We start from the raw sequence: 288358 nt of genomic DNA, 5'->3' as shown, positions 1-288358 counted from the left end.
CGCCAATGTGCGAAATCCAATGGCATAATCAGAGACACGCCGATTGCCCGGCGAAATCCCATCAGTGCTCTCGCTGCCTCTCAACCTGGGTTAGTGGTGTTGAAGATCTTGCTCAGTGTATTCGTACACAGCTGAACCGAGGAGCAGACGTGCGAGTTTCTTGCCCACTCGGCAGTCGCCCATTTCTCTGCCCTGCCAGAGAGATATGATATTACATAAGCCACTTTGGAGCGTTCTGTCTGGAAAGATAGTGCATTTAATTCGAAGTGGAGACCACACTGGACCAGAAAGGCCCGACAGTCTCCAGAATCCCCAGAAAATCTCTCGGGACGGGAGAGACGTGGTGGGATAGCAGGCGGAGCAATAGTGGGAAGTGAAACTGGAGCTGGAGCTGTGGCTGAAGCTGGAGCTGGCTCTAGAACAGCACTCGGAGCGGTGAAGGTGTCAAGACGATCCATGAGCTGTTGGAACCGATTAGTCAGAAAACTAACCTGACTGTGAACATTCTCCTGGTGTTCCGACATCCCTTGCATCTCGAGGCGAACCGCGTTAAATTGTTCCTCCGTCTGATGAAGTCGTCTGCCTTGTGCCTGCAGGGCAGCGCGCACGGAATCGGAGTCGGCTGAATCCATCTTTATGGCCAGTTCGTACTGTAATGTACTGAGATGTGTTGGACTCAAATGCTAGACTCGGAGACAGAGATGATAAAGAATAACTTTTACTGAATGGTTTCGGTACACGGAGTGGCAGTCCAGTAACAAACACAATATTCCAATAAGTGTCGGGCAGCAGCAGAAGTCGAAGGAGATCCAGTCCAGGTTCGGTACACAGGTGAGGCAGTCCAATAACAAACACACAATTCCAATGAGTGTCAGGCAGTAGCAGGGTTCGGTGAAGATCCAGTCCAGGTTCGGTACACGGGTAGACAATTGTTGAACAGGCAGAGGTACCGACAGGGAAGAAGCAAAAGCGGAGTCGATTACACAGGCCGGGGTCGGAATCACTAGAAACTTAATTATAATAGAAATCGCTGGGACGCTTGAGACACGGGGAAACAAAGACGAACTGGCAACGCGACACAGGAACACACAGACTAAATACACTAGGTGATGAGGAACAGGTGCAAACAATCGGGGAGGAGGAGACAATCAACAAGGTGGAGCGCACACACAAGGCAGGGAGTGAGGAGTCTGAAACGAGAGGAGGGATGAGTAAACAATCACAACACAGCACAGAAGAATAAACGATAAATATCAGGCCAACTTGTAACAGGGTGAAGTTTCTAGAGGCAAAGGTGAATTCGGTGAAGCCAGGAGAGTTTCAATAGGGAGACTTAGCTTGTTTGGTTCATCCAGGACAGAGGGAATCACGTTCCAATCCGAGCAGGTTAGATGGTGTGGCAGTCGACCTTGCCACGGGGCTCTCACCACAACAACCAGAGACGAACCATTCGGACTTCAGCATATTTTATTTAATCAACACACAGGAACAAAATGAAAATAAACTTCAACTAAAGGCAACTAGCTTTACAGCTCCGTTGGTCTCTTCAAGAGTCTCTCCGTGTCCTGTGTGTTTTCCGGGCGTTTTTTGAGTGTCTGAGTCTCTCTCTTAAGCACGAGGACCAATCAGCTAACAGCTCTCACCTGTGCTGATTGATCCTCTGTGGTGCAGGTGAAGGTGCTCTCCCAGCCCTCTCACCTCCACAGACCCCCATCACCAATTTCAGGCCAGGGATTCATCCGGCCTGACCTACTCCCCCTTTTTTGTGATCTCCTTCCTAGAGTTCCTCCTTACTCTCACTTCACATGCTTCCACTCCATGCTGCCTTTGTTTGATTTTCCATCTCCTCTCTGGCTCACAGGTGTGTCCAACTTATCATCTCCCTCGCCCCTCCTTTTCCTGTTGAGGAGTAAAGGGCCATTCTGTCCTTTTAGTTTTCTCCTTTCTGCTACACTTCTCCCCGTCTTGACAAGACCACGCTTAGTGGCGGCTCAGAGTTCTGGATCCATTATTCAGGCTCAATCTAGAAACCTAGGAAATCTTCCTCCTCTGAGCTTTCCTGAAGGATGTCTAGTACTCTTTGTTTTTCCATTTTCTCCAAGTCTTCAGCACTAGTGTAGAAAGGTTTAAGGTTACAGACATGCACCGTTCTTACATCCTGACCGGAATCCTCCAAAACAACTTGATAGTTTAGGGGTCCAAGTTGTCGAACTACACGGTAGGGTCCTTTCCACTTTTTTGCCAGCTTAGAGGTGAATTTCTTCTCAGCATGGGACTGAGGGAGATTTCTTACCCAGACTCTGTGTCTAGGTTTGAATCCAACATCCCGGCGATTTTGTGGCAGTTCCTCAGTTGCCTTTCTTTTGATTTCCTTATATTTTCCTCAACTTCTGCTTTGAGTTGTTTTAGTTGATGGACTACATCATAAACAGGTGCATCAGGTGGGTAAATCTTTACCTTCAGAACTTTATCCATTGGACTATTGAGCTTCCTACCAATTTGAAGTTCTGCCGTTGTTACAAAGGCAGTTTTTGCTTTACTGCAAGGATCCATGGGTACTCCTCTCTGGCTCACAGGTGTGTCCAACTTATCATCTCCCTCGCCCCTCCTTTTCCTGTTGAGTCGTAAAGGGCCATTCTGTCCTTTTAGTTTTCTCCTTTCTGCTACAAGGTCAGAAATAACATTCTGTAAATTTCAGAAAATGATAATGGTTTATCTCATAAACCATTACCATTGTCTGTGAGTGCAGATGGATGACATGGCTCTAACTCCTCCCACTATCCAGAACCGAAGCCAAAATATTCGGGATACAAACACTGCCATCTTGTGCAGCCGGAGTCTGTGCATTAGAGATCACAGATGACGAGGTCCCGCTGATACACGCACCCCACCAATTGTGAGTCAGTATCAGCTGTCGATCATGACGTTTCACCCTGATTATATAGTATCAAATAACTAAATAAAACCATACTAACTGGAAAAAAATGAGCACTTTAACAAACATCAGTGGGATAAAAACTACCTCAAATTTAAATTTGATTTATACTCAAAAGTGGACTCTTTAGTTTGGTCCATGTCCCATCCCCTGACATGGAGGAGGCAGTCCGTATGACCTACATATTATTGAAATGTATAATATAATAATATGCTGTAGCCTATATTTACTTTAAATCTGATCTGTGGAATGTTTATTTTCATATTTATTTTAATACTGTTAGAAAACCTGGGCTTTTTTTCTGGATCTTTAAATGCATGGGATTAAAAAGACATTTCAACTCTTTACTTTGCATGCGTTGTTCAATAGTACCAACTGTAATTTCATTTCAAAGGACCAAATGCAGTAAACACCAGGAGCTTATGACACATCTATACACCTGCTCCAATGGTTTTTACATATACACACCAGAGGCATCAAGACACATCAGCATGTCATGAATCATCACTGTGCCCTTTCTTCCTCAGTGATCTGACAAAAGACCAAATCCTGCATTACATAAGTCAAAACCTTTCTTATCCTATTTTTCTAGTGAATGTTGCTCTAGAAAAAGCATTTTTATTTTTATTTGCAGATCAGGTCATGTTGGGCGCTCTGGTGCTGTAGTATTTATGTGACTAGAACAGTGCCTGCGGGTTGGACTCAAAATAAACTACAATGGCCGTGTTCGTGGTGATGAAGAAACACGCCACTCAGTGGCAAGAGCGAGAGCGGAGCGTCCACTCATCAGAAGGTCGGCAGTTCGATCCTCGTCTCCTCCAGTCTGCATGTCACAAGTTTCCTTGAACAAGTCCTAAATTGCCCCTGACTGCTGTGTCATCAGTGTGTGAAGGATGTGTGTAGTAGAGATGTGCTGTGTACAGAAGCTCTGTATGATCGTGTGTGTAAATGGGTAAATGTGACACATAGTGTGAAGCATAGTGTTAAGACAATGCTACAAACAATCTATTTGCCAGTGCATGGCAACAGTGTGGATACTTGTTGGACTCTTTGGAGAGTATAACACACAGAAGAAATGTTATTCATATATATATATATATATATATATATATATATATAAAAAACTGTAAAATAGTTATAAGGCAATGTTTGCATGCAGAATTAATTAATTGTTGACTTTCATCACTTTTGATACATGGTGAAATATGAGAAACAATAATAATAACCAGCCTTATCCTTACGCAGGAAATATTTGTAGTTATTTCAAAATGTTATTAACTTAACACAACACACAATATCTGTCTTCTTTAAGCATACAGAATCATTCATTATCTTTGAAAACAGAACATTAATTCATATCATTTACATGAACTGTGTAAATAATCAGGGTAATTAGGGCAAACTGATGAGTTAGACCATGGCAACAGAAACCCTGCATGGACCTTTAATTCTCCAGCGAGCTTGTGCGTGTTGTGCAGTGTGTAGTTCACCTGCAAAGGCTATGAAATATGACAGGAAAGACAGGCCCTGCCATGACCCATGAATCATGCCCTCGCTCTCTTCCTATTCCTCGAGCTTGATTTCCCCTCTCTCTCTCGAAGGTGAATTATTCATCAACAACAACAACAACAACTGGAGGAGGGGGAGCAGGCGGAAAGGTAGATTAGACAAGTTTCCTAAAATGAATGCTGAGGACTGGACTGTAGATCACAACATGCCACCACCCTACCGATCTTTATGGACGCACCTGCAGCAGCGGAGTAGCCAAGGCCTGCGTCCTGTGAATTACGACAGCACAGGCGGAGCAACCGCCCACCAGGGACAATATTAACTGCTGATCTGATGAAACACGCACTGATTAGCAGCCCATATCTTTACTAGGATTAAGTGAGCAAAGCCGTGCCATCACCTGTGTAGGTGTGGGACTGATTTACACAGCTATACGTGTGTGTGGGTGCGCGTGTGCGTGCGTGTGGCCGTACTCAGGGTTTTAGAAATACAAAGGTTTAAAAGCTGAGCTTGCTAGTGGGAGATGAAATGAGAATTTCATTTCCCTGATCTACACACGTTCGTTTAAAAGCGTTTGTGGAGAAAATGGATAACAATAGCTTTAAAAGTGTGGGCAGTAGCATTACTTATTTGTCAAGCAGGAATGCATGAGAATCAGGTAAAATGTGGTGATGAATGATGATGATCCACAGTACGATCTGGAAACACAGAAAACAACACCTCATTGCATCTGCATCATTTTGAATTGGAAGAGCAAACTGTGCCTTATACAACAGTGATATATTTATACAATAATATTATATAAGCCAGATTTGTGTTATTAATTTGAGTGAATAGGTTCCACAGTAATTACCAGAAAACATTTAACTCAGATAATTCAGTTTGTGTTGAACAGCACAGAGACATAGTCTTATCTAATCTTATCGAGGATAGAGGGAAGCACCTTCTCTCCTTTCTCATCCCCATCACCTTCTTTTCCTCTGTCTTTTTATGGTGTCCAGTTTATCATCCCTCCTCAAAGCTGAGCTTTAATACATTCAGTATTTACATTGTAGGTATCAGTGAAGAAAGTAACCACAGGCTCGACTGGACTGGTAATTACATGTAAATGTTACAAGCATCTTAGTAGGATAATCCTGTCATGAAAATACAGCTCATTTTAACATTTGCTTCAGCACTTTACACAAACTGAATTGAAAGAAGAGTACTTAAACTTTCTTTGAAAGTTCATCAGTCTAACATCGAATGGATAGAATTAATCTTTGCTAGTTGGTTGATTCACTGAGGTGAAACCAATTCTCCAATATCACGATTGGTAAACACTGTTCAACAGAAGGAAACTGCACAGGAGTTATAAAGCGTAACCGGTTTGGTTCAGAAGGTACATTTCATTCTTCATTGACGTTTCAGAAAAATCTTTGCAGGTTGAGCAGCAACCAGATGAATCGAGGCCAAAAAATGTTGGGACCTTGTACATAATTATTCTAAGAGTGAAGGAACTCCCCGTCCCATAGACCTTTGTAAATGATCCCTTTCCAATGACTTCCAGAAGCTTTATTACTGTAGTGTTGCAATATATATTATAGTTTGTATCTTATGTTTGTATAAAGTGTGTCATATAGTGTATAGAATAGTAACGCTGAACGACCCCCAACATGATTTTCGCTGTGCTAAACATTTTCATGGTAACAGTAAGCTCTTGTGCGTCTGCTCTCTCGTGTTTTTAAAGTGTTCCCTCTCCGTGTGTGACTTTTGCCTGTTATACCTGTTTTGCGATTTTTGCCTGCTCCTTGCTCGTTGTTGATCTTCTTTGCCGGACTAATTCTTTTGGACTGAAAGTCAATGTATATCTGTCTTTTTATCTACTCCTGGTCTCTTGTCAATTATCTGCATCCCTCTGTTATTGTCACAACTGGTCAGATGGTGTATTGGGATGAAAAGCATTGAACTACAAGCAGACTGATGGAAAAAGTCCTCATTATTGGTGTCACACTTCAGCAGATTCCGCTGCCTGTCGAGTCTGTTGACACAATCAAAGAACCACCATCTTGAGCAAAGATTATGTAGTCATGACAAGATCGTTCACTCCACCAGCTTAAACCACCCACACCCAAGCAATGATGCTGGTGATCAAAGGAGAAAGTCAGTTACTTTGTCGATGAATAAAATAATTGCAGCATCACAGCGGAGGATTATTCCATGGCTTTTATTTTATATCTTGGAAAAAAAAGCGTTCTGAACCCCATCCAGAAAATCCCATAATCTTATTTCATTTTATTCACACTCATTGTCTATATAGTCACTATTTGAAACCCCACACAAACAAGCTAATCATTCAGAATCGCTCAAGTTCTATGCACTCGTTCACTCTTTTACATAAATGTGATTTGTTCAATAATGAGTCAATCCAGTGGGACTTTGATGAGTGCTTTTGATGAGTGCAGTTCTTCAGTGTGTTTGTTCATACTAACCCTGGAAGGCAGCAAAGTCAGAAGTTTTTATAACTCTACACACACTTTTTTTAAAGATTTTGATTTGCCAGTCGAGTCGCTCTTCTGATATAATGTGTTTTTTGGCATCAATGTTTCCCCAAGGCTGTCAGAGCTAGTCATGCTCCACTTTACACTGCCACTCAAAACCATACACAAGGATCTGCAGCGCTGGATGAGGCTCTTCTCTGGTCAGACTTGTAATAATTGTCCTGTCTTGTATTTATTGTTTTGGTTTCCCCTTGTTGCTCTGTCAATATTTTGTCTCATGTCTTGGATTCCTTTGTTGTTGAATCAGACAACCCACAATCAAACCCACAAAGGAGCAATGCCAGGGAAGAATGAGTACAAAGAAAAGTAATTGTCATGAGAGCGGAGTGTTTTCTTGTCTACAAGTAAATAATACTTATTGTGTCTGTTTGTCAGCAAGATTACACAAAAACTACAAAACAGATTTTCTGGAATCTTGGTGGGTTACCGACCAAGAGAGATCTCATTAAGTTATGAAATAGATTAAGGGGGCGGAGCAAGAATTTTTTTCACTTTCTTTAACATTGCGAGATGGCGTTCTTCAACATCTTTGTGATTTTCTCAAGAAATAATGCATAGACCTTCATGAAAAACCAGGCATAACCTCTAATATCAATGTAAAGGTGAACTCTGGTGCAGATCTGGACAATGATGTGGATTTATCTGATGCCAATCAGCCTTGGCAGAAGTATGCGTTCTCCGATTACCCTTCTAGGTTTACCATAGTGCTCTCGTTTGAAGAAGACAATCAGTGTAAGTGGTTGTCTTTGCATGTGTGTATTAGATTAAATATGCACCAAACAACAGTAGCCATCAATTTGATAATCACCAAATAAAATAGATTCAGAAAAAGAAGAAACAGATCTTTAACATTAAATAATCAGCATCATATATATATATATAGGGCAGCAAAAAAACGAGCTCTGGAGGAAAAACAAAAAAGAACAGTACACTCCTAATCGACTTTGGGAGGAAGTGAAATGACAAGATGGTCACAAGAAATTAGGAGCCTGTTGTTTCACCTTATTTATGTTTCTTTGTTGTAGCTTTCTTTTTTTCAATACAGGCACAGATTATACAATACTGTTAGAAGAGGGAGGGAGAGACTTGAACAGGGTGCTCAAAAAAGATTCAGTATTTGTGATGCATTATTCTGTAAAGCTAGAGTGAATTAGGGACAATTTACTGCAGTCGTCCTACTACGGTTGCTTTAAATCTCATTAATGATAAAACCAAGCTCAGTGGCAATAATGACTGCAAAGAAAATGAGTCAGCTATTTTCTAGGATTCTTGAACTGGAAAAGTGATCTCTAATTATCTGACTAAACTTGTCTTAAACAGATTAAGGATTAGGCTTTAGAGATTTTTGTCTTTTCTGTGCTAGTGGTTTTCCAGCCCCAAACATTTCTTTTGAGGAAATCCAATTATTTCAATATGATTATGTGGACGTGGCTACTTCGCCAGCATTTTATTTCCATCCAGCTCCAAATATTGGCCGGCCAACCCTGAATCTCTCCTTCCTGTCCCTCATTTAAGACCTCTCTCAGCAGACCTCTCACCCTTGATAATGGCTAAATTCATAAGCAGGGACTGGCGAGGTCATGAGGGTGAGGCAGATTGGACGGAGCTATCCTCTCCTGCCGTTTTTCTCCTCATTTCTTGTGGAAACCAGCGGCTATCTGTCTCCTCGCAGTAGCTGTCTGGCATTCCAGCAGACAGCTGCTGTGGGAGGAAAAAAATCCTCCTAAGACTCTGTAAAGGTCAAACCCTACAGCTCTCTGGACGTAAACCCATAATGCTTCCTCTATGCCTTTTTAATGTATAAGGTAATCAAGTTCACATTCATAAGAAATATGCTCGTTTCAAACCTTTAACTCAAATTAATAGGGTTTACCATGTTCTTTGGTATGGAGGATGGATTTTGTCAACCAAAAAACTCTCAAAAACATCAGATCTGTGGTTATCAAAACATCTCATCCAGCTGGCGAAAATTATTATAAATAAATTAGGACACTTGGAGAGTACATACCTTCACCACGACTAATCTTCTTTGCCATGTTAAAGAAGGGAAAACTTAATCCTGGATCTGCCCGATTATCTGCATCTGCTCAAAAATGTATCGGGTTATTCCTTGGGTCATGCCCCAACCCTCCAACAAATGTCATGGAAATCTGTAGTTTGAGTAATCCTGCAAACTAACTACAAATGCCAATGAAAACATATCCTCCTTGGTTGTGGTAATAAAATAGTTGCAGTACACTAAACAAACATATAGTCATAGGACTCTTTGTGCCTGTGTCTGAGCACTTTTGCAATCATATAATATGCAAGTGGAAAAACTAAATAACTTGATACCTAAAGAAAGAGACATTATGCGTCATTTAGGTAAATGATGACGTGCAGCCAGTGTATAAACATGTATATGTTACGTGGTGATGTGAAGAACATTGCTGAAAAGTGCCGGATGTAGACAGCGTCAGTTTAGCTGTTTTCACTCAGCTGCAGAGTGAAGATTTATGTTTTTAATTCACATTTGACTTTGTTTTACTTAAGTGAATTAACTACCTTACATAAATTCAATGTTAAAGTGATTAAATAAATACAAAAGTTGAAATACTTTTCTTTGAATTTATTTTGATGTTAGACCTTTATACTTATTTTTAATGTAAATGTACAATAGCAGAGGTTCCAACATTTGCATACAACCACCAATTGATTGACTGAGTTTACTTTGTTCATTGACAAACGAAACTGAAAAGACGCAACCATTTAACGCTCACCTGCTCAGCCACATTGTGATTGTTTAACATCTAATTATTGTCTGATTATCCTGAATATTGTGTGAAAAAAAAAAAACAGTCTACATTGTTATATCAAATAACTTATTTGCCATTTTCTCTTAAAAATTACTTACACCTGTTAAATATCTGAAAAAAACGGGCTAGGGGTATTAATGAGTTTTACCGAAGGAATGTCTCTAAGCTGTTGTTTTATTTCCATACAGATATGGAAATGTGGAATAATCTATTTCAGATTAGTAGTTTTCATGCACTATAGGGTGAGTGAGAAATAACTGATTATGTTAATGTAGCTGGTGTAAGGTGATTTATCAAAACATTATTGTTAACAAAAGGTTGAGACACGAGTTGTGTTATTTAAGGTCTCATTTAAATGCATGAAATACAATGCAGGGGAGGAGAGAGGCCCCAAAAACAGTTACACAAGGTCCCCAAATACCATTGATGTAAGCTGATATCATACTGCTGGTTTTACTTTGATTTTCAAGTGACATCTCTATATTTTGTACAACAACACATTTTCAATCCTCGTTTGTAAACACGGGTCTTATTTTCAAGACTTTGACTGGAGGCTCCGCTTTTGTTCTGCTGCTCACAACATTCACAACCCTGTCTCATCTCAAAATATGTAATAGCTCCGTTGGTCCACAGGGCAAAACGTCTGCGAAAACAAATAACAATGGCAGACATTCCTCGTATCTTCAGATATTGTAATTGGATGGTAATGTCATGACAATTTTCGAAACAAAGTTCACCAACGTCTATCAGAATTTGGTCATTTCCTTTTAACCTTTAGGAAGATTTCCAAGGTGGACCTACGTATTACTTGTATAACACCTTAGTAATAATACAAGACTTATTCATATCTCTGTATCTGGATGTGTTCGCTATCTAAATGTCACCACAACATACCCTGATTCAACATACTACCGGGAGGCTGCATGTCAGGACTGGTGGAGGGTTGGTTGAGAGCAGTAGTGGTCAGTTGGATGGTGGGTGGCTGGTTTGCAGGTATAATGGAGGGTTGGTTGATAAGATTAGTGGTTGGTTAGATGGTGGGCGGCGGATTTCCCTGGATAATGGAGGGGTTTGTTGAGAGGAGTGGTGGTCAGTTGGCTGGTGGGGGGGGTTGGTTGGCAGGGATGATGGAGGGTTGGTGAGTGGAGGGATGCTGGCTACTCCAACCTCAATAGAACAAAACACATAACTATCAGAGATGGTTTGTGGTGCATACTAGCAAATTCATAATTTCCAATATATATCAATATAAAACATCCATACATGTATTTAATATATGCTTTAAGTGGGGGGTTTCTGAGTTTTTGCAGTAGACTGAGCTACATGTTGAGATTTCAAATTATCCCAAGTTAGACATACCACGGATTAGCACCTCATATCCCATCAAGGCATTTTTCAGCCTGATCAGACAGTTGCCATTTGGGGTGCAGGACACGGGTGAACCAGGCGGCCGGCTTTTCCCCTGGTTTCACGTGGCATATAATAGCCCTGTGCCCCAATTTGTGCAACTTTTCAAGGTAAAAAAAAAAATCAGTCGATACAAAAAGTCATACGGAAACATCACAAATCTTAATATTTATGAACTTCAACTACAGACGTGAAACACTTACCAAAACAGATGCCTCATCAATATCGTGAGGTGGTTATTTAGTTTTTTTTCTGGGCTGCCCGGACTGGCAACACTTGCAGGTCCTGGTGGGCACACCAATCACTGCTCTGCAGCCAACACACGTTGTTGTTGAGCCTCGTGGAATCTTAAACCTGGAATAAAAACTAAACATTCAATATTTTAACTCTTATTCCTTCTTTTAAAAAGTACACTGTGCTCCTCAGAGGACAAACAAAGCCCCCACATTTTTATAGTATTACTTTCCACTTTCATTGTATTATTTATTTAATTTATTCAACCAACAACAGTTTGTAATTTTCAGTAAAATATAATTTCTGTCTTTCTCTCTTAAATCTGTACACACACACACACACAAATGTACACACTAATTGCGCAGTATACACATACATGCTATACCCTGGCTTTCACACCAACCCACACCATTTTAGTTGCATACATTCATTACTATTGAAAAAGACTATACATTCTATACTTGGTTCAGAAGTGCAAGGATTACTGGACCATAGAGCCTCTGGTTGGTGTGCACATTTAAACACAAGGATCCAAGAGCCATTTAACCATTTATAGGGTGAGGTCGATGGAGGAATGGTTGAATAGAGGAATTTTCTGTACAATATACAAAAAATAAATAAAAACAACAACAAAGGTACATAATTTGGCTTACACATCAATGCATCCGCTAAGGTTAAGAAGGAATCATTCAAGCTTTCCTCTGGTCCTATTTATAGAAGATATGTGTCAGGGTTTGTGAGGAGCAGGTGGACCCAAGATGCAGAGACAGAAATGTTTTAACAAAAAGTGTCGTTTTAATGGAAAAATCACCTAACAGAAAAAATAACTAGAAAAGGATCTCCAAAGCCGAAACTGAAAAACATAGATCACACTGGGGAAAACAGTAGGAACTCACGGGAGAAGGAGAGAGGGTGATTACGCAGAGGAATGACAAGCATGGATGATGACCACGGATGACGATCATGCATGACGACGCACCAACAAGGACAAAGGGAAGCACAGAGACTTATATACACAGGGAAGGCAGGGGCAATTGAAAACACATGGAACACATGAGGACTGGTGCAGACAATCACAAGGGCGGGAAACAGGACAAAGACAGGAAGTCAAGATGGAAACAACAAGGAGCAGAAACTACAAAATAAAACAGGATACAGAACACAGGGAGAAAACACAAATCTAAACACAGAATAAAACACAGAGTGGGAAACGGAGTGGCACAACATGAAACACAGGAACAGGTCGAATACAAACATAAACACAGGGATAGACACGAAACACAAGGAGGTCGTAATCAAAACGGAAAACACTCTTCATAAAAGAGGCGAGAATAAATAGTCCAAAGTCATATTCATGACAATGAGATTAAATACAGAATAATAAAGGACACTTTCTGAACTATACAAGAGTGGACGTGTCAAATAGTCCTTCAATGGTTTTCTGCAAGTCATTTTGACTGGTTGGTCCTTTCGAAGAGGGGAATAAAATGAATTCATGCCAATATCAGTTTACAATGAAACCTTTTGTGTCGACCTTGTATAAACCGAATCAACGGACATTGTGCAAGAATGAGATAATCTTTTTCCACAGTACCTGTCATCCACTGCTGAACATCTGACACTCATTACTGGACTGTGTCTTCCTGTAGAGACAACTCAGTGGTGATGTTCTCAAGGTCCTTTGTTGCTTCTGTAATCCTTTGCACAGTCTGATAAAACAAAATCAAAGTGACAAAATGTTGACACAATGCCACTGTCCGGTCAAGATATTCTGATTTCAGCTTGTTCCAGCCAATTGTTTTGATGGTAAGTATATCTGTGCGAACTTAAGACACAATACATGTTAGGCCAGGAAACGAAAAACGAATAATTTATATGTAAATGAAAAATACTTACCAGCTTTTGACATGTACTTGGAACATATGGCTGCTCGAGAGAGGAAGCTGTTGACCTGTTCAACCTCTTCCCCAATAGTTGTCCCTGCTCCTTCTTGATTGCGTCCTCCCCCCCCCCCCCCCATTGCAACTGCAACCCATTTACTTGAATGTTACCATTTGAAACAGAGAAAGGGGATGGGCAATAGTAGTGTTTTGCAAATTATAATATTAAATTGTCTATCATTATCTCACACATCCATGAATGTGCCTTAGCATGTATGATAAATGGACACATGTTCAACAACTCTTGCAACTCTGCACAGTGACCCACAACCCTTTGTAGATACGGCCAGTATCTACACACCACATCGGAGCAAAAACACTGCACAGCCTGTGAAGCAAGCCTTTCTGTAGATATAAGGGATATGTGGTGGTTTCAGGGATTGCAGCGTCCATAGCAACCACCACAGCAGCGATGAACAACGTCGCAATGATATAATTTTCTGGCGAGACCTGAAAAAATATTCGCAATCACTATAAAATTAGGATCATATAGGCATGAACTGGGCGACGATTGTGAAAATGAATGGCACATTTCTCACTAGAAATGTTGTCAAAATATATTTTAATGCCCAAACTATGTTCAATTATGACATTTTTATTTGTTTTCTTCGCAGACAGAAACGTAGGAAGCCCTGATTGTGAGATGCCTACGTTTGTCTCTGTGGACCAACATAGCTGTTACACATTTTGAGATCAGACTGGCTTGCTATTCACCATTTTAAACTCTGTTCTCCTATTACTGCTCCCTCCTCTGATTTTCCGCAAAGGGTAAAGCTAAATTAAAAAAGAAAAAGGATAACATTTACATTCTGCCAAAAGAAATAAAAGGTCGTGGTCGTGATGCACTTGGAAGTAATTTACGGAGTGTTTAACTCATTAAGATTTGATACATCCTTGATTCCAAACATAATACAGAATAACATGAAGGCGTATTTATCTCTTTGTCTTCATTCACAGGCTTTGTCCAATGTCACACATTTTTTACATCTTTCTACCCTTCCGACTCTGTGTCTGGTTTTAGTTGACATTCACTAGCTGCAGTCTTTTCAGTTTGCTCCCCATCAACTCTCATTTCTCCAGCCAAAGTTAGAACAGTCGCTTCTTTATGACAGTGCCCCAAACCCAGACCTCATCTTGCAATCCCGTCGATGACATTTAAACAGGTCGCTGGGGAGAGAGCATACAAACAAAGAAGACAGGAGACGAAGAGCTGTAAGATGTTGACCCTCATTTGAAAAGGGTTCAAGAGTTCTGCAGGGTCCAGATGCAAAGCCACATGGTCAGTGGCCTCTGCTCCGTGCTCTGTGAGGGTGCTTGTGATAACCATGGTCACATGGTTGCATGATATTTCAGTTCTAGCTGACCACGTGAACTATGGGAACCACTTAGTGTCCAGTGACCCAAAAAGACTTTAATTAAATTTCATTGAAGAAAATAGAGCCTTTGCTTGGAAAGATCAATGGAGGCTAGGATTTGCTGCTTTTCAAGCAATGACCTTTAAATGTATTCCTAAATGTAAAAGAACTTCCTTGATCCATGATCTTCTGGTTGAAGAAATTTCTTGAATATTTATGTTTAATGGGTTTTCAGCTATAATGTTTGATAAATGACTTTATTAAGAAATTAAAAAGGTTGAAAATGCTGGTTAAGGGAATCTGGAGTTGGACAAAAACAGCCATGCCAGAAGAATGCATGGACAGATGGGTAAAGTTGACACTGCTCACATCTTCACACCTCTTTTGTTACAGAACAATTCATTTTATCAACATTTAAATGTAAAAATTGTGCTCCTGCAATCCTAAAACTGAAAACACGTCCATAACAACATTCAACAATATCAACATAATGTACTAAAACTATGAATCCCATTCTCATCCTCTCAAGTGTGAAATCTTTTTGTTGCTATGGAGTCATAATTAAGAAAAACCCTCAAGGTTCCTAAAGGAACATAAAAAACCTTGATTAATGGTTTTAGTGGTTGTACTACCTTGGGACACCCATGTCATGTATTGAGATCACAATGTGGACGGGTGGCTGCAGGTTAGCTCAGCCCCTAGAGAGGTCATTTAGAAAGTCCTTCAACGGTTCTGTAATTAGAAGCCTAGTTAATGTTCTGTGATTGTCTGGTGATTAATACAAATGGGAACTTTACATGTGATTTAATGTTCTTTTGCATCTAATCAGCTTGTTGATGGGGTAAGAATGTTCCCTTCCACATAATGGGAAGATAATACAGTTAACTGGTCTCGCGTACAAAAAGAGACTCCTTCCTCTTATTTTGTTATCGGACCATCTTTGTTCTATGTGTAAGAGCAAAAGAGAAGAAATTGATTGTAACGATTGAAACATTGTCAATCTCAGAAATTGAGTGCATTGGCTCCAATTTTAGATGCAGTCGTAGTTAATGTGGAAAAGGGACAGGTGTAACACATTCACCATCTGCAAGTTGACGGGCATGACTTTCCATTAGGATTTTGTCATGGAGCCAAAAACCTTATCAGTTTCTGTGAACAAGCCCTGAATTCTGAATTTGGCTTTTTGTTCAGCTGTGTGACGAGCTGTACCTTTCACAATCTGCCACATCTCTGGAGATGCCGATGCACAACAGATGCTGCTTTTTCTTTTTTTAAACGCTCTCTCACCGTGATGAACACAAAATTGTAAGGCGTAATAAAATGTTTTTTGCATGCAGATTTACCATATTATCAAAAAATCCCTCATACAATGAGTGCCGAAACTTCCTCTGATCTGATGTGGTGGCTTTGTTTGTTGGAAAAATTGACTTGCCACCACAACTAATATGGAAAGATTGTATCGCTATAGGAATTCAAATTATAGATTAATCTATTCCATTTATTTTATCAAGTGTTTTACATTTGGAAGTTTTTGTAGACCAGCGTTCTTGGACTGGCATTTACGTTTGGGATTAGTCGGACAGGGCTGGCTACATATGTACAGCGATTGGCCAGCGAGCACAGTCCTGGAACACACATGCGGCGCGCTGTCATGTGCGTCTCCAACGATTGCCAAATAGAGACGGCCAGAATGGAGACGGACAGGGGCGGTAAAAACTATAGATTTTTTGACGGTTCACCGGACAAACAATGCAGCTGCCCACCAGTATTTTGTCATTGTTCCACTTAAGCAGCTCAACTCTGGACAATGCCTTGGTGCTAGTTGTTACAGCCAATCAAACACTCAACAAGACTGTCATCACAAAGCATTGTTTATCTACATTTACCACGCAGAACATTAACAATGTTCCCTCAACAGGAAGCATAACTGTCCCAGCACTTCACTGTCCTTTGACTTCTGTCTGTGGATTGCTACAGTGGGTGGAAAATGGAATCAGAACCACTAAAAGTGAGCAGGCCAAGAAGTCAAACTAATGTTCCGCCTGACTGTCTATACAAACAACACGCAGCACTTCAAATGTCCATGGTATGATTATGATCAGTTTTCATGCCATGATAAAACCTGGAGTCAAGCTACCATTGAAGCCCTTGACCAGGGTCAGTGATCTCTCATCAAGAGGGAAAGGATCCAGCACAATTGAATCCCTGGCCTTGTCACATCATATCACAGTGGCATCAAATCGTTAAACCTTAAATGTATAAGATCTGGAGGGAATGGACCAACAACTTATTAAATTGCTTAATTTTGAAGACTCATTGATTTAGACAGAAAGAAAATGTGGATAGTTGGGTGTATAGTGCATCCTATTTGTATGCAAAACTTTGCACGCCGTCACAGAAAATAATCTTCATCACACCGTTGCTATTAGCCAAAATAAATCTAATTGAAAAGATGACCTTGAATTTTGTTTTGTCCAGTATTTACTTTTTGATGCGGGGACAGGGTGGAGTTTTGAGAGACCAAATAAAAGGTTTATAATTCTGGCTTGTCCAAACCTGTAAAATGTATAATTTGATTTAGATCTATAATGTATTATTTTATAATTATATATATATATATATATATATAATTATAAAACAATGTCTGCAGTTAAGCTACTACTAAACTTAAAATTCATAGGGTTTTTTTAGGTCATACCACATGATATCCAAATGTGGCAACTACATACCAGCTGTTAAAAGGGTTATTTTTTTCCAAATTTGAGAGAGAGTTCCTGTTCCTGCTTCCATGGGTCCTTGGCAAAATGGTATATGATGCAACTTCCTGTCTTTGAATGGATTTCAACATCAAAGTCCCAAATTGGTCATTTCTTGATGGTCGCACCACATGATATTTCATAAAATGGACATCAGCCGACAAAGTTTTTTTGTATACTATGATGGAAATATAAGAACAAATGCTTTGCAATTTTGTACAGGACTACACAACACTTTGAAAATCATGCCAAATATGGCAGAAAAATATATTTGAATAGATTTTGAGTCATTTCAAAGAAGTTTTCAGAACAGCAGTCATGGCCAGACGGTCGCACCACATGATATTTTGACACTTTAAAAAACTTTGCATAACACTTTTCACAAAAAAATTGAAGAGCTAAGAAAACAAAAAACCTGTTCGAAATTGAATGTTATTAGGTTTCATCACATTTATCAGTGCTATGACATAGTGTTTGGTCAGCTACTTAAACTTTTGTGTTTGCACTTTCTGTGTGAAAAAATCTGCTTTTCTCTGACTCAAGGGCTGTTTGTGCTGTTGAGGAGACCGAGCCAATAATCAGGGATCAGCACTCTTTCAAGAGATGATAAGTCTGGCCAGGACCTCCCTGCTTCCATCTTAATTCCGTCTGAACTATCTGAAATAGATCCCTCAATATTCCGTGTGAGCCAAGTCCGCAGTCTTCATTACGACATCCATCTTTTAAGTTGCTGAAAGTCTTCTATCAGGGTGCATGCCGGGGGGACAGCTCACTGCACGGCTGGATGACCCACATATTCAATGTTGCCATCTTTATTCACTTTGGTCCCCTGCTCTCTCTCTCTTTCCATTTACCAGGGCCTATCTGCTCATTTACAGGCTGCTGTCTCACAGCCCATCCATCATTGTGTTTAGTGCCATACACTGGTTTTAATGTATTTTCTCAGGGCTCTCCAACTGTGTTCCCTTCCCGGGGAAGACGATCAGTCTTACAGAGCTGGGAATTCAGAGAACAGGAAAAACAACCAGGTTCACTGCAAAGTCAATACCGTAATGTGTCGTTTTAGTATGATGTTTTTATTTTTTATTTATTTTGACTTTATCTATTCATATTAGAGTTTAGGCACGGCATTAATTTTGTCCTAAGAAGGAGAAACTTCTAATAATAACAGTAACTAAAAATATATTGCTATAAAACTATGTGCAACAGCAAATATGTATTTAAATTCATTTTGAATTACATTTTATATCAGCATATTTAGTGAGCATTGTTGACTGATGTATTCGTCAAGTAGATAAATGTTGATAAGGAAAGAATGAGGATTGAGGATTCAAAGTGTTTTGCCTGCAACATCGCATGCAAGACAACATTTACTGAAGCATTATGAACCTTTTTGTGGTCATATTCAAAAACCACACCACATGGCTGACCTGGTTAAAACTCTTGGTTTAGGTCAGGGTAAAAGATTTAGGTCTTTGTTAAATATTGAAAAAGTCACAAAGCTTAAAACATGAGACAACAATGTTTATTTTATTAACAGTTAATTCAAACCGAAAATAATTTGGTTGCTTAAAACAAACAAGAAAAAATATCAGAATGCAAACTCCTGTCTTCATGGTCAAAGTTGCTGTATTTGCTTCGTACTACCACTGACCACAAGCACCTCCATCCAACTAATATACTCTGAGTAAATATTATTTCTTGGGGACAAGGTGGAAAATATTTTTTTCATAATAAGAAAAAACTAACTTCATATTCAGAAATGTTCTTTCAAAGAACTGAGGACTCACAGTCAATACAAGAAGTACACTGAGTCAATATTATTTAATTCAGTGCCCTGAATCTTACATCTTCAATAAGTAATTTCCCTCTTTGACACATAGCAATTTCTGAATGTCAGAGGTAATAAAAGAGGAAAGGAAACTTCAAGGCGCCCTTAATTTTATCTGCGCAGCCAACACAGAGATATATCACTTTAAAATCCGCTTGACATTGTGAATTACTACACAAACAATGATGACATTTAGCATAGTCTCTGTTGTAAAGGATCTTGTCAGGGTGTTTTAACAGTGCAGTCACAGAACCACCGAGGTCATGTCTGGCTGTCTTTCTCCGAGACCCGTTTGACACTGCAACCTGTCTCTCTGTGTCCGGCCAGCATGCACACTGGTCCGTCTGTATGTGATAGACACAGGCATCTGTCACTTCAAAATACTGAATCAAAGTGAATCATGGCAACAAGCCCACAGCATTTGTACCACATGTCTCCCTGTCTGTCTGTCTCTGCAGGACTTTCACCCTCATGACTTTGCACGTGTTTCGCTCTCAACCAGACAGAAAGACTAGAAATTACGTCTAAAGATTTGGACACAGATGCAATCTTACATGTCTCAGACTCCACAATGCGACTCACCTTAACTGTGCTGAACAGGCAGTTTTAAAGCAGGGTTAGCGAATCAATCCTTACAAAACTTCAGACAAAAAACACGTCGTAAAAGACCACCTGAAATGTGACTATTATAGGACTTAGACACAGCACCTGAGCCAAATGAACCGTAAAAAAACAAGCCTGATGTTCTGTATCATGTTTATTCTTTATGGACGGGCTGCAGCCTCACACACACACACACACACACACATACTGGTAGCAGTGGAGACCAGTGAGAAGTGAACGTTTTACTCAAATCGACACCGATTGCTCTTGTAGCACTGTAAGTGTTATCAAAACCTTAAAAAGCCTGCAAGAGTCCTTTATCACAACCTCAGTTCAACAAGCACTTGAAGATGTAGTGGAGTGAATTTCCAGCTGCTCCCATCCACCGCAGTATGTTTTACACGACCACAGGGTGCTTGTAAGATGTACTGTACTGATGAGATAAATAAAAAACGGCTACACCCTGATGAGAGGACCCCTACTGCCTTATCTCTGCAACCTCGACATTACACCTCCAGAAACTTAAGAGAAATCCCTGCTTTCACAGACTCGCCCTCACACTAATCCACATCAATTTTGTGGTGACTGTAACACAATGGCTGAGGAAGAAATAGGAAATGTATATGCCCACTTAAAAAAATAATCTATTCATTATTTCAATATTGAAATGTGTTATCGCACACAACAAATTTGTCATACAGGATTACTGAGGATCAATGGGACAAGAGATTGGATTCATACGAGGTAAAACAGAGCGGCTGTTTAAATCATCAAAATGTCTCCTAGATAACATGAATGTTTTTGATCCACTGACTGTATTGTCAAATAATGAAGGCATAATATGTTTTCAATTTCTTAGTTCATATAAAGACTCTGTATATGATTTTCTGTATATAACAATACAAAGCATCTTGCAACTATCAAATGAGTGTGTACTCTTAGTCCTGTCAAGATAGTTTGTTGTACACTTAAATGTGATATGATCCTGAGATGCAATGTTACCAAGTCTAGATATGTGCATCTTCCAATTTTTTTTAACTATGCTGGTGAAAGGCCCATTTCAATTACCTGGATGATTTTTAAGCAACTCCCCTTCACATTCACTTGCAAATTAAATGTTAAACAAATTGTTGATGACCGTCCCTGTGGGGGGGGGGGTGGGGGGTGGGGGGTTCAAACTGAGGCTACTGTCATTAAACCAGAAGCAGGCGGAGACAAGTACTTCAATTCCAGCAGTTTGGGTTTTAAAGGAATAGTTCACCCAAAAATGAAAATTCACTCATTATCTACTCACCACTATGCCGATGTAGGGTGACATTTTGGAGTCTCAGGGGTAAACAGTGTTGCAGCCAAATCCAATACAATTGAAGTAAATGGCGATCAATTTTTCAAACAGAAAAAAAACATAAAATGCCTCCATACTGCTCGTGTGGTGCCATCCAAGTGTCCAGAACCCCTGACATTCATATTAAAATCGGAACTTCATTAACTCCATTGTTATAGTGGTGAGTAGATAATGAGTGAATTTTCTTTTATCTGTGAACTGTCCCTTTAAGACTTTTTAAGACCAAAATGATGTCAAGTACAACAGTTGTGAAGGAATATCACAGTCACGGAAATTACTTACACTTCCCCATAATTGAAGATAAGGTCTCATATACTATTTGTTTGTAGTTTTAGTACAGCTTGCTAATATCTGTATCAGTGAGGAAGACAAACAACACATGAAAATATTATAAACTATACATGCCCCAAAACACAACATGATTATACATATTTAAGACTTATTACACAATGTTTAAAACGTGTTTAGGACTTTTTAATCATTACATTAATCATTCAATTTTCGACTTTTTTTTTTTTTTTTGATTTAGACAACATTGTATTTGGTCATGTCTTTCTTGATTAAGTACCAATAGTATACCAATACGTCAGTGCACAGTGAAAGCATATCTCATTGGACACAGGTCATTGTCAGAAGTCTCCTGGAGCTCATTTACAGAAGACGCTGCTATTAAACATGTTGAGGCCTCATTAAATTGTGCTGCTTACAAGCCACAACGATGAGTACACAGCGGCTCAATGACCCAACTATCATGGCACAGTTCAGTCTACATGGGCTACATGCACTGGATTATCAATCATGTGGAAACATCTAAAATGTGACAGTACAGGCAAATGGTTGCTGTTCACCATCTGTGTTTTGGAGCTTAGGTAATCTGTAACGACCCGCCACTGAACACTATCCGTCATTCTTCTGTGTAACTGTTATCTCCCGTCTGTGCCTGTGGCGGATGAGAAAGAAAGTATGTACTGTTTGAGGAGGAGCGATTAATGGTTAAGGATTCGCTATTGGCTTTTCAGGTATGTTCATGTTCGTGCATCACCTAAAAGATAAATAATGGTGAGCTGTGACACATTAAAGCTGTCAAGATGTGTGTGTTTCTCAGAAATGCACCAACTTTCCATTGGTGTAAATAAAAGGTGACAGTACGAACTCCAATGTACGCCTGTGTGTCTGTGCCGCTGACTCACAGCTTCTGAGACAAAAAGTAAACACACGCCATCTCATTGATCTCGTCCAGGGGACACGTCCGTGACGACGGCAGGATCATGTGTTAATCTCTGTTGCAGCCATGATGTTTCATTTATTGCTGTGAAGGTCAGAATAACTTTCTTCTTATGTTTTCTCCTTATTTCACTTTCTGATGCATATAACATGAAATCGCATTGCCCATTTAGAACAGTCATCTATATTTTACAGCAAACCCAACAGAGGTTTCCATTGGATATTTACAGTACAAGACCATTCATTACCAAAGCAGTGTCTTCTCATAAATTATAAATCTGACTCTACACAGACAACAGTCAATTTACTCTTGTATGATGTCTTGGTTCGGTAACCTCTGCCTCCTCCCAGCAAACCATGCAAGTCCCACTTCAGTTTACATGTATTTGTAAATATAAACGGACAAAACAGAACAATGGTCAAATTAGACCTCAGAGCATGTTTTGGTGGTTTCTGTCTCTTATTCTCTTCGGGATGGACAGCTTCTATTAAAACAGCTCGCCAGGGCGAAAGATATTAAGTTCCACGTCTCACACCGCTTAATGCACTCTGGCTGTTTTGTGCTGTGCAGTCGTGCAGAACCTGCTCACCGAGGCCATTTGAACCGCATTGCCTGGGGAAGTGTCTGGGATCGGTGTAATGCATGCCACTCACACGTGTGGCCTCTCAGATGGTCTTCTCCTCGGCTTTCATGTGTTGTTTCATACCGGCTAAAATATTCAGTGCTGGTTTGTTTTACCCAGGTGGACATGATTCATTTAGAGCTATTTTGACATCTAGAACCGCCTTAAAAAAAATAAAATCCCCAGCATGCTGGTTTTGGAGAGGACATGTGTGTTTTTAGTCTAGTTTTAGTACATAATTGTACTTGCACTCGCTGGTTTCCTTTTTATAGATGAAGATTCAATGATCAACTCTAAAATAGTCATGGGCGATATGGTAAAAATCTTATCACGATAAAAATCAAATCACTACTTCTGTCATTTCTGCGTCAGATGGTAACAAAGATTAGTGGCATTACCTGTCTCTTATACAGCATGAGCGTTATTATTTAACTAAAGCTAAATTTAAACTATTTAGCAGGAAAAACAGACACAACAACCAATGTGATACCTGAATATTCATATATAAGTAAACAAAACATTTCAGTTCCCACTGGATTTCTATTCAGTAAAGTTAAAAAATTAAAAAATAGTAAAATTACTAGAACATTGCACATTTACCATAATGTGACAGTACTCTGTAGAGCCAATATTATTGATTAAATAAGCAATAATACAAAACGTTATCTGGCACTGGTGTCTCATATTTCATTACAAGTATCACACACATTAATCAACATTTCTGCAAGGTGCCAGTGTTAACCAGCTAGTTTATTTTCAACTGCATTCCTTTGGCAAATGTTTTGATAAAGAGTATATCAAAATGTACATTTATGCTGCTATTTTTCATTATTTGTTTATAATCTATTATGTTGATTTGTTGGTGGAATTAAAACGTTTTTTTTCTACTTAATTTGAAAATCATAATAGCAGTTGAGTCCTCAATAAATCACTATTGATAATAACTGTAGCTATAGTACAGTATACGATGCATCAGCAACATACAACAAAACATATCTCTACAATAAGGGCATTTTCCCCTTCCCTGGCAATTCTCTCTGCAATTTAAAGAACAAAAACTCAATCGTGAGGCTCCATCCATTTAACTGTTGATCAGTGGATTTGAATCAATAAGCAACGTGGTGGAGACACTGACTGCTGGCCGGGACAGGAAAGGGACAGCACAGACTCCTACCTGAATGTGCAGATGGTGTTGTGTCAGGGACTCGACTGGTTTCTTGCTCAGTGTGATACATGTTCTCGACAGGCACCAGTGTCAGACATACTGAACGGAAGGGAGCAGGCAGGGCTAAATCAGATTAGGCTGGCTTCGGAGCCAAATGGCACCTCCAGAGCAGAGGAAATAACTGTTGTGCACTTTTAATTTAGCTCTAATTTGATCTCCTACCGAACATGCGTATAGGTAATTACATTAAATTAAGTTATTTTAGGGTCACATGGTCTTACATATTTCTTTTGCTTCCGATGGGGAATGCAAAACCAACAAAGTGTCAGCATTTTGTCTGACCTTATAAAGAATTTGCTCCCTTCCCAAATTCAGAGAATATGTGAGGCAAACAGAGACGAGCAGTTCTGCATAACAAGGACAATAAAGTTATCTGGGTTGACAGTGCGAGAACAAGTCAGCAGTGCTTCCATATGAAAAGGCCAGCGTGTGCAGCTTGCCCTGTGTTCCTGCTGATTTTGAGACCATTGCTGCTGCTGCTGTCTGTCTGTCTTACTGTATGGGGTCCTTGTGGTGAAGTCAACTCAATGGAAGGGCGAGTTCTTCATCAAACTAAAAACACAGTGGCAATTCAAAAACGGCGCAGATCGAAGCAATGGATTCACTGACATCGTTAAAAAAAAACACGCTGGTAAACAAGAAGGCCATAGCCAAGAGCAGCGCGTCCAATCTGTAAGTGCATGTCAAGCTTTAAAAGTCCTGATCTGGGCCGACAGTAAACGCTTGAGAAGGCATGTCGGGTTATGCAAAACCAAGTGCAGATGATTCACCGGCAGCTGATAGTGACATACTCACTACAGCGGGCCCAGTGTGAGGCGTGATGTCTCTTTGAATCACCAGCTATGAGAAACTGTTTGAACTTTGACATCTCACAAACCATATTTTAGATGTCTAATATATTGACTCTCACTTCACTGCAGTGGCCATTGAGAGTGATTTATTTTCTAATCAATATGACCTCTAATGTGATCACACACGTTCTCATAATGCTCTCTCTCCAGTCACAATAACAGTTTCCTCAGTAGCCTTGCTTTTACCATATGAAGCTATCAAAGTCACAGATTATAGCCTTTTCCAAGCCATTTCGGGATAAACTCAAGAGGATCATTGCCATCATAATGATTTTGGTGAAATCACGAATGTTTTTGGCTTTGACGTGATTATGAGTGACTTCTTCCAAAGGAGCTGCACGTTGGGAAACAGCCCTGCCAACAAAATCTCATCTCTGGAAGACTCCCTAAATCAACTTAGTTTTTTTTTTTGTATTTTTGTGAGTCAGTGTGCAGTGTACTTCAGGGGGCATTTTGGTCCACAGAAGTAGCTGCAGAGTGAGCGCTCCTCGCTTTCACGCTGCTCTCTGGGGTAAAATCCCTCCACTACCTCAAGTTGTCCTGTTTGCTCGGTAAAGATATCCTGGAAGGGTACAGACGGCTGCAGACCGAGACGGAGGCAGCTGTCTGGTCAGGCTTAGAGACGATGGTACGTTCTGCTTTCCTGCCTATTGGTGGAAATTTACAGCTCAAAGCAAATAATAAGTTGTTGGCGTAGTAAGCAGGCATTGTCTCGCAGGGATCACTTGGCTTGTTTAATAGGGTGAGTTCAGGTAATGTGAGACATCAGGGAAAGTGGGTCAAATAAGCATATTACGAGAAAATCGCTTTAACCCTCTGACCACCGAATACATGAATCTGGAATGAATTGTATGGAATGAATGATCCAATACTTATGTTAAAAACCAGTATCAGGTTCAACTGATAAAACCTAATCTAATTTACATCCATCACAAGGGATTCTGCATGCACTGCCTTTATCTTCAGAACGTTTTCCACACCTGCCTCAGGCTATAGGCTCCAGAGCATTGACCCTGTGAGCGTTGGTTACGGATGCCGATTACATGTCAGTCAATTCTAAATTGACACCAAGCAACTCTTAATTACTCCCCTCTGTTTGTTTTACATAGGCAGCGCTGACACAGGCACTTGATATGCATTCTGGACAGAATAATGCAAAGACCAAGTCAAATTCAGGTTAAACCGTTGATAACATTGATGAATCATTTGTCATGCTGTCCTCGGCCTGTTAATGGTGTGGGTAGCACTCATCTACATGCAAGTGCACGACCGGCTGCAACTTGCCCTGGCCATCAAAAGCAAATAAGGCCAGGTGAAGTCGACGTCAGTCAGCCAGGAAGTCTACAAAAGCAGTTGAAGCTCACACAATGTGAACAACAAAAATGTAATGCCATTGACAGAGTAAGTACAAATGACAAAAAGGTAGAATGACTGGGCCACAAGAATATCTGAACAAGAAGGTCACATGGAGAGTGCGTACCAGCGCTAAGGCTAACATTGCCATGTCGCCATGTCAAAGTAAAAACCATGCCTAGATCTATCCTTTTATCAGGATTGGCTCCAAAATTGAATATGTTATTCATTGGGTCGACCAATGGCAATGAAAACATAACCTCCTAGGTAGAGGTTATTAAGACTAATAATTTAAGTCATGATGGTGTAATAACAGTCAAGAAAACCAAGTAAACAAAAAGTCAAGATCCCTAGGTCAGGTGTTTAGGTAAACACCCATCCATCTACCATGTTTTCTTTTCTTAGACTCTTCATTTAATCTCACCGTTTTTCAAGCTTTTACTACTGGACATTTTAATACTAGTGTCCATTGACGTTTATAGGCATACAACTACATGAGGTCCTTTGTCAGGAAATATAAACATAGGTCATTTCAAATCTTTTAACAAATGACAAAAGATTTCATTGGTCTGGAAATAGCTCTCTCCTTTGAGATGCCAATCATCTAATTCTGACACAATAGAAAAAAGGTTAAATAATTAAAGAACAAAAAGGACGGATGCTTCTGTAAGGTTTTGATGGGGTTTTGTTCAGAATAAGTGTTGATTGTTTATGTTGATACATAACAAGTGTTTCCTTTCAGCTAGTGTTGTGTATACAAGCTGTCGTGGACCACCTAACCATGACCCAGTTTTACTAGTTTAGTTTTAGTTTTAAAGATGAATGCTTTGTTTATTATGTCATTATACATTGGCCTTATTACTCATTTGTTGGGTAAATTCAATGCATACATTCCTGTACAATAGTGTTCAATAGTGATGAGCTAATAACACAACAGGCATTTATATTAAAGATATTTGCTGATCAAGCACTTTATACAAAGCATTGCTGTCAGTCGCTCCGATGTTGCCCCAAACCCACAGTGCTGCCCAAGACTGAAACCTTTCTGTTACAATGGCTGTTGCTTATCTTTAGCTCTAAAGGTGGGAATACTAAATCATATTGTTTAAATACTAAATAAACAAATTAAATATAATGTTTAAAGAACATTATAACATTAACATTATTAGCTAAATATCTAATTTGCTGAATCGCAAGAATGTATGCATATCACGCACATGTACAAATTTGAGAATCAAGATTTTTGAACTGAGTGTGAATTCAACCCATGTATGTTTGTCTCAATTAGTCCTCAGTGCTAAGCTATAGGAGCATTCAGTCTGCTTTCCATTCATCTCTGGAATTGACCATTGAATGGTACCTTAGTATTGACTGTTAGTACTCAATTTACTTCAATTTAGCCCAGTAAGTGTGTCAATAATCAATTATTTTCCTGAACAGGGAAAATTCCCCTCCCAGCCTGCTGTGGTTGCTTCATTATTTTCCAACCACCTATGGTGATGTATACACCCCCCCGCTACAGCTAATGTGGATGGCTCACAGAAGCAGCCAGTTTACTGCAGCTAAGCACTGACTGTTTGCAAGATGCCCCTACTTGTCAGCATGTAACACATCAGCATAAACACGTTGCTGCTTTCTGCTCCTCAGAACCTTGGATGAGAGCATCAAGCTGCTTGTCATCGCACTTGTCAATGGGCTCATCAATGAATGACAGCTACTGTCAGACGCCAAACTTCTCTAGAGGATCTCGATGGTAAACGGTAAATGGACTGCATTTATAAAGCACTTTTCTAGGGTGCTTTTCACTGTGACTCAAATGTATCTATTTATGTTCACATTCAAAAGGCGCCTCTGTATTTCCATATAGCTCCTATATATATATATAGATATATATATATATATACCACATATATAACAATCATGCCCTACTGTTCATTCACCACCAACCATCCCATGATTCACCATAAAAGACAGGACAACAAACATCTGATTGAGGAACAGCGACAGCTGGAAGGACAAGAATCCTTGGCTGTACATAGAGGACGATGAAATAGAAGATACAAAGGACCTGGAATGCACTTTTCTGATGAATGGATCAATGGAGTCGTGGGCAGTAGACAGAAATATCCAGCAAGAAACAGAAGTAAACACAGCCCAAAACGGAATGGAAATAATGCAAGTTTAATCCAAGAAACAGCAACCTCACAAAAATCTCCGTTGATGAAGCTGCAAGAACTAAATTGAGCTGTTGCAGGAACTTTTGCAGACCCCCCCTATGGAAATGGTATAAAATAAACTAACTCATGCATTAGCTTAACAAATGATGAGCCGGTCAAGTTTACATGATCATATATTCATCAGGTGCAACATAACTGGAGATGGTAGTGTTAGCAAAACATTTCCTAGATCTACTTGCACCCATGCCAGGAGTTGACAAGATAATTCATGGAAGTTGGCTTTGATGAAATTTAATTAACATTGCAGCTGATGGAAATTTGGATGGAATAGATTTCCCAACGTAAAAAACCCATTCATTGCTTACTTCACCAACTGGCGTAAGCGGCAGTCACTGAATCATTTAAATGTGTCTGGCTGCAATCATTTTGAAATGTTCATCTCAAAGCTACACAGCTCGTTTCATCAGTCCCACAAAACCGCACGGCTGCGACATGAAGCCGCAGATTACCCTAAACATGGGCTGGCAGTAGTTTTAACTCAGTGGGAGCAGTGTGGAAGTGATACTCTGCTCTGGCAAGACATTCTAAAACTGTGATCGAGAGAACAAATCTCATTCTGACAGTGTGAGGGAGAAGTGCGACGGGCTGCTGAAGTACTTCACCAATGCAAATCCTGTGTGTGATTAGGTCTGTATGAAAGACGTTTTACAGGAGCTGCAGAGACTCTCATTGAAGCTGGAGCGAAGAGACAACACTTGTTGACACTCACCGCCACATCCAACAAAAAATCGAAATCAAAAGCAAAGGCTCCATCGAGCATTTTTGGTCCGTTTAAAGGTGCGAGCATATTGTGGAGAGAGCAAGGGAATGACAGAGTCCTCGTTTTTTACCAAGCTGTTGTTGACAACTCGACTGCCTGCCGGCAAGAGCTGATTGTTCAGTGACTGGGAGCTTGAGAAGTCCAGCTGGCCACAAAAGCATGAAGAGTTTTTTTGTTGGGCGACGCTGAGGTGGATGATGAGAGGAATTCCTCAGCGAACAAACGACAGGAACAATCGAGGACGTCAAGGAATGTAAACTGCAAGAGACACCAGGCGCCATTACGACCTTCTCGGGTACTTCTGCCAAACGTGAGAGCAGATTTTTAGCAGTTATGACACTTATAGGAAATGTGACCTGTCTTTTCTCAACATCAACATCACTGACCCTGATCCATTTGTGATGAAAGCATGACACCCAAACTTCTGTTTCACATCCCGAGGTGGTTGCAGTGCACTTCACGGTCAACATTGTAACATGTTATGCTTTTGTTTTTTAATTTAGATTTTAGCCATTAAATTTGTATTTTAGCCTATTTCTAGTTTTTATAATTGAAATGGGTGGTCATGCTTGAATTTCTGCGATCACTTTCATAGTGTCATCCATGACAGACAACGGAGCCGGAGAGACGCACTGAAAGCATATACATACATAATCAATTCATAATGGTTATAAAATGGATACCGTGGCCATTTTCAAATCCCCCTGGATACTGTGTTACCTCATTACGGCCCAAACCTATGTGTGGGTCTGCCCTGACTACAAAAGCAGTTGTGTTGTTCATGCCCCACGAGCTGGTATAATGGATAAGATTTATCATCATCTACAGATTGCAGACATTACACTAGACCAGCAAGATACTGTGCGGATTGTACAGACTTCACTCCATCAGAGAACGCTCTTGCACTATAATGGTTTCCCTTGAGGCCCTGGAGAGAACAAAATCTGACTCCTCTGATTGTCCTCTGATTGTCACTGTATAATTCACACTCTGCTCTGAACTATTATTGATGTCTCTTTGAGGCAACAGAAAAGTGACACCGAGTGAATATTCTGTCATCATGAACTAATGAAAAGCTTCAGATGGAAAAGCAAAAGGGCCTCTGAGTTCTACACGGGAGTTTTCACAATGCGTCCAGTGTACAGCTCATTACTTTAGATGGAAGGGGCCAGGTTCCCTGAGAGTAACTGATAAGACAACAGTCATAACATTGTATTGCACTATGGTGAATGGATACTGTAATTTAATGTAAGTCTTATCTCAATTCAGGTTTATAGCACATTAACATTTGATAGTTTTGGGATCATAATGTTGATAAAGAAACTTCAAATAGACATTTAATAGCAATCCCCACAGTCCACATGGCAATGACACAGTAGCTGGTGTAAAAGTGTTCGGTTGTAAAGAGAAATGCCAAATACATGAGTGAAAGCTAAGAATGAACCGCATCAAACCTGAACCAATTCAGAACAGCATTTCACACTGTGAAACACAGAAGAGCACGAATGGAGTCAGCCTTTTGAATGACATTCTGCACAAAAGATCAAAATGCAGTCTCCTGCGAACTCACAGTCAGGAGCAACAACCATTGACCTCACAAAGCAACAGAAAACGATTAAGACTGTGTCGAATGTGTCACAATCTCTGCTGCTCCTGAACGCAGTTTCTATTTCTGATGTAACCTTATGCAAAGTAACAAAACAGAGCCACACTGTACAGCCACACTACAAAAAGCACAATCACCACTGTGACAGTAACAAGTGTTAACTGGACATGGGATTCAGACGTGTCCCTGCTTAACCTGTGCTTTTATTTCATGCCTCATCTCAAACACATTGTGTAAAGATAAGCACTGCAGGTAAGACACACAATTATCAGATTGGCCTTGGTGTGGGGTGAAAGAGTGCAGCACGAATACATTACACTGAGAAGAGACGTGACAGAATGGGGCTACAGTGCATTTTGCCTGCTTTAGTGTCCCATACTATGCGCGGCTCAGGTTAGTGTTAGCAAGAGGCAAAGAGACAGGCACGGCTCTTCCCTCTGTCCTCAGCATCAGCCAGGCTGGAAATAGGATTAAGGTTTCACTCCCATGCACAGACTTATTTGGCGCATTTGTTTACGTTTCACATGCAGCCTCATCTGACTGCAGACACACACGCATATACTGTATACACGCAGTTGGGAGATGAGTCATTCCCTTTATGAATCATGCTGTCTCCTCTTAAACTTGTGTGGGGTTTGGTTTTTGAAAAAAAAACAAAAAAGAGTTCAGTAATATATTTTTACACTGTACTCTGACAACGCAGCAAACTCTAGCAGATGGCTCACTCCTGACATTCTGAACCTGTTAAAGGACACTTATTTATTTAGCACGGCTAAAAGCTTTGTTTTGCCTCTTCTGATTGACAATCATTAGTCATGGCCAAAAATAAATGGGGTTTTGTTTTTATTATTTTTTTATTTAAGACAGCTATGCAGCTTGTCACTGTTTCAAAATCTATTACATGACATTTTACAATTTATCTATTTTATGAATAAAATGGGCAGAGTTAAGTTTCTAAACCTATTGTTTTTAACGTTGAGTAGTTGTTACTTACTCATAACTGTACTTCGGTGCATTTTTCATGTATCTGTACTTTTCTTTGTCAATTTATTTTCTGATATTTTTCACTTTTCTCTCTGCTACCTATGCAAGCAAATATCTGTATTTTCTAATCCACAATTATTTTTTTACAAAGCATCATGTTACATGTCACATTGTTATTTGTAATTTATTTTAAAAGTGATCAATAACCAGAGGGGAATTGGTCCACTGATCCAATCAGGGCGAGCAGGTGACATTCGACCCACTTCCTGCAGCAGCAGCATCAGTGGTGAAGAAGATTTGAAAAAGCTGTAATGATGTAGTGGACCTTTACATTAGGGAATAGGCTACACTCAGTCACTACTTTTACTTTTATGGTAAAGTGCCCATTTAAAGTATATTCAAAAGCAATTTCTTACTTTTATTCAATTAAGAGATAATGTGGTACTTTTACATGAGTACATTCATGTCAATTTATGTTATTCTAGTTAAGTTCAATATTTGAGCTCTTCCTTCCTTGCTACTATTTGACAAGAAAAAAAAGAAAAAACAATATCACTCATAAAAGCAACAGTCTCAGCAGGATGTATGACAACGAGTTCATCTTAGCGTCTATTCAACATCATGATATATGTAACTTACTTTTATTATAAGACAAGATATGTACATGAGAAACTTTTCAACTGATTCATAGTTCATTTTGAAGTCAGCTCTATATTTTGCACATTCCCTGATGCCTTTTAAAACTTTATTATAAAGCACAAAGCTTGGCTCAAGAGTCAAATTACAAATGCATTTCAATCCATCTCCTCTACTCATTTATGAGATACCAGGATGCTGCTCAGTGAGTACAAAATCTATCTTTCTTTTTTTTTAAGACAGCAGTACATCACACTATACCAACCATATACTACAATCTGGGTGTCCTGGAAAAGTTGTGTGACTGTGAAGGTACAGTTACCAACATACATATACCATTCTCATTAAACATTAAAAAATATCACTATATTTGATAATGAGTAAACCACTCCACAAGAACATGCTTTTATCCCATTCTCTATTTTCATCTGGTATTTTGTTGTCTGAAAGGAAAGTCTATTTACAGTTCAAATACAATCTGTGGTTGTAAAGTTAGTTCACTAGTGAGCTTTATTTGACCTAAATACGTTCCTGTGTGTTTCCTGGAAAAGACGGTGGCCCTGATTATAAGAAAATGGAGACAGAGCACTTAGTAAGTGCCAATTTATTTGACTTCGAAGATAAAAAACCATGTAATGATAAACAGGGTAAAGCAAATCACAGCAGGATAAAAAAAACTGCAGTAATCTTAATAAGAAAAATTGCTAAAAAACAATGTACAAAAGGGTAAATGCCAATAGTGCCGGATGTAGAAGACAGAGACCGAATATATACCAAACCCTCAACGTGATTGTGATCTGGTGAAGATCAAAGAATAAATTGGCTGAAAGTAAACCATAGATAAACCCAGTAATTTTCCACAACTAAAACATGATAACAGAATAATTAGAAAATTGCTTTACTCACATTAAGTGTGAAGAAATAGCTCTAATTCATAACTGACAACTTCATGTTGAAATTGTAATTTGCCTTCAAAAGGAATTTTTCACATGAAAACGTGTCAAATTTCCTGGTAGGAACAGAATAAGACTCTTGAATTAACCAAATATTAATAGGAACTAATCATGAATATAACACTTGAGTACTCTTTACCCTATAACTGGTTCCAAATTACACAACCCTCCCTCGGAAGCACTTAGTTCAGTTCCCTTCAAAGAGGTCCTACGATTTGGAAACTATTGGACACAGAAACCAAAGTGTTATCCACCTGGACGGGCCCGTTTATGCTTTTACAACTTTCTCAGTTCTTTGAAGCGTGCAGTCAACAAGGTGATGTTTGTCCTTTGCTGACTCAATAACATCACAGCTTTTGTAGTCCCCTGCCTTTCACAGGGAAATGCACGCAAGACCCAGGAGTTCGACCGCTCTCTGCAATGGCCGCTAACTGTGTCTGGCACCGGCAATCAATCTACTTTCAGTGTCACTTAGACAACACGCCTCACCCATTCTAACATCTGGTTAAACAGCGGAACAGTATTCACGGCCCCCATGCTTTGCAGAAAGTCACAGCCACCAAGCTGCCTCAGCGACAAAAGGTATAGTGCAACAATGTTCAGTACAAACTAGTTTGCACGTGCAGCACTGTCTGCATTGACTCCATTCATAATCATAATCAGTGAAAGGCAGTGGGTATTACTGGCGTTCGATCTGGACTGAACTTGGTGGGAATGCCGATCTTTTGGTGTGGATTTTATCCATCAATTTGTATTTCTGCTGTGGGGTCAAAGCAGAACCTCATTTCGTTTTGGTCCCTCAAAGCCCATATCTCATCCACCCTTACTCACTTCATCTTATTGATCTTGAGGTATTGATTTTATATGAGTGATGGAATTTTGGTTTCTTGGTAAGATGAGGGGATGACTTATAATTTCAACTCCTCTGTGATTTGGATAACCACCCCCCCCACCACCACCACCACCACTCTGATATGTCGGCTGCAGAAGTTAAAATGTGAATTGATGGAAAGGCACCACTTCTCAAACTTGGTAGCTGCATTTGCTTATTAAAATCGGACATATGTTCACATGCATGAGGGGAATCAGTAATTCACTGAAGACGGGGATATTCTTGCCAAAGCTGTCCTCAGACCAGTTGCAGTTAGTTTCCCTCCTCCTATATATTTCTGTACTGGTATTTATAATAGCCTGATTGCTACTGGGTGAAACATATCATGAATTTTGTTTCCTTTTTCTCAAATGCAAGTTTAATTTGGAAATATTATTCTGAAGCTCTTTGAGAATTATTTGGCCTGCTGATGCGAAAGCTAACGAGCTGTATTGATGCGCGGGTCAAGGTTTTTTTTTTTAAGCACAGCACCCAGTGGATCCATTATGAGAGTCAATCTGCATCATCAAACCTGCAGAAATATGTATTAATCAGTTTTCTAAATGATGCATCCTTCTTGGCCTCACACTGTATGAACGGCTTCTCCACCAGGTCATTAAATCCTTGACTTTTAGCTACAGACATGATGTCCTGTCACCGCCTATGGCTGCTATGAAACAGTTGAACATTAATGTTGTGGTATTACTTAAGATCATTCAATGAAAATGTTAGAAAACGATCTATCTCTCACTTTAAAAGAAAATGAAAACAAATTCCTAGATTCACTCCCTGATTTGCATCTGCAACAAAATTTATTGTATTCTTCCTTAAGTCATACCCCACCCCTTCATAAAAGGTCATGGATATTAGTTTTTGTGTAATCAAACAAGCAAACAAACACATACATAAACATAATCTCCTTGGTGGAGGAAAGACTTTCAGACCACCCTGTCTAACAAGCTGCAGCATATCATAGTTAGTTAAGGCTGCTGCACAATAAAAGGATAAAAGGGCCGATTTTAGACCCAATTTGCCTCTTTCAAAAATCGAGGGGGCGTTCCCGACTGGAGGTCAGTCAGTGCAGATTGTCTGCCCAAATAATCCTGAAGTGTGAAGGGTTTACAAAATAGTCTTAATGCCACAGATTGAGTCGGAGCCTCCCCGATCTCGAATGATAAATATCAAATATGTTTGATTTACGATAATCGGATCAGCTCTGACAGAAACCCGCAATAGCCAATGAGAGCGAGCTGACCAGGAAGCGTCACCAACCGGATGTTGCGCCCTTGTACAGCTGCGATTACAAACAACAATACATTTCCAACTCACCTCCAGCTGCAAAACGTATGAACCAATTCCGCCTTCTCAGCCATGATTTCATCCATAGTTCTTTTGCTTTACGCTGCAAAAAAGCACACATACCGTCGGTCCTCCTCCATGTTTGTTTTTCTTCTGAAAAAGAAAACTGAAGAAGTAGAAGAAGAAGAATTAGTTTCTGTGAGAGTTCAAGTCTCTGGAATCGCCACTGTGAAATCCTTTCCTTCAAAGTGTGGTGTGTGGTCTTACGCTCTGGCAAAATCATCGAGTGTGTGACTTCTGAAGATTATGCCTGTGGTCTCCCACCTTTTTAAAATCGATCAAGAGTTGAAAATCCTGTGAACTTGAAAAGTGTGCAGCAGGCTTTGTGTTATCTTGTAGAGCAGAGTTAGATTTGTACCTGTTTAGACAGCCATGAAAAGCTCAACACCAAATGTTTATTTTTTGTGAATAAAGCGAGGGCATGCGAGGGTCTAGCGCCTGTCGGGTTTCAAAATGCAGAGGATGGCTCTACACCCAGAGGCGTGCACTTTGGTCAGAGGAAGAAATCTGTGTAGTCTGTCGTGTGAATGTGATCAGACCCCAACCCTACGCAGCACTGTCACAGGCAACACATTTGTGTGGGAGTTGGGGTGTGAGGCAGAAGGGGGCGGGGTGTCAGCGTGTGGGGCTAACATCTGTTTCAACGCAACCCGGGGCCCATGCCTGTGTTTGACCTTGCGTCAGCAAAGTTGGCCGGCGCTCTGTTCCATGGACAACGCGTCGCCTGTGGCATAAACAAGAGGAAGTGATGCTCACACACATCTCTGCTGCGTCCAGGAAAGAGCAGCATTATCCCCCCCCCAAATCACACTCGTATTCACAGACACTTTTTCTTCTTTGCTTGCACATGATGCAAAACTATCCGTTCACAGACACACAAGCTAATGCCATTGTGCTCAACTCCACATTTCGCTTGCCTTCGGCCTTGGAAGGATCACAGTTGTCCAGCTTGCATGATTGCAACATGGGGTCAGCCTTTAGATACACAGCTGCTCTCCCTCACATTTCCCACCCACCCTTAGCTGCATGTGTATGACAATTATATTAATGTTTGCCTTGCACACACACACACACACACACATGCAAACACAAGCAAAAGCGCAGCACATTTGCATCCACAAACGCAAATGAATGCAGAAGCGTGTACGCACCAAAACACACATAAACACAGACACTCAAACAGCCCCTCAGGCTTTATTTGTATAAACAGAGGTTCTGCTGGAGCTGTGCGGCCGACCTGCTTTTCAGTGTCTCTGCCTTTTTTTATAATGTGGTCTTAAACAACGACTGTCTCCCTCTTGTAGATCTTTCTTTCTCTGTCAATATCATTCCATTTCCCTCTCCTCTCTCCCTCTTCCTCTTAGCCTTTGTTCGTCGTCTCCGTCCCTGCCGCTGCTCTCTTTTTCTCTCTCACTGTCTGTTTGTCATTTGTCTGCCTTTTGTGATGTCTCATTACCAGAGGAGGTAAGCAAAGGATGTTTTCCCACTGTCTCTTCCCCATTTGTGTCCTCCACCGTCCTCCTCGCTCTCTCTTCCCCACAGCTAAGTGCAACTTCGACTCCCCCCTCCCTCTTTCTGCAGTTTCTGCCCCCGAGTTGTCTCTTCTCACCTCTCTCTTCCAGCACTATTTTACTGTCTATCACAGACAGAAGTTGCCAAATCTTTTCCATCCCTGCAGCTTCAGGAGGAGGAGGAGGAGGAGGAGGAGGAAGAGTTTTAGCTGGTGGAGAGCAAGAGCTGGCACTGATTTTGGCATCTGACTGGTGCAGGGATCAGCCTGTTAAGAGGTCTCAGATACTCTGTGCACTTCTCTGAAACACAAATCCTCAGGGTCCCAAAAAATTGCACCCATCCTCCTCACCATCTGTATCAGTCACTGATATCCAATAAATCAAATTAGAGTTGTAGCAAATTTGAATATGATGGATTGTAAAGAATGGTAGGAATGGGTTTTAGTACTTAATGGCTCCTAATGGTTCTAAACAAGTTTAAAAGGCAGGTACAGAAAGTGAAAGGTTTGTGGGAAATTTAACATGTTATCATATTCCACCTATTTAGCCACAGGAGCTTTAAAGGTTCAGTGTGTAAGATTTAGGTGAAAGGGATCTATTGGCAGAAATTGAATATAAAAATCCTAGTGATGTTTTCACGAGTGTTTAATCATCGAAATTGTACGAATTGTTGTTTTGTTTTCTTTACCATAGAATGGGCCCTTTATATTTAAATACTTATTGTATATAAATAAGTATATAATATTTATGTTTTGTTTACAGTAGCCCACACTGGATAAACTAAACACCTTTTGAGTTTTTATGAAAACTGAAAGCTGCCACAGGTTTTATGTCATGTTTGGAAGGGGAGGGGGAGGTGAGGGGTGGACTCAGCTGCGACATGCAACTTCACCACTAGATGTCACTAAATTCTATACACTAAACCTTTAAGGAGGACTATGACATTAATTTAGTCTCAAATTTTGATTACGTAAAAACCATGTGTTCATCCTCAGAACAGTATCTGCAAGCGTAAACCATGCATCATGAGCGAAAAGAGACCCTGTTTGGGTTGAGGGGAGTATGCAATGATTGGATAGATTGATTTAATGCATTCTCATTTATATACCTTACACAATATTGTTGTATTTTCCAGTATGGTTTAAACCAACATGGTTACAACATCCAGACGTCCAATTTTTCTTGTCTCATCTTTCTCTCTTCTCTCTCCTACTCTCCTTGCCTCCTCTTCTCTCTCTTCAGCTGTCGCTCCAGTCCTGTCGAAGGAGGTAAACAAACACTTAAGAATTGTATGGATGAGTATAGGTTATTTTTCAGTGACAGTTTGCTGTCTCAAGTGCTTCACTTAACGAAATAGCAGTACAAGTACACTTCTTTTATAAGAAACTCTCCAGGTGTGTGAAAGAGGTACCAGCACTTTGCTGCAGCCACAGAAATTGTTGATATTATTATTGCTTGTCTCGTTACTTCAGTCATTCTCAACGCATCGGATGAGATGTTTGCCGTGGTAAGCTGCCATTGAGAAATGTTACCACAAAAACGTTGACTAAGATACCGGCAATATGCAGCCATGTACTCTTTTATTGGTTAGCAATAAGTGCTAGGTTTAGCTTGACTCCACGCACCAAAAATAACATCATCAAATCTCTTCAGTCAATCTAAGAACTGCAAAACATAGTCAATCAGCTGAATATTTATGTTGTAGTGATAAAGGTTTGTAGTGAAGTAGGTTTAATCCAGCAACCAACCAATGGTGACATGGGAGGTCTGATCAACATGCAATATTGGGCTGTTAAGAAAGAAGACACTCCAGCAAAAGCCCGGAATGGCAAATGTAACTCTGGTGTATCGTGGATGAACACTTGCGCCAAACGCCAACAACCAGAGCCGGAGTAGGCAGCTAGATAGAAAGAAAAAGCTAGGTATGTATTTTCAGTATCATAGCAGAGCCAACAAAGAAAACAAAAAGGACATTGTTGGTGAAGTCGAAGAGGAAAATAGAAAGTGACAGCGGGGGAAAAAACAGACAAGTAAGAAAAAGCGAACAAAAGCAAATATCGGAACGGCTTCTGTGGCGAGAGTTGAAAGAGGCAAAAGGACACAGGACAGATGACAGATGGTTAATCATCTGGAGGATCACATTAGGCTAATATTGCTACTGTCTTCTGAAATGATACTACACATTTGCCAACCATCCGCTCTCGCAAATATTATTTTGTAGGTTGGCGAAGGCAGTGAAGAGGAAGGAATTTGGCACGATGGTTGGTGAAAACTTATCTTCTTTTGCTTTTTGGCAGAATAGATGATCTTTGACAGACCTGCAAACTGCACAACTGGTTAATCTCACAAGGGTCCACCAGCGTTTTTCTTTTCATAAAGAGTGAAAAATTATTTCAAGGCGTCAAAATCTGTAACCACTATGCAAAAAGCATGCAGGTTTGCAGGACTGGTTAAATCTTAACGTTTGTTTCCATTCTCTTGATCTCCTCTACTCCCCTCTCTAAGTGCGACGTCCTGCTGCCTCTTTCCATCCGTCTTCCATTTTTCCACGCCTCCTGTCATTCTCCTCCTCTCTCGCTCTGTCTCCCTTTCTCTACGGTAATCTCCCATTACCAGAGATGCCATGTTAGAGAATGAGTGTTTTGAGGCAGCAGAGGCGTGTGTCTCCATCTGCATAGAGGCCAGCTAAATCTGAGACTACTCTTTGAAACGTACTCATCCAAATCTCTTCCCCCCCACACACTTCCTATCACACACTCAATGCCACTTACAAAGCTATACATTTACAGAGCAGTCGATGGGAGGCGACTTCTGTTTTCATGCCGTGTTTATCTCACTTATGGGAAGAAAACAAGGGGACTTCTTGAAGCACAATGTGGCCCCCTGGTGACATGCAGGGGTAATGCAGATGCACTGCAGAGGTTTTCCTCCCTCAGCCCTGCTGCCCAGTTCTGTGGTCTCATTTTGTTCACACAGTCTGTGCCTTCACTGTCAAGTGTGCAGCTGATTCAAGAAAGATACTGCACACTGGAGTTTCATCCAAAGGCTGCAGACCTCTGTTTGCAGACAGATGGTTCATTGTGTTGGTGAGCCTCATTTCGAAGTCAAAACATTTGCAGTGTTTGGATGGTTTGAAAAGTTTCTGTCCCAAATCAAAACCTTGTGCTTGAGTATCTCAGTAGAGACAGCATGGCGCCAAATCCACCTAGGTCAGGAGGCTGATTCCTACCGTGACTATTCATCCTTAAAAACACTCAAATCCTGCATTTACATTATCTCACTCACCTCAGCAGCGTATACAAGCTGAAATGTGGTCAAGTTGCAGTTCTTTTGAAGAGCTACCCTACTGCTTGCAGGCTCAATATAAAACAATAAATTTGGGTATTTCCTCACATCACAGTGTGTTGCCGCGAGTCAAGCCCATAGCAATGCTAGTGATATATTGCTATTAGGCTATATATATATTTTGAGCTAAATTATCACGTCACAATGCTGATATGCTCACAATAGCAAAGCTGCAATAACATGCTAATGTTTAGCAGGTAACATTTCACCACTGTCGCCATGTTAAAGAACTACAATGCTTCAAGTGCAGCTGACACTATTGGGAACACCATGATTTTTGCAGGTGTTTGGTCATAAATTGCAGTGCTGGACACTGGATGCATTGAAATGTTAACCTGATAATGGCACTATGAAAAGTGAGGGGAATACCAAAGTCATAAGGATTCAGTCTGTGACTATGAAAGTCAACTCATCCAATAGTATTGTTTATTGTTGATAGACCAGATTGGTGGACCATCAGTAAAACATTGGTTTTCCTATTGTCACAGTTGTACCTCGGTAAGAATGTATCAGCAACATCTCTTTTCAGAATGTCAAATAGACATAACATGGTCACATTCCAAGGATAGAACATACTGTACCCACAATGCTTTGTCAGCGACATGGCAAGTCATATCCATTGTATTTATTTTGCCTTATATATTGTATTTATTATGCCTGTTTTTATTTTATTACTTTATTCCATTTTAACTCAGTCTCTTGATTGCACTTTGTGAGTATTGCACTTAGCTGTTTGTATATGCACATGGATCCTGAGAAACACGATTTCAAAAGAAACCCTTATTATATATCATTCAGCCTACTTCAAAAAATGTTATACAGCTAAACCTTAAAAGCACAAATAACACCAGATTGCATTTTCAAGATGCGGTAACATGATTCAAATGAAAATGCATCCACACAGGCCAGGCAGACATACGGACACTGCTTGCGCTGTTTCCATGCTTTGTGTCTGTCCACCCTCAGAGGCTGAAGCTGGGTAGCAGGCTTCCTGTCAACATGACGTGATCTAATCTAAGGGTGGTGACAGTGTGAGTGAGACGTGAGAGTGCAGGGGACGTCATTATACAGATATCACACAGAGCATTAATGAGCAAGAGGTAATTGCAGGCATACTGAGGACCACGCTCTCCGTGAACAATGGACACGGGCAAATACACACTGCAAATGTAAAAGGGATGTCATTGTGATGCCACAATAAGGAAATAAGGAAGATGCTTTCCTAGATCTCATCACCCGCTGCCTCTGAACCCGACATAATAAATAGCACTATGATCAAACAGGCCTACATCATTTTTGTATAAAGCAGGAGTTTTAACGTGAAAACACTACCTATCAGTGACTGTAGCAGTCGTGAGTATGCTAGACTATGCAGAGCAGTCGGGGGAAGAACAGATTGTTTGATGAAGACAGCAGCTAATTGTTAATTTCTTTGTAAATGGAGGAAAAATGTGGTGAAATCAAAAAATGATGACAGTGCTCGCTGGGAAAGCACAGTGAGAAATCCGTCCGACTCTCAACACACCTACGACCTACCACTCACCATCTACCCTCCTCCACACCCACACACCCCTCGTTGTACCCCTGCAACCTTCACACCCGCCTTGCAAGCTGCTCACAGCCTCGCCTCGCTTTCATTCGTTCCTGGCGCAGCGAGGGCCCTGTGGAACGGGTTGTGTCTCTGTAGCTTCCTCTGCAGTACAGTCACACACAAAAAGAGGCTTGCTTAAATGAGTCAGTTAAACAGGAGGAACATACACACGAGCACATTTAGTTTTATGTGGACTGGGAAGCTTCCAAAAGATTACCAACATGGTAAAGACAAAACAATGACATAGTCGTGACAAGAAGCTCATACTCGGCAGTGAACACTTGAGCAAGCATTTCAAACTTGAATCTTAATTCTTCAGTCCTGAAATGGTTTGAGTTTAATTCCTGTGTGCTGAAGCTATGGAGTGGAATAAATTCTAGTATGTCAGTGCTATGGGGTGGAATAAATCACCATATACCAATTCACAAATACCCACATTCCACTGATTGTAAATGGGGAAACTAAACAGAGTTCCCTTTGCAAACACTGAGTTATGAAACCCATCTGTTCCCCGCTCCAGTATGTTTTCTATTAATTGTTTGTAAATGAAGCGTTCAAGACGAACATACTGTATGACTTAAGACCAGGGTCTGACAGAAGGCCAGAACTCATTAAGGCTGATTTTGACATGCATCACACCATGTGCCGTTTCTGATGTTGCCATGGGCGCACCACAGATGGAAGAGGTTGAAGCATCAAGGGAGCAGCTCAGCAGAGTTGAGCTATTTTCACTGGGCACAGACCAAATTAATGAATTCTTTAAAAGGTTTTAAAGCATGAATATATTTTGAGACACTAAACTTCAACCAGTTTGTCGTCTTTGTTGGCAAACTACTGAGACCAATTCATTAAAATCTGAACAAGAGGCAGCAATTTAGCCAAAACCAATAATCCCAACATTTCATCAGCAGACTGAGCCACAGTGCGAGCCACAGCAAACACACAGACACACTGGCTGACTCACACTATCCCAGAGGTATCAGCTCCCTCTTTAAGGACCACTAATGGAGTGGGGAAAGTTTTGGCAACAAAACATGATGCATCATTGTTAAAAGAGCAACTAGAAAAGCCTGCAGCTCCCTAATGGCTCTGGTCATCTGCTGGACTCTGTCACTCTCTTCTTCAGTCATTTTGTCTCCTTCGTTAAAATCGTCTTCAGAGGCTACAGCTGTTCGGAGAGTGCTCCTTCAATGGGTGCACCATCTGCCGCGTTGAGCAGGTCTGCACTGTTCATTCACAATGAAGGATCCTCTTTTCTCAGGCATATCCTCTCCGAGCTTTAATGTGCAATAACTTAGGATAAAAAATATTGGGGGAAAAAACTGCTTTTACCAATAGACTGGAACTCATTTTAAGGGCCTTTAAATCTGTTTGAGTGTGCTAGTATTCACACTAACTACCGGCCAAACATTTCTACCGAAGCTCAACTTACCTTTAATTCATAGAGCCAATTTAGGTGATGCAGATGTAACCTCTATTTAGATTCTGCCTGTGTACGTCAGTGTGAGGGACCCGAGTTTGGGGCTGTGAGCCTTCTGGTTTCTGTATCTAGTTTGACCAATCAGGTAAACAGTTCATCAGAGCGCAAAAGAGACAGAACACATTGACTTGAAATGCTGGTTATCAGATTTTTTATTTATCTCCATAGATAGCCGTACAAGCTGGAAAAAAAAGTATCACTGTTTGTGTTTTGTGTGGAGCAACGTTCGACTCTTGTTGTGATAAAAGAAACTCCTTGGATTATAAACAGTGTACAGCTGTATCGGATGTCTACACCTAAACTCTACACTGAAATATTGGCTGTTGGCCCCAGGGGCTAATCTGTCGTCAGGCGATAGCCGATGGTCTCAGGGATTGATACAGATGGAGCTGTTACTAAGTTTTTATTCCATATTTGAATGTATCTTCATAGGTAAAAAGTTCATATTCTGCCTTCTTTAAAGCAGAGAGGAATTTCATCAAACACCTTTGCACTAGTGATGTGCAGATTTCAGTTATACCTGCGGTCTCACTATTGATCCGCGGGTCGGGTGGGTAGGGTCATAAAAATGTACATTTCGGATTAACAACAGATGGGTTTGGGTGAGTTAAAGATCCATCTTACATCATTAACGAGGAAAATACTAATTACATTCTCAAAAATGTGAACGACAAACAAAGAGACTCTTGTGCATTTGTGCAACGAGCGCTGCGAACTTGCGCACTTTCAACGCAGCCAGGCGACGAAGATAGATCCATATGTGTTTATTGACTATTAATTGCAAACGTTTCCACAACATTGTGGCCTCAATCAGAGTCAGTGCAGACAGTGTGTCTCAAAGTAAAGCCCATTATAGAGGCTACATCATGTGATTTAGTGAAATGTTTAATTTCTCATCCAAGAGGTCGTCTTCAGTTCAGTTCAACAGGTCTGGTTAGTAAAGAATAGATTCATATCTCGTGGGCACAAGTTATGTATCCCTTTCGAGGAGCTCCGTGGTTATGCAAATACCTGTTGCCATTTCAGTTTTCCAGAAAACTCTACATTAAACAAACGTGAATTTAAGTGTGATATATTTTCATATCATCACCAGGAGAGGTGGAGTGGAATTCTCATGCGTGTGCGGGTCTCTAACTTGGAGAAAGTAAGTCCTTCAGGTGGGTGATGGGAGGACGAGTGAAGCGTTCGTGTGGATTCGGATGTCGTCAGAGCCAATCCGCGTATCTCTCTACTGGGCACATAACCTCACGGGCATAGTGCTGACTCTGAGTTCAGACTGTTGACTTTCATTCACCCCAGCAGTCTAATGTACCTGACAGAGCTGGCCTCTCTTGACAAATCCAAGCTTACTATGATGGACACTGCGACCAGCTCACTAAGGAGCCATTCCATTTTGTTTATCCAAGATTTGGGACGTCTGACTTTTATAAAATATTTTTGACTCTCTCACATAGTGAAATGTGACTGATTATGTTTTCCACATTGATCGCACTAAAGCTAAATGTTGAATATTCCATTTCTTTTAGGCTTAAAGGGATAGATCATAAAAAAATGAAAATCCCCTCATTATCTACTCACCCCTCACTGAAAGGTAAACAGCGTTGCAGCCAAATCCAACACAATTGAAGTAAATGGTGACCCATTCTTCAAACATCAAAAACATGAGAAAAAAAAACTAAAAGACCTCCATACTGCTCATATGGTGTCATCCAAGTGTCTCTTAGCCCTGACATTTAAATTTGACTCGAAACAAGGCCATTTAGACCAAGTTTTTCACCTAAATGTCTGCTGTTATCCTCCCCAGGAGCCGTGTTGTCTCGAGGCATCTGGGTAAATAACCATTAAATGAAACAATACATGATGTAAAAATGAGTTTGCATTATTTACTGTGCATTTAAAAGTTCTAATCATTTTTAATCAAGTAATTGAAACCACTATTGTATTCTGAGAACAAGAAAGGGTTTATCATCTGCCAAATGTTTACCAGTTCCAAAATATTTGTTTAGTGTCCTCTAATGCTATTTTTTGTAGTGATTTTGTGTAGAGGTTTGATAATATAACTGTTATTCTGAAATGAGTTCATTATGCGCTGTTGTCATGTTAGATGTGCTAGAAACTGCACAGCCTGAGATTCGACTTCTCACTTGGCGTGAGAAGCCTAAATGTATTTTGCCAGAATTCAATACCGTGATTTAGTGCTTTGCTCCCTCTCTTGGGTTGACTAATCCTTTTTACTCCCACACTGACGGCTGAAAAAGGAGAGAGAGAGAGAGAGAGAGAGAGAGAGAGAGAGAGAGAGAGAGAGAGAAAAAGAGATGAGAGTGAGCTAGAAAAAAGACGAGAGAGCGTGTGAGGGAGGTGGAAGTGAGAAATTAAGTCCAAAGTTGGGCTGATACAGGAGGGGAGTAGATCAGCGAGGTAGAGCGTGTCAGGATGGGAAAAGTGAACTGCGGGACAGATAGGACGAGAGGGCAAGGTCGTGAAGACAAAAGCAGCCTGAGGGGACATGAGGGAGAGAGGGTCAAAGTGCCCGGCCCCTTTTACATCAACTTGGGCGAGTCGCTCTCAGCCTCTGCAGTAATGCTATCACAATAGATATATTACCAAAGGCCAAACCATCACCAAGCAGCTCTATAACAACATGTTTCCCTCGGAGACTGACGGATGTTATTTTCGCTCCCTTTCTGCTGGAGATTTTGTGATAAGAACATGATGTGAACACAAACACACAACACTCAGTGCGCAGACAAAGATGAATACATTTTCACCCCACAAAATGATGAAGATATGAGACTGATGTTAAAAAGTAAAGCTGTGGAGGCCAAAAGACATTTGCATGTAAAGTTTTTGCCACAATATACAGCACCACTTCAAAACTAATCTTAGTACAGTATCATGGGTTTGAGAAAATGTGTTACTTATGTTTATTGCCTTTTTCCAAAATATCCTGTATTGCACCATATTCAGCCATATACAGATACGTTTCATTGCCAACCCATCATTAGATTTTCTTTTACCATGGCACCACCACACAGGTAGTGTTTGAGTTAGCATAGGTTTACATTAGCTTATGTTTGGCACGATTGTAAAAAAGTAAGAAACAGTGATTTATTTTGATCTTTGTCGATTTGGCTGAAGTTAGTAAGAAGAGTGTGACCTTTATCAAGGTTATGTCAGAACACTGAAAAGCTGCCCTTGGACTTAGTGAAGGAGCTTCAAGCACGAGTAGACATGATAATTCATAGTCATAATTGCACATGGTATTAACATGTTGAGTGATCTGATCACAAGTGGACAGCAGATTGTGATCCAGTTAGACAAACCACTTCCAGAGGTGATCAGGAATAAATGGTGACGCAAGCGTAAATGCAGTTGCATTGTCAATCCACAACTCTGTGGGCAGTAATAACATTCACAGCTAGGAGCCAGTATACATACAAAGCCATGTTCTTATCAGACCACCACCAAGTTATTCAAGACAATAGACCAATCGAAAAGCAAGGTAGCTTCACTTCTTCTATTTCTTTTTTGTTTTTGTTTTTTTACGTGTGTTTTTGTATGTGTAATAGTAGAAAAAATGCAATTGTTTCAGTTGTCACTAGTGCTGATATAATAAATGTTATATATATATATATAATGTGATATAATTGATTTTGTTGCTTATATATGACTTCAAATATATTCATGTATTATAATAATTATTATTGATAAGCAGTGTCCAGATGGCACGCTTGGACTCTGAAAAATAATAATGTAATATTATACTACTCTCTGGCCAAGATGAAAATCAACTAAATCATCGTATTGGCAGAATTATTGAAAACAGCTTTCTATTTTAGCCATCTTTCACTATCCAGAGAACAGGAAGTCCAATGGTTTTTATTGAGCCCAAAAGGCAGCGGCAGGGATAATGGAAACTTACTAATGAAAGCAAAGCAAATGCTTCGAATAGAAGAAGAAAAAAAATTAGGTCTGGATCCATGATTTAAGCCATTACTGTAGTGTAGAGTCAGAAGGAAGACAAAGAACGTGGGCGAGAAAATGAGTGGGCATGATTAAAGATTATGTGGGACCTGAAAAGGTCAATTCTGGGGAGGTGGAGGGGTGTTAAGGATGACGTGCCATCTTTATACTGACAACTCCATCTGATAGTCTATATTCGGCCTGTCACGCGCAGTGGGTGGAATTGAATCCCGCGTCTCTCTCATCTTCCGCTCGTGCAGCTACTAGCAGCAGACGCCCAGCACTCAAACCTGCGTCCCTGGCAAACAAGGAAGCAACATTCCCTCCTGCCAGCTTCACGGCTCACTGACCCCTTCTCGCAGCTTCATTTTGTAGCCTAATAAATAATGAAGGCTTGATTTCTCGGGGGGTGTTCGCAGACTGTGCACCTGGACACCCTGCATGTCTGCTGGCAGACATTAAAAGGAGCTCGCCAGCAAACCTAAGAGAACCAGCAACACTTCCTGCCACCCACTACATCATGTTCAGATGAGAGAGGCTTTTTGACTAAACTGACAGTGTTTTTTTCCTCATGGGGGTTTGCATATATTGTTGCAGTGTAGAATTCAGTCACAGCTTGAATTCACTGGAAATTGCAAACATAAACAAAAAATGGATGCTCTGTTCAAAGCAGCTAAACAGTTTTACAATCACTGGGTCCCAGAAATCACAACCATGTTGAAAATGTTGGTGAAAATGTTCATTTTAAGTTGGAGCAACTTGGCTGGTGTCCTTAGATTCAAAACACCACCTGAGAGCAGAGCAGACATTATCGTGTCACAGTATACTAATCTAATGAGAAGAACAGGACGCAGAGTGAGACCTAATCTAATCTAATTCTAATGTAATCCTTAAGATAATAAGGAAACTGAACAAGATTAGGACCCCTGTCTGCCTCAACTAATACCGAGTTTCCTTTGGGCAAGGCAGTTACAGGAAACATCCGTCCTCAAGTGCTCCTATATTATTGCACATCAGTCTGTGATGTTCGGTGCATTCCAGGTGTTATTGCCTTAGGAAATGGTGTCATTTACTTTTTTGTTTGCCTACGTTTTCCCTCAACCTCCCCCTAGTCCACCTCTGCTTCAGTAAGTGATTTCCCACATTGCCCGGAATGACTTGAAAAGCCCCAGAGAACGGGGAGGAATGTGTTGCATTCAGCAGTGGGTTATGTATGTAGGTGGAGAGGGAGCAAGGCTGATAGCAACAGCATCACAAACTCAGGAGAGCCTGAGCGTTTGCACTCAGTTAAAAATCCACGTCTCACCCAAAACGCAACATGTCTTTTGGCAACACTGCGTCCTGGTCGACTGAGGATACTGTCAGGGAAGAAATGTGTGTCTTTCATAATGGATTTCTGCTTGCACGGTTAACACGGGGAGCACAGTCTGTAAACAAAATCACTCCTCTGTGATTCTGATGATAATAAAAACCTTTCTTTTAGAAATGGAAATAAACACATCCTGAAAAAGGTTAAAGCAACAGTTGAACATTTACTGAGATATGGTCATTATCTATCTTGCCAAGAGTTGTTGTCTCGTGGCTGTAAATAAGAAGGTGCCACCTGGAGACAGGGGAGAAAGTCCAGTTGACCAGCGGCAATTCAAGCTGTTCTAGCTACAGCCAAGAAACAACCTGCCACATAATCCAAAATAAAACTGTGTGTTGAAAAGATGGACAGATATAAAAGAGCAAACGATATTATACTTCGTGCCGTCTACTGATGGGGAAAATGGCATTTCTTTTCTGAATAAAACAACTTGTGTTTGATCTTGAAGGGCAATTAGTCTGAGATCTAATCAGTGAAAGCTCTGCTGATAACCAGGTTAAAGGCAAACAGCGGTGAGGTTCTGCTCAGTGAGCTTGCAGGTGTGGTCCAGTCTGGCCATTTCTTCATTTTCCTGCTGACCAGGCATCAGTAATCTTTAATAAGATCCATCCATCTTCCCTTCAGGATCTCTGCTTATTTCATTATTGGATCAGACTGCTGATGGCTGTTATTCCCTGTGGAATCTATTTACTCGCCACTCAGGTAATATTACACTCTCTTGGTACCAGCGGGATAGTATATTAAGCCTGGCAATGTGTTTTAATAGCTGGATAACAGAGAGGCATGTCACTGGACTGCACGGTACATTCACTAGAGGCTAGATTAAGAAGTATGCAGTAAATGCAAAACACTTTTTTGATTATTTAAAAGCAAATATTACCTTTTCAATTTCGGTACACATAGACGCACCAGACGTCTAACGTACTCGCCTGTTCACATCAGTCGGAGCTGACTGCTGACAGGTTGTCAGGGCATTATTATCGTTTCAGGCTCTGAGTTCAGCACGCTGAGCATTTGTGTAGGCATTGAAATGTGAGACAAAGACATAAAAACCCATAAACATAAAATGCCGCAACAAATAAAGCAACTGCTCTGAGAACACAAAGAGCCTCCATGGCTTTTCTATGCAACCGAATAAGATGACATGGTTTCTCTTTTTTTGGATTTCTGCACATTGAATCTTTTTTTTCATATTTAGTTACATCTCTGCTGCTCAGAGTTCAAATATCTGAGCTAATGCCTCTTGGGTTTTCAGTAATACCTCAAAGGACGACAGTGCTTTATAGTGTTTCCCACACTCACACATTCTTTCACCTTTCAGACAAAAGACGGTGCGGTGCGTCTCAATACCCCGATTTAACCAGACTTAATTTGATTGATCCGATCTTGGAAACGCTGTCGTATCTCACCATTGTAACAGAGAGAGCTGTCTGGTTTATATCCTATTGGTGTCAGCTGTAGCTGAAGGCAATGTGATGCATTAAAAAAGCTCTGGGACTCATTACAGATTCTTCCTTCCAAAGAGGGATTAAATATTATTTATATGGCATGGGGTAGTGTTAAGTTCACTTCAATTGCCTCTGCCCCTGTTGTCAATCTAAATGATATGCCTGCAGACGTGAGGCCTTTATTGGACTGCTGGTTGTATTAGAGAGTTTAAATTCTGTGTGATAAGCTTCAACCCAAATTATACCAAATGCCAGAGGAACAAAAGATTGTAATTGCCTGACAACACGCAAGCAATTAGAATCCATCCCCTGTATATCTCGTATTGATCACTGTCTGTTTGAGTTAAATACAGATTTAAAAGATGTGTAATACAGCATAATAAAAAAGCATTTGTAAATTAAAGGTAACCGCTGAGGAACAAAGAACCACCTTGAGTTTGTCTTAAATTTCTCATCTCCACCAGAAAGTCACACAGAGCCGAGAGGGTGTTTTTTTTTTCCTCTTTCCTTTTTCTTCCCGTAGCACTGCCCCACCTTGCCCATTCGTCTGGGGTTATGGTGCACTAAAACACACTCCACTGCCTCCGCTGACCCTGTCCAGCATCATAGATCTACATTACGGACCTGGTCCTGCATAGGCTGTCTGTATGACTGATTCTGCCGACTGACCCTCCTCCTCCTCCAGCTCTCTGTACAAGGGCAGAACTCTGAGTTCTTGCAAGTTTTTGGAGAGTAGCAGTGCAGTGGCGGGCTACAGTGAACAGTGTTAATATTGTCAGCCATCTCTTCATCCTGAGATAAAAACACCATGTTAGCTTTAGTCAAGTTAAGTCAACCTCACTTTTAAGTCGAATAAAACTCGAATAAAAAAAGCAAACCGCTCTCAAATAAGATTTATTGAGATTGATTAAAAAAATGAAATCCAGAAATCTGAAATGACCTCAATCATATTGTGCACTATGAGTCAGTCAGAAGAGAGAGACCAGAACAAACCCCTTCACAACCAAATCAAACTGTAGGCCTCAGTAGTCGTGTTGTTTTGCACACAGAGCAATCCAAGTATACAAAGCATGTACTGATATATATAGATCCTCTGATGTCTGTTGTTTGGACACTTTCAGTTGTCATGGTGCCTGGATTAGTGTTCTCGACTGTGATGTTGTGATTGTGTTGTATGTTTAATTAAATTGATTGATTGATAATTAACAAAGCAATCCAAGTAATGAAAAGCTACTGACTAACAGACTTTATTCAAGCCACAATAATTCTCTGTATCATACGCTGTGCACCTTAATAACCACTAAATGTCATAAACTCTATCAAAACGAACAAGAAACTGAAATTTGTGGCGATCAAGTTGTGTGATAAGCATGGGTAACATTTTAAATACACTAAAACAAATACACTTATTGTAAGCTAGAGGTTAGCTAACATAGCTGACTGGGTTACTGAATTTCAGTGAGAATAAATCTTCATCTGTGAGCAATAAAGCAATGTCTGAGTGTTGGATGCAAATACATGTTACACCATTGCCTGAAGTAGATCGCTTATTAAGTCTTTAAAGAGTAAACCAACATTATTTCACGTATTAATGTCAAGTTACCTCAGTTTCTATGTGGAGGATTTCTGCTGGTTTCAACAAGATACATTTAAGAATTTAATCCTTTTAAAGACCATAATGCCTGAAACTTAAGCCCCTTGTAAAGTACTACAGATATGAAAGAATAGCTGAATCAAATAATTATTTACAAGATAAGGTAAAGTATATAAGTAGAGAATAACCCTGGAAACGCCACCTTATCTCACAAACCACAGACAGTAGGTATCCATAATCATTCCCACAGCCATTCCCAACAGCTCTGGTTTGTAGTTTCATTAGTGTGTTAATATCTGTATCATTGAGAAAAAACACACTGAGACATTACATGCCCCCAAAACATTTCTCTTGAAAAACCCATTTTTAAAGCATAACGGAAGTAGCTTTAAAGATTGTCAACATAATTAAGACCTAAACATATTTTAGACCTAATGACTAATATTTTAACATATTTAAGACTTTTTAAAATCGTGACATTTAGATAATTCAATTTGAGACTTTTATTGACTTTTGAAGACCCGGCAGAAACCATGTGTTGCATGGTAAGGTATTCAGGTTTGCTGTTTTCTTCAGAGTGCTTTCACTAGAGCCAATGTGTGAGTGCATAGCTGGGTTCAGTCTAGCACTGTTATCACTGTTAATTGTTTTGCACTGATTTGTGCAGAATCACAGGAAAGATGATTCAAGTGAGCAGGAAGAGAAATGTGCTGCACAGCCTTTCAAATGAGGACATCTAGATGATATCATTGTTTGAAGAAACAGTCTTGTCTCCTCTTATGTCATCAAAAGATAATGTAGTGAGATTTTGATACGTTTTAAAAGTACAGTTTACTTTTGTCTTTTTTCATTAGCAATAGTGCACGTGGACATAGTCAGACACTGTTTCAGGCTGTCTGGGCCGTCTGGTTGTCGTCATCCAGCCTCCGTTATGGAAAAAAAGTTTAACAAACATATTTAGTTTTCCGTGATGAAATCAACTCAGTGAAGTCACAACTTTACTTTTTAAATTTAGACTCTGTGAAGCTTCAAGAAATAAAATCTTTGAGATGGCATCGCCTTAGAGATAAACTCCCCCCAACAGTGATAAAAGAAGTGCTATGAAACACGGCTTTGCTCTTGTATCTACACTTCCAAACACTTTAAGAGTCGTTTTTACAGTCAAGTTGTGTAGCAGGGAACGAGTGATAAGGACAGTGATGTCCTTCAAAGAAGTAGCACTGATCTTTCAGATGTTTACTGTGTAATCTTCTAATCAGCACAGCTCTGCACCCATATTTGTTTTGTCTGTTGGAATGCTGCTCTGTCAAGCATCAGCATGGGATTTAAAAGGTTTCCTTTTCATTAGCGATTCTCCTCGGTGCCTAGCCATCGCACAATTTATGCATCCTTCACCTGATTTCTCGTTAAGGTCCAAATCCTTTGTCACAGGACTGCAGCTTTATGAGCAGGCATCCAGCTCGGTTTTTGGATGTTGATTTAAAAGCGGTGGAGGATATTGATGGGCTGTACCCAGAGTATATCAGAATTCATTTAAGTCATGTGTCCTTGCGTAGACGACGTGTGGAGTTATTACCTCCTCATCGCGGGCTGCCCCCCTCCTCTTGTCTTTCCTTTATTGGAGAGGGGGGGGAGAAAGGGGAGGGAAAACATCTCAATACAAAGAAGCTTTCAAAACCTCAGCTCCACTAAAAGCAATTCCGCCATGACGCCAGCAAAACTGAAATGTACTGTATCAAATGTGTCAGTTGAGTGCTTGACACAATCCGTTGGATTTCTGATGGGGTTATTTTCCCAAAGACATACTTGACAGCGCCTCTTTTTGCCTTTACACTTGCAGTGGACCTGCCCAAAATTCAGGATTTTTAGTAGGCAGCAACGTGGGCGGGTTGTTTAAAGCGCTTCCTTTCAGATTTTTGGGGCACTCGTCTCTTGCAAGATGCCAAGAAAAAAAAAAGCGTTCAAGAATTCCTTCCCTACTATTTTCACTGGGTATATTCATCATTTAACCCAAATTATAAGCTATATAACCATAATATGGCTTATATAAGTATTTAAACCTTCACCTCTGCACATGTTATTGTGTTGTATAGATAGACATTTTAAATCAACAAAACTGAATTCTGTAGTCTTTGAAACTATTTCATATTTAACAACTCTTGGCTTGCATAAGCAAACTGACAGAACACATGGCCTGTGTTGTTGAATGTAATCTTACTGAAGACCATTAAACTGCCTCATGTACTAGGTCACAGTTGTCCGTCATACTAGAGGGAGAGGAAGATAGGAAAAGGAAAGTCGATGGGACTGTTCAGGATGACTTAGCTGTCCTCGACATGATGAAGTGACACTGATTAACTCAGATTAAGACGTAGACACCTAGCCTTCAGTTTCCCACTATCATTTGGCTGAGGGCAGACAATGTCTGTAATTCCTTCATCTACTGTATGGAGTTGTTTTAGTACCATTGTCCTATTTATGAAATACTGCGTATGGGCTTTCAAAGCAGTGGTTTCTGTTACGATATATTTAACTCTGTTTCTTGCAAGAGTAGTTGTCATTTAATAAAGCATTTTTGCAAAATGGTGACAACAGAAAGTGACAAGATAGATAAGGTAAAGATTTTATGGATGGTTTGACGGTCCACCAACACGGGTGGATTTCTTCTGGTGCTGCCAATGGCCAGTCCAACTATGACAGATGGGTCAACAGGTTTGTGTGAGAGAGAGAGAGCAATGGCAGGGCTCTATAATGATGCAACATTTTAATTTCCCCTGATCAATAAAGTTTCTGAGTAACAGTGCGAAACACTAAGTTAGCGATCTTTAATGTTATTATGAGATGTTTAAAAACTTTTAAGAATCATTATGAAACTGTGGCGGGACAATTTAGACAAAGGCAGGCCTCCACAATCAGGACACACTGGTATGAATTGCATTAGTATTGTGTTTTCCAGCACATTATGGCTGCAGACCTCCAAAGAGAATGCATTGGTAGAATTCAAAGAGGACAGAGCTGTAAAAATACAGAGTAATATATTTATAATAAGACGTAATAGAATTTCCTCTTGACCTACTGTATTTACTGCCACAAAATGGCTGTTGCTCTGCGCTCATGTGTAGCCATAATGAGATGCCATAGTGATGATGGTGCATTTAAAAGATAACACTTTCATTACGCTTAAATAAATCAATTTAGGAAGGCAAAATTAAAATTACCCAGCTATGAACAATTTGAGGCAGTTGCGTATTAGCAATCAGTAATTGAAGCGAAATGTAAAACCAGTTAGTCATGGCCCATTAAAGGCAAGAACCCCGCTCGAAACTTTAGTTCAAAACGGGTTCAGGAGTTCAGTGGAGATATGAGTGTGTAAATACTAGAGAGCATGGCCACATTTTGAAGTAGCAGTTTTTGATCGCGCTCGGGGAAAAGGATTCGCTGTGATCTTGAAGCGGACCTGGCCAAGCAGCTTGATGATTTTCTTCTCTAAGACGGCGTGAAGTTATGTTTAATTCCTTTAATTCTCTCTAGTAACTACATCTAATCCTGCACTCTTGATTTCACAAATTCCTGTTTCTCATGAATCACTGACTGCTTATCCCTCAGAGCCATTTCCCCATGATGAAATATTAAAAACACTGTAAACAGAGTGGACCCCCTGTCTGTCTTTCGGTTTTGTCGGAAATGAAAGACTCGTGCCAGTTGAGTTTTAGCATGGAAAGGGCATTTGCCTATTTGTAATACCCAGGGCACTGCTCTGACCAGCCATGCTGGAAGGACAAGAGTGGGGTAATAAAGCGCAGGGACATTGGGCCCCCTCCGCACCCCCCAACCACCACCACCCACCAATCATCCTGCTCTCCCCTCCGCGCTCAAAATGAGGAGGGAAATGATGCGTTAAACACGGTGGAGCCTCTCATTCTATAAAACAGCACCATGACAGAGAGGAGATATTGCCGGTAAAAAAAAGGCAGAAATGACAACATGTTATTCACAGTTCTCAGACAGTGTGCCTGTAGTTTTATGACCATGAGCTCCACAACTGGGCACAATGATGAATCCAGCCACAAATCTCTCCACACAGCAGATGTACACTAAAAAAACAGCACAGCAGTTGGTCAAAAATTCTCCATCACTCTAAAATGGGCAAGCAGATGGTACTCACAATTTATGAAAACTGTGTTGACAGCAACTCCTTGACAAACATTTGTTGAAAATGCAGGATTCAACTTCAGTTTGGCCTTCAAATCAATGTGGTGCTTTTAAAGGAAATAAGTGATCATAGCCTCTTAAAGTAGCACCTCAAACTCTAAAGGCTAAATGCAGGAGAGGCAAGATAAAAATGTATATGCTCTTAGACTCTAAAAACATCCTAGGAAGCAGCAGGTATACTGCAGAAACCTGTCACATTCAAATACAACACACATACGCAATATATTACCCACAATGTAGAGGAAGCAGTAGAGAGGCTAAATTGAATTGCTAAATCTCATTTGTCAGTGAAGAAGAGGAGGTGGAAATCGAAAAGCAAAGCAGCAGCTACAGAGACGCTGAAATTCTTCTTCTCCTTGTCTTGTTTTAATTGCTTTCTGTTTCCTTTTATTTCGCCCACTGGTAGATAACCGTCACTTCTATTACGTCTGCACTATTCTGAAATCTGGATCTCGAAAATGCCTGTTGCAGAGCAAAAATATGCTGTTGATGTTATTTAAACGTTTACCACATATATATATATATATATATTATGTATACACACAAATCATATGAATTTGTCCATTGCCCTGTTAAATGCTCATCTACTCGTGCGTGCGAACGTGAACGCGGCTCCAGAGGAGGATGTCATAGGAAATATAGGCTAAAAACATGACGCCGCTTCGAATCAAATTAGAATGTCAGAGCTTACATACACTTGACACTACAGGAGCAGTATGGAGGCATTTTATATATTTTTTCTGTTGTTTTTTTTACGTTTGAAGAAGGCGTCACCATTTAATTCAGTTGTATTGGATTTGGCCGCAACACTGTTTACCCCTGAAACTCCAAACGAGTTTTGTGGACTGGGGATAAGATAATGAGTCGATTTTCATTTTTCAGTGAACTATCCCTTTAATTTGCTTTACTTTTTACATGCCCGGCTCGAGTGAAACAGTCAGATCAATATCAGGGGAGATTTGGGCTTGTTTGAAAGAATAAAATCATCCTTCATGTGTTGCAGATCTCTCCAGCAGCTGAGCTCAACACTGCAGCATCTCATGCCAGTGAAACTAAAATGTGTTTGTGCCCACCAGCAAGGAACTGAGTACCGATGCCAGGATTTGTAAAATATAATTTCACATCACTAGGCGCAGACTCAGTCATTATTACATAGAGAAGTGTTCGGAGTATTCAGGTAGCAGCCTCTCACACAGCTCCCGGTTAAAATGACAAGCGTTGCCCGAGGTAATCACATCAGTTGTCGCTTATTCACATTTTGATGAATAATTTCTTAACGGGCCAAAATTAAACCTGTCTCATTGTTTTGCATGCTCTCTGCAACATAGTATGTGAGGAAAGACCTTTACTCTGTTACAACACTGTACAACCACAACAATAGACTGGTTTCATTCTGTTGTTTTATTTACTTTCACCAGGCATAGTGCAACATAAAGGTCTTTTTTTACAGCAGACATTTTGACTTGTGATAGTGGGACAGCAACAATGGCTCTGTTCAGTTCAGGTTTTCCAGTGAGACGTTACAAGGCGGACTGGGACTAAGCCATCGTCCTTCTTTTGTTTTAAACTGTGCTTTTGCTACTGTGACATGTCAAAATGTCTGCCAAGAAAAAAAGCTTATAAGCTACCGAAGGTTCCTATATTTTGTACTGCCAGTGTCAGCAGTGTCAAGGTAAGATGCTATTGGTCAACACATTCATGTGACATGTTAAACTCTACACAGAATGCACACTCTATAGCTGTCAGATACGTATTTAGGTAAATATAAGCTTTGGATCGTACTTAAAATTTGTCTGGTGGATCTGGTGGATGCAGCTGTTTTGTCCAATTACACAACAGGACAAAGAAGAAGCAATGTAACAGCAATAACATCTCAGAAATTTACCTGGTGGGTATGTTATATTATAATTAATACAATTATTAATGAAATTTATGATAAATAAAGGTCTTTTTCCCTATTCAGTACACCTCACAAGGTGTGGCTTGGTTTTTGTGGAACAACTGAGCAAATGAAGACAGTAAATATTCCTAATTGCCTGAGGACAGAGTAACAGAGTTAGAAAGACCTGTGCCATTCTGTCATTCTGTGTTCTACTCCTCTTTGCCCGAGGGTGCCCTACAGTCATCATTCAGCTGTGAGCAGAGTCAAACTTTTCTCAAACACATCAGGGCAACTAATAAACCTGGTCACGGCTGAAGAGCTGTGCAAAAAATCACAGGACATTTTACTTCTGTTTCTTTCATTTCTGCATGCACCGCTGCAGTAGGTGCCAAATTTAAGATGGAAACAACTTGGTCACCAGCTCACTGTCCCAAAATGTCCAGAAATAATCCAAACTAGAGTTGATGGGACCATACAAATATTTAAACAATAGAAAAACACCCAACCTTTTTATATTATGCTCTAGTGTAAGTTGTGTCACAAATCACTCTGTTTACAAGAGTATTTTTCTCATGTGGACCAAAATTTGAAATCTTCGTCCACATGGCTCAGATGTAGGCAGGGCATTTGTAAAAAGGCAACACAAACAAACATGAAGGAGAGTGAACTTTTTTTTTCTTTTTTTTCTGAGGGACTCAAACCAGTCAAGAAAGGGTCCACTTGGTTTGGGTATGACATCGACCTGAAAACGGTACTTTGGAAATCATGCCATTTCTCACAGAAGACTCAAACACAGACAATCTCTTAAAACCTACACAAGAATCATGTCAAACAAAACAAAGTGTTAGTCTATACATGAGAGGCACAGGAGTGCAGTCAAGTGCCCACAACAAACCCCAAAGTGATGCAGGACACACCATATGGCAAAGAATTATGAAGATTGGAGATGATAACAGCTGCTGCTGCAACTTACATCTGCAAATACATGCACCCAATTTACACGATAGAGAAAAGGTGTACGCCGATGTAAGATTATCTGGATGTGAGGTGACCTTTATCAGGAACGGGATAGGAGATTTTCATCATATCACACAGCTCTAATCCAAACTCGTGATAATGAGAAAATTTGCTGGTGCAAATAGACATTTCATTTCACAGACATGTGAGTCAGTTTGGACAGACTGTCTGCTGCTTCCACAGAAGACATGTGCACGGGAGCTCCGGTGTTTGTTGTGCAGACAGAAATAGTGTCAAGGTCTATTGATTTAGCAGCCCGCTCCTGGCATAATCAAAGCCCATCCCAGAGGCTGCAGCGTCCCTGCTCCACTGCACTCCAATCATATTTGTGCTTGATCACATCCCAAAGAGCTTGTCACCTCAGTGTTTTGTGACACTTAAACCCAATATATACACCCCCAACTTGTAAAACTGGAAGTTGACCTTCTTCTCCTCAGGTAAACTACAGGCTCCAGTGCGCTCTGAATGAGATGTTTCGTTAAAGCACCATGGAGTGCTTGTTAATGCCATGTGTTATACCGCTAATTGCTAAAGAAAGCATGACACAAACCTGGAATGTTGTAGTAAATTAGACTTAAATGAGGGCTTGTGGATAAGTAGCCCTGAGATCATCGTGTGGCAGTTCTACTGCATTTTCACCCATAGAAAGGCAGCAGCACATCTGTGAGTTCCTTAAACAGACACAACCTAAGTTAAGCACCTGTAGACACTGAAGAGTGGAACGAACATTGTATACATTGCAGTGTCGTTTGATTAGACAACTTTAAAATAAGCCGCGTCTTGTTTGAAGCGGGATTTTTTTTTTGCCTTACTGTATAAACATGCAGATGCAGATGCTTATGTGCCACAGAGGACAGTAAGGGGCGTGTGCAACAAAGATTGCAAACATTAAATGATGCAATAGCCTCCATCCGCCATCTTCCAATAAAAAATGATCTTGTGACTGCCCTGATTTTTGTGACCGTCGTAAGAAAACAACTTTATTTGTTTGTTTGTTGTGTGGGTTCAAACCAACGTGCAGACACAGTGCACAAGGGAATGAGGCTTTGATGTGTTGTGCACAGCATTCAGTTGAGAAGTTTCTAAACCATATGATTAAATATTAAAGAATGTTTACTGGATGTTCTTATGACATTAAAATGTTATTATATGAATATTTACCATGAAAACCAGGCCTTCACATGTAATATGCTCATGTCCCGGATGCATGTATTTCATTGCTCTGTTTGGCATGAATACATGACATCTGGGGAGCTGGAAGATTTACCTATATAGTGGAGGCTGCAAAAAAAACGAGATTTGTTGAGAGTTAGCTCAAGCTGTCTAGAGTGTTCAGCATCAGTGAGCTTCAGCCAATGGAAACTCCTCAGAGACAAAGCAGCATCTCTTCCTGTCTATCCAGCTGCCCCCGACTGGCATTGTTTAGCTTCTGGTTGTCTCAGGCCATCCTCTTAACTTGCCTTTTGCTATCCATTGTCTCACATTGCTGCTGCCTTGTCTGCAGATTCTGAGGGAGGGGCTTGAGAATTGTATGAGAAACCTCTCTCAAGGTTTTCCTCCAGGTAAGCAAATACAAAAGGGCTGTCACAGTGTCTGGTAAGTCCTGATTCTGCTTGGATGTGGTGTGAAATGATGTTGGTGAGATGGGCCGTTTTTCTTCCTCAGGCAAATGCAGCCTGTTGGCTCAGAAGATATCAACGAAGCAGTGGCACAGCTCCGTAACATCACAGTGAAATGGAGCATGTCACATACAGGCTTTGACCCCGGAAAAGTAATAGATTGATAGATGCTCGGGTGGATTAATGACGGACAGCATTCCACCAGAGACTGGCCAGGAAAAAGACATCTCTGGTAAACGGTGTACGAATCGCCATTCCAGCCAACTTGCCCCTTTCTGTCAACCTGCATCTGGCTGGCGGGCCAAGTGATTGATGACAGCTGTCAGTCTGCTATCCGCTCCACCTCGTCACCCTCGCGGAATGCCACTTCTGCTGCGGTAACAGTCCATCTCCTTCCCCTGGCAGGTTTGACGGAGTAGAGCCACATCCGACCTAGGGCTCATCCACCCAGCTGCCCTGTCATCCTCCTCAAAAGCCCCTCGTCGTAACTAGGCAGTGGGGCTCACAACAGTCATTTCAACTTAATATGATTTGGGGGGTGAGTTTAAGAGGACAAGTATGACATTTGGACATTCAAATACTACACTGTAACGAAAAAGCGAGCAAGTTTTGCTGCTGGAAACGAGGGAGAGAGAGTGAAAGAAAAAAGAAGTCGTCAGATGGGGCAATGTCAAGTTAAAACTAATCAGGTGCAGATCGTTGCATCGCAAAAATGGTTTGGCTTCAGGTAAACCCAGCATGATGATGACTGAAAGACTTTGAATGTCATTAATTAGTCTAAGTAAGATCACAGGCCTCAATATCAACTTCAAAGAGAGTGGCTATATGTTCATCTTGCCTGCAGCTCCAGGGAGCAGGATGCAGCACTGTGGAAGAAGTGTGGTGCTTTCTTGCTCGAGGAGTTAAAAACAGGTGCCCGGTGAAGCATCGGAGCTCGCAAGTACAAAAGGGAATTGCAGGAAGATACAGAAATCGGCCATTTTGGCTTCATACCAAGACAAAAAGTTGTCTTATGCATTGCAGATATACTGCAACGCGTCTTTAAACAGGCACCAGAGGCTAGTCAAATCTTTGCTGACCTGCTGGATTGTAAACATAAAAAAGAGAAACATCTGTTCGGGGCGTTAATGGGGGTAGATGCTGTGCATTTATATGACACAGGGGGTTTTTGCTTGTCCTGCATTTTACATTAGTTTTTTTTTTTCAATATTCTTCATTTTCTCAGCATTTGCATTCCCAGTAGGAAATGACATATGCTCCTTCTAATAACTATCTTTATCACATACCTTTAAAATGTTGCTGGTATGAATCATGGTGCTTGGTTTGCCATCTGTTTTTTTGTACCCGCATTGACCTCATCATACACACTTTGGCCTGCCAGCTGCCCGCAGGCACAGAGCCTCAGATACACTATTAAAGGCTCAAGATCTATTGATGTGACAACACACTTTACACTGTAACATACAAATACACACCTGAACACAACAGACGTAGTGTCACTTTCAACAGGAACGTTTCTCAGAGCACAATATGATTGTACATGAGAAATGATATGAAGGTATCAGCGCAGTGTTTTATTCCAAACTCCGATGCTTCAGTGAACATGATGATTTCAAAAAGCTGATGATTGATGATAATCCCAATAAAATATCTCCATATACAAATCCAAACAGATTGCTACAGGGGTGCACTGCCCCATGATTCATCTACCAGTCTATCGGTAACTCAAGATCTTCCAACTACAGACAAAATCTATTATACAGACATTTATATGTGCATGTGACATAAAACAAACTCAACATGATACATGTGTAAGGCTTGAATAGCTTAAAAAAGGAGACGGCCATTCTCTGCTTATTCATTTATTGACTACTGTAGGGTTCAAAGATACCACAGCGCACATAAATATTTATATGAATTCATTCAGAAGCCCTGTGTGTTGAGTTTTTAAAAAAAAATCAATATTGAGCTGTTATATTAGGGCGGGGTGATATGGCCAAAAAATGACATCAAGATAAAAAAATGTCATACCAGTCGATATCAATAATTACAACGATAAATTATATAATCATATTATTATTTCTCTTTAGTGTAAATACCATTTTTTCCTCCTGAGTGAAGGCTGTGGTTTTAAACTCTTCTTTATGGGGAGAGAAAGACAGACAGCAAAACATGATATAAATCTGAGGTGGATCAATCATCTGTTATCATCTCCTCACAGTGTTTGCACAACGCATAAGCATTATATCAAATCCACATTGGACTTTTGTATATTGTTATTGATGAAAATGATATTGCGATAATTACCGAAAGATTGATCACCAAGCCTTATCCACTTTGGAAATTTGAAATTATGAAGGATTTAAACTGTTCTACATGAAAGATGTATGAGTTGTATGGATTTCTTATTTAGCACAAATTATAAAGCAATACTTCAACAGTAAATAGTGCCTCATCCTTGTTGATTTAAAATAAATAGATTAGTTAGTTATTTACTCTTGGTAGAAGACTGTTTCCAAATTAAATTTCCATTGACACTGGTATAAGATCAATTCAAGTGGTAAAAAGTTAAAGGAAGTAAGTAAGTAGGAGCAGGTGGTTTATGCCCATAACTAGAAATATAGTTTACTACTGGCTGTTGAATTAAATAAAATAAAAAAATATTCTTGCCTACCTCCAGAGAAAATGTTTATGAATTTGCCTGGTAAAGCTTTTTAAATTGAGCAATAAATGAATAAAATGGTATCCACCATACCTAGATGTGTTTTGTGGATTACACTTTAAACACCTTATCAGCTCAACTGGCAGCTTTTGATCTTCAGGTCAAAACTGTTCTTTGAACATTTCAATTTCTTTTTCAACATTTTTACAAACGACTTGGCATTATCAACACATCGAGACACAAAGCTTTGAAGGTAAGAAAGCAGTGAAGAAAAAAAGAACTATTGCCTTTGAATGTGCACACGAGTGGTCATTGTAAACCTTCATATCTAAAGTTTGCCAGTTCAAGAGCTGTTCGGTTAACGGTTAAAGGTTGTGACAATTATACTGCCTGTGCTGTGTATCAGCCATACTAGAGGCCATTTAGAATTAACAGAGTATATCTTCTTTTCAGGAAGTCAAAACAAACTTGGATAGATATTTATCTCAAAGCCTCCAGCTGCAATGCTCCATATATCTGAGGGTAAAATGTTGCAAACTCTCACTGGCTGGTTATATGTCTGCGTTCCCTCTGGTGACTTGTCGCAGGGGATTAAAAACATAAATATGGTTGGGGAATCCAATAACCGTGTGCAGTGAAGGGAGAATATGCATCATCTACACCTCGCAAACAAAATGTCAGCAAACATAGCTGCAGCTGTAACCTTGACAATAATGACCATTAATATGGAAATAATGCCGGCTTTGCCCAGCAGGATTATCATGTCTGCAGTCATCAGTGGTTGGAATCATACACCCTATTACAGTATTATGCCAACGTTACCACAACCTGAGATTGATCACCTCATAAACAGAGTTTACAGAGTATGATATTCAGTTTCAACAAAGCTTAACCATGTTAACATATGGTGTTGAGGAACATCTCAAAAACCCATTCCAGCATCATAAATAACAGGGTTATTTTAGGTGATGACATGTTGATTTATTCGCATTGGCAGCCATTTTAGTTTTGAAACACATTTGAAAGACAAAAAGACACAAAATACTAATTCTAAAAAGTCCAAGTCAAATGATAATTGGTCAGACCCCTTCCTGTTAGAATTAGCACTAACTTACCCTGATCAGCAACAACATTAAAACAGGTAGTTGGTTTAAATGTTAGGGCGGATCAGTGTATGTTTTGACTAGTCAAACTATAGAGTCATGGAAACTATCACATCACTGAAGGTGATCAAACAGTCGCAACATAAACACCTCTTACCATTAAGTTAATGTTTAATTGGTTCTTCTTGAAGTTCATTATGTGTTTATGTAGCAGTTTTTACTCAAATGACTGAACATCAAACCCAAACAGGTTAGCCACATTTTAACATTTTAATCCTCAAAAGGTTGCAACGTCTGTTATTTAGCTGATTTCACTGCAAAATAATGTGAATTTGAAGTCGGTCTCCTAATGAGATGAAACAGTATTGCTGATGAATAATATGTAATGTTAAACCAGGGAGTAAGTGATCTTCAGCTCCCTGGATGATGCCGTCGGGTGAATTGCTGTAGCCTTTGATTAACTATCCAGGCCAAAATGGCCTTGAGGTCTGTTCATCACTGAATAGTAATTTCCGTGAATTCTACCCTGCTTGCCAGGTGAAAAAATGACTGCAGTCTGATTTAGGCAACACTACTAAATGCTATTTGCATTTAACTAAACTCCATCACTGCTTAATGTCTTTGCATCTTCTTTGGCTGGGCTCATGCTACATGTTGAGCTGCTGACAGGCTATTTTTAACTCGGATTATGGAAACTGAAGCTGTTGGTGTGTGTGTGTGTGTGTGTGTGTGTGTGTGTGTGTGAGTGTGTGTGTCTATAATGAGCCATCTGCCAACAACGCAACTGCAGCATCTGAGTGGCAAGATGGATGTTTTTCTGCTACTTCCCTGCTGCTGATCACTGTACACTAAACATGCGATAAAGTGTCCAGTATGCAAATACAGGTCTGTTGAGGACAAGACTGACTCTGCATGTCAGGGGACACGAAGAGCTTTTGGCAGACGACTCTCTGGTCAAATCAATAGAAATGAAGATGTCTGTGAAATAGGGTAATGGGCCCCAGCTACTTCCTGTTTTGGCTCCACTGCCGGATCAATCTGATGGGGTCGTGTGCAAAGCAGCTCCACAAACACAAGTCACTTAAGCATAAAAACTGCCTGGCCGTGTTCCACCCCATAGATTTGGCCATTTCATTGCTCCCTCACAGATCTTAGGTGATTGGACATAAAGCCGTCCCTCTTTATACCGTGTTATTTACACTCAGTAATTCCATTAGATCTCTTGAAGCAGGAGGACGGAATGGTGTGTGTGCGTGCATGTGTATCGTCTACCTAATACTAATGTTATAGGGACCTAAATGGGTTTACACAGTCACATTATGGAGACTTGCCTCCCTAATGGGAGGAAAAAGCATGTCCTCATTAGGTAAATCATTACATTTGAAGGGGGAGACATGTTTTTAGGTTAGGGTAAGGTTAAGTTTAAGCTCAGAAATGGTTAGGCAAGTAGTATGGTTAAGGATAGAGTAAGTCCAAGTCAATATGGTGTCCCCTGAAGTCATGGAGACATGAATGTGTGTGTTCATGTGAAGGGATTTAAGTACCACAGGTGCAAATAGAATGAAAGCACCACACATTTAATTAGTTGCATCGGCAGTAAATATTAAATCCTACATCAGTTTGAATTTGGATTAGATGTATTATCACAAGAGGGTGCACTGTGGTAATCAATTGGGGGAAGAAATAAAATCAATGTTAGGGGTAATTACAACTGCAACGTATCAGAGTTTATTCGGCGAGCTGGGCGTAATGCAGAGCTGGCAATGCATGTACAGCTTCTCACTGTTTGTCCTCGTCTCAGTCACCGAAAATACTTTTTAATTATTTCCCATCAAAACGAAGGAAAACAACCTGTGTTTGCAAAATTAGTCACGTACTGTTTGGATCAGACAGTGTCATCGTGAGCATGTACAAACACCTTTGTTAAAAATACAGACCAGCACTCCTCCGCTGACATCCTTTGTAAAAATGGATAACAAGTGCAGGCAGTTAATTTGTTCGCTCTTTAGTATGTCATGCTTATTGAAGTGTTTTGCTCTTGATAAGTGTTTTTTTTTTTACTTTTATATGAAAAGGAAATGTTCCCAGAGGGAGTAATTAAGTGGATGTTATCTAATGTCATTATCTTATCTGAGTGAATTCAAGTGAATGAAAAGAGAGTTTACTCTCATAGGTTATGTGTTGTGTCAAACTGTAAAATGCACTGTACTCTACTGGGATTCAAAATGAAACGTGAACAAGTGAACAGGATCATTATCATTATCATTATAATAGATTGATTAAACCTATGCCAATTAATATGTTTATGTTATCAACGGATCAAAAGGCTAAGTTTGAGTGAAAGTCTGCAGTTCCCATTGGTTCCCCAGAAGCTTTTTAGAAACTTTTTGCCTATTTGTTTTCCCTGCCCACAAACTCCATTGATTTGTTTCTGCCCGAAATTTGAATAAGCAGCTGTTTGCTAAGCCAATATTTCTATAAGGTGATAATATGTCAGAGGTCGTACTTTCAGCTCATGCTGCTGAAAAACGTGGCTAAAACAATGAATCAATGTAGCTCTAAATACCGGAGGGCTGGCCCGAAAACACATAAAATACAGCAACAGCACATTTGTTGCCCAAATGCTGACAATGTGACCGCCGTTGTTGAGTTTTACGATTAAATGGGGCTTAGAGGCAGTTAACGATTCAGAAATATTTTTATTGTACAGCTAATCTTCTAAAGATGTGTGTGAACAGAACGGATATAAACACAGGGTGTCACATTACAGCTTAGAAGGCCGGACAAGCTTTGCTCTTGTTTATGAGGTTGCGAAAAATGTTCATACAGACAGTTTTCTTGGAGCATGAGAGCCACACAAAAAGCTAAAAATCTGTATTATCCCCCTTTTTTAAAGCCATTGTCAACTAGGACAAGAAATACTCCATCAACCTTCAGGGATCCGTAATACTCCCACACAGACTGTGCAGTATTGAATAAAAGCCTGATTTAAGTGCCCATCACTGTCCTAATTGGTTTCCTCCGGCTCCTCGTCTACTTTCTCCAACTCTCTATCTCCCTCTTTCTCTCTCTCATCCTCCCTGAGGCATCAGTCACATCTCTCCTGCTCTCTTCTTCCTCACACCGACTTCCCTCCATCTTGATACCAACATCAAAGAAAGGCACGTTCTGTGTAATAGCTGTACTCTCAGTGAAATATCTACTCCAATTAAAAATTCTGCTTTGCCGCAGTAATATCTTCTACTTTTGTCAGGGTTCACCTCTGTGGGTAGAAATGGCGACAGTGACACCTCCTTGTAAAATGTTCTATTGGCACATGGTTACATTTGAGTAAAAAGGAAATTGATTTCACAGGCCATATTCAGTACCTGTAAACGTATAGAGCCTACACGGCCTGTGCAGTCATTCAAAATGAGAAATATTGTCCTATTTTACATATGAATATGAAAAAACCTGAATAACAATTTGTATGAGAATATGTGAAAGATATGAACATACTGTATGGGCTCCAGGGCGTGCTGTCTCAGAGGGACAGTAGACATGACTGTATGCTAACACTGTGTATTCAGGTGACATGTTATACAGTGCAACAAAGATGTAAATCTATTTATTTCTTTTTTTAACAATTTTCCTGTCTTTTCAATGCATTTTACTGTCTTAAACCCTCATTTTATTACATGCTGTTTTAATGTGATTTGTCTGTTTTAATGTCAAAGTCTGTTAAGCACTTTGAATTGCCTTGTGTCTGAATGGTGCTATTCAAATAAATTTGCTTTGCCTAGATACAGGTGCTGCCATCTTGAGGCCATTTGGAGCCAGAGTCTACGCAGTTGTGATCATAGTGTGTGTGAAGTCGCAGTTTTAAAGCATCTTCATCACACACACTCGACCGATCATGAGTCAATCATGATGTCCGACCCTTTTTTACAGCATCAAGAACCTATGAATACCAAACTTCTCTGAGACACGAACACTTAACCACACATCATTGTGATAAGAACTACCTAAAATGACAGATACCAAGTTTGTAATAAATCTACATAACTTGTACTTTGTCTTTTTATTTGTTCACTGACCCATAACCTATACTGCAGCCAGCCACAAGGGGGCGATACAGACAATTCGGTTCCACTTTTTGGGAGCAATCATGTCGTCTGTCTTCATAAATAGTCTATAGTCAATGCAAAATTTTCCATCAAACACAGAACTTAAAAATACTCAGCTATAGTTAATAAAAACTGAAATAAAATTATTTTTACATAGAGAATAACCTAATACACATATCTATGTTCTAATGCACAGCAAATGTAATGAGAAGTTTATTTTTTAACATTCTCCTTTGAGTAATATTAAAACAGCAGACCTTAATCTTATATATTTAATATTTGTCTGTTATATATTTATTTATCTATGTAGTTTAAAACTGCCCGATGACCTGTTAACAACCATGTCCCAGATAAGACAACAAGAACATGTTAAGGCCCCACATGCTTACACAGACTTTATTTCTTCCTGTGGGTACCAGGTGATTGACAGGAAGTAGAGCATAATGTAATGTGTGCACTGATTTAAAAAAGAAAAACACAGCATCACTCAAGCACAACAAAACAAAGAGAAATCCAAATTTAGGCTCAGCGGCTGCTGTGGTGGATTACTTCACGCCAGTGGAAGTTGTTTTTGTTATTGTTTATAATAATGGTGGAAAAACAAGCTCTGCTAGGTTCAGATGAATATTATGCAGAAAACACCAGGGAATATAAAAGACATGGGCAGCCTCTCATAACGTCTGTAGTGTCATAGTAAATGTTCTGGAAATTATAAACAGATTAATCAAGAGAGAGAATATTAATCACATGTAATACAATGTGTACTGAGCGAATATGCAACAAATTATAAGATGGAGAAAAAAAATATTTTATATTTACTCCTTTTATATATTTTGCATAAAAAGTCATTGTTAAAACATTCCCACTGTAGTGGTAACACTAAGTGATTCCATGCCCTTTTGCCATCATCTTTTTTTCCCCATGTGCGTCAATGCATATACAGTGCCTTGCATAAGTATTCACCCCCCTTGGACTTTTTCCCATTATGTACTGTTACTAACTGGAATTCAAATAGACTTAAATAAACTTTTTCCCGTTTGATCAACAAAACATGCATAGTACTTTGGAGGTGCAAAATAAATTTTATTGTGACACAAACAATAATGAGAACAAAAAAGTAGACATCTGTTGGGTGCATAAGTATTCACCCCCCTGTGTCAATACTTGGTAGAACCCCCTTTCGCTGCAATTACAGCTGCAAGTCTTTTGGGGTATGTCTCTACCAGCTTTGCACATCTAGAGATGGAAAGGTTTGTCCATTCTTCTTGGCAAAAAAGATGAAGCTCAGTCAGATTGGATGGAGACCGTCTGTGAACCGCAATCTTCAAGTCTTGCCATAGATTCTCTATTGGATTGAGGTCTGGGCTTTGACTGGGCCATTTTAAGACATTAACATTCTTTAATCCAAACCATTCCTTTGTAGCTCTGGCTGTATGTTTAGGGTCATTGTCCTGCTGGAAGATGAACCTCCGCCCCAGTCTCAAGTCTTTTGCAGACTGCATCAGATTTTCTTCAAGGATTTCCCTGTATTTGGCTCCATCCATCTTTCCCTCTATTCTGACCAGTTTCCCTGTACCTGCTGAAGAGAAGCATCCCCACAGCATGATGCTACCACCACCATATTTCACTGTTGGGATGGTGTGCTCAGGGTGATGGGCAGTGTCGGGTTTTCGCCACACATAGCGTTTTGCATTGAGGGCAAAAAGTTCAATTTTGGTCTCATCTGACCAGAGCACCTTCTTCCACATGTTTGCTGTGTCTCCCACATGGCTTCTGGCAAACTCCAAACGGGATTTTTTATGGATCCCTTTCAACAATGGCTTTCTTCTTGCCACTCTTCCATAAAGGCCAGATTTGTGGAGTAGACGACTAATAGTTGTCCTGTGGACAGATTCTCCCACCTCAGCTGTGGATCTCTGCAACTCCTCCAGAGTAACCATGGGCCTCCTGGTTGCTTCTCTGATTAATTTTCTCCTTGTCCGACTCTTCAGTTTGGGTGGACGGCCTCCTCTTGGTAGGTTTGCGGTTGTGCCATATTCTTTCCATTTTCTTATGATGGATTTTATGGTGCTCAGAGAGATGTTCAAAGCTCTGGATATTTTTTTATAACCTAACCCTGCTTCATATTTCTCCACAACTTTATCCCTGACCTGTTTGGTGAGCTCCTTGGTCTTCATGATGCTGTTTGTTCAGTAATGATCTCCAACAAACTCTGAGTCCGTCACAGAACAGGTGTATTTATACTGAGATTAAATTGCAGACAGGTGGACCCTATTTACTAATTATGTGACTTGCAAATGTGACTTGTGAATGCAATTGGTCGCACCAGATCTTTGTTAGGGGTTTCACAGTAAAGGGGGTGAATACATATGCACTCAACACTTTTCAGATTTTTATTTGTAAATAATTGTGAAATCCATGTAATATTTCCCCCCACTTCCAAATGATGCACTATTTTGTGTTGGTCCATTACATAAACTCACGATGAAATAAATTTTAATCTGTGGTTATACCATGACAAAATGTAGAAAAGTCCAAAGGGGGTGAATACTTATGCAAGGCACTGTATACCCGTCTTATTGTAAGATAAAAAAATTAACCACTTCCAAAAGTTTTATGGACTATTTAATAATTGCAGATGTCTTAAGTACCCCTGCCTGCTACATAATCCCCAGGAGCAGACTGAGACATAAAACCAACCCACATACATATATATATATATATGTATATATCTATACACACACACACCCAAGGAATACTACATGGTCCCTGACGGGGTCGTTTTCTCCTTACAGCAGAATATCAATTTAAGTACTGTATAAGTTTAACATCCATAATTGTTAACTTTTGTAAAAATGGAACATCCACTAATTCTAGAAATCAGTTTGTTTATTATATATCGACAACTGTTCATTATCTGCATTGTATATGCACAAAAAACACTCAAGGTAAACCTGTTGGACCAGGTTTGTCCCTGTGTTTCTTGTCTGTCCCTCTCCCTGTGTGCATCTACCTGGAAGTGGGCGGGGCCTCCTGTTGACCACCTGCACGGCTGAGCTTCATCTCCTCGTCGCCTCCACCCCTCCTCAGTCTATAAAAGCCCAGCTCATCGCTCTTGTCTTCGCCAGATCGCCCGTTCACCAGTGTGGTAACACATCTAGGCTCGTGATTCAACGTATATCTAATTTTTGGCTGGCTGGCTGTTTGGTTAGCTGTTTGGTTGGTTGGAGGTTTTTGCCAGTAGTTTCTAAACATCTTCCTCTGGCTTGGATTACTCTGATTTGTGTTGTTGAAAACTATGATCTGTTATCAGTTGTGGTGACACCTTATCTGTCATGTCAAAGCCTTATATGACATTTGTTGTGAGCATTCATGGTTTACTTTCTGACACCCCTGACATTTCCAGTAGCCCACCCAAAGGAAATCCATGTAACCACAAAAAACTATTGAGCAGATAACTATGAGAGGAACAAGCACATTCATGGAGAAGACAATCAGCCATACTGTCCACTTATTAAAAAACAATGCCTGGAGTTCAATGACACATAATGAGGAGGTGCAATGCTCATTACATATTTGACATTTTTGCCCACAATTTTAAATTCAATAAGAATATCAAAAGGATCAATATGCTGTTTATTCACTGTTTTATTAAAGGTTAGATTGGAAATGACAGCCTCCAGGGACTTCCAGTGAGGTTTCGATACACTGAAGGATAAAAATGATCACATACTTGCAAGTATATTGCTGATATTGGACATAATGAATTAAAATCCATAAAGCATTCCTTCTGCTACAAAGAAACATATAATAAAGAGTAGATTCAACAAACATATAAATTAATAAATACCTTATGACCAGGCCAATGCAAAGTTCATTAGTACAAAATAAAGGTATGAATCCATACTTCAGCTAAATATTGGACATAGGCAAGTGGCAAATTACCTGCACAGTTTAATATGTAAAAGTAAAACATGCAGGATAATTTAGCACAATAATTAATTCGAGTGGATTGTACAAGTACTTTCCGCTGTGTAAAGACACATAAATGGCAGCCTGAGGCAGTGTGTATTAATAGCCAGGTTTCCAGCAGTGCTATCAGCTTGTAATAATCAAACACCACCTCGTATTGAAACCCCGATTATAATGGGATTATCATGATCATGTTCACATTATGGTCAATTAAAGTTGCACGCTCCTCTGAGGAATACCTGCTGGTTTAACATAATGTCAAATTCATAAATATTAGTAATATATACACACATTTTTCAGTTCTTTCAAAATACATTTAGTCAAAAGGTGCTGGAGCTCTCCTATTGAACTGCTTCACCCTTAAGCAACACTGAAATACTAAAGGATTCTATTTGGAGAAGAAAGTGAAGAGAATGCTAAAATTAATATCAGTGCCCGTTGTCAACATCCTTCACAGTTTGCAGACTGTTTCCGCTTTGACCTCCCCATATTTGTCCATCTTTGTTTTGTTTTTTGTGGAATGGATTTTTATTTATGTTTTAGACACACTTGCTTATGACTGTACTTCCCATGAAGTAATTAAGTTTGCATATGTGGCATATTTACAACCTTTACAACTTCATTGTGTGACTGCCCTTGTTTTTGCTCTTGGGTATTTAGAACAATGTAGAAGTAGCTTTACAGTAGTAATGTTGCTGAGAAGAATATTATCATAGAAAAGTTGTTATGAATCGAAACAAAGTATTTTGTAAAGCATCTTATAATTGATATTTTTATACTAACAGTGTGTCAGAGGACAATGAGAAAACAATGTGATCATGTAAAAACTAAGTATATTTGCAGTGATGAATAAAAAAAAAATTGTTTTCCTAAATCTGCAGCTCAGCTTTATAGGCAACTGAGGCTCCACCAGGTGGATCATTCTAAGACCAACATATCCAATGATTCATTCCGCTTCTGTGACAAACTGTTTTTCAAACAAGGAATCATGGCCAAAGGCGAGGCAAAAAATGTCAGAAGAATTTATTTTTAAATGTCCTTACTCACCCAAACGGTACACATGCTTTTCAATGTTTATAATCGTTTTCATCCATAGCTCTGTTGCTAGGCGACGCCTGTAAGGAAGGGACAAACAGGTGATGCAATAAAAACATAAAACCCTCTCATTTAAGTCTACGCGACCAATGAAGGATGCAGCCGGCGTTGATTGCATAGACTGCGTACTCTGAAGGATTTGAAAGCCAGAATTGCACCAAAGCCCAGCAGAAATATTATCATTACTTTGGCATTCAGATATTAAAATCTTAATTGCTAATTTATTTTATTTTATGAATCAAATTCAGATGTTTGCCAAGTATGGTTCCGAGTTGTTTTTAAAAGTAAATGCACATTTACTTCCAATCATAGAGAAGTGATGTGGGAAATATGTGCATCAAATTGTTTCGATATGTTTTTGTGCAGTGCTGAATATGGAGATGCAGCATGTTAGTGTTGTTCACACTCTAAACGACGGCAGCTCTGGTTTTTCCACTCGTTTTCTCAGCCTCTCTGAGCTGTGAAAGAAAAGTGCAATCTGTTTCAGTGATTACCGACCGACTCTCAACAAACTGCCAGAGCTGAAGTGCTGGAGGTGTCTTACCTCATTTCACAGGAGCCTTTTCTCTCCAAAATGTCTTGTGGCACCTTTATACAACTGAAAAGAAACACTTTAAACACTTTCGGAGTTGGCCCAAGTCTGTTCTGTGACAGGAATTTTTGCCTATTATGGAACACAAAGGTAACACTGTTAAACTAAATAATCACCCACTGTGAAACACCTCAGTAATGTTTACATGAGTTGGAGAAGTGAGTTGTTTTTTACAGCCTGGTAAATGCTTACGAAACTGCCTGTCATGTCTGTGGCAAAGTTGTAGTTTCGTTCTAATGCATATAAAATACAGAAATATGAATTTATATTAAAGTTCAATTATCTGAATTTTTGCCAGGCTCCTGTTCAAACATCTCATGCTGACATCTTACAAACAGTGGGACTCACTGTTAGGAATGGATACAGAAATCCAGTGACAATCAGGCACCATAGTTCCTACACGGCCGGTGCTTCCCGGACCGAATCATAACATAAAAAACATCACCACACATGATTAGTTAACACCACGCATCACTCTCATAGCAACACACCCTACGTGGCTCCGGCAGCAAGTAACGTTAGCCAACCTCGAGTCGACACAGCCACTAAAACTTAATAAAGCACCTGGTGAAACTCAGGATACATGAGTGAAAGCAGAGGGATTCTCAGTCTTTGACTTCTTGCGTGACCCCATGTCAAGCACATCAGCCGGCGGTGTGGACGTCCGTGGCCCCGACAGGGAGGAGACGATTAATCTAATTTGCCTTCATTTTAGCTGGTCTTATCGTCCGACTGTCGTTTTGGGCTTTTCTTTGAAGAAAAAGTAAAAGTATCAGTTATGGCACCGTTTAGGCACCGGTACTGTTTTAAATGTATCGGTTTAGCACCGGCATCAGAAAAAGCCCAAACGATACAGCTACTGAAAAAAAGTAGACTTTCTAAACCAGTGAAAGTCAGAGTGTCTTCCACCTTAAGAAAAGAGTAGAAATAATAATTCAGTGAAACAGCTGTTCTTTGTGCTGCTTGTCTTCAGAGAAAGTCCCAGGTCATTGCAGGAAAGAGTCACTTGTCATGCTCGGGAACCAGACATTTAATTCCGCTGAGTGGATGTGAGGTTTGAAAATTTGGTCATTTACATTTTCATTTGCATGTCACAGTGGATCTGCTTCAGTGTGATTTTTTTGTTCGGCTGCAGTGTCTCTGCATATATTGTTCAACGTGAACGTCGCTGCCAGTTGCGAAAGAAGTCTGTCACATCACTGGTTCGGTTCAAGAGCGGTGTTGACCTGTTTTTCTTGTTTTCTTTCTGCTTTCATTTATTATATTTACCTCATGTTGACGTGTTTGTTTAAACTTCATTGCAGCGGTTAGGAGATCAAACTCAGACATGGAGGGATCTGGGGAGTTAAAAGTTAAGTTGAGGACATTTAAATGGAGCAGAGGCTGTCACTCAGGCTTCAAGTGCAGTGGTGTCACAGCTGAGAGCAGGTCTGTCTGTTCCCATAAAAATTTAAGTAAAAATTCTAATGTGATAGTATTTAGTAGCCTACATTTGAGCTGATTTTTCCTTGTGATTTTAAGCATAAAACTTAGCCCTGAGAAAGGTTTGGCAAATTTTAAAGCTGGAGTAATGAATCATTTATTCATAATCAAATCACAATCTTCAGTTGAAAGGGGTCACTTGTGTAAAAATGTCAGGTAGATTAACCCTTAGGCATTTATCATTCCTCTGAGTCTGCAGGATGTGTGAGCCCTTAGATTTTTGCCAACTCAATTAACTTTGACTCATTAATGCATAATGTACCATATATGTCAATGCCATATGTCTATCTGCTTGTTTTTTTATTCATTGAGCCAGGCGGCTGCTCGCACGAGAAGCATCATTAATGTTTATTTTTGAAAACATAAATAGCTAGCTAGCTGTCAGTACAGCAGATTTCAGACTCTTTTTATATTTTTTATTATATATTTTTATTATTGTTTATAGCCTACGTTTTTTTCTGCCTGTGTGTGCATCTGTACCCAGTGTACACAGGGGGCGCTTGCAGTTTTGCGTGTGTATGTCGGGGGGGGGCGCCAATCTGAAATCTCCATTCCAACATTGCCAGGGCCGGCCCTGAGAAAATGGAACAGAATTAGCCTTATAACTATTCACGTGTGTGGTTAATATAAAAGCTAGAATTATTTACTTTGCTTAACTTTACTTGCACGTCGGCTATTTGAGAGGCCTGTTCAGCAAGTGACGAAAAAATAAAGGCATGTGTAATTCTGCTCGGTATAAATACAGCATTGCAGCAAAAAAAATTGTCTGTATCTGTGTCAGTCTGATGTGGTGAAATAAAAATAATGAGATAGTTAGAATTTTCTGGCGGGCAAGTTTTGAATCGCAGGCTTCCCGCCCACTGCTGTAATTTATCCCAGGAGAAGACGACATGTCCAGCTCGGTCCACAGACTGACTGTTAAGCCCCGCCCAGTGGTGTCCAAATCGCACCAAACTTTCTCAGGAAATCTACAATACACATGCAAAGTGTGAAGCCGATAAGAAAAACAATGACGCACAACCTACTGGTTCATACTGGGATGATGCAAATGTCAGAAGGATCATATTGGTGCAATTTCTTTTTTCTGTTTGATTGTTTGGTTCATTTGTAATTCTTGGGCCTACTCTGACTACTTTCCACAAATGCCCCTTTCTCGCCACATGAACAGATCCATTTAGCTTAATGCAATGAGATACATATTTTTCTGAAATATCACACTTGTCAAAAGACTCGTTTAGCATTTGCGAAAGTGACACAATAGATTCTGAAATGCCACGAGGTCTTATAAAGGTTGTGGATCTTGTGCTGCACATAGACGCCATCATGACGATGCTGCCCAACCTTTTCATGTTACTAAAATAAGTCATTGCAGAACAATCGGAGGGATTTGGCTGAACGCCTGTCTGTTTTATTATCATGCAAATGGTGATAACAAGTGGAAACAGCGAGCCCTTGAGATTAAAACAATGACTATTATTGTGAGAGACGGCTACAAATGAAATTGGCAGGCCTGCAGTTTTGAAGAGGTGACAGATAGGAGGTTAGGAAAGCAGAGGGGGGAAAACAAGCCATATAGTCAAGCTGTTGAACCGTCTCCATCAGGTTAAGTGCTTAAACCCCTGACAGTCTGATTGCAAATGAGGTCTGTGAGCTCCCATGAGCTGTGGTGTGAAAAGCTGTCTCTCCGCACACGACAGACCAGCCCTCAGTGCTGCCTGGTGAGCACAAGGTCAACAGATGTTGAGCTTTGAGCAACAGCTCCCCCTTCAGAGCCTGGTCAGCTCTAATATTTGTGTCAAAAAGAATGTAATAGGAAGTGCGGTCAATTAGTGTTGCGTCTTTTGAACTACATAGTCCAGATGTGCCCCTGAGGGGGAATTTGCACCGTCTCAATTTTCTCTTCTTCCTGAAACGGAGCCAACAAGCGTGAAGACATGAACATATGCATCTTTATACTGACCTCACTGGGTGAGACAGTTGGGAGGCTGAGTATGCTTTTTAAAGGTCGGTGAAAGTTGCATTTTTATATAGAAACGTTGCATTTTCTTCTCTGAAGACACATAAATACATGTTATGTAATATTTCTGATGCATAAGTTCATCTTTATGTGTTTTTATTGAAGCTTTTACAGAGTTGTTTTTGCAAACTGACTTAGAATAAAAAAACATTTAGTTTTCATACAGTCTTTTTATTTTATGAATGAGCATGTCACTTTTGATGTTCTTTAAGAACCAGGTCTAATATCTATCATATATGTTTTCACTTTCACATGTAAACTTTATAGCATGTAAAACTAAATATTACAGCATATTCAGAGTTAAAACAAGTTCATGTTAAATTCATGAATGTAGCAGAATTCAAGGTTAGCGAAGCTTACACGCCATGTGTTTTATATACTTCAGACAATAAACATGAAAAATACACTATGATTAACATTTAATATCCACTAAGACTCTCGTTGTTTTCATCCTTAATGAGCCAAGAAAGACCTAGAAGGATTTTCTATCCCCAGTGCAGTAAATATCAAACCGCCATTTCAGTTCCTAGTATCAGAGCAGTTCAGAGACATGAGCTGCTCCTCTTGAGATACTTGTTATGCTTAGTTTGCCAGCTCTGCCTCCACTAATACGTCCTCTGACTCCCCCTGTCTCTCTCTCTCTCTCCCCTCTCTCTCTCTCTGTGAATGTTTTGTGTCTCTCTGATCACGTCTCCAACATAATTCTCCTGAAAAAGCCCAGAGAGTTGGTTCTTTTTGATTTACATACACGATTGAAACTTGGACACCTTAAACCCGAACGTCAGAATCTCTGTCAAAATGTCCTGATGGGGGATTGGTTCTATCCATTCCCGGCCCACAGTTACGCAAATGGCTTCATCTGTCATTTCCGTCGACGCCTTTAAGTATCCAATGAAAGATGAATCCTCCTGCATGAATAATCAGCTGCTGATGCTCCACCTGCAAGTAAAAGGACACAGGAGGGGTGGAGGTAAAGGTGAAGGTGTGTGTATGTGTGTATGCATACATTGGCTGTGTGTCACAGTGGGAAAACATGTATGTTGATTCTTTAATTAAGGCCTTGTCTAGACTACAGCACATTTCTTTTCTAATATATATTTTCCTCTCCTTTTAAAGAAAAGTCTCTGTCCACACTACCCTCGTTTTACGAAATTTCTCCAGGCGAGAACACAAAAACAGGGAAGAACGCCTGTGAATGCTGCTAATGGGGGGCAATAATGCTAGCAGTGCTAACCAAACATAGAGGAACCGGTATACAGCCACCAGTATTGTCTTTTCTGGCACATTACCCTCAGAACACAAAGCAACAGTGGGAATGCACGAATTAAATTGTGATGCCATCATTTCACAGAAACCAGGTTTTAAAAATCTGTACTATGGGAGGTGTTTGTAAAAATCTCTGTTTTAGTGACTTAAACACTGTTTGCGTGTGGATGAGATGCCCCCACACAGAGGAAAACCGCATTAGTGTGGACATGGTGTAAGTAGAAGCAGAAACATAAAAAAAAAAAAAAATCCAATACAGCTTAAGATCCTGCAAGCAAAATACACAGTTGTAGTATCAGTGAATTTTGTGTTTAAAGTCAGGTATTTATTGAATCTCTCATTTTTTATGAACCTAATTTTCAAACTATAGATGGTGGCAATGTTTTGTTTTCTTTCTTTTTTGCAATAGTCTTTTCACGTGTCTGTAATGCCTTCTGTCTTTCCTGTGCAGAAACCACAGTCTGTACTCGGCACAACTATCGACACATGCACTTATTGAGAATAATGTGGAACACAATGGCTGGTATTTCACAACTCTGCTAATTGAACTCTTTATTAAGTATTGACCCATTGATTCCTCTCAGTCCACTTGTTTGTTTGGCCGCACTGTAAATAGATTATCCGGTTGCTTTTGTTCTCTGACATTTCAAAACAGGGAAGCCGTCAGTACACACAACATTTTAAACAAAACTCTGAATTTCTAATACAAACAAGAATGGCACTCAGTAGAGAGTATACCTCTGCCAAGGCCCACCAGTCCGCTTATGAGACCACATTTTAATTCACTAGATCCATAGTTTTATTTGGATCTGCACCAAATTGCAGACACTCATAGATATCAGTCCCCTGAATATGCCTTTTCAAATCAAATCAAATCAAATCAAATATATTTTTATTGTCCCATAGGGAAATTTGTTTTGGGCCAAAGTGCTACAGCAGCTGCAGAACAGTACATATTACAACAAACAACAACAAAAAACAGTACACAAAGACATATCAAGCAAGACTCAGAATAAAAGTGCAGAATAAAAGTGAATTGAATAATGCACTTTCCCTAAAACACTTCAAATGATAAAATACTAAAAGGATATAGCCAGATGAAAAACAGAAACTGGCATTAAAACTTAAAAACCGAAGTGTGAAATGTGCTAGACAATAGGGTTATCCTTGTTGAGTCCTCCTTGAGGCGGCTGGTCTTACACTTAAAGGCTCTAACAGGTCGAATTCGGGGAACAGAATGTGTGACGGGTCATTAAGGATCCTGTTTGCCTGTCTGACCACAGAACCTTCGTAGATGGTCTGAAGGGAAGGATAGTCCTTTTTTCCCATCACCTTCATAGATGTTTTTACTATGCTCTCAGTTTTTGACCTTTGCTGGACTGTGAGAGTGCCGAACCATGCTGCCATTCCATATCTAATTATGCTTTCAAGCACAGCAGAATAAAATATGGACATGACGTGGGTGCTCACACCGAACAGTCTAAGTCTACGTAGGAAGTGCAGCCTTTGAGCTAGCTTCCAACACAGGAAGTCTACATGGGCACTCCATTTCAGATGACAGTCCAGCTGTATGCCCCACCTCTCTGGGGTCGAATATCATCTCCTTCGTCTTTTTGATGTTAAAAATGAGATGATCACTGTCACACCAGTCCTTGAAGGTGTCAATCTCATCCAAGTACATTGCAGGGCAGTCATCCCGGTGTAACAAGCTTAAAATCCCTGTATCAATCATCAGAAAATTTGATAATGGGATTATTTTGCCGGATGCTCCTACATTCGTTAGTATACAGTGTGTAGAGGAAAGGAGAGCTCACGCAGCCTTGTGGTACACCTGTGCTACAGTACTTGATCCTGGAAAGTGAACTATTTACCTTCACCTGCTGGGTTCTGTTGGTTAAAAAAGAATAAAACCATTTTATGATACAAGGATTTGCATGCATGTCGTTTAACATCTGGACCAGGAGGTAAGGTTGGATAGTGTTAAAAGCTGAAGAGAAGTCTTCAAATAGGACCCAAGCGTAAGTCTGAGGGTTCTCTAAATGCTTGCCGATTAGATGCGTCACTCTTGCGACTGCATACTCCGTGCCCTGCCTGTAGGCAAATTGCAGGGGGTCTAAACTTGAAACGACATCCCCCTTGAGCATATTCACAATGATCTTGTGTGAATTTCATAACCACAGATGTAAGAGCTACTGGTCTAAAGTCATTGTTAGTAGCCGGACATGATGTTTTTGGCACTGGAGTGATAATAGATTTCTTCCAGAGCTCAGGGCCAGTGTGGCTGTTCATTGACTGTTGGAAGATAGGAACCCAAGCAGCAGTTAGTTCCAATGCACAGCTCTTTAGGAGGATTGCAGGCAGGCCATCAGGACCTGTAGATTTCTTATTACAGACTCTGCTAAAGACACACTGTACCTGCTGTGGTTCAATTATCAGACAGGTTATAGTGCCTAAGGCCTCAGCCCCCTTCTGAGAGAGGTCCTCAGTCTCAAACCTGAGGAAAAAGTAATTTAGTTCATCAGCTCTGCCTTTTCAAATAGGTCACTGCGGGGTCAGACCAAACCAGCGCTCACGCAGCAGGAACCGTCTTCTGTCTCTTGTTTCGGCTAAATTTTATCAAATCAGTTTGCTGTTGTATAGATGTTTGTTTTCTACAGATCCTTTTTGTCACTGCTGGACGCTGAGGTCATCTCTTTTTCTCTCTCTCTTTCCTTCTCTCTCTCTCTCTCTCTCTCTCTCTCTCTCTCTTTCTCTCTCTTTCTCTCTCTCTCTCTCTTTGAGTTTTCTACCGCAAATAAACTGTTGCTTTAACAAATTGTAATTTATAGAAGATGTAGGTTTGTAGATGATTTATAAGCAGTTTTTATTTAAAGATATATTAATAATAATTATTCTCTGATAAATCAATCAAAATATTGAAAAATGCTAAATCTTGCAATGTGAACGAAGGGGGACAAAACCTACCCCTCATTCAGATCGGCACTATAACTAAATGGACCCCTCCTTGCGTTATGCTCAACCTTTTCACAAAATTGAATGGAAATCCGCTCAGTAGTTTTTGTGTAATCCTGCTAACTAACAAATAAAGCAGACAAAAACATAACCTCTTTGGCGAGGTAATAACCACATTATAATAATGTAACTTTTTATCACTATAAACTTTTTCTGTATACACGTATAAGCATGCAACATATCATCGTCATATTATCTTCATACAATACAAGAGTAATCCAATGACCATATATATTATATTCACAATCAATATATTACATTTTTTGTTTCAAGATACTTATCTTTTCTTGTTATATAGATATACTATTTAGCTTGTTAAACTGTAGCGTCATTTCTTATTAATCAGCTGGGGACAGATGGCTCCACAAGATGCCTCCTTCTGTATCTACCCCCAATCATCAGACTGACCACTGAGAGGAATCCTGCTGAGCTGCTGGTGGTGATGTGTGTCTTTTTACCCATGCTTTTTACTGGCCCTGTAATTAAATGTTTCATGTTATGCTAATGTATGTTTTACCTTTTGTATTGTAAATTATTTCATACAATTTATATATATATATATATATATATATATATATATATATATATTAAATTTATAAGATGAAAAATATATATGTTCATGTTATAAAGTGATACTGATACTAGACTGGCAACAATATGCTCCAGTGATAAAAATGCATCATATTCAATCATACGTTTTGCATGTTAAATCTTGATCTGCAAATTAACAATAGTTGTCAAAAGTACAAGTTCAATATTTATCTGTAATAGAGACCATGTTGAAACTGATATAAATGAGTAAGTACAACTTTCACAAATTGTACTTAAGAACAGTTCTTGATTTTCCAACATGAGAAAACCCAAAATCTACCAAGCCTCTGCCCACATACTATCTCCGTGATGAAAGCCCAGTGAGGACAGTTCTGTGGTATGTCTCATCTAATGGATTATTTTCCCACACTGTGCCCTTATGGCAGAGTCAGTTCCTAGCTCCTGAGTGGTTCACTTTATATGTGGAGACACTTGTGAGTAGTCAGTCTGCTGTTCACTTGCTAATGTCGCAGGGGAAAGCTCAGGGGCACAGGGACGCTGAACCTGTCACCGAGCGAGCACACAGCCCTGGCTGAGTGTTTTGTTGTTTGTTTGTGTGTGTGTGTGTGTGTGTGTGTGTGTGTGTGTGTGTGTGTGTGTGTGTGTGTGTGTGTGTGTGTGTGTGTGTGTGTGTGTGTGTGTGTGTGTGTGTGTGTGTGTGTGTGTGTGTGTGTGTGTGTGTGTGTGTGTGTGTGATTATTAAACAAATTCCCAACAAATCCTAACCATATAGTCCATGAAGGGTTTCAGGGTTGCAATGAGTGCAACAAGTGCATTTTTACGATAGCATATAGGGACCATTAAACTAAGCCTTGTTCCTATAAACCAAGGGAAAGACTGAAGGCTAGTTCCCCTTCTTTTATTAATGACCTTTTTTTTCTCAGCACCTTACCATCCACCTCACTCTCTGCCATCTGTCTGTCTGACGGACAAATGACTGACTGAGGATGGCTCATCTGTCAGTTTTTAAGGAAACTCTTACAGAGGAAAAAGGAAGGCCCAAGACAGTTCTGATGTTTGCAAGTTCTTACATCAGAAGGACTTTCAACAAGGATATGTAGCAAGCCAGTGGGGGAAAGTCTCCATCTGGGGGGGTCTGGTGATGAGCCTTAGATAGCCCCGGCCCTATCTAACCTCTGGGCTTGGCCACAGAAAGTCCACAAAGGGCTGACCTATGAAAAGCTCAACTGTGGTGTTTCCCAGAGATTCATGGCAAACTAACCTCTATACTTAGATACAGAAACACATTAGCTTAGCCCGTTAGCTGTAGTTGTTGTTATTGTTCCGCTACAATCCCGTACAACAGGAGGTTTGATTAAGTTCTTTATTGGCCTTTTATTTTTTTAGTTGCACTGACAGTAACGAGCATAGTGATGTGAACTCATGTTATCTTCAGGTTCCCTGGTTCATTACCTCTAATCTAACCTCTCTGCTGTGAAGGCCTACACAAGGCCCAAGTGGCCAGCCCACAGATTCAGGATGAACTAGTCCAAACAAGGTTCATGTCTTTCTTACATTGTTTACATTTGATTCGGTTAGTTTTGATTTCACATCGCAATTTAGGGAGTGCACCTAAGACTTTTTTATGACATATATCCACATGTTGTCAGCTTGGTTATTGTATTCGCTAACCTTTTTAATTAAGGCGCATAGAAATAAAAGTCCAAGTTCCATTTGAATTGATGAAATGAACGAAATGGTTCACTTTGTTAATTTCATTGACACTGTAATATCATTATTGTATAATTACCAGCAAAAGGAACATCCTTGTTGTTCAAACATTATATATCGTATGAGGCAAAGACTGCAAGAAATCCTGCAATCATATTCGTTTTCTCCTTCTATTGATTAATGTTGTCTCAACTGCCTGCAATTAGTCCAAATGTTCAAACTTTTCGAAAAAGTTTCACACTGCAAATTATCTGAACCATGGTTCTATTTGATCCTGACTGAGATCACCTCTTTTGGTCGTACAAAATGTTGGCCCGTTGGTCTGAGGAACCTTTCACACCTGCTTTTTTGGTTTGAGCTAAACTGAAACTCCTCTTAGACTACAGACAGACAACCTTACCTTACCCTAACACTAACCCTTATGAGGTGGTCCATTGTAGATTCAAAGCTGTGTTTAGGATCATCATTATGTTGTAGAACCACTTTATCTTCAGCTTTTGTTTTACAGATGTGTGATTTTGGTTCACAGAATTTGCTGATATTAAATTGATTCCATTCTTCCCTAAACCGGTGAATATTCCCAGTGTCGCCACGAGCTGCAACAGGAACCTAAAGCCTGATCGATCCACCGCTTTCCATTAAATTGTAACCCATTTTTCTCCGAACATACCTTTGCTCATTGTAGCCAAAAGGTTCTATTTCTCTTTTTTTTACGTTTAGTGATGATGGAAGTAAGGTTTTCTTCTCATGACTCCCCCATGAAGGTCAATAGACATATACACCACCACTCTGGTGTCAGTCTGAGGTCTCCTAAAGCTTCCTGAAGGACTCATGCAGTCAAACAGGGGTTACATTTGCCTTTACAGCAAACCTATACAATATTTTCTTGGTCTGCTTAACTTCCATCATGATTGTTAAATTCCTTTTCCTAATTACACGAGGAGCTGAGAAAGCTGTATACTTTAAAACACTTTGCTGTCTACTTATAAAGTTGTTTTGCTTGGTGGCAAATGCAGCTGCTTAGAGCAGATCTTGGCTGCTGATTGTTGTTTTTAAACAAGCTTTGTGATTTGCATCATTTGCCCTTTTCTAATGATAATTGTTAAGAAGACAATTTCCTCTTTCAGTCTAGAATGGTACCAAACAAAGGAAATACACTAATCCTGCTTACAATGATGAAAAGAATGTTTTACCTTGAACTTCAGGCTTTTTGGAGATCACCTCATCTTTTTTTTTTTTTACATTTACATTTCATTTAGCTGACGCTTTTATCCAAAGCGACTTACAATAAGTGCATTCAACCATGACGGTACAAACCCAGAACAACAAGAATCATGAAAGTACAATTTCTTCAAAAGAGCAAAACTACAAAGTGCTATAAGTAAGTGCCATTTAAGTGCTACTAAATTGTTAGTTTAAAATTTTTATTCAAAGTATGTGTAAGATGTGTAAACTTTCTGATGTCCAGATGTCCATGGGGAGCTTCCACTGCAGGTGTGCATGCGCCCAAACGTTTTCATGCCATGTTATTTTATCAGTGATCACTTAACTTATTAAAGTTGTATTTGAGATGTGAAAGAATTTCTTTTCACAGAATACCTGTTGTCAGTGTCCTGCACTGGGTCAGGCACCTGCAGGTATGTAAAAGGTACAAATATATTTATATAAATGTCACGTGCAGGAGCACTGGTAAAAATGTATTCCTGAACAACTTTGACATTAAAATGATCAAACAGTATTTTTTATGTCTAAAGGAGTTTATATGAAGCCCAGTCAACCGCAAAGAGTTTTATTGTGAAAGCCACCTGACCACTTCCGCTCAGATAATTGTCACTGCCGACATAGAACTAGCTAGAACATGAAATTAAATCACATAAAGACTTGAATAGTAAAAAGTCCCAAAAAGTATCAGCCTTTGACAAGAGCAAGCTAAGCACAGGAAACGTAACAAAACAGCTGCAGGAGCACAGGTGCTGCGACAATTGACAAATTTTTTTTCCAAGAACACAACATAACCACCAAAACTGGGGGACAAGGAGGCCATAACCCATTGTCAATGACAGGTGACAAGTTGGGTCTCGGGGTAAGGTGAACGTGACCGGGTGGGTCCGACTTTGACTTTGAGATAATTTCGGGTAATGGGTCCGGTACTATGCTTTGCAGGTGCGGGCAGGTATTGATTTGCAAAAATGGACCTGAGCAGGACTCTACCTGTTGTAGCTGTGGCCCCTGACATAAGATGTAAAGTAAAAGGACTCAATGTGTCATAGTTTTGAAGAGAAACCTGTGAGTACACAGAGATTTTAGACCGTATACCAGGACACAGAATGCACATTCACACATATTAGAAGTGAGTTTAAAAAAATGGTAAATATAAATGGTCTGTATATATGTATAGCACATTTCTAGTCTTGATGACCACTCAACGCTTTCTGTATTATTCTAAAAGTGCATCCGCTGGCCTTCAGGCATTAGGTCTAGGAAGAACTCTCTGCGTGAATGCCATATATTCATGTGTGTGTGAGCCACATACGCCCACAAAGACTAATTCATAGCACTTGCAGCTATTTCATCTCTATCTGCGAATAAGATCTGCTTTTGAAGGATGCTTGAATAAGTCCAGTCAATACGGCGATACTTGAAGAAAAACTAAGCGGTCAATACCACTTTAGAATCATTAGAAAGTAGAACAAATTCTCCACAGTATATCACAGCCTCTGGATAGGTGTAGTAAACTTGTGTAGGGCGAGTTGATGTTTGCAGAGAGTGGAACGCCTGATAAATCACTTTCCAAATAAAAAGAAAAACACAAAGAAACTATTGTGTGCAATTTCTTTTTGTCTGTACTCGGAGAGAAAAATAACGATCCGCCTCTGTCCACCTCCTCTTAAATGTCTTTCAAGTTCTCCTTTAGCGCTCTCAAAGCAAGCAGAAAGGATTAACAGAGGAGTTATTGACTAGTTCTACTTTGAGGCGAAACCACGGAGGCCGTCCATTTGTCTCTGGCTTGGTTTTATCAAGTGCAAAAGTCCAGTAATTACTTTTCCTCTGACCTTAGGGAGATCAGGAAAGTAGGCTTCTGTAATCCTTGCTATTGTGCGATTGGAAGTGGTGTCTCCTTATATTCACACCGGCTTACATTAGAATTCACTGCTCATGTTGATGGAGGCCAGGAAGATCAATCCATCCTGAAAGCCTCAGCAGGGAGAAAGTCTGTTTCTGTATTGGCGATGTTTAGGGCTACATTTAGTTAACTGGCAGTATGTCAATTCCCAAGAGTCTAACATCTGATCGTGTCAGTAGTGCTGTTGAACTGGTGTTCAAGTGCAACGCTGCCATTACTGTACATGTACTTTTTTTTTTGTCTTCATGAAATGACACCTCTTTGTATTAACTGGTACTTCCTGACTCGAAATGTGCTTCAATTGACCGTTCACATATGTGCTCTAAACACTGATCTTTTTATTTTTTCTATTTTATTTCGAGGCGAGAATGAAAGCACGATGATGAGGGGGCAATGGCTGTTTGACGTGCACTACAGCAATGTAATCAATGGCGGTAATGGAATGTGACTTCAATAAAGAGCTAATGTTGGTCAGCCTCTGCCGCTAATTTGCACAGAGTAGGGCAGGGCCATCGAAAACCATCAGAGAGAGCCATCTGGTAGTGGAATGGCCGCTGCATGGATATGCCATCAGCAATGAGTCCTGTATCTAAGCCAATCAACACTGAGCACTGAACGGTGGCAGCTCCCAGAGACTTACTCCTCATCTCATTCTGCCTGTGTCATATCTTTGGACCTGCCTTTAACCCAGACTCTAATTAAATTGCATTTTTTTATATATTTTTTTCAACCGCCATATACACATCTGCTCTGTGATTGCATGTGCTTTGCCCTTTTATTGGGAAAAAAAACTCTAATCCTGCTGTTTTCCTGTTGACCGGACATAAATATTATCTTTTGAGTTTTTTCAGCTGTAAACAAAATTATTTGACATTAATGGTGATTTTAATATCACACTTTTCTTTACCAGATTTAAAAAAAAACAAATCTACATTTATGGGTGGAACTTGGCTCATAACCCCACTTAGTGTTTCAAACCATCTTGGACCCTTCTGGGCCAAGACTATAGTGCCAACTGTTTGGGACCTTTCTACGTCATGCCATTTACAAACATGAATAGGTTGCCAACCTCTGATCAAAGTCAGGTGTCCACCACCAACCGCTCATGAGTGGGAATCTTAACAGCCACACTCATTTTTAGATCAAATCAAACTGTGCCAGCGGTTCGAACGGCTCGAGACGACCATGGTCTTGGCTGTCAAGAAACTCTGGAGGTGAGAAGCCTCTACTTCATTTGACATTTTTATCTCAACAGCTTGTGTGCTGCTGCTGTAGTCGTCGCATATAGCTAGACAACCTAGATACATTTAACCCAAAACGTAGGGGGTGAAATTACCCTTCAAATTATTTGCATATAAAAGCAACTCACCATTATTTATCAACTTTTGGACGAACACACAGCAGCTTTGACATGACAGCAAACAGCTTTTAACTGTCACTCAAACTAACTTCCTCTCAGTCCCCAACATGCGTCAACAGTTGATGCATGTTGTTTTGCACCCTGGTCTCCTGCACCAGCTAAAAGCACAACAGCTGCAGCTTTGCGGGGTAGAGAGCCACTTAGCAAGTGAGGTTTAAAAACGTACCTGACAAGGACAATAAGAGTCGTTTTGCTCGCTAAGTAAGGTCGTTCTTAGTTTTTTGTACCACTCCAGGCAAAATGCAGTCTGTCCTCAGCTTGAGAGTTAGTTTCTCGGAGCCTGGCTCAGCTGTCAATACAACACATTCACTGGGAAGCTCACTCAAAAGCTTTGGGGCAAAAGGAGCATTTTGACCTTTTTTTCCTTTCAGTTAATACAAAGAAAAAATACATTAAGAATACACGGAAAAATACGATTTTTGGATCCAAAGGGAATGACAAATGTTATTCTCTCATTACAAAGATCTTTATGTAATAGTCAATAGGTTTCAGTAGGTGTGGGTGTCAGCAGCAACCTGTACAGTCTGCATTCTCTTATTTACTTCAAAGATGAAAACACAAACAAACAAATCATTCAAAATAGGCTACACAAATGATAATAATAATAATAATCACTTAAAATCTTGAAATCACTTAAAACCAACCACCCCAGGTCCAGTACATCACTGCTAAAGGTCCTTTAGTTTAATTGAGAGTGAGTAAGAAGTATCTATAACTTCTAATTATTACTACTTCTGCTACAAACACACGCGTTAACAACAAGGATTGCTTGGTTCATAAAGTGTAACCAACCAGTTTGAATCAAGTGACAAATACATATTTTCAGATCTCACCAGGTGGTCCAACTTCCTCGCTCACTTTCTGCCAAGCCCTCTCCCGCTCGGCCCCTCGTCTCGATATGAAAAGCTGGTTGTATCAGACAGATTGGGTCCCCTCACACAGCAACACTATTCTCCTTCATCACATCACATTACACAAATCTTTAGCCCGTGTTCAAATATTTCAGCTTGAGCGGGTGAGGTGGATGATGCAAATTTTGCATCTATTAACATCATTGCATTGACTTTGTGTGTAATCTCATCATGAGAAAAAATGTGCTCCCTGTTTGGTGTGAGCACACCATCAGTGTACAGTGTCCAGGTACGTCAGTATCCAAGCACAACAAGAGATGGACTTTGGAGACTCCAATGCATGGTAAACACATTTTTTGTTGCAGAAAGTTTCTTGCCCTTTCTTTCTCCTGGAGTAACACTTCAATTAGATGTGGTTGTTTTTGTTTTGTTTTGTTTTCTCATACAGTTGTAAACCGTAAAATTAAAAGAAAGCTCCCATATTTGTGAAGGCTTTTTATGTTTCCTGTTGAACTAATTAAAGGGAAATTTATTGTACTTTTAATGCACTTATTCCAATATAAAAGCATTTTATAGACATTGACTATTGTTGTTAAATTCATGTTCTATTTATTTTGTTAAAATTACTCATGGCAGAGTTAGCTGCATCCTGTTTATGTAAATAAGAAACACACTGTATGGCTACTGTAAACACTAATGAAATTCCACTCTCTCAGTGTGACGTGCCAGAACACCGCTGAGGTTCAAACAAGAGAGAAAATAGAGGGAAAAATTAAGGGGCAACACGTGTAAATGCAGAGGATCTACAGTTGAAGCAGAACAGAGGCTGACTGCAGTATTTTCTTTTGGCAGTGTGTGAGGCCTTATTATTGCTACAGAAGCCAGGAATCCTTAATCCACAGGGGTCTCAGTGGGAAGGAAAAGCTTCTTGAACAATCCCCCGTTCTGGGAGCCTGTGGTGAAATCCAGCGATCAGTCAACCCTGAGCCCCTGAGCCTCCTGGGGGCTTGGGACTCAGGCCAGTGTTTTACAATGGCCCCTGCACACTGAGGAGAAAGAGAGGAGGAGACAGGGGGAGACCGAGGACAGAGATGTAGCAACCGAGAGAGACGGAGACATCTGAGGTTTGCTGAGGGAGAAAACACAACCATAACTCTCCAACACATAAAAAATTGGCCCAACATTGGTGTATTCATAGAGCTGAGTTACAAGGCTGGCGGGACACAGTGGTGGGTGTTGATTTCACGCCATCTCCTATGCATACAGATCTCCGCATAGTGTATCTGGATCACGCTGATGCATTTGTATCTGGATTCAAAGTCTTTGCACTCGGGACCATTTTTGGGAACAAAAAACGCCTTTCAGGCTTCACCGTCGATACCATTTCAAGCCATCAGGGTCCGACAGAAGCATGCAGGAGGTCCATCTTGTTCATTTTAAGACTGATTTAGAAACCATTCAGGCCGCACTGTGCATAATCTCGTTATGGTACTTACCAGAACCTCCTCTATCACTCTGGGATATCGTATTGTTGAGACGTGAATGAGCTGCCACATGGCTTTGCACAGCTCATAAAATAAGAAAGGCGGCTTTTGAATAATGGGAAACCTTTTGCAGATTGATTGCTGGCATGAAAATATAATTCACTCTTAAATGTCAGAGAAATTATGAGCAGGCGGTGGGATTTTTATTAATAGAAGAACAGACTTGTGAGGATGGAACCAGCTGTCCTGTACAAAAAGTAAGAAATCAACATCAGCTAAAACGGTTTACTTAGCACTGATACGTGCTGTTTCATACCTGCTCAAAGTAAAAGCACGTTTGTTTTTGCAACTTTTCAGAATAAAAGCTCTGCAATTTATCAGCAATTTATCTCAATATTAAGCCTTATTTTATATTGAGATAATATGAAGCATTACTTTATTTTGAGATAAATTGCAGAGCTTTTATTCTGAAAAGTTGCATTGGGTCGATTGTGTCGATTGCTTAACACACTTCTGATACAGCCGACATGTGGTGTATGTCAAGTAAATCATTCAAACAAAAATGTAAGCCACATGAACAATAATGTAGAAAATTCTGTTTCATATTATAAAAAACATTGACTTTAAAACCCACTGCAGATAAACCAGGTAGGATGAACACAAAATGTTCTAACTTCACTCACCATAGACTAAAAGCTCTGCACACAACATCCAGCACACAAACAATAAAAAGTGACAGTATATTGTAGAACTGTTTGAGGAGGACTCACTAACTGATCAACACAGGACAAGAGAACAGATAATTCCAGACAGGCAAGTTTAGAACAGGTACTGCACTGGTATTAGACAGTATCATTAAAACTGGTTCTTTTGGTTGTCATGAAAACCTTTGATCATAACTATGTTCCTCTGTATTTTCTCCAGGAAGAACGCAAATGTCCGAGTGAGACACTCCGCAGTTTCTCTTTGTCTTTATTCGCCTGGCCTCCGAGTATAAAATCTGTAGAAATCCAGGAGAATTTAATGTGTGAGCACAGCAGGGGATCCCCGCTGGATTCAACGCGAGCGAGTAGGGGGCTGATGACACTTTTAACACACGACAGATGCAAAAATTAAATGAAAACAAATATTTCCTGATAAAAAAGCGGTGACACACACGTAAAAGACACAAACGAAGAGGTCAAGAGAGTTTGTGGTGATAAGAGCCGACGCTAGTGTCGACGTGTTACCAAGAAATCCATGTGATCTCTGCAGCGGAGTTAATGCGTCCTTCCTGCCTGCTGCACCCGGCTGCTCCACCTCTCGCCTGAATAATGCGGAGGATTTGTTGCTGTTGTGAACGTGTCTGTGCAGAAAACCTCCCGCTGTGTTGTGCACCTGTGAAAGGCAAACTCTGGGTAAACTCTGTTGCCAACTCTTTGGATTCTACCTGCAGGTCATGTCTGAAAACGCCTTAACTAATATAAAAAGTATTAACATGCGTCATGTCATTTAACAAACATCCTGCACTGCCTTGTTCCCAGGCACCCAGAGAACTGACCCTTGCATTTCTGACCAATTCATTTCAGCACACCGGAAATCACTGTTTATTCACCACAGTTTATTTTTACATGCTCGCATTCATTGCACGACTGTTTTGATGAAACTGAACATCGCTAAATGTCCCTACTCTGTGAACCAGAAGATTTTTTTTCCCCCGCGGTTCAGTTTTTGTTGTGTCATGCTATGTGAGTCGGGTCCTTTTATGAGGAAAACTTCTGCTGCCTTGCAACAATCTGCCCATTACAGTAATTGCAAGTACACATTGAAGAGTGTGCAGGCAAGCGGGCCTGCTGGGTGGTCATCAAAGCTCATTTGATCCTCCACCAGAGGGCAGTGCTAAGTGCTCTCTTGACCCCAGAGCCCTGCTTGACTCCCGGGTGGTGCAGTGGCTGCATCTCATCCCACTTACCACTGTAAATCAAAGTGTTTATTTCTGATCAGCTCATTTTATGCGATAAGATCCAAGCAAAAAAAAAAAAAATAGCACAGTCGCTAATTGCTGCAGATGTTAGAGTTGTCGAATGTATTGATGGTGTGCTCTGTATTCCTGCTGTGTACTCTGGTATTTAGTAGGCAACTTGCAGCTTCGACTTTCAGACAGTGCGGGATGAAACTTTTCTTTTCCTTGACTTTACCCTCATTCCTTTTGCACAAAACATAAATGGGAGGTGCTTTGGATCAGTGCCAGCACCTCTCAAATAAAGAATACAAGAACAGAGGATGCACAGAATCACTGAGAGCCTTGAAATAGAGCTTCTCGTAATAATCGCCTCGTCCGCTCGCACTGTGCTAAGCTTTGTATCTGAATGTGTCGGTACAAGCGATCAACAAACACAAAAGGCAGTCAAATGTGTGTTTTCTAAGCCTCCCAGCAGGGGTCTTTGAATGTGAAGAATGGAACGATTCTCAGTCTCCACATGCCGTCTTCGATCAAGGTTATAGAATAGAAGGTAATTCAGTCATTTAAGTTTCGTAAGGGCACCATTAAGCTTATTGCTGCCGAAAAAGCTCCAGACATGAAGTTTATGTTTTAAACTTCTTTTTATTTGTTTTTTCCAATGTGCAAAACACAGATATCCTGAATCAAGGATACATGTATTAAACCCAAACATGCCAAATCGAACCAGGTTCAAATCGTGGTTCGATCGGGAGTTTGCATGTTCTCCCCATGCGTTTGGTGGGTTTTCTCCGGGGTACTCCGTTTTCCTCCCACAGTCCAAAGACATGCAGGACATACAGCAGGGTCTTTGGCGACTCTCTGGAAAAAACAAAGAAAATCTGAATGAAATGAATAAAACCTGCAGTAGGAAACAAGACTGTCGAGTGTGAAGTGGTTTTGACGCTCTCAAGAAACCAAATTAGCCTGTCACTATTTAGAATGAACACTTGCAAAAGAAAAATCCTATTATTACTAAATAACACTTTTATGAAAATGAATAAAAGTGCACTCCAACTCTTTTTGTCTTCTTTTGTATTCGCCGCTGTTCTGCGCTGACCTCTGTGAAGACACGTATCTCACCACCCACACCTTGGCATTCAATCTACGCCTTCACTTCACATTATGAGATATAAATATACAGACATGGGAAAAACAGGAGAAACTGGATGATGACAATGCCCCCCCCCGGAGCTAGGGGTCACTGAGCGGTTTGACGAGTATGAGAATGATGTGAATCATATGCTATTACCTTCACAGTCGCCACCTCTCAACCCAATTGAACACCTTTTGGAGATTTAGGACTGACGTGTTAGACATGCGCTCTCCACCTCCATCAACTGAGGGAATATATTTGGAAGAGAAGTGTTCATCCGGTAGAGACATGAAGAATAATAAATGCAATGTTAAAGCTGTAGGTATGTGGTGGATCAACATCTACATAAGACACTAAAAAATTGCGACTCTGTGAAGTGAGAACAATGTCTTATCTAATTATTACCCGTGTGCAAAGTGAGAGATGTGTGTTAAGAGAGCGTTACATCCAGGAAACATTAAAGGCTTTTAATTTTCCAGTTGAGCTGAGTCCATATCTGTGGAGCTGTCAGTCAATATTTAAGGTGATATCTTTTTTTTCTAGCCAACATAAAAAACGTATCTGCATGATCATTCTTAGAACCAACTTTAAATTATACTTAAAAGATTGGTAAAACTTAATAATGAGATATTAAATGCCACCAAATATGGCACACAATTACTATAACATGTATTTATCTCTTAATTATCCCTTTTAGTATTTTTAAAGAAACTTAGTACTTTTAAAGAATATTGTCGACAACTTGACAACTTAACAGCTTGTCATAGCAGTTTGAAAAGAGAAGTTCCACGCACCTACACACTCACGTTAAAGGGTTTTATTTGCCACTCTTCTGAGTCGACATCATAAATACCCACAATCCATTTCATCCAACACACGTGAGGCATCACAATAATAATTACCCCCCAAAAAAACATAAGAATAAATATTCTCATAAAAATATGCAGAAATAATGTACACCAAGGTAAATCAACCTATAGGTTACATATATACACAGAACATAAGGGAAACACATTATATATAAATCATGGTACACTAACAGTTAGAAGCCCATAAAGTGTTCAGGCTGAATAGCCGTCATAAATATACTGCGGGCGCCTCTATCTAATTATCTGTTTAGGCAGCTGTGGCTCAGGAGGTGGAGTGGGTCGTACACTAACCAGAGGGTTGGTGGGTTGATCCCTCGGCTCTCCCAGTCTGCATTGTGAAGGTAAGACACCTCTGTGATCTCCGATGTGTTCAAAAACTCCTCCCCTCCTATATTTCAGTTCTGAACTGGCCTCCATATATGCAGAATTTTTTTTAAGGTTAGTCTTGGATTTTGTGCAACCGGAAGTTAAATTAATTAGCTCAGAGGCTATTTCATTCAATTCAGTTGTTGATAGTCAGTGTAATTGTGCAGTTAAATATAAACTTGTTTAGCTGGTGTAACTCATTGTGAACTTCAATAATGTTGTTTTTCTATATAAATAAATTGAAGTTAAATAAATAATAATATGATTTTAATAAATATGGTTTCTGTCCCAATATTTCTCCAGACTCAAATTCCACAAAACCTGGAGGCGGAATTACGGACATGAGACAAAACTGTGTGTAAACAGGGCGTGACACTACAGATGAAGATGACAAGACAATGTCAACATTGCATGTGGGTGATGAAGATTGGGACTTTATCAGTAGTCTGAGTACGAGTCTTGTGCTTGAAACGCCATCACTCTTTTTTCAGACTCTTTTTTTAAAATCTATTTTGCATTACTATTGTCCTCTTTATGATACTCAAAGCCTTAACAACAGGTCTGCTATAGCCTCACATGGCAGCGTCACGCTCAACAACTCTTTATGTTTTCATCTGACTGCAAACCCACTTCACTCTGAGCACTGCACATTATCACCAAAGATTCACAACATTATCATCTCGTAACAGCAACTGCCTCTGAAGTGACATGTTGCACTAACATCTTAACAAGTAGAGTACAATGCAATTGGCTAATAAACATCACCTTAAAATGCAATATCAAAAAAATAAATAAATAGGGGGGGGGGGTATCTAGTCTTAAAACATTTAACTTATTGTTTTAGTGTTGAACTATTCATAATCAACTGTTAATGTCTTTTATGCATTCTTTTCAAATTCTGTATATCCATTGTCAACACTTAACAGTGGTATGCACCTTGTTTGCGATCCACCAGTAAACTGAGAGAAGAAGATGAATGTAGAGAAACTGGTATATAGCCACCATTGCTGCTGCTTCTGGCGCAGGCTAATTACACGAAGCAACAGTGAGCTTGTGCCAAATAAACTGTGATGTCATCGTTTGCCAAATGCTCAATTTAAATGTACACAGGGATACACAGAAATCAGAGTAAAAATAAAAATGCAGAAGTAAATGCACATTTGGAAAATATCCGTGTGTGAACAGGGCATCAATCACTGTCTGACTGTCTCTCCAAAGGAAACTGGCAGCGTCATATGTTCCGTCGTCTTCGTGCTGCATATTTGCCGACGTTAAATCACTGTGATGCTCAGAGCACAGCGGGGGGACGCAGCGTTAACAGAAACAATGTTTGCCACCCTCCTGTCTTCCTTCCATTTAGCAAGTCCATATGCGAGCAGCTGAACGACTGACATTCCTCTCTATCAAGTTAAATGGCGCGTGAAATCCTGAATTTAGTTTGGTGTACATGCTGACTTTGGCACGCAGCTGATTGTTAGAAAGATTTCTGTCCCACTCTGTCGCCTCGATGGTGTGTCGGCTTTGATGGAGGGAAATTCCAGCGTTTAGGAGATCAACAGTGATGGTATGCCTCTCAATATTACGCACAAGATTTTTTTCTGGAACAAAATTTAAATTCAGGACAGATGGAAATGAGAACCTGAGTGGGAAAGAGATTGATTGGTAAGGGAGGCTAATCAGCTGAGACAGAGGAGAAATAAAATGACTTCTGTGTTTTCTACCATATCTTAAACACTTCTGAGTCTGCTTTCATCAACACTTATGCATATTTATCCTCCGTTTGTCATGCATCTTTTTGTTTGATTCCCTCCAGAAGCATCTTTTAATACCTGAGGATTCCCATCTATCTGGTGACAATGTTCCCCGCAGCATTGCATTAGGGACGGAGATTCAAAGTCACAAGGCTGTCAGGGGAATGATAAACAAACTGGATGTGATGAGGATTTAGCCAGGGAGCCCAGCATGTGCCTCTGAGAACCATATGCTAATAGAGATCAAGTTCACAGCAAACGCTAAAACACGGTTTAGGCTGCTTCCACTTATTAGTGTGTTATATGGCATTAAAGGCCGTGGGATGATTTGACTGGTGAGTTTAATCCCCACCTCTCCTTGAGCAGACATCTGTGAATGAGTGATTATTGAACTTAGGGGGGGAAGTAAAGGTATCACAATTATTCCATTGGAATTAGTGTCATTGATAAACGCCGGGGGAGGCGACGTGACATGAACACAAGCTGCGAATAAGTCCAGAATGTTCCTGTGGTGTCAGGAAGTGGATGAGAAGAGCAAATCAAGCAAACGCTGCTGGTGTGTTGTCTAAAAAATTGCAATTGGCTTATCGCAGGAGGAAAGCAACTCTGACAACTAGCATCTGCTAATGTTGTGGCACAAAATATAAGTCTGAATAATTCTATTTGCCAAGCTCTTATTTAATCATCTGACGATGTTGGCTGTTGGTGGAGCCCTTTGAAAGTTGTGTCCTGCGAGTGAACTGACTTTACCATTGACTTGTCAGTCAGTGGGTGTAAAAACCACTGTGGCTGCAGAACACGCAGCCTGAATCATTTATCGATTAAAACCCTTCCACTAATTCGTAGAGCTTCGCTTTATCCACATGCTGTATAAACATCAGACCTCAAAATGTTGAGTTCAATCAACACCTCTGTGGAAGTGTGAAGCACCTTAATCACGCTGTAACACCTCAGCCTCCTAGAGTTAGGCAGACATAGATGTCAGAGCTCAAAATAGGTTTATTTGAATTAATATTCCACCAAAATGTGTAGCATCAAAGCCTGTTACCATCTTGTGTGCAGCCCATTTATTGCAGTTTGGCAATGAGCCCATGCATGTGCTGAATTATATATGGGACATTGGAGTGCTAATCTTATCTTAATACTGTATGTGACGATGTGGCCTCTCGGGGCTGCAGAGCTTGTTCCTGGACAGAAACACTTAAAATTCATTAAATCTCTGCCAGGCATCAGGTCACAAGTGGGGAGAGGAGGAAGTTGGGGTATAAAGATACATTCAGATGAAGACATGACTGAGAATTTCAAGTAAAAGTTTACAGTTTATTTCCTATTATCATTTGGCTAATTCTGTTATTGGGTAGCAACTAATTATTGATCAATTTAAATAAATATTCACTCTGGAACGTCCATTTTATCTCATAATAATCTAAGAAGGTTTACTTCCTAGATTATGGGTCCGAATCCCTATGGACTCCCTATTAGCTACTAATAGTTATTCAATTGCTTTGAATAACTATTAGCTTTTGTTTACCTTATATCTTATAACACAATATTTTCACAATAAAACTCTTTAAAAAATACTTAAATTGGTAGCACACAAATAAATAAAGTTATACAGTTAACTTGGTAACTAAATAAAGTAAAAAATGTATATTAACACGATTGCTAACTTTAATTTGAAAAGTTGAAGTACTCACAATTAAGTTGTGAGTACTTTTTGAAGTTTGTAAAGTTTTTTTTTTTTCAGTTTGGTTGTTTTTTCGTAAATTATTTTGAAGTTGTACCAATTTAAAAAATGTTGATATAATTAACTTGATCTTTCTATGTTTTGGCCATTTAGGTAAAAAAAAGTTAGTCTGATCTACCTGGATTTCCCAAAGTCAAGAACTCAAGCAATGAAATTGATCTCAACACATTTGTTTGACATTGTTGGTTGTAACTTTATTAGTTTATCAATTCACCTAATCTGACATAACAAATAAAAAAAGATAATGGTTTTCATTGCTAGTTTGTCAGTTTGACTGTTTGTTATGTTACTCAAAAACCACTGAACCCAGCACAGACAGGGGCCCTCATAGAACACTATTTTGTCATTATTATTAGTTAGTGTAATGTAATTATTAGATATTTGTATCTATTAACAAGCTGTAAATGGCAACATGATCAGGAAAGGCTTTACAGTTCAACCCTCTCTCTGTTCACTGCATGGTTCAGCCTTTCCAGCTGCTACAAGCACAACAGAAGGTGAACTGTCAGGCCCTGGACACACTGGCTGCTGCGTGTCGTGGTTGTCTGCTGCATGGGTCATAGAGCTCTGGGTATTTTTCAGTCTCCACAATAAGTTTTGTGTCATCAATCCTTGACGAGTGGTCCGAAACGGGAAGTTTTTTAACCTTTTGTGCATTAAGTTAGCGTGTGTGTGTGTGAGAGAGAGAGAGGGAGAAAGATAGCCTACTGTCCATCACATGAAGTTCTTTACGTTAAACTTTAACTATACAGCCTTTGTGATGATTCTGGTATGACTAGTGTATTTCCTTGTTTAAAACCCTACTCCTATATGCTCAAATAAATACCAGCACTACACAGTATGAAGCTGTACATCTCCTGCAAATATTTCTGAATTAATGATTTTTAAAAACAAATGAATGGATTGAGTCAACAAAAACACTGGAGAGCTTTTATTTTGAAATGGGTACAGGATGTGTTGCAAACATTTATGTTTGGCTTTTGAAATTTAAATCACAGCAGCTTGGAGAAAAAAGTTAAGAAGCTGAAAATGTGAACAATGTCACTTAACTGATCTTTAAAAGATCTATTAAAATAAAATTACACCCGAGTTAGGATACCTTTACTAGTAGGTTCAATTAAATACCCTTTTCAATTTTTTATGCATCTAGCTCCAGGCAGCATGTTATGACTAATTTCCCTATTGTGTTTAAAAAACGTTTTTATATATATTGTCCATATATATTGCACAACAAAGTCCATAAGTCCCTTTGAAAATGTATGTTTATATGTGTAGTGGTGATCTAGCTCATTTGAGGCTGTTGAGGAGTGCTTTTGTAGCTCATATAACTCTCTCCCCGCCGAAATCCAAAAGCTGCATCTCTGGACAGCTTCAAAAAACTCCTCAAACTCCACCCTGCCATTAGTGCTGTTTATTTCTGTCCTGTTTTGTGTTAATTACTTTCTTTTCTTTTCTTTTGTCTTTTTGTCCCCACTGTAAAGCGTCCTTGGGTCTCTTGAAAGGCACTATATAAATTGAAGTTATTATTATTATTATGTATGGTTATTCTAGCGCACATTTTTGTTTTCCTTCTCTCATTCTCTATAATTAAACTGCTGATCATCAAATGCGTTTTCCAGACTAGTGGGGGATTTACATTTGCCGGGGGGGGACCCTTGTGTGGTATACAGGATTCCATTTTAGTTCATAATGTAATAAACCTGCTGTAATTATCAAAACCTCAACTCAAAGTGACCTACAATTTGCACTTGTCACTGCTTCATCTGCAAAGGTTTATCTTAAATAATCTTTGATCTATAACAGAATACATGAAGAAATGCCCTTCCTTGCACTCTTTAGTCTCAAGGTCTCCATGAGCCTCATCCCTCTGTGAGCTGCTTTCTCTCTCGGCGACTCATCAAAGTGTTGACCTGTGCTGTTCACTGACAGAGGTTGCAACCTGCAACCTCCTCAAACTCTCCACTCATGCTTGAGGCACAGTGCATGGGGGGCACTGACGTTATGCAGGTGGTTTCAGTTTATTCTCAATGTTGGTTGTCATGGAAAGAATGACCCAAAAAAAACATTAGAAGTCAAAGATTATGAAGCATTTTGGATTACTTTTCCATGCAGTTCCCTTTTGAACGGCCCTCAAAGAACAATAAAGACAACTGAGAGGGAAAGTGAACACGAGTCAAAAAGTGGAGCTAATGAAAAGTGAGCTATTATCCTTTACTTAAGAGACAAGAAGCAGTAAGTGAGTGGGCTCATTTTAAAGCATAGAAAAGGGATATCTCATGGCCAAGATTAAGTTTTTCTCATAATGAAAAGGTTTTATATTTCCAAAGCAGGATCCTTGCTTCTGCCCTTGTCACTAAAGCGCTTTGTTCAAATGCCACTTGATTATTGCAGTGTATTGTAAAACCAGTAAAGCATGGTGATCAAAACAGACCCCTGTAATTGGCTGGCATTTGGCTCAATTTCTTATCCTGACGATGGAAAAAAGAACAACACTGACATACTTGCTGTGGTTTAATCAGGGCTGCGGCTTTGGGAACGTAGCGGTGGTCTTTCCAGACGGCCGCAGTAACTTCTGAAGGTGATATTTGAGACCGTGTGTGGAAAGCAGAGCGTCGTAGCTCTGCAGAAGATAACTTGAGAGGTGATATTTCGGCAAAATGTTGCCAGTTACTGCTTCGTGTTGAGATTACATCAACCGGGGGAGAAATGAGCTCTGATAAGAATCGCTGAACTGACTCAAACCTCAGGAGAGTCATCGAGATAGAGAAGGTAATATGAGGAGGTGGTAGAGTCAAACAAGCATATTGTTGCAGAAGTGTACATATTTCTGTTTATGTGATGGGTTCAGGTTGTTTAATTCTCTCTATTTACAACACTCACATGCCCATATATTTAATACTGGAAGAGTTATTGAACGCCATAATCGTACTTCCTGTCCTCAAGGGCTGTGTACCTATCATTTCCCAACATGACAGTGTAAGTGTTTGGAACAAAACTCTCTGTCTGTGTGACTGAAATCCATCCATCCATTATCCTTTGGGAGTCGGTGGGGACTGGAGCCAATCCCACCTGACAGTGGCCGAGAGGCGGGCACACCCTGGACAGATCGCTGTCCACCAACACACACCGCCTAACAACCAATCACATACACATTCAAACCTATTTTTTTAGATGCACATTTTTTTCTCAAAACTCTTTTTATTGGTGTTTCCACACATTGCAAATAGCAGTTTCTGAAATTGTTTTAACATAGACCATATGTGCACATGGCGAAAACAGCAGCTACAAACAGGCCATATATACTGTATATGTACACATAAACATACATATATACATACCTAAAGAACCATACAAAAGCTAATAAACAAACGCAAAAGAAAAAAACAACACACAGCTTTCATGGTGTACAGCAGGTAGTTACTGAAACAGATCAGTAGTGAGGTACTCGAGGGAGCAACACTCAGAGGAAATATAAGTCAGTTAAGGACGTTAAAAGATGCTAAGTTGCCAAAAAAGCTTAGCTCAGGAAAAGAAGAACATGAAGAGTCCCCACAGAAATGTCCCAGTCGGCCAGGACGTATGAACCCAGCACTTTCTGGCAGTGAGTGCTAACCACCATGCTGCCTGATATGAAAAACCATGCTATAGTATATCCGAAGCCATTGTTCATTAGTCTAAGTTCGTGAAGTGGGAAACTGAGTTATGTTTATATAATTTAGGTGCACCCAAAAATGTTCCCTGCTCCTTTTGGCAAAGCAATAATACACCTATTATACCTTTTCTTGACAGTTCCTATTTAGATTGGTTTCAGTGGGTATCGCCACTGATTTCCCAAATTGATTTGATTCCAATTCACAAGGTTTCGATTTTCGATTGAATATCGATTCAGTTCAGGATATTTCATTGTACAATACCAATTTTGCCTGGATATAAAAGAAATTCTCAGAGAACTAAAGCTGTAAACTGAGCAAGGAAACGTCTAACTTGAGGCATCATTTTGAGACTATTTTAAACTACTGGTATAATGATAATATTATAGCATAATTATGCAAGTCGACCTTTCAAAGAGCAATGAACTTAATTCTAAAGATGATTCAATCTGAGAGTTGAATCAGAATAAATACAATGGACACTCTGGCTCTGTTACCAAAAATTGCTGTTGAATAAACATTAAACATTTGGCCCAGAATATATGTTACCAGCTCAGTAAACAGGATGTGATGGTTATAGTTGAGCTTTTAGCTTTGTATTAGGTTAGTATTCCAGCGTCTCAACTATATGATTGTGTGTGTGTGTGTGTGTGTGTGTGTGTGTGTGCGTGTGCGTGTGCTCCTCTCTGTCGCACTTCACACAAACAATCCCATTTATTTAGTAATTAATCAATGGTGTCGCATCATGAATCCCGATCGTTCTGGTCACTTTAACACTGATGTCCTGGCTGTGCGCGTCTTGTGTTGTGTGTAGCAGAGAGTACGCACAAAATGTTAGACTTTTTTTCAATGTGTTAAAATATGTGTCTCATGAACTCTTGAGCAAATTAATCAAACACAAAGTAAACTTCAGTACTGTTCAGGTCCTAAGAACTTATGATGAGTGTTGTTGGTTTTTGTTAAAGTGTGAAGTGACCGCAGGTCAGCAGGAGTGTTGTGGGAGGACACTCAGACAAGGTACAAACCAACCGCCGCTTCTGGTCTGATCCTGAATCAGTGGCACTAATCGTTTTGTATTAGCGGTCCGTGTGTCAGTGTGAGTGAGTGCGGGTGGGGCCAGCCCGGGGCCTGTGTGTGTCAGTGTAAACTCCACAGAGGTCAAATGCAGAGACAGACCAGCTTAATGTTCGGTGCACCGGTGCGACCAAGGAACATTTGTAGTCGCACTTCACAGACCAAAATGGTTTATGAGTGTTAATTTAAGGCAGACTTGAAATAATGTGAATCTGTCATTTTAAGATGAATGTTTTTTAGATCAATTTGGATATTGTCATAAGAAACATGGAATTATTTCCCACTATACAGCTCTGTGGAGCATTTTAGCCTCATTTCGCTCGTTGTTTGAGTTTTTTGTTCTGCAAACTTAACTAACCAACCTAATTTCTAGACATGAGAAGTAGCTAAAAAGCTTTAAAAAGTTCAGGGAGTCTTCAAACCTGAAAGTTCAGACCATGGTCTGAACCAAGTTTCATGTCTTAGTTGCATTTTCTACATTTGCTCTGGTTTTGGTTTTAAATTATAATTTAAGGGTGGACTAAAGACCTTTGTATGACATACATCCTGTCGTCATCATCTACATTGGCTTCATCTACCTATACTTGACATTGATTGGCTTGTATATGGGCGTGTTTTTGACTTCAGCGTGTTGTCAATTCGGCAGGTAGTAGTCTTTCTGAATGGAGATATTGAGTTAACCTGTTCCCTTTCTTAATTTTGTTGCCATTCTAACATTATAATGCCTTTACTACCAGCGTCACCAAGTTCGGGGGCCCCAGGTGAACGTCCCTGTTGTTCAAACATTGTATTACCGGAGGAGAACACTGAAACCAATCCTGTGAGCTGCTCCTGGTTCTTTCTCTTCTTCCGCTGTTTAATGCTCCCTCAACTTCCTGCAATTGGTCTGAAATGAGCCAAACCATGGTTCAGCTTGATCTGGTCTGAGACCACCCCTTTTTAACTGTTAGTCCGAACTGTGGTCTTGGGTACATTTCACACCTGTTTTTTTTAAGTTTGGACTTAATTGAAAAGTCCCAAAGTCCGGACGGAACAAGGTAGGTGTGAAAGTGCCAATAATATGCTGTACCTGACCTACTCTGAGCAGCAGACTGACACACTTTGAAACTAGCAGATGAACACAGTGGAGTATTTAGAAGCTTAAGAGGCAGATATTTCCCCCAGGAGTTGGTGGAGACTAAGATAGAACTGAAAAGTGAGTGAGTGTAGGACTTGTAGACAGACAAAGAGGCAGCTCCAAATGAATACTAATGCTAAGTGGTGTCTGCTGGATGTGTTAATAAATGTTTGCCAACAGGTTTGCTAGAGCGACTTTATATATCAACTGTTGCTTTTTTCAATGTTTTTCTACCGCCCCCAAGTGCAGTTCTACTGCACCCTTTAAGGTACTCTATGGAGTTTTTAGTGCTTACAGTGTTTCTGTTGTGCAGTGATTCCATAAGAGAGTTTTATGCTGTTTTTGTCGTCTTCCACCACCACAAGGATTCGCATGCAAACTAGGGGTTAACACGGTACAGGATTCAATGTAAAGTGTAGTAATGAAGCTATAAATGTAGATAATAAAAAGAAGACGAGTGCAGGCTCTAGAAAACAAAGAAGGGTTCACAAGATTAAAGAAGGATTTTATGAGGTGGGAAATGCATTCAACATGTTTTTAAGCCTCGAGGATACATAGCATATCTCAGTAAGAAGATTTCAATGTAAACTAAGAAGCTCATAAAGTCTCCACAGGAGACCATTAATCAAAGCACGTACATGCATTGTTAAACCAAAAATAAATATCTCTTGAATTGCGTCGACGTATTTTTATAAAGTCGTGTTCTGACACATTTACTTGTATCATCTGGAACTCTTGTGCTAAAGGGGTCACTGGTGTTGCGGATTGCATAAGACCGCCTGTGCCTCTCACATACTGCAGGAGCCCACTCATATCAGTGGGTGACATCCCTCCAGGGCAAATTATGCATCCCCAGGGAGGTGAGAGCATGTCATTGGTGCAAACGGTTGGCTGTGGCTCAGAGGGAGCATTTTAATTGTAGCTCATGTCATGCTGAAATAATCAGGGAGGCTGCGGTGTCAGAAAAGCTTCCCTGCAATAAATAGTGTCATGCTGGAGCTGCCATGTGCTATTTTACAGGTTTTCTTACGGCTACAATCATTCACACCCTTTTTGCCGAGCACAGAGATGTGCTCTCCGCTGCTGTTGTTTTCCCAACAGATTATTACCACTTCAGTGTGGAGCAGTTAAGGCATCTGCCACTGGAGGTGCTGCTGATCCAAAGAAAGAGGCACTCTGGTTTTGTTTGAAGGAGAACTTGTTCTTTTAGGCAGAGATCACAGAAATCCAGATGAAACCCATAAAAACAAGATATTTAGACGATATTTTGAAGCTATTGAACTGAGAATTTGCATGCACGCATGTTTGGAATAGTTTATCATACTTCATACGCCAGCTAATTTGAAGATCATCTCTGAGGAACTGTGTTCAGCTGCAAAGAAAACTTCTAATTGAACTGCAAGAGCCGCAGTCAAAGTTATTCCTCACCTGAGAGGAAGTGTTTAGAAAATACTAATTGTATTCCCATTCCGCCTGTCAGAATGAACGGGAAATAATTTGCCAACCAGCTGACTGTGAGACGGGTGAAATTGAACGTTGAGGCTTTGAGAGTGAACTTGAGGTTTAATCTTAGCATCCAACCAGACAATACTAATCCTTGTGAGGAGTGTGTGCATGTTCACACAGAAAAAAAAAAGAAAGTAAAAGCCAAGAGAAGAGCAATCAGTGACAGCACTCACCACGATTAAAGTTTCTCCCTGAGTGCTTTAGATAACTTGAGCAGTAAAACTTTTTTCCATTGTCCCTGCCCTATCAATAGGGGAGATATAGAGAATGCAAATCGAACACAGCCCACCGCCGCTCCACACTAAAGTGTGAGTTTAATTAGCAACAGGAGCAGGTTTGTTGAACAAAAACATAAAGAACGAGACATCGATCAAGGCTAGGAAGATAAAGCTGGGAGCGAATTGAGCAACCTGATTTGTCTTTAATTAAAAGTAAAAGGTTTATCCCTTCAGAAGGCTGGTCTCCAAAGACCACGCCAATTACTGCGTGAGAGAAGAAGAGGGAGTCTGCGAATCCAGGAGTGGAGAGACAGAGGAGACAGAGGCAAGAGATTCTCTGGAAGTGATTTAAGTCGTGGAAGCACGTCTGGTATATGTAAATGCACATACATGTGTTTGCATGCGTGTGTTTGTATGTGTGATATTTTGCACATGTGTGTGTAGTAACAGGTCTTGAACTTGTGAATGTGTAAGTGCAGGGGCAGCAGGGAGAGGCAGGATATGATATACCAGACTTGTGTGACTGAGTCCGCTGTTAAATATGTGTGTGTTGGGGGGGGGTTTGAAAGAGGGCGTCCCTCTCATGGTTCCTCCCCGGCCCTGCCCCTTCACACAGAGGAGTATCCTGTAGCAGGTCCCAAAACTGGAAACTCATTCAGTCACTTCTGAATGGCGTGTCTTTAACGTGAGAGTCAAGGACTTAAACTTTCAGCACGAAAAATATGAGAGCCCTGCACTCGTTCCCGGTCGGTGCCTTCCTGACCCTGCTGCTCTGCCTCCCCAGCCCCGGTCACGGAGGTAAGTGAAACTGTAAATCACTGTTTTCACCTCTGTCAGAGATGCACCGCAGGAAATCAGATAAGCGTCCCCTGAGAGGCTTTCCCAAATGCATTGGTCAAACAATGACAAGCTGATGAGTTAATGCCTCGAACATGAACTCCACACACTTTAAGTTTTACCTGCAATGATATCACTTGGAGCACAAAGTTTATGGCTTAACTTCAGACTACGTCTTTTTTGTTGTCAACTCTCACAGCTCTCATACCAGCTCTCATTGCTCAGCAGTGAAACCTTCCTTTTTTAGGTTGAAACTCAATACAAGAGGGGAAAGATGTGCCAAAGGGTCTTACCCTGGTCCAAGGTCTGAGACAGCATCTGTCGGTTTCTCCTCTCATGCAGTTTTTTTTCTTTCCCTTTCAGTCTGTGCCTGATTGAATGTGCACATTTACCTTGAGAATGTTTGCATTGAAAGTGTGTTGCCAAAAGGCAGGAGGTGGCGAGCTGCACCCCTCTGTGGTTAGAAGGTGAGCTGAGGTCCCTCTGCCGGCAGCAATGAATGCCTCTTTCAGAGGGAAGTGCACAGTGACAGCTAGAGCTGCTCCCTGTGCAGCCGGAGAGGAGAGATGAAAGTGAGAGAGGCGGAGAGGGAGTGAGAGAGGCTGTATGTGTGTGTGTGTGTGTGTGTGTGCAATGGGGAGGGGGATGCTGGCCGGCCAAAGTGTACAATGGCCCCATAGAGGACCAGTAAAGTCAGCTACAGATGTACCTTTCTCAGTGTGATATTATGGTTCAGTTCTCCTACTTATTCCTCTGGAGTGTGAGTACAGTTGCTGAGTCGCTCAGTGTTTGGGGTGAGGCAAATCCGGCATGTGGATGGAAGTTGTCTTCAACTTAGGCAGAAACAGCTTAACCAAGTCACCTCAGCATAAAATCTGTACAAATGGAGAGTTGGCAGCATCAGCCTTGGACTTAGAGCAGCTGTTTGGGCGCATTGTTTTCTGCCAGCTGTCAGATCCGCAAACTCTCAGTGCAAATTTCACTCCAATTAAGTCTGGGCAAATCTCTCCACGAGTGTCTTATTGGCAGTGAAAGTGGAAAAAAAGACAGCGTCTCTTCATCTGAACGCGGAGCAGAATCGCTTTGTTTCAGTGGCACAGAATCAAAGCTCAGCTGGAGAGCTGGAGTCACTTCTTATGCACTGTGATCTCTTCACCACAAGCATGAAAAGAGTCATCTGCCCCTCTGTTTGCTCAATTATAGATAAACCCCACTGGCTGCCGTGACAGAGACACCTCCGCTAAAGAATTAGCCGTACACTGAGCAAACAGTCAGCGCTGTTTGAGCGCGGTCACATTGATGTGATGGCAATTGGCAGAAACCTTTTGCTTAGACGCTGACTGCGTGAACGCTCCTGATGTATTTTTTCCACATATCTAAGACCACAATGTTCCCCTAATCAAAATGATGGCAGGAACAAACTGGGGAAGAAACTTTTCTCCTCGTCTAATTAAGCCTCTCTGCCTCAGTGTGAACAGTGTTCCCCCACTGACCCTGGAGAACTCCATGCTAATGTTGACCAGATGTACCGAGTCACTGATTAGATTCTGGCCCCCCTCCGCTCTACAAAATGCCTGCCACAAGCTGCCAGAGGACTCCTCCACCAGCTACCTAGCAGGCTTACACAGGGTTTCTTCCCTGTGTTTATCCCCTCAAATGTCACATGCCATGCGCCACTTGATGTTCAGATACTTGGGTGTTCCTGAAGTCAGGCCCCTTCCTTTAAAGAAGCACTGTGCCATCTTTCCTCAAATGCTGAAACAGTTGGCCTGCACCCACTCTTTCTTCTTTCCTCAACCTCCAGGAACTTTTATGCACAAAAGCCAAAATGATGCGAGACAAATCCCGAACACAGCGCGGTGAACTGTCCCCGCTCTCATAACTTTTTCCTCTGCGGTGCAATCTACCACTTTCCCGTAGTCTTACACCACCGTGTTTCATCCGCCCACATAACAGCCACTGGAACAATTATGATGCAGCGTGAGCAAGAGCAGTGGCTCACCAAATCAATTCTGTAATTCTCTCTGCACGCGGAAATTCATGAGTTTTCACAGTCAATATATTTGAGCCTTTATGCATCGAGGATGCTACAGCAGTTACAGCCTTTAATTTATCATTGGCATGATTGAACAGCCATTCACCCACCCAGGGTCAGTAACTACTGCAAACCCCTTTAGATTCTGTGCATCATAGCATATAAAACAGACACACCTTTATTAAACATTGAAATTAGACCGTTTCTGTATTTGGCAGACATGTGACAGCTCTCTTTTTCTTTCAAATCAAAAGATGAACATTTTATCGTGGCTCGATCTGGAATTGGATGCGACATGTTCCAGCTCAGTCTTTTAAAATGCCCTGCTGCTCTGTATATCTTTAGTGGCTATTAAAGTCACCATTTAACCACCACTGGAAAGAAAGGGGAACAAAATGGCAGGGCAGTCATTTCCAAACCATAAATTGCTTTCCAGTGCTTACATGTTGTTCGGTTGGCCTGGCAATAGAGTTTGTTTGCCATCTTTGCGTCTTTTGATCGGTGTACACAAAGTCTGATGTTGTCGTGCAAATCTGTTGTGGTTCTTTGCTCCAGAGGAAGCCACATCGACTGCCACACCCCACCGACTGTTGGGGGGGTTCCTGCTTGCTCCATTATCAACCTTTCTACTAAGTTGTTTGAACCCTATTGGCAGAACTAACAATGCTCTGTGTACAAAACTAACAACATAATGAATGGAAGGATGGATGGATAGATTGACAGACGTACTTTATTGATCTTAAACTAGTAAATTCCTGAGTTACAGCCGCAAGGTATCAGGCACATAACACACAAAGCAAAATGTAAAGAACATACACTAAAACTATACTAAATATAAGGAATACAAAATGTCAGAAAGTACATAATATAATCCAATCACATTTTCACAGACAATATTCTCAGAGCATTGATGGAATGATCACACTTGTGAGTGTTTGTCTTTAAATTGGTCAAATAACATATAATAGGAGAAGAACCTCTACAGAAAACACTGCCTGGTTTGTGCACATTTGTCAGTCTTTTACAGATGTCTTGCTCCTGAATGTGTTTGCATTTTCAATTACAAAATCCAACGGGGGGATTTGCATCCTGAGACTGCACATGAGCCCGCTATCTCCCCTGGAGTATACTGTCACCATGGCAACAGGCAAAAATAAATATGGATTTTTGCCTGGGCTTTGTGAAGTGTCTGTATACAAGGCTGCCATGTGTTCCTTGAGAGTTGGCAAGAGAGCATGGTGTGACTACAAGTGTCTGCACAGGAGATTAATAAATCCAATATTTGCATTGGGAAATTGATGAGATTAGCGTTCTGCTGCTTGTGCTGGTCCCACAGACGCACTTTGTGACCCTCCCCTCACCTCTCAGTTTAAACACAACACAATGTTGGGACAGAATAGAAATGGGGCATTTGGAGTGGATCCATGCAAGGAAATCAGAGTGTTTATAATGCAGAGCAGAATCCACATGTCACTGAAAGGACTGAATGTCCCAAAACTACAGTCACTTCAGCTGTGTAAGACATAGGAGTGACTTTTACATGTTGTTATTGTTTTTTCAATTATTTCAATGTAAACTCATAATACAACAGAGCATTTGGGCCACAGGGAAAAAAATCAGCAATTTCGAGAATAAAGTCAGAATGTTGTCAGAAAAAAAAGTCGTAAATTACGATAAAAAAATATTATGTCTTTTTTCAAGTTGAATTATGACTTTATTCTTATATCATGATTTTTTTTCTGAATACATTTCAACTTTATCTAATAATTTGACTTTTAAAAATGTAATTACCTCTCTATTCTTATATTACCACTTTATTATCGTCTCTATTTTCTTCATCTGGCCCAAATATGAGCTATAACCTATAACAGAATACAGTACACATGGTCCATGATTGAAACATTTTATGTTAATACTAAGAACAGCTTTAGAATTTGCAAAAATTGCACACATGTAATTCTACTTTTAACTCTTAACTGGTCATTTCAAAAGTAAATACGTCTGCTGCAGAACAAGGGCATTTCTTATGGAACATAAGTGCTGTACATCCTGAGTCATTCTTGTACTTTGGGAGGATTTCTCCTCGCTAGCGAGCTTGCTGCATGGAAATGAAACATTCATAACATCTCTGAGCATGGGACACGACCAATGTTGATAATGTTCCTAATATGATATAACCCCCCTCACTTCTGCCTGCCTGATGTTTCATCCTGCCACTTTCAGAGAGAAAGTTTCAGTGAGTCATGGTTTATTAACTATTTATTTTGGGTTGGGGGGGAGTTATGGCCCGAGGCAAACATCATTGCAAGAATCCAAAGTTAGCTGTACGGCAACCTAGCTCACCCCACTCCTTTCCTCTCTTTAACTCCATCTTGCTCCTACAACTAGAATTGTATATATTACCTGCAACGATGAGAGACGCATGACAGTCCAGTAATTACAGTACTTGTCCATACTTTTTTATTTAGGCTAGTAAGTCAAAGTTGGTGTCTGTAGACTGTGATGGATGCTTACAGTTTGGGTATATATATATTATTATTCGTGTTTCATTTCTCTTATAAACGAATTTGGCTAACCTTGGAACAAATGGGCAGCTGCCCCCAGGCCCCATAGACTCTCAGGAATTCTTAAGCTCCAAAGCACATATGGTGACTACTTTGGTAATTTGTTGATTTGGTAAAACTGCATGCATCCATAAATCACAATATGACAAATGCATTATCACGTATCATGGCTCTGATGTGTAGATGGTTCCCAAGTTAAAGGAAGGGTTGGTGATTTGTTTCTTTGAAAAGTTTTATCTTATTTGTCCCAAAAGCCATCAATGAATACGGTCATCAGAAAGAGATAATAAAAGAAGCCAGTGATGTCATAAACACGACCAATCATCTCATTTAGACTGAATGAAATGATTGGTTGGTGTACCTGTCTGTCACTAACCGACCTGCCTGCCGGACAGAAAGGACAGGGTGCACTGTCCTTTCTGTCACTGCTCATGACCAGAGCCTTCACCCGAAGAGACTTACATCGCTGAAGAAGAGATGATATCTAGAAGTTGGCGAGCGAGTCGCAGAGAAGACAGTTGTCAGTCAGTGCATGTTCGTGTGTTTTGAGGGTGTAGCTTTGACGAGAGGGCGGGATGGGATGCATCTGTGGCAAAGTGTAGCCTGCCCTAGCTAGCTTTTCCTTTACCAACCCTAGCTTTAAAGTCTCATTGTCTTAGTTACGATTGGGCTTATATAATGGATATCAACTAATTCAATTAGTTCACCACAAACTATTACATACACCAGAGAACTGAAGAAAGGGGGGGATCAACAGGCGCCCACTGATGCATTTTTGCCCCCCCGAGGCCACCTAGTCTGTTCATCAGGCTCAGTCTAGAGGTTTCTTTAAAGCCAGCCTGATAATCTGACTGCTCATGCTTTTCTCCCATCTGGCTTCTTTTTAATATCTCAGCTAATAACTTGGCAACTCCACTGTTATAATTACTGACAGGAATAATGTCTGTTAACCGCAACAAAAACAGGGCTCGAGTTGTAATGAATCTGAATGATCCCTTAAAGCGTGAGAAACATGTGATATGCTGTCGTCAGAGTTGTCGTCACGGCGGCCGCAAATGTGCCAAATGCTGAACCATTTCAAAATAAGAGTGAAATTATCCCTTCCTCCTCGGTGCGTCACTCGCATTGTTGTCGCACTTAAAGCAGAGGACTCAGTGACTTCAAAAGCAAATATCACAGCTCAGTTTATTCTCATTGTGATGCAAGTATACTGAAAAAAAGACATGTCCCTCGCCTTGAGGACTCTATACTCCCCCGGCAGATGATCTTTACCCACATTGCTCTCTTTGAGGTTGCTGGCTGTCAGCGGCAGGCGGCTTAGATTATATTTTAGGAGCCCTGATCTGCTCAGAGCAGGCAGACGGCCCACACACAGACCTCATTTAGCCCTGGGTGTGTACACAAAAGTCTTTCTGTACATAAACACAGGCCCAGATTCTGTCCCTAGGTGGAAGGTGAAAGGCCATCTCATGGTGTGTTCCCATGTTATTCTAACCCCTTCCATGTCAGTCACATAAGCCGATGGTAGGGGAGGGGGTGCGGCCGTTTATTGATGGATGGTCTTCACCCAGATTCCAGGTCTGTAGGTGGCAATTTGGGATTTCAAATTGTTGTTAAACTGTGATTACCTTTGCTCCATGCAATTTTAGGCAATTCTAAGGACACAGTCTTAGCTCCACCAGCAGCAGCGTGTGGGGTTAGCGTTGCATGAGGGAAGGAGGGAAAACAGCCAACATTTATTCCAGGGGACTGAACTGAAAAGGCCTTGGTGAAGGCAATCAAAAGGTTTTACAGCTGCAGGACTGGGGCCAGCCCGGGTTTTTCATGTTTTTTTTAATGTTGGCGCACTGAATACGATAATAAAGTTCAACGACATTTTTTATATTTAGATTTTGCAACGTATGGACATGTTACAGATGCTCACCACACTTCTCTCAGAGAACATTGATCTACTTTGTATTCTCTGACCGCCCTACCAATAATTTGAGAAATGTCTCTCTCTCTGTCTGACCCTCCTTTTATTTTCTCAAACACATGCAATTATCTCCAAACTTGGAGGGTGTGTTTCTGAGGACGGCTCGAAGTAATGACTGAAAAGTGTTTTTGGTGAGACCCCGACCCTAAATCCCGATTCATTTTAGACATCATGAAGGTTCTGATGATAACCTCCATCAGCCTATTTTGAAACGATTTTAAAAACACTTTTTTATGCGACATAAATCAGAGTTACTAGCAAAAAAGACTCTTCTACAGCCATGCTACTATATCTGTGACAGTGCACTGAGACATAGTATTTGCAATAGGCCTACCTACTTTAGCATGCTAACATCATAGTTTAACAAATCAGAATCAGAACATTTGCTTATTGGCACCAAGCTAAAAGTCCCCCCCCTGAGGTTGATTGAAATGCAAGTATTAGGTCATATAGGTAAATAATTCCAAAATAAAAATTTTGAACTTACAAGGTAAATAGCAAAGGTAGTAGGATTCATTCTCTGGAAACCATGAATGTGACTTTGCATTCGATAGTTGTTGACATTTTATAGCCAGGACCAAAGTATTGGCCAGAACAACACAGTTTCAGTTAAAATCCAACAGTAGACACAAGAAAACAGTGCTCTGGAAAAAGTACTGTTAAATGTATGCCCTTGGCCAAAAGCTGGATTTCTTGGAAATGTGGAATATCAGATTAAGTTTGATTCATGATGTTTTCTAGGATATTGGATCATTGCAGCAACAGGCAACAGGATATGGATACAAATAAGAATGCAGAATGTCAATCATGCTGCAAAAATTAAATAAGACAAAATGTTTCCCATGTAGATGTACTAATGTACTGTAGATGATAATGTAATGCACGTTAGGTTACAAGCTGGATAATTATGTGGCCAAGACCTGAAGTGCAACATTGAAAATCAAAGTGCGCATCTTGACCTTGTGAAAAACTTCTAATAATAATAATAATGATAATATTATTATTATTAATTATCGAATCTTTCATAAAGAACTTTTCAAAACCTATTTACAGAGGGCTTTACAGAATGATAACACAAATAAAAAGTGACTCATATTCTTCCTCCACTCCAGCTACTGAACTCTGTGTGTTTGTTTTCGATAAGAGCTGTTTAGTGCACACAATGGAAACACTCGGAGAAAAATCTCATCATCGCTGAACAGCAAAGTTTTCAATAAGCAGGAATTATGCATGACCAGATGTCTCGATACGAGTGGCCTCTGTGGGTTCCTCCTTTTCCTTTTTTTTCCCAGAGAATAGTCTGTTTAATCATTTTTGGGTTGAATAAAGAGGAATTAGTTCTATCCTCACTGCCACTCTGTCTCTTATCCATTGAAAATAAATTAAATGGAAAAGGGAACAGCAAAATGTATTTTCACCCCAGAGGGAGTTTGTGAAATTACTCAGACAATTTACCTCCCATCCCCCAAAATGTCTCTCATGTTTATCATGAATGGTATCAACTGTAAATATCCTCAGATACTGATCATATGATATAGATTAATGTCTGAATTTGATTTAGGAAACAATGTCGGCTTTGTGTAACCCTCTGCGTCACGTGTAACTCACATGCTCCGATCAGTGGCATCGGACCAATGTGGCCAGTGGGTTAGCAAAAACGCTACTGGAAAAGCAGCGTGAATCATGGGAAATGTTTCCAGCGTTGGGGGCTGATTCATCTGAGACATGTTCTGAAAAGACAGAGGTTTCCACTCCAACATCTGGAGTCGACTTGGTCAGTTAGTTGCTGAGCCAGAGCTGGAGGCTTAAATCAAATTGTCCCTCCGCTGCTCTTGCCTAATATAGACAAAACAACTGCAATGTAAGAATGCGAGAGTGCCACAATTAGGCAACGTTTGAAGAATGTTAGATCTGAGGTAGCTGTTGAAACAGCCCATAGAGAGACCAGTTTGTTATCAGATGTGTTTTATGTTCTCTCAGCGATCCTTCATCTCCTGGGCCCCCGGCTCTTTTTTAGAAGCTTCTTTTTACAGTAAGCCACACTGTAACACTAACAAAGAAGAACAGCATTCTTTAATATTCAGTTGTTACGGTTACATTTCACATGTGTAGGTTTCATTCTGCATAACGCTATTCCTTAAAGACCCGTGTCTACTATTTCTACAGGTCCGACGGGACAGTAGCTCGCACAGGAATATGACTCACTATTTTAAATATAGAGAAATCCACTGTGAGTGCGGGGACTCCCTCCTGCCCAGAGGGTGTATGACTCATAAGCACAAGGCTGCTGTGGTTAATCATGAGACACCAGACTCCAAACTAATAGTTTTTTCTGCTTCTAATTAGCTCTCGACTCTGAGACATTTTTTAACCTTTGCTTAAAGACAACGGAAGGGATTCATCTTCAGCTGGAGGAACTTTTATGTGAATCTCCTGAGCAAAATAGAATATTCATCCTCACTGCATTTGGTTACGGACTAAGTTTTGGCACATGAATAAAGTTTGGAGATTTTGTCAAACATCTGACTCCTGAACGATATCAGATGGATGAAACCAAGAGTGAGACCAAACTTTCTTTATTTTCCATGAGAAGGATTTTGAGTTATGTAAATATTTACACCCCGCTTTGTCAACATAGTCTTCCACTACATTGCAGAGGGATGCTGCAGTTACGAGGGCCACTTTTCACAGCATGCTGACATAAAGGCAGATCTGCACTAGCCTCGCTCTGTTGAAAATCTTCATCAGCACCGCTGAGCCACCATGGAGTGTTCTGAGTAATTTGACGCCAGACGGCCTCATTACAGGCTGGGTTCAGACAGAATCGTGGGGGCTGGGGATAGCACCAAGCCTGCGATCTGGCAGATGACAGTCTGGAATAGCATGCTCCAGATAAATATAGCTAGACGGGAGAAACCAACAAAAGAGCGCGTTGCTTCACATGGGGCTGATGAAAGATGGAGGGGGGGGGATCCAGGGTGGAGGTTATGTGTCTGCGCTCATGGTTGTGTGTGTGTATGTGAGGGCGTGTATTCTCTATGTGCCGTGGTTCACACAGAACCCAGTGTTAACTGGCCAGAGCAAATGTCGTCATCCCGCTGGTTATGAAGGCTTAAAATAACCAGAGGAAATGACGTGTCCCATGGTTTGGATTGACTGACAGTACGGCCGCCTGTATAGTTGCGTGAAGCACAGAACAGCTGCACAGCCGAGCTAGAGCACATGTCACCGGTTGTGCCAAACCAGACAACCAAGCCTCTTGTTTAATTGAATCTTTCACATGGCTATGGCAAAACAGATGTTGGAAGTTCAGCTTGGTTTCATACAACAGTGTGATGAACAAATCTGGGTGTAAATTACCATTCAATCCGGAATAAAAATTCCGTTATCTGTTGTTTTGTCATGTAATAAGGCCCAGAGATATCTGCTCATATGATGAGCGAGTTGGATAGTTTTAGTTGTAACAGGAAGATTTTTCAACGTAAAATAATTGTAAAGTTTTAGATCATAATCATTTAATCATTATTAGCGTTGGGAATAAATGGCTTGGATACAGGTTGGGAATTGGGAAAAGTCAAATTAGCTGCAGACGAAAATAAAGTTAGCAATTGAACATAAACCTAGTTAAACTTGTAATTTTCACATTTCATGAAAATTTGGGGAGATGAAGCTTAAAATGATGACATGCCCGATTGAACAAACAGAGACACTAAACATGTGGAAGAAGATGAAGCTATTGTGAGGAAGTGATAGAAAGAACTAGAACCTATGAGCAAGTGACAACAACAGCTGAACACACTGAAGTCAACAAAGGATCAGCCAAACCAGAAGAAATGCAGATAACAGGAGGCATGAGTGTGCACCAAGAACAACCAGTATTCTTGTGGCCAACTTTGCAATCTGATGCACTGTATCGTGCCAGACTTGGCTATGGGAAGAGGCTCCTGGGGAATGTGAAGATACAGAACAGAGGAATTGACCGTGTGACCCCGGAGCTTGACTTTACAGCCAAAATTGCATTCCTGTAGTTGTCTTCAGGACAAATCTCCATCGAATAAGTGACCACAGGGGACACAAGTTTGTTTAGATTTGGTGATATTGCCAGGCTCTCTCTATAATTTTGTTCTTTTGGTCCACTGAAGGGGGAAGGACAGTAAGGCTGCCCTCAGACAGGCATTGAGCTCACGGAGATCCTCCGGACTTTCTCCGCACAGGCTGTCTGTCTGAATGCAAATGTCCGAGTGAGAGCCTCCAGAGTTTCTGGGGATGGTCTCTGTCTGCCCCCCTATTATAAAGACCGCCGAGATTCACGTGGAGCCGATGTCCCAACGGAGCAGGTGATCCTCCTCAGGATTCACAGCAAGCAAGTGGAGAATCCTCAGCTGCATTGTTCAGGTGTGAAGAGAAACCTCTGGAGAAAGTCCCCACCCAATTATCTGGAGGTCATGTCTGAAGTTTAATTACCAAGGAGTTACAACAAGACGGCTTCCATTTCTTTTTAGACCAAACCAATGATACAGATGACCTGCTTAAGTATTCCAGTCGACAAGCAATGAGGTCCTATCCTTGCTCAATAACCTCCAGTTGTTTTATGGCTAATTTGCAGTTTAAGAAAGTGTTTGCGGCACATAAGGGATAGCAACAACCATTGGATGGCAATTAGCTTAAGGCCAGCCTAAGGGGGGAAACATTGAACTTGCATTTTCTGGCTGTCCAACTCTCTAATGCACATTCACTCATTAGAAACATGAGGAAGCTCCTGGTGTTCCGCTGTGCCCTCTGTTCATTAAATGCATAAACTAATTTAGTGGATATATGAAAAGAGGAGATAGTTCAGTAGAAACAAGATGTGTTGTGTAACCAAAGTGTCCATTTAGTCACAGCGGACTGAGCCAAATGTCTGGTGTAAGGCATTTATTAGAATTTCTAAATAAGTTAAAAGGTTTTAGATGCTCGAGGTGGTGAACCAACAGTTGACCTCAATGTTTTCATCAGTTAAAACTCCAGATACTATGAATTTAAGATCCCTCAGCTTGAAGAAGAATCAACAAGGGAATACAGCTGAAAATGATGACCCTATATTCAACGTGCATTTACTTCGGCTGCTAGGGATCTCTCAATCAAAACAATAACGAAAGACAATAACGAAAGAGTCACTTGTAACCAGGTGTAAGTTTTGAGTCAACTCATGGATGGGAACTAAGTGTAAGGAGTGTGGGTCTAAAGTTGTATACAGACAGGCTTCTACTCCACAGTAGCAGAGTGGAAAAGAGGTCAGCAATTCAACATAGAAATATCTATTCAGTGTAGTCCAAGCCTTAGAATAAAAAAATAACCCCATAATTATATACCATTCTCCTCTAGAAGATGTTTTTACAGCCTCAATAAACTTTCTCAACAAAATGAATGTTTTCCACTTTGCAACCGACATTATCAAATCAGATAGGACATCAGTTTGCTGAGGAGTGGGGCATTCAGAGAACTGATGGAACAGAAATAGAGTTTCATACACAACCAAATATCAAAGATTCCCCCAAAAAGATGTTTTCTTATCTGTGAGGAAGTAATATGTCATATTGTGTATTTTCTTGAAAGTCTAACACACTAAACTTGCTAAGCAGCTGCCGTTGCACAGAAATGCTCCTAGTGTCATTCAACACGCAGCTACTTGTGAGCACCAACATTTTCCTGGCAACTGAAAGTGGAATAAACTGGGTTCACTGCTTTGCCAAATTATGGACTTCATTTACAGACATAATTGAACATGGATGTGAAAGGCAGACAAGACTGTCGTGTCGTCTTCAAGTTTCTATGTGCAGTATGTCTGCTTCCCTCGTGCGTTTCTATGACAAGTAAATAGCAGGGAACGCAATTATGTTGGTAATTTAATCAAAGTGAACATCATCTTAATCAGTATGATAACAATTGCTGAAATTGCACATAATCAAGAATGATCCTGAATAGCAGTTTGTTGATTAGGCCTGAGCATCCTTGTTACTGGCTGTATAATTGAAACTGTAACAGTCACACTTCAGGCTGCTACTTCTGCTTTAAGACTTCAATCACTTACAGCCTGTGCTCCTAAAAGACACGTTGGCATCGTTGTGACCTTCCCTTCTCCTCTAATGAGAGCCCGTCACCCTCTCTCATAACCGACAGGCCTTTTGAACAGATTCTGCCCGACCTCGCAAAACACGTCTTCCCGGTGTTTTACTGGGAAAACGCTCACATACACTATAGTACAGCGCTGAAAGATCCCCACTACATTCTCATAAAAAAAATGGTGTTTGGAAATTGACATTACTGCCAGGGAATGTTCAGCCATTACCTGACATCTGTCTTTGTGTATGCAGGTCAGCATTCCTGAGCCCATCTGTTGGGCTGAGTGGATACAGTTTGGGAGCTGATGCAGGGAATTAGCTGCATGGACGTGTCAGTGAGGGTTAGGATTCTGCTCTGTCTACAAGAGGTTAAACCACTTTAGCTGCTCTGTCTGATATCTACATAATTTTTTTTTTTTTTAAAGACAGCTTAAACACGTGTTTTTCAGATACATTTTACTGTTACACAATACTCTTCTGGCCATAAGCACATTGACAGAGTTATTGGTCCCTGTAGTGTTTCCTGATGTTTATACTTCAAGAAATAATGTCATTCCAATGTAATACTTGTTTTACAAAATATCCAGGTTTTTATTTCGATCTGCACCAAATTGCAAATAACCAGAAATATCATTCCCCTAAAAAATTCATCAGGATCCATAAACTATCCTCTAAGAAATCAACAAAAATTTGAAAGACACCCTCTCACAATGCTAAAGAAAGTGAAAAAAGAATCCTGGATCTGATCCACATATAAACTTGTGGGTTCTTCCCTGATTCATACCACATCCCTCAGTTCATGAAAACATAATCTTCTTAGTGGAGGTAAAGATAATGCCAAAATGAAAACATACATTTTAACATAACAGTATGTTCCTGCCAATATATCCATCGGGTGAGGTCAACCCATCCAATGCTACTTTGGTCTAGAGCACGATATCTGTGTACAACAGGTCAAATCACCTTTAGTTTCAATTATCCAGCTCATCAATACCTCTGTCCATGACCAACTACCAGCGGGTGGATTGTCCTGAAGTGAAAATCCCAATCTTCCTCAGATTATCAGACCACTATTCGTGAAGCGTGAAGTGTTACTATCATGTAAGGCAGTATGTTTGATTCCTTCACAGAGGAAAACGGTCTGTCCTCCTCAGGCCTGCTTTAAATGCAGGTCATAAAGTATTGATTTTGCTCTCCACCTGAGCTCCCTGCTGACTCCTGCATCACATCGCTCCAGAGTGAAGTCATTTGGAATCAAACCTCGTGGCCCCGAAAAGATGTGTCTGTGTAGGGGGGTTGGGGGATGGGGGGGGGGTTGGATAACATGTACTGGAACAGTCAGTTGTGCTGGATTTATGAATGCGGCTGTAACTGTGAGCAGGTGTCCCATGTTACAGATATAATGTACTTCCTCCCCGCAAGTCTCGAGCTGCTATTGTTTAGGAAATCGAAAGGGCCCCTTGGCATTGTTGAGTGAAGCATGGATAAATAACGTTAAAACCACAGAACCTCAGGACTGCCACAGTTTCATATGGGCGCATGGTACGATTTTAGTGAATCACTGTAAAGACGTGGAACACTCGTTGTGTGAGCAGGATGCTGTGGTGGTGCAGAGCCGGACGCTTTGTTGCCAAATCCAACAGGACCGGCCCGGCGCTGCCCAGCTCCACCCTGCCGCGCCCTTCTGTGTCAGCTCTCCTCCGTCTCGCCAAGAACCCAACTTGTCAGAGCATATGTCAAATAAATATGAAGGTATTCTCCTTTTTTGTTATATGGCATTAGTGATGAAATAAAGCACGTAACCAAGACATCTTTGATAACTCCCTGTGACTGGAATGCATTTTTTCCCGATGTGGCAGAGAGAAGCAGACTTCATATAATAATAGCTACAGCATGATATGTCTCTGAGCCTGAGGCTTATCAAGTCATACTGCTCACAAATGAATGAAGGCTGTTTGCCTATGTCCCAGAAGTGTTTGCATGTTTGCTTCTCATGAATACATTTCAGAGTTCATCCCGAGTATAGCAGCAAATGCTCATTCAGTTGTACCAGAACATGTATGTCCAGGTTTCCCAGACACAATCAAAAATGTCTTCACTATCAGTGGACCATGATGACAAATTGCATGTATCTTAATGCTGGTCACCTCATTTGACTTTATAAGTGCATATTATGAACCACAGCATCCTCCAGAAACCAGACACAACACCAGGAGTATTGTGTATATAGAAATATATAGTGTTACCTATTTTTAAAACATTGTCTTGGAAGCGACGCAGTGTACAATGTGTATGAAAATGCATCATTGATGCATTCAATACTTAGCAGAGCAGCGTTTATTTCCATGGGCATTATTCTTGTTGAATTGAGAACATCTGAATGCCAGCTGGATGGTATCGGATGCCTTTGGCAGGATTATTGAGAATCAGTGCATATTGGAATAGCATTCATTAGTAGTCAGAGATATATGGGCTGCTTCATCTGGCCTGGGAAATTCAATTCCTCAACCTCATTTAAGTTTTAATAAACAACTGTGAATGGATTCATAACTAAAAGGCCAGAACTCATTTGCATGAGATTCACAGGACCAGCATTATGAATTTTAAAAAGCGTCAACACATGTTGTGCCACATACATGTTTCAAACCCACGACGCTGGAGATATGATAAACAGATGCAGTTACTGGCTTGACTCAGATAAGTTTGACTTCACAAGCTTTTTTTAAGGAAATGTGCCACTTTTAAGTGAACTGTATTGTAAAGTGATTGTGTTCACCAGAGGCTTTTCATCACAGTAGACTTCTTCTAGGCCGACTCCATTATTATACACCTCAATGTATGTACATGCTCTGGGAGCATAAGTGCTTAGCATAAGTGCTCAGAGCACCAAAGGCTTGAAGTCACACATACAGTGTATATTTTGTTATAAGTTGCTAAAATGCTTGAAATGGGTTTTCTGTGGTTGCATGGCAGCAGCCAGAAGCACAAGTGTCCATTAGCTATTGTTCAGCGCTGCAGTTAAAAGAGAGGTGTTCAATGTACACGGTTTCTTTCCCCATTGACAAACGGTACAGCTCATTTCTCCTTTGAGCTGTCTGTCAGGGTAAAGCCACAGTCGCAGTCTGCGTGTGCTTCACTTTAACTGCAGCTTCTCATTGACCATGACGGTTGCATTTAGCGCTGCCACATCAGATAACTGAAGCAGTTAAAAATAAAAACGCATTATTAAGGTCTTATGAAGCTGCTGTCGCACAGAAAGTGACGCTGTTGGAAAGCAGACCAACGCCCTGACACCGTGCCAAGGCCTTCTGGTGAAACAGCAGATCAGAAGCCTCATGAAGGAGCTCTTTTCCCCCCAAAATACATCTTCTGCTGCTCACCAGAAAATCCCCTCCTCCCACTGAGTACACTGCGTACTTCTCTTTGACTCTTTCTTTCCATTTGTCCTTTCCGTCTCTGCTCTTAGATTTTTTGAGGACACAAAGACTCCTTTTACAGTAGCCATCTGAAAAATAACTTTTTGTGCCATTTGTTTGGTTAGCCTCTTTTTTTTTTTTTTTTTTTTTTTTTTTTGGGAAGGGGAGGCGGTTTCCTCCACAGCCTGGGTTGGACGGCCCCTCCCTTGTGCAACGGAGAGCCCCGCAGCTTATAAATGTTTAAAAAAGACACTTCTTCTTTTCGATCCAAAACCACCTCAAAGCTTGGCACAGTTAAAGGACAAACGCAGTAAAACACAGCAAACACATTCCATGTCATCAGCTATAGTACACATAGCGGATCTGGTTGTGCATAGGGGGGTTGTGTGTTTGTGATTAAAAAAAAACCATGTGTGCGTGTGTTGTAAGTCCCTTTTCCAAAGCTCTGTCAAGGCTCCTATTTGTGTTTGTTTACCACCGAGTGTGAAACTGTGCAGTTAGTTGCTGTCACTTCACGTTCAACTGTTAAGTAGTGTGATGATTTAGGTGAAGATTTATAGGCTCCATGTTCACAGCAGTTCGTTTCATCATGTAGCACAACCGCGGACGCTGATGTGCTCTCCATATGGCAGGTTTAGAGGGTGATGAGTACATCACAGATCAGGAATGTTTCAACGCTTAGCAACGCGCAGCTTCACGCTCCTGCCATTAAGTGCAGTCATGGCAGGGAGCCACCAGGGTCAACTGCGACTGACGTGTCTCGCTCAAGGGGCGCCTCATTGGACCATTTTTTTAGAGGGAGGAAACGGAATGACTCAAGCCCGCGCTCCTTTGGGGATTCAAACTGACACCCCCGTAGTCATAAGCCGGCCTCTGTTACCATGTCACCAGCACATATGCATATGCCTTCTCACGTCTGTGTTTTTTAGCCCGAGTGAATTGAGTGGAGCGTGTCTGTGGCTCGCTGGGAGGATTGTGTGAAAGCAGGAAATGGGGGTCCTCATGTGTTTATGTGTGTCTATGAGTTTTTTCATGTGTCTGGCCCATCTGAAGCATGAAGGCAGATGGATGAGTCACACATTTGAGAGCCTTCTCACTTGTCTTGCTCCCAGAAAACTTGGTTGTGTTGTTTCATTTTTATCCATATTTATGCTTTTTGTTGTGGGAGAAACTTTGGAACAAGCCCCGTCTGCCAGAAAATATGGTTTAGGAAGCAACTTAATGAAGATTCCCTTCAGTAATGACAACCATTGTGGAGCTGGTGAAAGCTTTTATGTTCTCTAACCAAATCACACCATAAAAGTTCAGTTTATCTGAGCTACTGAAAGCCATAAACTCACAGAGGGAATATATCAGGTCATGTTTGGACAAATAATCTTTGCAGACATTTGAGGTTATAAAACTGCCCACAGACAGACTTCATGCAGAACTAACAAATAAGGCAGAACAAAGCACTAATGGGAACTAATCCGATGCATCCAGTGCCACGCCTTGAAATGACTCAGAGAAAGGAAACAAGAAGTCATGCAAACTTAACTGCATTATGCATGCCCGAAATACCAAGTCCTATTTGTCTGCTAAAGACAGCCACATATACAGTCGGCTATTTGCAATGATGGCTTGTTAACTGGTAATTACGCTGCTGTCGCTGAGTACTCGCACATTATTCAATTAACTTGAACATAAACTGTCCCCGCAGGTGGGCTTCCAATATTCACAAAAGTGTGGTGCTTTAATTTCAGTAGTTTTATTTCAAAAGAGAGCACACAGTAGCGGCCAATCACCAGCAGCGACTCAGAAAGTGGGAGATGGTGTCATGGCAGATAACTTGTGTTTAAGTGGAGCCATGCTTTCTGGGACTGAGGGTGGCGAGCATGCTTCTCCAGCCTCCTGTCCTCAACTTATGCTGCTTGTTCAGTGCTTGGAACAGCAGCGTGTGCAAACTATCTGTCCAGAACGAGTGTTTTATAATTTGTCAAAAAAAAAATCTAAAACAGGTGAGGAACCCTGAAGGTCTGTTACATATGAACCATCTGAATGATTTTCAGCATCAATCCAGCCAAGAGAGGGTCTCCTCCGTTTCTGTCATTTTTTTGGGGTTCGACTTTTGCTTGGACATCGGCGGCGAAGTTCGGGCGCGAGCTGTCAGTGGCTTACAAATCGGTTAAAAGGGATTGAGTCACTGGGATCAAAGCGAAACTGCACACACACACCAGAAGAGATTGAAATGATATCACCCACACACATGATGGGGGAAAATTACTAATGAGCCTTTATGAATGTCTGACCCTAATAAGAGTATAATCACGTTGGGAGCTGTGAAATCACGTGTTCACCCATTAATGAAAGGAAACACACTTCTCAGTCTCTCCAATTAGTCCAAGAAGCTCCCAAAAGGGCCATTAGCATGCGCACTTGAGAGCGCATTTAAATCCAGAGGAATTTTAATTACACTCCGTGAGCTTTCGATGTGGGGTTGGCTTGTGTTGCTTGGATGCTAAATTTACAGTTTCGTAAGCTGTTTTCGTTTGATCCCCAAACTCAGACAGGAGTAAACAAGCAGACAGCAACATCACAGGTGATGTCAGAGACTCTAAAAGGACATGTAAAGTATTACATCAAGTATTCCCAGAGATTTTAACTAATTTCAACTTTGCAATTCAGTGGCTAATGTGCAACCCTGTTTCACTGTATATATTCTGCTCACACTGTGTATATTCTGTTTACACTATATATATTATTTATATCCTATTTATATTTTAATATTCCCCTGTGTTCCCATTGCATGTTTATTTTTGACTGTCCTCTTTGCAGCTTTTTTTAAGATTATCTTATCTTGGAATATTCAAATCCAGTCTCCGTTTTCAGTTGATTTCAGTTTATTGAAATATTTTTATTTAGTTTTACCCAGTGAATAAAAAAAGGACGATATAGTTCAAGAGAATTTCTCCACTCGTCAGAGGTTAGAAATGTTGCGACAGATATGTTTCATAATGAACTGGGTTGGTTTTTCTAACATCATTTGTTTGTCTGATGTTGGAGACTTTTCACAGTCGCCTGCTTGACGGATAATCCAGATCTGTGAAAATGCTCAAAAAGCTAATCCTCAGATTTATGACGATCATACCTGCATAGAATTTGATCTCCCTGTGAGATATGACGTGCAATATGTGCATGTTCAGACAATGCGGCACAGCAGTTCTCACATATATTGACATTCTGCAAGGTTAACTTGCTTAGCCTGTAAGCTCCAGTGAACACATCTGCAAATGGTTTAGCTTTTGGTTTTGTGCTGTCGGAGGCCCCCTCTGTTCCATGTTGTACATTTTTATACTAAAGAGAGAGAACAGAAACGTGTATTCATCTTAAATGTTCCCTCCTCCCCAATGAGCCAGATGGAACTTGAGGAATAGGATTTCCCTCTTCAGAAAGACGTTTGAATAGTTCTATGCAGCCATTGTTCAAGTAACAACTTATAAATCACAACCGATGATCCACAAAAAGGTGTGCGGGGGAAATTTCCGCAATAAGTCAAAAGAAGATCAAGTAAGACAGAGAAAGTCTGTGTCTTTAAAAGCCGTCACCGTTTCTCTGACCACGACTGAGATCAAAGTTTTTATTTTTTGATTGAAGTGCTCCTCTGCGTCTACAGGGAGATGGAAGTTTAAAGCCACTCGAGTTCATTTTAACAATCCTTTTTTTCTGCCGTCGTCCTTAATACACACTTTGTGATTATGAATGAGCCGAGGAAGTTAAAAAGTCATACATCAATAGGCTGTGATTAAATTGATTCACTGAAATCTTAAGCAACACTGGGCAAGACGTGTCATTAAAATATCAATTTCTAATTTAACCAAAGAGATTAAAGATGAGCTGTATCAGAGAGGATGGTCTCATTTCCACTGTCTGACATCATACTGACACTGAAATTTGAATGTGGGTATATGGGATTTCTTCCTCGGTTACAAAAACAGACGGATGGAAAGATGACGTCTGTGACAACACCCGTGAGTTGACCCTAATTTAAAATGATTGACTTTCAATCTGTCACTGAATTGTGTGGAGCTGTGATATTCAACCCTAATAATAAAACTTTCAAGTAAAATCTGTCAACAGCTTTACATGGAAATATTTGAAAGTTGACAATGAAGATGCAGAAGTGTGTGCTCTGTGAATTTCCACAAGTGGTTTATGGCAACATTTGGGATCTCAGCATGACTGAATTGAAAGGAAATCACAAAGGATGCAAAACACTATATTCCTGCCCTATATCCAAAACACCCTCTTGCAACACAAATACTGGCAAAGATAGCAGCATACGACACATTTACATTCAACAGCATGGCAAATATGCCCATCACAGAGTAACACTGAAGAAAGACAGTTTCTTCCTCCTCACCTCTTTTGCAAAGTTCAACCTGCATGCGAAGTTTGTTATGTTTATTCTAATGTCTATTGACATAACTGACATTCTTTTGCCTTAATGAATTTTTGACAAAACACTAAAGTGGTCACGTTGGAAAGCCATACGCTTATACATATTTCTCCTTGTTGCATTCAGTGTTATTCGAAGTATGACCAATGGGTTTTTTAAGGTGGCCGAAGTTACACTTTAAAAACAAACCAATTTCCTGGAATTAGAGCCTCTGTTGTCACAGCTGTCACTGGTTAGCACAGATGACATGTACGGTACAAGCAGCTTACTTCTGAATATTAAAGTTACATGTTACGTTAAGCAACTCGCTACCGTTTGCAGCTGCTGATCCACATTCAAGGCTGTTTAGCTTTAGTAGGAGTATGAATGATAAGAATTATTAGTTGACCCGGTGCACATACACCTGTTTAATTTACCGGCGAGATGTGCGCTCACGGTGCCGATGTGTGCTGAATGAGAGCATGTTGAGCACACGTTCAATAAAAAACATTAGAAGGGAAATGGACAAGACAGAAGGTGAAGGACGGAACATTAGTTCCAGAAGGGAACATTACCTGTCATAGAGCCATCATGACTTTCACACTCTGAATCATCTGCAGGGAGCAGGAGCTGCAGAGGTAGATCCTTTAATGAAATGAATTTACCGAGGTGCAGACTATGTTCTCAGTAAGCTGAATACTCTATGATGACTTCGCATGCATGTCACAAACAAGAGGGGAGGATATTTCACAGTATGTTGAGTCTGATCTGCATGTTGCTTCTCTGCAGTATGGACCATCACTACTGCCTCTTTATGAACTGTAACTGTCCACGTTTTGGGGTTATATAGTTTAGCATGACATTACATTGACGTTAGTTGCTGGATGATCTTGCAACTGTTTAGTTGACAAGCAGTAACATTTACATTTTAGATCATGAAGGCAAACTTCCACGGTCAGTGCAGTAAAAATAACAATGATCATTGTGTGCATGAATGCATGAAATAGGTCTGTTATTGTTGTGTTAAAAACTGGATGTGTCTGCATTTAAGAACATTATGAACAGATATGAGTTACAGACTTGCCCTTAACCAGGAAAACATCATAGAATCAATACTTGGGGTTATCAGCTGTCTGCGTGGACTTTGAAAGCCTCAGGGGTTCATGTTTATTTTATTCTCCAGCACGTCAATGTTTACAATGGTCGCCTCTATCAGGTTCCGTTCTGTTTTCAGCTACAGGGTTTTATGAAGGCGAGCATCGATTACAGTCGTGGGCTTTGTTTCAGTCTTCAGTCCAGATAGTGACTGTCTCAATCGAGCGTTTGCCTCCAGCAGAGAATAAAAAAACACGTTCCTCAGTTCCTCTGCATTGTTGATGATCTGTCTCTCTCTCTCTCTCTCACTTTGCTTTCATTGACAATCTGTTTTAACATTGTGCTCCTCCAACCCCTGGATTCATGAAAGACTTGACAGCCCTGTCAATATTCACCACCCAAAGTGGGCAGAAAGCCGCCCACCCCCTCGATGAGACGGACAAATGTGCTCGTGAATCTAAATACATCAAGGGAGCAGTCAGCAATGTATGTAAAACTATGTGTAGCGATGTGAGTATTATGCGCAAGCAATCCGCACTTATAGCATCAAGTTCCTCACCCGTGTGTGGCACTTCCATCAGTACATGTAATTGTGTCATGGCGAGATTACGGATGTGTCTACCTGATGATGGATGCGACGCTCTCACACGATGCAGCACGTTTGGATTAACTGAGACATTCTGACACAGTGTACACAGAAACATGCACTGGGTAAATCTTATTTGTGTCATGCTATGGTAGTTTATTGATTTATCTTATTAAATCTTGCTCAGTCAATGGAGTTGAAGACACAGATGCCATGAAACAGTTGAGACGTGGAGTGATCACAATGCAAACAGATTCTAGTTTTTTATCCGATGTTTAGATATTTCACTTTCATACTTTTTCTTTCATTGTCACATGTCCTTATTTTCTTTGCTATAGTTTGAGCTAAATGTGCATTTTTTAAGGCAGGACAACTACATTTATAGAATTCAGCAACAGCTTCCATGAGGCTCCAGGAGCTAAGATTGGCTAAAACTGATTGCAGATGTAAATGCTGACAAAATAATCAAGCTTTTAAGAAAACACACTTTTTCCAAAATATTTGTCATGTAATGAAGTCTATTCTGCATAACTCAATCGGAAAGCAGTGGCATCAAGGGCCCTTAAGGGGCCAAATATACATCCAACATCCATGCAGAAATCCCTGATTTAGTAATGTACACCTTTAAGTCATTCCTTGTTTACTGTTAGCTCTATAGCTTTGAGCAAAGCCACACATCATTGAATATATTCTGAAAGTAGTTTCTTGTTCAAGCACAGTGTTCTTTTAAAAAAAAGCTTAGAAAATAGCAATTCTCAACAAATTTTCATATTTATTGTTAGTAAGTGATTACTTTATTTAAAAAAAAAAAAAGAATACCGAAAGGACAGGGACACTTCAGGGTCCAATCAGATTTCCGCTGGGGCCATTGCCCCCGGACCGGCCCCTTTTCAAAAGTCATTAAACTTGAGCTTTTTCTTTTTGAGCAGTGAAGCACCGCTCTTGACATTTCAGGCAGGTGAGCTGTATTTTACCTGTTCAAATCTACAAGTCTTCACCGTCTTAATTTGAAGCTAAATGCAGCCCCTATCCCCTGAATTCTTTAGCTGTAACAATCTGTAGATTCTAAATAGACAACTATTTTAAATATCAATTTATTGTTTTTACTAAAGTCGAACAAAGTAAAGCTCAAAAGTAAAATCCTTCAGTAATTTTTTCAATTAAAAGTAAAGAAAATGCTGGTTTAACTTTCTCAGACAGGGGGATTATTTGCTGCTTTTCTTCATCATATCTGATAGAAGTTGGGGCGGTTGTTGAATGAAACGAATTATATGTTTTCCGACATTTCATAGACAAGACAATTCATAGAGGAAATGATCAGCTGATTAATCAATAAAGCAATAATCCTTTTGGGGAATTCTACTGAATTCATGTCACTTGTACCCAGAGTCTAAATATGATCGTGAAACAAATTGGCTTTTTTCCAAGTTTCTTAACAAACTCCTTCCTGCTCAGCATCATTGTTGACTTGTCTTTTTGTATTTCTTCGAGCACATGCTCTTTGACTTTGTGTCAAGGCACCAAACACTACTCATCATAGTCTCAGGAGTCCGACTGTCAGCTGCAGAGAAATTCTTCTCTAATATGTGACTTGAACAAGTGATTGTTGAGCTGTTCACATACAAAAGATGCAGGATGTACAAAACCTCACTCCCACTGTACATTAACGCCTGAGCTGTTGTAGTTCTTTCTGCTTCGATGTTTCTGAGCAAACCTGAAGGCTACGCTCAGTTGTCACAGACTTTGCATCCAGTGTTTTGTCAAGTTCAACAGTTCTTTAAAATGTGCTACTTTCAGGCCACTCACAGATCTGTTCTGTTGTGGAGAAGCAGCCCTGATCTGCTGACATCTTTCAGTTGGGTGGTACCGGTGTGGAAGGCAGTTGATTTCTCCACAGTCGTCTGCTACACGTGTGGCCCGTTTCAAACATGCAGCGTTTAGTTGAATCAGCTGTGCACGTTGGAGGGTTACACAAAGGAAGATTATAAGAGGCTTCTCTCAGACAAAATGAAGAAATAACACCGTAATCAGTCAGAGGCAATGAGGTGCATTACAGGTGATTACATCTGTTAGATATATACGGAGAAGTAGCCCACTCACATGCTCTGCTCTTGTTATCATCTAAATGCAAATTGGGTTTAATAAGGATTTTGTCTGTCGATCTGCTGAAGTTCTGTGCCAACTTGTGGGAACAGCAGAATGAAATAAAGCTATACAATGTGGCTCTCCATCTTTCTTTACTCACTCTGTTTATTTTTCAGCCTCCCATAAGCATACTTCCCAATTTCTCTGTTTTATCATATTCTTCCTTTCTAAATTCTTCTGAAGATTGTAGTGCTTTCTGTCTATGAGGCCTCCTCGAGGTTCAGCAAATACGTCCAGACGTCATTTTTGCTAATCTCTATCAACGGCTATCTGCATATGAATGCAGATAAATTAAAAAGCCAATGCATTTTGGTCAGTGTGTTCCACTTCCTCTGCTCTCCACATGGACTGTTTACCTGCAGTACCAAAGTCTGCTAAAACGTGATTGGTCAAACAAGAAACAGAAACCAGAAGGCTACAAATTCAATATATTCACATGTAGAATCTGTTTATAGTGATTATGTCTAAATAACACCCAAGGCCCTTGTTAACTAGTATCTTCCCATCCTGGTTCAAATAACACATTTGGATCTTAGGGAGGACACAGTGGCAGCCTAAGTTAAACTTCCCCACCCAGGATTTATCCTGCACTGTGGTAACCAAGCCCAACAATTTTATCTTAAACGTTAGAATCTAAAAGCGACTAAAGTTCCTTGAGGTGAAGTAATGGCTGTCAGCCAGATTAGAGGTGTTTAGACTTTGAGTAAAAGTGTCTGTGAACAGCTAATCTAAACAGTTCCGTCATCTCTGCATCTGTAAAGCCTCTGTTTAGGAAAAACTGCGACAGATGGCTGGAAGCAACGTCTCATTTTTTACCAGCAAGGTGAAATTTGGTGTGGCCATCATAGATTACACTGTTGGATTTCGCTGTTGCCACATGTGTACACATCACATCTGCCAAAGTTATGTACAGTAAACATTGGCTTAGGTCAGAGGATGCATGTTGCCACGACGTCTCCTCGGGCTCACTGACAGTGCACCGAGTGGCCACTGTCAGTGAATGATCTGGCAGGGACGCAGGGGTTTTGTTTCCCCATAGGGCAATTTTGTCACCACATGTTTAAAGCGTTACTACAGATGTGGCATGAGCGCTTTGGCCCAACAAAACCAGTGTTTACCTTTAATGTGTATTCCTATGTTTAAGCCTTATGGGCCATGTGTAGACAGGAATGACTGAATAAAGAAGCTGGAGCTCGTTGTTTGCCACTTTCATCTTTGGACCAGCTGAACAAATCTGGTGGGCAGAATTTAAAGTGTGTTGCTGGTTCCTTCTTCTTCATGGGTGCTAGGGAGCTCTCGAGCAAATACCTTGCCCTCCATCATACTGTTCACTTCTAGGTATGTGTATGTCTTTGTGGTGTAGGGCGTTCCTGGAAAAAGCCATTCACGCTCAGTTAATCTACTCTGTTTAAAGAAAGGACAAATCCTCACATCAGACAACAGTCCCTTCTTAGTGTCTTTTCAAATAATCATTACTATTTTGACTTTTAAGACATATGCACAAGGGATATTCTCCATCTTGTCCTATGTTCTAAAATTAGTCATACATTTCATCTGTAGGTTATGGTTAACAAGTCACTCTCCTGACAAAAGTAAACTAATACAAAACTCAAACATAAATCATTAATAAAAACCATTAAATGTATCAGTTATATCTGCTCAGAATCAGAGTGTGGTAAAAAGTAGAGAGAGTCTTTTTCAAGTTCCAATCTCCAGGGACTTCTCCTCATGTCTACTACCAGCTACCAGCATTTTCCACTGAAACCAGTTCTATCCATCTTCAAGTCAGTTCCTCAATAATGAAACCAAACCTTCCAATTTGTGGGGAAATGAAATGGACTTATAATGTGGCGCTAGAACAGTGGAGTGCTGTTCAAGCTGTTACGCAGTGTTCCCGGGCTTTCCATGCTCGGCACTGTTTATTTTGGGCAGTAAATGGTGGGCAAAGACAGAGTGAGAGTAGAATAGAGGGGCAGGAAAAGGTGTTGGTGGGAGGGCTGGGGTGGGGTTGCTGCTCTCAACTTCTGCTGAATGAGAGTTGAGCTGGAGTGCCAGGGTAGACTGGGTGGAGCAGGGCGGGCCTCCTCAACGGTAGCCTGGTGGAAAACGGTTGTGCGAATGGCGCGAGACATTGTGGGCTGACTCAGCCGGTAGACCGAGGAGGAATTACCGTCGGGGTTGTTAGACGCCTAACTCATGGTGGTGTGTGTGTGTGTGTGTATGTGTGATGAGTGCATGGCTAAGTTTATGTTTGCACCATGTACTTCTCTTTGTGGGTGTGTGCACTGGCATGGTTTAGATTACGCTGGTTAATGGAAGGGTTGAGCAAGCATCTGGATAAAGCATTTATTTTAAAAAGCATAGTTCAGTGGAGTGAAGCAGGAGAGAAGTGTCTCCAGGGTTTGGGGTGAGGGGGTGAGCTGAAGGAGGTGGTGGAGGTTCTGGTGGGGGGGCAGTCTGAGCTGAACAGGGTCAGTCTGGTAGTGTGTGCGTTCAGCTGGTTCTCATTATGGGGCTAATGTGACACTCTGATCTTAAACACAGAATGACTTTGCAGACCCTAGTTAAAGCCGGATATGGGTTTTGAGAGGCCCCTTCACTGCAGCTTCTGTATCACAGTTGTAGTCCTTGGACTGGGGGCCTCATTTACAGAGAGGGCCTCCATATCTGATTTGGTCATGAAAGAGTGTGTAGTTATGTAGCTTGAAAGTGGTGTGAAATCCACTCGTGCCTCCAGGCATTAGATCAATGTGAGGTTTAAATAAGGTGAGAAACATATTTAATGCTCAATATTTATGCAGAGTTTTAAACTGAATTCAACATCAACCAAGGCTGGGAAGTAATGTGAACTATAGGCTAATCTATGCTGCCTTTTTACTTACGAGAAGAGATACTCCAGTTTCAACCAATGCAACCATCGCCGCCCACATGGTTTTGTGAGTCATTTACTTTGGCATGGTTGTGAGGCAATACATCCAAGAGAGGGCAGCACAGAGTCAAGAGTACCTGACAACATACATTGGTTTGGTGCAGGACTGGTGATAATGTATCGATTAAAAAACGATTGTCCCTGTGCCCCGGCGCAGTGACATCACATAGATGCCTGTGGTGTTTTACCAACTTGCAAAGCCTTTCCTCAAAAAGTTCGGCCATAGTTGACATTTCTTCCTCATGTCCTAACATTGTCTCACTTAACCTATTGGCTACAACGCGCCGACAATTTACAGCGGTGTTACTCTGTTTCGTCTTTATCCGTAAAATTTCAGAAACTGTACGAATATGGACGAAATAAACGGGCAGTACAGAGAGAAGGCTCCATCTGTTTCCATGAGCCTTATGGGAGTATCGAAAGGTGTCCGATGTTCTGAACGCTTACCTTGGAATAATGCTAATGCAAGGTGTTGGTCTGGCTATTGGGAGCAATTTGGGGTTTATTGTCCGGTTTATGAACATTCTGACTCGGCAACCAGACACTACAGAGTGAACCACTGATCTTAATGGACATCCTGCTGAAACCAAAAATTATGTCGAAAAACCTTTTTAGAGTGAGCTACCAAAAAAAGTGTAGTTTTGTCGTCCGCTCCAAGTATCGAGTATCACATCAGCACAAGTATAAAAATATTTTATTCACAACTTTGGCTGTAAAAATCTACAAATCTTTAAGCATCTTTAACAAAGTGGGACCCGAGCGAGCGATAAAGACAAAAAGGAGATAAAACAAAAATAGAGAGCATCAGTAAATTTATTAGACCTGTCTAGGAACCCCTGCAGCAGCCAAGCCCAACTTAAACACAATCTCTATCAAGTGTTCCCCTGCACCGGACCCCAGCTGAGGGAGGTTTCTCAGAGTCCGAGTCCTAAATCTCTTCCCTTGTGTTGACGTTTAAGTGGAATGATTTATGACAGTGAATTGCTACTCAGCAAAGTGTTTTCCAGCCCACTGCAAAGCCAATGTCATGCTGATAATTAGTGGTGGAGTGACTGATGCCTGCACTCGTATTCGTAACAACAGATCATAAGGGCACTGTGAGTGAACGCTAAACGGAGCTGTTGATACGTCAGAAATCGGTGTTAACGGTGAATGAATCTGGCCTGGTCACAATCAGAGTAAAAGAAATTGAATTATACGTTTTCAATAGCCCAGCTAAAAAACTTGTGATGAGACAAAACCATAGCACTGTCAAGTGCTCTCTGCTCATTTATACTTAAAGTCATGACAGTTCTAATCAGTGCCAGACATTCTCAAGAGTGTGCAACATCATAACCAGTTGTATCTAAGAAGGAAACAATAAATTCAACCGAATAACTGCTGGGAACAATTTTTAAAAAGTGCAGTATTTTGACATAAAGTGATGTGCCCGGTATTGAAGAGGAGTATTTCGATCACGACACAGAGACAGTGGCTGAATCAAGAATGTGTGACTCTTCATTTCAAAGCTGGAAAACCTCAACCTCAGAACTAAAGAAGTGATCTGCTCCACTGAAAATCTATCTTTTGACCATCAAATATTTATGCTCTTCTCAATATGAGAAGATCAATACCACTTTTATGTTGGTACAATACGTATGGAGCTGGAGCCTGGAGGCGTTTAGCTTAGCTTGCTACGCTCTTCACCCGGAAAAAAGTAGAGCGTGTAAGCCCAATTTCTTGAACATATTTTTGAACTTTTTCTCTTTCCCCCTGTTACCTGTCTTTATGCTAAGCTAGCCCAGCTAATTGCTTTAAGCTGTAAGGAGCTGGAGTCCAGCATTAGTTCAGACATGAAAGCAGTCAGTCATCTCATTGAACTCTTGGTAGCAAATAAGTGAATTTCCGAGCATTCTCAATCTAAGCCATAAATGTCAAGCAGCAATTCATCATCCTGGATCTCTTCTGCACAGATCCAACAATTTGTGCCCAAACCGGAAAGACATAGAAATATTATACGTGATCCAGATTCATCTATCCTTTAAAAGCTGTGACCCAGACCTGTGCAGGACTTAGAAACACTGGACCCAAATGCCACAATACACAAAGAGGCGATCAGCAGCCATTTGCCATCTGATTGCATCAACAAGTTAACATGAATTCACAGGGAGTCGAATCAAACTTTGTGATTTTTCCTAATGTAATGTTAGCAGCCTTCTCCCCTGTGCCCGGCCTTGATGCAAATTAATCCAATCTCCAAGAAAGTTATCAAATACACCCAAATATTCTGTAATACCTCGCTCACTGATTGGTAATAGAACCGGTCTGAACCACAGGTCCCAGGTCAGGCCTCAGGTCCTACAGTTTAGGTGTATCCGTGAAGAACACTAGTTTAAAATGATAAACAAACTGTAAAATGATGCAAATAGAACACAGCATCTGCAGTATAGATGAATAAATATGTATTTACATATAACACATTGGAATTGCCCAAGGATGCAGAAGCACAGGATTTTGCTCATATTGCCTGAAAGTCTAAAGTTTAAAGATGTTTAAGTTGCCAGTACTAACGTTGGATAACTTGATCAAGATGCTTCCTGCATGTATCGGCTACAAGGTTTAAGCAGTATTTCATCATACTTTTAAACATACCTTCAAATGATTCATGAACGCCATCCTGCAGTTTCTTCTCTCTTCTCTTCCCTTGCCTTTTTGTTGCCATTCTTTTAAAAATTGTCACAGCTGTGTTAACATCATGCTTCCAGGCAGATGCAAACCATGGGGGAGATAGAGCACCATAATTCATTTTATTATTTAGAGCACTGTATATGATCTTATGTATATGATCTTTTACTGCCTATAGTGGTCTAAAATCTGCCTATTGTAGTTGTGCTTCATCTTTAATTTAAATAGTTCATCATTATGATTTATGGTTTTTGGACACCCCACTGCACATCATGCACTTGTACTTGGCAGGGGAACCGCTTATAATCGGAATGTAAGCAGGAAAGTCATAAAAAGATATAAGCTATACATGACAGAACAGAAAATGTGCACATCTGGGAAATTGGAATGGGCTGTTTTACTGAACTGCATCCTAGTAAAATTAGGGGATGATGTTGATGATGATGATGATGATGATGATGATGATGATGATCACCACTAATTAAAACTACAGCTTTACCAATTAATAGGAGCTGTCACACTTAAAATTGGTGGCCTGAAATAACCAACACTACAATAATTTAGTTTCGTCACCCATGCTAATCAGTGCACATAACAACAGGACACAGAACCTCTGTGCTCTTACGCTTTGTGTTGACATTGTAAATATTAGAGGCTTAAGTGGCTGCACTTAACTGCCTGCTAATTTCCGGCTGCTCTTACTTTGGGCCATCCGTGCTGTAGAAATGGAACAAAGCCAGATCAGTCTACCCAGTCATGCATCACATGCTGTGCTCTCAGTTTATTCTCTAACCTTTAGTAGCCTCTGCAGGATAATTAAAAAATCCGTCATTGACCTTAAATTTGATTTCAAAATAAGATGCAGTGTAAAGGGGCAAAAGCACAGCAACAATTTTTGTTCTGCAAGATGAGAAATTAATCAAGTCTTAGCCTTAAAAGTATGGACTCTATTAGGTTGCTATTGCTATTTGACTTACTGTCCTCTGTCCTCTGGTCTCTCCCTTGACATGCTGCTCTACCTACTTTTCACATGGTGAGATCTCACACAGGAATTCATTACCGGTATGTTAAAATGTCCTTCAGCCCAGTCTATAAACAGTGCTGCTTGAGCTGAGGGAAAACAGAGAAAGTCACAGCTAAACGTGTAAAGAATCACTTGTTAGAACATTTCTTGCATGGCATCAGTGTATGGCAAAAGAAAGTGTGCGCGTGTGTGTGTTAGTGAGTTTAGAGGGGGTCAGATGGTGTGAGCAGGGATATAGGTTGAAATGGAACCAGGGGGGGGTTGGTCCTCTGATGTCACAGGGGAGATTATTTTAACAGGACCCACCCACTGGGACCTTGGCGGTTGATGGCTTCCGTAGCTCGGCTGGGCTGACAGAGGCACGCTTTGTACGAGCGGCTCATAAACTACAGCAGAGTCCTGAGTCACCACAATGCTTCTGTTCATGGCTGTGTTTGTCTTACAATTTTGTTAGGTGAGTGAGATCATCAGTCCCAAGTCATTATGACCGGCGAGTTCTCTTAGTTGAGCGCCATGAGCCAACAAGCTGAATTCGTCACACGCCGTATTCGGCAGGAGTAGTGAGTTGTATGGAAAGACATTTGCCCCTGTAGCTGAAGCCTGACGTTGAAAATTGGAGAACGTGCAGTTGTGTAGTTTTGCAAAAGCTCAAATTCGCTGGTTCCATGAAATACAGTACAGCACAGTGAACATGGACCTGAAATGCAGCCAAGATTTGATGGAAATATTTTCACTGGCAACCGTACAAGGGTGTACAGACGGTTAAGACGAATTTATGGAGAGTTTCTGAAGTATAAATCAGGACTTTTCTTCCCCCAACCGATTTGATTGGATTGGAAGCTAAACTCCTATAACCTGATCCCTTTTCCTCAGTTTTTTCTCTCGTCAGTCTGTCTGTGTCTTTTTGTATCTACAAATGTCATTAGCCCTGCAACAATCCCTCTCATTTCCTTTCTTTCGTCGTCCATCCATCCAAAAAAACAGGCTCTTTTCATTCACTTTGTGTGGAAACACAGCCTTTCAGAACCGCGCTCATTAACGGCACAAACCCAGACAACACTGAGTCCTTCACATCCTTCCTTTCCCTCCCTTTTCTCACAGGTCCATTTTCCTTTTAGATGCTGAAATTACATTACACTGCCATTCTCCTTTCACGGGGAAAGGTCATAATTTCTCGCTGCTGCCGCCACCCCTTGTCTGTTGTGTAAGTGAGAGTTTTACAGAGAGAGAACCTGACAAGTTTTAATTATTGCCAGAGTGGGGGCAACCCGCTGTGGCTCCACAAGCCCATTTTCTTTGTATTGTGTTGCTTCACTCTGGCTAGCATTGGAATGACTCAGATGCAGAAGTAGATGGGGATTTGAAAGGGGGCTAAAAAGATGCTATGTATGCTTTTACACTGACATAGCCCTGGTCTGAGAAATGGCTCCATTAAGCCTGTAAAAGTGTGTCCCTGGGGACTTCTGAGAAGTCAGTGGGGAAGGAGGGGGTCCTTATAAAGCAGTGCTGTCAAGGTATGTAGAGTTGTGGCTCTGCTCTCTGCTGTTTAACAGTGCTGGAGTTAGCAGTATTTTTTTACTGCTGCGTACAAAGTCTGGTCTGTAAACATGAACACTTCCTTTTAAGAGCAGCTCGCGTGCTGTAATTAGTGTGGGAATATCAATTGTTGAAAAGACGCTTATCCATTGTTCATAGTAGCGTAGGTGGTTGGTCATTCACATTTACATTGATCTGAATTTACACACAGTTGATTAGCAAATACTAACTGAATGGGCAATGTTTACAGCTAAATGGTTTTCCAATAGTTAGAATTGAACGACACACTCTACAGTATGGTAGCCACTGGCCACAAGAATGATCTGGCAACTTTGTCTAATATACACCGTGACTATTAATTTGTACATAGATTGTGTTCAGTGGAAGCATTTACTCATGTTCATTCAAAGCAGGAAGGTCAGATGGAAGTGGAAAGGGCGGATGGTGGGCAGGCGTAAAGCCAAGGATTCATGGTTTTGTTTAGGTACATCATTTAAATCTGAGGAAACTTGATTTTCACGCCCCATCTTGTAAGTCAAGTCACTACAAGACATATAAATATTAAAGCTAAGGTTGGTATGTTGTTTCTGAAACACCTTTTATTTTATGGTTTGAAATCCTCTTCAAGTCCCGGTAGCCATCAATAAATCAAAAAAACTAAAAAGTAACCATCTGTGGCCCTCGCCGAATGAAATGATTGGCTGGCGTACCTGTTTGTAACTGGTTGATCTGCCAGCCTACACGCTAGGGGTGAGTACCGTTCACATTTGACGGTACATGGAATTCAGTATATGTATCCAAAAGTATTTTGTTTTTGTACTTTACTCCCTCTGTATAACAAAAAAATGTCTGACCTTCACCAGGAGGAGGCGTGATCACTTTAAAAGGTTTCCGCTTTGACCACAATGTTACTGAAACAATCTCACATACTGTTTGCTGATTACTTAAGCATGCTAGTTACAGGCGGTAAAGCACTTCGAGTGGACATCAAGACTAGAAAAGTGCTATATGAATACAGACCATTTAGTTAGGCAGCCAGTGGCTCAGACTCGCGTCACATTAGTACAAATGGTAGGTTGACGTCATATTACACACAGTGAGAAAAGCCCCGTTTTCAACCAAGGGTTTTTCCTGCATAGAGAATTACGAGTTAAGTTTCAAAATTCAAAATTCTAGTACAGTGGAAAACCACTTATAGTAGTAGTAATTGTCCTGGGCCAAAGTCATCACTATAAGCGATTGATTACTATAAAAGAATTGTGTAGCTTCTGTATGATAGTCCCACAACTTGAGAGATAGGTAATGCCCCCCCCCCCCCCCCACACACACACACACACACACACTGACTTAATTGCTCACGTCTCTCTCTCTCTCTCTCTCTCTCTCTCTCTCTCTCTCTCTCTCTCTCTCTCTCTCATGATCAATACTTTTCTTTAATAAGTCAAATCTTTCTTCATAGCTGCACATTCATTCATAATTCAGCTCGTCTCTCACGCTGACACACACACACACACACACACACAAACAGTGTAATCGGACATGTGTAAACTGGGAGTGGATGGGATGTATTGGTTTCATTTTTTCAAAGTGAAAACAGCCCACATGCTCATCAAGGTAATAACCAAGTTGCCACATGGTAAATACAATTACACCCTAAAAAGCTCTCCAATTCTATCCATGGCTAACAACACCCTATCCTTTATATAATTATATCCAGAAGGCCTGTTGTAGTCGACATAGCCCAGCAAAGGAAACAAATGACCAACATAACCACTATTTATAGTGAAGCTAACCGTGGTTTAACCATGGGTTATGCCAGTAGGTGGTTTGTTTGGATTCCAGTCCATGTTTCCATGGTGAAATTGTAGTAGAGAAACACACAGTTGGTGTCTTTGCTTCTGTATAACATCAACAAGCAACTTTTAAAGAAGACGTCTATTATTTAGTATTGTGCGTTACTCTGTTTCTATTCACACTAACATCACTCACTAGACTAGATTTTAAATTTTACACCTCTTAAATAATGTAAACTGCAAGATATGTGATTTAAGTGTTTTCTTTAGTGAGACGTGCAGATACAGAAGTGAAACTCAGCATCCTAAAGGCTGGTCTGCCCAGCGCAGCTTCACACACACTAAAAATATGACTGAGGTGACTCTGACTCATCGGCACAGACGAGTCACAGGACACGAAGTCAAATGAATGTCTCCAATCTTCCTGCACTTGTGGTCAGTGCGTCTCTCTTCCCCATAGCATTTCCGGACATGTGTTGCTAGATTGAGACCTAAAGAGGCTGGAGAAGAGGAGGAGGAGGAAAGGGAAAGAAAGACAACAGGGTAATTCATTCTGTCGTCGATGAAAGAGAGGAAGACTCCGTTTCCTCAAAGCGTTATAAATACAAGCACAGTCAGTCATCAAATTATAGCCATCTGCACTGGCCCGAGACCAGGATTCTGCTTGACGCACAATAAAGCAGTGTGAGGAGGGGTGTGGTAGCTTCAGGGGATCAGAGACTGCCCTTTTAGATGGTTAAACCTCCACACACAGACTGACACCAACTATGGCAGCAGCTTCACAGCTCGAGATTACGCTCTTAAGAAGCAGGCATGATTCTTTACAGATAATGACGCCGTGTCAGCGAAATCACCTCCGCTAGATCCCATCTGCACCGCATCACAAGTCCCTGGAAGGTGGAGAATACAGCTAAGTGTAATGTTGAAGCAGGAAACACGAGGCTTGTGATTCACAGTCCTGTTTTCAATAGCCTCTCATGACTGATTTTCTTTCATCCAGTACGTGTGATTCCCTCTTTGCATACACCTGTAAGACAGTGTGAACACAGGAGCCATTTAAGTGAATGTGCAGAGACAAGATGAGTGTCACAAAGCAGCAGCAGCATATTGAAAATGTGCTTTTTCCAACATGAAGCCTTTTCTATTCTATACAGAGCTTTACACGGCTTAGCCGGGGAACTAATGAATTCCAGGTCCAGGTACACTGCCGCGCAAAGCCATTGTGTGTATCATTAGAAGATGTGCTCCTTTTTCCTCAAGGCAACAGCAGCTAGCTGAATTTGAACCAGAAAATCCCTGAGCAGAATTGTCTTGGCATCGCTCTCTCCTTCAGCTTTTTATCCCCATGCTCAGTGAACAATCCAGCAAAAGCTCAGGTTTAAGAACAATGAAGCTCACTGCGATTTTCTTTGTTAATGCAATTGCCTGTAAGAAAAGATTCTGTTCCCCTATTTTTCAGCCTCAGCCCGAAGGCCGCGAAGCAATTAGCATTAGTCTTTTCTTTGAAATATCTTACCAGAGATGGTGCCATTACAGCCCCATGCACAGTCACCAGCAGCGCAGAACAATAGCCTCTGAAAAGTGAATGATGTGCAACTGTGATCATTTAGTTTGACCCAGTATAATACAAGTAATATATACACGTTCTGCTTCATCCTCAATTTGATTTAACAAGAAGCATCTCATTGCTTCAGTTTTGCAACTTTTCTCTCATTTCTCTCAGGTCATTTGTTCCCTGTGATATTTATTTCTGCGAGCCACCAACATGGTGTTTCTGTGGCTGCAGTTTATAAACAAATGTCTGTGTATGTCTGGCCCCGTGCTGAGGCCGTTCATCACGGACTTTGTTCATAACAGAGAAGCCTTGAAACCAAAAGCCTCATAGCCTCATAGCCTCATAGTGAAATCACAAATGCACAGGCGCGATGATAAAAGCCCCGCGTTCATCCTTGTTGACATCAAAATGATTATCTTTGTCTACATTTCTCGTGCTTGTTGAAGATCTGCGATGGAAGGGTTGGCTTACAGGATGAGAAACCACAGGACAAATGTACCCTTCAGTGTTTTGACGTTGGCAGCGTGGCATTAATGCAGATGCAACACAGACACACTCTGCCCTTTGAAGCCTCACACACACACGCACACATTTGCTCTCACATGGACACCTTTCGAACAGACTCTCGAGAAAATGCTTTCTCCATTTATAGCTACTCGTTCATGGGAAAGTGGTCCCAAACTTTTGAACCTCTGTATGAATGTGAACATTTATTATCTTATTTTCTCCTCCTCTATTTTCTGACTCATGTCTTAGAGGTTATTTTGAGAGATTTATGCCGAGTGGCATCAAGCTGCCATGCTGGGCAACTGGACGCTGGTGTTGATTTTGAGGGAATATTTTGGCCTTCATAAACTCGTAGGAATGTTCTAAGTTTGACACAGCAGTGTCTCTCTCTGCGCCGTTATTCCAAATATTACAGACTGCCTTCTTTGCTGCTTTCCAATGGGTTTCTGTGTCTTGAACTGCTACCCCAAAGAGGGTGAGTGGGTGGCAAATGGAAAGCCCCCTTTCTATATCCCTTGGATAGGGCTGTGGAAAACCCATGCCGAGGAAAGAGGGTCTTGGAAGTGGTCCAGTTTAATCTGGGAGCATGTGCACTCGGAAAAAATTTACTTCCTGTGGTTCACACTTTGTCGAGGGTGCCTGACAGCACAGTCCGAGGCAGGTGGCTGAATTTGCATACCATTGGAAATTAGACAGCTCAAGCCTGGGAAATCCTGCACCCCAAGTCTCTATATGCCCGGAAAACGTCCACAGGGGTAATGACTGATGTCTCAGTGAGAGAATCCCTTTGCGGCCAGGGGAGCTCCACTTTAACCAGAGGCAGCTGGAAGACACCTGATAATACAGACATGAGTCCTGAGCAAGTTGTACTGTAATGACACTCATCTCATTTGTTTCTCAAACGTCCATGTTAGATTTCACAGAGTTGCCAGTCAGCAGTTGTATAATGAGTTTATATCAAACACAGGTGTCTTTTGGTGTTGTCCCCAGGTAGAGAGCTGAATGGAGGACATTTTCAAATCAGGCAGTTTTAGTTTTTGCAATAGTGCCTTTCTCGTCTAAATGGCCCAAAAGGCAAAAGTGTGTGTGTGTTTTGCATCGTGTAAGATATTGTGAAAATCACAGATTTTTGCTGTTTTGATGTGGTAAAAGCATTGACTTCTGGGCAACCATGATACCTATTTCTGATAAACCTTTTCTCTTCACAGAGTCCTACTTTGGGGCCAGCCAGTGCAGTTTACACGTCATCCAAGATGTCTCCACTTTCCAACTGTCACTGCAGATTAAGACAAGTCGGAGGAGTGGGCTACTGCTCCTGGCTGCAGGGATGGAGGACTACCTATTTGTTGAGCTACAAAACGGGAAAATACAGGTGAGAGGTGAACAAACGGGTGTGGATTCTGTAATGTAGGCTGGACAGTCCCTAAAACTAAAAATATGGGACTTCGATTTTAGCTCAACTGATGGAGAGAGATCACAATGTCAATATTAGGGTTTTATTTTTCAACACTGTTCTTAAGAGAAACTACCTGAAGACAAAGAGACTTGAAAATTCCAAGAATAAAAGTAAAGGAGACTTATTATGATTTTTCAGTTTTTATCTTTCCCCTTGTATGTTAAATAGGTAGAACCGACTGGTCAATAGTCCGCCCGAAACTTTCACATGACATCGCAATGCACCACATTTGCATCATGCACGCCTAGTAGCCGGTCTGGCTCCCTAACAAAGCCAGATAAAGTGAGAGCATATTCCATTATTTCCTCAAACCTGGAAGCAGTTGACCAATCACAACAGAATGGGAGAGCTGGCCAATCAGAAGGGACTGGCCTTTATTGGTAGGGGGCTTTGAAGAGACCGATGGCTGAAAAGAGGCGATGCAGAAGCAATGTGAACATTAGAGCATGTAAACCTTTTCAAGTAATAAACCAGACTTAAATTATGAACCTGCATTTGAGCAGAATATGTCTCCTTTAAATAGAAGCTAAGAAGTGTTCACTAACTTTGACAATAGGAGGTAAGACAGCAGTTTCTTTTGTGCTAAACAGCTGCTTTCAAAAAACCAAGTTATAGCCCATATGGTGTTAGTTTACACACAGATGTCTTTTTCCTCCTGTCCCTTCATCTGTTTTTATCTGCAGAATATTTCCCTTTTTCCCTATAACTGACTGTGTACTGATTGTTTCATGGGAGTGATTAATATTGGATGTTATTGATGCGTGCTCTCCCTCCTGCATGTTCCATGTGGAGAGCCGAGTGTCTTCCTACTCGGCTCCTCACTGGACTCCTACAATGCACAAGCTTCATCTCCATTTTCTTGCAGCTGTAGGTTTTATAGTTCCCAATTATTCCAGCCTTCATCCCATCAGAGAGTATTTTTTTACACTAATTTACTGCAGCCTCCGGGCGCTTATGGGGCCCTGTGGTACATCATTACGTATTGACCCAGTGGCTGGGCATGGAGCGATTATGGATTTGATTACTGAAGTAGGTGTGTATTTAAGTCGTATATTAAATTTCCTTTTTTCCTTGTCTTAAGGCACGGATGAACTCGGGCTCTGGTGAGGTGATACTGTCCTCATCCCAAGGAGTACAGCTGAACAACCTCCTGGACCACAAAATCTCACTGACCCTGCAAGGTGGCAAACTCACCATGATAATTGATGAGCTCTTTCCAACATATGTTCCTGTGACCGACAATGGGGAACAGCTAAATATTGACTTGGGCATTTGGCTTGGAGGCACAGGAGACCTGGATGCTCCCTACCTCAGCAATGCCATTCCCCCTTTCCGGGGATGCATGACTGAGGTTAAATTTGAGTCTCATCAGTTTGATATTCTCAGCACAGCCTTTAAACAATGCCGCGACACAAAGGAGTCCTGCAGCAGTGAGTTTGAGGCTGGTGATGGCGAGGCAACAAGTTTCAGCACTCCTGATTCCTTTGTTTCTTTCCCCACCTGGAGCGGGGCTAGTGGCGCTCCGAGGGTCTTGGAGTTCCTAATGAAAACCACCATTGAGGATGCATTACTTGTTTTCCACCCTGGCAGAGACTCAGACTTCATTGCTATTGCTGTGATGAAAGGTTATCTCAAAGGTGTCCTGGACCTCGGCAGTGGCATGGAGGTACTGGAGAATACCCAGGTGCAGCTGGATGATGACCAGTGGCACAGAGTTAAGGTTCAGATCAGTCAGGATTCTTTTGTTATTAATGTAGATAGCCAGTCTTCCTCCCTCCCACTTGCCTCATCAGAACAACTGGACTTAGCAGGAAACCTGTATTTAGGAGGAATCCAGGGGAAAATGAAGGAAGTCTTTCGTGAAAGTGGGTCCTTGAATAGGGCAGAAGAGGAAATGACTGCTGAGTCCTTCATTGGTTGTTTGGGCGAAATCAAAGTAAATCAGAAGGACCGAAGCCTACAAGATGCTTTGGTGACGAAAGATGTTCACGTCAAATGCGAAGGAGACGACTATGACTACTCAAGTTATTATGATGTTGACGCAACTACAACTTCTCCCCCTGTCCGCATCCGATATGTCGACATGGACGAAACTGAACCACACTGCTACCCAACTGATGAAATGCCAGAGATATTCAGAAATGTAACAAAACTTCTTGATGTCACACCATTGCTTGTTCCTGAAGGTGGAGAAGTTTTTCTTGATATCAACAACCTAAGCCCTACATTTGACCTCAGTGTTGCAGGGATGCGTCAGTCAGACATTATCTTTACTCTCCAAAGTGATCCATGGTACGGCCTGGTTGATATGAACCTCAACACAAAACACACACAAAAGTTCACTCTACTGGATGTTGTTAATAAGAAAATTAAGTACATGCATGATGGAAATAATAGGCATGCAGATCAAATCCAAATAGAGGTGGTTACTCATAGTGATGGTTATCTTCCAGAATGTCTAAAAACTCCCCGTGATTATGTCCTCCCAGTTGAAATACTTCCTGTCAATGATATACCACAGCTTAGTGGAGGAGAAATCACCATCACTGAAAATGGCAGGACTCGTCTGAGCCCTAGCCTTATCAGAATTGTGGATTCTGACACCCGGTGTGACGAATTAGTAGTAACTGTGACCTCAGAGCCTTCCATGGAAGTTGGTTACCTTGAAAATGGTCAAAGGCCAGGAAGAAGCATCTCAGAATTCACATGCAGAGAATTGAAAGATGGACATATTTATTTTGTACATAGAGGGGGTAGTTCTGCTGGAATAACATTGGAAGTATCTGATGGACAGTCAGTAAGCCAGTCAACTACTTTAAAGTTGTCTGTAACACAGCCACATATGACTATTGTCACCAACACTGGCCTTCTCTTGCCTCAAGGAAGCAACTCGTCCATAGGTATCGAAACTCTGGCTGTTATCGCTCATCCTCGTAATGGAGATATCATGTATAACATTACACAACCTCTGCTATTTGGAGAACTACAGATTATGTCAAGTGATGGACTGTACAAGCAGGTTACAACTTTCCATCAGTCTGATCTGGATCAAAACCGCATAAGGTACGTCAGCACGGACTCAAGTGACCAGGAGGATATTGTTGTGGAGCGAATTCAGTTCGACACCCACTTGGGGCAGTTCTCCCTCTGGAACAACACCTTCTTAGTAAAGATCATGCCTGCACAAGTTAAAGTTTCTATCCTGGTTCCCTTGGAAATGGAGGCTGGTGAGGAGCAAACAATTGGACTCACGGAGCTTCAGGCTGAAGTGAAAGAGAAAAACCCAGATCCACAAACTGTAAAATACATCCTTGTCAAGCCCCCAACACTAGGAAGTCTCCTGATGTCAGATAAAGAGCTAGCTGAGGGTGATATGTTCACCCAGAAGGACATTATGGACAATACTATTAGTTACAGGGTCCGAGTGCAAAGAGCTGCAGATAGTATTGACCAATTTCAGTTTAGAGTTTTGGTTGAGGACCAATATTCTCCTCTATACACCTTCCCAATCAACATCCTTGCCAATGCAGATGCCCCTGTTCTGACCAATGAGAAGCTAGTTGTCTTGCAGGGTGCTGAGGAAACTCTGAACAAAAACTATCTTTGGATGCAGTCAGAGACTTCGACGGATTTTGTTTACCGCGTCTTACAAGGGCCAAAGAATGGACGACTGATAAGGGACTCCCCTGATGACCAGCCTAGATTTGAGGGGGCAATTCGAGTTTTCAGTAATGAAGACCTAAAACTTGACAGGCTTATTTACAAGCATGATGGCTCCGGAACAAGCAGTGATGAGTTCCATTTCTCAGCATTTGATCAAGGAGCAGAAAATTCAGAAGATCAGGAGGGAGTGAGTGGTGTTTTCAGATTATCAATTCAGACCAAGAACGAGCACGCTCCTGTGAGGGTCGTGGATAAAGTCTTCAACGTGGTCCGCTATGGTCAGCATCTGCTAACAACAGATGTGATCCAGTTCAAGGATGACGACTCGGGTTTCAATGACACCCAAATTGTCTACGCTCGTGAGGGAATCCTCTCAGGCAATATTGTTTCAGCGTCCAACCCATCACAGCCTCTTTTCCGTTTCACACAAGCTGACCTGCGAGACAAAAAGATTCTTTTCATTCACCATGGAGCCGATCGGGAACGCTTCTCACTCCAGGTGTCAGACGGCTACCACAAGACCACTGCGCTCCTAGACATCGAGGCTGGTGAGGCCTACCTACGAGTTGTGAACAACGCAATCATAGTCATCGACCATGGAAGCACCAAGACCCTTAACACCTCACTGCTGAGCGCTGACACCAACGTGGACATCCGAGATGACAGCGAGATCAAGTTCCAGATCACTTCACCACCAAGTGATGGCAGGATTATTGTGAGCGGGATTGAGGCTTCTACGTTCTCCCAGGAGGACCTCAAAAAAGGAGTTGTGTCATATGAGCATAATTATGAGAGTCTGAGGTCCAAGGACTCTTTCAGCTTCAGCGTCCAAGCACATGGTCACTCCGATGAGGGTACCTTCAGGATTAAAATATTCAAGCAAGGTTACCTCTCTGAGCCTGAGGTGATAACTAATGAGGTCATCATTTCCTATGAGGGAGAGCACACCATCATCAACCCGGATCATCTCAAGGTAATGTTTACTGGAGACCTTTGCACATAATCTAGAGCTCAAATATATTTTTCGCAACTTGTTTCAATGGACACAGTGAAGGAGAGATAGGAAATGGGGTCAGAGAATAAGGGACAGACTCACAATAAATGGTTGGCCGGTTCGACTCTTCATGCAACAATACAGCATTTGTTTCAATATAGTGTGGTGATAATAATGTTGCAGGACATCATCTTTGTCCTTTTGAAGTTTATTGTTTCTTTATATAAAAAAGAGCATTCACATGACTTGGGACCCTGTCTCTAATCTACATTGTAACCACATGAAAGCCGGGCTAAATATGAGTATGCAGTTGCTGCTTTTGATCTAGTTTATGTACTAAATTACAGTCTATTAAGTGTGGAAAACAGTGCACTGAGCATCCCCTGAGGAGCTTCCTGAAGCCCGCTGTAATTTACAAGATGAGTCTGTCTGCACTTCATTTTCAAAGCAATTAATGGGGTTTAAATTGTCGGCCCAATCATTAGACATCCCCTGTATGTAACTTGACTTTGAAAATAATGAGGAACATTTCTGAAAGTAAATCATCCCTTCACCCGAACTTGAATTTCACAACAGTGCGCACATCTTAAATCTGCAGCATTGACTGGAGAATAATCTAGACACCTGGTGCAAGTAGTATGATTGTCTGAACCACTGTCAAACACAAGCATGATTGCTAAACACTCCAAGGCCCCAGGCTCCCCAACATTTATTAAAATATCTCCAAGGTGGGGGGACTTTAAATCTGCCTGTGGGTGAATCTGTTACATGCTGCCAAAGGTCACATTGTCCTATTCAAGTTATACTGTCCTGTCTAACAACGTCCAAACTCCATATTAGCCTGTATATTATACTATAGTAGGAAGTTTACACGGTGTGTTCATGTTAACTATGCGCTATTATAGCATACAGCAAGTGAATGTAGTGCCCTGATATTCATGTACCATATTTAAAAACTTATTTTGATCTCAACTACTCACCTGTAAATTGCATTGCCATGATAAATCTGCCATGAACAGACAGACAGAAATATAAAGACCTGCCAAAATACCCCAAACCGCCCCGATGTTAGTTCCCCTCATGATGACACACACACACACATACACTCTCACACACACACACACACACACAGGTAAAAACAATAACAGCTATGCTGTCACAGCCAGTACACAATACACAAGGCACCTAAATCCATGTCAGTCTAACCACAGCTTTGAAGCACTGCTGCCAATTTCAGACGAAAACTGCTTTTCAAAAAATGAATTGGTCGATTCGATATGTTTTGCCAACTGTCGTCAGAGAAGTTGCACAACCCTCTGCTATTTTTGTTAGCTGAACGTATCATCTCCAATTTTGGTGAGTTTTCAGTGAGACTGATTGATTTGCTGTTCTTTTTATGAGTTCCCCTTAACTTCTTAGGCTAAACGAACAATTTAAAAATCCATGAAAATGATTCCATTCACAAAGCTGTAAACAGGGCTGTTTTCTCAGGAAAAGTTGTTAACGATCAACAGCAAATGTGTGTTTGCTGAGGTACTGTTATTTAATGAAGAAATGGTTTGTCGTAAAACACATTTCAACATTGTATGCTGCTCTAGATGGGGTTATTAACTCCTGTATATACATCTGCTAGTTCATCATTCTACATAAAACAGTTATGTATTTAGATTGTAACCATATTGTTTGTGTGTGCTTTTTGCACTTGTTTCTTTTAGGTGGAGCAAGCAGATATTCTCCCAACGGAAATGGTGTTCACTATTAAAGAACCTCCACGGTTCGGTCATGTGGTCAAGCTGACAAACAGTTCAGACAGCGCGGCCTCGCCTGTCCTCAACTACATCCACACCTTCAGTCAAGAGGACATTGATCAGGGACGCATTCTCTATGTGTCTGCATCCATTCAGGTTCGGTGCCATTTCATTTATTCTCTTGTATGAAATAAAATGTGGCAGCTTGTTCTCTTTTATATTCACACTGAGAGTAAAATCAGACTTAAGCACAACCTCCGCCTCTGATGGGTTTGAGGCACAAGGTTTATTTTTAGTATATCAATAACTTATTTGAACATCCTTTTCTTTCAGGGCAATGACGCCTTCACAGTGGACGTCAGCAACGGTTTTACCTCAGTGGAGGACTTACAGATCTCTGTGAACGTCGTCCCCCGGCTCATCCCCATCCAGACCTTCAACTTCACTGTGAAGGAAGGCCTCAGCAGAGTCATTAACGCAGAGACCATAAACATCTCACATCCCTTCTACAGCTCAGCCAACATAGACTTTGTGGTGGAAGAGCCGCCACAGCACGGGGACATCCGCTACCTGGATGGAGACGAGCTCTCTTACTTCACATGGGAGGAGGTACGTTGTTTCATTGAGGAAGGAATAAGGATATTGCAAATTCACTTATATGGTCTAAAACTGAAAATATCATCAAAAACCTATGAACAATCACATCTTCCTGCTTAATTTTTAACAATCAGGTGAAGTTTTATTGCTCAATAATATGATGCTATACTGCTGGTTGTGGTATGATTAGCAACAAATTAAAAGTACCTGCTGAGCGTAGCGTAGGAACTAATTTAACTATCAACTACATCATTATGGCTGAGTCTTGGTGAATCCATTTCAGGTGTCACTACAACAGTGATGCTGCTTCTGTAGGCTGCTTTGCTCATGTTGCAGGAGGCGGGGTCTTCTGTTACCGGCCTGCTCTGATAGGATCAATGAACCAGTTCACCTCTTGTTAATGATAACTTTAAAAAATATAACAATCAATGTGAACATGTAAAAGAGTGCATTGAAAAAATGGAGTGGAGTAGAAAAGTACAGATATTTGCTGATATATAAAGTGGAGTAAAAGTGAAAAGTAAGGGAAGTAAATATACTTAGTTACATCTCAGCACTGATATATCACTAGTGGAGCAAACAACAAGTAACTAAAAACGTGACACTGTCATGTTATCACTCTGGAAGTTGATATGATGGACATATGAGCAAATCATTGGCTAATTACACATCCAGCAGATACATAGCGAGAAATGAAGTGAAGTCTTCACTCTGTTGATTAAATATTTCAGTAAATGCTGCACTAGAGAAGTTCTACAGAGCTGGTTGATAATAACGATGTGTGGGTTTGTCACATGATCTATTATTGATGTGAAAATATTGATAACAGCCACTTTAAGGATTATGTTTTTCCTTTTGGTTTACGTCACTGTTTTCAAAGTTCCCCTCAAAATTCTGTCTTTTGGTTTTGCCATGCCTGCAATTATCAGATTGACTGGATGCTGAGTGAAATAAAACTATAAAACTTTTTACCAGCAAACAGTTGGTTGGACCAAATCGTTTGATGTGAACCACATGAATTGTCAAAGCCACTAAAAAACATTGGACTCTCTATCCCACATTTTAAGGATTAGATGCATTTGACTGATTTTCAAGGAGATTCCCATACCCGTCCCTCAAATTTCATCTGATTCATGTTTTTTTTAACACTCTGGGACAAAAACTTTCCCAGAAGACCCCAAACCTCATTTATCTATATTTTATCCCATTTAAGTAATCTAGGAAGTGTAACATCTGGTCATCAACTCTCATGACCAGATCTTGGTGGTTGTTCAAGAGGATTACCACAGCGCGGCGTCACTATGGAACTTTCCCCAGTCACTGCTCAGTGCTGTTTTGGATTTGTTGTGTTGCAGAGAGGGGAGGGAGGATGTGGGCACTGCTGCAGCACAGTTATCTGCTCTCCCTCCGTGTGGTTCAGAGGCCCCAGCTTTAGGAAAATATTAAAAATGCATGAGTAGTTACCAGTGGAAAAACCTCATGCATTCTGAGTGGACCACATAGTTTGGAGGAGCACACATGTCTGGACGCATATCGTATAGCTCCTGCATCGACACTGGTCTGCCGCTACTCCTCTCTACTTTGCTGATGCATTGTGGAAAAACTGACGATGCCTTTGGAGCGCCCCAAGCCAAAATAAACTGGCCCAGTATATTCCTATAATAATGTGTAAGTGCACACAAACCTCCCGCGCTTTGCCACTGCCAGACGCACTGTCGCTCAGAGATCCCAATGTACAACTTTAATCCGTCTAGAAGCTACATAGCAGGGATTGCGTTGGTAGTGGAAAGGCATAAATCCACATTATCATCTTCCATTATGGAAATGCCAGAGAAAAAAAGAATACTTGTTCTATGTGAAACATTGTCAGCTCCTGTACCACACCGAAGATTAAAGCTGAGTATATGTTTGCCGTCCCTGTCCTTGCAAACGGTGGGGCGTGCCAGAAATGACGGAATTTCCGCTGGTGTGTGGTGTCGTTTCAGCTGTTCAAGGACGTCCCAACTTTTTTTATTTGTGCGTTTAGCGCAACATCGATCGAGCCGGAGTCAAGAGTCTGTGAACAGATCCGTCTCTGTGTCTTTATGACCCCTCATTAATGAGGGAGTACAGAGATCCTGGAGGGAGATTGAGGAGATTGTTGATAAAGACGAGACTGCGAGAAGCTACGGGAAAAAACTCAGTGACTAGTTTGTCAGAGCAAAGAAGTGAGCTCCAGCCTGAAGCGGTGCTCAAGGAGGAAACAAGCCAATGCCAGCCCTTTTCTGTTTGTGCACTTTTTTTTCTTCTTTGTTTTTTTTCCGGCCGAGTGGTTGTGTTTTTCTTTGCAGCGACACGTATTGAATACGTCACCACACCTCAAAGGGGAGGATGAAAGGGAGAGGCGTCGACATCACAGTTGGTGCACACAATGAGCCTCATTCACCAAAATCTTCTTAAAGGGATAGTTCACAGAAAAATGAAAATTCACTCATTATCTACTCACCACTATGCCGATGGAGGGGTGAAGTGTTTGTCCACAAAACACTTTTGGAGTTTCAGGGGTAAACAGTGTTGCAGCCAAATCCAATACAATTGAAGTAAATGGTGACTGATTCTTCAAATGTAAAAAATCAACAGAAAAAAAACAGAAAATGCCTCCATACTGCTCCTGTGGTGTCATCAAAGTGTTCTTAAGCCAGTTGATCACCAGTTACTTCAATTGTATTGGATTTGGCTGCAAAGCTATTTACTCCTGAAACTCAAACACTTCACCACCCCTTCATCGGCATAGTGGTGGGTAGATAATGAGTGAATTTGCTTTTTTCGGTGAACCTCTAAGTTTTTTCTCAAATTTGTTCTTAAGAAAGTTCCTAAGAAGACTCTATGTCAAATTCATGATGTGTTCTTCGATGTGCATAGATTCTGTTCTTACATAAGATCAAATCCCAAATAAAAATACATTGGTGAATGTCAGAATTGTCGTAAAAACTGCGTACGTAGGTTTTAAGAAGAAATTTCTTCTTAAGAGCAGTTGGTGAATGAGGCCCAATGTCCAATCCATCAAGCATATCCAGAGATTAATGCCCAAGCTTGAGTTGGCCCAGCAATTACACCAGACCTTAATTGTTCCAAAGATAAAGTTGGGAGTGTGAGCACATTTCTGCAGTGTTTTCTCTTGTTACGTTTAATGCTATTGTAAGATTCATTTGGAGAGTCCCCCCCCCCCCCCCCCCCCCCCCCGAGAACTGGACTTACTAGTCATTTTGTGAGGGGGTTTGTACAGTGAACATTAACACGTTTGTAAAGTGACTCTATGTGCCATGTGGCCCAGATGTGTCACATCATTATTGAATCTGTGTCGGGCGGTGTACGGCATTTTTCTCTCACCACAATGCTGACTCTGATTTACTCTCTGAACGATTGCATTACGTACACGTTCAGAAACATATGCTGCGCTGAGTGGGATCCAACTTGAAGAAATACAGGAAATCTGACACAATTTGCTCTAATGCACCTTTACTTTCATCAGGTTCACTTCTCCAGCAGGTCTCCATTAGTTCTTCCATCTGTGGAAACCTATTAAAGTCCACACAGACGCCTTGTATTTAGCACAAAGCACAAAATGGTTTCGGAGCAAAGTGAACAAACATCTGTGGTTTGTTCCTCTAATTTCCCCCAAAATACAGTCGGTAAAGCATCAATCAATGATTTCACATTAATCACTAATGAAAGTACGATAAATCAGGCAGCTGGTATCAAATATCGACACACACACATCAGTCATTCTCTGAGTAAATCTGAAGGCCACATGTCCAACAACCACCCACTGTTTATTGTCCCAGCGAGCAGACTGATTGTCTCCCTGACTTTCCTCGATCAGTAATGATGAAGGGGCCTGTTATTCCACAATGATGCCCATCATATGGGATCAATTTGGCACTTCCTCTTCTCTGAAGCAGGTCCTCCCATCCCAGCAGACTTTCTTCTACAAGTTTCTAACTGTCCTTTGTGCAAAGAAGGACCCTGACTCTGTAAATTTGTCAAAAAGTATCATACGAAAAAAGGAAAGGTAGACAGATTATGAGATCCAGATAAGCCTGCAGCAGAGAGTAACAAGAACACAGGGTGCCGCTGGGCACTGAGTTTCTCCTTCTGTATGCAGAAAGTCCACAGTGTTGGCTTGTCCTGTGGCCACAGGTGTTGTTTTCCATCTAGCTCACTTGACACTGGGTGACTGATTCTATTGTGCATCTGGTTCCCCTCAAGGGTTCGTCCCACAGGGGAGAATCTCCTTGTTCCTGTGCTGCTGGCAGACTTTAAGACCTGATTATAGCCTGGACTTCCAACTCCACTTACAAAGAAAACAACAGATACAGTGTGTGAACTACAGACGGCATGAAATGGAGACCAGCTGATGTTTTTCTGACGTGCTTTTTAAAAATAAACAATCAAAGGATTGGTTTGACTCTGGGAAATACACTTCCCATAATGCAACAAAAAGAAGATACTCTCACTTCAAACTCAAAGACTTTCTGCTATGAATTTGTGCTTTTCAAGCCAAAGTGGCGATAGCAAGGTTCCCTTCTGTACAGATATTTTGGGGGCCTTTTTACCTTTATTGATAGGACAGTGTAAGTATGAAATGGGGAGAGAGAGCGAGGAAGACAAATGCAGCAAAGTGTCGGGTAGGAACCAAACTCAAGCACATATTTATGGAATGTAAGGTGCTCGCTCTACCAGGTTAGATGGTGTGTGCTTAGTTTAAGTCAAACTAAGAAATTAAAGTAAATTTCCCCCATAAATTTTAGCTGAAGTTACTCTTCCTGGAAATTCAAAAAAATGCCTTTAGAACACAGTGCTGGGAAGCAGGGGTTACATTTTTCCAAAATGTCGATTTAAAATAAATATTTGTAGTAATAAATGTGATATTAAAACCAGCATTAATATATGTCATCGTAGAAGAGACATGTAATTTAGTTCCCACATCAAAAAACACAGTTAAGTGTGCAGCATCTCTTTAAGCTCTGGAAGAAAATCTTGTCTTTAATTCTAGTTTCTTCCAATTGAGTTTCCTCCAGTTGTTGCAGGATGTGTGTTCTTTGGACGGAGGTGTTGAGAGACACAGACTCTGTCACTGTAAAATACTTTATTCCTTCTTTGAGGCTCACTCCGCCTTTCCCTATTCTGTGATGTTTCCTACCAGTGGAGTCTGCTTCCGCACTGAGTGACAACTGGATTCCTTTTTGTCTCCTCCAGGTGAAACTCGGACACATCTACTACATGCATGACAGCACCGAGAGCACAGAGGACAGTTTTACACTCTCTGCCTCGATCTATGAGATTGAGCGCCGCAGCCTCCCTGTCACCATCTCAGTGACTGTCATACCAGTCAATGACGAGCCGCCAAAACTGACGCGGAACACAGGCCTGGAGGTAATGTATCGCTGTTTGAGAGTGTGTTGGCTGTTACTTTGAGCCTTCCCTGAAGGAAAGGTTAATGCAGGAAAAAAAGTTTATACCTATAAAATGTAAAGAGTTAGTTTAATACTTGTTTTCTTTCTTTAGTACATTTCAGCTGATGAGACTTTATGCTGACTACATATGTTTTTTAGTGTGAAGGAGGAAGGACAAACGTGTGTGTGTTCTGCTTCTAATCACTGAGGATTTTATACTATAAAGATGATGTTTGGAGAAAACAACTTGCTTCCCTACAGCAACATTCCACTTTCAGCATGTATAGTTTTTCTTTCGATTATTGTTCACATATGTGCTCTGTGTCCTGCTGGAAAACAGAGCGGGTCTGACCGGCTGTAGACATTCCCACCTGCTCCAGACTTTGCATGACTGGTCTGATTCCCGAGACACAGAATATGAAAGAACATCAGATCAAAAACTACCTCTAGATCCAGATTGAAGCTTTGGTCTAAAGAGAATAAACAGCTTTAGTCTTGATTTGGTTCGATTTTTCTTTACAAAAACAAATGGGAATTTCATTATGCTTAGCTGCTGATTTGAATCCCATGAGACGTGAAGGGAAAAGACCCTCTGAGACCCTCTGGAATATTTTAGATTAGACTTTCAGGGGGTGAAACGTTGCCATCTTGATATCAGCCTGAGCTGCTCTGGGATCATAGTTTAAAGAATTAAAGAAATCTGAACTTTGGATGAACTCTTGAATTTACTGATAGTTCTTCACATCCATACTGGATAGTTTTCATCCACAGTTGCAGCCCACTGTCCAGAATCCAATACGCTGTGAGTATTAAATTCACTCCATGCTGCGAGCACGATAAACGCAGAGAATGTCTTTTACTCGGATGCTGAAGGATACTGACCCCACGGATGATGGCGCATGCTGCATCAGCACAGCAGTGGCCTCCACAGCTCTTTTTTTTTTGTTTTTATAAAGAGCCATAAAATACTTGTGAATTAGCATATTCTCAGCTCGTCAGCTCCAAAAAGTGGAAAGTAAATCGTGTGAGTCACATAAGTAGAAGAAGGCAGTGATTCACTGCTGTACCATGCAGCATCAGGCAGAACCTGGAGATGGACAGTATCTCTATGCATTTTACTGCCTTCCCAAATTTGGTCATGTGTATTCCACTGAAACAGAAGGAAACATATTATCATAGGATGCATACATCTCAATGTAGCTTTAAAAAAGTATTTTAGTTAATTTATTTAGCCTAATCTTTGTCTTATTTATGAACTAAAGCCGTGTATCACCATTATTTTCTTGGTTATCACAGTGGAATTCTATTAAAATAAAGTCAAAAGTATAAGGCTCTGATGAAAACAGAAGGAACATGTTTAATCTGTTAAGTTTTCCACTACTCGCATTATGTGTTTAGATTCTTGTGACATCAGAGTAATAAAGGAAAAGGATATATGCATGTGTGTGTTTGCAAAAAAACCGAAGGCAGCTTCAATAGCCTCTTTGTTGAATTGACTGTATACAAGCTTCACAGTGTGTTTGTACCAAGCTGTCAAAAAGATTCAAGTCAGTCATAAAAGGAGAAGTTGTGCTGGATCCGTGACGTAGATCATACTGTAAGAGCAGGGAGGCAGTTGGAAAAAGGCAGCAGTAATCAGCTCAGAGAGCTGGAAACCAAATGTGTCATTCAGCCTTCCCTGCTCTGCCTGTGGCTCCGCGTCTCCGTGGCAACCCGTATTTTTGGAAAACCAAGATGGTCGTCGAGAACCGCAGCTTTCTGGCAGAGGGAAAGCGGCGTCCAATCCCTGCGTCTCCTCTGCCGGGGCTGCGGAACGTAACATAATAATATGTGGATGTTGAACCCATGCACAGCCGGCGCTGGCCCAGCAGCACTTGGATTGATTTAAAGCAGGAAGTGTGTTTGTGTATGAGTACGTGTGTGTGTATAGTGACCTCTGCAGCTGATGATCAGACATGATGACTAACATGGCCGTGATCAGGCTCTGTTCAAGCTCACCATTGATCCCATTTGGCCCAGTCTACAGGATACAGCTGGTGTGGATTAGGGTTTACACTCCGTCTCCGTCTGTCTGTGTCTGTAACTTCTACTTGACTTTGGAGTATTTCTGAATAGTTGTCACAATAGATCAGTCTGAATTCTCCACAGTCTAGTTTCTTAGCCTATCTATCTATCTATCTATCCGCCCCTCCCTCCCTCTCTCTGTTTCTCTGTCTGTCTGTCTGTCTGTCTCTCTCTCTCTCTGTCTGTCTCTCTCCCTCTCTCCATTCCTCCCTTTCTCTGTATCTCTGTCTGTCTGCCTCTCTATCTATCTATCTATCTATCTATCTATCTATCTATCCACCCCTCCCTCCCTCTCTCTGTTTCTCTGTCTGTCTTTCTCTCTCTCTCTCTATCCATCCCTCTCTCTGTGTCTGTCTGTCTGTCTCTCTGTCTATCATCTATCTATCCGTCCCTCCCTCCCTCTCTCTGTCTGTCTGTCTGTCTGTCTGTCTGTCTATCTATCTATCTATCTAGCTATCTATCTATCTATCTATCTATCTATCTATCTATCCAACCATCCATCTGCATGATATCTATCTTAATGACCAGTGAGTGATATTGTTTTATCCCTCATTCAAACTCAGAGCAGTAGTCGGTGTGTAGTCAGTCAGTCTCACAGAGGAACACCACTGCTGCAGAGGAGGAGCTGAAATCAAAATGGAACACCTCCACTGTCTTCTCTCCCTCTTTGCTGCTACAGCTGCTGTCGGCTTTCTTCCTGTTGCTGTTGTTGTTGTTGTTCTTGTTGTTGTTGTTTTCTTGTAGTTTGTCCAGCTTCCCCTCCCACTCCCCAACATACAGTTAGGAACACACCTTTAAGTGCCCTGTTCTTAAACCAGCCAAGGTTTCAGATGCCTCAGACAGAGGGATACAGATCCAGATGTCCGTCCCCACCTCAGAGTCTTAAACATTTTAAGAGATGGATGTATCCTGTTGACTCATCAGCAAACTAAGTCCTTTGCCTTTAACAGCTCCTTCATTACTGCCTCCAAATGAAATATCAGCCATTGTGTCCGATCAAATTAAATCTGCAGCCCATCCTCCTAGGCGCTAAACGCATCGATTGTTACATAAGCCATCAATCTGCGAGGCCATTTTCAGACTACCTGCCGGAGACTGTCTGCTGCTCGGCTGGGGTATGGTGTGGGGTGATGTGGCCATCTAGTGTTGAGGGCTGTGGACTGCACTGTGAAGAAAGAAAAGCATTTGCACTGACGAGCATGAATCCAGTGATGTGACCTCATTTTAAATATTGACTCCTTTTTATCATTATCGCTACAAATTGTTTAACAGTTTTAAGCTTTTATATTCCTCCCAGTAATAGTCTGGTGTATTTCTGCTCAATAGATAATCACAACTCTGTATGTTGATGATTATCATCATCGTCATATCTCATAACTCAACCCTGTGTAATCGTTTATGTGAAAAAGAACTATGAGGAGGGATTACATTGGTGGAATTTAGGGTCACTTCACATTTGCAGTGCAAAAATTAACTATTGATCAGGAAAAGACAGATTCATATATTATATATATATATATATATATATATTCAATAGAGGCAACAATCTGCAGAAATAAAGGCACCATTCTTTCAGCTTCACACCCAGATGCAGTGACATACATACATGATGTTATATTTGTTCAAATGTTTGTAATACGGGTTTAAATCTAAATTGGTTGTTAAAGTAAATTTGTAAAAAGTAACTAGGACAGACTATGGACAGATGCAAAGATATAGCGCTGGTTATAACTACGGGCAATTCAAATGGGATTTGTAGTTTTTTCTGAATTACATTTGTTTCCTTTAGCCTCAGCTCATGTTGGCCTATTTTCCTACTTGACTCGTTTGCCTGCCACGCTCGCCTCACAGTGCACCTCTCCAGCCTCCAGCTTTACTCACCTCCTGTCTCGTCAGTCTGCTCCCCAGCCCGTTCACCTGCTGGCTGCACAGTCATCCCACCCCGCTCTCAGCTCAGCCTACTTTCCCTCTGTCCTGCAAGCTACTATTTTCTCTTTGCCCTCAGCCTTCACCTGTCAGAACCCTCATCGCCATGATAAATCTTCATTTTATCACCTGTAACAGTGTGGTGCATTTAGTTTCAACTATTCGGATTCTGGGCTAAAATCATTGGTGTTTCCACTTTGCTAAATCTAATTGCCAAGTATACTAATTTAATGAGATTATCCACTGACTTAAATTTTTCTTACAAATTTACAACTTTAATATTTTTCTCACAATATTAGGCCCTAATACACATTTGTACATACAGGTATGCTCTAGGATCATGTGATCAATATTGCCAGTGGTCATACATGCAGCTCTGATCTCTGACCACACCCACCAGGAAGGCTCTGTGTGGTCAAAAGCTCGAAAACTATGGCACTCAGTAGGGCACATACCATCGCCGAGGCCCAAGAGTCCCCTGAAATTCAATCAAACTGCACTAAATTTCACACACTCATTGAAACCAATCCCTTAAATGAGCGTTTTCATCAAGATTAATTTAATACTGTCTGGGAAATCAGTGAAGATGTCAAAAAATGCCCTATCACCCATGTTAAAGAAAGTCGTAAAACAATTTGAATGGGTTCTTTTCTGATCCATACCGCACCCTTCCAAGTTTCAAGTGCTTTTTGTTTGATCCTGGGAAATTAGAGACAAACAAACCAACATACAAACGAACTGGGGTGAAAACATCACCTCCTCGGTAGAGGTTAGAAAAAAAGTGCTTTTCAGCCTTGAGCATGTGTTTTCAATTGAGCTTGTCAGAGAGCTGCAGGAGAACCTGATTTATTTTGTGAATTTTGGCCTTTAATTTCGACACCTTTCTAAACTTACTATAAACAAATCAAAGCATAGTTTAGCAGAAGCTTCGGTGTTGTAGGGGTAAACATTTCTCAAATTAACACCACGGTTCACGTTTCTTCATACCTGGTGCTTTTCCCCCCATTTCTGGAAAAGAAAACCTTTGACAGCCTCAGGTCTGTAGTGGTAGAAGAATGATGGGTGGGCATTATAACACCAGCTTTTGCCTACAACAATTCGCCTTAGTGCTGATAAATTGTCCAGGTGGGTGGCAGTGTTGTCTGCGTACTGTAGCACACCTACAGCTAACAGAAGGACTGAGAGCCTCTCACGTCTGACTGTCTATAACAGGAGGGATAAAACAGAGGGGAGGGAATAATGCAATGAGCAGCTGTCTCATCCCCGGTTCACAGGAGATGGTGGATGCTCTGCCTTAAGGCAAACAGATTCACTTCCAGCTCCACTAAGTCCAGATTTGGCTAAAAAATGTTTGGGTTCAGTCTCTGCTCCCCCCCACCAGCCTCTGGACAAACCATCATGCTCAGTTTTCTGCAGGCCTGAAATATAAACTGTCCCCTGGAGGCCGAGCATCTTTAGGGGCTGATGTCACTGGTTCTCTGCAGGCTTCAGCAGTTGCGGTGGATCAAATCCAACCTATCATAGGCCTGACGTGACGCAGAACCACCGTGTCTATATAGGTTGGTGTGACAGTCTTCCTCTGAAGGTGACACACCACCTGCCGAGCTCATCCCGGCAGGTTATCTTCATCCTGCAATGAAGGCGTGTGGCACTTGAGAGATTACTTTCCTCAGAGGTGTTCCTTTGGACTGGACTTGTTCTGACTACAGCCGTTCTATCAGACAGAGCTGTTAGGCAGTTTACTTTTTAATGACCTCTGCTGTTGCTATACAGGACTGGTGAATGTAGCATGTTGAAGTAGCAGCAGAACTTTCATTTTCATTTTAATTCAAACATGTCTGCAGTCATGAAAGTAAAGATTTGAGAGAGACAAAGATGTAATGTGTCAAAAGCAAAAACAAAAGCCCAAAGTGTGTAATGATGAATAGTTTCTTTGAACTGCTGCTGCTGTGTGTGAGACTGATAGAGCTTTGATGCTGTATCAAGCCAAATGGGATGTGAGGAGCAGCGGCGTGTAAGGCAACTAAATTATACACTTAAACACACGTTGGTTATATTGACCCAATCCAGATGGGTCTGAAATACCAGAAACAACATAGAGGAATGAAAAGAGACAGCCGTGTTCTTGGTTTCACAATTATCTGTAAAGCTGCTTTCAGACATGCACAATGCACATTTTCTATTTTCCAAATTTCTCCCCAAGCTCCCTAGTAAAATATCAATATGTCCGTGTGAGCCCATGTGAGAGTACAGCAGGAAAAGGTCTGCATTATTCACAACAAGCGAGCGGGCGTGTGGAGGACGTTTGGAACGCACAGCAGATGCAAAACTGAAAAAACAGACGAGAACAATACAAATACCTCAGGAGGAAAAAGAGGAGCCACCTACGACACTGATGAAGATGCCAACTTTGGGGGGGGGGGGGGGGGAATTAGATCTGAGAGCTTTTGGTGATAAGTGATAAGAAATTTGATGCTGTGAACAAAAACACTAGGAATTTACCAGTAGAATTTATAATTTCTATCCTGCCTCCTGAATGCTCTACCATACCCTCAACTGAATGCTCTGGAGAACTTCCTGTTGTTGGGAATATGTTTGACCTGGAAAATATCCTGCGGTGTTCTTCCCACCTGAAAGACAAACAGATAGAAAGAAAACAGCTTGAAATAGTTAAACTGGCATAGAAAGTTTGGTCGACAACTCTGGTCAACCGTCCCCTGACCTTCCCACCAGCGCCACCATGAGATTAGCATCGTAGTTTTGAGTTTTATTTCGTCCAATAGTTCTGTGACCAGACATCAGCAAATCTAATGACATTCCCGTCACCATCTCCTTTGTGTTTAGAGCTAATTGATGAATCACACTAACTCACAGTGGACATGGTAAACATGATACCTGCATGCTATTAGTCATTGTTAGCATGTTAGCATGTTGCATTTAGCTTAAAGAAGCCCTGTGCTAAAGTTCAGCCTCACAGAGCTGCTATAATGGTTGCAATACTCTTTTTTATTTTTTCCAGTGACTGGCACTCGCTGCCTTGGCCTCGTTTTCAAGTGTCTAGATCTTAGTTTGGATTACATGCAGTATTAAATGCTAAATTAGGCTTTCAGGCTATTATGGTAAATTATAAAGAAAATCCTCCCTAATGCATTGAACCACTTTTTAAAAAACAACTGTTGTTAATGTACCATGTCTCTCTGACTCCCTTGTATTATTTGGTGGTGCATTTTCAAACTCCCATGAACAAACTGGGAACATGTAGACAATGTGGCATCACACAAAGACTTTTAAAGGAATATACACAACAGGGGTTTTAAACAAAGAAAAAACTGCTGGTTTCTGCACCAGTATCTGTGGGAAAATAGGAAGTCCACGGATGCATGCTCTCTCACACTCTCAACATTCTCTAAGGGTCTTATAGTTTTTTGAAGGAATTAATAAGGAGAGGCAGATAAGACAGGCGAAGAGAAACTGGGTCGACAAAAGAAAAGTTCAACTCCGCACTTGTAGAATATGATCAGAAAATACCTCTGAACCTTTGTGTTATACGTGGATGATGTCCACTTGTACGTGCCATACAGCGTAAATCATCCCTGTCTCTGGGTAAGTAACACCTGAAGCATTGAGATGTGAGACTGAAGCTTCTCCTCTTCCTCATGCCTGGCTCTTCATCCTGAGACTTAAGAAAAGAGCGTGAGAGGCCTCAGAGGGAGAATGGCTTTCGCGATCGATGCATACCTCTGACTGCAGGGCGGCCTCGGCTCACTCTCCCGACTGATTCCACCTATTTAAGAAACTCTTTCTACAGGGGATCTGCTCCATTTTTTCCAGTTAATGCCCCTCTCAGCCAGCTGACCATTAGATGTCCATTAAAGCCCCTCCACCCGAGGAGACTGATTCAGCCTATTCTGCTGCGCTCCATCTTCTGATAACAGGAGCGTCTCCACTGCCGCAGAGAAATAATTAACCTTTTAAATTGTTACCGAGGAGACGGCTGTGAGCGAGATGGGTTTTGTGGCCTTGTTTTTCTGCATAATTTCTTTTATAAGTTTCTTCTTTTCTTTCTTTCTTTAGTTTCGTTCTATCTATCCATCTATATTAAACGGGAAACAATCTGAAATTCGGAAAAAATAGAGTCATAATAATTTGAAACTTAAGACTTAGTATTTCGATAATAAAATCCTACTTTTAGGCTAGTTGTCATGTTAGAGTGGGAATATCAAGATGAGTCGGTCTCCTGCATTGAAATGAGGCATGTGGAGCATCTTGTTTATTTAGACTTTAGTTTAAGCTTCACAAATTACAACTTAATCTTTTGGCTCATCAGCACCACATCATCACAAGTATCAGGACTTTGAATAGATTGTGAAAGAAACTGTGTCTATTTCGAAGAAAGAACCACTTGGACCAGGTGAATTTGTCTCTTTTGTGGAGAAGGAAGAGTTTGGTAGAGGTTGACTGAGAGATTATTGTTAGTTACATCTGTGTGATATTCAAAAGGGGTTTACTCTTTTCTTAAAATTAGTAAACATGATGAGGAAGTGAAACTCTGGCCAGCGAGTTCTCCTCTCACTTTGTACTCGCTATATCATACTCTCCTCCCAATTAAAACTTTATTCGATCTATGAAATCCCTTCGGAACATAATCTTCATGTACAGCCGCATTTTATCTTTACATACGCTGCACGTCTGACAAACTCCTGACCTCTGACCTGAGATACATCTCTCCAAACATAACTAAGACTTTTATCTGCTGTGTCTTTTCATGTCTGTTCTCTCTCTCTCTCCTGATGCCTTTTGATATGTTTCAGGTTCTTGCTGGGGAGGAAGCTGACATCACCTCCAGCATGCTGAACACCGAGGACGCCGACACCCCTGCCGAGAAACTGGTTTACCACGTCGAGATGCCAACCAATGGGATGGTGGCGCTGAAAGAGGTGCCCGAGGAGGGCATCCTGAATTTCACACAAGCGAGCATAAACAAAGGGGAGATCATCTTCACTCATGAGGGTGAGAGGAACGGACGTCCCTGCTCTTTCATTAGTGTGGTGTAACATACGACCTCTACTGACCTCTGTCTGCCTGCTTGAATTACAATAACACAGCTTAAAATGATCATCGGGTTTCTAAGAAGAGATCCTCATACCTGGCCAAGTCATCAATAAGTTAAACTATTAAACCCTTACAGATATACTGCAGTTCTGTTGTGTAAGAGTTGAAAAATAAGAGTACATTTTACATTACAAGGTCATAAAAGCAAAAAGTTTCTGTTACATTCTACCTTTATAATTGTAGTATAAATAATTACACCTATAATAATTCATGAAAGATGAATGAAAGACATAAAAGAAAGAAATGAGAAGACAACTGATGACATCTAATCTCATCTGTCCCTGTAGGTGAGGAGTCTGGTGGTTTCAGTTTCACCGTGACAGACGGCGAGCACACTTCTCCTCTCTATCAATTTGTCATCACAGCCAGGCCTCTCACCATCACCATGGTAACGCAAGAGGAGCTCATGGTGTTCCCAGGTAAGACGCCAAAATCCTCCAGATTTGAAACTGTGAAGGCGTTACAGTACAGAGAGTGTGTGGTCACTTGTTCGGCTCATTGTATTTATGCCATTATGTACCCATGCCATATCAGAAATTACTTTGTAACTTGAGCAATACATTAATGTACATTAATTCAGTATTTATATTTATTTGAAAACAATCAAATCAAATGCACCAGTCACTTAATGCATAATTATACATTTGGAACAATAGTTGAGAAGAACATTGGTGTCAAAATTTGCGCAAGTACGGTCCTGGTGAAATAATATAACACTTATGGTTCTCAACAAGCAATAAATTGTGGTCCTAGATTATTTTGGTGTGATGCTCTGAAGGAAAATATACATATTGTCTTTTTTTACATTGCACATACTCTAATAATCATCAGATAAACTCCTGACCCCTGGCTTGACTACACAAACATAACTCAGATTTAAATCTGCTGTGTCAGACACAAGATGAGGTTAACCACAGAGAGTTGGTCCAAACCTCACTTATTCCTTTGGAGAAAATAACGTTCTCGTATTGAAGGATCCTTCTTAGGTTTAGTTTTCAGTCCATACATGGAGAAAGATTTTGCTTTTATTGCAAATATAACATTTTCCAAAGATACAGATCTTGAAAGTACTTTAGACCACTGGCAAAGAAATTTAACAAGGGAGTATTTCCAAAAGACAGAAAACTTGTATTTAGTGGGCAGATTATAAAAAATATACTAGATTTTACATACTGTAGGAAATATACCCAGTAAAACAAAAATGAAAATAATGACATTGCAACAATTTAATGTATGAAAGGAAATATTTTACTAACAGGACATAAACATTGATATAATGTCTGTGATTGTAGCTTTTTCACAGTTAGAGTCTGATCTTATTTCAAACTTAATGAAATAATATTGACTCTTACATCTCTCCCCAAAAAAAAAATCAAGAATACATATTTTACAAAAGAAAACGACAGATACATCGGGAACCTCTCTAGACGTAGAAGCAGCGTACATTTTAAGTCAGTGTAAATGTGTGAGAGAGGTTTGACTTTTGGTCATTTCAATACTAAAGTTGTAGGAATTTCATTTGAGCTGATGGAACTTTTGCTCAATAACAGACACAAAATGGTGCCGATGTAGAAGATAATGTTGCCCCGGACCCACCTGAGATTGAGCCTGTTGAATCAAAATCACTAATATTGTATCTAAAACATGCTGAATGTGAGTGTAACAGAAACACACAAGCAGAGGACGTGACCCTCTACGTGCCTCTGGTCATATCAGACCAATTAAGGTTTGAGTGGCAGTGGATTGAATTATTGCTTATATATTGAATTTTTCATTGAATAGAGGAAGACTGTGTATTTTCAGTCACACAGTCTCAATTACCCTCATGTCCCGGTGCCTTTAAAAGCTGCATTTCAAACAGAATTGACTATACTGTTGGCAGAGTGTTTTCATTTCAAGGCTGAAATACTGTTGAAATAAGATATCAGGACTGGTCCAGAGGAAAGTATTTAGAAGTGAGACGATTCAACAAGCACAGGTGTACCTCCAGTCTTTTCATAATAAATGTCACTTTTATGTTTGACGTAGAAGATGAGTTGTCACACTTTAAATTAAAGCTTGGATAAAAAGTTGGAATGAACCCCTCCACACCAGGACGCTCCTCTGCATGATAATGTGCATGAGTTACTGGAGCCGCTACATTCTGGAGACATTTATGAACTCTGCCTAATTTTACGAGCTCCACTCAGCTGCCAACAGAGAGGGCATTTTACACAGAATCATCTGAGCAGTGAGAGGACCATGTGTGTGTCTGTGTCATCACAGGAACAAGGCAGCCCATCACAAGCGCCAATCTGGGGGCCGTCACCAATGAGGACGGAAACGAGATCAGCTACTCTCTCATCCGCCCACCTCGTTTGGGACGACTCATCCTGGCTAACGACAGGAACCAGTATGAAGAAATTACCCGCTTCTCACAAACTCAGGTAATTACTCTTTCTGTGTGTGTGTGTGTGTGTGTGTCTTCAATGTATTTCTTCTAGGAAACATAATAATGATAATAATAATAATAATAATAATAATAATAATAATAATAAGAGAAATTATCATAATTCCCCTTTTGTTAGTAAAAAAATAACCGTGAAAATAAATAAAGTTAATTCTAAAACTGTCAAACAATACAATACATTCAAACAAAAGATAACGTATACCTCCGCCAGGGCTAACGACGCTAATCTCGCCAAGTTAAAGAAAGTACAAATCCAGTATCCGCTCCAAAGGGTTCTTCTTTGGGTCATGCCCCACCCCTCCACAACATATAATGGAAATTGGTCCTGTAGTTTTGGCGTAATCCTGCGAACAAAAAACAAACAAACACTGATCAAAACATAACTTCCTTGGCAGAGGTAATAAAAGGCTTTTTAATAAAAACATGCCAGCGAAACCCAAAGAAAATAGGAATTTTATTCTTGAATACGTAGTTAAGAGATTCATTTTCAGGTTTCATCTTCCTACTAACAGCAGGCTGGTAGTCAAAGCTGGTAAAGGGTCTCCAGTCATCTTACACTATACTCCATCAGACAGATATGACATTATAATTACACAGGTAATTACTCTTACTGTGTGTGTGTTTGTCTTTGATGTATTTCTTCGAGGAATACCAAACCCAAACCTAAACTTATTACTTTTACTTTTTTTACCTATCATCAATTTGTACTGACCTGAATGTCCTGATTTGACCCCTAATTATTCATACTTGACGCTCCTAATGAAGTTGTATTGTTTTATATGTGAACTCTTACTGCCACCTGTTAAGTGCAGGAGTGTGACCTTTCACACGGCATATGAGGCATGTTCCTCCTCTTCACCAGCAGGGGGCCTCCTCGAATATGTCACCACATGCATGAGCATTAGTTTTCTAAGCTTTAGGAATTTGGAGTTTTTACCCATGAGAGTTTTTATTGCATGTCTGGATTTAGTGACTACAATCTCATATTTGTCTCAGTTACTGTCGAATAGGTCTACTGTGTGTCCCTGTCAAAGCTGTTGCCCTGACAGGGTTGAACATAGTATTAACACTGAGGGGAGTGTTATACGTCATGATGGAATCAGGTTATTCAGAATCCTCAGAGTCTAGATTGGAGGTCTGGAAACAGGATCTCAATGAGGATATCTCAATGAGTGACTGGAGGGGGGGGGGCATGTAGGCAATGGTGTGTCTATAATATTGTCAAAAAAAGTCTATTATATGTGGAAAATCAATAAATATATGTGGGGGGGGCAGTGAAGGGACAGGCAAAGCATGACACTATATCAATTTTTATTTCAGTTGTTCGTTTGGAAAGTGATGCAAAGGAAAGAACATTTCCATCACTCTCCCTCCTGACCGTAATAAAATGTTATTGGCCCTTAATGGCTGACACCTACATGTTTTGGCAAAACCTATCATCAGGGTGTGGCTCTTGATTTCAAAGAGTTCCTTTTTTTTCATTTAGTGGGATTTGTTTTTACTTTTAAAGTCTGTAAAACAAAGAGGCATCAGTATTACCTCTGTTAGGTTTTCATCCATGTCCATTTGTTCATTAGCTTGCTTGTTTGTTTCTAGTTTTTCTGTGTAGAATATGTGAACACAGCCAGCTTGTATTTGAGAAAGTATATTATGGATGGTATAGTTAGTATAGAATGGTTTTGGTGGAGGATTATAAGGACGCACGTCTAAGTACCACTGTTCATGTACCATCTGCCCTGTGTCTGTCGGCCATGCTGACGTTATGCTCTCCCTCTCATCTCCATCCATTCAAGACTATCTGCTCATTTCCAAACCCGACATCTGACCTCGCTTGGACGAGCATGAGAGCAAATTCCTTCTGTGCAAACTGCTCCGTTTAGAGTGTGACAGAAAATCTAACACTAGGTTGGGCTGAAAACAAGATTTGATCTCCGGCAGTGTGCAGTTGTGCATGCATACACGGATATAGCCGTGCACATTTGCGAGTGCATGTGTAAGAGAGATGGAGCGAGAGAGAGAGAAGGGTTGAGTTCAGGACACAGGGGCCTAAGAGAGTGAACACAGGCCGTCACATTCCAGATCTCCAACCAGTATCCCAGTTCAGCCGAGCCAAACCACTGCTGCAGCCATTTGAGCTGACCTTTCACTGTGGGACTCACACAACGTCATAGGGGTAGAAAATAGGTCAAACAACATATTTCTGCATCACAAACATGGAGGTTATTGTCTATAAAATGACCCAGGCCAAAATAAGCTTTCAACGTGTGACTACAGACATAACGTCATTATAAAATCTAAGTGTAAATCAATGTCAGACTTTCAAAGCCGCTTGGAATGATACAAAATCGTATAGTTGCTGCTGGCACACTTTGAGAATATACCCTTCTAGAGTTCCTTGTTTGCCAATTTAACATCAAGACGTCTTCATATTTTTGGGCCAAAAGACACACATGGGATAATGACATAAAATGAACATGCTGCCAATGGCTAAAATATGCCAAGAGGTAATCTGTGATCTAAGCCACCATTGAATTTGATCATCATGTTCAGACTGACATGTTTTCACTGACACACAGCTGGAGTCCGGAGCAGTCTTCTACGAGCACCAGATACCCGAGGAGGCTTTTTGGGTGGTGAGGGACTCCGTAGAGCTCACCCTGTCGTCCCAACCAGCTCCAGATGTCCGACACATCCTGCCCATCACCGTCTCCTACTACGCTGCTCACAGCAACATCTCATCACAGCTCTGGAAGAACAAAGGTAAATGGCAAAATGAGGGAGGGACACGATGTTTTTACATCAATAAATGATATTGGGTTTTTTTAAGGACCACTATAATAATTTAGTATAAGACAGGTTTACCTCCCAGTCTTAACTATAACTTTCTTTGGATCTGTTGGTAAAGCAAGAGCACGGGGAGAGTTTCATCTGTAACTCAACACATGTTTAGTGTCCAAATCCAAATCGTCACCCACCTGAATTCCTCACAACACCTCCTCACTTAATGTGCATGTGCTGTTTGTTTGAAATTGTTACCTTACTTCATCTTGCAGTCATGACTGAATCGCTGTTGGATCTTATTTTAAAATTATGCACAGAAATCTCAGGTTTAAAGAATTAAAAACAGTGTGTCTTCTGGTTAAATTCACAGTGAAGTCCAACCCTGCTTAATCTGCCACTATGGTCGGGAAAATTGCCTCAGTTGTCTTTTGATATTCTTCAGTAAAACTTTTCACAGAGAGAAACTTTCTTATTAACTACTGTAATTGCCTTAACAGTCCAAAGTCATGAAGAGATTTATAACCCCTGCTTCTGTTGCTGCCAAAACAACCAGCGCCCAACTCCATCTGTCTCTCCTTGTGCGCCCACTTTGCCAGTGTACTGTGATGCATAATTAAAAAGTGACAGGAGACGGCTTAAACTGGAAAGATAATACTTCTGAAATGTGAATTTGATGATATTTAAAACATTTTGTTTGCTTTTCTTGTTTCCACTCAGGTCTGGAAATTGTGCAGGGCCAGAGGAAAACCATTGATGATTCCATTCTTGATGCCTCCAACCTTCTGGCAAGCGTACGTGAGGCCAATCAAGATGATGTGGATGTGGTTTATGAGATTAAGCGTTTTCCTGACCACGGTCGTATCACCCTGGGTGGGCAAGACCTGCCCCGTAATGCCCCCTCCTTCATGCAGGAAGATGTGAATCAAGGAAAGCTGGAGTATCTGCATGATGACTCAGGAGCCTCCTTGGACAGCTTCTCTTTCAGGGCCCGTCTAAAGTCTGAGGGTCAAGGTGTGGCCTCACCTGCAGAGTCTGTGGTCCTGGAGGAGATATTTAACATCTCAATCAAACGGCGAGGCTCTGACCCTCCCGAATTAGTTACCACAGACATGCTCTTGGAGGTCCTTCAAGGCTCCATGACCATCTTGACCCAGAGGCATCTCAACACTCAGGACGAGGACAGTCCACCAGATGAGGTGCACTTCAAGGTGACCAAAGCTCCTGGCAATGGTCGACTGGTTGACTCTCTCACAATGGAGCCCATCACTGACTTCACACAAGAGATGGTCAATCGTGGGCAGGTGGGCTTCTTCAGTGATGGCAGCCTTGTAGATGGCTTTGCGGAATTCATTGTGTCAGACGGAGAACACCAAACGGAACCACACACGCTGCACATTGGCGTCCTCGCTCGCACTTTGTTTCTTGACAAAGCTCCCGAGATCAAGGTGAAACAAGGTGATGATGAGACCCTGGTGACTGAGGAGATGTTGAAGGCCACTACCGGGGGCCCTGTTGAGGAGGACATCCTTTACAAGATCACAAGTGTTCCCAAGTATGCAGCTGTCATGGTTGACCGGCAGCCCACGTCAGCCTTCACCCAGAAACAGATCAAAGAAGGCAGAGTCAGCGTCCGATTTGTTAAGTCCACTTCACCTCGAGATAGCGTCGCATTTGTGGCTCGGAGTCGGGCGGCTAACGTCTCCTCTGTCCTCAACATCACAGTCCAGCCTCTGGCCAACATCGCTCAGGATCCTCTCTTACCCCAGGGTACTCTTGTCCAACTGGACAGGAAGCTTCTGGACGCATCTCCGCTCGCAAACAAGACCCGAGCGTCCCCCACGTTCACTGTCATCCAACAGCCACGGGGGGCTCGTTTTGTGAGGTCTGGAGGCGCCGGTGCAGGTCAGCCAGTGGACACATTTAGCCACAGGGACTTGGATGAAGGCCGTGTAGCCATGGAAATCCTAAATATTACATCTGGATCAGAAGGTGGTGTTGCTCAGGATGAGGCACGCTTCCTGCTCAAAGCCCATGGGGTGCCTCCCGCTGAATGTGTGCTTTCCTTTAAGACAGGCCCCTACAATGCTTCTGGAGTCTACCCTGTCACTCTGTTGAGGACTCCCTCAGAAGCCCCGTATGCAACTCCAACTAGCCCCCACTGGAGGAGCAACATGGACTGGCCCAATGGAAATCCCACCACCACAGCACCTTCCGGCTCTAGCCCCAACGGAAGACCACATGTCTCCCGACGGAGCAACTTCTGGTCTATTCTCATTCCCATCCTGGTAATCCTCCTCCTTTTGCTGCTGGCAGCCATCTTGGCCTACTACTTGATCCGTAAAAACAAGACAGGCAAGCACGACGTCCAGACGGCAGCTTCCAAGCCCAAAAACGGAGAGGTGGCCAGCACGGAGACCTTTCGCAAAACTGATCCAGCCAATAACATCCCCATGTCCGACATCGACGCCAAAGACGCAGACCCGGAGTTGTTGCAGCACTGTCGGACATCAAACCCGACCCTGAAAAAGAACCAGTACTGGGTTTGAGACGCCTTGAGATACAGTAGCACACAGAGAGGTGGATTCTCGAGTGTTTGGAAGCCTTCTCAAACCATTCCTTTCACTATTAAAGACCTCTTGCCACAGCGTTTTCAATGAAAATATCTTTTGACACCATTGGTCATTTACTTCTCTCAACTCAACTGTGGACAAATTCTCAGGCAATGAAACACTGAATACCTATTGGCAAAGAAAGAGGCAGTTTCTCACCGTACAAGGTTCCTGCCATGTCTATTTATTTTAGTTTTATCATTCCTCTTTGTCGTAGGGCACAGATGAAGACATAAACATGCCATGTGTTTGCAAAAAGTATTTGGAGTGTGCTCTGTCATTGTATTCCATATGATATCATAGACCAACATTATTCGATTGAGTGAAAAGGTAACTTAAAGTCTTGGCAATAGTTTGATTTTACTTTTTGATTGATCAGTGGAGTGGATAAGCGTGTACATAGATGATGAGGTATATAGATTGCTGTATTATCAATAAGATGACAAACTGCCTCTTAGTGTTGAGTAGATCTTTATTTTTCTGTGTTTTAAAAGGTACCATTGTATGTTGTTTCTCAGGGCTAAATTCAGTTTAAAGAAACAGTTTGATATTTGGGCAAATGCACTTGTTCACTTTCTTGCCATGAGGTAGATGAGAGGTTTGATACCACTTTGGCATGTCCGTCAAATCTGAAGCTACAGCCAGGAGAAGCATCCATCTTTTAATCTAACTCTCAACAAGAAAATCAACAAGTGTTTTCCCCTCAAATGTCAATCCATTACTTTAATGTCATCACACATTAACATTTCAATAGTTTGAATTTTGTGTGAAAATCACATGCTATAATATTACGAAATCGGAAAAATTGACCAAGGTTTAGTTGAATTTAGCTCAGAGTCATAAATTGTGACGCTTGTGCTTGTTTCCAAAGTGCTTGTAAATGTTCACTGGACTGGAACAGCACTGACAGCATAACTACAAAGTACACAGCTTGTAGACCACAGTCACTTTGCTAGTAGTTTTCTACCAAAATACACGCCCGTATTTGGCCGACAGTCACGGGTGAGGTCATCGTAAACTGGAATGTTTCCAGTTTTTAAGTCTGTAATTAAGAAATCATAACTATGAATGGCTGGTGCTGGTGCATTCCATATGTAAGCTGAATATACAGACTGTCTGAAATTGAAATTGTGAGATGTTTCTAACTCCTTTGACTTGTTATGTATATTGAGCTTTGGTGTAATTGAGACTAGATGTCTTTCCATTTCACTCTGACCTGTCGTGCTTAACTTATGTTGAATAAGTTGAATGAATTACTTAAGCTAACGTAGAAAGGGTACAAGGAGAAATTCAGAAAAACTTCTTTGATCCACTAAAGAAAAGACAGTTTCTTATTATTATTTTTCTTAGTGTCTTACTATTTGCTGTATATTTCTTTTCTCATACTGTATACCGATGACACCTTGTTCTTCGTTAGTCATATACTGAATATACAATTATTTCTATGCAGTACTATCATCTATTGAATTTCTATTTTTCTAGTGTTGTGAGAGCAAGATATGTAGGTAGAGATTTTCCAGTGACATGTTCTCGTACTGAAATAAAACAACAGGTCTCTCAGTCATCCACATTATACCAGTCTTATGTGTAAATATTATGCTCTTCGACATCATGTAACTACATTTAATTAGATTGAGCAACTACAACATATGTGCGTGAGAAAGAGCTAGAGCGAGAAGGTCCAGGTATTACTCATGTTGTGGGGACCTTAATCTGTTTACACAGTCTCATTATGGGGACTTGTCGTCTTTATGGGGACAAAAAACAAGTCCACATAATGCAAATCAATACGTTTTATGGTAAAGACATGTTTTAGGGTTAGGTTAGGGTTAGGCAGGTAGTAACCATGATTACCGTTAGAGTAATTCTCTGGGAAGTCAATGTAAGTCAATGTAGTGTGTGTGTGTGCCCATCTCATTCATCTGTTTCCTGCTTACTGAGTTAGTCAGATTTTCATCACCACTTCTCATTTTTCATTATTTATTATTTCTGTCACTCCCCACACATCTCTTCATATTCGCTCTGTCAGAGAGTAAACTGTAATCTGTAAACTGCAGGTGCCTTTGAAAATAATGGTAACACAAAACAATCTTTAGACTCTGATAATAGAACATAACTGTCTATTAAAGCTGCAGTTTGCCTCTGAGCTTGTTCTCAGCACTAATGGAAATAAAATGTTCATGCAACAAAACCTGTGTTCATCACTTTGTACTTTTTGCTGGAATTCTTCATCTCCAGGATGCACGTGGGTGAACATGCAGAGGGGCGACATGTGCAGCCTTTGCTTGTATGTTTATTTTATGTTTTCATCTGTCATCTTTTCCTCACTTTTTTTGTTAAGCTGTTGTTGACATCACACAACAAGTATGGTACATTTTCACCCCAAAACCTAACTCTTTTCATTCTCTAGATACTTTTGATTATCCAAACTTTTGTATTGTCACAGTTACATTACTGTAATTCACTATAGTCCATCTTCAGATGGTTCAAAATGATGCAGCCCGCCTTCTAACTAAGACTGAGAGTGTTACTCCAGTGCTGGCGTCCTGTCCAGGATGTGCCCCCCCTCTCGCCCACTGTCAGAGGGGTTGCCTCCTGCTCCCTCTGACCCTTAAAGGATGAGCATTGTAGGTGACATGGTGATTTTCTGAATTGTGTCCAAACAATAACTCAAAGTGTCTCAGGCAGTCTAACCAGGGTCTGCTGGTTCTTTCCTGAGCTCATTTTTACACAACAGGAGACTGAATTTGCCGTCATAAACTTTGTTTCCCTCTCACTGTTAGATGTCCCAAGTCACTTGAAAGTTTCTTCACTGCTGTTTTGGCCTCCTGTTCTCAGATAGATCTTTCAATCATATTTTGTACCTACCAGTGTGATATTTAAATCCCTTAGTTTGCAAATGTGCTATTTAAAGAAATCTTTACTAACACTTGGGCCTTGGAGGTATGTGCTCTACTGAGTGACATTCTAGTTGTACTTTGTGACATATATATATATATATATATATTGTGTTGAAATGTAATACTAATTTATATATGTTTAATACCAAAGCCGGTTCTTAAACATATCAAATATACTTTACAGGTTGTATATGTATTCACTTGTTTTTATTAAATTCACCAGACAAAAGCATTAAACACACACACCTCTTGTGTATATGCCATTTATTAAAATGCAGTTTCATGGAGAAATGAACAGCATTATTTTGTGTTTATAATAAAAGCAAGCAGTGTGTCTTTCCCAGGGAAACGTCTTTTGTCCACATTAATGATAATGCTATGCACCCTTTTACCACCAGGTGGCGTTAGGTTGCAGGCAGGCGTGAGAGCAGTTGTTGCAGCCTTTAATAAGTCTGTCTCCATCTGTCATTCTTTCCAGGAACTGAACTTTGCTCTCTGAGTTTCTCCTAAGTTTTGAGCATTTCTCTTTCTCCTCTCTCCTCTCTCCTCCTCCCTGTGTCTCTGGTCTGATGTCGGTTCATGCTCTGCTCCCCTGCAGAGTTTATTAACTCGCAGATACAGGATCTGTGCTGCAGCCAGGAAGAGAGAACACAGGGTTATAGGGTTATAGGGTTAGGCCTGGACGTGGGCGTGGTTCCCTTGCTAATAAACCACTGCTGCTAATGATAATGGGCGTGGGCAACTGAGGGGGCGTGGTTTGTAGGCTCTGCAGGCTGCAGCTGGATTGTTCTTCCAGCTGTTCCTCCACATGTGTCTGCTTATGTCATGGTCACTGTGCTGTGCATGTCAGGTCTCAAGTTAAATGTACGTTTCATAACAAGAATACTTTACTGTGTTTCCACACCGGGCCAGTGCCAGAGGTGGGAAGTAACAAAGCACAAATACTTTGTTACCGTTCTGGAGTAGATTTTTCAAGTACCTCTACTTTACTGAAGTATTTATTTTCCTGACAACTTTTAACTTTTACTCCCTTACTTTTGTTTTAATGCATTTAAGGGGAATTCGTTTAGTTTTAAACCTAAATCGATGAGACAATAACACACATACAGCTAGAAGAAATTGTCTTCAGAGGGGAACTTTGAGTACATTTCAGAGCCGGTACTTATATACTGTTAAATAGTAAAGCGGTTGAATCAGTACTTTTACTTGAGTAAAGAATGTGTGTACTTTGCCACCTCTGGCTAGTGCTGACATGAAACCTTAGGCCATGAAAAAGTAAAATCACTGAACAGAAAATTAAAAGAGTGAAAATGAATCTCATCTTGCATTCGCTTTCGTTCTTAATCATAACAATGGTGGATTGTCTTGTTTCCCACTGATACCAACTCTGCAGAGAGAGAGAGAGAGAGAGAGAGAGAGAGAGAGAGACCATAAAACTGCAGCAACCCATGTGACTTTTATGAAGCACAGATGTAACATAGATTCCAGTTCAACTGTGGGCAAACAGTATCCAGTACACTGGGTGTCATTTTCCTGGACTTCAACAGAAGTAAAAGTTATAAATGGAAAAAATCAGCTGGAAAATCCTGTGGATGTAGAAAACATTATGTTATATGTAAATTTTTACAAGTTATTTTCAGCCCATTGGTAGATATGAGAAGAAATGAGAATGGAGAAAAAATAACAGTATATGTGTGGGAGGAAGAAATAAAGTCCTCCTCCTAATATTAACTGGAAACATCTCACTGTGCTCCCCCACAGGCTCCTGCCGGCATATTGATTCTGACGTTGTTTTGTAAACACATGCTTCTCGGTAGATCCCAGATTCCTGATTTGGATCAAAATGTGTTTTCAAAGCTGGAGTCTTCTTTTGCCGTCAGGCAGGCGGAGCTGCTGATGGGTGGATGTTATGCAACATGGTCTCTCCCAAAAGACCAAGCGGAATGAAAACACATACAAGGAAGGAAGGAGGAAGCAGTCAAGATGGATTGGTTGAACTTTCTAAAAAGTTCAAATGTTCTTTACAGCTGATTCACAGGAGCCTTCAACTATTCTTGTTTTATTTTTTGTATCTATTGTATTGTATTGTATTATTTTACTCCTTTAACTTATTTACTTAAACTTTAATAAAACCTTTCTCTGACTACAAAAATGTTACATTAGATTTGTTTTGTACTGTCTTAAACTACTTTAAGTTTGCAATTGTTCTTGTACTGTTTGTCAATTCAGATGATGCTAGTTTATTTTTTTTAAAGCTGTCTGGATAAATTCTTGCTTATCATCTCCAGAAAAAAAAAAAGTCCTCTAGATAAACCGAGTGAGTTCACATGCAAAGCACCAGGCGGCTGGGTCGGCACATTTTCAGCCCCTTTGACTTTCAGGATATCAGTTTGCTGGTTAACCTTCAATATAAGTCTGAGCTGGGTTGTGTTGACCTTGGCCTTAGCTCTGAGTCGGCCTCAATAGAAGAGACATATGCCTGTTTGCTTTGGACTTTACTCTGCTACATTATCTCAGACTGCATCAGCCGTTGACATGCAGTAAGTGGCCTTGGAACAAACTTCAAGACCTGGACATGTTTGTGTTCGTGCTGTTCCCGCCTCTGCCTGACATCCTTCACAACACTGCACTAGTCGTGACCTGAGAAAAAAATACCCTCTCTGGTCGATTGTTGCGTCACTGCTGTCGAATTGAATCCTCCGCTGACTTCTCTAGAATTCCTGTGGTTTATTACTAAGTTCCTGTTTGTTCTCCTTTTAACAACATACTGTAGTTGGTGTTAAACTGGTGGAGCGGCTGCGCTGCCATCAAATGGCATGGGTGGTGCATTGATGTCCTAATTATTTAGATTCTAAATAAACAATTAAAACCTCATTTCTGTAGCTGTCTCAGTTTATTCCAGTAAAACCACAAGTTCTCTGGAAATCAAATTACGATGTGTGGTAAATAGAGAAATGTTCCCAGGAAAGAACGAGCAGAGCTGCAGATGCAGAGGCTGTTGTGTAGTGTTTGTCTCACTGGTGACATCAACATGCAGTGACCTGGTTTTATAGTTTCTGAATGTTAGAGCTGTGAGACTTTTCCGGTCTCCTTACACAATCATCATCTTAGAGCGTAACGATTAGTCTCTCAGTGAATATTCCTCTCTTCTGATATGCAAAGTTGTATCTTATCTGTCCATCCATCCATCCATCCATCATCCTTACCGCTTATCCTTTGAGTGTTGTGGCAGAAGCTCGAGCAAATCCCAGCCGACATCGGGCAACTCTGCAGGAGACACAGGTTTTTAATCGGCTCTTGCTCTAAATTGGAACTGATGGAAACGTGACACCTGGGCGACTTCGATTACTGACAGAACGGCAATGTGAGAGAGCACCTCAGTATTTGGTGCATTCAAGACGTCAAACATGACGCACCCGGGGTGGGGTGGGGGGGGGACAGAGGGTTACTCTTCCACTGGCAATGGGAAAATAGCGAATCGCCTTTTTTAAAAATCTCTTATCTTATAATCTGTATATACTTTCTGATTTTGGAGTAAAAGAGGCATGATTAACCTAACCCCAATCTGCATGTCTTTGCACCTGGAGAAGACCCATGCAGACAGGCCGCAGTACTGACCACTGCACCCCCGTGCCTCCCATCTATTATACAGGTAGAAAACATTATAATCTCAAAGATGTGTATGTCAGAGGAGTAAAATGTTCTATAAGCAGCAGTTACCTCGACAACAGCAGATTGTAACGCTATACTGGTTGTTGTGACCACCACAATAACCTCAAACCAGAATGTTCCAAACTGCAAAACCCTCCGATAACGAGGTTAAAACCTGATACTTTGTGCATGCACTGTAAACGTATTGTCTCATTGTGAGCACATGTTGGGCTCAGCTGTCAGGGTGGAGGTGGGTCCCTGGGGGACATATGTTGGGGTCAGGAGAGCAGTGTAATTTGTTGGATAAGAGTCGCCACACCGCCCTGCTGCTGCGGTCGCTCCTGGAGAAAGAAAGGCCGTTCATTCACAAGGACAGACAGCTGGAGGAGGGATAGTGTTCTGTGGCTCTGCCTGTTACCCAATGTACACTTTGTGTGTGTGTGTGTGTGTGTGTGTGTGTGTACACTTGTACTTATATATATATATTTGTGAGGACATTTTGAAAGTGGGAACATTTTGGCCGGTCCTCACTTTTTCAATGGACTGTTTCAGGACTAAGACTTGGTTTTAAGGTTAGGGTTAGAATTAGGTTTAGTTTAGGGTAAGGGGCTGGCAAATGCATAATGCCAATGAGATAGAAGTACAAGAATGTGTGTCTGTGTGTCTGTGTGTGTGTTCATTAAAATTAGATTAACAGATCAACCCTTACTGTTGGAAATGATGGTTTCTGTACACGGTGTCACACCTTTCTTATTTTTTTTAAAACTTAAGATCTCATGAGCGTTTACATTACATTTACATTACACTTCATTTAGCTGACGCTTTTATCCAAAGCGACTTACAATAAGTGCATTCAACCATTAGGGTACAAACCCAGAACAACAAGAATCAAGAAAGTACAATTTCTTCAAGTGCTATAAGTAAGTGCAATTTAAGTGCTAATAAATTGTTAGTTTCAACTTTTATTTAAGGTATAGTCGGAAGAGGTGTTTACTGATGGAGGTTAAAGGTCACCTTTCCCGGAGTGTCCTCGTCAGTGACAACAAATTAAAGAATGACAGATTAAGAGAATTTGTCACAGAATAAAATACAAAATGATATATAAAATACTATAAAAATGTGATGTTCTGATTATAAAATCTGAAAGACAATTAAGATGCTTTAAGATTCGCAATGAAGTTGTAACATTTTCCTTGAATTTTCTGTAAGGGCTGTAATGTGAGGATGCAGATGTTCTACACATTTTCTGGAACTTTGCCGACCAGCGCCTCCTTATAAAATGATCGGACAATTCAGGAGTGAGCCCACGAGAGAACAAAGCGGGAAAATGACATGAAAATTCACTGTGAATAAGTCGGCATGTTGATAAAAGCTTGTAACTTGTGACGGGTGTAAAGCTGAAAAAAACCCCATAAAGAATGAAAATGAGGATCAATTACATAACATTACACTACATCTCATTAAGTTTGGGATTGATGTCTGAAAACGGTTTAATAAATATATTCAAGGTCAGATTCCAAAACAAACCTAAAAAAGAAGATCAGCCATCACTAAAAACAATCAAATAATGAATTACTGTAATGAAACAAAACATCAGCTGCTGACAGAACTATAGTGTCTGCAGCAAATATAGAGTAATGACTGACAGTAAATGACATAAGGCCATGGCTCTGCACTGTCAGAGCTTTGTTATTCTTTACATTTTGTGCCCCACAACATTCATCTTTGTTATTAATCTAAGTATCATAGCTTCTCATAGGTTCCAACTACAAATTTGGAACTCTGATTAACAATTAAATTAACCCAAATTACCATATAGATAGTTAGCTAAGTTGAAGGATATGGAGTTCTTGACAGTGTAGAGGTTGGCAAAATTCACTTATGCAACATTAATGAAAAAACATTTGTGAAAGAAAAACATTTATTATGAATATAATAAAGTATAAAAACACAAATTACTAACGGTGTAATTACTAAACAAAGATAGGCATGTGAGTCTACATGTGTGTGTGTGTGTGTTGGTGTGAGCCAGCGTGCTTTCAAAATGGCGGCTGGCCAAAGAGATAACACCCTTCCCCCTATTGGAATGTTTAGGACCTGTAGAGATAATGAGGTGAAGAGTTATGCGTGTGTCTGTGTGTGTGCCAAATTAGAGAAAGTTGCTAGATGCATGCACGGAAGGACTGAAGAGCATAACTAACGTTAACTTTCTCAACAACTTGTAACCACAATATCACAACACCACAAATCAAACTTATAAACGTCACACAGAATCGAATAAACAGTCTTGCTTAGCCTAGTATAATTATTAAGCCCAGTTGTGTTACCCGTCCGTGGAAAGGGGAAAAAGAGTTGCTGTGCATTTCGTAGTCCTGTGAGGTCGTCTTGCTGGTTTTGTGTGGCTCCTGCCTTAGTGATTCTGTTGAGCTGTGCAGCTCAGTTGCTGGCTGAAGTTTTCCAGCAGGACATCGAGTCGCTGCTTGAAGGGTTGGTAGAGCTTGGAGGGCGAGGAGGTTTCCTTGGTGAGATGAGCTGGAAGCTGCACCTTTGTGCTCCTCTCGAAGAGTTGGATGGGAAGAGAAGATGTGAGCTGGAGAAGAGGCTCGACAACCTTCCCTCCTGTGGAAGGATTGTAGGAAGAGGCAGAAGAGGGGGAGAACAGGCCTTATATTGGCCCGGTGACCTCACAGGTCATGGGGTCCAGAGTGACCAATGGGAGTTGAAACCTGTGTCCCTGGGGGGGTTTTCACACCTCTGTGTAACGTTGATGCTCCCTGGGAGACTGAGTTCCTTGCTCTGGTTTTTGATGGCCCCTGGGAGACTGAGTCCTGGAGGAACATGTGGCTTCAGGCTTTTGACTGAACATGTGATACCGAAGTGTTGTCTCACAAAAAACAGGTCCCAACATGTGTTTCCCCTTGTGTCTTTCTGTTCCTCCTTTTGTGTCTCCATGTTGTTCAGTGTGTGGCAGGCATGGTTCATCAGTCTCCAGTCCTGCCTCCTCGTTACCTGGTTCAGCCTCTCCTCCACCTCCACCTCCTCGCCGCAGGCCTGCTTCCCATCTACAATCAACCCAGCAGTGACTATAAACCCCGCCTTTCAGTCCCTCTTCACCCGATCATCTGATCACAAACAGTGGTGGTTAGAGTCAGCTGCTGAGATTGTGATACCAATGTTTCACTTTGGATATGTGTTTTTTTTTTTGCTGTTCTAATACTTTGTCCTTTTTTGCTTTGTGTTTTGTTTGCCCACCTTCCACTGCCTCACCTGCTCACTGCAAACTCAAACTGCCTTTTCCCTCCACTCATGCCTCCTAATCCTCCAACCTCCCCGGACCTGACACCTCCCTCCTCACCTCACCCATCCCCCTCTTTTGGGACAATGAAACCTGCTCCTGTGTTCAGTGCAATGCACTTGGGTCTGCAGAGAGTATCTGACACTCGAAATAGATATCTTAAGTTGCATATCACTTCAAATTCAGTGCTGTAATAAAGCCTTGTTAAAAGATAAGGAGAGAATTGTGTCACTCCTTGAGGTATTCCTCAAGTTAAATACTGAATACTCAGAAAATTGAATTTCACATTTATCCAGACAATTGTCTTGATTAATGACTAATGCGGGGGTACATCCTGGACAGGTCACAGGGTTAAGATACAGAGACAAACAGCCAATTGCTCACACGAGTCTCCAATCAGCCTAACCCCAGTCTGCATGACTTTGGACTGTGGGAGGAAGCTGGAGAAAACCCACACAGATACTCGGGGAAAACATGTGAAGTCTTTACAGGAAGACCTCAGCCGAACCAGGAACCTTCTTGCTGGGAGGCGTCAGTGCAAACCACTGCACCACTGTGCCGCCCAATAAATATCTAACATTTCTGAATTTATTAAAACTAACTTTCAGTCATGAAATCAAAACATTGCTCTGATCTTCTGTCTGTTAGCTGCAGATATACAGTGCTATCACTTGTGACAGCGTTAAATGACCCAGAACCTTGCTAAAGAATAAAAATAATTTTCTGACATCAGGGATATTGTTGTAACTTCAGTTTGCACCAGTAAGTTTGGGGAAGGTTTCTACTGGTTAACACAGTTCAAAATAAAATGTTGCCATACACCACCAGTGCTCTGCCGTTTCTCATTAAGACCCAACACTGCAGAAGCTGATACCCAGAGATTTCTACTGAAAGAAGGTTAACTCATTTGACACAGTTCATTCCTCAGCTCGCCACAGACCCCCACGAGCGAATCGCTTGGCCTGAGGCCTGCCTCGACGTCAGCCTGAAGCCATACTGCTTATTTGGTTTTGTGGCCTGACCAGCGGAGCAGGCGCTGAACGGCACTTTCTCCCTCTCCTCGGCTGCGGTCGCCTGTGCTTTGTTTCTCCCTCTGGATGGAACACTATTGTCATGGAGATGCCTGTTGTGTTTTGTGCGGCAGAGAATGTGTGCGAGTGAGAGAGAGAGTGTGTAATACCCTACAGTGGGGTGGGGCAGACTACAGAGAGCCAAGAACAACAAAACCCTGGCCTAACATTGCCTCCCCCCTCCTTTCAACCCTCCCTGCTTTTCACCTCATCATCTTCCTCCCCTCCCTCCCTCCCTCACCACCACCCACCCTCCATCCCCTCATCCGTCTTAATGCCCTCCAAAACCATGAGGAGAGGTCAAGAGTCTGGATTGGACAGGAAATCACCAGGGTGTGGACCCCCAGCTCACGGGGAGGAGTGATGGGGGTCGTGCGTTCAGATCTGGGCTTCGTCGTTGCTCCTTCCAGCTGATAGGGTGGAGCTTACCCTTCAGGGTTTATTGTGTCACGCCAGGAAGCAGTGGAACAAACTACATCAGTATAAAAGCCTGTGCATGAAAACGTCAAAACAGGTTTTGGTTTCTCTTCCTCAGTGGGGAATAAGAAAAATAGTCCACGCGGTGGCAATGCTCTTCATATCAGCAGGCAGTCGTTTTTACAATTTGCCAAAGTTACCGTCATTGTTATTGTTACGAGAGCAGTTTGTGGTTGTGATCATAAAGTTGTGCAAGTTTACTCTTGATTTCGGTGCATGTCTGCAGCAAAAATGGAACATGACCAGAGGAAGTCTGGTCTTGAGGTGGTCCTGAAGGAGCAGGCTGAGGTGGTGGTCAGATCTGGGAGGGACGGGGGTCCAGGCACACATACATAGGCGTGGTATGCAGGGACCCACTGGGAAATTATTTTAAGAGGAAAGTGCTTCTGGAAATTCACTCAGAGCTGTCTGCCTCCATTGCTTCTCATCCCCGACGTTACTGCACAGGCCACCACCTCACAATGTTGGGTCTGTGCTTTACATGTGTAAATGATGTGAAATGTCAAGTGCTGAATAGAACTACAATGCAATGCTTTAAAGGAACATCTGCCAGACACAGTTTAGCTTTTTATTATTAACCATAAAACTGGCATCTTGCAACCACAGCTACTGTGTTGGTACATTCATGCTTCCTGTGTGTTTTGAGATATAGACTATAATGTACACTCCTCCTCTGTACATGAAAAGCACCAGGAATGTGACTTGTTTACAAAGTGGGTGGATGGTTACTCCTCTGGTGTGGAAGATTCACTGGGATCTGTCTAATTATTGGTAATCTCTGTCCACAGTTCAGTCTCCAGCTGCGCAGGAATGCTTAAAACTACAGTCGGTGAACGGAGCGTTGGTGGGGAACAAAAAAAATCACCGAGCTGCAGACGAGAGGGGAAAAATGTTGGCTTGCCTCCACTGTCGAACAACCAGTCACTACGTTTTTCGTCTTATCATCTTCCCCTTGCTCTGTGTTTGAGCTCTGACATTTGTACAGGACGTGATGTGAGCAGATTAACTGCGTCAGCCTGAGTGTACATTGTATTTTAATGCCACATTGTATTTGTGCACTGTTTGATAATGGTATCTAGGGCTTCCCTACTTTAGATTTCACCTTCTAAGTGTTATTGGACAAATGATTAAACTGTTCGCTAGAGTGAAACAATAAAGAAGAATTTCAGTCATGGGCTTGAATGCTAGACAATATCCATGTTCAATTCTTCGGTTTTCTTCATGTTTTTGTTTCTTTGGTCTTTCTTTGTCTTGGTATTAATCCTGTCTGATGAAAAACTACAAATTAACAATTGGTATCTGACCAAGTACAACTTTTTTATGATAAAGATAGTGATAGTGCAATAGTGAAAATGCTTGTTAATGCCAAAAGCCTTCTACTCAAGCATGTTGGCCAACTCTGTGTGAAGAAGGCTGACTGGCTCGACTTTCTGTGAAGTGATGGGTGATTTTCAGAATTTAAGTTTTAAATCCAACATCCAGTATCAACCATTGAAAAATGTATAAACACCAAGAGTCCATCTCTTACGCTGCTGACAGACACCGAGTGCACTGACATTTTCCTGAAAGCTTCCGGAGAGGTTGCGTGTAAGAAAGCAAAAGTCTGAGTGAGTGCTCCAGACATTTTCTGGAACTTTTCTTGGCAGCCCGCCAGGTAAAATGCCAGGAAAATTCACAGCAAGCGAGTCAGCATGTTTTCCGATGGCTCATTTATGCTCAACGTTAGATACGTACACGGAAACAGATGGAGCCTTCTGTCCGTACTGTGTTTATTTCTACCCGTTTAGCCGTGTTTGTCGTTGTACAGAAACTCTCTGATCTTTACTGCCCTCTTGTGGATGCAACAAACATGCCAACGTGAAGGAGGGTTGTGGGCAGTGAGGATTACTTTCATTCGTAGCTTTTGTAAGCAGCATAAATAAAGCCTTTAAAGTACAACTGGAAAATGTCTGGAAAATTCACAGCGAGTGAGTGACATATCTAACACATGACAGACACACACAAACAGAAAGAATATAAACATCCCAAGAATGGGTGAAAAAGTGGTGCCACATAGAAGCTGTCGACAAAGACATTAAGAAAAACATAGGATTTATGTGGCATGTCCTGCCTCTGCATGCTGCACCACCCTGCCTGAATGTTCCAGACATTTTCCTGTTGGTGAGAACATGTCTGACCCGAACAATCTCCTGCTGCATTCTTCATATATTAAAAGGCAAACTCTGGATCCAATGTTTCATACACTCAGAGTTCATATCTATAAGCAGCTTAATTAAAACACAGCTGGCAATAAGTCACTAAACTTGTGGGATGTTGTACTGCATGAACTCGACGTTTCTCTGGAAGGATGAAGCAACACATGTTCATCAGGGAGCAGAGAATCACTATGAATGGATATCTGTGTTGTTGGAATAAAACCCTTTAATCACGCCTGGCTGTGTCCTTCCAACAGTCTGATGTTAGTTTTCCAGTGTTGATGTTTGATCCCTGCATTTCATAGACAGATTATCCCGGGCCGGGAGACGGGGGTGGGGGCAGTTTGTGTGTTTGGACGGCTGAGACTGTCATGATTATCATTCCAGTGTCTCTGTCATACGACAACCATTCATCTTTTTCCTCTTCAACTAAAGGTTGATTGGCTAATGTAAGAATATGTTAGTCACATATTGGTTTCTTGATCAAAATTTGTAACTTTATGATTTTTGGCACATTATTTTTGCCATTTTTTTTCATTATTTGCTGTTTTTTTTTGTCCATTTCCTGTCAAACCCTGTCAAGATTTCGGTCAACATGTGAAGTCACTGCGACCTGCTATCATCAGAAAACCACACATTGTGCTCATCAGTGATTAAAAGAAGAATGCCATCTGCATTTTTTGTATATTTATTTATTTTAAAACCATAATTCCACTGTTGTTGCATCACAGCAGCATTGTGGGGTTGTCCCCTATAAGTTTGCTGAATTAAAGATGCATGGAAAGTGCATATGAAGGGTTCAAATTTTCATAGTGAGACAAAACTGAACCCTGACCTGTTCAGCAGGAGTGTGTGACAAACTATTAGTGTCAAGGGGGAGACATGGAAACAGGGCGTGTCTGTCAATTCACGACATTCTTAAGTTCTATTCCAGCAGCTTATTACTCTACCTTAACGATTCTCTGTTCTTAAAATTACATATTCAAGTTTTTTCATGAGAAATCCTAATGACCTTAAATTCTAAATCTAAACTGTTCTTCATCATTTCGTGCTTGGGACAAATCAATGTTTTATTATGGCCCTGTCGCCCCATCAAGACAGCACCACCTGCAGCTGAGGAATCTTTTCCAGCTACTGAGCTCCAACGACAATTTGCCAGGATCGGTTAGGTAGGTTTGTGACAAACCCTGGGAGACTGCGTTTTTCATTCTAGCATTTGTTAACAGCATTGTTAAAGTTGAAACCCCATGGTCCTGACAGTTTATTTTGCCAAAAATATGTTTTTTATCAAATAAAAGGCACAAAGAGGATGTGTTAACATGTTTAAAGACTTGATTCTCACCAGAGACTGTTGCAACTACAGCGCTCAGAAAACACTGGTTGGTTGTCTTGATTTTCATTTTTGTGCCCATGTTATCAGGTTATAGCGGCCACTCTGACCGCTTAAGAGTTGAGGTCTTGCCTGTTTTCTCTATGTTCTGTGGGTGGTTAACAGCTAAATGGTTTGTGAAAATCTTTGACCACAGTTTTCCTCTATATATGTCAAACATGTCACTAATATAACTATTTGCAAAACTATTACTATTACGACATTAACACGCACCCAGTGTAGCCTGGGCATAAGGCTCTGTAAATATATAGAACCTTTGTTAATGGCATAGTACCTGTTTGCTGACTATTTCATGTCGTGTGTTCCCTTATTTTCTACCTACTCACCTGTCTATAAACAATAGGTGTCCACCAGATCATCTGTTGTGCTGTCGCCGCTCAGCCTCTGTTCTTGGTTGTCTGCCTAATGAGTGCTTCCTGTTTTGGGTTTCTGCCTGGCTTCCCCTTTCTTTGATTTATTGCTTCCACTTCCACTCCCGCTGTCTCCGCCTTGAACCATGACTTAGAAATGTTGAAATTAAGTCCTCTCCAAAATGATCTGTTTAATCTCTGTATGATTACATTGACGGGAAATTTGTCAGCCGACATAGCAGGGTTACAGGAGCGTTTCAAGGGACTTTGGGGGAGACAGAGGTGGCCCCACATCAAACCAAATGAGCCCCTCCCCCCACCCCAACACCACCTTACATGACAGACAATCTAGTCTTCAACCAAACCTATAAAATGACTTTATAAAATGAGCTTTTCGCAGAAACTGAAATAAGCCTACCTCTGTAGACCCAGCGGACCGATATCCTGGTCAGCTTGCTAACCGTACTGTTACCTGATGTACTTTACTGTTGGCAAGGTCAGTTTCATCAGCCACAAACAGCCCGTGTACTAATTACCCAGACACAGCCTGCAGCACATGCACAGATGTGTGCATGGATTCCTGTGGTGGTTCAGACTGTTGTATCAAATAACCATGAACTTCAGTGCTGAGTCACAAATGAAGATGCCTGTTAAAGGTCGACTACAGTCAGTGACACCAGGACAGAGAGAACGGACGTCACTCGTTATTGTAAGAGAGGAGAAGAGGGATGTAGCAAGATGGTGGAGAGGAAGCTTTTTGGATAGGAGAGTAAGATAATGATTATTTTGTGGCTTTTGTTTCCCAAAGCAGGAATGTTGTTTACAGGCAGGGGACAGCTCCTCAGGAATGCAGAATGCGTTCTAAGGAAATGGTTGTTGTCTCCAGAGGGAACGTCGACAGTCTGGCTGGAGATCCAGGGGGGGAAAGGTTGACAGGGACGGACTTTGTGTGTAGCACAAGGAGCATGCTCAGAAGTTTCTTACAGATCATGAGATGAGACAGCATGTTAAAGCCTCGTTCAGCCTCAGTTTACATTACGATAGTTTGCTATGTAGCAGAACAATCACAGACTATGGAGTGTTTATAAAACAACATGACCACACATGCAACAATTAAAATGAGGGTGTATAGATATAATATAAGCTCTAGTCTGCTACTCTGTGGTTTAAATATTGCCCAGTTTTTATTGATTGATAGCCCAGAAGAACTCCAAGGTACAAGTTTCTCCAGCTTGAACACTGGATATGAATTGGTTAATGCATTGACAGCCATTCAAGTGGTCTAATCATTGAGTTGTCAGTGGATAGATGAGTGGTGCTTGTTAACCTGTTAGGTCCTTTTATGTTACTCTTGTGAAGTGCAGAGAAGAATAGATGGTTAGAAAATGTATGTTAATGATCAAGAACTGGCTTTAGAGTCCACGGGGTTCTCTATCTTATACAGATCTGTTTCATTTATGCAGGATATCTCAGCCAAGGAGGGGTTTTTTTGTCCGTATAAATGGGCGGATCCAGGAATTTACTTAGTTGGTTTGGCCTCATTTTTTCGCGCACCTAAAACTGAGAACTTTGGAAACGCCAGTGGCCAAGTTTTAATTTGGAAAATCCAGGGCTGGGTTTTCTGGCAGAAACAGAGATGTTAGGAAACAACATTGACTTAGTCCATCATTGTTTCTCAATAAGTTCTTATCAGTCACAACTCCACAGCCAGCAATAGTGTTGTTAACACTGTTCCACCTCATCGTCGCTCCAAAGAGTGAAATCCCTGCTTCTATTTTTCCCCATTGTTGGTTCTCATTCATACTTTTTTTTCTGCAACTGAGCTGCAAATTGACAATCTGCTCCTTAACACCAGCATGTGCACAGTGTTCATAAATGGTCATGTAATATGCATTTTCAGTTGTGTTAGTGTGGACGAGATGGCTCCCAAGCTAAAACATCTGATCAGATTTTATATTGCATGTCGCCGTGACTGTGACATTTCCAATGACACATTTTCTGAGGAACATTTACCTTTTTAATGTGATAAGGATTTGGCACCATTTTTTGTTTGATTTGATGTCTTATGTTTTTAATGTTTTCGTTTTAAAATTCATAACACCAGGTAATGGGGCAATCCTATGTGCTTCTACATGAAATAACATAAGAGAGAAAGAAATTCCTCCGCTAAGGTAAAAAAAAACAATTCTATGATTTCACCTTGTCCATGTTTAGTAATTCAGTGATGGGACTTTAATTATCCCCATAGACCTCCAGTGCCAGGATTCCTCTCCCCCCCACTGACTCAATGGAGCCACAAATCTGGTTTGAGTGTTGGCTTTTGGCGCTGTTGTGACACTGGCCCCTGCAGCAAGCAGGAGTTGGAGGAGGAGGAGGGATTACCAGACCCACCATGTGGTGATTCGGCCATCTGTTGCCTTTGTTTCCTACAGATTCTCAGAGAGGAGGACTTTGCGATCCTTTGCACTGTGGAGGTCAAGTCCATGTCACTGCAGACAGGTCAGGAGTGAGACCACAATCCTGTGAGCTCATCCGTCAAAGTCATGGCAACAAGAAGTTGTTAATTCAAGTGTTCTTTTACCGCTGACCACACACTCCAGGTCAGCTTATTTATAGATAAGTGGGGAATTGATAAAAGACATGTATGATTCATGTGTGTAGTCGATGCAGAAAGCCGTACAGCTGCTGGGATCCAACACATTTGCGTCTGTGCAGTGGATCTCACACTGATTTTGCATTAAGGGGAACATTTGAGGACTGTTGGTACGTCTTGTCCTCTGAGGTATCCCGTTGAGGGACTGGAGGCACAGTTTTCCTCCCCAGACTATGCAGACATGAAGTTGCTCCTTTCCTTCACTCAGCATCTTGGTTTTTTTTTTTTATAGACATCTGCTGGCACTTTGGGCCTTAACGCTTTTACCATCTGCCCTGCAGCAGCACTGCAGACTAGAGAGAAATGTTAGCTTTTCCCTTCAGATGAGCCCAGCGAGTTACTTTGTAAGTCAAGGGGCATGAAAGAAAGTTAAGAATGTGCTAAGTAATCTCAATGTGACTTGCAACATGAAACCCAAGCATGAGGAGACAAGTAGCAACGTTGTTTCATTTTTTTTTTCTTTTACGTTATAACTGAAGGAGGGTAGTGCTACTTCCACACGTTTTTTGTGTTGTTGTTATTACACCTCTTCCATTTTGACACCACGATGGTGCTGTTTCAAGACTCCAGACTCTGTCTGATGGAAAAAGACGGCACAGTTAACTGGAAAGAGAAATGCACTGATGGCATTTCTCTGGTAAAACCTCAAAGTGTTAGAACTTTTTCCCAGGTGTCATGTGACTTCCATTGAGGCCTTTTTGCTCAACTACTACATCAGAGTTGTGAGGCAGACAAAACTACATTTGCTTTGTGCAGTGATTTATGCTTCAAATGTAGATTTCCATTCTTCTGTCAGCCTTGGGTTTCTAAGTGGATGTGATGAAGTCTCCTCCTGGCACATATCATGCAGGTGACATCATCCCACTAATCCAGTCGCATACCAAACCCTGAGAGAGCTTTAAATGCAACCTTGAGATGAAGGTATTGGGTTCAAATAGAAACATCTGTTTTTTTTTAAAGTTGAAACGAAGTCATGAAGTGCACCTTACACTTTGTTCTTGACAGACAGTGGAGAAGCTGTGATCCTTTAGCGTCGCTATACGTCACCACAAAGGAATCATGAGTTTTAAGGTATTAAAAAAAACGGGACAGTAATGGAGCGATGCTTGCGAGCTAGTTCAGGCAGCCGACTCGAGCTGCGCTGCTCCAATCATGTGACATTCATCACTCTCCACAATCACCTATAATACACACCCACCTTATTAGGCCGTCTATTTAAGCAGAGAAAATGTCCCATCACTCCCTTTGCTTGCCCTGCTGCTGTGTCAGTATCGCTGCCAGTTGCTTCAGCCCCTCCACCACCCCAGCATCCACCTGTAGGCTTGGACGGTGGGGTTGTAAATGATATAATATGAATCTATGTAATCATATCTGGTGGAATGATGAAGTCAGAGCCTAGACGCCAAACACTAACATATTCAACTTTTGCAATAAACATTTGTAAACATGAGTTGTCTTAATGAAATGTGGATAAGGGATCTCAACATTATTAAAGTCTGTGTACCTACATCTCATTCATTCTAACAACAGAGCTGTTGATTTGAGCTGTCCAAATAAAATGTTTGCCTCCGAAGCATCTGGAACACATTACCGAGAAAAGCCTGGGTTTGATTTTAACATGCTAGGCCACGGTTTGGCATTTATCAGCTGTCTCCAAGAATCCACCCAGCAGGAGCGCCCCGCTCGTGTAAGGAAACTTTCAATGAAATGTTCTTGGACTGAAATTTATCTAAATATCAGGAAACTTAAACCAAAAAAGCTCTGTGTGGCTACGGCTACAACACAGGTGTTAAACGTTAGATTCAAGTATTGTTGCTTTGACTAACATATATTGTCTCGGATGTTTAAATAACTATACATGTGGAAGAAAAAACACAGGACAGGACTGAGAGTCTACTGCCATTCTAGCAGGCAATGCGCTGCTCTGAGCTGAACGCTAATGTTAGCATGCTAATATACTCTGAAGCTGCTTTCATACATGCACTGGACTCTGGAGATTCTCTGCACTTTCTCCGGAGGAGGTGCATGTGTGAACGCAAATGTCCGAAGTGATTCTTTTCTTTTTTTAAACGGCTCTGGTCTGGTTCAGGAAGTGAATTTCTCATTCATTGTCTCCATTGACTTTCAAGAAAATCCTTATAAAAAAAGAGTTCTCAGCCTGGAATCAGTCCGACCAGATGCGAGATTAATCAAGACTTCAGAGCAAAAAGAAATTTGGAAAACGTTTAAAAAAAAAGGGAACGAGACAAGACTGTTTAAATAATTAAATAAGGGTGGAGGAACTACGCATCCCATAAACCATTACAAATGATCCCTCTGCACCAGGCTTTTTGTTAGAAAAAGAAATGGTGATTGTTCTATAGTAAGAGTTATGTAATACTGAACAATCCGATTGTAGCAACATGATTTTAGTGGTCGTGTTCCAACACAAAAAACCTCATGTAAAAAGTAGCTGAAAAGTCAAGGCATCACCAAAGATTTACTTTTAGTGAAAACTGAATATCATGGTATTCTACTTAGTATAGATGCTAAGAATATTTCAGTCTGGACCGAAGAGGTGGAGCGAGAAACCAATCAACAGGGCTGGGTTTCCATCCATGGAGCCACAGCACTGGCTAAAAAACATGCAGATAATAGACTTAGCAGAATGATTACTCATTCAAGTAGAAAAGCCATCTCTTTTCAGACCTCTGGCACATTTTTCTTTTTGTTTTATTCATTTAGGAATTACATTGCGTCAGTGTTTACATGAGAAAAGATGTGAACAACAGCTCCTGGCTGTTCTTGTTTTGATTATATTCAGGAAAAACTGTTTATTTGCGTCATAACATTGTGTTCACAACGATAGTGACGTACTCAGCACGGATTAAAAAAATAGGAAAAATAATAGACTGAAAATAATCATTCATTTCATTGTGATGTGGATGATGGTGGCATCATGAATTATGATTACAACTACATTGCTTAGATATCCAATATGACTACTCACATATACTTCTATAATGGGCAATACCTCTATCGTTACAATTGTCAATACTGCTCCCTTCATCTCTGACAGACATTTTTTGTATAAAAACTTTAACATTGACACACCTCCAATTACTTCACTCTCGGAGGTATCATTATTTTTTTTGGTAGTTCTTCCTCACTCTTGCTGGGGGTTAAGGACACAGGATATTGCATCTTGTTTAGCCTATGAGGCAAATTGTGATTTGTGTATACAAGTCCATTTTGATTGATTTATTGATAAAGTGCATGTGCTTCTGTTCCCTTGGAGTTATATGAATTATTGTAAATGCATTAAGTATTTTCATTGCAGATTTATCCACCGGGTTTTATTGATTTCTTGTTGAATTTTCAGACATTCAAACCCACAAAGATGACAAAGAGATAGAAAGACATCATCATTGCTTTTATTATTATTTTCTAGGTGCCCTTCCCGTAAATCACGTGACAAATTACTAAGTGGAAATCACCATCTTGTTATTTCAGACACTGAAACTAAAGCATAGAGCTCCAGCAACTCACCAGGTGACACATGCATGTTAAGAAACAGTCACCTGTGTGAAATGCCTGGCATCTAAATTATCATGTGACTTTGGAACATGAGAGGCAAGTGTCATTGTGAAACCTGGCTGGGGAATGTTTTTTTTCTCTGTGTTCTCTTCACAGTTTCCAGATTTAGTTACAAAAACCACGTTAATTTCACGACACTAAACAGATGTTTAAAAGAGGAACCTTGGTGGACATGTCTGACATGTCTGACTTCTTTGGTCTCAGAGAAACTGTGATGAGTGAAAAAGCTGACGTATGAGAAGCAGAGGTTTGTTCAAAGACAAACAAATGTAGAAAACAGCACATTTAGACAGCGATGTGCTGAAGGCTGCAGATGTGGACCGGTAACTGAGGCAACACTCATATCTGAGTCACACACATACACACGCAGGCCGGGCAGGTCACTTGTTTACTGAGGAGATCTGGAATCTGAATCAGCACTTTCTTCCTCACCCAAAGACATCAATCCCTCTTCCATCAAAGTGAAGAATCTGTGTCTCACAACTGAAAAGCTTCTTGAGTTAATGCTTATTAATGCAACTCCACGTACACCTAAGGTTGAGACGATGCTAAAGATAGCCTCTCGTCTACACCACAAGTTTCTGTGAAATATCCCCCTTGTTAAATAGGATGAGTAATGTTACTGGAACAACTTTATTTACTGACTTAGAGAGGAGTGGGAGTCAAATCCTCATTGTTTCATTTGATGTGGGGAATAACAAAATGTGACAAGATTTTAAACTAAATCTCTCAGCAAAATATGGTGCATTGATCATTATTAATGTGTCATTGTGGGAGATGTTTGCTTTATTACAGAGTTAAAGGAGAAGACTGATAACCCAAAGATGTTTATCTGCAAGGGTAACAAACCTTATCACAATGTATCTTGTTTGTTTACTCTGCACAAAAACCTGATTGCGACAATGACAAGTTGGGGTTGTGTGCCAGACTACTTCTTGAATAAGTGGAGACATAACCGCTTGCAAAACAGACTTACAGCTGATTTTAGACAGATTAGCATGTTCATTTGTAAGCTCGGGGCCCAAAGGTGTGACTTCAAAAATGTTAAATTCCACCTCACACCGTACGAGTAAATCATCCAAGATGGAAAGTTAAAGCTCACTATTTACATGCTCACATACGGTCCGATTGTCTGACACGACCTGACTCACGTTGTTTGTCGCTTCAGTTCCTCCAGATCAGCTCTGGACCAGTGCTTTTGTCAAAGAAGAAGTCCAAGTTTGTTAGCTAACGATGCTAAAAAGGGAGAAACAAGCTGCCTTGATAATATGGATTATTCTGTGTGTCAAACTTCCCACAAAGAAATGTCTTGAAATGTGGACAAGCTGGTGGCTTGGAAGACGTTAGCATGGTTTGGCTATTGTGCAGAAAGAAAGCATTTATGTTTGAAGCTACTATATTGTAAATTGATAACTAGCTACACTCTGATTACTGTATTGAAAGAACCTTCTTATCACCTTTTTCTTTCTTGCTGGTCAATCGCTTCCAGCCCTAAACTACACTTTTTACGATTGTGTTTTGCCATTTCACGTAGATGCAGTGAAGGGAAAAGGTGCGGACTTTGGGGGAATCGACTCGTGATTCTCCTCAACTGTGCAACGATAGCCGACCAAGGAACTGATCGCTCCTCGCACCCCCTGTACACTGCACAACAATCGATGCGAGACGAAGCTGAAAATCGCTCAAACTCTAAAATGAGTCATGCGTCTCAGAAATCCAAAGCTCAAATCATACAGTGTATACCCGGCGTCAGAGGGGATGGTGTTATGTTTGAGCAGAGTAAAGTGATAATACTTACTACACTATATGGCTGTAACTTCATATGTTAAAAAACAGACATGAGGGGAGTTTCAATCTTCTCACTAACTCTGCATAAAATAAAAAAAATGACAAATGTTACATATTTTATATGATATTATGGCTACATTATCTTGACTTAGACATGGTTTTAAAGTTCTAGACAATGAACCAACTGTTTTTATTTTACCCAAATACATGAAACACAATGATCCGGTAACAAGCAAGAAGCACTTGTTTTTACCGTATGTCAAGTAAATGATCTACTACAAACACAAAAATGCCAAATTGATATTCTGCCTCAGTCACGCATTCAAGTCAACACAATTTTTCATGTTTGACGGCTGAATAAATCCGCTCCTACATAGAATAAAGAATTGTTTTTCACCATGGCAAATGGAATCGATCAGCACAGTTGTTGACTCATTTCATTCACTCGCCTACACATAAACACACACACACACACACACACACACACACACAATGACCCACCAGTACATAGAAACATGTGCAAACTTGTGCCTAAACACAAATCATTCCAACAACTCACTCCCAAAAAACACACAGGCCAATCACAAGACAAATGGTCCATTTCAAAAAGAATCCATAGGAATGTGTTGCATCTTTAAAGGCACTTACTTTATGAAGAAAAGTAAGGAAATGAAACTTATTGACATGGAGTCATTAACATGTTGTGAGGTTTACACCGGCCTCTGTATTAGGAGATTACAGGAGTAACGTAAAGGAAACAAAGCAGTGAACACCTGAGCAAGTTGAGCCCTTAACAAGAACCAGAGGAGGCGATGGTTAAATTCCCCTACACTATATCGTACAACGGACTGAAATACTATTTTCTCGTCTTCTCTTTTCTCTTCACTAAAGTGACATGATAAAATACTAAAAAGCTGAATAAAAAAACAAAAACATTTGGAATGTTTATAAATTTCGTTTTAAAATAATCGAAGCAACTTAAATCTGTCCCTGGAGAAGCCAAAGTGCACGATGGTGGAGAGATGGGGGACAATTTCAAAATAAAACCCGTTTCATGGCTTTCATGTGTTACACTATGAACAATAAAGCACTGATCCACTATGAATTTGAAACCTATATTCTTATCTTAATGTTACAAACAACCTAAATTATGTCTAAATGAAAAATATGCTGTTACACTGCCTATGTGATGTCAGAACAAAAAAGGTACAGTAGGTCTTTGCAAAAAATATGACTTTGAATCCATGAAGGTGAAAGAGTGACTGGGTCTCTGTGTGTCGTCCAGTAACTACTGCTTCATTCATCTCTTTTCAAATTGGGCCAAATACAGAACAAAACACAAAACGCCTCGATAGAGATTTTCCTTTTGTTATTTTCTGTGTTTTTTGGCATCTTGTGCTGGGCAGAATTTCGGTGTCTTTACAGAGAGTCGTACATGCGCAGGGTGCGCTCCAGTTGCTGGACAACACGCTGGTAAAAGGCTATCTGCTCCCTGAGGTAGGCCTGCATCATGTCTTTGAAGTCCACCTCTCGCTGCTGATGGAAGTGGCTCATCTCTGCCTGGAGGGCAAACCCGACCGTCCGGCAGCGTTTCCTAATGCCGTCGGCCTCGTCCTGGTCCATCTTCCCTTCGTCGGTCATCCGCTGGCTCTCTTTCACCTTGGCAAAGGCACCTGGGTCAAGAAACAAATGTAGATACTTTAAAAACTGTAACAGATTTAAGATGGTTGAAACTAAACTGAACACCCAAATATCAAGTTGTCATTTAACTCTTTGACAGTGGTGGATCTAAGACTTTTCAAAATCAGAGGCCACGAAGGGACCCCAATTTACAAAGAGGTGCCAAGTATATGTCTAACATCCGTGCACAATACGTGATTCAGTAAAAATACACATTTAATGTATCATTCCTTGGTTACTCTTTTAGCTCTGTAGCTTTGAGCAAAGCCACCCATCATTGAATATATTCAATATATTGAAAATTGTTACTTGTTCAAGCACACAGTGAATTTCAAAAAGCTTAGAAAATTTAAATGATTAACAAATGTTCCTATTTATTGTTAGTATTGATTTTAAGGGTCTAGTTTATTGTAAAAAGATTTCAGCTGGGGCCAGTGCACCCCTGGCCCCACCCCTGCATCCGCTCTTGCTCTGTGGTATGAGGTAATGCAGGTTGAGTCAGTTGATGAGATATCCATCAGAGGTTTCTGCTTCCACCCAAATTCCCCCAGAAATATTTATGATTCAGACAGAGTAGTTTGGTTTCATTTCTGAAGTTCTGGTGTATTTCTGCCTCCACCTCAATGAAATGCATATACAGTAGATTTCATTACACTGGGAAAAACTACACAGCAACATGTCTTGACAGGAACTTTATGTGCTGGCTGGATGATTCACAGCACGTACTGTAAACAGGTGAAGTGCTAAAGGGATGATCCTGAACAACAGGGACAATTCTCTTACTGCTGATTGCTGTTACATTTTTCTAAATGTCATTTTATGCTTCTTATTATTTTTTTGCTTTTTATTCAGTAAGTGGATGAAGGCATAAAACATACAAAACATGACCTGGGTATTAGGAAAACCATAAATGTTTGAATGGCTGGATACTACTATTGGATTCACTTGAGGAAAAAAACCTTGCTGTTTTTAGGGAATAAACAAGATAGCCAACCTCAAAATTTAGAAATAAGCTCTTATTTAGCATAGAGAGCGTTGATGTCCCATGTCCAGTTTTATTTTGTTGCGATAAGTAATATAGAACTTAAAATCATACAGCACTGATGGAAGCTCAGGCTGATTAACAGCACAGACCGCGTGCTAAGGTGGGTGGAAAGCTGTAAAATGTGGTTTTATTATAAGGTTTTTCTTGCTCTTTGGGTGGGGCTTCATTACAATATGATGTGCCATATGAAAACAACTGTATAATGTTATGCCAATATCTTCTCGGTGGAGCTCTGCAGTGAAGACCAGCACCAGAAATGAACTACTGTGAAGCTGCACACTTTATAGGTAGAGCAGGGCCCGCAATTACTTTTTGTTTCAATACCAAATGCCTATTGAGACGAGGACAAGTTGTAACCACATTCACCCAGACTGACATGACATCACTTTCCAAGAGCAGAGCATAGCAGCCTGTGATGGTATGTGGCCACGCCGCATTTCCCATCAGATTGGCGAGTCTGTCTCAATCTCAGTCGAAACCAGGAGGCACCCAGATTTGAGTCAGATAATCCAGCCGCCAGAACTAGTTCAGACAAGCTAGTCCTGCCTTTAACAGATCTGCTGCCGTGTGCAGGTATTATCCCTCAACTGTATCTGTGTGCTCACGCCGCCCTGGATTTCGTGTGGAATTCCTGGCAGAGGTCTGGGAAAGCATGAACAGCATTTCCAATCTGTTCAAGAGAGGAGGCGTGCGGACTTGAGTCTGTGGTGCTGACCTATATTCATGTATTCTGTTTTCCACTAGAGCAGAATGTGCATCACCAGATAGCATGAATGTGGGACATAAAGGGAAAGAGCCTATGGTTGTGTGCATGGGAACGCAGAGGGGAATAATTGAGGGTGGGGCGGGGGGGGGGGGTTCAAACATTTTTGGATCATCCAATGCAAAACCTCATCACAAAGAAAGCTTGAAGGGCACTGTCCGTGCAGCTAAAAGTGACACAATACCCGACTAAAAATTCAACTTACAACATGAAACTTAACAGAATAAAAAGTTGTTCAGGTTTCTTTTTAATTCATTTGATTTGGTTCCGCTGATGCAAAATCTCATCACTAAGAAAGCTTGAAGTGTCCTTGCGGCTAAATCTGCTTTCTGACTTCTACAAAACACATGTTACAAAAAGAGAAACTGTAACAGAAGCTGTGTAGGTTTCCTACTATTGTGCAAACCAATCGCTCTTTCCCACCATAGGGTTTCTGCTCCTTTTTGTTAAGTTAACAAATGGCCAGTGGTCTGGACAGTCACCAGATTTGTTTATCTTGCCCGACCAGACCAGCTCTACCACATGTTTTATGGCTCACGTGTGAGAGCTTCATTGGTCTGTGCTGGGTAGATATCACTCTGAAGGGGATTGAGAGGAGTAGGAAGTGGTAGAGGGAGGAGAGGGGAGGAAAATGTCAATCTAAGCTTTTTCTAAAATCAACACTTGAATTTGCAAAGAGACTGGGCTCAATTTGAATGATTTCAGCACATAGTCTCAAGCGCATTGCTCAAGGGCAATTGGGGTTTGTCCAAATCCATTTTTTGCGAGTTTAACGGTGGAAAAAATGTCAATGCAGCAGGAAAATGGTTTAAAATCGTTGGATTTAGTCTCATAATTAATCATGGGTGTTATGGGTGTAACCAATCAGAGGGCCATCTCTCATTCCCTTTAAAGGCCAGGTGGGGTTGGAGATTTGCAGATTTTCCATCATCCAAACTTTTATGATGGAACAGAGGTCTCCTTTTTAAATGCTCACATTTGTTCTTGAAGTTATGTATTAGTGTTGATGACATCAGACATTTAGCCAGCGTTCTTTTTCTACACAGACCGCACATTAGCACACAGCAGTTTAAAGACCAGTGTGTCTGATTTAAATGTATTCTCAAACATGAGCCAGGCCTCTTCAGGTGAAACTAGTATAATACATCTGTTGACTGCTTGTCTCAGCATTTTGACAGGAGATCTTAATATTAAGAAGTCACATGCAGCATGACTTAATTCCTCTGGGTAGCTAGTAAGCTGAAACAACATCTAAATGTCAGATTGGATTTAGGTAAAAGTCCCTGGCCATGGGCTGTGTTGTGCTCGTTAGAAAGTAATTAGCCTTTTTTTTTTACTTCTTCTGTCAATAATGATCATATTTCCAAACCAAAGACGTTTTATGCAACTGTTTTATGACCTGTCGTGTTCAAGACACAAATGTTCCCTGTAGAGGTTGAATAGAATAACCAGTTATGCGAAAGGCTGCTTATTGCTTCACAATCCTCTTGAGGTGATTGGGTTTGTGTGGCTGTGAGGAGTGAAACAGTAGCGGGCTAATACGTGAAAGCATAGCCACGAGAATGTGATGACTTCACTGCTGCACTGCAAAACCACAAAAACACCCACATTTTTCCTGCAGCAGTTGGAACTGGGCTAAATTTCTCTCTTGCAAAGTAAAAAAAAGGAGAAATTATTGTAGCATGACATTTTAAAATCCAAGATCATGTGCAACAGTTTGGAGAGCTGTGCATTACAATACCAGAATACAGTCAAAGTTGAAATAGAGAGTTTGAAAACCTGAAACTGTTCAAACACTAAGAAGAGACCTAAAGCTGATTTCAGACGTGCACTGAAGTCCAGACACTTTTCCTGTCTGCCCCCCCAGTAAAATGTCTGGAAAATGTTAGAGCGAGTCCACGTGAGATTACAGCAGGAAGATGTCTGGAAAATATAGTGAGCGAGTGGGCGTGTTGATCACGTTTCTTATGTGATGGCCGCAAAACTGTAAGAATGCAAATATCTCAGGATAAAAAAAATAAAAAAAGGTGCCATGCATATAAAAGATGCAATTAAAATGTTAAATGGGAAAGACAACAAAATTCGAGAGCTTTCGGTGATAAAGGCCGATTAGCTGTAAACAAACAAGGGGAATTTATATGTCATGTTCTACCTCCTGCATGCGGTACCCAGGACTACTTGGCCAACCCGGACAATCTGGAAATGTCTGGACCCAATTATCGGAACATTTTCCAGAGTTCCCATCTTCAAGTATCCCTTCTTGAATTTCTCATTTTTCTGTAAAAATAACCTCACTGGGAATCTGGTATAACGACTTCAGAACCAGGAGGCAATAACGTGACTGAGTGCGATTAGTGGATGTTAAGTCAACAGAGACATTTTGAAAACTGAGGACAAATGCTGCTTGTCACCACAAAACACTGAGCCTTAGGAGAGGGCAGTGTGTGTGTGTGTGTGTGTGTGTGTGTGTGTGTGTGTGTGTGTGTGTGTGTGTGTGTGTGTGTGTGTGTGTGTGTGTGTGTGTGTGTGTGTGTGTGTGTGTGTGTGTGTGTGTGTGTGTGTGTGTGTGTGAGAGAGAGAGGGCTGACGTCTGTGTCAAGCAGTGCAGTGAACTGATGAGATATTTGTTCATTGTTGAGCCCTCAAAAATGTGAATGAAAACAGGGGGGAAACCCTGAATCATCTGTTAGGAAAGATATGTTTTCTTTTCTTGCGTCCAAAAACTGAAAATGTTTAACAGCAAATAGTCACGCACTCATCTCAGCAGAAGTGGTTAGTTGATGAACATTATTTTGTCTGTACTTTGCCGTTTCAACCCCCTGACATTTCATTCATGAAGAGGTAACACTCCAGCTAGCAATCAGTTAGCTATATTAAATGTTGGGCTTGTTAGCTGCATGCACTCACTGATAGGACGATATGTTCACACATATCCTACTGAGGACCCAGTCATTCCAGCTCACTAAGACCGCCTCCTTCCTGGGCTGGGTAGACTGCGAAGGCTGATTCAAAATGTGACGGTCTGGTCTACAGAGGCTTTCCATGATTGGCTTAACCTGCTCGTCCCGCCCTTATTGTTGTTGCCTAGCAACAGAGCTAAAGTTGGACACGCCGAGAAAGTTTTGGACGTGTTGACGCTTACTCGCTGCGCCACTACCACTTTGAAAAAAACTTTCAAAGTCAGTGAAGTGCAATGAATCCTTGGATAGGTTGGGCCAGGAAGGATACACTCGTTTGAGCCTTTGTTTCTCAAAAGATTAAAAGATGCATTTGTCGGCCGCATTTGAAGGAGCCTTGAAATGGGACGGCCTAGTCGCAACGCTGGGATGCAATCGGTCTTCAAATGCAGCCTTTAACAGACGCAGACACTGAATTGAGACACAGCTATTTACTTCTCCCCAGCTGGTAGCTCCCCCAATTGTTGTGATTCCATTTAAATGAATAGATTTTGCTGCTAAATTTTGACTTTGTACATATTGGTGATATTTATGATGAAATGACAGACTCGCTGACATTTAAGCTTAATGAAGGGGTGGAGACAAATGGGAGAAAAAGCAAAGGAAAGGTGAGCAGAAGAGCTGAAAACAGAGAGGAGAGGAGAGAAGAGACAGGAAGAAAACACAGCTCAAAGAATGCATAGCAGGGTCAAAGGGACTTTGCAGTAACTGCCAGCTTTTAAAGTGGGCCTTAAAAGCCTGGAGGATACACAAACATAAAAAAAAAAAAGTAGGCTAACAATAATACTGTTTACAGCAGCCAACAGACACACGCTGATCAAAACTGCTGAAGTTCATGTCCAAAGCTGCTCGCAAACAATTTTAGCTGCCTCAAATATTCCTATGTCCATTTATCTTCCACTCTAAATGGGACTCTTTTTATTCTAAATTACTTCAGGGATGAGGAATGTTCAAAACAGAACCACCCTCTCTGGTCCTGCACGGAGAATCAGTTACCAGAAATGTTTAATCTGTGTTCAGACCACTTCCTCAGCACACTCCGTTCTCTTTTGGGCTCCTCCACTACATTTCTGACCATGACGACAACAGCTACACACAGGAAAATAAGACGTGAGGCTTCCGATTGCTCCAAAGCTCAAATTAAAGCCATGCAAAGAGAGAGATGTTCAACAGATGTTCGTTTAAGAAGAACCTGCTCTAAAACTATTGCATACTTCACGTTTACACAGATGGCGTTATAAATCTGTGTTTGTGTCAGACATGTTGCCCTCATGATGTATTTGTTTATCGAGTGGGGTTTTGCTCAGCACCGATCATGAAGGTAAGCACAATTCATTACAACTCCTAATAGCCTGATCGTGTTTATCTCACATTGTTCCAGAGCAAAGGCTTTTATGTAATCTCTTTCTCAGCTCAAGTTTCCTGTGTTTGTATAAAAAAGGGTGTTGTAAATCACACGTTGGAATGAACGTGGATTTCCAGCTGACATTTGGAACAAAATGACCAACTTTATATGTTTTGAGTCGGCTTTTCAAAATAAGCCCAGCAAACATCAGTTATGGTCCCACAGGAAAAGAAAAATAAATGACCATAAGTTTGTACAACTTAATTTGTTATGATTTTATTCTTTTGTTGTTTTGTCATGAAATCCATCCAGGTCTCCGCTTCCTGTTCTACCCCCGACTGAGACATTAACAAGGGCTATTTAACAGTGTCAATGCCTTTGATACAGAACAGACACATCATTTCCTCAGTGTGTTTGCCCTGAAATATTTTTCTCATTACATTTTTTCCTTGAGAGGCAGCAATGGTTTTTAAAAAAGTGCAGGATGTTCCTATGAATTTGTTTAGCTCATCAGAAATGTATTTTCTCTTGACACAATGATTTGATATCCAACCTCAACTGACGCATACCTACACGTCCGTATGTGACTCATGTATATCCAGAACCGTTCATCTTATTGGCTTCACACTTGGCATGTGTATTGTTAAGGGCCCAAGGAAGGGCGGTGTTGAATTTGGTGGGATTTGGATACGAAACAGTTCAATATTAATAAGCTTTGAATAAACAGGCGACCAGTGCTCTGTAGCAGCGGCGGCTGGGACTCGTCAACGTAAGTGATGTTTTTTTTATCACGACAACAGGCACATTCACTGCAAACCACAACTGATTCTCCTGTTCGGGGTTTTTCGTTCTGAGTCGCGCTTTACTGAACTTTGAAAAAACAGGTGAACAGCTCTTTGAGGAGCAGCTTCAGGGTTCTGTCAGAGTCCCACAGCCAGACTTTACTCGCTCCAGCTCCATCCCTGCAGGTCCCTTTACAGTTCCAGAAAGAAAACTGCAAGCAGCATCACCACAGGCCAAACAAACAACTCATTCCACACAGGCCTCATTAGAGCAGACACTGCACTAGTCCTACAAAATGAAGACTTTGTGAAATGACAAACACAACTTTTAGGATTTGCTTAGAAATGCTCACACAACAACAACATGACAGAAGAGAATAACAATGCTCTGCTCTGAGGGATGGCATCTCTATGCCAACAACAAGCATCTTGGGAGTGTTACCATGGCAGCAGTTACAACTGGTGGACAGATGCTTTCTGACATTTAAAGCTCCATTTCTTCCAGGAAAAACAGAAACAAGTCAGATTCAGTCTCAGCTTGAGGCTATTTTGGCTCCACTTTAGTCGCACTGGAGGTAGAAATGTTCTTATCGCAATATACAGAGCCACCACAACAATTAACCTGTGAGCTAAAAAAACATGAACAGATATACATGAATACAAATATGGATGAGTAAATTTCTGTTTTCCATTTATTCATTTCATTGCACGCACTTTGAGAGTCAAGCAATCAACCCATCCTTCCATCCATGTTTCCTTCCTTCCTTCCTTCCATCCTTCCAATCAGTGTCTTAAAACTGTGGGAAAAAACCAGAGCCCAGATGGGAACAGCCACACAGACAGAGGCAGCTAACTACTAACAGAAACCCCCAGCTGGCCTGGTTGGCTCCAGCTGTGGGGTGAAAGAGCAAACCATTGAGCGGACATGTCTTACTAAAAATAGCAGCACATCAATGCAGTGTTAATTTATTTTAGGTCCTTCTTAGACACCACAACCAACTTATCGATTTGTTACACTATAGGACAGTATTTTACTAATCCAAAGCTATCATGTCGACAATCTTTTCTAATGCTCTGTATTGACAAGAGAAACCATGTGACAAACTGTCACTCTTAATCAGCTTTAACACAGTAAGTGCTTACAGCCGGATTCAGCTTGATGAGGCTAAGTTAGAGTTGATCATGAGGGCCACCAGATGACACTTGGCCAAAGCGGGCATCTTGACCTGGTCAGTGGTCAGCTGGTCCGTGAGCCAATTCAGTAGTATCACTGAAATTAATGAATATCGTTGTTTACGTAATTTGCCCCGTATTAGCAGAAACAGGGAAAGTGCGACACAAATAAAAGGCTACCAAAATGAAATGTGTTGTTATCTTGGGTAAAACTGGGAATCTCTCTGGGTTTGCACATTGTTGGGAACAGTTTGAATAATAAAGTATACAAGTCATCAAATTATATAAGATGGGTCTAGTTATTTTTTGGATATTTTAATGAATTATTGTTAAATAGACTATCTTTAAAAGCTTTAATTATGAGATAAATGTATGTGGATTTGGTATTGTGCTGTTTTCTTTAATATTTGCAAGCTTCATCACGTCCTTTTGTTTATTTTTGAGTCAATATGTGGTTTTTCGAAGGGAGGATGAGGGAAGCTGTGGTGGTAAAACCCAACTTCTGTAAGGAGACATCTGTAATCTGTGAAACAGCAGCGCACTGGGCCAACACAGACAGGAATGCGGAGGCATTTGGATAGACAGTGTGTGCGAAGACGAGGGCCCAGCCTTTGTCAAGATTTATGAGTATGCAAACAGGAGGGAGAAAACGTTTGCTCCCAAAAGTCACCACCCTCAGCAAAGAGGACCGAAGCAAACACAATAACATACAATCAACATTCAAAAGCGTCCATAACTGGGCCACTGCACGACCCTGGAACTCAGGGCATGCTTTCATTAGCCTGCACTCACAGATTGCAGCTTGTGTACCTGCTGACAATGTGGTATTTTCTTGTTTTTTTGTAACCAGCATATGGAATGTTAATCTGGAACATGCTTGTCAGATCATATAAAACACGCCACATGCTCTGGGTCACTGCTTAGAAAAGTTAAACTACATAGAGAACTTAAAAAACACACAGAGACATCAGTGTGCGTGTAGGCAAAATCCCAAAACTTCAAGTTAGGCAGTTAGGCTGCTCCGATAACAAAGGGTTTGTTATCGGAGCAGATAACGGGGGCAATTTGAACACACATTTTTTCAGAGTTGGCAACAGCATATCTTTTCCCTCTAGCTGATGCTACATGTGGTTTTGTAATGTGTTGCCATATGGGGGGACAACTCACCTCCTGTCCAGATTTAAGTCTGGCTCGCGAGCTGGAGGCATCCCCAGGGATCTAGCTCATTCTCAAACTGAATAATGACCTGGTGAGGATCACAGAGAGTTTTATCCCACTGTCAGCAACAGCTAAAGGGGGCGTTAAGACAAGCGCTGCACTTTCTACACCGACAAAATGAGTCAGTACAAAAGAAGAACAGATAAAGTCTGGGGCTTTTTATGCAGGATAATACAACACAGATTACCACGGAACATTTTCACAACTTTTGCTTTGGTTTTAGGTCATTTATAACCTTGTACTTCAAGATTTCAAACTGTACTTATTCTTGTGGGGCCTTTTCTAGCTCAGCCACAATTACAAGTTTAATTGATTGTTGAAACTCATCCACAACAATGTAACAATTGGTGTTGCTTTGTTTTCCCTCAACATATCATTCTGCAGATCCAGACCTCATGCAGAGCCAATGCATCAGATTTCATTTGATCATATCAGAGTGATACCCACACCATCGGGGGGGCTGGTTTCACTGTATTGAGTTCCCTTTTGTGACCATTGAAAGCTTCAAGAGGTGGTTTTGTCCCATTAGTCGGTTGTTGCCAGGTACAGAATCTGTGATATCTGCTTTGCTGCCCCATGTTCCAGTTCCAGTTGCTGTCAATGTGCGCTTACTTCCAGAGGATTCACATTTAAGGTTTAAGTCTAGATTGATTCCAGACCAGCACAGCACAGTTAAAGCTTAAGTATGGTCATTCAAATTAAATACTTTTGATTCAAAAAGGGTACAGCGCAGGGTTGCAGTTGTTGCCAGCCGTGTTCACATCTGCCTTTTTATCCAAAAGCCTCAGAGAGCCTTTATTCTATCACAATGAGATGAAATTAACCCTTCAGATCGACACTTTCAATTGTTAAATGAGATCAAGGTCTAACTATGGGATTTGCTCTGGCAGAGGTTCAAAGTGCTGCTCTCGCTATTGAAACCAGGGCAGCATCCCAGACCGACAACTCTGATATGGACGTCTTTAGAGGGGAACAGGAGGGGAAAGATGAAAAGAAGCAGACAGACGTGAAGAGAGGTGAAGCTTTTGTGTCAGACTGATTTGCAGTTTGAGCAACAACAGAGACCGGAAAAAAAAAAGAAATCTGTTGAGCAAAAGCCAACACAGGACAAAAGACAATTGAAGGAACGATTTATGGAGGCCACCCTGACATTTTTCTGACATTTACCGAAACCCTCTCCTCCACCGATTTTTTTTGTTTGTTTTTTTACCAAGGCCACATGCAGTCATAGCACGGTCACATTTCTGCAGATCACATGCTCTCCAGGATTCACAGTTAAGACAGCGTCTATAGACCTCAGTGAAAGAAGCAATGAAGAGCTGAAGAGGAGGAGGAGGAGGAGGAGGAGGAGGAGGAGAAAGAGAAGGAGGAGGACACCGGAAAAGGTTGACCTCAGTTCTGCGTGTTGTGAGTGTTGCCACAGCTGTATCTGGTTCAGCAGAACACAAGTCACATCAAGGGGGAGTTTTGTGGACCGGCAGGGAACACAGCAGAGGGAAAAGGTCTCTGCCATGTCAAAAACACAACCGTCTCCAGTAACAGTATAAAATATAAACACTTGATATAATAGTTATTAATATTCTTAACATGTTGGCGAGCTAATAAGGTGTTGGGAGGCAGACTTTGTTACTTCTGGACAGAGCCAGGCTAGTTGTTTTGTCCTGCTTCCAGTCTTGGCGCTAAGCTAAGCATCTCCCAGCACAAGGTTCATATTTACTACACAGACATGCTAATAATATCAATCCTCTCATCGAACTCTCGGCAAGAAAGTGAATAAACACATTTCTGTTAAAATAAGAAATAAAACTTTTCAGATGGTGCACAAAAACACTTAGTGTAAAACTGCCAATATACACATAAAGCCACACACTGGAAGCCTTCAGGTTTCTGTTTCTAGTTTGACCAATCACATTGAAGCAGTTTTTGGTTCCCCGCAGTTTAACAGTCTGCGTGAAGAGCAAAAGCAGCGGAACACATTGACTGACATATAGCGGGGAAAGAGAGTCAAAATGTCGTCTGGATCCAAAACACCTACACAAACTGTTTGTGCCTTTGTGTGTGGAGAAACTTCCAACTCATGTGGACTCGACAGCCAGTAAACAGTGTGTAAGGTAAACAGAAGACAGAGTCTTGGCAAAGATATCTGCTGTGTACAAAATAGCAACAAAACATTGGCAATTCATCAGGTGTGGGACAATTTCGAGTCTCTAATGAATTTCACTCTAATCTGCATGTCTTTGGAATGTGGAAGGAAGCTAGGGCACCCGGAGAAAACTCCCCCAGAGGAGAGAACATGGAAACTCCACATATAGAAGCTGCTGCCGAAAGAAGGAACAACCTTCTTGTTGTAACAAGGAACAACTTAATCATGCCAACTTCAAACTTTTGATCCTCATTTCCAAAGACCTACTTCAGTCATAAATCAAAAAGAGATGGCCTCAGATTCCAACACTTAGTGAAAACAAAGTATCTGATACATAACCTTACTCTTGTCAAATCTATTTAAAGCCTAGAACAGAGTATAGCTTAGCAGCAAAAGCTAAATTCCACTTGTGATAGCAAAAACCCATTGAAATGCAGACGTATGCTTTCCACTTCTTCCTTTCCACCCATAAAGTGGAACTATGAACTGACAGTGGCCATTGTGGCTTCAAGTCTTAAATCTTACAGACAGTAAATGGTAACACATACATAGCAAGATAAGAGTCATAAAGCCAGAAGATATTTCTCTCATCAAAGCAACACAAAATTACAATATTCCCGTTTTTAAGAAGTTACATACTGTTGCTTTTAAGAATGAACTAACGAAACAAAAACTCTTGACCTAAATCTAATTAAATAGTAAATATTTTGACTTGTGCTATTCGCCTCAGTAAATCTCACTATAATGAAGGTAGATGGAATATCCTACAATAATTTTTAAAAATTAAATATCTGATGCAATATTTCTGCATATCAAACTGAACTATATCTACATGACCTGACCTCACTGGGGCTGATTAATGATATCCATAGTTCATGACTTGACTGGACCTACCCTTCTGTGAGGGCCACCTGCTTGAAGTAGATGATAACATGTCCCAGCAGCATGAGTCCTCATAGCTGGCAGCCGTCTCCTTCCTCCTGAACTAACACCAATCAGCTGATGTGGTCACAGAGCTGACACAGAACACCGATACGTGTCTGGAGCAAAACTCAAACAAGGTTAACAATGGATAAGGCTTGAGTTGTACGACTAAGGGGAACTAACACTTCACCATGTGGTTTATGAAAATAAACCACATGGTGAAGTATTAGTATTAGTTCCTCCTGCAAACAGGAATGTGACAGAGTCGTGTTCCAGTTACAGGACAATGGCATATTTTATGATATCAGGCGAATACAGTTTATGATTAAAGACCGTTATGTTAATATGGGGGAGACAAATAAGCCATTGATTCTAGTGGTGGTGCATGTACAACAGTTTTCAGCGAATGTTGAACGCCATCATTCCCAAACACTGATAATTGCAAACAGGATTCTTGTAAAGTAATGTATGATTCTTAAATTAGGTTTTCAGAGATAAATGTGGTGGGGACTGCAGGGACAAGAGTAACCTGTAAAACCTAGGGACAGTATGATAATGAATAATAATGAATGTGCATTTCAAACTCTATCACCTCAAATGAAAAGAGTGATTCGTGAAGTTTTTTTATCTACATAGAAACGTTTGCATTTGCAGCTCTGAAAGAGTGGAAGCTAAGTGATACCACATACGAGAAGATTTTTTTTACGCAGCAGCAGCTCTGAAAATATATTCGGACTTCAAACACAATAAAACATGTATTTGGCGTTACGATTGCTACAGCATTTCTTGATGACGCAACCACCGCAGTAATAATAAAGATGTCAACAAGTTGTCTCTAAGAACCATCAGATTAAAAGACCACAGGAATGCTAAGCACCCAGGAATAGGAAGCAAAATAAATGTATACAACAGGGATTTTAAGGATTACAACTTTATATACTGCTTTATGTTTACTACATGATCAAGTGCTACTTTACTAACAATTGGCTCAAATGACATTTAAATGAGATACATGATGCTTTTTTCAGTTTTCCTTTCCTGTATCGTGTTATTTAGGTTTTTATGTGTCATGATGTTGTGTGACATCACGACGCCCAACATTTGCATGATATACTTATTATTCTGGCACGCTGCCTCACAACAAGACCACGTAAAGGGAGAGCAGATGCTGACATTTCCTACATGCAACGGAACAGGTTGACCAATCACAACAGAGTAGACTAGCTGGCCAGTCAGAGCAGACTGGTCTGCATCTGGGGGGGGTCTTAAAGAGACAGGAGCTAAAACCAAGTTTTTCAGGAAGATGCTGAAAAGAGGAGCTGCAGCAATGAACAGTATGAGGAAAGTGATGTAAACCTTTTCAAATACTAACCAAAATTAAAATGATGAAACTGAATATGAGCATAATATGGCTTATTTGAGAACACTTTAAACCTATTGAACAAACCAAAACACTGACTAAGGTTAAAACGTTTAGGACAACCTGATAACGTAGCACTTCTTCTTACTGCCCCGTCCTCACCACTCCCTGCCAGTGATACTCTGGTGTGTTTGTCACATCATGGCTGCTGCTTGTATTATTCCACAACAACAGAGCTCTGGGCTCATCTTGTCTCATCAAAATTTGAAGAGAACCAAGTGGAATCTAAGGTGAACTCCCACAACAAATGTAATATTAATGGCAGTTTTGTTAAATCCCTACTTAGCGTAAATATTTGGGTAACACTCAGTCTCTAATGGCAGCCTGTGCTAAGTAATACAAGAGTGACACCCAAGTCCTAGAAGCACATAGTTTACTTTGTATGTACTTAGGGGGATATTGAATATTACACTGGTGGTATGATTTTTCTATTGAGTACAGTATCTATATCTTAAATCATTGTTTTATTGACTTTATATTATGACCAATATATGGTTACGCCCAGCAAGTGACGAAGAAATGATTTGTCTAAAACTCCACCTTCTCTTCACCGACATGTTTGCACAGGTTATCAAAGTCCATCGTTCTTATGAAAGTATTTGTGAGAGCAAGAGAATTTGGGAGTGTGTGTGTGCGCGTGTGTGTCTAGATAGGTTGGGTTCAAGGAGGTGGTGCAAAAGGCCTCAGGCAATCAAAGACTATGACGTAATATTTTACACCGTTATGGGGTTGTGTGTGTGTGTGTGTGTGTGTGTGTGTGTGTGTGTGTGTGTGTGTGTGTGTGTGTGTGTGTGTGTGTGTGTGTGTGTGTGTGTGTGTGTGTGTGTGTGTGTGTGTAATGAAGATTCTGGAGGAACCTAACCTAATCTTTCAACCGTAGCAAAATAAATAACAGAAGCTGAGAAACAAAACATAATCATGGGCGATCTGCTTGGTCTGATCCCATTAGCAGACACTTTGTATATTATCCTTAACTGCAACTGAGGCATTCACAACACTTTCCCAAAGAAGTTTCTGCTTGTCACGTTACAACAACATGTAGGACAAGCAGATACACAATTTCTCTTGTTGAAAACTTGTTATTGGTAATTGTGTTGAGTATTAAGGTTCAATGATAAACTGCCAGAACCCTGAGGACATCCTCTAATAAATTAATCTATCTAGTGCCTGAATGATGTGACATGAAAACATCAGTATTTGGCCAGATGCTTGGAAAGTTATCACTTTGTAATTTTAAATGGTGAGCTGATGGGGGTTATATTCAGTTGAAATATGAATGTAGTTGCAGGAATGAAAAACGGATGGGAGGCTGGGGATACATCCAAACATCTGTAGTGGTCGTTGATGTAATCATCATTCAGGTTTTTTACCATTTTAAATTTTTTCTGCACACACATTAGGAAATCAGAGAAATCCCTCACAAACTGACAATAGTAATGAAGAGGCTCATTACCTTTCTGTAGATGAATAATGTCAGGGAAGTTGGCAAGCAGGCCTTGGTAGAGCGACAGCTTGTCCAGCATTTGGAAGAGGTCATACTTAGGTTGCTCTGCAAACAACTCTCCAATGTTCTCGTAGGTGCGGCCTGTATGGGAGATGGCGTTGTTGAGGGAGTCTGAGCTGTGGGGAGGGTCCAGCATGAAAGCCTGGCTGATGGACTGGAAGGCATTTCCCAGCCGCTGGAACTCCTTCCTGAACCCACCAAGGTGTTTACGCACCAGCTCCGAGGCAACATGCGTGAGCTGCATCACACTGTCGTCCATTTTTTTAGCGAAGGACTTGAAGGTGTCGACCCGCTCCTCTACATCCTGAAGGTCCTGGTGCTCGTTGGGGATCTGGAGGGTCAGCATGAAATGGGCGCCCACCATCTCGTCCTTCTCCGCCCGTCTCTTTCCAAGTTTCCACTGTTTGTCGTCAGCGCACATTAGAAAGTGCTCCAAGCCTTCATACTGAGAGAGGACCGGGTGACTGGTCATGTGGTTCATCCACAGTACCAGTCGTCTCTTGCGCTTCTCGATGAAGTCTTCCTCAAATCGCCCCGTGGCCTGCTTCTCAGGCAGGTGAGGCACAGAGATCACAGTGAACTTGTGCAGTAAGCGGTTGTACAGCCAGTCAAAGTGTTTGTAACGTCTGTAGACGGGGCGCCCTGTGTGGCTCGGCGTGACCCGGTAAGAAATGTAGGTCTTGATGCCCTTGAACTTTGTCTGTTTTGTGGGGTCTTCAATTGAGCAGGCGAAAGGCTGTGGGTTTGCCTTCCACAGGGGTCCCAAAGGACCCATGTCGATGGTGTATGACTCAGCTATCTTTGCCATCATGGGTACATCACCCAGAACAAACGCTTCCACCCCTGAGCGGACAAAGCTGGAAAATCGATTCAAGTTCCTGCCCACCATACTGCCTTTCCTGGAGCTGGAGATGCTGTCCTGTCGCTCCATGTGTGGTTTGGGCCGGTAGTGTACATTGGGGTTGTTGGACAGTGGGCTTTGATGGGCATGTCCATTGGCCCCAGGGCTCCTTGAGTAGTCTGCATCCTCCACCACTGTGGACCTGTCATCCCAGTCGTCCCAGTCGTCATCTTCGTCGTCATCATACGGCTGCTGCAAATGAGGAGGGGTGATGGGACTCGAGTGGAAATAGGAGGAGTCCTTTCCCAGAGAGCCTGCTGGGCTGATGGAGCAGTCAGTCACATTGGAGTTTGAGCGAGTGCGAATGACCTCCACGTAAGACGCTGGGAAGAGACCCCTCTCCCCTCGGCTGTTCTCCCCCTTGAACCAGCCGTCCACTGAGTTCTCATCGAAGATGACCAGTTCCTCGCTCTCCTGGATGCTGATCTCCTCTTTGTTTTCACTTTGGAAGGTGTAGATGGCTTTGGCTTTCACTGACATCTTGATACTCAAGTTGGTCCCAAACCACAAAATTCTACACGCACATAGTGCCTAGATTATACTGACGCTCTTTTGTGGATGCATGCTGTGTTGGAAACTTCTGACACAAGCTCACTGTAATATTGAAACTAGTCTCAAATTACATGGCAGCTGCTGGATCAGGTGTGCAGCGGCACTATGACCTTTATGTAAATTTAATGATGTGAAACTTTAGAAACACGGCAGAAGTAAAGAGTTATGTAGAACTAACAACAGTCTGAAATATACCCACTGTGACCACTAGCATCCTCAGCCCATCGAGGCTGTCGCTCTATTGTCCTAGAATCTATTGTGTTTAAATATCCAACAGTAAGTTCAGGCTGCAGAGGCTCTACAACACACTGACTCCCTCATAACAGGGAGACTCGCTGCCTCATCTCGCATCAGGAACTCAACAGGTTCAGAAACAAAGCTGATTTCTCCAACGATCTCCTCGGTGAAGCACCGCCGGTGGTTTTAATCCTCACAAAGTGGACACCAGCGTCACGTCGTTCCCCGATTCCCCGGACACTTGCTGCTCGTTAGCGGAGCCTAGAAAGGATCCGCGGTGAAAATATCTCCAGGACAAAGTGGCCTGGCGTGAGGGGAACCGCAGGGATGAGTAATGGCATCCCTGAGCTCCACATTCTCTCAAACTCGCTGCGTTTTCCTTGTAAACAGGTTCCTGCGCATCTTCGGGCGATCCTCGATCATTTCACTCCAAAAGCAGCAATCCGCAGCGATCAGGTCCCACAGACGATCCACACGCGGGGATGTTTTTCTGGGTTTATTCCTCAGCGCCGCAACAAAGTAACTCTTTCCATGACGTGAGGCTCAAACAACTGAAGAAAGCAAGTTCGCTTTTTTTCCCCATCAGCTCCTTTATAGTCTGCAGGAGAGGAGGGAATGGCTCTGCAGCGCCCCGTACAGGACACACAGGGGAAACCCACAACACCAAGATTCAATCCATCCATCATTAGGTGGATAGAATAATAATGGTGGTGATAAAAACGTATTACAAATAAGAATGATTATAATAATAACATGAGGATCATCATCATTATACATTATATATTAATAAGTAAAATGACAAAGTTCATATATACCTTTCAAGAACAAAGTTGCAAACTGTTTCACACAAACATTTACCATGATACTGCTGCTATACTTCATGTTCTTCACAGATATTCCTTAATGTAACATAAGATGATAGATTTCAGCATGACATTTTGTCTGTGTACTGTCATGTCATGTAAATGCACCTCAGAGTGATTAAGTGAAAAATAAATAGAGTACATAAGTACAATTTTGAGATGCTTGTTTTTATTTTATTTTCTTTTTTGTGCTACTTTTTAATTCGACTACACTTCATGGGAAGATACTATATTTTTACTCCACTTTGTTCATTTAAGAGTTCCATTTACTCTTCAGACTAACTTTTAACATACGCAGTACACAACAGACCAGCATAACAAGTCAAGCACGTACTTTTGATGCTTTAATAACTTTGTTACTTGAAGGTAACCGTGTCCCTCTAAATGCTGATCATATTTGTAAAGGGATCATTTGACTCTTGTACTGTCATTTTTACTTTAAAGGATCTGAATACTTTTTATATAAAATATAAAAAGTATTCAGATCTATACTTTTATTTAAGTGTTTTGACTCACTTTTTTAATTACACACTCACTAAATTTAGTTGATAATACATATGAACTTTGAAGTCAGAAGTACTATTACCAAACATTTAGTTTGGTAATGATGCTTTTACTTAATGATCTGAATACACGTTTTACTAATACAGATAAACATGTACAAATACACAGTATAACCATGGCTTTAACGAACACTTCAACAAATAAACAGGCTTCTGTATAAAAACCAGTCAATCAGTCCTGTTGTGTAATGTTGTAAAACCTCACAGGGAAATTGTCACCGTTTTTATTTTTTTACAGTGTGTTCAGGAAACATGATAAATTGTTCAGAGTAGTTTGTTTTCAATGGAGGTGACGCTGCTCGAACTCCGGGATAGTTTCTGCGGTTGGTCGACCAACGACTTGTCTCCAGTGGTGGGAAGATGTCAGCGTGACGCCTCCGCAGCAGCACCAGCAGCAGCACCACCAGCAGCAGCCTCCTGCATGTCCCAGGTATCTGAGTGTCTCACTGGTTTCTTCTTTATCTCCCACCACAGCAACTGCACCCCGCTGAAGCTGCGCCTGCTTATCACGTGTGGCTGCAAGAAACGAGCCCGTAACTCAGCGTGTGTCGACTCCGCGTTGTCTCGTCGGCCCACACTGTGCTAGCAGCTTTAGCATCATGCTACGTGCTAATCTGCACTGTAACACTGGGATTTCTGTAAAAACTCAAGAGGGCTCACGAGTCAAACCTCCGCGAGATGAAAGTATACTGGTGCCACTGGTTTCTGACGGCGCGTGTTGTCTCTCAGCGTTAATGACGTCATGTCAGTGAGGTTATATCGTGTTGTTAAACTAAAGGTAGTTTAATGTGCCCAATCTGTTATGAACAGTCTGTGATTACACATCACCAACACCACAGCCCCACCCCCCCCTCCTCCCCGACAATATCTAAGTTTACTGTAAAAGCTAACAGTCTTTATTCTATACATAAACAAGTTCTCAGATATGTTCAGGCTGTCTTGCTCATACATCAAGTTTAAGATCTCTCCAGATGTTCAGTGATGTTTAAGTTTGTGAGGGATCTTCCAGAAGCTTGTGTTGCTTGAAGTAGTTTATGGTGGTGGTCTTTTAATTTTGTATCTGCTTTGGAACATTGTCCCGTTGTAGAAACCCGCCTCTTCTCAGCCTGTAGTGTTCCCTCCCTTTGCCACCCTCATGCTTGACAGTTAGCAAAGACGCCAAGTTTTCAACTATCAACCTAGGACCCAAACTTTTGTAATTTGTCACAATTGTTTTTTTTATTTAGTCTGATCTGCTCCCAAAGATTATCACTAATATTGCCACTATTCTAATTTTCAGGCTTGCATATAGGGATTATTCATGAATTACTTAACAATATAAGCACCAGGAGAAAAATGCCATTTAAACCTACAGAACCATTGTTTTGAACTGATTTGCAGAGTCCCCATGGATGACCTGACCAAAGCCCTCTCGGCCAGCTTTGCTGTGTCCAAGGAGCTCAACAGCACAGCCGCCCCACACCCTCGACTGGCCCAGTACAAGAGCAAGCACAGCGTCCTGGAGCAGAGCGAGCGGCGAAGGCGCTTCCTTGACCTGCAGAAAAGGTCTGTGTCCCAACAGTTTACACCTGTAAATACCACTGGTGATCTTTAAAGGCAACACCACAGAGAGAGGGTCTGAATGAGCCATTCTTTTTCATGTCATCCCAGTAAAAGGTTAAACTACGTCAACCATGCGCGGCGTCTGGCTGATGGGGACTGGACAGGGGCAGACAGCGATGGGGAGGAGGACATGGAGAAACAGGACGAGGGGGAACGGGAGATAGACAGCAATGCAGAGGAAGATGGGATGGAGATTGAGAGGAGGAAGCTCCCAAAGCATTATGCCAACCAGGTCAGTGTTTGACGTGTTGTGACCCAGGTATTACTCTGACTCGTGTGTGAGGAACACATTCCTCCTGTCCCTTTTTGCTGCATTCTTCATTTTGTCCAGCAGAGGGCACAGTAGGTTGTAGAATTACTGCCCTGCTCTCTCATCAGACCTTGTAACAAATCACACTTCAGTTGACTGCTGACAGATTCTTCCATAGATCTTGATGTCTCTAATAAAAATGTTGATGAAGCGCTGAATTTGTTTCCACTTCCTCCTCAGCTCATGCTGTCAGAGTGGCTGGTGGATGTACCATCAGAACTGGACACTGATTGGCTGATGGTGGTTTGTCCTGTTGGGAAAAGATCTCTCATTGTTGCCTCCAAGGTAGGAACCTGTCACTGTTCTTTAAGCTATGTCACACAATCTGTCCTTAGGGGCAGATAGTTCACAGATAGAAGTGACGCCCTGTTTATCCATGAGTGAATTTAGCAGGTTTTTTGTAAAGATCAGTTCTACGTGTGAGTGATCAGAAAAGAGCAGAGGAGCAGAATCGGCTGATCTGTGCTGCTCACTCAGGCTGTGTACACACTGTAATCTGTTAACACTTAAACTATTTCTTTTTTTCTTTAATGTTCAATAAGTGTGTGATGTTTCCAAAGTCAATAGGTTATTATTTTAAATAATCGTGATTACAATATTGTACAAAAATAATCATGATTATGATTTTTGCCATAAAAAAAGCTTTTGGCCTTGGCACTGAGGTGGTGAGGAAACTGTAGAAGGAGAAGAATCCAATGCAAGTTGTGCCACACACAGACAACACAAAGTGTGTTGAGCCACTTGGTGTCGTCATTCAACTGGAAAGAGAAGTTGACATCATGCTGATGCAAACTTGAATTTAATCATTAGATCTCTAAAATAGGAACAAAGAGTAACCACTTCTCTGTGGTGAAAGGAAGTGCATGCCTCTGGGGTTTTGGCATAAATGTTCACTTGGACTCAAGGATGAACTGATTTAGTGGTAGAAACACAGAAACACCTCAAACTCTGTGAAACTCAAGGTGCAGGGAGAAGATGTTGTGGTGTGTTTTGTCTCTTCCCTCATGTAACGTCTCTGGTCCTGCCTTTCTCTAAAGGGTTCCACTGCGGCGTACACTAAAAGCGGCTATTGTGTGAACCGTTTCCCCTCCCTGCTGCCTGGTGGGAACCGACACAACTCTGCCATGGGAAAAGGTAGGTGGCCTGGTTGCATCAGACAAGTCACAGGGGTCACTGAAACATACTGACTCTGTATTTTTTTGAATTAGTGTCTCTCCAACAGTAGATTCTTCTGTTTATTTCTTTAACATGTCTAAATATGTTGATTAGCAACCTTCATTTTTCTTTCATGAGTCAAATAAGACAATAACAAGATGGCACCAATGTCATTGGTGGACTCTGAAATACTTGCAATCAGTTCAGGAGCTAAAAGGCAAGTGAACTTTGTAGCTTCTCTGCAGTTAGACATAGACAGGTAGGTTCTAACACAGACTTCCATAAAGGAGCAGCCTAATTAATGATGTAATAATGATAATTAATTATTCATTGGTTCTAGAACACATGATTACATTTATTGATGTCAGCTTCCTTAACTAACCTTGGGCTCAAGATAAGTTCATTTACTTTGGTGCATTAAACATGTTATTCATGCTAAGCACACAACTTTATCACCATACCCTTTGCAGGTCCTGTGGATTATCAATGGGTCTGTGACAGATAAATGCAGCTAAATGTCGTCTATTCATTATCGTGCACAGCATGATACTGAAGATTGATTTGGGCTTGAATAAAGTCTGCTCAGTGTCACTAGCTGTCTATTGCTTTGCTTGTTTTGTGCGCAAAGTATTTTCAAATAACGCCACCATAACTGTGGGCAACAAAACATACAGCAGATTAAAGTCAACACCTCTCTGGCACAGTCCTGACGTGACTGAACATTACATGGGTTGGGCTGTTGTACAAAGCTGCCTCTGATCCGTCAATCAATCAGACTTTATTTGTGCAGCAGCTTTTCCTACAATCAATGCAACACAAAGTGCTTTACATAATAAAAGCAATATAAACTGGATGATTCAAGCAAGCAGGAAGAGAAATGAGCTGCGCGGTCATTCAATTCATGATTAGGATTTCTAATTGATAGTCACTATTTTAAAAAAAAGGGGAATTTTATTTCAACAAAAATATAAGGAGGCTTTGGTAAAGAGATTTTATTTCTCTTCCTTTATTCCTCAACAGTATTTCTTGTTGATATCGTCACATTTGTTTTTTAATTAGCCATCTTGTTGTTGCCTCATCTTAGCCATCTGTTAAATATTACATTACATATCATTTAGCTTACGCCTTTATCCAAAGCGACTTCCAATAACTAATAGGGGCAATTTGTGGTTCAGTGTCTTGCCCAAGGACACTTCGGCATGCAGATGGGAAAGACTGGAACCAAACCTCTGACCTTCTGGTAGGAGGAAGACCGCTCTACCCCTCAGCCACATCCGAAAATAATTTACCTTGTGGCAAAAGTGGATATTAGGGAGTAGTAAAAAGGCAATACAACTACAACACAGAGTGAAGAGTTGATATTGTCTACTTGTTTAGTGGCATTCAAGACTTATTCTAGCCTAAAATGTGTGGCAGAACTTGTTGTTCACAGCTGTTGCACCATCCTCGTGGTTATTGGAAATTCTTCTCGTTGGTGTTTGTTACAAAACATTAATAGGAAACACAAAATGATTTGCACATCCAAAATGAGTTATTGGAATCATTGTGCTACTGGTCCAGATCAATGATCACATCAAGCATCCTGCAGTTGTGAATTTTATATACTATTAAGTAGTGAAACCTTTCTTATTGCTTTTTAATTAGTCGGTAATAGTTAAGGGTACATGTGAATTCTGTCTGTGTGTGAACTGGTCTTTGTTTTTGCTCCACGCAGACTACACAATCTTAGACTGCATTTACAGCGAAGTGGACAGAACGTACTACATCCTGGACGTCATGTGCTGGAGAGGCCACCCGGTCTACGACTGCCCGGTGAGTCTGGCTTCAAATCCTCCAGCAACCCAGGAATGCTTGTCTAATTGCCTAAGTAGCGAAGTCTGGGCCACAGATGTGCTTCTGACCACGTTGCCCATCTCATTGCCTCAGTATTTGAAATGGGGGGGGTTTTGTTTACAGTGCTTGTTTTCTCATCAACAGACCGAATTCCGTTTCTTCTGGCTTCAGTCCAAAGTCGGGGAGACGGGCGGCCTATCAGAGATCGCCAAACGCAACCCTGTGAGTACCAGCAACAGGAATAGAGCCTTTCCACGTCATGCCCCATTTTTCCTACTTTTCTTGATCTGTATTTGTATTGTTGCTGGAGACACTATATTGTATTTTCTGTTTGTTTTATGTCTTGCTGCACCTTATTTCCCAATATGGGAAAACATAAAGTCCTGAACTTGAACCTAGGAAAATAAGACTAATGAAAAATTGAAGACATACTCCTGTAACTGTCTTGGGGACTAATTTTGGACTAAAATCACACAAATCTTTAAGATTATGGAGATTAATTAAAGCCCCAGTAGAAGCTAAATCAGACCCTGTTGAGTAAATTCACTTTTGGAAAACTATTTTCTCACATTTGACAAGAAGACAAATTCTATTAGGAACTAACAAAGTGGTGTTTCTGTTTTTGTTTGGTCCTACAGTTCCGGTTTGTGAGCCTCCAAAGCACAGCCTGCACAGCAGAATCCATTCAGAAAGCCCTGGCTGCTGAGTACAGCTTCAGCGTAAGAGCAGTTTCTCTGCAAACACCTCAGATGAACGCTAGAGTGTTAAAGTAGATGATGTGTTCATGAAAAAAATATTAAACTGCTTATGAACAGACAAACAAAAATACATTTAGTTTAGTTAAGATCAGGCTTTGATAAATCTAATGCTTAATTTGTGGCTGCAGGTCGATGGTCTCCTCTTCTACCACCAGCAGACCCACTACACTCCTGGCAGCACCCCTCTAGTTGGCTGGCTTCGCCCCTACATGGTCACTGACATCCTGGGTATAGAGGTTCCCATCGGGCCGCTCACCACCAAGCCTGAGTATGCCAGCCTCCAGCTGCAGCAGATCCTGGAACACAAAAAAACCTCAAGTGAAGTCCGCCCAGCCAACAGGAGCGGAGGCTACGAGTTAGAGCACCTGTCCACGCCGAGCCCGGACAATGCGGACTCTCTGAATTTCTTGAATCAAAAGCCAATAAGAGAAGCAAACATGGAGGACTGAGTGGGAGGCTTAATGGGATGCAAATAGCTTACTCAGTGTTTCTGAGTGGCGTCGGCCCACATATGGCTCTTTAGAATCTCTGCTGAATGCTTCTGCAGATCGGACCTATTGCAAAGCATGGCTAATTCTAATCAGGCACTGTTCAGGATGCCTTCAGAGTGCAGATTAGTAGAGCTACGCTGTATATCCGTTGCGATTTTGGCTAAAAACATTGGTATATCTACATCAAAATGCAGAACTTGAAAATGGTTCTTTCCTTGAGAAAAACTGCACAGGATTCAGCCACAGTCAGTCCGTTGTGCAGATCCTTTCATAACACCATAGGTTGTTGGAGGGATCCAAAAAGGACAAGAAGCGTCTTATGTCAGTGTGGCACATTTATATTCGGGGTCGTGTTATTTTGTTGCTCTGCATTTCAGATGTCACGTAACATCGCATCCTTGCTCTGGTCATTTGGTATGTTTCTTATAACCGGCATCGACAAACATTAACCAAAACCATTCGAATAACAGTAACGGAGAGTTTACGATTCACTTAGCATTTTGGAAGGGCAGATGTCGCTAAGTTGTGACCATGAAAAGGATTGGCATAGGATTTTACTATTTCAAAAGAAGTTTAAAATTGTTGAAAAGGTGTTTTAAAAGTGTATGTTTCTAAATAAAAGTTTTTTTTAATGGACTACGCCACCTCTCTTTGTTCCCAGGGTTTTTTGAGTTTTGTTAGAAGGTGTAAAGTATTTGAAAAATCTGTTGATTTTCTAGAAACAACTTGTTACAAGGAATTCTTAAATGATAATAAAAGAGTCTTTCTAACAGAAATTTCTCCAAAGTCATCACATGCTCATTTAATTTGCTTCTGGTTGTTTTTCACCCTTTTGAAAATATCAAACAATTAAAAAAAAAAACAACTGTCAAAATATAATTTCATAGTTGATTTTCAAGTAAACTACTAAATAGTGTTAGTTCTGTCATAAAATATAGACTTGTATATAAAATTAAACTAACCTAACTAAAAGTTTAGGGATAGAATTTGAATATACTCTATGTTTGATGTTATTGGTTAAGTTGCGAAAATACTCTGCATTTACCTGACAGTACGAGCTCTGTCAGTGTACCTGCAAGTATCTGATGTTCCATTGATGGTAAGATGTGACTCATACGGCAGTTACCATCTCTCATCAGCAGAATTCAGCGTCTCTTCCCCTCCGCACTGAGCTCACTGCCATTTGCGTAAACTGAAGAGCCGGGTGGAAACTGTCAACAGGAAAAGATGTGCGGATTGTCTGGCAGGGTTTTGAACTTAGTTTCAGTGACTTGTGCCAGCACATCCTCTTTAACGTCGCCTCAGGTTACCAGATCTTTGTTGTTTGAAGTAGTTTACAATATCTTAGGAAGGGAGGTGACCTGCTTTTCCTTTTCCTTTTGTTTCCCTGGTTTACGAGAAATTACAGTTTCCAAGTGTGTTGTTGCTGGTTTCAACTTTAAAAAGTCCTGTTCTTAACTTCTACCTTGATTTGTTGAGGTATATTTTCCTGAAGTTCATTGGTTTAGGACCTTGACAGTAGCTGATGGTAGAGTTAACCTCTGGTTCAGACTTTGTTTGTTGGTTCGGACTCAGATAATTATTGCTCGGATGCCCATGAAATTATACAAATTTCCAGAAGATAAACCTTTAGACTTACAACATATCTCTGTCAATTTTATGGGATTGGCCTGAATTTCTGTACATGGCCCCCACATGAACACTCATTACAACTCTTGAATGTATTGTCATGAAATTTGGGCATTGTTGCCCCTGTTAACAGGCATCACGTTGGAGATCGCTTAATTTGTATGTAGCACCATCACATTATTCCAGTTGGGGTTCATCAGTAAAGTTCCTCAAATGTAAACTATTTAAAGCAAACAAATGATGCAATGCCAGAAGGCTAAACATAAACCTGCTTACCATTTGCATTTTGGCATTGTCATTTTCTAGCATGTTAGCATGCTGATGTCGGTATTAAGCTGGGTACATCCTCTCAGAGCTAATGGCTTGGTTATTGTTTTAATTCACAGCATCTTTTACACGATTTTGGACTCTGTTTGTAATCTGAAGGTCTATTTTCTGTCCTAATTTACATTTTTACTTCTTATTCTTTGTTCGGTGAATTGGCGGTTGGCAAGTTGGCAACCAACGTCAAGGGGCATTATCGCCATCTACAGTGTGGGTGCACCCTTCATGAAGGTACTGCAATACCAGGTCGATGTGTCAATTTAAGTTTATATTTTAAACTAGCTGTATAAGTACAGTGCTTTGTGTTTGACCTTTGAACCAAAGCGTATCCACTTTCTTTAAAGAAACATCAGCTCCAAACCGCAGCTAATGACATGTTTTTGTGTTTGTGCCACGACTAACTGTTTCTATGCTGGAAAGAACAAATCTTTATTTTCTCTTTGTATTGGTTTTGCGATGGTATCACTATTGCTATCACCACCCACACGGAAACGTTGACAGGTGAAAATAACATGCTCACTGCCCTTCTGTGGGGATTATTAGTGTAACTTATTCGGGGAAACGTAGGAGACACAATATCTCATAACCCCTGAAGAGCATCAAAGAATCTATGACAGTAATAGTGCCGGGTTCTGATCATTTAAAGTGAGGATAGTTCTTTAGTGAGATTTCCACTGGAATGGAAAAATGTGTTGAAATTTAAACCTGATTTATCATCAACCACATTTATTGAAATATCAACAGATGAATGAAAACACCGCATGAGCATTGTGTCCACGTGGTTTAAGGATTCATCGTGTCATTGCATCTCGTCAACATGTGTGCAAACAGCATATAGGCAACCAAATGAGATTGCTGTCACTGTACGTGAAGCAATATTACAGAGCTAGATGTTCGATAAATGCTTTTTATTGAGTACAGTGGTATGTTCTTTCTCTCACATTCACTCACCTATAACCCGAGGGCTGTGTCACAGAGAGCAGAGTTCGGCATGTGGTTACTGCAAGAATTCAGCTATTAGTCAGCAGCACTTTCCAGGAACTGAGCACATGTCAGTGCACAGTAACACCTTTCAAAGAGCTCCGTCTCGCACAAGTACAATTTTGTTTAGGCCTGTCTGATCGCTATAAACACCAAGACCTTGTCACAAGACTTCTATGAAGCGGAGCAGATTTGTGTTGGGTGTTAATTCCTAGTATTAAAGGTCCAGTGTGTAAAATTAAGGTGAAAGAGATCTATTTGCCGATATCGAATATAAAATTATCCTAGTGATGTTTTCATCATGAGTGATCATCTAAATTGTATCGAATTGTTGTTTTCTGCCATGGTTTTTCACAGAAGCCCAGACTGGACAAACTAAACACCTTTATAGTTTTTATGATGACTGAAGGCTACCACAGGTTCTCTTTCATGTTTTCACGGATCCATGGGCCGAGTCACTTGAAATACTCACAATAAATAAGACAATTTGTTCAGAATTGTAATATTATTTTTCGAAGGACACAATGTGCTCGAGCCAGCAATCATTTGCAAAATATATTGAAAGATGTGATGCTTTGCTCAAACCTGTAGAGCCAAGAGTAAGGAATGAATTAATGTGCACCTTACCGAATCAGAAATTGTGTGTGGATGTTGGACATTTAATTGGCCCTGCTGTGTAAATTGTGGCCCCTTTATGGGCCCCCCCCCGATTAAGAAAAATCCTAGATATACCAATGAGCCAGGATATCCAGCTAATGAGGGCTCATATTTAATAAACAGACATGAGAGTGGAGCCAATTATCTTATCAAACTCTCTGCATGAAATCGGAGCAGCAAATAATACCGTTCATATATTTTTTAATTAAAAAAGATCCACCATGTGTAATATGTTTGTAACTTCCGAATGTCACCTCCTCCTCTAGCCATGAAAACCCATAAAATCCCAGACACAATGTTGAGGGTATGACCTCTGGATCAAAGCTTTTGTACAGTACATTTGGGATTTTTTGAAAATCCATTCAGATGTGATTTCCATAAAGCCTTTATATGAACATTAATAAGTTCAGACTTATTACTGGCATATGGAGTCTAATAGTCTTATAGTGGATTATGTTGGACCAGAGGCTTCAACATACTGTCCAGACAACATCTTGGAACAAACTGGTCTCTTTGGAAACGACATACCTTAATCTCTGTCTGTTTTCCCTGGCAAGTACTGTGAGTTAAATCGGGCCTTCATCTCTTAAGAGTTTGATGCGCTCAAAGACTCTGGACATTATGTGGGCAGGACTAAAGTTCACCAATCACAGTTTCCCAAATGACATGATGTCAGTTGGTTGCACAGGAAGTCTATTGTTTTCCACCCCCTTTTCCCTTTGGTTTTTCAACCAGACTTTCTCACGCCTCATTATTTACAGTCCGCCTATTGTGGGATTGTCTTTTTTTGTGTAAAAAAACATGAACAGCATGTGAATGTACCTATAATTAACCTTTCCTTGAAAGAAAAAAAAAATCTCTTGAAGTCAGATAAATAAATAATCCACCATTCTCGAAAGGCTTTTCCTCCATTACTGGTGAATATTTGAAGAGAGGATCAACACAGCAATGATAAATCTTCCAAACCCCTCACACACGCTCATGTGCTGTTTAACATTACATTACTTTTACAGTCTCATTAGGAACTCCCTTCTGAAATATATCAGCAGCTGATAATAATTGTGTAGACCTGTGTGTGTGGGGGGGGGGGGGGGGGGGGGGTTATCTTTCTGTTGGGTATTTTCTGTTTCCTATGATGTCATCAAATTCCCATAAAGTGTAATGGATTTTAATGTAGCATGAGTTGAGAGTTTCACTAATTAAATTGCTATTCTTGTAACTATTACAGGGGCCCTGTAATAGTTACTCCCTCAGCAGTTGCTCCCTTTGAGTAATTTCTTCTCATTTTACATCAGGCAGTAATTTGCTGTTAGTTTACAGAGATCTGTTGTGTCACAATATATAATGAAGGCTATTGAAGATCCCCCAAAGATCTGTTTGAAATGTTTATGAATATAATAATTATAATTATAATATAATAATTGACCTAAAATGTTTCATAAACAAAATTAACTTCTTCTCCCTCATTGAAAGGTATGGAAATTAAAATTATACTTATTTAACCCATAAACACTGATGTGTAAAAATTACATAAAAAACCTCAACCTATCGTTTTTACATTCTGGTTTTAATGCAGATTAACAAAAAAAGATACATCTTAATCTGTTCCATGCATTTCCAGTCCTTGTGTTAAGCTAAGCTAATTAGCTTCTGGCTGTTTGCTTCATATTTACTGTGCAAACAATAAAGTTGTGTCAGTCTTCATGTTTAAGTGTCAGCAGGACTGCAAGTAAGCGCAACATCCTGAAACCAGCTATTCCTTTGAATCAAAGCAAAAATAAAACTTATATATATATAAAAAATAAAACTCCGATTTAGGTTTTTGATACTTCACATAAATGATTGTGCCTCATGAGTGTTTGTAGAAATGTTTACAGTGATTTCGTTACCCGTTCATGGAGTTTCTACCATGAACTGTACCTAAAAGGACTAACTTGTGTGGTATCGATGTGCTTGGCAAGGCACCGAATGTTCCTCAACATTTGAAAGTGTAGCAGAGGGTGAAGAGAACCTTCCTGAGCAGGTGAACGTGAGAGCAGAGTTCCCTGCCTCCACACAGTCACTGAACACCACGGAGCTCCGGCAGGAGTCCTCCCTCCAGCACTCACACTCAAAATGGTGATTTTCCTGTTTGGTTTCCCTATTTTTATGAATGAAGGCGGAGGTCAGAGAGCTTTCTGGTCTTTACCACCAGGGGGTAGAGCGACACGCAGAAAGAATAGCCTCCTCTTCTCTCTCTCTCTCTCTCTCTCCCCCCCCGCTCTCATACTCAACATAAAGGCGACGTCCAAAGCTAAAAAACTTGCGCTTGATGGCACTGGAGGAGTCGCCGGGCAGCTGCAGCCCTCAGGTCCGCGCACGGTGAGGTGGAGGGGCGGCAGATCATGGTGTGAAGCCGGTGACCATCGAGCTGAAGCAGAGTGTGGCTGCTCCTCTTTTCTCCTCCCTCTCTCTCTCTCTCTCTCTCTCCTTCCTTCCCTTCTCCTGTGCTCGGTGAAATCTGACACAGCGGAGGCAGCTCTCTCTCTGTAGTTGTGGATGTCTTCGGAGAGGATCTGCCAGAACCGAAACACTGAGCTCGGGCCGCTGCATTTTTCACATGGCGTCAACCTGGGGCGAGAGGGCCAGCCCCTGAAGCCCTGAAGCCCAGATCTCCACGAGGGACTCGCACAGCTCCGCTATCTGCCGCCGCGTTGACCCACAGGCGGTCGGAGCCATGGCAGCCACTTTATCAGCAGACGAAGAGCAGGTAGGCCTCGCGAGTCTGTTCATGCGCTCCCTGCTCTCTTGTGTCGGGGTTTTGTGTTGCAGCCTCGGCCCTGTACCTGGAGATTGTTGTTGGGGGTTTTTTTTGTTTTGTTTTTTTTTTGGCCCTGTGCGTTTTGCGTGTGCGCGCCGCAGCTGGGCGGAGAGGTGGCGACGTCCGTGCGTAATGGTGGGTTTGTTGCGAAATGATCCGGAGAGCTGGAGCGGAAATTTGGTATCGATTTCTGGTGCATTATTGCTGCGGTTGCATCACTGCCAGTTCCTCTCCAGCGGGCCGAGCGGTTGCGAAACAGGCCGATCTCTCTCCCTCTCTCCCTCTCTCTCTCTCTCTCTCTCTCTCTCTCTCTCTCTCTCTCCCTCTCTCTCTCCCTCTCCCCCTCTCCCTCTCAGCAGCCTCCACAGATGTAACCATTCACAGGAAACTGCCTGGTGCCACATTTGGCTCATTCAGAAAAGAAGCCTACACTGTAGAAACTTGGTTTATAGTGCCATAGCAATGATGTGGGAATTAAAAACTAGTTTAACTTATCGTCGTCATCCAATCATTTTATGATCCAGACGTGTGCACAAATTAAAACCTCATTTCCCCCTCAACCTTTGCTTTTAAAGCCCAAAACGAGGACTTGATAAAGCTTTAAATCAGCTTTGAATCGTAATAGATCATAAAGGTTTTCTAGAAATTTACTTAAAAAAAGTTTTCGCAAATCCGTTGGGCTCTAAATATGTGACAGCAAATAGCCGTTTGAATGATGAATGGAAAATGAATTGACAATTATGTTAGTTGATAACTTTAGTTTTTAAGCAAACATGCCAAAGATTCACTGGGTCCAGTGTCTTGTTTTACTGGGTCATCTTTGGGTTTTGTGCCGTAACAAAATAAAGGATAGGAAATTCATTTTCCATTAACTTTTGCTTCCTCAGGGCCTAATGAAGGCTGGCCTACTCTCTCTGACTGTTTTTTCCTTGCTCTCAACAAGAGTAAGGAAAAACTAATAAAAAAACAACAACCTATTAACAGGGGGAAAAGAACATAGAAACCTCAGAGAGCCACATGTGAGGGATCCCTCTCCAAAGGCCGGAAAGAAGTGCATCCAATTAACATAAAACATGTGCAGTTAAATTCAACACTACAAAACATTAACAAACCCTGTCGCGAGTGAAGGTTATGATGTCCAGTGTTCATTATTGGAGGCTGTAGTTAGTTGGGCTGTTGAACTGTGTTTCCAGTGTTTTGTCCAGCACTCGTCTGTGGTCTCAGACGTCTGGACCTCACTGTAGATCAATGAGTGTCGAATCTCTCCGAAACACAAAGGGCAAAGTCTAACCTTTTGGAAGTTATGTACAAATTATGAGGTTTATTATGTTCTAGAGTACATTTGGTTTTAATAAAGTTTGAATAATAATGTGACATTATCTGTGTTTATGACCAATCAAACCATTGGTGGCATAAACAGTCCCCAATCATAAGAAATCTAACATGAGCAGAGCAAACAGTCTATAGTTTGTAGAGTGTTATTTTACTCTAAACAGAGAACAGCTACTTGGGGGGATATTAATCAGGTCGCACAAACTACATTTTGAATCTATGTTTGCTTTTTCCAATCTTCTTCTACTTTGGTGTTGGCCGTGCTCGTGTCTCCTCTCTCTGCTGCCTCCGCACATCATCTGGTCAGCAGAAAGCCTTATCTGGCTACCCCATTTCCTGTGAGAGCCAGGGCCCCCGCTAGGGTACCGGAAGCCCTCATTACATCCACAGTCATGTGGGGGGTGGTTGGGTGGATTGTGTGTGTGTGTGTGTGTGTGTGTGTGTGTGTGTGTGTGTGTGTGTGTGTGTGTGTGTGTGTGTGTGTGTGTGTGTGTGTGTGTGTGTGTGTGTGTGTGTGTGTGTGTGTGTGTGTGTGTGTGTGTGTGTGTGTGCGCGAGCGTGTGTGTGTGTGTGTGCGGTAGGGTGGCTCTCTCGGGAGCATACATGGGTGTAGTGGAACTTCATTCTAAAGGCAGCTGTTAAAAGCATTTCCACGAAACTTGGGGGAAGGGGGAGTTTATGAGTTAGTGTGTGTGCGTGCGTGTGCGTGCGTGTGTGTGTGTGTGTGTGTGTGTGTTGTGTCTTCTCCCAGTAAGCAGTGGAGTGAGAGAAAGTGGGGAATAGGGAGAGAGTGACGTTACTGACTTCCTGTTTTGGTATTGACTCGTGCCAAATGGGACTCGCTGAAGTGAAGCGGGGCCGCTTGGCAACAGCAGTGCTACAATATCAAGGGCAACCATGAGTCCTCTTGTATATAATAATAACAATAATCATAAAGAAATGAACGAGCCCTGTCTGTAGGTGTAAGCATGACGCTACAGTCACCCTCCACTATTTTCCAGAACCCCTCATCCAGCTGAGGCATTAATGACTCCTCCTGGCTGGAATGTTAATACACCAGACCTCATGTCGATACTGAGACATCAATGACCAATTCTTGTAACAAAGGGCTGTGACGATAGTTACTAAAACCATGAATAATCTGATGTTGGTATGGTTGCCAGTAAACCAGCATGCACAATACCAACACACTGGAAGTGACACATCTGCATGAATAAGCCATTATTTCACAAGTCAAAATGTGTAAATGTGTAAGAAACCACCTATCGTTCACCTATTTATTCAGCTTTCTAGAAACTCACTTTAGTAAGTGCGAATATCAAGTTTCTTCATTTTTCTTAATATATATATATATATATATAATTTCTGTATTGTCCAGCCTTACATTGTACATCATAAAAACATCTTTGTGTGTGTTTCAGAATTGGAAAACACTTTTTACTGCATATCACAGTTTTACGGTAATGCTGTATAAAAGCTCTCTCCAAGGATTTTAAATCAATCCATGAAAAAGTAAATATTCTGAACTCTAAATTGAGATCAGCTCTCGACAGTGTGGCACTTGAGAAATCTAAAAAGAAATCACAGACTGAACTAATGCCATGGGAAAATGACAGGATACGTCTGCTAAAGAGGGAATGCCGTAGAGCTGAGAGAATGTGGAGAAAAAGCCAATTAACAATCTACAGAGATTCTTACAAGATCGCTCCTAACCTACAACAAAGCTGTGCGCTGTGAGAGAAAGGCATATTTCTCTAAAGTTATAAGTGAAGCAGAAACAATCCTAGGTCCGATCGCCTTTTAAATGTGTCGCAGCTCTCTGAATATACATGTCCTGCCTCACAATCCAAATGTAAAGAGTTTGCAGAGCTTTTGGAAAATAAGAAGTATCCGTGCCAGTATTGCAAAAACCATAGAAAGTCGAAATAACTCAACCCCTACCTCTTCTATATAGATCACAACGTTCTTTTACACAGACTCGAAAGTTGGATTGGTATCAAAGGGACAGCTTTAAACTGGTTCAAAACACACCTTCCTCTCAGACCATATTTTGTCAGCCTCTGTGACCATGTTTCACAAAAGCATGATAACCTTTTTGGCATTCAACAGGGTTCCATTCTTGGTCCTTTTATTGTGTTGCCTATACATGTTACCATTGGGAAAAATCATTAGTTGATCATGGTGTGAACTATCATTGTTATGCTGATGATACTCAGTTATATTTATCCGTAGTGCCAGATGACTCCGATGCTCCAACTCAAATGATAAATTGCCTCTCCAGCGTGGAACAATGGATGAGCAACAATTTTCTCAAATTAAACAAAGATTAAAAAAAAGAAATATAGTTTGTACTGATGATTACAGACAAAAGATTATTAGCAATCTCGGAAGTCTGGCGCATCAAATCAAAACCTGGGTTGGACAATTGACCAAGAACTAGATTTTAATTCACACATAAACAATTTCACAAAGATTGCATTTTATCATTTCAGAAATATTGCAAGAGTAAGATCGTACCTCTCTCTGGAAGATGCCAAAAAAGTAGACTCAAGCTTTTATACTTTCCCGCCTCGATTACTGTAATGCAAAATTCAGCTGCCAGGCTCTTAGGAAATAGGAAAAGAGATTACATTACTCTGTTTTTTGCATCTTTACATTGGCTTCAAGTATCATTTAAGGTTTGATTTCAAAGTAGTTTTACTTGTTTTTAAGTCTCTTAATGGTACAGCACCCTCATTCATCTCTGACTGTTTATCGGAGTATGTTACTAACCGTCCCCTCAGGTCTTCTACCGCGGGCCTGCTAAATATCCCAAAAATGAACTACAAAAAGTTTAGGGAAACAGCTTTCGGTTGCTATGCACTGAAGGCTTGGAACATGCTCCCACTACACATCAGACAAGCTACTTCTGTTGATAGTTTTAAGAAATAGTTTTATGGTTTTATCCTAAGTCTTTTTTTTTATTGCTAACATGTTCTTAATTAAACTGTGTCAACAACACATGCAGTCTTGTTTAGCAGCACGGAGCACCGACACAGAAATCTCTTTTGTTGCTTGGATCCCAAAAAAACAATACTGTGGGTAGTAGTGGAAGGAAAAAGTCGAAATAGAACCTGGTGGGATGGAGCCTGGAGGCAGCAAATGTTTGAGTATGTTGAGCAACAGAACAAAGAAGGTGTGGTTGGGGCTGGAGCCAATCCCAGCTGACATTGGTTGAGAGGCAGGGTGCATTCTGGACAGGTTGCCAACTCATCGCAGGGCTGACACAGAGTCAAACAACCATGCACGCTCATTCACAGCCATAGGCACTTTAGGGTTTCCAATTAACTTTATTATCCGCAGGCAGGAAGCCGGAGTACCTGGAGTAAACCCACACAGGAGCAGAACATGCAAACTCAGCACAGAAGGTGCTAACCACTGTATCACCATGCCACCCTCCATTTTCAGTTTGGGGTTTTTGTTGAAGAAAAAACGCCATTTGAGTACTTTGGGTTCAAATTTTAAAGACCAAAAAATTATCAATGATCAAAAGTATAATTACAGTCCTTGTCAATGGTATAAATAGCAGTTTCAGTTAATTCCACAATGCACAAAGCACCTGTCAGTGAGGATACAAAATAAATATGAAAGAATGGTTTTTGAACTCTCTCAGAGTAAAGTACTGAGTGTCTGTTATACCTCTTTTATACCAAAATGATCGGGTGGGTGTTAGTGGGCTTTCTGATCAGTGGACAAGGGGCTTTATTCAGGGAGTAAATGAGTGAACAGAGGATTGATTTTAAACACAGCCTGCAGTCCTTTTGGGCCTGTGTTGATTTTTGGTTTTAGGGCCGTTTGACCTTAAACAACTTCAGCTTCCCCAGCTCAGCAGGTTCCTACCGTGAATCTAATAAATTAATTACCGACTGTCATCGTCAGAAGATCCAATAAACAACCTCAACTATCAATGAACAGTCCTGATAGGATTATGTCCTGGCAGCTGTGTATCAGAGGGCCAGAAACCCCTCTCTTAAAATGCCTCTCACGACGAACAATAAACAGAGGAAATAAATACAGCTGGACCAGTGAAAATTGAAAAGTAAAGACTTTTGATCTGATAAAGACTCATTTTGTTCTTGCACTGACTTCTCAGGCTATTTTAGATGATGTCAGGCGCTTTAAACCAGAATTAAGTGTTTAAATGCATAATCGAGAATGTTGATTAAAAAGATCTCCTGTCGTATCAGAAGTGGAACAAGTCAAGTAAATATTTATGCATCCTCCAGGAACTGAATAAGTTACTCCTCCGCAGCGAGCCTTCCACTGCAGTCCGGTGTGCTATCGCAAAAACAAACCGGTCCATCCTCAAATTCCACTTCGGGCGGATATGGCCCCATAGTGCAGAAAAACCAAACAAGACTGGCTTCTCCAGGAACAGAGGGTCACTGCCTGGAGTTTGCAGGCTCCCCTTAAAAGGCTAAGAGAGAGAAAGAGCAGCTGTCAGACCGTTGAGATCTTGGAAACCGGAGTGTACCTGACAGCAGTCTGACAGGAAGTTGTCTTTGGCCAGCACAGACGGATTAACGCTTCACAGAGCAACAACAAAGAGCAGACGGCCACATTCAATGGGACTGACACAGAGTTTTTGTTCCAAAACGGCAAAAGTTAGATGTGTTTTGCTTGTAGCAAGTTGCGGTAATGGTGATCACAGGATCAAGTTTTACTACACTTAAAAAGATTAGAATGAAAACCACCTGACCACTTCAATGCCTGCTTATCACTACTTTTGCTGAGGTAGTTTCAGACTGTATACGTCTTATTGATATCACTATTTAGTTTTCCGGCCATTTTCTCTGTAAAGAAACCTTAAGTGAGACAAATCATCTACCCACACAGCAGATCTCCACTTCTGTCTTTTTCTATTTTTCTTATGATAGAGCTTGATTTGACCAAGGAGGTTATGTTTTTATTTTATGTTTGAGGGTGGATCTATTAATTTTTTTTCACTTTCTTTAGCATTGTGACAGAGCATTTTCAACATTTTCATTGATTTTTCAGAGAATATTTCATGGACCTTGATGAAGTAAATCATGCATATTTAGGGGATTGATATCTATGACTGTGTGCGATTGTGGTGCAGATCTAAATAACAATCTGGATCTAGTGAATTTAAATGTGGTTTCAGAAGGGGACTCTTGGTTCTTGGTGTAGGTTTGCACGTTTTTTCACTTTAGCAAAAATCTCTTCTGATGTTGAATGAAACCAACACTTCAGAACAGGTACCTCAGAGCGATAGTTTCATCCTCTGGACATAGATAATGTAGTTGTTGTTTGCAAAAAGATTTTAAGTATTTGTTCCCTTTTTGAGGCTTTCAAGATATGCAGTGTTCCTCTTAATTGAACAACGCTGGCTTAGCTTTTTTCATGTGAGCATCCGTCATGTGGCAAGAGTTGGTTGTATGGAGATTCTAACCTATGTCCCCATTTTAAAAGACTGGTGGAGATGTGAATGGCCTCATTGATGTTTTTTCTTTTTTCCCCTCAGATCATCGACTGACTTCTGGTCATTATGTTGACTCTCAGTTGATTCTCTGACTAGTTTTGATCCACTAACAGACAACTGATGCCACATTAGCTCCACAACGGGCTCATGTGGTGACACAGGGACTCGCTCTGTTTGCTGAAAAAGGCTTTGAGATTTCGTTTAAAGCACGAAGTTACTGAGCTGTTCTTATAAATACTGTTTTCAAAAGTCAAAGGTGAACTGTCTATTGTAAAACATTGTTAGACTGTAACACGCTGTTCATAGTTCACCCGTGAGGTCTGAGACATTTATTTGTCAATTCCGGTTTAAACTGTTACATTTTTATGTCCATATTTGGGGACAATCTTAGAGATCCCTGCGCTGAGAATAATTTAGTTTAACAGCCCTCCACATTATTCCCTCCTGAGAATCGGATATGAAGCGACGTCGGCCCCTGTCAGGTGCAATCATCCCTCGTCCCCTGCATGTTAAGGCGTCTGAACAGAGCAGAAGCTGCAGCCCCCCCTCTCTGTGAAAGCACTGGCTTTCCTGAGGAGAGACAGTGGCATCCTGTCCTCGGGCTCGGCGCTCGTCAGTGATCGTTTTGTATTCCTAAAGAGCCGCGGAGTCCCACAACTTGACTTCCTGTCTCCTATGCACGCCCCACGGCTGCTGTGCCTGACCAGAGAAGCGGAACCCTGTGTTTAAAGTGTGAGCTTTCATTGCCTCCTCTGTCGCCTTTTGACGATTCACTGGGTGCTGACTCGCTCACTCTGCGGGTGCAGAGGGCCTGTGTGTGCGGGTCTGAGCCAGTTTATAATAAGACCAGAGGAGTGGACAGGAAGCTCCTGAAAGACTGCTGGCTAAATGCATAAGTTATTTGCAAGGTGGCTGGAAGGCCTTCATGGTAAATGGTAAATACATTTTCAAAAGTGCAATGACTGATTGCACTGAATTTGAAGAATTCGATCAGTCCGCTGAAGAAGGTCCGATCACAGAATTTGATTTTGAACTGTAAATAGGTGCCATGACTTAAAATTGGATATGTTAAATATTTTTCTATTAAATATATATAATATCGTAGCGATCTGTGAGCCGGTCGTTCTAATTGGACAGAATGAGTGCAAAGGCTCATGGGACTGCTAATATGTAGCTGTTTTAGTTATTTTAGTAATGTGTTGTTAAAGTTCTGATTCGGTTCATGTGGTTTTTATGACTGTGTTCAGGATAGTTTTAAGTCTTATGTTCACTGGTAATGGAGCCACCATGCTCTTGGTGTTTGATCGGGTTTGGTCACTATTCTCATGAAAAGTGTCAGTGTTGAAGCAAAAATAAATCACACCTGCTGTTGTGCAGTATATGGGTCGCACGTCTTGACTTAAAATCGTATGTCTCGGTCTTCCTTCTTCCACACCACAATATGTAACTATTCCTTTTTAAATGTCTTAAAAAGATTAGACCTGTGTTATATGTTTGTTCAGGTTAGAGACAGGAAAGACTCGATTTGTTTTGGTGGCCATAACATCACTTAGTGCAGATGTATTATACAGCAGTTTAATTATATTTGCCATCAGTGAAATCTATTCATCATTTTTTTTATGCAGATGAACTGTTTTATATGTTGATATCAGCACTCGAAAGCCACACATCTGACTGTGTCTATATTGACACCAGTTCAGCAGGATTCTATCTTCTTCCTCACTCGTGCTCCTGCACTCACTTTTTACTTTAGTTTTACTTGTTTTTGTAGCTCAGCGGTAGATCTAGGATTTTTATAAATCGGGGGCCAAAGAAGGGCAAATTATGTGTCATACATCAATCCACAAATCTTTCCCCTTGAGAGCATGAACCTGCAAAACTGCACACATATTATTTTGCACCTTCTTGTCCATGTGCATACACGCTCACTGTTTGTATCGACCGTACAGCAGCACAATAAAACGCGAGCTTCGATGTCTCACCAGGCCATCGAACTGTGTCACATAATCTGTGAGGCGGCAGGTGACACTTCCCCTGAGGATGTATCGAGTTTTAAGCCCAGTTTCACTTCCTTCCTGTTTGACCCTTTGATTATGGGAGTGTGTGTGTGACAGCGTGTGTGTGTGTGTGTGTGTCTGTTTCAGGCTACCAGGCAGTTTCTGGAGGAAATCAACAAGTGGACCAGTCAGCATGGAGTGTCGCCGCTGTCCAGAGAACTGGCCGTCAAGTTCCTCATGGCTCGCAAGTTCGACGTCCTCCGAGCCATCGAGCTCTTCCACAGTTACAGGGTGAGGAGATACGGACACTGCATCACTGAGATTAAAAGACATTTGCAGCACCAAATGACTTTTAAGTGACTTTAACTATTTCTGCAAGTTGCACGCCCGCACTTTATTGAAAACAGTGGCTTATAAGAAATAAACCACTTGCCTCCACACATAGATGTTGGGAGATTGTTTATATTTTCCCAACAACGTACAGTTTTATGTTAAATGTCAGCATGATAATAAACTTTTTTTACGTTACCTGGGAGAAATGATTCCTGAATATTAGTATTATCAAATATCAGTATCAACAATACAATAATAAAAGACGATATAATTTGGTAAACATATTTGACCATTTTTATACCATTTAGTGAATTAATTACTCAAACAAAACACAGTGTAAAGTCTAAAAAGTCTCCTCATTAAGTGAAGGAAATCAAAGTACACAAGCCCAAGAGTTAGATGCCAACTTTAAATACTGAACACGTCCACATAGAGCCACGTTCTGGTTGTACTCTTAAGTTCTGTGGTTTGATACCCTGACAGTGTTGCACAGCAGAGACATTACTCCATCTCATCCCCGTGCAAACGGAGCATTTTTCTTTTCTTTCTGATTGACTGTTGCTTCTCAGCTCAAGGTTATGAGTGAGTGAAGTGAAACCTCCAGCACACAATGACGTCACCCCATTGAAAGTGAATAAGAGGCATTTCCGTTAAACCTTCTAACAAGTGTGTGTGAGTGCGATGTCCGGTTTCTTAAAGACCTTGAAGTAAAGAATTTGTTTATTTATTTAATTTATTTATATCGTCTAATTTGTTCAATTAGACAAAGTGTAGGAGATGAAGTAGAGAGACGTGCATAGTAAATGCAATAGATCAGGAGTCCCTTTATAAAATAGTGGAGTCTATTTTGTCTTTTGATGCATTAGAAGTAACACAACAGTCTCCCTGTAATGAGGATCACTATGTCCTCCTTTTTATTTCCTGTTTGTTTGCTGTGCTCTCAGCCGCCTCCCTGGGGACAAGCACAGAGTGAAGCAGGCCCAAGTTTTCAAACATGCATTGGAGTAATAGCATTTAGCTACAGAAGGATTGATTGATTTCTTTAATGTTGTGTCACGTGCATTATGTGACCAGACTTAAAGAGGCTTACGAGACATGTAGACAAGTACCAAAAGGAAAGAAAGAAACCAGAAACCAGAGAAGCAGCATCAAAAACAAAACTATACAAATACCCCACCCTGAGTATTTTTTCCAGGAAGAAAAAAAGATAGCCAGGCATTAAAAGCAAACAAGAACATTTCTGGATTTTTTTCAAATGTAGGTAGATATTCCTCACTCATCATAATAATAAGGGTGATCCAGGAGACAATGTGATTTATTCTCAACCTCTCTTAATTCACCAAATCCATACAACCTGTTCTCCTCAGGGATATTGATTAAATCGACCAACTTCGAGGCCAGAGGAAAGATTCCTGTCCTCAGCTGTGCAACTTAACACCTTGACTCCGTCAGATTCAGTGCTTTACGTATGCTGGATTTTTTTGGTTTTAACACAGTATCTGAGAGTAAATGTCCCTTCAGTAAGTTGAAGGGACATTGAGAGGCTGCTCACAACAAGATGACTCACTTAAGACAGAAGGTGATCAACTGTAGAGAAAAGTGTCTGTTCACCTATGTGACTGAATATCAGTTTTTGGACCTTGATGAAACGATCACCGTCAAAACGGAAAGTGATGATCAACATGAAGCCTTCAGTGGATCAGACTGCAGCTCTGGTTTACTGCCTGACCTGAAAATAGCATCTAGATAATAACAGGATGGAGACCTTCTCCTTCAAGCCACGTCATCGCTACCTGGGAGCTGAGGAGACTCATTTTTCTCCCTCTATTCTGCTCCAAATTTCACTCACCAATTTTGAACGCACAAATTAGATTTAATCTGCTCAGACATGCTCCGGTTAATCCACTGCAACAAGCGGAAAGTTCATAGACGTCTCGCACAGCCTCTAATGACCTGAATACTTTACAGCCTTCTTTTTTTTCTTTTTTAGTACCAGGTGGGTTCTTACTTCTGCAGCGAATGGTTGGTCCTGCATAAACACAGCTCATTTCTAAAAGGCCTGAATGTGACTTTGGGAAAGATTAGACTCCCTCTGCGTCGCCACAGTTCATTTAACTGTGTTTAGTGCTGAGTCAGCACCACAACAGAGGCTGGGAACAAGTCATTTGTCAGAAGAAAAGAAGAAGGAAAGTTTCCAGTAAAACGCTTGTTGGGTCATTGGGGATGAGGGTAGATACAGGGTGAGGTAGAACTCAGGGGTGGTTGGTTGTGTAAAGAACTCTATCCATAACATGTATAAGATAAGATAAACTTGATTGACCCCACGCAAAGGGAAATTAACCTGCAGCAGATATGTAGATAATTTATATAAAGCCATTACAATTTTCACAACTCAATAAACAATTAAGCATCACAGTTATATATAGTTTTTGAGTATTTGTGTTTGTATACTTATTCCGATAATATTGGGTAATTGCAATTTTGACTTCTGCAATTTAGTCTGATATCTGTTGTACACATTAGATCCACATATTATACCTTTCTGTAATCCTGAAGATGTTTTCTAACCACGCCAGGAGAAAGAATGGAGATATCACACTCAGAGGAGACATGGAACAGCTTTAAGTGTTCTTTGTGTCAAAAAATGTAATTCTGCCTAAAAAAACTAATTTAAAACGTTCTATTAAAGGTGTATCACATTTTAAAAAAAGACAAATAATGAATATTCAATCAACAGCAAGCAACAATAACAGATTATTCATTCAGTAATTCACCCTTCTATTGGTGCAACTCAGGGAACAAACAGTCCTGGCAGGTGAGAGACTCATCATCGTCTGCATCTGGCTGCAGACCACAGGACAGACTCTTCTGGGCTTCATGGATCATCTCTGTCCTAGAGAGCACACTGATTATGTGCTAGTTAACTAACCAGACGATCAGTTTAGACAGATAGGGACAGATTGTACTTATTATTTTTTAACTTAAGGAAGTCCATAAATGCCGTTTCCCCATTTAGAGAACTTAAATGACTGTCCCGGATTACACAAAGCATGATGTCCCACATTATCAATCATATTTGATAGGACAACTAAAAGATGTTTGTAAAACACATTTTAAACAACTCGATGCATATTTTGTTGCTTGAATCCATCACAAGCATAATTTGACAGCAATCAGGAACATTGTCTTATTTATGTATAATCTTGTCAGAATCCATATGTCATCGACCTGATTGACATTTGCCCAGCCCCTTTCTGTGACATCATCCCCATGAAGTCCTGTGATTTCAGTCACATGATGTCCCTACAGTAAAACTCCTGAAGCTTAGGTGACCCACATTACCCAATGTCCCAGATTACCCGAATTCACCCTATTATTAAACCTCACTGTTTCGGCAAAGTTTTAATGTGAAATCATGTTTCAGTGCTAAGATCATGTAAGCGTGGTCTTCAGTACATATACATTATGTTACTTACAGTGTGATCAATACGTGAGAGGAGAATTTAGGTTTTGTTTTTCCACACGCTACAGGTTTATCATGTGAGTTAGATTGTGTTTTTAGGCTTCTGTGTTCATGCTCATGCACAGTCCACACTAGCTCTTTGTTTGTAAAATGAAATGCATTGTCATGACCTCAATAGGCTTGTTCTACAAACAGTCAGTTTGACATTTCACAGGACATCCTGGCTTCCCTTTGTCCCGTGATCATGGTTTGCTTTTTATCAAATGTCTTTGTGTCACAGGACCACTCGGTGTCAGGTAAACATCTTATGGTGAGGTATTAGTTAGATCACTGATATCACATTAGTTATGGCTGCTCTTCAGCATAATTGATCTATTATATCTTATATAACTGCTCAAATATGTACTTTCATGTTTGTCTCGCACTCTCAATAATCAGAAGGAACTAGAATAACCAACACACAAACCAACACTTACTAACTATATGTGACGGATTTCTTCCATCAAGATGAAAAAGTATTCACTGAGAAAACGTTAAAAATGTTGAAAAACACTTTATTCCACAATGGAAAAGTCTCCCGGATTCACCCCCTGATCCTGATCAGCAGTGAAATTGAATAGGTTCTACCCTGACCTAAACCGTTTCATGGAAATCTGTTCAGTAGTTTTTGTGTGTAATCTTGCTAATAAACAAACAAATCAACCAAAAAATGAACAGGGTTAAAACATTACCTCGTTGACGTAGGTAATAAAAGAGCTGCCGTAAATATGTACAGTCAGTTTGCATCCAGACATCAAGTTTCATTATAATCAGAGTAAATGAAATTAAGGTGGAAATGTGATGGGTGTTTAAGTCTTCTCTTCCACATAAGTGACCGTGATCCCTGCTTCATCAGCGGGCACCTCAGTCCCCATAGTTCTGTATTATTAAACATAAGAACACCTGTAAACAAAACTGTAAACGGAAATGACACCTCCCCAAACCCCAAGGCCTCAGAGTTAGCTCAATAAAACTCCCACGCAACCTCCCTGGGCGAGGAGAAAGAGGAGGAATGGAAACCACACAGAGAGGGATCCTCTCGGCAGGAAAGTCAGGCGTGTAATTCTCCCATTGTTCACAGAGAAGAATTCACCTCAAAGTGACGGACGCTCTTAGTAACACTGGAGCCTCGCCTCACCTCACACGCAGTGATCTGTTCTCTCCAGGAAACGCGTCTGAAAGAAGGAATCGTCAGACTCCAGCCTCAGGAGGAGCCTCTGCGCTCGGAGCTGCTCAGTGGGAAGTTCACTGTGTTGGTGAGTTTGCCTTTTACATCTCCTGCACACTTAGCATCTCTTAAATAGTATAAGACCAAAACCAGCAGAGAATTAGTTCTCTTTACAGCTTCAGTGTTATTCAGAAAGTATTAAGGTACATCAGTGAGACACATGGTTGCACTGGGTGACATGTTCCTTATGATAAACGGAACCAAATGTGTAATAATCAGCAGCTGAAAATAGTCCACTGTAAATGCACTATTTATTATTAATACACACATCACACCATCTATTTCAGCTCCTCCCATCATGCATGCCTGATCCAGTTGCATACATAAAAATAAACTCCACTATGTATTTATATCACATGCAGTATTTATTTATTTATTATTTATCATATCACTTTAAAACACTGTGCAATATCATTATTTATCATACTTGTCAATATCAGTCACTTTACTGCTACTGTAGCTCTTTGCATCCTTGTTACCACAACTTACATTTTATTGAAGAACTTCAGTCTATACTTTTTTTACTTATTTATATTGTATTATATGGTTTCTTAATTTGTTGTATTTGTACATTATTATTGAATTATTAATATTAGAGCCACAGACAGGTCGGTGAAGAAAATGTGAAACAGTCTTTGTTGGTTTGGGTCTTTTTAATTGAGGAAGCTAGAATAACCTCATGCTTTCCTCTAGTGCCTGTGCACACAATCTGATGTTCAGTTGTCGTTTATCATGTTTTTGTGTATTTTTGTTCTCATGTTACTGCCACCACACCCAGCTGTCTTTTCTGAAATATCTGAACATGCTTCATTCATGTATAGGAACACGGTTCCTCTTCACAGTCGTTACCTTTTGATATATTTAGCTTCATTTGGACTAGTCCAGGAAGAACGCTGGCATGAGGATCAATCAAGTACTTAAATTTAAAAGGATCCCAAATTGCTAATTTATTGAGCTCACGTTTCGTAATCGAGACGGTTCAAGATAGTGTATACATGGAGGAAGCTCTGAATCAAGGAAGTCCTTTTGATCACCAAATCAGGGGATGTTCCTGTGCCAGATAAATTTAGCCTTTTGTCAGCCAAATCACAACAACAACAACCCCCCTCCCACACTCTCCTGCGTTTCCGTTCTTCCTTCCCCGTCGACATGCCACAGTGGCAGTGATGCTGCACATCCTCTTGTCTGACGTCTGAGTTCCCCAGCCTCAGCAGCGGCCCTCATATCCTGTCTGAGGTATTTTTAACCTCCAGTGCCGGAGAGGCCCCATTTGCTCACATAAGGGCCGTTCCGCAGCATCTTTAATCAGCGGCATGGTTCAAGAAAACGAGGCCCTGGGGATTTCTGGTGACACCAGCAGCCTTCAAACTGATCAGGTCTGACGCAGGGAGAAGGAAGACGAGCAGCATCAGTCCTGACCACATCTGTTCCTCCTGCTGAATTGTTGACAGCCCCCTCTGGCTGTCTGCTAGTATCCAGCATTGGAACATAAGTGCCCCCCTGTGGTCGTTGTTCATCCTTTATTTCTGCCGAGCTTGTAGTAAACCAGCCCCAGCAATCTCCGTCAACGACCACATGATTTCTACGAAAACCTTGTGGCAAAATTACTACAGACGTCACATTCTTAGAAGAATAAGCAAACTTAAAATTGTCCAAATAAGAAGTCATGAACAGTTTATTGTTTTTAAAGCGCATGTGTGACCTAGAGGTCAGGCCGGGTAGTGGATAATTAAACCAGAACTGAAACACATTTCACAGTCCAGTGGAAGAAAATGTGAGATTCGACAGTGACACGGTCACGATTCCCACGAGGTCGACAGCCGATGTAACCTTGTTAGTATTGTTTGGGTTTTGTTTTTTTGTGTGTTTCAGAGTGTACGTGACCCTTCAGGGGCCTCCATCGCCTTGTACACGGCTAAACTTCACCACCCCAACAAGACGGGCAACCACGTGGTGCTGCAGGCGCTCTTCTACCTCCTGGATCGGGCTGTGGAAAGGTGAGGGCTGTGGTTCCAGGTCTGAATATAATCCATCTTTAATCTACATTTAACCTGTGCGTACGAATTTCTTTCTGCGTCGTACGTGACATCATCACTTGTACATAACGTGACTCGTATGACTCATTCTATTGTTCGTTCTGTTTAGTTTTTCATTCTCACTATAAATATTATTCAGTTGTAAATATCACGGGATATCCTCTCTATATATTACTCATTTCTGAACTTTAGATTATGTAAATTGTTTGTCTGCACATACCCTTCATCCTGTCATTCACTGAACATGTATATTGGTTTGTGACATATCTGCCATTGGAATCTGGTACATTCTACTTTAGTTGAGGTATATGACATTTAAGATGTACATTCAATAAAATAAATGAGAATAAGTTTTTTCTTTTTTTAAATACAAAAGAAGTACAACTAATCCCACAATATACAAATCATGTATGAGTCATGTGAAGTGCATTTTGCATCCGTGGACGAACCGCCTGAGGATAGAAAGGTCTTTGAGGGGGCTGGTCTGAGCACTAATGCTCTCGGTGTTTTCCCTGAGGGGAGGAATGTGAACACACCATGTGCTGGGTGGCTGGTGTCCTCCATAAGACTCGATGTCTTCCATCCACAGCCGGAGATGCACAGCAGACGTCCTGAATCTGTGGCAGTGATGGTTTTTGAAGCAGTTTTTATTGTCCTACTTATTATCAACAAGTGTCTCCCTTTCTTTTCTAATTAAACATTTAAACTAGAACCCTTACCAAATGCATTACTGTGGCTGAGGCTCAGGATGTAGAGTGGGTCATCTACTAACCAGATGGCCAGTGTTGCATATAATAGAGCTTGTAAATAGGTAAATGTGGCTTTGAGTGGTCGATATAATATAACCCATGTAGTGTATTTGCACGTAAATTTGTCCTATTTGGGAGAATCATATACATGTAAAAATTTTAATTAATTATTAAAGGACCGCTTTTGTCTGAAGTTTTGAAAAGGCTGTCTGTCTGCTGTGAGGACAGAGCGCTGCATGTGACCACTGACCTGAGTATTAAACACACGAGTGTCTTCTTCCACAGCTTCGAGACCCAGAGGAATGGCTTGGTGTTCATCTACGACATGGCAGGTTCCAACTACACAAACTTTGAGCTGGACCTGAGCAAGAAGATCCTCAACCTGCTGAAGGTTAGAATTACCAAGAGATGGTTCTTTTTTACATTTGACTTCAGTAAAAGTTCAAATATATAGACAAAGATGTATTTGAGTAAAAGTAAAAGTACCACATTAACTTTTTAGTCATAGAAAGTACGCACTTATAGTATTAAAAGTAACTTGTTGCATCAGGTAATAGGCAGCAAGTTACTTTTAATACCACTTTTAGTACTGCTGCGGCGGGAGGCGGGGTTTAATGTTACCTGCTGTCTCTGATTGGATCAGTGAACCAATGTCCCTGTCCTTACTGATTACTTAAAAAATCTATAAAACGCCGTGAACTTGTAACACAGTGTAGTAGTTTAGAAAGTACACATATTTGCTGATATATGAAGTGGAGTAAAAGTACCGCCTTTTTTTATTTTTTATTAAGTTAAGTACAGATACATGAAAAATGTACTTAAGTACAGAGACAAAGTATATTTACTTTGTTACATCCCACCACTGCATATATATTAAAAGAAGGTGAATTCTTGTTGAAAAAGATCGACAGGACGAGTTAATATATAACTGCTTGATCCTGGGAAGGAGCGTGTTTTTTGGGGGGAATTTGATGTTTGTGCAAAGGGCAGAATGAATAAACGACTCCTCGACCAAGACGACAGGGAGAAAAATGATATCCACACACCGTGGCTGTGTAAGACTCTGAGCGGTGCTTATTTTAGCAATTACCTGCATGGCTGCTGAAACGATTTTTACTTTAAGGATGTAGTAGTTTGTCAACTGGACCACAGACCCTCGTGACCGCATCAGCAGCAGTGGCTTGTTTGCTGTGCCCACATATTGATCTAAACATTGACTGGAGTGGTTGATACGTCATCAGGAGAATTTATTTTATGTGCAGGCAAAGCACCGCAATATAAAGTGGAGATATAATATGATATCATTATGTATAATTGGATTATCTGCAGGATATGAGTCACTCTCAAGAAATAATTAACCACAAAGAGACGGGGGTGGGCCTCTGAGTTCATGTCAAACACTGTTTTGATGATGTATTACCTTTTCTGCTTTATTTCAAATTCAAGGAACCGGCATGTTAAAGTCTAAATTAAATAGATTTTTTAAAAAGAGTAAAATAAATCCTGTTGTATGTCTGTCTCTGTCCACCAGGGGGCATTCCCTGCCAGGCTGAAGAAGGTGCTGATCGTCGGGGCCCCTGTTTGGTTTCGAGTGCCCTACAATCTGCTCAGCCTGCTGCTCAAGGAGAAACTTAGAGAGAGGGTAAACGAAGGAGCTGCTTGCTTCATTTTCTCAGTTTGATTTCGCTCATCAGATTTTGGATTTCGTGGATTGACAAACCATCAGGGAGCAGGCAGGTCAGAGTCAATGATTGTTGCACGTGATCATTGATTGATTGAATCCCTGGAATCAATCATCTCATCATCTGGAAAATGTGATTTGTACAGATTTGTGTGTCACCTGATGGTCCACTGTAAACGCAGTGTCAGGGTCATTTATGAAATCATGAACAAGAAATAAACAGTTCATACTTTATGACATTAAAATGTCTGCCAAGGACAAATAGTCCTCTTAAATTCAATCAAGCTGCACCAAATTTCTCACACTCGTATATCAGTTCACTAATTGTTCCAGATTTTTTTTTCATCAAGATCAATGACTTATTTTTTGGAAAATCTGAGAAAATGTTAAGAAAACACCCTAGAAGAGAAAGAAAGAAGGTGATAGAAACAATTTGGGGATCCGCATCTTTGTCTGCATCCACGCTGAAATTTATTCTGTTGTTTCTTGGCACATGCCTGAAATCTGTTCAGTAGTTTTTGCTTCTTGTCGAAGGTAAAATTCATCTTCTCATCATGAAGCTGAAGCCTTAAATCTGTCACTGCCCTTTCATCTAACTCCAGGTTCAGATGGTGAAAATGGCCGAGCTGCGCCAACACCTCCCCAGAGACTGTCTCCCCCAGCACCTCGGTGGCCTGCTACCCCTGGACGCGCACAGCTGGAACCAGCAGCTGCTGGTGGGCCAGAACGGCCGAGTGGACCCAGTGGACGAGCTGGTGGCCATCCCCCTGGAGGACACCTCCATTCACGCCCCCGGACCTGAGGCCATGCGCCCGCAGGAGCTGCTGGTGCACCTCGGCAGGCTTCAGCGCACGGGCATCCACCAAGAGTATGAGGAGCTCCGCAAGGAACCGCCGTCGGGAACCTTCCACTGTGCACAGTGAGCTACACACACATGCTGAAGGCTCACATGTGGACCTATGCATTTTCACTACAGAGATGAGATTATTATTCCGAAAATTAAGGTTTGCACATAATGCAAACTTGTTGCTTTTTATGTAAAGAAAATAATTTGATCGCATTATTCCTCAGTAAACAGAAATACTTTAAACTCCTGTCCAGATTTAGGTTCCTTATGTTCATCAGATGCATTTAATGGTAGATGGAGGGTAAAAATCCTTTTCTATTATCACAGGTATTATTAGAAGGACAGTAAGTAGAGCTCATACCTGGGCCAAGGCCCAACAGTCCCCTGATGAAACCACATTTAAATTCACAAGATCTGTTTTTTTATACACGTGTGTGTGTGTGTGTGTGTGTGTGTGTGTGTGTGTGTGTGTGTGTGTGTGTGTGTGTGTGTGTGTGTGTGTGTGTGTGTGTGTGTGTGTGTGTGTGTGTGTGTGTGTGTGTGTGTGTGTGTGTGTGTGTGTGTGAATATTGTTTACATGCAGTTTTTCTCATGGAAGTTTTTGTATTTCATTTTGTCTCATGTACTTTAGCTGTCAGTGTCACAAGCTACAATATGTTACTTCATCAGCAACTTAGTGTAATTTCTATGTAGTTATTTATACAAAATGTCATTGACTTGAGGAATCAGGTTTACAACTTGAATTGTAATTTTTTTTAACTATTACATTTTTTGTGTTAACTGTCTACAGAGCAGCCTACAATCAGGAGCGGAATCGCTATGGAGACGTGCTGTGCCTTGATCAAACAAGAGTGCGTTTGAAAGCCAGAAGGATCGAGGTTGGTGCTTCTCTCAAAGTCTGCATTAGGGGTGCCGTGGTAGTTACCGGTGTTACATGATGTTCAGGCACATACCGATTTATATACAGTAACTTGCCCACCGGTCACGCCATAAAACTGGCGGCGCCCACGTCCGTACCGCCACTGTACCCGGTGGGAAGATTTCCACACCATGTCATTTCTAATCTGCGTATTATAAATTTAATTCATTACAAAAAATAAGACTAGTTACATTCATGGTCGCTCAGCTGCCAAGAAATATACCAAGTTTCACACGATGAGTCCAGGCTGCTACACTGGACCAATACCAGTTAGCTTGTTAAGGAGAATACCGAAAGTCTGAGGTTAAAGATGCAAACAAAATACTTTGATTCTGTAGCATTTACTTCTCAGAAATGGTTTAACACTCCTATGACTTAGATCTCAGTACAATTCACTTCTTCTGTGTTTTCTTAAGTTGCACAATATGCTTCAGTTTTCTATTTTGCAAGGGTTCCTTTCATCTCTTGGATAAAACTGTATTGTTCTTACAGAGATCAGACTACATCAATGCAAGCTTCATGGATGGCTACAAACAGACGAATGCCTACATTGGTACTCAAGGTACATCAGACGTCTCACATTTTGACTTCTCGATATTATTACAGGTTTACTTCATTAGGCTGCTATTCCACTCATTACATGTATTTTTAAAGTCATTTTAATTATCTCCTGTTGCTGTGTAGGACCACTGGAAAAGACCTACGGAGATTTCTGGAGGATGGTCTGGGAACAAAACGTGCTCGTTATTGTCATGACAACCAGGTAGTTCAGCTAATCCATGCTTTGTTGTCGAGTCGTTGAAGATTAATGTGAATTAGCTGAGAGCTGTGAACTCATTTTCATCACATACGTGCTGCAGGACAGACGAGGGCAGTCGGAGGAAGTGTGGACAGTACTGGCCACTGGAGGAAGGGGGACAAGAGGTGTACGGCCATATGGCAGTGGTGAGCCAGAGGGTGGACCACCACACCCACTACAACCACACAACCCTCGAACTGCACAACACTGAGGTGACAGCTGATGCACAAACACAGACTGGAAAGAGCAGAATTTTCATTCAGCAACTAACAACAGTGAAAATAAATAACTAAAATCTGTAGAAATTATGACCAATAATTTACTATAGAGTGAGTTCCCCCTCGCCCTCATTTCTCTTCCATCCTAACCTAGCATTTAACTCTCAGTTCTGTCTTTTTATATCCACTCAGACATGTGAACAGAGACAAGTGAGTCATTTCCAGTACCTCAGCTGGCCTGATTACGGCGTCCCCACCTCCGCTGTGACTCTCATCGACTTCCTGGGAGCGGTGAAGAGACAACAGAGGAAAACAGTGAAGTCTTTGGGGCTTCAGTGGACAGGCCACCCGCTCGGACCCCCAATGGTGGTGCACTGCAGTGCAGGGATTGGAAGAACAGGTGAGACACTGAGAATGATTGATACCTAGTTACTTCCATTTACCATTGTAGCCCCGTTCAGACCTCGTATCAAGGAGCCGATCACAAAGTGGTTGGCGTTAAGTTTGTCTTTTCACTCCTGGTATTAAAACACTTGTGATCAGATCTCACTTCCCCGCTCTATATTCGAATGAAATAAAAAACATGTATGCAATTGGTTAGAGCTAGTCTGATTGTCAATGTGTCTGTGTGAGAAGAGGGGCGGAGCCAGCAGAGGCTGAGCAAATAAATGCACTGTGCACATCTTCACAATGAAAGATTTAACTGATTAGCAAAAAAATCAACATGTGGTAGTCACAAATAAATGCTTAAATACTTAATGAAACTGTCAGGGGTCAGAGGACGGCAACTGAGTCGGTGGTCCTTCTAATGTGGCTCAGGGCACATCCAAGTTCACACAGCTGAAAGACTGTGGCCATGTGCGTCCGAGACCACCTGGTGGTCTGAGACCCCATTCAGACCTGGTGTATAGGTCCAGGTCTGACCTATGTCCTGAGTGTTTCAATCAGTGGTCATTGCTAACTTCAAGTCTGAATGCACTCAAACACTTTACCAAATTATTTTAGCTGTGTAAACGGCACAAATGTATCCTGGGCCACATATGAAGGACCCGTATCAATATGCACATGTAATATACACAATATCAACAATGACCACCTCATAATGACTGATGCTTTTCTTATATTAGTAAAATCGACATCATTTGATCTTCACAAACACAAATGAAGTATGTGATTATTTACATGTAGAGCGGGGAAGTGAGATCTGATCCCAAGTGGTCACAGGAGACACATTCAGGAAGCATATTCTTATTATTATTTTTTCTTCAAAAGCATATGCACTCATATGCCACTTTTTCAGGTAGGCCTAGCTCAAACTAATGTAGTCCACAGCGATAACTCCTGCCATCATAAAGGTCATGTCATACTTATGGCTCTGTTATTTTAGGCTAAAATGAAAACAACCGGTATAGTTTAATACAGTTCAACGGCATCCTCTAAATTGATTAGAAAATTTTGATTTGTTTATTTAGTTTTTTTCGTTGTAATCCAGAAACTATTTCACAAAACCAGCTGTGTCTCGGGGGCTGAATCCTTCAGAGGACGTGGTTTACCCGGCCCATGAAGGGTCCCCCCCCCCCCCCCCCCCCCCCCCCCCCCCTTTGTCGGCCGTGTTGATAGAGAAGGCCAACTTACAACAAGATGGTCTGTTGTGCATAGGCTTGTCCTGGGCGTATTGCAACAGAGCTAAAGTTAAAGAACATAACGAGAAAATTTGGATATCTCTTGGTATTTAAGCATGTGTACTGTTGAGTTGAAGTATTATACTCGTTAAACATTAGACGTCTCGGTGCTTGGTGTTTGTCACTGAAGCACAATGAATCCTGGGATAGGTTTGGCCGGAAGGATCCACTTGTTGGAGCCTTCATTTCTCGGGGATGAAAGGACACAATTGTCGGCTACATTTGAAGGAAATGGGACAAGCTTAGTCCTGCTACTGTGACACAATCTGTCTTCAAATGCAGCCTCCAAAGGATGCTGCCCCTTAATTGAGACACAGTTACTGTTTCATAATCTTTTCTTAATAAATGTTCCTAAATTTGACCCATTTCCAGATAATTCAAAAGTTTCACTCCATGTACAGAAAGTTCAATAAACACTTCTCTCAAAAGTTTCGATGAAAACTGAACACATCCTTCATGAAGTTGTATTAACTGCATTAGTTTCAGTGTGGTGTACCTATTAAGTAAGTGTGATAATAGGGTGGATGAGAGATTAAAGCTTTAGGCTCAATTAGTGTTTTCTTTTTTTTTCAAAATGGTAATAATCCATTGTCAATAATCCTTCTTTAAAATGTCTCATAACTCTTTCATTGTTGTAACCCTTGTCGACAGGTACCTTCTGTGCCCTGGACATCTGTCTGTCCCAGCTGCAGGACGTTGGCTCGCTAAACGTGTGCCAGACTGTGCGGCGCATGCGAACACAGAGAGCCTTCAGCATTCAAACCCCGGACCAGTACTACTTCTGCTACAATGCCATTTTGGAGCACGCCCAAAGACAGGGCCTGCTCCCGGCCAATCAGTGAGCTTCAGTCGTGACTTCCCGAACCAATCCACGAGCCCTGAGATTTCCCGTGGTCGATCTGTTAACCCCCCCCGAGCCGTGTTGTGTGACCAATTAGTGAGTGTGGGAGAGAAGCTGTCATTCGAAGTTTGGCCATTTTTCATTGGCAGACCAAGACAAGACAGTGGAAATGCTTGAGCGCTGACCTTATGATGTTTCAATGTGATAGCATTCTGGCTGCCAACAATGTGACATTTAGTTTTTTTGCTGAATCATATCTCAGAGTGAACCTGCTGCTCTGGTGTCGTGCGTTTTGTGTGTCTGTGGTCAGGGACGTGTGGAGGTAACGCAAATTAGCCTTTTGATTAATTATTTGCCACTTAAAGTAATGGTTTAGGGACCTCATTAAAGGAATAGTACACCCCAAAATAAAAAGGTGAATCATTATCCCAGATCAGGTAAAACCCCACTAATTGTTTTTTTTCTGCAAAATATAACATTTGACTTTAAATTTCAGTCAAATTATCTTTAAAGGCTGCAGTGGACATGGTACTTTTCTCCAAAAGTATTTGTAGCCAAATTCCCCATAGGCACATGTACTTCTATTACACAAAAAGCCGTTACGGACTGGAACTCCAGAGAATGTCCGCAGAATTGTGTCTGGACATTCTCCACAGGTTTCCCTTCACACATGAACAATGCAGCAGTAGATTCTCCACTCAGACACATTCACAACAACACAGAAATCTCTGGAGGATGAATTCTGTGGAAGATCTCCTGCTGTGTTCTCACATTGGTTCATTAGGACGTTCTCTGCAGTTTTTACCAGGCGGCTGGGCGGAGAAAGTCCAGAGAATTTCCGTAGCCTCTCACTCGGACATTTGCTTTCTCAAATACAGCCCCTGCGGAGAATGTCAGGAGATTATCCAGAGATCAGTGCATGTCTGAATGCGGCTTATCAGATGTTTCAGGTAAGAAGCTGAAGTAAACTGAGTCGTCTTCAAACAGCTACAGTGGGTCAGATTCTGCTTTTAATGAACAAATTTTATTTATTTAAGTTTCAAGCGAGATGCAAGTTACTGACACAATTCTAAATTTTGGGGGTGAAATGACCCTTTAACTAAGCACAGCTTTTTTTGTTCCAAACAGGGAGCTTAATCACCACTCTCAAGCAACAATAATGGGGTCGATTTTTGCACCTCCTGTGTCCAGTATATCCCGCTGTTCACTGCAGTAGAATTTTCAGCATACGGTTACGTAGATGGTACGAGCTGGTTCTGCGTCGTCTCAGGAGTGTTCAGCTGAACACAAGGACGGGAAACTGTCCAACAAAATAGAAGGATTTAATGAAAAGGTCTTTTGCCAAGAAGTTGTCGAACTTCTTTAGGGCTCCATGAAGCATCCTCTCTTTCAGTAAACATCACTGAATGGCAGTAAGGAGGAGTAAAGCACATCCCAAATCGATTAGGCTGTAAACTCCTGTTTCATCCCGGCTCTGATCACTCATTAAACTGCTGTCCATGTGATTTCCTCTTTAGTTTTTCTGATGTATCATCTGAAACCTTCTGTCTCACCCTAACATTGATATTTCCTGGCTCGCAGCACAGACAGAGACCAGCGTCTGTGGTTCACCTTCTATCACTAGCAGTGCCATCATGCTGTAGTGAGTGTTGTGGGAATGTATTGCTTACCCACACGTGCACACGCATACACGCTTGTGTAGAGCAGTCCATGCTGCAGCGACGAAGCTATTGAATCTGTGCAAGTCATCAGTTAAGACCTCATGAGTAGTGCAATACTTTGTCTTTCTTGTTACACAAATCATGTCTTAGCACTTTTAAATGGCTCTTCCCTGCGTGCTCTGAGATTATTACAGCTATAGAATGGGATGACAAAACATAGTAACTCTGTAGATCTACACGTGATACTGGGACAACTTAATTGTTACTGTTACATTTAGTAATGCTTCAATATAAACCGTGTAGTGACATCTTGAACTCGCTCTAATCATCTGCATAGAGCTGTACTGAGACAGGAGGATTTTACAGGGAAATCACACATTAATGATAGCATAGCTGAATAAACGTGCACAAACCCGTGCCTACACCCTATAAAGTCCTTGTTAGACACTGAGTCAGAAATGTTGCCTGAAGTGTATTCTAATTGTCGTCGTCCTTCCGACTGTGGCTATAATCAGTGCTTTCATCTGGTCCCAGTGTCTTGCCATTATTATAGAGTACATGCAAGTACTGAGCGTGTGCGCGTCGTAAGTTGCATTATGTTGTTGCCAGGTGAAAAAAAAAAAATGTGTTCTTTGCTACAGTATTCATATTGAATTGCTTGTAGTGAAGCCTTTTTTAAGTCTGCCATCCTTATGCACTCTGATTTTAGAATTATTTTTCTTTTCAGCAAAAATGTGCCCCATTTTATTTTTCTATTGTATTCAACAACTGTTTTCATACAATTACCCAGGATTATACAGTTATCTACATTAATTTTATATTTGTTCTGTTATAACCTATTACTTTGTCATTTGTATTGACTATTGAATCAAGCTATACTGTATTAAATACAAACTATGTCAATGTGGACGTTTAAGGTGTATTTTTTGTTTGCTTTTTTTGGTATACCATAAAGTGGATTCAGTAGAACTGCCCTGCAGTCTTAATGGGTGTATAATGTTTCTCATTTTCCAGATTTAGAGGTTGTTGGTCATTGATAATCAGTTTCACAGTTTAATATACTATTACACATTTATTAAGGTTGAGAGTTTGAAATTTCGCAAAGCAAGCATAAAAAACTTCAAATATAAAGTCTTCATGTAAAAGGAGATGAGAATTGGAAAAAAGGTAAATCAAAAGTAGCTAAACATGAATTTGGTTTAATTAGATTAGATTAAGTACTTTATAAGGTGCACCTATAACTTTTCTTAATATTAAAATTGGGTCAAATGAAAGGTATATGAATTTGTGTCAAACCTGCTGAGAGAATTAATCAATTACTCCAATAATGAATGTTGAAACAACACAAGGGATCACATGCCACCAATTTGTATCATGTATTCATAATAACACAAAGATTTAAACAAATACTGCCTGGCAGAATATCTGACGTCTTAAACACATTCATCAGTGCCCTCAAAGATCAAGTATCCAGGAACAATCGTTTTAAAGCTATATATGCTCTTCAAAAAGCTGAGAAATTAATTATTACCAGACATTTCAGTTTACAACCTGAGCTCCAAAGCATTACTTTTATCTTTTAAATACAGAGCCAGTGGTTCCTAACCGGCTGCATTCACTTGTCAAACACTAGAGTAGGTTTACCCCCACAACAGAGGGAGCAGTGTAAACAACAGCATTGAAAAGTGTATACTGTATACTAACAGTGTAACTGTATCCTCGAAGCTGGATTCAGCAACATGTGGCCATTTCTGTGTCAACAATGTTTATTTTTGTGTGTGGGACATCTTTGGGGTAACTTGGTGCTCTCTATGTCGCAGCAGTAAAATGTACTGAGGGCTAGACTCAGTTTAACTAATACTTCCATTTGATATTGACTTTATTTTACCAACAACTGAGTAAATGTCTTTAGCCTGTAGCTGCCACTTTGGTTTCCCAACATTTGTGGTATGCTTTCACTCACCATTAGCTGGCTCTGGATCTGTGTGATCATTTCTAACAATTTGGGAATCAGGGGCACCGCAACAAGGTTGGCAAAGCAGGCAAAAAGCTGGGGGCCCCAACCTTCGAGGGGGCCCTGTGGAGTGACTGATTACACCAGTCCACCGCAGGACAGTTTTGTGAGAAATCCCTTAAATGCTAGATTGGCTGTGTACAGGAGACTATCTTACTATCGAGGCCACATGCCACTAACTTTCAGCAGAAGATTAGAATTATATGGTTCGGTTTTTAATATGTAAGCCTCCCAGGGTCCCAGGCCCCTAAAGTCCCTTGAAACTGTCCTGCATATGTTTTGTTTAGAAAATGCCAGTTTTATGTGTCACTGTATCACAGGCTCTAAATCCTACACCTGATGATACATTCACAGTGCAAACTATGACCAGAACGACTCATTTAAGATCCAACACCTTCAATCATCCTCTTTACCACATAAAACGAAGATGTGAATTCTGTCTTTTGTTTCTACTGCTCAGCCAATCAACTAACTCCATCCATGCAGGACCATGCTGGATAAAGCCTGGAAGTCTTTGAAAGGACATATTTTGACCCCATGGGACACAATTTACTGTGGAATAAGGGGGCTGAATGAATATCTGCCCCTGTTGGTATAAACTATAGAAAATACATTACAAAAGACTTTGTTGGAGTAAAATATACTTAACTCCAAAGTGAAATCCACTGAAGATAGCTCTGCAAACTTATGATTTTCAATAGGCCTAATAATAATCAATACTCTAAAGGACTGAGCAGTTCTCAGTTATAAAATATAATAGCTGCCGAATAAATGTTTTTTATTACCCTCTGGAATGCAATGGGGAGGAGTGCATAAATAAAGTACAGTTACTTCAGTAATAGTACTTGATTACTTTGCAGGGCAGCTGCAGATCACTGTCCTGCTGTGAGTGTGTGTGTGTGTCTGTAAATCAGGTACTGGTCCTGCCCCACAGTTTTTATCAGATGGAGTCAGCAGTGTGTCTGTGATGCTGCCTCTCTTTTAGCGGGTGATATTCAAAATAAAGTGACGTAGATGGTGGTGTGCGCCAATGCCAGCCGAGGGGGGCGTCTCCAACCAATTTTGTTACAAACACGAATCCGGAGTAAGGAGTCTTTTTCCTGGGTATGTAACAGCTGCTTAAACTACATTATAATATCACCACTGCTGCTGTAACAAGCGAGGGGTGTTTATCACGAGTGGGGGGGAGACGCTTTGCGCCTTTTGTGTCCTGAAGTGAGGCGATCGGGGGCTTGTTTTGATATGCTGGGGATCGGCAGCCGTATAGTGGTGAAATGAGATGGGTCGTCGTTGAGAGTGCGGGTAAACAGAGTGTGCGGTGACGATGCGAGGCATCCCGCTGTCTTGGAGACGTTCGGTGTGCGGGGCTATGTTTGTAAATGGCTGGTCGTTGTGAGGAGGAGGAGGAGGGGGGGACTTGTTGTGGTGGTGAGACAGGTTCGACATTTTTGCTCCCGATCGCTGAAGTAAACAAAGAATAGGATTTGTTGGAGGCGTCCTCTCCGCGGAGGGGAAGCGCGGCCGCTGCGGCTGCGTTGTTGTCGGGGGAGCGCGGCGGGGGGAATGGCGTGGCTCCTCCGCGTCGCCACGCAGTAGTTCCCGTTTCCTTTGACTTTGGCATTGTTTGGTAAGGGCACCCGGTTAGCCTCTTTGCCGCCAAGAAAATACGCAGCAAGCGTGAGCCGCCCAGGCCCCGCTCCCCGTTCCTCCGCGTCCACCTGCGCTAATGCAAAGCGTCAATAAAACAGTGGCTGCGGGCTTTCTTTCCCATCTTTGTCCCGTGGAGCCTTTTGTTTAGGGGAGGGCAGCCAGCAACACACGCACGTCGACCGCCGCTGAGTGCACGGGGCCAGATAACCCCCCCTCCTTGGTGTTGTGGAGCTCCACAGCCCGCAGCGTGTTGTCGTGCACGCTTCTGCACAAAAGTGAAGCAACGACTTGTTACGCAGCTTGGGAAATGCTGTCGTAATGCGCGATTAGACCATGAAAACCATGCGTCTTTTGTGCCAATTCTAAGTGGAGCACGTCGTTTATAAATGTGCACGCATTTACGTGGGTGGGGGGGGACCAGTCGGGATAGCACAGCCGTGTGTGTGTGTGCAGCCGCTGCTGATCCCTGTGCCCGGGCTGGAGGGAGGAATCCCGGGCTGCTGCAGCTCCGCCTGTCGTGGGCGATGGTTTATTTTGGAAGTTCCACCTTTTGGGGATTTGTAAGGACGCTTCTGTGCGCTGATTGGCTGCAGCCCCCACAAAGGGGAGGGATCCGAGTGCACCGGCAGGATCCCGCCCACTGAGTCACGTGTTACCTGACTCCAGGAAGTGGCCGTGCAGATCACATGTTAACGCATCTGATTGACAGTCAGTCACACTCGACTCACAAAAAACCACATGATACTCAGATATCATTTTTAATGATTATAAATAGATTACAAATATTAAATATTTACACTAACTCAATTAAAGACTACAACATTCAAACTAAACATGTCCAACTCCACTTGATGCTTTATTATGGATGCAACTCGCGATTATTTTCATGATTGATTGATCCGCTCTTTATTTTCTCACTGAAGCCATCAATCACAGTCTAAAATGTCAGAATGCAATGTGTTCATACTAGTATCCCAGAGTGATGTCTCTTGTTACATAGACAATTCAGATATTCGGTTTACTGGGATATAAAACAAAGTAAATAGAAAAGGCTCACATTTAAAAAGCTGTGATAAGCAATTGTTTCACATATTTGCTTGGAAAATCAAATATTTGGATTTTTTATTATTATTGATAGACCAAACAATTAATCTGGGAATTGTAGCTGCCCTATGCATATTATGTTATATGGGTATGGAAGGTTGATCTGTGACATAGATAATAGGTTAAAAAAACTAAATAGTGAATATATATATTAACACGAGAATTTAATATACCCAAGGCTGGATTAGCAGACAGGCACAACATCTCAATTTTATTTGTTAAAGAGATTCCCTTTACTGTGGGAAACTACACCATTAAGTAATATTGTAATCCTATCTTGTAGGACAGTTTTAATACCTTTAGTATTTTTACTTTATATTATGCTCAAATGTGCATATTCTTAGATACATAGTTTTCAGAAAAACAGCACACTGATAAATTATACTTTATTTGTTGAGTATTATTAGCAGATATGCACAAAGACACACACACACACACAGTAGATATGTTTGCATGATGGAGGAGGGGACACAGCATATTGTGCTTGCCCCATAGGGAATTCAGAATGTTTCTATTTATCAAAAGTACTCATTTCACAAAGTATTTCTCACCATATAAACATTTTAATGCAAACTCTGGGCAGCCCTGGTATACGTTTGCATACAACATACATTTTACATATAAAACAAAGAAATGTCATGCTTTCTCCAGATCACTTAAAGTTTTGAAATAGTTTTAACATGTTTTGCACACACAGCCCATTGGACTACCCATAAAAATAAATTTGCCTTGCAATTTGACCATAGTATTTCAAACATTTATTTTTTAAGTTAAATGAAACAGCAAAGAAATTCAGTCAGTCAAAAGCATCCGACACTGGAAGATAAATGTAAGACATTATGAACAATTTGAAATGTGATTGTCTTACCCTGGTCCTACCAACAAAGGAATACTGCATTAAAAGACAACCTTACTTTAAGACTTAACCAGGACATCCGCTTAAGTTTTATTTTCACAATAGGGTGTGACTACCCATTATTATCATTATCGATCAGACTTGCTCTACAGAACAGTCAGAAACATAGTCAAAATATTCTTGAGCACAAGGTAAAGTTATTTAGTGTCTTGCATTGAGTCAAAATCTAGTTTTAAATCTCAACTGTCTTTGTTATTGTGCACATTAGTTGTAAAGTGGTGTTTTATTAAAGTGCTTCAGTTTTTCTCAGATTTTAAGCAATTAAGTACTGGCTGCAAATAGTGACTATTTACATTATTATTAGGTCTGACTATTATTCTATTCAGGAATAGATTGTTAAGTTTATGAAAAGTAAAGACCATCATTATTCCTCAGTGCCTGGGATCTGACAAAAAAAAAAACTTAGATAGACATATTGGAAATATCGTTATAATAACACTAACAATAGTAAGAAACAAGAAAATGCTCACTTTGGTAAAATATTTGCATTCTGCCTTTATAAAAGACCATAGACATGTAGTATTGCATTGGAGGAAAGAGGAACTAGTGGAGTGTGGTGGGGGTCTGTAGCAGGCGGATCCAGCACTACTCCCCTGACCCTATACATAGTGTGTAACACATCCACGGCCTGAACTCACTGATGCACTGTCGCGCTTCAAGTCAACATGGGCGTGCTTTGGGACCGGAGGATAAATCCATGATTGACAGCTCGGGTCCTCCGCCCCGCCCCCCTGTGGACCCTCCGAACGAACCGGCCAATAGTGCTCGTCAGGGGGCTGGCCTATGCAGGAAAACCACGCCTCCCCCCATTGCTAACCGAACGGAGATTGTTTTCTTCTCTCGGGGAGATTTTCACTTTGCAGCCCATAGCTTTGAATTGTTTACTTAAATCACGGATAAGTTTGCTTTTTCACTCATACGTCCGCGGCGGTGTCTGCTCCGTCTCCAGCTGTGGCCCCCCATCGGTAACGGATTACCAAAGCATCATCGGTGAACTTCAGCTCGCTGTTTAAGGAGAGGGGGTGAGTTCAGCTGAATTCATTCAGTAAGCTAACACTGCTAGCTGCAACCTGCCTGCACAACCCACCTACCGTTAGCAGGCGCTTTGAGTGGAGCCCACGGGGGGATCGACGTCTCCTCGCCCCGCTCCTAGCTCGACCCGATCTGAGCATGGAGATAACCCGACAGCGCTGCTGCAGATGTTGTAGCGACAGTGCGCCGGATCGCTCATGCTTAGCTGCATGTGCGTCCCTGCTAGCCCGCGGACAGCGCTCCGTGTGGGGCTTCCAATGTTGTTTACATTAGCTAGCAGCCAATTGGCAGCTCGCGACCACTGTCGATAAACCAGCTTCCCGGCGAAGTTATTGGAATAAACACTTTAAATCGCTTCCGGGTTGTCTAGCCGTGGACTTTTAGCGCTTACCTGATGGAAACCGAGGGTAATTAGCCTCACTCGTGTGCCACGCTCTAAATGGCGGGCGTGGGGGGGAAGCGTCGGTCTGTAACTCGAGGTCGGTGCTTGTGTCGCTAGGCCGTAAAGGGGATGGTCGGCTCACGGCTGTTAGCAGGGGTAGCCGCGTTTGCCTGTTGGCGACTGACTGTAGCGCTACAACTCCACACCGAGCGGAGGTGGTGCGGCTATAAATACAGCAGCCTCGCGTTCATTGGCCGCGGAGAGCCGGGGGGTTGTGGGCGAACACCTCCGCCGTCCGGACACCGAGCGACGCTAAGCTCGCACGGGGGCTCATGGGTTTCACAGTCAATGTGGGGCTTTTGGTTTCGGTGTCGAGGCATCGGAACCGCGGCGGGTTCGCCCCCCTGTGGTCTCTCGCTGGGTTTGTCTGGGAAGCCGCGGGTCGAGGAGCAGACGCCGCCGTCTGCAGGAAGTTGTGAATGGCAGCGTGACGTCTCCCACGTTCCCGCTGCACCTGTTAGTTGCCCCCGCTGACGTCCACAGTCCGTGTTTCATTGGCCCACGCGCAGTTTCACACATGTTAACATCCAGATCCGTTCAGGGGGTGATCGTGGGCTTAGTTTATCTCTCAACAGCCCCATCATCTGGAAATTAAAAGTTTGAGAAACACGTGAATATAGTACAGTATGTTGCACGTAATGTTGATGTGCATGAATTTGTGATTATATTAGACAGATCATTTCATTTCAGGTTTTCTTGTAAAAAAACTGGCTGGGGACCACAGATGGAAGTTAGATTATATGATTATCTGTGAATCTTTGACAGTATTTTGTCTGTTGATAAATTAGCACTCTTCCTATCAAATACATTAACTAATAAATTATATTAGGATATAAACTATTACCGCTAACATCTTTGCACATAAAACTGCAGCATTGCGTTTCAAGTTATGTCCCCTGTCATTATGAATAGTGTGTTTTGATCAGGGCCCCCACATTGATAACTTTTTTCACATTTGATCAAATACAAAATAAAAAGATGCTGACTGCTAAAAGACCAAAGTAGACAGATTATATTGCATTTATATTAGAATTTACCATTTATTTTTATAGCACATAACTTAAAAGTCGCTTCCGCTTCATCTTTTGGGAAAAACCCTGAATGGTGCAGCCCTTTTTATTCATTAAAAAGTTTAAATTGCAGGCAACATGTTGTATTGGAGGAAGATTTTCAGCCCAAAAGTTATCCTTATTAATGTCTGATAAATATCTATAAAGCGTTGATGTCTCCTTAAATCAATGGTCCCAGGTTATGTAATAGTTAGTTTTCTTCCTCAGCCAAATAGCAGAAGTGGCTGGCTGGCACTTTGTACCCATAAGTTTACAGTTGAAGTAAAAAGTAAATATTGCCATATGTTCCTGAAGACAAGATCGAATGAATTGAAGAAGCAGAGTCGATGGAGTCTGATTAACTAAACAGAGGTCTGCCAGTGTGAAATAGGGTCCATATGCTGCTCTTTCTTCTCCCAGGTCTCTCAGCGCTCACAAGTATGAGTTCATAATGAAGCGGCGACTGGAGGATCAGGAAACAGTTTTTGCATCGCAGCAGCGGCGCCTCGCTGGCAACGCGGAGGCTTTCCAGCATCGTGTCCTGGCCCCTGCTCCAGCCCCAGCTGTGTATGAGGCCGTGTCCGACAACATGCAGCCCACAGCAGGTGTCCAGTACTCCGTCCCCCAGGGATATCAGGTATATACTTTGTTTGTCAAGTGTGGACGAGTTTTAAGCTTTTGCTGTTTTTGAGTTTGACCAACGTCGACTGTAGTCATAACTCATTCAAACCGCTCTGAGTCTTTGGTGCACGTCAGTCAATTTTCTGTTTTCTCTTCCTTTTGTAAGGTTTCAGCACATTTTTATATAATGAAATTGCTCTACATTTATTGTACGTGGCAATTTAAATGACAAGAAACAGGCATCAGATGACATTCAGCCACTGTTTATTATCTACCATTGTTTTTAATAGTTACTCTGCCTCCCCAGGTTCCCACCGTGGCCCAGAACAGCGGTGGGCATGGGCACCCCCCGAGCCCAGCAGTCCATGGGGGGTCCCACCACCACAGCCCGGCAGTGCAACCCCATGGGCCCTCGGTGATGTCGGGACATGGCCATACGGCTGCTCCTCAAGCCTCAGCTCAGGGCCAGCAGCAGTTTCAGAGGCTCAAGGTTAGTCTGCCACTTTTATTGTGACAGGCTCCAGCAGTTGTCACATCCCATGGAAAACCTGATAATGTCAAAGATGCCACAAGATAAAGAAGTTATTGAAAACAAATGTATATATATATAATTCTAAAATAGTTATTTATTATTTACATTATTGAATAATTATTTACATTATTGAATAAAACACTATCTTTTCACTCCTCCATGGCTTTGCGAAGTAATGGCTGAATCTTTAAATAAACTATCGTTATGCAGTTTCCAATTCCCTCTGAGCAGCAGCAAAAATACTCAGAAGAGCCTGGACTTCATTGTCATAGGCTTTCTTCTGTGACTTCATAATGTCGATACAAAAGAACAATGTACTTTTAAGAAGCTGTATACGCAGCTACATGTACAAGAATTATGGCCTAAATAAAATGCTGTGACTCAACCAATCAGGTATAATTAGCACTTCAATCCCCACCCCAAAGGTTCCGGTACTTTTGAAAGTCCTATCCCCCAACCTCTGAAACTTTATATAGACCCTGCAAAGGTTCTTTGTTCAGGGGGAAGTTCCTGTGATAGAAACCCTTTTTAGAAAATGTTCAAGTAATGTGTTAAACCTGCAGTTTGGAACTTTTGTTTCCCCCTTCTGGCAGTGAGAGTAATTACATAAACAGTGTTACATACAGAGAAATGTCCATAGTTCTAAGACAATTAATCATTATTTAGGTTGAGTAATTGTAACAGATATATTGGCCTCTTTAAATATTTTACAAATGCCAGCCTGTCTGAAAGCAGTAAGGCGACATCTGTGTCAGAGCTGTGGAACCAGGAAAAGCAGCAGGAGTTATAATCCATGTTCCTTCTCGCCGTTGACACTGTCTTTTTGAGAATGTAATACTTCTTCTGAATGCAGAGTTTCTTTTTAATCTGGATCATCGGAAGCTTTTCCTGGGCACTTCCTTAATTTTTCCGATATTACCCCTAGTGCAGTAGCTATTTCCAGACTCCACTGCTGCGGCTGCTCCCCTCATTAGTTCTGTCAAACTTGCTGGTTGATATAAAACACATCACTACCGGTGCACAGTGCAGGGAATGGCTCCACTGACACCTGATTTTAAAACTCCGATATAATTCAAAATAGAGAGAGAGATTAAGTAGGTCCTGATGGACCGAATCAGCATTCTGTGAACTCATTTGGCAACTCCTGCACTCCAGCTGTGACATCTGGGTTTATTTCTAATTCTTTGTACTGATTTATTCTTAGAGTCTGTCAGGGCTTCAGAATGTGATGTTGGCCACAGCTGAGTAGCTGCTATTTTTAATTGTTTCTTACTTTAAGAACATGTGGTGTGTTATATGATCATTGGGGCATTGATTTTAAAAATGAAAGTGAAAGAAAAACCGATTCGATCTCTGACTCCGTCTTCTCCTTTTCTTTCTCGCTCTAAGGTGGAAGATGCTTTGTCTTACTTGGATCAAGTGAAACTACAGTTCGGCAACCATCCTCAGGTCTACAATGACTTTTTGGACATAATGAAAGAGTTCAAGTCTCAAAGGTGAGGACGCGGTTTCATTTTACAGTGAGTCATTGGGTTGCACGTGCAAAGGTTCTCATTCAGTTATCTCACTACATGAGTTCTGTTCTCACCCATGTCATAGTACCTTCAACTGGCACCACGCAGCACTAGTATATTTAGCTAATAACTAATATTATATAAAAAAAATTAGTTGGCAAAATAGTGTTCTATAATTAGAAGGATTATGGCTAGCATTCAACTTCAAGAAACTACCTTTTTTGCTTCCAAAGAAATAGTAGGCCGATTTTTTGATTTGCTGAGAATGAGTGTTAAGTCTGATAAGTCTGTCACAGCTGGACAGCGAAAGTAGACATTTGTTCCGAATAATTAAAGGTTCAACAGGTGTAAGTTTAACAGCTGAAGTGGATCTCAATTCATTATGTGTGTTCTTCTGTCTCTAGTATTGACACTCCAGGGGTCATCAGCAGAGTGTCGCAGCTGTTCAAAGGTCACCCCGACCTCATCATGGGCTTCAACACCTTCCTGCCGCCAGGCTACAAGATCGAGGTCCAGAACAATGACTTGGTGAACGTGACGACACCGGGTCAAATCCACCACATCACCCCGCACGGCATTTCAGTCCAGAACATCCCCTTAACAGGAACAAATACCCAACACCAGGCACAGCTGCCGTCTGCACCAACCACCACCGCTCCACCCCTTCTCACACAGTCTACCCCTGCCAAGATGAGCAAGGTGAGTCCTACAGGCAGAGCAGGGAATGACCGAACACCAGCCAAGTTGTAAAGACAAAACTCACACAGAGATGTGGTGGAGCTGGTTCAAGTTTAAAGGGATAGTTCACTCAGAAATGAAAATTCACTCCTTATCTACTCACCCCTATGCCAATGGGGGTGGGGGTGAAGTGTTTGATTCCACAAAACACTTTTGGAGTTTCAGGGTTCACCGTTTCAATTGTATTGGATCCAAAAGTGTTTTGTGGACTCAAAACACTTCACCCACCCCTCCATCGGCATAGGGGTGAGTAGATAAAACTGCATTTAGTGGTGCAGCATCTAATAAAAGTTTCCATCTTCTAGCCTCTCCAGCCCCAGGCCTTGACACCGAGCAGCCAGAGCAATCCGTCCATCCCTGCGTACACCTCTCCCCGCTCCCCGCCCATGCAGCTCCACCCACCACTCAGCGGGACCCCCACCGGTCCACCCATGCAGAACAACCAGCCTGTGGAGTTCAACCACGCCATCAACTACGTCAACAAGATCAAGAACCGCTTTCAGGGCCAGCCCGACATTTACAAAGCATTCCTGGAGATCCTGCACACGTACCAGGTCAGTGACTCAAACTGAAAAAAACACCCTGATACTTAAAAAGTACATTTGTGGCTTAAAAATATTTTTTTCCCATATCTTATATATCTTATCATATTTTAACTGTTGCAATTATAGTTACAATAAAATGTTGAAGTGCAGTTTGGTGGCGAGGGCACTCTTACCTCTCATATTCCTGACATTACACTTATCTTGTGCTCGTCCTCCACAGAAGGAGCAGCGTAACGCAAAGGAGGCTGGAGGGAACTACACACCGGCTCTGACGGAGCAGGAGGTGTACGCTCAGGTAGCCAGGCTCTTCAAGAACCAAGAGGACCTGCTATCAGAGTTTGGGCAGTTTCTACCTGATGCCAACAGTTCATTGGTAAGCAGACTCTTCATGTTACGCAGGTCTTAATGCAGATGTTGAAGAAGTAACTTGAACAAATCAGTTCTTTAAAATTGTTCAGCTAAGTTTATGACCATTCAGTCGTACCTGCTGATTTAATGGGTCTGTTTAAATACTGTATGAATGGTGGTAGCAGTTGTAGTCCTGTTGCGTGAGATATTAATCTTCATATACCCCAGTCTTACCAGTATCATGTCTCTTTTCCACAGCTGTTAAATAAGACCACAGCTGAGAAGGCAGAGTCTGTACGGAACGACCACGGTGGCACCGCCAAAAAGATGCAGCTCAACAACAAACAGAGGCCCAATCAGAACGGCTGTCAGATCCGACGGCATCCAACTCCTGGGTCCACACCACCTGTTAAGGTACACACAAGGACTCACACATGCTAATGAAGCCACAGCTACCTCCCGATTTCCCGATACCTTCCTTTTTATTGTTGTGTTTTCACGTCTGCCTTTGTTGATCTGCTGTGTAATTATTATACCTATGTCCTCTCGTTGCTGTTTCTGTTATGCTACAGAAGAAGCCCAAGTTACTGAATTTGAAAGATTCTTCAGTCACAGAAGCCAACAAGCATGGAGTCGGCACAGAATCTCTGTTCTTTGAGAAGGTGAGTTGGTTGCTGTGTTTTTAGCTTAAATACAGGTTAAGTTTAGTTGGAATTCCTCGTTCTCATGATATGAAAAGACAAAAAACAGTCTTTATTGACCGTTTTACTGCATTATGCGCATTCATTTTAAGTGTAATTTAATATATTTATTATTAATATAGATTTTTTCTTTCAAACTATTCTGAAATACTCTGATATGTATAAGTTTCTAATATGACTTAAAATAAAGCACAGTTATTGATTACACACAATCAGTCTAAGTTATAAGAAGTGTAAGTCCAAACTTCAAGTAATATGCTGCTGACTAAATTGTAAAAAGTGGTATTTTATTTTTTTATTTTTCCAAATTTGAGATATGGCAGGCAGATTTTTTTCATCTCCACTCGACCCTGACATAAATGTTTTTTGAATGTATTTTTCATTACAGGTGCGCAAAGCCTTGCGAAGTGCGGAGGCTTATGACAACTTCCTGCGGTGTCTGGTCATCTTTAATCAGGAGGTGATCTCCAGGGCTGAACTGGTGCAGCTGGTGCTGCCCTTCTTGGGGTGAGTTGTCTCACTAGACACATGATACAAGTCTTTCCACATTAAAAGGTGAATATATACAGTATATATATCTAATTCATGTTCTTTTTGAACTTTAATATCTGACATTCTTACATACACAGAAAATTCCCAGAGCTGTTCAACTGGTTTAAGAACTTCTTGGGATATCGGGAAATGTCCCACATCGAAACATACCCAAAGGAACGGGCCACCGAGGGCATCGCCATGGAGATCGATTATGCCTCCTGTAAGAGACTAGGCTCCAGTTACAGAGCTCTGCCCAAAAGCTACCAGCAGCCCAAATGCACTGGGAGAACTCCACTTTGTAAAGAGGTGAGAGGAGAATGTTTTGAAATCCTTGAGGTTAAGATATATTCATCAAGTGTAATTAGTGCACTTTCCTGTACCGTTTTTTTCTGTCAGTTGAGTTTTTGCTTTAAGTCTTATGATAAATTGGCTCTACTAATTTAGTTTGTCCACTCATGTCTATTAACTATCAAAAACAACTTAAACACACATAAATACTACAGGTGTGCATCTTCACTAGCCTCACGATTCGATAACGATTCAGCAGTCAACGGTTCCAATGCAGCGATGCATTCAATTCAGTTTTCATCAGTTAATGAAATCAGTCGGACAAGCATGAACTCCCCTTTTATTTAGAAAGTGCTTTAAAAAGTATTATAGACTGTTACTATTATTACAATTGTGCTGTAATTTACAAAATAAGCTTTTCAATTCAAACATCAGACTACAACAAGTTTATGACAGTGGTCAGTGGTCTCCACACTGATTGCACATTCATTCAGTTTAGACCTGTGTGCTGCACCTAAAGCTTAAAGGACAAACTGGGATTATAGCCTTTACTGTATCAAGGTGGCCCCACCTGGCCCCCCTAGGCAGCGCCACTGCACTGAGGCACATTACTCTGCGCAGGTCAACAAGTGACTCTGCTCATCTTAAACAATGAAGGAATCGTCCACGTCTGCATCGTGATGCATCTAAGAATCAAGAAATGTCCACACCTCTTATAAATACAAGGTACATTGAAGATTAGATATTGCAAAGAGCAGATCAAACAGAAAAACTAGGGATTTAATCCTTTTAGAAGTTTTTAACATCACTAAGCAAAGGTGGTATGATGTGAAAATGCCCCTAAGTCCAAGCCAACAGTCAACATGTCACTGTTACTGGCATCATTTGACTTCATCTCTGTTTATCTCCATGGAGCTTTAAGTTGATAGTGTTTGTTTCTACTGTGTCCAGGTCCTAAATGACACCTGGGTGTCCTTCCCCTCCTGGTCTGAGGACTCAACGTTTGTCAGCTCCAAGAAGACCCAGTACGAGGAGCATATCTACAGATGTGAGGACGAGCGCTTTGAGGTGAGTGGGAATAAATAATGTTGACAGCTTGTCTGTAGATGTCACCACAGGGGTGATGCCACACGAATTAAATAAATGATTTTATTCCAATTTCAAATGTCATTTTCCCTGGAGAGATTTTTTTTTTTTCTCATCTTTGTCCTCAAAACATTGGTAAACATAGACTTGAAGTGAAATCAGTCATTGGCTAACCATCAAAGACATAAATATTTGAACATCAAGAAACATTTTTTATTGGGGGAAAATATTCACCCATTGCCAGTAATACAGTGGCTTGAGTCCTCCTGCAGTAGCTACAGGCTCTGTGCTGACCCACCCCATTGCCGCATGCCTTTCCCCATTCCCTCTCTCCATTTCAAGCTTACTAACCTGTCAATAAAGCCAAAATACCCCATAAATCCTCTGTGTTTTCCTCCCCACAGTTGGATGTTGTATTGGAAACCAACCTGGCCACCATCAGAGCCTTGGAAACGGTGCAACGCAAGTTGTCCCGCATGTCTGCTGAGGAGCAGGCCAAGTTCCGCTTGGACAACACACTGGGTGGCTCCTCTGAGGTTGTTCACCGCAAGGCCATCCAGAGGATATACGGAGACAAAGCGCCTGACATCATCGACGGTCTTAAGAAAAACCCTGCAGCTTCTGTTCCCCTCGTGTTAAAGAGGTAGGTGTATAAAAAAAAAAATCTGGAAAAAAATTAATATTTATGTAAAGCTGTTTTGTTGAGAGATTTCCTTTTGTTTGACGATGTGGGACTCCCAGCTCTCTGTTCAAGCAGTGCAGTTAATGTGTGTACACCAGCTTCAGTTGAACCACAGATTATAAACCCACTAATCCACACAGGACAGGAAAAGGCAATGTGATGTATCTGTGGTGTATATAAATAATGACCCCTGAGAATGAATGTGTGCTTTTATACACTACAATCTCCATCGCTGCAGGAAGGAAGGAGAAGCTGCTTCTTTATTATTTTACTCTCCTGTCTGAAATGCATCATGTTGCAGCAGATGTTTGCATCAGTGTCGTTACTTGACTTCTGCTCTCACCAGGTTAAAGACAAAGGAGGACGAGTGGCGGGAAGCCCAGCGAGGCTTCAACAAGATATGGAGGGAGACGAACGAGAAGTATTACCTCAAGTCTCTCGACCATCAAGGCATCAACTTCAAACAGAATGACACCAAAGTGCTTCGATCCAAGTCCCTGCTAAATGAAATCGAAAGCATCTATGATGAGGTAAAAGACAAAAGAAAGACAGAATCGGCACAATTAAAAATGTGTACAAAGTCGTGCTAACATTTGACCAGTCGAACAATTTTAGAGTTTTAGGAAACAGTTCACGTCAGCTAAATAATTTATTCTCAAAATGATGACAATGAATTATTTATTGCTCTGCAGCGTCAGGAGCAGGCCTCAGAGGAAAACACCGGTCCACCCATAGGACCTCACCTGACACTGGCCTATGAGGACAGTCAGATCCTGGAGGACGCAGCAGCACTCATCATTCACCATGTCAAGCGGCAGACGAGCATTCAGAAGGAGGAAAAATACAAGATCAAACAGATCATCTACCACTTTGTCCCCGACATGCTGTTCTCCCAGCGCGGCGAGCTCTCGGAGGTAGAGGAGGAAGAGGAGGAGGAGGAGGAGATGGATCTGGAGGAAGGAGCTTCCAAAAAGCACAACGGCGTCCCCGGCAGCGGGAGCCCCTCCAAGGCCAAGTTGCTTTTCAGCAACACAGCAGCGCAGAAGCTGCGCGGCTGCGACGACGCCTACAACCTCTTCTACGTCAACAACAACTGGTACATCTTCCTGCGACTGCACCAGACGCTGTGCTCGCGCCTGCTGAGGCTGTACGGGCAGGCTGAGCGACAGATCGAGGAGGAGGTCAGAGAACGAGACTGGGAGAAGGAGGTCCTGGGACTCAAGAAGGAGAAGAACGACAATCCAGCCATCCAGCTGAGACTGAAGGAGCCCAGTGAGTAACAACACACAGACATACATTTTTTTAGCAATTTTCTATGTTGCTCCTCAACCTGACTGTTTTGTGTTCGTTTGTTTTCCCATTTGAGGGAGAGAGCATACATCCTGAAACATTTTTTTATAGACTTGCAAACCAGCATCCGGCCGCACCTGCAAACCGGTTTATAACCCATTACCCGCTATTATCTCCCAGTCAAATCCAGACCTGCCTGGCGCCGTTAACATATGACCCATGACCACTGTGATTAAACACACATGCTACATACACAGTCACAACAAGTGCGTTATATCCTTCTTGTCCGCCTCTTATGGTGGTTGAGTTGTGTTCTTTAAAAAGTTTCTGTGAATTGTCGCAGCACCTGTGCTCCTGCAGCTGTCAGTGTGTTTACTGTGATTAGCTTTCTAAAGCTAATACCTTTTGGCATTTTTTACAAGCACCAAAGAGAACATATTCACCACATGCTATTTTTTGACTTAATGTGATTCATTTTGATTCTCTAGCAAGTTCGCCATGGGTAGTGACAGTTATCTGAGTGGATTTATTTAATTTTTGCCTACATTTGTACCCGATACACTTTTTTTTTTTACCCATCGGGTATTCGACCCGGTAGCAGACTCTAGTTAAGGCTTAATTTCTTCTCTGCAACATGTAATTCACATTCCTTTTTTAATAGAGAAAGTATGAAAAGTTCCATCAACATTTTCGTAGGCTTACTGCAATCAATAAAGGGGTCAGAACAGCAACTGATAAATATGAGAAACAGTAAATGATCAAACTGTTGCTAAAGGTGATCTCTTTGAAATGTCGGCACTTGTTTTGTTGTACGTTGATCCAGTTATTCATCAGACTTTTGAAAAAATGTCTTCTCTCTAGTGGAAATTGAGGTGGAGGATTACTACTCAGCCTTCTTGGAGATGGTTAGAAATCATCTGGATGGAAACATGGACGCTTCCCAGTACGAGGACTCTCTGAGGGAAATGTTCACCATCAACGCCTACATCGCCTTCACAATGGACAAGCTCATCCAAAGCATCGTCCGGCAGGTAAGGACTCGTTCTCTCAGGCGCAGAAATCCTGTGGCTCTGTCGTGTTCATTGTTTTTCTAACCAAACACCCCCGTTTCAAACCAGCTTCAGCACATGGTGAGCGACGAGATCTGCGTCCAAGTCACAGACCTCTACCTGGCAGAGAGCGCCAACGGGGCCAGCGGAGGAACCATGTCCACCCAGTCTTCAAGGAGCTCTGCTGAGTCCATGTACCAGCGGAAAGCTGAACAGCTTATGTCTGACGAGAACTGCTTCAAGGTAAATTCACAAAGTTGCTACTGTCATTGGAAAACTGGGGTGATGGTGCAGAAGTTTAAAGTGCATCTCCTCTTATAGTCTCAACCTTTTTTAAATTATTATTTTCTCTGAGATGTTTTTGGTAGCATGGATAGAGAAACTATAATTAAAAGGATTGCATTGATAGAGACCATAGGGTTTACAGCAATGATCCTGGGCTTCAGCATAAAATACTGCAGCTGCCTGGTTTGCTCTTCATCCTTTCAAACCCTTTGATACATTCTAACTTTCACACGCTAAATTCATTTCACTCTCACACTGTGTGTCTCTTTCTCAGGTGATGTTTTTGAGAAACCGGGGGCAGGTGCAGCTCATGGTGGAGCTACTGGACACAGAGGAGGAGAACTCAGACGAGCCCATGGAGGCTGAGGTAAGAAAATCTCAACCTCCCACAAGCCTACACAAAAATTTCTAAACATACTGGGCCATGTTTACTATTTTACAGGCCAGGAAGGACTTTTTAATTAGATAAGGCCTTTGTGATGGCAGTAAGCTGTTAAAGTTAAATACCCAACCTCAGTATTAGACCTTAGCTGGACTTGGCAATGATTGATGTTCCGAAGACGTAAATCATCATAAATCTTGCTTTGTTGTTGCTTCCACAGCAATAACCTTGACTTGTCCAAATTGAGAGTGTGCTCTCTTCTCTTGGCCTTTTTACCAGTGGGGAACAGAACCTGTATGTGAGAACGCAAATCTCTGAGTCAATTGCTGCAGACATTTTCTTAAAATACTTAAAATGTGCGAGTTAGTGAGTGAGTTTATAGTAAAAATATAAATAAAATCAGAGGTATGATTTTCATATCTTCCTTCTCAGGTAAATATTATTTAGTTGATTAAAGAAAAATCTCTGAGATTATTCAGATTTCAGTGGTTGTACAAATACAGTAGTGTATCGTCTGCAAACAGACTGTCATTTTAAAAAAACTGTCTGGAGGATTCACCGTGAGCGAATGGACAGGTTGATGACATTTGTAACATGTGACGGAAAAATAATTAAGTTTACAAATATCTTAAGGTGAAAAAGAGAAACACGTGATCTCCGCAGCATAGTGAATATGTTACGTCCTGCCTCACCTGAACACTCCGGAGAGTTCTGTGTTGTTGTGAATGCATCTGACCGGAGGATCTCCTGATGCATTCGTCATATGTGAAATGCAAAACTCTGGAGAAAGTCTGGACCCTATTGTGTTTTACTTTTTCCAGAGTTCATGTCTGAAAATGGCTTGAAAGACGCCACAGAGCATTCTGTAACTTTGATGGAACCAAATGATCTGCTCTTATTTTATTGCTCCTATGGGGGGGGTGTCATCTCCTGACGATTCTTGTTTGTTCTTGTTTTGTTTATTCAGCGTTGGTCGGATTATGTTGGACGCTACTTAAACCCAGACTCCACCACGCCTGAGTTGAGGGAGCACCTCGCTCAGAAGCCCGTTTTTCTTACCAGGTAAGTCCTCACCTAGGCTCATTCAACAGATTGGCAAAAAAAGTAATTTTCATGGTCAGGATTTATGGTTTTCATAATGCATGGCACTAGAGTAACTTGTTACGTAAGCTGTATGACACATTCCTTTGAAAGTCGAGGCCTCTGATTAAATTAACTCTAATCGATTTGTTCTGACACATTCCTGCTGGATCTCATTAGTCACTCTCATTACGCTCGTCTCCGTGCTCATAATCAGGAATTTGAGACGGATCAGAAAGTACCAGAAAGGCCGAGAGCAGCTGGACAAGGAGGCCTGCGAGGGCGGCAAGAAATCCCTGGAAAAAGAGAAAATGGAGTGTATGTTCAAGCTCAACTCTTATAAGATGGTCTACGTCTTCAAGTCGGAGGATTATATGTACCGACGCACTGCCCTGCTGCGAGCTCACCAGGTATTCACCCCCCCCCCCTGTGCCTTCGTACGATTTACTCAGTAAAAGTGTTTATCTGAGGGTGCTGCTTCTTACACTGACATGTGGCTATGACTTGTATTATTATCTATATGCACCTTTTTTATATAATCTCCAGTTTAGGTTTTCTAAAGATCTTTTCAGATGCTTAATTAGATTAGCTTTCAAATTAAACTTTTCAGACAGCAAATCCTGCATCTTTGGGACTACAAACATTACAAACATATGCTGTGGTTATATTTAATACGACAGATTAAACAGATCTGCCACGTTTAGTATTAAATCCTGTATTGGAACTCAACAGTTAACAGTTCAGCACTTAAGTTTGGCTTTAAAGTCAGTTTCTAAAATCAAGCCAGCATTTCCCACAGAATTCCGTCAGTCTATGGCGCTAGCTGTAGTAGTAGTGAAAGACAAGTTCTCACATGAGAGAGAGAGAACTGCAATGCATGCCACGTGCAGCTGAAACTTTGAGGTCTGACAGCGTGGGCGGTAACAACTTTATGGATGATAGCAAATAGTGCTGCACACAGCAATACAATGCAGCAACAGAGTAAAACACCAAGTTAGGGATCTCTTATGTTATTTTGAAACTTATGAAACTCTGACGGGAAAAATTTAAAGATAAAATATTAGATAATTAATAGGAAACACTGCAAGCAAAGCATGACTTTGCTGAAATTATTCCACAATATCAAACCCTTTATCACATAGATTACTGCAGCTAAGACACAGAGAGCAAAAAGCTTCCCGCCTCTTTTAGTTCTGTTGGTGTTCAGCAGTCAGAAATAGCAACTGTCAGAGTGAGTGATGAAAAACTTTGTCAGTGTAAACAGAGCTGAGTGAAATGCTGATGTGTCAGTGAGCTGTGAGATGCATCACAGACAGAGGAGCCAAGAGAAAGCTGCTTGTCTGACTGATTTACCGACAGAGTTTGGCTGCTGGTGGGAGATGGAGATCAGGTGACGTGGTTTAAAAACTCAGAGCTGACAGTTGAATTTACTCTAAGTCACCAGTGAGGGGAGCTCTAATGCAGAAAGCTGCTGATTCAGTGTTCTCAGGTCAGACTGAAGATCTGACGCCTAAGTTATTTGTTCATGTGCATCTGTAGTGACTTCACAGTCTGTAACTATGTCAGTGTTAACATAATCCTCTACACACTCAGATTTCTAACAAATGTATGTTTTTTTCCCTCAGTCACATGAGAGGGTGAGCACGCGGCTGCACAATCGCTTCCAGGCCTGGGTGGATGCCTGGGCCAAGGTGAACGTCACCCGTGACATGGGCTCCGAGACCAACAAGTGGCTGATGGGTGAACGGCGTGAAGGCCTATTACCTTGCACCACCGCCCGCCACCCCGAGGTTGTACACTTCGTGAACATCAACAAGTACCGCGTCAAATACGGCACAGCCAGCAAAACGCCGTAGCCGAGGAGAAATGGGGAGAGAGAGACTGATTCCTGGGGGGTGTGTTTTGGTCTGAAGTCAAACAGGTCAGGAGTAGGAGGAGGGACGAGGGCCTATTAATGTGTTTTTAAGGCTGACATGGGAGCACAATTAAGCTATAGCTACCCTGTATGTTGCACCCGGGGCGGCAGGATTACGGATTTTACCAGCGTTTTTAGCTGGGCCCATTTTTTCACAGGGCCTTTGGTGCCAAAACTTAGGAATTGTCACGTTCCAGTCACAGACCTGAGCTCCTACCAGCACTCAGAGCCACGTCTCAAACAAAGTTCCCCCCCCGAGCTTTTTTCAGCCGGGCCGAGCAACACAAGCAGGGAGCCTGAGAGAGAACGAGTGGTGCTTTTTGTACTTAATCACAACCGAGCTTCGATTTTAGCTGTTGACTGACCATTTTGTCTGAAGCCATCAGAGTGAGAGCTCCATCAAAATCGATCATACAGGGATTTTCTTTACGATAGTGTTATTCTACAGTATCCATGGAAAAACAATATGGCGGACAAGTGCACTTATTTAGGAGTAGGGAAACGTTTCAAATAGTTCTGTTCCCCAGAATGAAGGTTTGGAGGACGCTCAAATACAAAGTCTGTGGGATCTGGTTCAGACGTTCCTGTGTTACGGCTCAAACAATTATGTACCTATCACTAGACGAAAAGAGGGATAGGGTTCCTTTTCAAGAACACATGGCAGCATTATTCGAAACTGTGCCTGAGCCCCAAACAACATTGTCAGGTTAACATCCGAAATGCACTGTTGCATCTAATGTAAAAAAAAAAAAAGAAAGAAAACAGCCTCACAGCACTGTTTGGTCTCAGACTGTAAAATTGTATAGCTTGTGAATGTCAGATACTGACATGTATTCCAGTGTATGTGTTGTGTATATATATTATATATAGTTCTATTAACACACATGATCCTCGCCGCCCTGGAAGTCAATCATTTTAAAATGCCCTCGGCCAACACACCAGCTCGTGCACACACAGACGCATACGTACACACACACACACACACACACACACACACACACACACACACACTAGGAGGACTGTCCACATGCCGCTCACATTGTAAATACACTGTATATAGTCTCAGACTTTTTATGACAAATCTGTGTTGTTGTGCTAGTAATACTTTCCAAGGTTACTGTGGACTTTAGTGATGACTGGCTAAAGTTGGTATGTAAATGAAAAAGACAAATGCAAGACCATTTATTACAGTTTTTACCAAAGGGAGTTGATTATAAAAAATAGCTGTTTCCCCCTTGGTGTGTTCCTTTATGTCTTTTCCTTTTTAATTTCTGTTGTAAAAAACGTGGAGAAGTAGAAATGTATCCAGGTCTTTCGGTTTTTATATATGAAAAATTACCATTTTTTCTTCTGAATGTGACATTTGATTAAAAAAGCATCACTGCCCCCCCTTTTGACAACTGACACCGTCCATGGTGATGGTGAGACTCATTTCAAAGTTCAGACTCCACAACGGTCTCACCCTGTGATGCACGCGTCCCTCCCTGGATAGATTTCTGCTGCAAACATCACCCAACACCATATTTTTGATATTGGAAGAAGTCACACGAGCATGTCTTTAGTCCCTTTATTTAGACATTATTTAAAGTAATAATAAAAATGACATTTGTAGCCTACGTAGCCCTGTGTGAGGTTGTGTTGAGTGATTTATTTTTTTCGCAAGTTCATATTAACGTCCATTATTTGTGTAGCATAATCTTTTCCGGTTTATATTTTCTCTAATACCAAGTTTTTTTTATTCAACACAATATTCATACGCAAATGAGGTTTGTTTTCATGTCAGATTCAGTTTTAAATTCACCTCCTGTCACTTCAGTCTCCCAGGAGCAAACAGGCCTCAATCACATTCTGACTAGACGACAAGATGAATTACCTCTGCCAAGGAAATTAGGTTTTTATCCCTCATCGTTTGTCTCTTTGTTTGTGAACTACTGGTCAGATTAGAATAAAACATGGTGTGCATCCGGATCAGGAAATTGGCTGCATTTTGTTTTAATTTGATTAAAGATGGCGGAGGTACGTGCCCTACTGATTTCCATTGCTGTTATAAACTTTGAATGCAGTCTCTGACAAGTAGTAGCAAGTTTGTAATCCACAATTCACATCTTTTAGCCACCAGTAATAGTATGAAAACACCAGCTCCAAAGTGCACTCTGTATGAACACAGTACAGATTCTATGTTGAGCAAAATCCTTTTGAACATTTGCTCTTTTTATGAAAAGCTTAAATCCTTGATCTTGCATTCCTTTCCAAGATATCTTCCATCCTTGAAAAGTCGAGAAGACTATTTCTTTTAGAATAAAAAGTCTAGAATTTAGTTTTTAATCTTCTTTAAAATAAGCATATTTACCAGGGTTGACAAATACTTTAAAGCTTTGACCATTGCCCTTGTATCCACTGTGCAGTCAGTATATGACTCATAGACTGCAAATAAGAAAATGTGTGTATTGTTATTATAGGCATTACCAGAAACAAAAAGAAGCAGTAATATAATACATACAATTCTAGGCTATTCTAATCACCTCTGTTACTTTGGCTAGTAACTTCCTTTGAAATCCTGCAGAGGGAGCCCTCTCACTGTCCACCAACATAACGAGCTCCTATCTTCCACATAGATTCATTTTTTTACCGTAAGATGAGTTGAGACACAAAAAGAGCTCAAGTTTGTCGCAGCTTCTTGTTTTTTTTTTTTACAGGGTATTGATTAGCTGTGTAAGAGTGTGATCCCTCCACTGTCATCATGGCTGCTTTTTGTCTGCCCCCCCCTCAGTCACTGTTGCACTCAGTTTACATCAGCTTCACATAAAACGATATTTAGAGGCATTCAAGGTGATCTTCACATGGCTCATGTTGTGCAACCTGCAGTGCGTTATCCACTTCACAATAATATGAAACAAAGAAAAGCAGCAAATCCACACCGGCAGTTTTAGCTTAATAATCACCAATCAATTAAATGAATTTCATTAATGATGACAGCACAAACTGATCTTTAATATATTCTACTTAGATTTTAACATCTTGCTAATTTGCAAATGTAGTTTTGGAAGAGTTTTTAACAATTGCCGTGATCAGGTTTACACATCCAACCCCTATATAGCTCCTGTAAATATTTCACTGGTGCCATATTTCAATTTTTGTTCTCTATGAACCAGTAATGCAGAAATGGCAAACATGCAGATTTTCCACTAGTTTTAGAAACTGGACTTTGAAAGAAAAGAAACTACGCTTTGCTTAAGATTGAAATCTGTTGACACACACAAATGTACACTCTAATTGTTGTCAACCAATGTGGTTATAATCTTAACATGCCTTACTGCTTTTCATTCATTGATCTGTGAGTGAAAGCGTCTCTGAAAATGAAAGCGACTGATGGACCTGAAGACATCAGGAGAGCCCAGATGATGTCATGGAGGAGGGCATCAAAAGACAGACCCTGAAATGCCCCTCTCTAGACTAGTCACTTACCAAAAATTGTGCAGAAAAAGGAACAATATTCAAAAATATTCAATGTTGTGTGGCTTTGTTCAAAGCTATAGAGCTAACAGTAGACAAGGAATGATTAAATGTGCATCTTACTGAATCAGGAATTGTGCACAAATGCTGGACATGTAATTGGCACCTCTGTGTAAATTCAGGCCCCCTTGTGGCGCCTAAGAAAAAACCCTTGATCCGCCCCTGGCTAAGCAGCAGACGATTGCTGACTGTTCAGACTGGACAAACTGTTGAGAATCCACCAGGCCCCCGTGGCTGGTCCCACTGCTGCAGAGGGAGGACTGAGAGAAGTGAGACAGAAGGACTTCAGCCCATTTCACTGTACCTGCACCTTTCAGACCCTTAACAAAACACATGCACTCAAAGACGTGCACCCTTTACCCACTTGGCTGCCGCTGTGCTGGGGCCCTGATGAGGAGTGAGTCCGACACATGCCAGCAGAGCTCTCCATGCCTCCCACTGCCAGCGCTAATAATGAGTTCCTCAAAGGCAGCACCCGCGAAGAGGGAGTGAGGGGTTTTTTTTTTCACCCCACCAAAAGCTCTTCTGCGTGATTACTTCCTTGAAGTGCACACTCCTGAACTCTCAACAGCTTTCGTCTCCCTAATTTCGGCGCTTCCGCAACTTCTGACTCAGAGAGCAGAGCTATTGTCACAACCACAGAGCGGGTATTGTGTCCCAGGCTCGGAGGCCTTCGACACTCACATCTCAGAGCAATTAACTCACTTGCAGTGACATCATAGGTTTTTGTTCTTTATTCTTCTGTGTGAACAGGTGTTTTTCTTACTTACAGTGTTCGCTGTATTTCAAATTCCCACTGCTACTTGCTCTTCGACAAATAAGAAGCCTTTTGCATACTTGTCCTGTGCTTTTTGATGGAGAGGACACTCTTGGCAACCATGACACAGTTTTTACTCTGCGTGCACAACACCTCACTAGCATCCCTGGATAAGGACAGAGGATCCCAAACCTTTGGGAAAGTATTTTTAAAAAGGGTCATAAGGTTTGAAGAAGAAGCATGAGTCAGAGCAGCCATTAATAATTCAGAGCCCTCATCTTTTTTTTCTCAAATAAACCATCCATCCCTGAGCTTTGTGGGGGATTTCTACCCACTGCACCCACAGGCTGTTTGTGTCTGTATAGGAGAGGATGTGTGTACGTGGTGACATGTGCACGGGCCGGGTGTGTGACGTCTGCTTCACAGGCGGATTTGTCCTGATGATGAGAAAGTACCACTCTGCAGGCTCCTCTCTCTCATCTATAAAAGGATTAGTGAAGTCTGGCACTCTTACATAACCACTGCCAGCTCCTGTGCTGAATAGTCAATTTTACACGCTCAGCTCCGGCAAATTCAACAGGCAGGAGAAAAAACTCTCCCACCACCAACCAATCAGATTTAACCTCAGAGGAGCAGAGATGTTGAACCTGAGGAGGTCACTCATCCTAACCTGTCATGCTCTGGGTGGATGGGTGGATGGATGGATGGATGGATGGAGAGAGGGCGAGAGGGAGGGAAGATAAAACAATTGAACGATAGATAGAACGATAGATGGATAGATGGATAGATGGATGGATGGAGAGAAGGACAGAGGGACGATAGATAGATAGATAGATAGATAGATAGATAGATAGATAGATAGATGGATGGAGAGAGGGTGGGAGGGACGATAGAACGATAGATATATATATAGATAGATGGATGGATGGATTAAATTACATGGCAGATTAAATGACATTCCCATCATACAGAGTTTCTAGCCTGGCTGTAGACTCACACTTTTTCTTTCTATCAACCTATGATTTGTCCTGATTCATGTTTTACAACTGATCTACAGAACATTAGTAAATGATTTTAAAACATTATATATTTACGGTAAATTTGACTGGCAACAAGGCATTTTCATCCACACAACTGCCGCTCACTGGATATTTTCCCTTTTTTCGGACCATTCTCTGTAAACCGTGAAAATGGTTGCGCATGAAAATCCCAGGAGATCAGCAGTTTTTGAAATACTCAGACCATCTCGTCTGGCACCAACAACCATGCCACGTTCAAAGTCACTTAAATCCCCTTTCTTCCCCATTCTGATGCTCGGTTTGAACTTCAGCAAGTCGTCCTCACCACGTCTATGCCTAAAAGCATTGAGTTGCTGCCATGTGATTGGCTGATTAGCTATTGAACAGGTGTGCCTAATAAAGTGGCCGGTGAGTGTATATCCAGTGCAGTGGAGGAATGAACACTAGCATCAGTCTGGAAGTCTGCACTCAAGGCATACAAAGTTTGAAGATGTCAACTTTACTGTTGCTGATGTATGATTCCGATATAATGTTGGTGGTGTCAACACATCCTCATCTTATAAAGATAAACCGATGGAACATGTGTCTTCAGTCACATTGAAACATTAGATCTACAGACTCATGCAGGGATTTATTAACATTATTAATGGATTTTTTGGCCTTGAACAGTGTCCTATATATTAAAATATTGCTTAATGGTTCTTAAATAAGTTTAGGTAGGTCTATATCAAGTCAATGTCCATTCATTATGGTCTTAAAGTTTTAAAAATGTGCAGAAACCCTGTTTGTGAATGTCATCACTCTACAGACGTCACTACTTACCTCTTTTGACGTCGCTGATGCATCCATCTGATCCAGTGGATGGAGGTAAATAAATACACTATTTCTATGGTAGTAGTAACTCTAACAAACTGTTTCTGACTTTTTAACTTTACTTGTTGAAAGGTATTTTTTGTAGGCGTTTAGCAATAAAATTGTATTTCCCTTTACACAGGGTTCTGCAGGTTGGTCGTCATTTCCTGCCGGAAAAAAAAAACGTATGGAGGAAGTTATGAGACAATAAACCAAGGGAAATACAGACCTTACTTTCATTCACCACAGACAGACGTGTGCAGAAACTATAGTGGTCTTATGTATTGGTAACTAGAAGGTCACTCAGAAAGTATATCTGCCAAGGCCCAGCAGTGACCTCATCAAACCCAGTTAAACCCAGTTAAAACCCAGTTTTGATCAGGATTTATACCAAAATGTAATATTTTCTTCCCTGACCAACACCACATCCTCCCAAGTTTCATGATATAAACTAGTATAAACCAAACCAGTCCAGTAGTTTTTGTGTAATCCTGCTGAGGAACAGACAAACAAACAAACACAATCTTCTTGACGGAGGTAATTAGATGCAAAACTTCAGGTTTGTGTTACACTCTGGGTAAGTATGTTATTCAGTTGCTTGAAATGTAAATGTTTTTCCATCATCTTCACGGATATTGTCTTTGGTATGTTTCGTCTTCTTCTGCTCTTCTCTTCTCTGACTTCCGTGCAGAGCGGCGGCTGCAGTGCTCTCAATACGTGTGTGTGTGCCCTCCTCAAAAAAAGCCATTTCTTGAGACTTAAGCGTGACTAAATATATCACAAGATGAAAGTCAGTGGGGACGTCAGAGGCACAAAGCACGCTGGGTAATTTAATGTGACAGCAACCCCCCCACCTCCACCCCCTACCCCACCTCACTCAACACAGACACAAGCACACTTGGCTGAACTTGACCTTTTTCATCCTCCCTTGGTGTTCATACCCAGTGTGTGTGCAGCAGTGTTGAGGGTTAGTCAGCACCATCTTCCAGGGTTAAATACAAGAGGCATGAGAAGCATCAGAGGTGGTGATGCATACACTGTGTGCACACTGTGTAAACCCCTGTCAGGCTATGCCAAGTGTTTGTAATAATGCTGATGTCGTTAACGTGTCATTTACAACAGTGGTTCTCAAATGGGGGTACGTGAAGGCACTCCAGGGGGTACGTGAGATTTAAAAAATATATATTTAAAATTTGCATCCATTCAAAAATCCTTTAAAAATAGTTATTTCATAAATATTCAATCAAATATAAGTGTAAGTTCATAAACTGAATTTTATATTCAGTAGGCTATTCAATTCCATTATCCTAAAAACCCAGAGTCTCCCCCATACCAGGATGGTTTGACCCAACCTGGCACACGCCACCTGTCATCACCTGTCAATCACTGCCGCCCTTGAAAACTCAAACAATGGAGTCGTGGTTGAAGCGTAGCAGCAATGCTGCTGCAAACACGGAGGGACAAGTGCCAAAGAAGGCGAAACCAGAGCCTGCAAAATTCCGTCAGTATTCAGAAGAATATGTTTTGAGCAATGTTATGCACATTGATGGAGTTTTAAATGTTTTGTTGATGTTTTTAGTTGAAGTGTCTAGTTACAAAGTTTAATAAATCAGACACTGATGGTACAGCGCTGTGTATTACATCTTTTTTTCAACCAATAATGCTTTGCGCTGGTTAGGGGGTACTTGGCTGAAAAAATATTTCACAGGGGGTACATCACTGAAAAAAGGTTGAGAACCACTGATTTACAACATATGATGATGAATCATTGGTCAATCTAAAAAAGATGCACATCTTATCTTCAATCATATTGGTTGCAAAAGTGATGTCGCTAATAGACTCATTACACAGGGACTGTGTCGGTGTGAGCTCACAAATATGACGAGTACGATGAGTAACAGTTGAATCTTTCTGTAAATCGTGATGCTGATGATAGTTTTGTTCATCTTCAAAAACTCTCATCATCTGACTGCTCTGTTGTTTTCTTTGCCTGTCGACTTTTCACATGTTGTTGTCACATTACCAAACCTCAGCAATTACCTCACTTATTACATTCTTGAGACTGACAATGGGCACAGTGGCCAAAACCAACACAATAAGACCTGGGTTGCTTCAATGTGGAAGCACTAATTAGTGTAAGATCGTATTGTGCAGAGAGTGGGGCCTTTTCAGCCACGTCCCAAACTCCTAAAGCACTCAGACTCAGGGAGGAGTTAAACTGGGCCACCAAGTCTCTTTAGGAAGCAGGGTTGTCCTGCACTGTACTCACAGAGGCCCCACTGTTTGGTGCCCAGAAGAGAGCAGTAAGACAGACAGAGGGGCCCCTTCCCCATAAAATGGAGCAAAAACACAACAATCCCCTCATTCAGCTGTTTGGACCTGCCATCCCAACAGCAGCTCGTCATTAAATTAACATCACAGCAGGCGTCCGCCCTGGCCCTTGCTTCCCAGAGCATTGTGGTGCACTGAGGAGGAAACTCATTCTTTCAGAAGATACCAGGTCAAAAAGCAGGGGTAGTATAGACATGTCCCAGCAGCCTTGGTGTTGAGAAATGGAAACGAGCCGCTGTGCAAGTCCTCGCTAGGCCGAGTGTTGAAAGGACAACCTTTTAATCCCTGGCAGCCGTGAAGGACAGAGACAGATTTGCTTTTTGTTTTTGATGTTGTGCCACTTTCTCGCCATATCCACCCCATGGACAGGACTGAGGTCCATGCCAAGGCCTCTGACCACTGGTGAGACTGCAACACACATCTTTAGACTGAGGCTGTATTGGCCCGGACCACCAACTCGTCTGTTGTGCACCTGCTCCCGGGGAGAGTCTTGAATAAGTTTCCCAATGGTTTTCCACTAGAAACATTTGTATGACAGTCGTGCACTGCCTGCCTCATGCACCTAAACAGTAGATCCGCTCCTGACCAGCAATAAAATGGATTATTGTCACTTTACCTTTTTCCTACTTGTAAATGAATAGATTCATTCATCCAACTGAAAGTTTGTGTGTGTGTGTGTAAATATTTTAACCAGCCAATTCTGCACGCTTTTGGCATTACACACAGTCTGTTTTGTATCTTTTGTAAAAAAAGATCTGCACTACTTTGTTTCCTGATATTTGTACTGAAAATCAGTTTTATTACAGGTCTCTATTACATTACATGGACATGGACGGCTGTGGCTCAGGAGGTCGATGCTTCAATCCCCGGCTCCTCTGCATGCCAAAGTGTCCTTGGGCAAGACACTGAACTGCCCAAAATACCCCTGAAGGGTGTGTCAGTAGTGTGTGAATAGTGGTGATGTTGATAATAAGAGTATTGCATATAGGAGCACTGTGTGAATGTGTGAATGGATGAGTGTGACTTGTACTGTAAAGCACTTTGAGTGGTTCATAAGAGGAGAAAAGCTTTGTATAAATGCAATTATTTTCAGTAGTTTAGACTTTCAAGTTTCCATCATCCATCCATCAGCTCTTCCTGAGGGAATCCCTCCCACATACAGGGCATCATGTCTAGTCTGTCATGCCCAGAACACTTCAGCAGAAGGTGAATGGTGCCTCTCTCCCAGGCGCCTGAATCCCTTTCCATGTGAACGAGCAGCAGCAGCTTCACCCTCTTAGATGCAGACACTCCTCATGCAAAAGGACCTAGGCTTGAATACACACTACTAACTGTCGGATGCGCACTGTCAACACTAATGCAGATATTTTGCAAGACAAACTTTTTTCACGTCATTTCTAATAATGATCTGAACATCAACCCCACACGAATCAGTTGTGTTATTACTCTCTGTCCTTTAACGTTTGTAGTGCTGCTCCTCTGTTCTCTCGCTCTAACGTCATCACGGTCGTGTCTCTCTCTGCCACTTTGTTGGGAAAACAAGGAGCAGCATAAATCGCTGGGCAATCGGGTTAGAAAGGCTGGTGAAGCAAAAGAGGTCAGATAGACGAGGTGAGCATGACGCTGCTGTGTCTGATCCTTTCAGTAGCGCTGCCTCCACATGACAGGCCCTGAGGGCGAGTCACAGAGGGTCAACCTCCCAAATTTCCAAAGTGCTTTGAATTCCCAACTACACAGTGCCAAAAAAACGACAAACGTCCCTGTGTTTTTCTTATGTGTCCATGGTTGATTTATGTGAATAGGCAACTGCGCCGTTGGACACGTTGAAGGGGGATTTCGACAGTATGGGCTCCAGTCTGTTTGATGTTAAACTGCCACCCCACTCTTCTACTCTCGTTGCAGACACAAAGACGTGTCTCTCGGGAGTGTCTGGGAAGATGTGGAGCGAAATGATGAACAGGAGCAAGAGGTGGGAGGCTGGAACATGGATGGGCTGTCTACTAGTGTTCATCATAAATCTGGCCTTTTTCTAGA

General features: G+C 41.2%; 5 protein-coding genes across 8 annotated transcripts; 4 read left to right on the top strand and 1 right to left on the bottom strand.

The window, feature by feature from the left end:
• Positions 1 to 107457: 107457 nt before the first annotated feature.
• Positions 107458 to 187182, top strand: cspg4 (chondroitin sulfate proteoglycan 4). Of its 2 annotated transcripts, XR_004614196.1 has the most exons (13): positions 107458 to 107581; positions 145168 to 145331; positions 146497 to 150051; positions 151788 to 151976; positions 152154 to 152429; positions 157656 to 157832; positions 166654 to 166852; positions 167242 to 167373; positions 169220 to 169380; positions 171980 to 172163; positions 172902 to 176312; positions 181627 to 181633; positions 187172 to 187182. XR_004614196.1 is itself a non-coding variant. In XM_034588927.1 (11 exons), exons 1-11 carry the CDS (start codon positions 107506 to 107508, stop codon positions 174728 to 174730), a joined length of 6942 nt encoding a protein of 2313 aa, XP_034444818.1. In that variant the 5' UTR covers positions 107458 to 107505; the 3' UTR covers positions 174731 to 176984. The 2 variants fall into 2 exon arrangements, 1 of the variants encoding a protein (XP_034444818.1); XM_034588927.1 differs by lacking the exons at positions 181627 to 181633; positions 187172 to 187182 and having other exon boundaries at positions 172902 to 176984.
• Positions 187183 to 195468: 8286 nt separating this feature from the next.
• Positions 195469 to 217442, bottom strand: snx33 (sorting nexin 33). Of its 2 annotated transcripts, XR_004614197.1 has the most exons (3): positions 215042 to 217442; positions 197258 to 199811; positions 195469 to 197226 (listed from the first exon to the last, which is right to left on the bottom strand). XR_004614197.1 is itself a non-coding variant. In XM_034588981.1 (2 exons), the coding sequence occupies exons 1-2, from the start codon at positions 216471 to 216473 to the stop codon at positions 199558 to 199560; spliced, it is 1686 nt and encodes a 561-aa protein (XP_034444872.1). In that variant the 5' UTR covers positions 216474 to 217442; the 3' UTR covers positions 195469 to 199557. The 2 variants fall into 2 exon arrangements, 1 of the variants encoding a protein (XP_034444872.1); XM_034588981.1 differs by having other exon boundaries at positions 195469 to 199811.
• Positions 217443 to 218491: 1049 nt separating this feature from the next.
• snupn (snurportin 1) lies at positions 218492 to 224994 on the top strand. The gene is made up of 9 exons (XM_034589027.1): positions 218492 to 218638; positions 219589 to 219753; positions 219859 to 220042; positions 220301 to 220405; positions 221158 to 221254; positions 222990 to 223087; positions 223253 to 223330; positions 223747 to 223827; positions 223995 to 224994. The coding sequence occupies exons 2-9, from the start codon at positions 219596 to 219598 to the stop codon at positions 224313 to 224315; spliced, it is 1122 nt and encodes a 373-aa protein (XP_034444918.1). The 5' UTR covers positions 218492 to 218638; positions 219589 to 219595; the 3' UTR covers positions 224316 to 224994.
• A 5213-nt stretch (positions 224995 to 230207) lies between these two features.
• Positions 230208 to 257041, top strand: ptpn9a (protein tyrosine phosphatase non-receptor type 9a). The gene is made up of 13 exons (XM_034588980.1): positions 230208 to 230697; positions 239707 to 239850; positions 244561 to 244650; positions 246495 to 246619; positions 247693 to 247798; positions 248939 to 249049; positions 249691 to 250007; positions 250726 to 250813; positions 251347 to 251416; positions 251539 to 251617; positions 251715 to 251865; positions 252064 to 252271; positions 254205 to 257041. The coding sequence occupies exons 1-13, from the start codon at positions 230665 to 230667 to the stop codon at positions 254393 to 254395; spliced, it is 1713 nt and encodes a 570-aa protein (XP_034444871.1). The 5' UTR covers positions 230208 to 230664; the 3' UTR covers positions 254396 to 257041.
• A 2048-nt stretch (positions 257042 to 259089) lies between these two features.
• sin3aa (SIN3 transcription regulator family member Aa) lies at positions 259090 to 279480 on the top strand. Of its 2 annotated transcripts, none has more exons than XM_034588947.1 (21): positions 259090 to 259173; positions 264683 to 264899; positions 265191 to 265373; positions 266805 to 266911; positions 267334 to 267628; positions 267973 to 268221; positions 268433 to 268585; positions 268819 to 268974; positions 269133 to 269222; positions 269650 to 269768; positions 269891 to 270101; positions 271035 to 271151; positions 271574 to 271812; positions 272198 to 272381; positions 272544 to 273123; positions 274003 to 274172; positions 274260 to 274433; positions 274750 to 274842; positions 275825 to 275919; positions 276155 to 276347; positions 277563 to 279480. In XM_034588947.1, exons 1-21 carry the CDS (start codon positions 259100 to 259102, stop codon positions 277791 to 277793), a joined length of 3930 nt encoding a protein of 1309 aa, XP_034444838.1. In that variant the 5' UTR covers positions 259090 to 259099; the 3' UTR covers positions 277794 to 279480. The 2 variants fall into 2 exon arrangements, with proteins under 2 accessions (XP_034444838.1, XP_034444839.1); XM_034588948.1 differs by lacking the exon at positions 259090 to 259173 and adding an exon at positions 262024 to 262761 and having other exon boundaries at positions 277563 to 278308.
• Positions 279481 to 288358: the final 8878 nt, after the last annotated feature.

This window comes from Hippoglossus hippoglossus, chromosome 6 (assembly GCF_009819705.1).
Source record: "Hippoglossus hippoglossus isolate fHipHip1 chromosome 6, fHipHip1.pri, whole genome shotgun sequence".
In the NCBI taxonomy this organism is placed as follows: Eukaryota; Metazoa; Chordata; class Actinopteri; order Pleuronectiformes; family Pleuronectidae; genus Hippoglossus; species Hippoglossus hippoglossus.
This window is presented reverse-complemented; position numbering and strand designations above follow the sequence as displayed.

What these genes read in the sequence shown, in the direction of transcription:
- cspg4 (XM_034588927.1), top strand. Translation starts at nt 107,506, where the DNA reads ATGAGAGCCCTGCACTCGTTCCCGGTCGGTGCCTTCCTGACCCTGCTG. An exon ending in CTTACTTCACATGGGAGGAG is followed by an intron (nt 152,430 to 157,655) that starts GTACGTTGTTTC and finishes TGTCTCCTCCAG; the next exon opens with GTGAAACTCGGACACATCTA. An exon ending in GATCATCTTCACTCATGAGG is followed by an intron (nt 166,853 to 167,241) that starts GTGAGAGGAACG and finishes CTGTCCCTGTAG; the next exon opens with GTGAGGAGTCTGGTGGTTTC.
- snx33 (XM_034588981.1), bottom strand. Translation starts at nt 216,473, where the DNA reads ATGTCAGTGAAAGCCAAAGCCATCTACACCTTCCAAAGTGAAAACAAA. An exon ending in CATTATTCATCTACAGAAAG is followed by an intron (nt 199,812 to 215,041) that starts GTAATGAGCCTC and finishes TTCTTGACCCAG; the next exon opens with GTGCCTTTGCCAAGGTGAAA.
- snupn (XM_034589027.1), top strand. Translation starts at nt 219,596, where the DNA reads ATGGATGACCTGACCAAAGCCCTCTCGGCCAGCTTTGCTGTGTCCAAG. An exon ending in TTCCTTGACCTGCAGAAAAG is followed by an intron (nt 219,754 to 219,858) that starts GTCTGTGTCCCA and finishes ATGTCATCCCAG; the next exon opens with TAAAAGGTTAAACTACGTCA. An exon ending in ACCCGGTCTACGACTGCCCG is followed by an intron (nt 223,088 to 223,252) that starts GTGAGTCTGGCT and finishes TCTCATCAACAG; the next exon opens with ACCGAATTCCGTTTCTTCTG.
- ptpn9a (XM_034588980.1), top strand. Translation starts at nt 230,665, where the DNA reads ATGGCAGCCACTTTATCAGCAGACGAAGAGCAG. An exon ending in AGGAGAAACTTAGAGAGAGG is followed by an intron (nt 249,050 to 249,690) that starts GTAAACGAAGGA and finishes ATCTAACTCCAG; the next exon opens with GTTCAGATGGTGAAAATGGC. An exon ending in GGAACCTTCCACTGTGCACA is followed by an intron (nt 250,008 to 250,725) that starts GTGAGCTACACA and finishes AACTGTCTACAG; the next exon opens with AGCAGCCTACAATCAGGAGC.
- sin3aa (XM_034588947.1), top strand. Translation starts at nt 259,100, where the DNA reads ATGCCAGCCGAGGGGGGCGTCTCCAACCAATTTTGTTACAAACACGAA. An exon ending in CCGTCCCCCAGGGATATCAG is followed by an intron (nt 264,900 to 265,190) that starts GTATATACTTTG and finishes CTGCCTCCCCAG; the next exon opens with GTTCCCACCGTGGCCCAGAA. An exon ending in AGATCCTGCACACGTACCAG is followed by an intron (nt 268,222 to 268,432) that starts GTCAGTGACTCA and finishes CGTCCTCCACAG; the next exon opens with AAGGAGCAGCGTAACGCAAA.